This window comes from Phyllobates terribilis, unplaced genomic scaffold, assembly GCF_046119375.1.
Source record: "Phyllobates terribilis strain yellow unplaced genomic scaffold, ASM4611937v1 Scaffold_2__4_contigs__length_985480577, whole genome shotgun sequence".
NCBI lineage: Eukaryota > Metazoa > Chordata > Amphibia > Anura > Dendrobatidae > Phyllobates > Phyllobates terribilis.
Window position 1 is genome coordinate 819,597,355 of NW_027362762.1, and position 288,358 is coordinate 819,885,712.

Here is a 288,358-nt window from a genome sequence, read left to right on the forward strand (position 1 = left end):
GGTCAAACCAGTTGTTTATAATTTACACAAAAAATTGGCATACATTTTAGTGCAAGTCTCTCCAACAAGTGTGTGGCAGGTGTAGATTTGACTTTCTGGCTCAGGGATGGTCGGAGATGCTTTGCACCTATTAATATTTTGCACATACACCTCCATATGAAACACTATAGAGTTACAGTGTAACTGCTCTTGTCAAAAAAAAGCATTTGACAAGTCATAGAGATATGTCAGAAGTTTTGATGGGTGGGGATCCATGTGCCGGGACTCCTAAAAAGCACGAAAACGCAGAAACGCTCATGCAAGAGCTGCTCTTTTTGAAATTTAAAGGGGAATTTATCACACTGATCATTCAGCTCTATCTGCCAGCAGCATGTTATAGAGGAGCAGGAGGAGATGTGCAGATTCATATGAAGGTTTGTGGGAAAAATCTGTATAAATTGTATTTTATGAATGAAATCCCTGCTCATTTTCGGCCAAGCAGTCAGTGGGCAGTCCTAGTCAGTGACTGACAACTATCGCACTACGCACACTAAGGCTACGTTCACACAGAGTATTTTTCCTGAGTTTTTACAGCAGAAACCGAGTAAAAACTTAAAAGTTTTTAAGGAGTTTTGGGATTTGGAGGCATATTTGAAGAGCTTCCGCTCAGTTTCTGCTCCACGAAGTCTTTGAAAAACTCAGTGTGCACATATCCTTATAGAAGGAAGGCTGTCAGTCACTGATTAGGAACGTACATTAAACTTAGAAACCCAGAACAAGAAGGGATTTCAGAGAATAAAAAATAGTTTAACTAAATCATTTCCCACAAACCTAGCTATCAATGTGCTCTTCCTCTCCTGCTTTTCGACAGACTGCTAATAGCTTGCACATGATTTCCAATGTGAAAAGTGCCCTTTAAGATGGGCTCAATACAAAGTCTTTTAGTATATTTTCAATCTCAAAGGAGAATTGCACTTGGTTAAGTGGTCTCAGAAGTCTCGGCAACCACTGATCAAACCTTTTGACATGTCTCTATGACTATGCAGTTTTGTGAAAGTGCAGTTATTGCCTGCCTTCAACGCTATAATAAAATTGTTTGCAGTGTGTTCCTCAGCTCCCCCTAGTGCCCGCAGGCAGCCAAAACTCTTTCAACTTCCTGAAGTTGTTCTGTATCAGGAAAATATCACCGACTGCTATAAAGATATATTAAGAGATTAATCAGCACAGACTCATGGATCTAAAAATAGCATGATGATTAGGGATGAGCGGACCCGTGGAGGTTCGGGTTCTGGTACCCAACCAAAACTTTATTCCAAAGTTTGGTTCGGGTACCAGAACTTTACCCAAACTGAAACCAGAACCCGAATCCCATTGAAGACAATGGGGACCCAAACTTTTGAGCTGGAAACTTCTATCTTTCTCCTCCTGAACTTCCCCCGGAATTCTGAACATTGCAATAAACTACCGGGAGAAGTCTGTGTTCGACTATTGGCACCGGACACCAACTGTCCAGTACAAACCCCGAACTTTTAAGTTCGAGTTCACTCATCTCTAATGATGATGATACCAGGTAGAGATTTGCTTTAAGGAGTTTTTCTTGACATGAAAAGTCATTGCAAGGATAAAAATGTTGCTGCCTTTTCTAAAGAAACTTGGCATTCTGAACTCTACTGTAAGGCTGCAGAGTCATTTATCATTCAGTTCTATTGACTTTTTTATGATGCTTCCTTATCAAGCCATAAATCAGCTGGATGCTCGTGTAAGCAATATTTTAGTATATAAAATCATAATTGTATATGTTATAAATTATTTTTTATAATTAAACCTGAGAGCTGGGGCATTTTTCCTCTTCTTGTGAATAGGAATTTCTGAAATGCTTGAGTGGGACAGTGCACACCCACCTGGGTGTTCACCTCTCAGCCCAATTCGCTGTTTCCAGGGCAACCGTGGCTTTAGATTGTTACTGTCATTCTGCATTTGGTAACAGTCTACAGCCATGGTCGCTCGGGCAAGACGCAGGCGGCAAGGTTGTCACGCAGAGGTCAAGGATCAAGACTAGGACAACTGCTTGTTGGTGCAGACTTGGCTGCATGCAAGGATAAAAAGGTAAGGCGCAGGTGAGTATGTTCGGGCATGGTTACAATATAATATTAGAATATTACTAACAAAGTTGTAAAATCTCTGGAGAAAAATCCCAACTTTAAATGATATGTCCAACTCTGAAACTTTTTCTTGGAAACACTCAGTATTCCCTAATAATAACGTAAAATATAGTCACTGAACCAATGTCCTGCTACCCCTTTTCTTATGCTGTCCTGGTCCCCTGCCAGTCTCTGCATATATAGTCTCTGTATATATTGTATTTAAAGAGATTGTCCACTACTCTAACATGGATGGCCTATCCTTAGGATAGCTTATCAATGTCTGATCGGTGGGGGTACTACACCTTGCACCCCCGCCGATCAGATGATCTCGCTGTCTGCGGCAGCCGGAACTGACCAGTTATGGAGCTGCACTGCACGGCCCCGTCTACTGTATAGGTACTGCACATCTGCTCCCTATTGAAATCAATAGGTGGCGGATGTGCAGTACCCAGCCGCGGACACTATATAGTAGACAGCAGTTCTGTAAATGGTCAGTTCTGACTGCCTCCCACAACAGCTGATCAGCGGGGGGCCGGGTGTCTCACCCGCACCGATCAGACATTGATGACCTATCCTAAGGATAGGCCATCAGTGTTAAAGTAGTGGAGACCTCTTTAAGAAGGGGTTGTCCAGTATTGGATAATCTCTTTAACTGAGGTCAGAACCACTGTACAGCTTTGTTTTCAGTCAGACTTGTCCAGCTGGTCAGACTTGTCCAGCCCGTTAACTCCTTCAGGACGCGTCCATTTTCTGCCTTTAGGAAAATGCATTTATTTATTTTTTTCATCGTCACATTCTAGGAGCAATAATATTTGTATTTTTTCCTTGACATAGCAGAATGACAGCTTGGTTTTTCAGGGGATTATGTGTATTTGTCAGTCGCACCATTTTGAAGTACATATAAATTATTACAAAACTTTAATTAACTGTTTATAGAGAGAAATAGTTAAAAACCCCAGCAATTCTGCATTTGTTCTTTAACATACTATATTGTACTCTTGTAAGGGTGGTTTTATCCGTGTACTGTATGAACACAGGGAGCAGGCAGGTGGCAGATATAACACAACTTTACTGAAATGTGGATTGAGTCTTTCACTTCTTGTTTGAGGGATTTTCATCCATTTTTCCTTGGAAAATTCTTCCAGTTCTCTGAGATTCCTGGGTCGTCTTGCATGCACTGCTATTTTGAGGTCTAGCCACAGATTTTCAATGATGTTCAATGAGGTTCAGATCAGGGGACCGTGAGGGCCATTGTAAAAGCTTCAGCTTGCACCTTTTGAGATAGTCTATTGTGAATTTTGACATGTGTTTAGGATCATTTTCCATTTGTAGAAACCATCCTCTTTTCAACTTCAGCTTTTTTACAGATGGTGTTATGTTTGCATCAAGAATTTGTTGAAATTTCATTGAATCCATTCTTGCCTCTACCCATGAAATGTTCCCCATGCCAATGGCTGCAACACAACCCAAAACATGATTGATCCACCCCCATGCTTAATGGTTGGCGAGATGCTCTTTTCCTGAAATTCTGTGCCCTTTTTTCTCCACACATACATTTGATCATTGTGGCCAAAGAGTTCTATTTTAACCTCATTGGACTTGTTTCCAAAATGCATCAGGCTTGCTTAGATGTTCTTTTCTATATATTTCTGACTCTGAATTTTATGGTGAGGCTACATGAGAGGTTTTCTTCTGATGACTCGTCCATGAAGGCCATATTTGTGCAGGTGTCTCTGAACGGTAGAATAATGTACCACGACTACAGAGTCGGCTAAATCTTTCTGAAGGTCTTTTGCAGTCAAGCATGTGTTCTGATTTACCTTTCTAGCAATCCTACAAGCAGCTCTCACTGAAATTTTGCTTGATCTTTCAAACCTGTTAACTGCCATTTCTTAATTACATTTCAAACTGAGGAAAGGGCAACTTGAAAAGCTTTTGCTATCTTCTTATAGCCTTCTCCTGCTTTATGGGCCTCCACCATTTTCATATTAAGAGTGCTAAACAGCTGCTTAGAAGAACCCAAAGCTGCTATTTTTTGCCACAAGGTTAAAGGAGGATGTTTTTTTATAAAGTTGGGAAATTTGTATCACCTGGCCTTTCCTAACTATGATGGTGAACAAGCCATAAACCTAACAGGCTAATTAAGGTCTAAAACCTTGGTCAAAGTTATCTGAGCACACAAATCTCTAAGTGTGCCCAAACTTTTCCATCGGCACATTTTCCTTTTTGCAATTTTTAAAATGTAAAAGATGAAAAAAAAATAATAATTTTTGCCTTAAATACAAAGGAAATGCGTCTTCAACTTTAGGCCTTTTAGAGATCATTTCATATTCAACTTGCTTAACTGTTCACATTAACAGTAATTTTGACCAAGGGTGCCCAAACTATTACAAGCCACTGTATGTCTCAGACTCAGCAGACAAATATCAATGAGAACAGGCAATTCTTAGCCTCTCTCCTCTGTTCTTAGCTTTCAGATTGCTGCTAGTTCTGAACACTTTCCTCTCAGCTGTCTCCTCCAATCTTTCCTTTCAAGGGTCTTGTTGTCTCTCCTCATGTACCCTCGTGTCTGCCTGCAAGCAGCTCCTAACTGTCTGTCCCAACTGCCCATCAAGTAGCTCCGCCCCACAATATATTCCGAATCTTTCTGCAGTGGCCTGTGCTGAGCTGTCTGGGCATGTTCAGCACGATCTATCACATACAACATCCAGCAGCACATTCCATCTACATCCAGCAACACATTCCCTCAACATCCAGCAGCACATTCCTTCTGCATCCAGTAACACATTTCCTCTACATCCAGTAACACATTCCCTCTACATCCAGTAACACATTCCCTCTACATCCAGTAACACATTCCCTCTACATCCAGCAACACAGTCCCTCTATATCCAGCAACACATTACCCCTGCATTTCATCTACATCTAGCAACACATTCCCTCTACATCTAGCAACATATTCTCCCTGCATCCAGTAACACATTCCCTCTGCATCCTGCAACACATTCCCTCTACATCCAGCAACACATTCCCTCTACATCTTTCAACACATTCCCTCTACATCCAGCAGCACATTCCCCCTGCATCCAGTAACACATTTCCTCTACATCCAGTAACACATTCCCTCTACATCCAGTAACACATTCCCTCTACATCCAGTAACACATTCCCTCTACATCCAGTAACACATTCCCTCTACATCCAGCAACACAGTCGCTCTATATCCAGCAACACATTACCCCTGCATTTCATCTACATCTAGCAACACATTCCCTCTACATCTAGCAACATATTCTCCCTGCATCCAGTAACACATTCCCTCTGCATCCTGCAACACATTCCCTCTACATCCAGCAACACATGCCCTCTACATCTTTCAACACATTCCCTCTACATCCAGCAGCACATTCCCCCTGCATCCAGTAACACATTCCCTCTACATTTAGCAACACATTCCCTCTATATCCAGCAACACATTCCCTCTGCATCCTGCAACACATTCCCTCTACATCCTGCAACACATTCTCCCTGCATCCAGTAACACATTCCATCTACATTTTGTAACACATTTTCTCTACATCCAGCAACACAGTCCCTCTATATCCAGCAATACATTCCCTCTACATCTTTCAACACATTCCCTCTACATCCAGCAGCACATTCCCCCTGCATCCAGTAACACATTCCATCTACATTTAGCAACACATTCTCTCTACATCCAGCAACACAGTCCCTCTATATCCAGCAATACATTCCCTCTACATCTTTCAACACATTCCCTCTACATCCAGCAGCTCATTCTCCCTGCATCCAGTAACACATTCCATCTATATTTAGTAACACATTCTCTCTACATCCAGCAACACAGTCCCTCTATATCCAGCAACACAGTCCCTCTATATCCAGCAACACATTCCCTCTACATCCAGCAGCACATTCCCTCTGTATCCTGCAACACATTCCCTCTGCATCCTGCAGCACATTCCCTCTACATCCAGCAACACAGTCCCTCTATATCCAGCAACACATTCCCTCTACATCTTTCAACACATTCCCTCTACATCCAGCAGCACATTACCCCTGCATCAAGTAACACATTCCCTCTGTATCCTGCAACACATTCCCTCTGCATCCTGCAACACAGTCCCTCTATATCCAGCAACACATTCCCTCTACATCCAGCAGCACATTACCCCTGCATCCTGCAGCACATTCCCTCTACATCCAGCAACACAGTCCCTCTATATCCAGCAACACGTTCCCTCTGCATCCAGCAGCACATTTCATCTACATCTGTCAACACATTCCCTCTGCATCCAGCAGCACATTTCATCTACATCTGTCAACACATTCCCTCTACATCAAGCAACACATTCCCTCTGCATCCTGCAACACATTCGCTCTGCATCCTGCAACACATTCCCTCTACATCCAGCAATACAGTCCCTCTATATCCAGCAACACATTCCCTCTACATCTTTCAACACATTCTCTCTACATCCAGCAGCACATTCCCCCTGCATCCAGTAACACATTCCCTCTGCATCCAGTAACACATTCCCTCTACATCCAGTAACACATTCCCTCTACATCCAGCAGCACATTTCATCTACATCTAGCAACACATTCCCTCTACATCTAGCAACATATTATCCCTGCATGCAGTAACACATTCCCTCTGCATCCTGCAGCACATTCACTCTACATCCAGCAGCACAGTCTCTCTATATCCAGCAACACATTCCCTCTACATCTTTCAACACATTCCCTCTACATCCAGCAGCACATTCCCCGTGCATCCAGTAACACATTCCATCTACATTAAGCAATACATTCCCTCTACATCCAGCAACACAGTCCCTCTATATCCAGCAACACATTACCCCTGCATCCAGTAACACGTTCCCTCTGCATCCAGCAACACATTCCATCTACAGTTAGCAACACATTCCCTCTACATCCAGCAGCACATTACCCCTGCATCCAGTAACACGTTCCCTCTGCATCCAGCAACACATTCCCTCTGCATCCTGCAACACATTTCATCTACATCTAGCAACACATTCCCTCTGCATCCAGCAGCACATTTCATCTACATCTAGCAACACATTCCCTCTACATCTAGCAACATATTCTCCCTGCATCCAGTAACACATTCCCTCTACATCCAGCAGCACATTTCATCTACATCTAGCAACACATTCCCTCTACATCTAGCAACATATTACCCCTGCATGCAGTAACACATTCCCTCTGCATCCTGCAGCACATTCACTCTACATCCAGCAACACAGTCTCTTTATATCCAGCAACACATTCCCTCTCCATCTTTCAACACATTCCCCCTGCATCCAGTAACACATTCCATCTACATTTAGCAATACATTCCCTCTACATCCAGCAACACAGTCCCTCTATATCCAGCAACACATTCCCTCTACATCCAGCAGCACATTACCCCTACATCCAGTAACACGTTCCCTCTGCATCCTGCAACACAGTCCCTCTGCATCCAGCAACACAGTCCCTCTGCATCCAGCAACACAGTCCCTCTATATCCAGCAACACAGTCCCTCTATATCCAGCAGCACATTTCATCTACATCTAGCAACACATTCCCTCTACATTCAGCAGCACATTACACCTGCATCCAGTAACACATTACCCCTGCATGCAGTAACACATTCCCTTTGCATCCTGCAACACATTCCCTCTATATCCAGCAACACAGTCCCTCTATATCCAGCAACACATTCCCTCTACATCTTTCAACACATTCCCTCTACATCCAGCAGCACATTACCCCTGCATCCAGTAACACATTCCCTCTGCATCCAGTAACACATTCCCTCTACATCCAGCAGCACATTTCATCTACATATAGCAACACATTCCCTCTACATCCAGCAGCACATTACACCTGCATCCAGCAACACATTCCCTCTACATCCAGCAACACATTCCCTCTATATCCAGCAACACATTCCCTCTACATCCAGCAGCACATTACACCTGCATCCAGTAGCACATTCCCTCTACATCCAGCAGCACATTCCCTCTGCATCCTGCAACACATTCCCTCTGCATCCTGCAACACATTCCCTCTATATACAGCAACACATTCCCTCTACATCTTTCAACACATTCCCTCTACATCCAGCAGCACATTTCATCTACATCTAGCAACACATTCCCTCTACATCCAGCAGCACATTACACCTGCATCCAGCAACACATTCCCTCTACATCCAGCAACACATTCCCTTTATATCCAGCAACACATTCCCTCTACATCCAGCAGCACATTACACCTGCATCCAGTAGCACATTCCCTCTACATCCAGCAACACATTCCGTCTACATCCAGCAGCACATTACCCCTACATCCAGTAACACGTTCCCTCTGCATCCTGCAACACATTCCCTCTACATCCAGCAACACAGTCCCTCTATATCCAGCAACACATTCCCTCTACATCCAGCAACACATTCTCTCTTCATCCTGCAGCACATTCCCTCTATATCCAGCAACACATTCCCTCTGCATCCAGTAACACATTCCCTCTACATCTTTCAACACATTCCCTCTACATCCAGCAACACATTCCCTCTGCATCCAGTAACACATTCCCTCTATATCCAGCAACACATTCCCTCTACATCCAGCAACACATTCCCTCTACATCCAGCAGCACATTCCCCCTGCATCCAGTAACACATTCCCTCTACATCCAGCAACACATTCCCTCTACATCCAGCAGCACATTACCCCTGCATCCAGTAACACATTCCCTCTGCATCCAGTAACACATTCCCTCTACATCCAGCAGCACATTTCATCTACATCTAGCAACACATTCCCTCTACATCCAGCAGCACATTACACCTGCATCCAGCAACACATTCCCTCTACATCCAGCAACACATTCCCTCTATATCCAGCAACACATTCCCTCTACATCCAGCAACACAGTCCCTCTATATCCAGTAACACATTCCCTCTATATCCAGCAACACATTCCCTCTACATCCAGCAACACAGTCCCTCTATATCCAGCAACACATTCCGTCTACATCCAGCAACACAGTCCCTCTATATCCAGCAACACATTCCCTCTACATCCAGCAACACAGTCCCTCTATATCCAGCAACACATTCCCTCTACATCCAGCAACACATTCCCTCTACATCCAGCAGCACATTACCCCTGCATCCAGTAACACATTCCCTCTGCATCCAGTAACACATTCCCTCTACATCCAGCAGCACATTTCATCTACATCTAGCAACACATTCCCTCTACATCCAGCAGCACATTACACCTGCATCCAGCAACACATTCCCTCTACATCCAGCAACACATTCCCTCTATATCCAGCAACACATTCCCTCTACATCCAGCAACACAGTCCCTCTATATCCAGCAACACATTCCCTCTATATCCAGCAACACATTCCCTCTACATCCAGCAACACAGTCCCTCTATATCCAGCAACACATTCCGTCTACATCCAGCAGCACATTACACCTGCATCCAGTAGCACATTCCCTCTGCATCCTGCAACACATTCCCTCTACATCCAGCAGCACATTCCCTCTACATCCAGCAACACAGTCCCTCTATATCCAGCAACACATTCCGTCTACATCCAGCAGCACATTACCCCTACATCCAGTAACACGTTCCCTCTGCATCCTGCAACACGTTCCCTCTGCATCCTGCAACACATTCCCTCTACATCCAGCAACACAGTCCCTCTATATCCAGCAACACATTCCGTCTACATCCAGCAGCACATTACCCCTACATCCAGTAACACGTTCCCTCTGCATCCTGCAACACATTCCCTCTACATCCAGCAACACATTTCCTCTACATCTTGCAGCACATTCCCTCTATATCCAGCAACACATTCTCTCTTCATCCTGCAGCACATTCCCTCTATATCCAGCAGCACATTACTCCTACATCCAGTAACACGTTCCCTCTGCATCCTGCAACACATTCCCTCTACATCCAGCAACACATTCCCTCTATATCCAGCAGCACATTACACCTGCATCCAGTAACACATTCCCTCTGCATCCAGTAACACATTCCCTCTACATCCAGCAGCACATTCCCCCTGCATCCAGCAGCACATTCCCCCTGCATCCAGTAACACATTCCCTCTACATCCAGCAAAACATTCCCTCTACATCCAGCAGCACATTCCCTCTATATCCAGCAACACATTCCCTCTATATCCAGCAACACATTCCCTCTGCATCCAGCAACACATTCCCTCTACATCCAGCAACACATTCCCTCTATATCCAGCAACACATTCCCTCTATATCCAGCAACACATTCCCTCTACATCCAACAACACATTCCCTCTACATCCAGCAAAACATTCCCTCTACATCCAGCAACACATTCCCTCTACATCCAGCAGCACATTCCCTCTATATCCAGCAACACATTACCCCTGCATGCAGCAACACATTCCCTCTATATCCAGCAACACATTCCCTCTATATCCAGCAACACATTCCCTCTACATCCAACAACACATTCCCTCTACATCCAGTAATACATTCCCCCTGCATCCAGCAACACATTCCCCCTGCATCCAATAACAGATTTGATCTACATTTAGTAACACATTCCATCTACATTTAGCAACACATTCCCTCTACATCCAGCAACATATTCCCCCTGCATCCAACAACACATTCCCTCTACATCCAGCAACATATTCCCCCTGCATCCAACAACACATTCCCTCTACATCCAGCAACACATTCCCTCTACATCCAGCAACACATTCCCTCTACATCCAGCAACATATTCCCCCTGCATCCAACAACACATTCCCTCTATAGCCACCAACACATTCCTCCTGCATTCAGTAACAGATTTGATCTACATCTAGCAAAACATTCCCTCTACATCCAGCAACACATTCCCTCTACATCCAGCAACACATTCCCCCTGCATCCAACAACACATTCCCTCTACATCCAAAAACACACTCCTTCCACATCTATCCAACTAGCAAGACAGAAACTATAACAAGGCGACCATTATTACATCATATATACAATACAACAGAAGGCATGCTTCACAGTTGCTACAGTTACACACTTCAGACATGTTTACCACTGTTACACACTATTTATGTGCTGCACAAATAAAGTGTTAAAGCACCACTTCAGAATTTTATTTCACTGCTGAAGTGGTATCACTAATGTACAGTTGTGCTCAAAAGTTTACATACCCCGGCAACATTTTTGCTTTCTTGGCCTTGTTTCAGAGAATATGAATAATAACAAAAAAACTTTTCTCCACTCATGGTTATTGGTTAGGTGAAGTCATTTATTGTCAAACTACTGTGTTTTCTCTTTTTAAATCTAAATGACAACCAAAAACATCCAAATGACGTTGATCAAAAGTTCACATACCCCAGTTTTTATGCTCCCCTCTAACATCAATGACAGCTTGAAGTCTTTTGTGGATGAGGTTCTTTATTTTCTTAGATGGTAAAGCTGCCCATTCTTCTTGGCAAAAAGCCTCCAGTTCCTGTAAATTCCTGTGCTGTCTAGCGTGAACTGCGCGCTTGAGATCTCCCCAGAGTGGCTCAATGATAATGAGGTCAGGAGACTGAGATGGCCACTCCAGAACTTTCACTTTGTTCTGCTGAAGCCAATGACAGGTCGACTTGGCCTTGTGTTTTGGATCCTTGTCATGTTGGAACGTCCAAGTACGTCCCATGCGCAGCTTCTGGACTGATGAGTGCAAATTTGCCTCCAGTATTTGCTGATAACGTGCTGCATTCATCTTTCCTTCAACTTTTACCAAGATTCCTGTGCCTTTGTATCTCACACATCCCCAAAACATCAGCGATCCACCTCCGTACTTTTCAGTGGTAATGGATATTCCTTTCATCATAGGCCTTGTTGACCTCTCTCCAAACGTCACGTTTATGGTTGTGGCCAAAAAGTTCAATTTTGGTCTCATCACTCCAAATTACTTTGTTCCGGAAGTTTTGAGGCTTGTCTCTGTGCTGTTTGGCGTATTGTAGGCGAGATACTTTGTGGCATTTGCGCAGTAATGGCTTCCTTCTGGCGACTCGACCATGCAGCCCATTTTTCTTCAAGTGCCTCCTTATTGTGCATCTTGAAACAGCCACACCGCTAGTTTTCAGAGAGTCCTGAATTTCAGCTGATGTTATTTGTGGGTTTTTCTTTGCATCCCGAACAATTTTCTTTGCAGTTGTGGCTGAAATTTTTGTTGGTCTACCTGACCGTGGTTTGGTTTTTACAGAGCCCCTGATTTTCCATTTATTAATCACAGTTTGAACGCTGCTGCCTGGCATTATCAATTCATTGGATATTTTTTTGTATCCCTTTCCTTTGTTATACAATTCAACTACCTTTTCCCGTAGATTCGTTGACAATTCTTTTGCTTTCCCCATGACTCACAATCCATAAATGTCAGTGGCTGGGTGAAAGATGCAAAAGTCTGTCTGTATCCCAGAAACTCACTCAGCTTTTATGCACACACACTGATTACAAGCAAACAGGTCACAGGTGAGGATGTTACCTTTAGTAGCCATTCAAACCCATTTGTGTCAAATTCTGTGCATGTTATCAGACCAAAATCATCAGGGTATGTAAACTTTTGATCATTTTATCATTCATATTCTCTGAAACAAGGCCAAGAAAGCAAAAATTCTGCTTGGGTATGTAAACTTTTGAGCACAACTGTAAGTTCCCTACCACTAATATTATACTTTCCAGCCATTGTTATCGCTCCTGTCATCTTCAGCAGGTTGTTCACATCAGTTACTGATGCAAGTCTTAAGGGCTATGTCTCTATCAGCTTTGCACATTTAAAAGCTAAAATTGTTGCCCATTCTTCTTTGCAAACTAGCTCTAGCTCAGTTAGATTGTATGGACGCGTCTGTGAACAACAATTTTCAAGTCTTGCCACAGATTCTTAATGGGATTTAGGTCTGGACTGTGACAGGGCCATTCACACACATGACTATACTTTGATCTAGCAATTCCACTGTAGCTCTGGCAGTATGTTCAGTGTCCTGCTGGGAGGTTAACCCATGTCCCAGTCTCAAGTGCCTTACAGCCTCTAACAAGTTTTCCTCAAGGATTTTGTTTCATCCATCTTCCCATCAACTCTGACCAGCTTTCTTGTCCGTGCTGAAGAAAAGCATCTGCACAGCATGGTGCTGTCACCATCATGTATGACAGTGGGAATGTTTTTTTCAGGGTGATATGCAGTGTTAGCTTTCTGTCACACATGGCGTTTTGCATATAGCCCAAAAAGTTCTTCTTTAGTCTCATCTAACCAGAGCACCTTCTTCCATGTGCTAGCTGTTTCCTCAACATGGCTTTTTGAAAACTGCAAATGGGACTTCTTATGAGTTGCTTTCAAAAATGGCTTTCTTCTTGCCACTCTCTAATAAAGGCCAAATTTGTGGAGTGTATGACTAATAGTTGTCCTGTGGACTGATTCTCCCACCTGAGCTGTGGATCGCTGCAGCTCCCCCAGAGTGACCATAAGCCTCTTGGCTGCTTCTCCAATTAGTGCTCTCCTTGCTTGGAATGTCCTTTTAGGTGGACGGCCATGTCTTGGTAGGTTTGAAGTTGTGCTATACTCCTTACAATTTTGGATGATGAATTGAATAATGCTCCATGAGATGTTCAGAGCTTAGGCTATTTTTTTTATAATCTAACCGTGCTTTACTCTTCTCCAAAAATCCGCAGCATGTTCATTAATTTTGCGGAAGCGCAGCGGAATCAATGTGCGGATGGTACCAAAGAACCTGTAAAAAAAAGAATAAAATAAAGTTTATACTTATCTTCTGATGTTTTCCCTCCGTCGCGCTGTTGTGTGAAGGACCTGCCACGTCATTGAGTCATGTGACCCATCACATGACTCAATGACTTCACCGCAGGTCCTGCACACAACAGCGTGAGCCGCTCAAGACTCCGGACGGGGCCGAGAATGCATCGGAAGGTGAGTATAAACTTTATTTTTTTATTTTTTACCATTCTGATTCTTTTTTTTTAACTATTACTTGGTCACACTATATAAATCCATGCCGGTTGCATGGATTTATATAGTGTGAACAAGTTGTCAAGCACTTTTCCAAGTGATGCTTAAATCACTTGGAGAAGTGCTTGATAACCCGCATGCGGAAATGCATGCAAAGACGCTGCAAAGACGCCTCACAAACGCTTCTACCTGGCGGGAAAACCGCATGTAAAATCCGCATGCGATTTTCCCGCCAGGGAGAAGCGTAATGCTTCAGTTCCGCAACGTGGGCACTTAGCCTAACAGACACACAAACACGCGTCTTGTCTAAGGGCTTATCTTTCTCCCCTACAAACTCCTTTAATGTATACAATACCCTCCTTGATGTAAATAAATTTGTCAGGAATCTGACGCTGAAATGCCATTTTTTAAACACAAGGGATGATGATTACTTGGACTTACCTGTAATACCTCCATTAAATGAAAATGCTTCGGAGAAACAAATTGGAACTTTTGACGAACAGCGATCCCTACATGATCTGAGGGAACTTGGAAGTGAGTCTCACTATGATGAGAACTTAAGCCATAAGCTTGCAATTAGAAAAACATTCTTTTACCCTGTGAATTCAAGGCCTGCAATACTGGACTCCTTTCAAGAATTGGTGGAAGAAGATCTGGTTAAACTTAAAGAGGACACTGTTAATTTTCATCAGGGGAATAAAAATAAAAATAAATTTAATTTGCGCAAAAGTGAGCAGGAAGCTATCAATGAATTAAAAAGGAATGTGGATTTAATTGTAAGTAGGGCTGATAAGGGTGGAGCAGTAGTATTGCTTAATGCTGATTTATATTTCAAACAAAACATGGAAATGTTGAATAATAACGAAATATATATACCACTGAAGGAAAACCCTACAAATACTTTTCAGGAGAAAATGAAGAGACTGTTGATGGGGGGAGTGACATTGGGGGCTATTACCAAAAAGATGTCAGAGGACTTAATAGTAGATTATCCTGTGGTCCCTATATTTCACTCTTTACCCAAAATACATAAGGAGCTCTTCCCTCCCCCGTTTCGTCCCATTGTGGCTGGCATTGGTAGTATGGGGGAGGAATTGAGCTCCTGGGTAGATTTACACTTACGGCCTCTTGTAAAAAATCTTCCCAGTTATATACTTGACACGAAACATCTTATTTTCTCCTTAGATCGTACAGAATGGCTTGCTTCATGTATGTGGATTACATTATATGTGGTTGCTTTGTACCCATCTTTATTACATGATTTGTCCCTTCAGATCCTGGGTATTCATCTCGGTAAGTTCAGTGAATATACAGACGCTACACGTGAATTTTTGGTGCTTTCTGTGGAATTTATTTTAAAACACAATTTTTTTTCATTTGACAAACGCTTTTTTTACAGAAGCGAGGAGCCCCTATGGGCACACGTTTTTTGCCAGCGATTGCTAATTTATATATGTCAGCATGGGAAAGTGATTTCATTTATTCTGACGCGAGTCCCTTTTCCTCCCATGTCAGGTGGTACGGCCGCTATTTGGATGACCTGCTCCTGATATGGGATGGAACGAGGGACTCTTCGTAGGATTTTCTCAACTACGTGAATAACAATAATATGAACTTAAAATTTACTTTGAACATGGGAAAACCTGAAATAAATTCCCTAGATGTCTCCCTTAAATTTAACTCTGTACAGGGGGTAGTCTTCTCTCCTTTTCGTAAAAAACAACGGCCACAAATTTGATTCTTTCAGCGGACTCATGTCACTCAAAACATACTATAAAAAGTGTCCCAGTAGGGGAATTTATACGCTGTAAACGAAATTCTACTTTGGACAGTTGCTGCTAGGAGGAGAAAAAGATTATTAAAAATAGGCTATTAAAACGAAAGTATAAAAAATGGATGCTTGATCGAGCAGAGGTAATTTCGGATGAGAGGGATAGGAGCGAGATGTTGCATATTACAAAAAAAAGTGGAAGTCAGGAAAACAATATGATTACTTTTGTCACCACTCATAGTCTGGAAGTACAAAGAGTTAACCAGATTATTAGAAATAGGTTACCAATGCTACAACAGGATAAAACATTGAGTGTGATCTTGAAAGACCCTATTAGATTTACAGCGAGGAGAGCCCCTACTCTGGGTGATATTCTCTCCCCAAGCTTATTCCAGAGTGATATGGGTAGTGGGGAAGAGAATTGGCTGTCAGTTAACCCCTTAACAACATTTGACGTACTAATACGCGTCTGTGCCCTGGGACCTAAGAGCCAGACCCGTATTAGTACGTCATGGCGATCGCGCGTGCACACAGGCTGTGCGGGCGCGATCGCCGCCGGGTGTCAGCTGATTGTCACAGCTGACAGATGGTACTATGTGCAGGGAGCGGTCACGCACCGCTCCCAGCACATTAACCCCCGCAATGCTGCGATCGAAGTCGATCGCAGCATTGCGGTGGCAATGGGAGGTGATCGCAGATACTCACCTCATCTTCCGGCTTCCAGCGCTGACTGCCGTGGCTTCCAGGATGTTGCCATGACGACCCGATGTCGTCATGACAACATCCGGGTCACCTGACAGCAGGAAGATTTTTTGGACATGCACAGTGCATCTCCAAACAATCTTCTCCCTGTCCAGCGCTGACAGCCTGCATGACACAGGAATGGTGCTGCATTCCTGTGCCATGCAGGCGATCAGAGAAAAAAAAGTGAAAGTCCCATAGTGGGACAAAGTAATAAAGTATAAAAACTATCAGAAAGTGAAAAAAAAAAAAAAAATTGTAAAAATATAAAAAAATAAATAAAAAAAATAATCCACCAAAAATAAAAATATAATGTACCCATCAATAAATATTATTATAAAAAAAAAACAATAAAAGTACACATATTTGGTATCGCCGCATCCGGAACTACCTTTCTTGAGAACAATAAAATTACATCTTATGCTTAGTTAATTAATCCAGGGATTTAATCTGACTGCCAGATTGGTGTCGGGAAGTGAATTTTTCCTCAATGATGTAAATTGGCCTATACCGCATGTTTTTTTGTTGCCTTCCCCTGGATCAACGCTGCGGAATAGCTGCAGTGCACAAGAAATAGGCTGAACTGGATGGACGATTGTCTTTTTTCGGCCTTATAAACTATGAAACTATGAAACTACCTGACCTATAAAACTGTCCCACTAGTTAACCCCTTCAGTGAACATGGTAAAAAAAAAAAAAAACCGAAGCAAAAAACAATGCTTTATCACCATACCGCCAAACAAAAAATGGAATAACACGCGATCAAAAAGACAAATATAAAAAAAAATGGTACCGCTGAAAATGTCATCTCATCCCGCAAAAAACAAGCCGCCATACTGCTCCATCAGCCGAAAACTAAAAAAGTTATAGCTCTCAGAATAAAGCTATGCTAAAAAATATTTTTTTCTATAAAAATGCTTTTATTATGTAAAGATGCAAAACATAGAAATACGATATAAATGTGGAACCGCTGTAAACGTACTGACCCGAAAAATAAAGCTACCTTATCAATTTTACCACACGCGGACCAGAATAATAAAAAAAAAAAAACAATTCCTGAATTGTTGTTTTTTGTTTATTCTGCCTCCCAAAAATCGGAATAGAAAGCGATCAAAAAATGTCACGTGCCTGAAAATGGCACCAATAACAACGTCAACTCATCCCGCAAAAAAAAAGCCGTCAAATGACTGTTTGCCAAAATCTGGAAAAATTATAGCTCTCAAAATATGGCGATGCAAAAACTAGATTTTACAAAAAATGCGACTTTTAGTGTGTGACAGCTGTCAGTCATAAAAACCCCATATGATTCTGGTATCGCTGTAGTCTCACCGACCCAAAGAATAAGGTCGTCTAATCACTTATACCGCATGAGGAACGGCGTAAAAAATAAACTCTCAGGTTAGGGTTGTGCTAGGGTTAGGGTTGTGCTAGGGTTAGGGTTGTGCTACGGTTAGGGTTGTGCTACGGTTAGGGTTGTGTTAGGGTTAGGGCTGGGGTTGGGGTTAGGGTTGGGGTTAGGGTTGTGATGGGGTTGGGATTTTTTTCAAAAGTAAGAAAAAAAGATGACGATATGGCGACTAGTGTTGAGCGCAAGTGCTCGCTACTTGAGTTTGCATCGGGTGTCCGCTAACAAATTGTCGGCTCAAATTGTTAGCGGACACCATGTTGCGTTTGGAGAGCCCCTGTGTGCCCAAACATTGGAGCTCCCCCACAAGTGACCCCATTTTGGAAACTAGACCCCCCAAGGCACCTATCTAGATGCATAGTGAGCACTTGGAACCCCCAGGTGCTTCACAAATTGATTCATAAAAATGAAAAAGTGTTTTTTTTTTTTCACTTTTTCATTTTTACGAATCAATTTGTGAACCACCTGGGGGTTCCAACTGCTCACTATTCATCTAGATAGGTGCCGTGGGGGGTCTAGTTTCCAAAATGGGGTCACTTGTGGGGGAGCTCCAATGTTTGGGCACACAGGGGCTCTCCAAACGCAACATGGTGTCCGCTTACAATTTGAGCCGATTTTCCATTCAATTTGTTAGCGGACACCATGTTGCATTTGGAGAGTCCCTGTGTGCCCAAACATTGGGCTCCCCCAAAAGTGACCCCATTTTGGAAACTAGACCCCCTAAGGCACCTATCTAGATGCATAGTGAGCACTTGGAACCCCTAGGTGCTTCACAAATTGATTCGTAAAAATGAAAAAGTGAAAAAAAATTTTTTTTTTCATTTTTACGAATCAATTTGTGAAGCACCTGGGGGTTCCAAGTGCTCACTATGCATCTAGATAGGTGCCTTGGGGGGTCTAGTTTCCAAAATGGGGTCACTTGTGGGGGAGATCCAATGTTTGGGCACACAGGGGCACTCCAAACGCAACATGGTGTCCGCTTACAAATTGAGCCGATTTTCCATTCAATTTGTTAACGGACACCATGTTGCATTTGGAGAGTCCCTGTGTGCCCAAACATTGGAGCTCCCCCACAAGTCACCCCATTTTGGAAACTAGACCCCCCAAGGCACCTATCTAGATGCATAGTGAGCACTTGGAACCCCTAGGTGCTTCACAAATTGATTCGTAAAAATGAAAAAGTGAAAAAAAAAAGCACTTTTTCATTTTTACAAATCAATTTGTGAAGCACCTGGGGGTTCCAAGTGCTCACTATGCATCTAGATAGGTGCCTTGGGGGGTCTAGTTTCCAAAATGCGGTCACTTGTGGGGGAGCACCAATGTTTGGGCACACAGGGGCTCTCCAAACGCAACATGGTGTCCGCTTACAAATTGAGCCGATTTTCCATTCAATTTGTTAGCGGACACCATGTTGCATTTGGAGAGTCCCTGTGTGCCCAAACATTGGAGCTCCCCCACAACTGACCACATTTTGGAAACAAGACCCCCCAAGGCACTTATCTAGATGCATAGTGAGCACATGGAACCCCTAGGTGCTTCACAAATTGATTCATAAAAATGAAAAAGTGAAAAAAAAAAACAGTTTTTCATTTTTACGAATCAATTTGTGAAGCACCTGGGGGTTCCAAGTGCTCACTATGCATCTATATAGGTGCCTTGGGGGGTCTAGTTTCCAAAATGGGGTCACTTGTGGGGAGCTCCAATGTTTGGGCACACAGGGGCTCTCCAAACGCAACATGGCGTCCCCTAATTATTCAAGCAAATTTTACATTCAAAAAGTCAAATGGCACTCCTTCCCTTCCGAGCCCTGCCGTGCGCCCAAACATTGTTTTTTCCCCACATATGGGGTATCTGCGTGCCCAGGGGAAATTGCACAACAAATTTTGGGGTCCATTTTTTCTTGTTACCCCTGTGAAAATAAAAAAAAATGGGTCTAAAGTAACATTTTTGTGAAAAAAGTTAAATGTTCATTTCTTTCTTCCACATTCCAAAAATTCCTGTGAAGCACCTGAAGGGTTAATAAACTTATTGAATGTGGTTTTAAGCACCTTTAGGGGTGCAGTTTTTAGAATGGTGTCACTTTTGAGTATTTTCTGTCATAAAGGCCCCTCAAAGTGACTTCAAATGTGATGTGGTCCCTAAAAAAATGGTTTTGTAAATTTTATTGGAAAAATGAGAAATCGCTGGTCAACTTTTAACCCTTATAGCTCCCTAACAAAAATAAATTTTGGTTCCAAAATTGTGCTGATGTAAAGTAGACATGTGGGAAATGTTATTTATTAACTCTTTTGTGTGACATATCTCTCTGATTAAAAGGCATAAAAATTCAAATTTTGAAAATTGCAAAATTTTCAAAATTTTCACCAAATTTCCATTTTTTTCACAAATAAATGCAAGTGATATCGAAGAAATTTTACCACAATCATGAAGTACAATATGTCACGAAAAAAACAATCTCAGAATCAGGGGGATCCGTTGAAGCGTTCCAGAGTAATTACCTCATAAAGTGACAGTGGTCAGAATTGTAAAAATTGGCCCGGTCATTAACGTGCAAACCACCCTCGGGGGTTAAGGGGTTAAAGGCTCATATAAGTGCGGTCATACAGTTTGTACTTGCTGTAAATTAATTGGTAAATTCAAAATCTTTTATGTCATCAGTAACCAATAAAGAATATGATATTGATAGTTTTATAAACTGCATTACTTGTAATTTGGTATATCTTATTACCTGTATATCATGTAATGTACAATATGTTGGATGTACTAGCAGACCTCTTAAACTTAGAGTGAGAAGACATTTATCTGATGCCACTAGCAAAATTATATCCAAAAGCTCTGCTATTAGTAAACATTTTATCTATACACATAATGGCGATACTAAAGATTTTAGAGTAATGGGGATTGAAAGAGTTAAAAATTTGGCTAGAGGTGGAGACATGAGACATAAATTGATGAATTGTGAGACCTGGTGGATGTATGTCCTTAAGACAAGAGTTCCATCAGGGGTTAACATTCGCCAGGACCTCATTTATCACTATTGATTTTCCACCTCTTGAACTGATTCCTGGTATACTTCTACCATATGGTGCGGTTTCTCCCTCCCCCTCTCCTCCAACTTTCTCCTGTGATTCTAGTGTGAACACTCTCATGCCTTCACCCGCTCAGTAGCAGAGACCTGATTAAGCTGTGCTTATGACGCGCCCCTGGGCCTGTGTCGCGCTGCGTTGCGCACGCGGGAGCTTACCCGGAGCCGGATCTGTTGAGGGTTGTAGTCTCGTGGCGGTGATCCGGTCCGTGCCCAGGGAGTCAGACTAAGTGGCGCTGTTTTAGCGGTAGATGTTGGACGACTACGCCACCCGTTGAGTGCAGCCAGGGAGCTGCTGCTACAGGGCAGATCGCTGAGGCCGGTGGTAGGATTGTGCAGCGTGATAGTATAACCCCCAACGGGAGGGGTATGGCCTCAGGGCAGCCGACGTGGATGATGGGGGTAGCAGGAACCACTCGGAGACGGTACTGTGTAGTTCAGGGTCTTTACTGGTGACAAAGATAGACCCTCCCGGAGTACTGGCTAGCGATTGGGGCCTGGTCAGTCCTTGAGCAGATGGGATCTCCCCTGGCCAGGCGGAGTTGTAGGCCTCCCAAACTAACGATACTCTTCTGGCTACCTTGCTAGAGGCGGGTATAAGTAGCCCACGTCCCTGAGTGTACCGTGTGGTGCTCACCCGTATGGCCGGTGACTCGGGGCCTTCGGGTTTCTGGGCCAGAGGACCTGCAATCCCCTGCCGGTCGGTTTCTGCTGCTGGATAGGAGTTAGTCCCCACAGCCTCGGACTCCGGGTCCGGTGATAACTTCTCAGTCAGGGCGAGCTCTGCAGCTGCCAGCCCCTGACTCCTTGTAACACTGCTCCCACAGAGCTCCTGTTGTTTCTTCCTATATTTGCTTCTTTTCTCTGCTTCTTCTCTACTCACCCACCCTGCCTCAGCCCTAGGTTTATATAGGGGAAGTTCTTCCCCTCCCAGGACTGGGCAGGAGGTGTGGCATGCATAGGATCCCTGACCAAGAGACCTCCCACCTGCTCTCAGACATAACATTGCTGTTACTGTGGAAAACCAGACCCCTGGGGTGCCACATTCCCCCCTAGTGAAATTTAGTACTCCGGGACTAAACATATTTTAGAAAAACATAACAAGATATAACAATAACAATAAAGAAACACATAAAGGTGGTCACGGCATGTCCGTAACCGGGTGCAGTCTTTGAAGAAAGCAAGGTGTCCATTTCACCAAAACAGGGAGACGTAACCAGGTAGGGGTCTGTCCTGCCCCGAGTCCTTAACAGTCTTTAGTCCGTCCTGGGTTACGCTCCAACTATGTACAAAGGATTCCCGGTAAATCCACCAAGGACTCCTAAAAATAACTAGAAACACATAATTATACACAAGCAACAATAAACAGGTAACCACAAATAAAACAATTTATACACTTCAAATCCTCCAACGTGCGGGTAACTGGCCCCTAGTGGCCCTAGTGGACCTACGGAGCTGACTGTCTGGCCCTGAACTACAGGGTGTAGGAGCTGTTAAGGGTAAACTGGGCAGCGGTCTACGGGCCCTTTGGCTCACTAGGGATATGGCAGGCTCACTGCAAGCAGAGGGTTGATCCTCCTGGTCTGCTGGTGTGGGGTCTTCTGCCTCCTGGACCGGCTGTTCTTCCAGCTCTACCTGTTGCTCCGTAGGTGCTTGGGATGCTGGTTGGAGGAAGGTGAGTACGGGTACCACAACTGCACCATTGACTTGAGTCCAAGACCGAGGGAAGTCTCCGAGCACAGTATTAACCATGTCTTCCCTTTCCTCTACGGGTCGAGGGTCTTCTTGTTCCTCTTCAGGGTTCCGTAGCTGTTCGGGACACTTCTTCAGGTGATCCCGGGATACAATGGTTGTGGTTTCCCCTCCGTCTTTACTGATGGTACAGACCTTTGGGTTGTCGTGGCTTGAGGGCAGTACGGTGTACGGGTCCTTCTCCCACTGGTCGTCCAACTTGTGGAGCCGTCTTTTTCTCTTCAAGACCTGCTCTCCGGGTACCAGGGGAACAGCGGGAGCATACTGGTTGTAAGTTTTCTCTTGTCTTTCCCTAGCCTGACAGAGACTTCGCTCCACGCTCTCCTGTACTCTCCGGTACTGCTGCTGCCTCTCTGTGTCCCAGTCTGCTTCTGGTGAAGTGTCCTCAGGTGTCAGGACTCCCATTTCCAGGTCAACAGGTAACTTACCAGGTCTCGCCCTCATTAGGTAAGCCGGGGTACAGTTGGTGGAACCTACCGGGATGTGGTTGTATAGGTCCACCAGATCGGGCAGCTTCTCAGGCCACAGACTGCGTTCTTCCAGGGGCAACGTTTTCAGAAGATCCATTACCACCTGGTTCATTTTCTCACAAAGTCCATTAGTTTGCGGATGATAGGGTGTCGTCCTTATCTTCCGGCAGCCATACAGAGTGCAGAATTCTTGGAAGACCTCCGCTTCAAAGGCAGGTCCCTGGTCTGTCAACACTTGGTCCGGGTACCCGTGTGGATGGCAGAAATGCTGCTGGAAGGCTCTCGCTGCTGTTCGAGCTGTTAAGTCCTTGACGGGGACGACAACCAAGAACCGGGAGTAGTGATCCACGATGGTTAGTGCGTAGACGTAGCCACTTCTGCTTGGGGTCAGTTTTACATGATCCAAGGCTACCAGTTCCAACGGCTGCCGGGTGACGATGGACTGCAGGGGAGTCTTCTGGCTGGCACGGTCCTTCCTTCTTAGGTTGCACGGGCCACAGTCTCTGCACCACCTCTCGATGGTTCCCCTCATGCCTAACCAGTGGAACCGCTCGCGCAGCAGGAACTCCAGCTTCTTCCATCCGAAGTGTCCAGCCCCGTCGTGGTATGCCTCCATCACCATGGCTGCGTCTCTTCGTGGCACCACTACTTGCCAGATTAGTTCATGCGTCCGGGAGTTAACCATTCTGCGGCACAACTTCCCCTTATAAAGGAACAGTCGACTCTTCTCAGCCCACAGTTGCTTGGCTTCCTCCGGAGCGTCTGGGTCAAGGCGAGCCTCTGGCCGAGTCAGCATCTCCTTCACCAGTCGGACGGCAGGGTCACTGTCTTGCGTTTCCTCCCAGTTGTAGTGAGGCAAGGGGTTAAACGTAGCGGCTTGCTTACTCCTTACCCGGTGGGAATACTGGATAGTCCCATGCCGGTGGAACGCAGGGAGTTCGACTTCTTCCAGGCCCTCTGGATCTTCTCCTACGTCCGGTAGGTTTGGCATCCTGGACAGGGCGTCCGCGTTGGTATTGGAGCGTCCTGCCCGGTATTTGATTGTGAACTCGTAGTTGGACAGACGGGCCATCCATCTCTGCTCTAGGGCACCGAGTCTTGCTGTGTCCAGGTGTGTCAACGGGTTGTTATCCGTGTACACGACGAACCGGGAAGAAGCGAGGTAGTGCTTAAAGCGTTCGGTGACTGCCCACACCACTGCCAGGAACTCTAGCTTAAATGAGCTGTAATTCTCAGGGTTTCTCTCGGTGGGTCGCAGTTTTCGGCTGGCGTAAGCGATTACTCGTTCTTTCCCCTGCTGGATCTGGGACAGCACGGCTCCTAGCCCGATGTTACTTGCGTCGGTGTAGAGGATAAAGGGCTGGCTGTATTTCGGGTACGCCAGGATTTCATCCCCCGTGAGGGCCATCTTCAGCTGGCGGAAGGACTCCTCTTCCAACTTCTCCCATCTGAAGGGCGGCTTCTGGTTCTTGGCCTTCCGGGACTGGCCTATCAGGAGGTCCTGCTTAGGAGCTGCCTTTTTGGTGAAACCGGGGATGAACCTGCGGTAGTAGCCTACCAACCCGAGGAACTGCCGCACTTCCTTTACACTGGAGGGACTTGGCCATTCCTTAATTGCGGTGATCTTATCAGGGTCGGGGGCCACTCCGTCAGCGCTCACCACGTGTCCCAGGTACTGCACCTTTGGTTTCAGGAGGTGACACTTGGAGGGTTTCACCTTTAGGCCGTAGCTTGCCAGAGCTTCGAACACTTCCGCCAGGTGTTTCAGGTGGTCCTCATAAGTCTTAGAATATACGATGACATCGTCCAGGTACAACAGGACCGTCTCGAAGTTTCTATGGCCCAGACAGCACTCCATTAATCGTTGGAAGGTTCCTGGTGCGTTGCAGAGTCCGAACGGCATGCAGGTAAACTCGCTAAGTCCCATCGGGGTGGTGAATGCGGTCTTCTCCCGGTCCGCCTCTGCTACAGGAACCTGCCAGTACCCACTAGTGAGATCCAAGGTGGAGAAGAAGTTAGCAGATCTTAAAGCAGCCAAAGACTCCTCTATCCTTGGTAAGGGGTACGCATCCTTGTGTGTGATACGGTTGATTTTCCGGTAATCTACACACATCCTCATGGTGTTGTCTTTCTTTTTGACTAAGACTAGTGGAGCTGCCCAGGGGCTACAGCTATCCCTGATCACCCCAGCCTCCTTCATGTCTCTAAGCATCCCCTTGGCGTGTTGGTAGTGTGCAGGGGGTACGGGTCGATACCTCTCTTTTATGGAAGGATGGTCTCCCGTGAGGATGTGGTGTTCTACCCCCTTGACTCGCCCGAAGTCTAACGGGTGTTTACTAAACACTCTCTCGTACTCTTGAACCACCCGATAGACTCCCTGTTTCTGATGTGAGGGAGTGGAGTCAGTACCCAAATGTAGTTGCTGACACCAGTTCTCCATTGTTTTCTTAGAGCCGTTACCTTCCTCCGGGTGAGATGGAGGCAAGGGTTCCACAGCTTGTATAGCATTTTGGTTAATGGTATATAATTTGGCTAGCGTGGCATACCGGGGCAGGTACACTTCCCTCTTCCCGATATTGATTATGCGAACGGGCACCCTCCCATGGCGTATATTAACCACCCCCCGTGCTGTCAAGATGGTGGGCCTACTGTCTGAGTAAACTGGTTCTACCATTGCCTGGTAATCTCTACCTCTCAGACCAATAGCTGCCCGGCACCAAATCATCATTTCACTTTTTGGGGGCATGGCAATAGGGAAAGGGTCACACATTCTCACGCTACCAATCTCACCGCCGGAGAGTTCCACCTGTTGCCGTCGCATCAGTGCCCGGATCTCTTTTTGGAGCACTCGCTGCTCGCCGGAGCTGGCATTCTTGGCAACCTGCTGTAAAAGGAAAATCACCTCTGCAAGACAATTTTCAATTACATTAGTTCCTAGAGTTATCTTTGGGTGACTCTCGTGTTTGTCAATGTCTACAATGATCAGTCCCTGTGCTGCCAGTTCAACTCTACCAATTTTAATGGTCACCTCTTTAAATCCGATCTGTGGCACGGGCTGACCATTGCTGGCGATGATACTCAAGTCGTCGTCAGGGTAGCGGGTAATATCCGAGTCATTCCAGTACTGCTTGAAGAGCACGTACGGGATGGTGGTGACCTGTGACCCGGTGTCCAGTAGGGCACTCATAGGAATGCCATCCAGTATCACAGGCAAGACTGGACGTCCTCCCACATATTTGTCGCGCCAGTTTGATGGGCCTGATGATCTTTTTCCTAGGGGTTGGCCCTCTACCCTAGGTTGTGCCAGTTTAAAGGACAGTACCTTGCCATATGTCCGGGTTGATTACAGCGGCGGCAGATGGGTCGTCCGTCCTCGTTGTATCGGTCGCTGGGTCTTCCTCTGGCCGGTGGGGTCCTCCTTGGTCGACGCCACGGGATGTCCTCCGGTCCGGATGCCAGCTGGATCTTCCCTGGAGTGGAAACCTGTAAAGACTGCACAGTTTGGGTTAGCGCAGCAACGCTTTTAGCTAGCTCTTGGACCTGATGGTGCAGGTCTGGAGCCGAGTCATTGTTCAAAGCCTGCGCATCAGCTCCCACAGGCCCTGCCGACAAGGGCGCCGCCTCCTGGTGGTAGGTGGTAGTGGGGCGTCTGTGGGTCACAACGCCACCTGGTGCCGGTTCTCGGAGCACCCGGATGGCTCTGTCCTTGAACTGTGCAAATCCCAGATGAGGGTCCTGTAAGGCCATTGCCCGCAACTGGGTTCGGTGGGCATTGCAATATAAACCCTCTATAAATTGTTCAGTTAACAGCCTGTCCTCGTCTCCCACGCCGTCAGGGTCGGTCTGCTTAATGGCTCTCAGGGCCTCTTGTAGGTTCAGGGCATAGTCCCTTATACTCTCATGTGCCCGCTGTTTGCACCCGTAGAATCTAAGCTTGATCTCGGCTGAGGTGCGGGTATCAAAGGTGTCCCTCAGCCGGGTTAGTATCCCTGCGACAGTCCTCCCCCCAGGTGGCCAGGACTTTACCTCCCTTTGGGCTGCCCCGGTTAATTGGGGCACCAGGATGCTTACTTTTTGCTCTTCTGTGAGGGGGTACACCTGGAAGAGGCTATCCAGTTTTTCTCTAAAGTCCTGCAGGGTATGTGACTCCCCTGAGTACTGGGGTAGCCAGGCTGCCCCCGGGATATAGGGCATGGTGAAAGGCATGACCGCAACAGCGGTGGCGCTGGCGGGGGTTGGAGCGGTGAAGCTCTCCTCCGTATCCGACATCCTTCTCCCCCCTAGTGGACCGTGGCCTACCTTGCGATGATCCTCTTCCGTAGGCCGCGGCTCCGCAGTGGATCGTCAGGGTTGAGGACCTTCCGTCGCGCTCCTGTGACGTCGGCGTCTGCTGGGCTCCTTCCAGGACCTTACGCAACGTCCGGACGTGAGGCGGGGCTTCAGTTCTCGCGCGTTTTCGGAGTCCACGCCCCTCTTCTTCCCGCGCGGCGTCCTCAAGATGGCGTCCAATGGCGGGAAAACTCCACGGATGGCGGGAAGAAGGCCGAAGATGGCGCCGGATGGCGGGAAAACTCCACCGATGGCGGGAAGAAAGCGGAAGATGGCGCCGGATGGCGGGAATCTTCACCACGGGTAAGTTTTCACAGTCTTTTTCAGGCACGCAGTACCCGGTGGTTGCGGGCACGAGATCCTGCCGACTACGCCAAAAGTTGACGCGCCCCTGGGCCTGTGTCACGCTGCGTTGCGCACGCGGGAGCTTACCCGGAGCCGGATCTGTTGAGGGTTGTAGTCTCGTGGCGGTGATCCGGTCCGTGCCCAGGGAGTCAGACTAAGTGGCGCTGTTTTAGCGGTAGATGTTGGACGACTACGCCACCCGTTGAGTGCAGCCAGGGAGCTGCTGCTGCAGGGCAGACCGCTGAGGCCGGTGGTAGGATTGTGCAGCGTGATAGTATAACCCCCAATGGGAGGGGTATGGCCTCAGGGCAGCCGACGTGGATGATGGGGGTAGCAGGAACCACTCGGAGACGGTACTGTGTAGTTCAGGGTCTTTACTGGTGACAAAGATAGACCCTCCCGGAGTACTGGCTAGCGATTGGGGCCTGGTCAGTCCTTGAGCAGATGGGATCTCCCCTGGCCAGGCGGAGTTGTAGGCCTCCCAAACTAACGATACTCTTCTGGCTACCTTGCTAGAGGCGGGTATAAGTAGCCCACGTCCCTGAGTGTACTGTGTGGTGCTCACCCGTATGGCCGGTGACTCGGGGCCTTCGGGTTTCTGGGCCAGAGGACCTGCAATCCCCTGCCGGTCGGTTTCTGCTGCTGGATAGGAGTTAGTCCCCACAGCCTCGGACTCCGGGTCCGGTGATAACTTCTCAGTCAGGGCGAGCTCTGCAGCTGCCAGCCCCTGACTCCTTGTAACACTGCTCCCACAGAGCTCCTGTTGTTTCTTCCTATATTTGCTTCTTTTCTCTGCTTTTTCTCTACTCACCCACCCTGCCTCAGCCCTAGGTTTATATAGGGGAAGTTCTTCCCCTCCCAGGACTGGGCAGGAGGTGTGGCATGCATAGGATCCCTGACCAAGAGACCTCCCACCTGCTCTCAGACATAACATTGCTGTTACTGTGGAAAACCAGACCCCTGGGGTGCCACACTTATCTATATTGTCTGCAGCTGCTTGCTGTGCAGGGGGGAGATCCGGACCAGACTATATGAGACTGTGTTCAATGACTATGGCTATGTGCCCACATTGCGGACCTGAAGCATATTTTTTACGCTTCTCCCTGGCGGGAAAATCGCATGCGGATATTACATGCGGTTTTCCCGCCAGGTAGAAGCGTTTGTGAGGCGTCTTTGCATGCATTTCCGCATGCGGGTTATCAAGCACTTCTCCAAGCATCACTTGGAAAAGTGCTTGACAACTTGTTCAGAATGGTAAAAAATAAAAAAATAAAGTTTATACTCACCTTCTGATGCATTCTCTGCCCCGTCCGGAGGCTTGAGCGGCTCACGCTGTTGTGTGCAGGACCTGCGGTGACGTCATTGAGTCATGTGGTGGGTCACATGACTCAATGACGTGGCAGGTCCTTCAGACAACAGCGTGACGGAGGGAAAACATCAGAAGATAAGTATAAACTTTATTTTATTCTTTTTTTTTACAGGTTCTTTGGTACCCAGGTCTGGAGGAGAGTCTCCTCTCATCCAGACTTGGGTACCATCCGCACATTGATTCCGCTGCGCTTCCGCAAAATTAATGAACATGCTGCGGATTTTTGACCGCAGCATATACGCTGCGGAAAAATCCGCAGCATGGGCATTGACATTGCGGAATGCCATTGGGGACCATGGGGTGCGGATATACATGCGTTTTTCAAGCTTTTACGCTGCGGAAATTCCGCAGCATATACGCTTGAAAAACGCTACGTGGGCACACAGCCTAAGGCTACTTGTTAGCAGAAACACGTCTGAAGATGTTTTTAATGATTTACCTCAGATAGCTGCGACTATCTAGATGTTTTTTATCCTGCTCTACTCACCTTGATCCAATAAAGTTATTTCCTGGAAGCTTATGCGCTGGATTAATTTTGTTTTTTTTATATCCCATAATGTTACAACAAAATACATTTAAGTTTGTGGGATCAACATGAAAAAATGTGGGTTGTGAATACTTTTTCAAGGTATTATATAATATTTTGATCACTTTTTGGGAGGCGAATGTACAAAATAAGCAGGAAGTCTGATATTTTTTTCTTATTTTACTATTCAGTTTAATTAACATTTTAACTTTATTCTGCAGGTCATTACAATATAATACTCTATGTAGTTTTTTGTGTTTTATCACTTTTACACACACAAAAAAAAATATTTTTGAGGAGTTTGTTAGAATCCGCGGTTCATAACTTTTTTTTATTTTTCTGTACACAGAGTTCTGTAAGAGCTTATTTTTTGTAGGACAAGTTGTAGTTTTCACTGGTTTCATTTTTAAGTACATCAAACTTTTGATCACTTTTTATTTAACTTTTTGTGAGTCTGGATGAACTAAAGTCAGCTATTCTGGTGTTGGTTTTCATATTTTTTTTTACAACGTTAACATTGTGAGATAAGCAATGATATAGTTTTATAGCATGTGTCAATATGGTTACAGTGATACCCAATTTATATTCGTTTATTGCATTTTGCTACTTTTGCACAAGAAAATCACTTTTTAGCAAACATAAATTTTTTTGCATTATGTTTTGAGAGCCATAACTTTTCCATTTTTCCGTTTATAGAGCTTTTTTTGCATATCAAGTTGTAGCTTTTATTGCCACTATTTTAGGATACGTGCTACTCTTTGATAATTTTTTCATTCACTTTTTTTGTGAAGCAGGATGAACAAAAACAGCAGTTCTTGCATTGTTTATTTCTATATACCGGTATACATTTTTTGCAGCATTTACTGTGCAGGATAAATAATGCTTTAGTGAAATAGTACATGTACATTACAGAAATACCAAATTTGTATAGTTTTTAAAGACTGTTTACATTTTCTAGATTTAACAGCCTTTTTTTTTAGGTAAACTGGAATTTTGAAGAGGGAGTTTTTACTTTTTTTTTAAACATTTAAAAACATTTTTTTACAGTTTTTTTTATAATAGTCCTCCAAGGGAACATGATCATGCGATCTTATGATCACATATGTAATACACTACGCTACATATGTAGTTCAGTGGATTCTCCTAGCCTGTCAGTGCCTGACTGACTGGTAGCCCATCAGACCCTGCCTCTAGTGATCTGATAGGCTGTAGGGTATGGCAGACCTGCAAGCAATTGTCAGGCCTCTGGTTGCATAGCAAACCATCGGCACCCCATGATCACACTGCGGGTGTGCTGATGGGCTGGCGGAGGGAGCACTCTACCTCTGTCAAATACCTCATGTGTTGCTGTAACTATTGACAGCAGCATATCAGGGGTTAAACTGTTGGGATCGGTGAGATTGCCGATCCTAGCAATTACAGTGGGAGCCTGTCATTGTAAATTAATTGGGCTTCTGCATCTGATTACACTGGTGCAGAAGCTGTTCCAGGTGCTCAGCCTGATGGATATATCCATCATCAAGGGTGAAGGGTGAAGGGAATTATAAAGTGGTTCCCCTGCACTGCTGGCTAAAATCCACAGGAATGATCCAGGAGACTCAATAAATGATATGTGGTTTTTAATATCAAAGTCAACCGACTTCTTCATCAGGATTAAATTGCAGTGCAGCTGATGAAGAAGTCGGTGGAATTTAAAACGCGTAGATTGCATATCATTTATTGAGTCTCCTGGATTATTCCTGTGGATTTTCACCAGAAGCGCAGAGGAAACATTTTTTCCTTGGCATGTCTGGTTTTACTTGTGGATCTGCGGTAGCTGATTACTTCCGAGCTTTAAAGGGATATTGCCATCTCCAAGATCCTATCCGAATATGTTGTAGGTGTAATAATAATAATAATATTAGCAAATGCCTCCAATTAGAAATGTTGCATAGTTTTTCTGATTCACCATGTCTCTTTCCTCATGTGCAGGCATTGCGGGACCTTGGGTATCCATGGTTATGACCACTAGCAACTAGCTTTCACTTTATCATTGGTCGTAGCCATGGATACCTAAGGACCTGACATGCCTGCACATGAGGAAAGAGACATGGCAAATCAGAAAAACTATACTACATTTCTAATTGGAGGTATTTGCTATTATTATTATTATTATTATTATTATTATTATTATTACAACTACTACATATTGGGATAGGATCTTGGAGATGGGAATACCTCTTTAATATTGTGTAATCCACAACTGTACCAGGTGAGCAAGTTTTTTTTGTCGCATTTATCATTGCTCACCACCAGATAAGACCCTTTTGCACTTTCTTTGCTTCCCAGTTTTCTCTCTACTACATCATCAAGGGTGGACATACAATTGGTGCAACCAGTGCAGCCGCAAAGGGGCCTAGTAGGTAAGGGAGTCCAATACTATAGCCAAAGCAGGTGGAATTGTACATTATGATGGGCTATAATTCTTGCACAGAGACCCCCTTCTGTCTGCGTTCACTCCTGTCCATCACGAAGCACAAAGTGACCTGTGCTCATGACGGATATGTACAATGTAGTGCTAAGGAGGTTAACTCTATGACTTCATGAAAAATGGCATTCAAAGTTTGACACTGACATTAACAGAACATGTATTAAAACATATTGAAGCTAAAGCGAGTGAAGATACTGCCAGATGCATAGGTATAAGGCTATAGTCACAGAGATATGTGCAGAAATATTTGAAACTGTCCCATTTATCTTAAAGGGAATCTGTCAGCAGATTTTTGCTATGTAATTTGAGAACAGTATGATATAGGGACAGAGACCCTGATTCCAACAGTGTGTCACTTACTGGACTGCTTGGTGCATTTTTGATAGGATCCCTGTTTTCTCTGTTGTAGATGTAGCAGTGCTCAGAATGCTGAGCCCTGTATAACCCCGTCCACACCCCTGATTGGCTGCTTTCTGTGTACACTGTGCATTGTCAGCAAGCTGCCAATCAGTGGTGGGGGCGGGGTTATACAGATTACCCTGACTGGCCTGCACATGAGACCTATTCCTGTAGTGATAATCTCCTGCTGATAAAACACTGATTCATGTTCTCTGCCCCATATTATGCTGCTCTCACAATAAATAGCAGAAACCTACTGATATATTCCCTTTAATATGATTTTCACAAATGTATGCACATGCTGCAGAAACAACCTATTCAGAAACTGATTATCAATTGCAGAATTTAACCTAAGGGTTCAGAAGCAGCATAATGTATGGGCTAGTGATTCAGGGACCTCAAAGCCCCTTCTACCACATACTGTAGGAAGACACAAGTATTGTAGGTGGCACATAGTAGGTGTGGGGTTCTAATACAAATTTTGCTTTGGAGTCAAGGAGCTTCACGTAAGCAAAGAAATGGACAGCTGAACAGGTAACAATGAAGAATGATTGGATGTACTACTGGTTCTTCAACCATATCAAGTAAGTAGGGTTAAGTTTACTAGGAGCGATTTTTGTTATGATCAATCAGGGAAAGTCAAATTATTTTGTTAAGATAGAAATACGTTTTTTCGGTGTCTATAAAGAATTATCTAAATGTCTAGATGCCCATATAAAGGGCAAGACTTTTTAATCTTCTTGAACATTTGTTAAACTTTCAAAAATTAGTAAGTTTTCCTGCTGAAAACTTAAAGGCAAGAGAAAATACTAATAATAATACTATTAAAAGTTGCTGTGCTGTCCTTTGTTTATCACACACATTATCTGACATGATTTTTTGACTTCCTGTATACAGCAATGAATGAACTCTTTTAGTGTGTAAGTACGGTTTTAGATTGTGCCCCACCACGCTCAGCCTCTGAAGCTCAGCATATTAGTTACTAAAACTAAAAGCATTAATTTAAAGGCCTATTCTCTTATCCCTGGGAATAGTGGATAACTTTCCAATTACTAGGGATCCAAATGCTGAGACCCCTGCGGATTCTGAGAACTTGGGCTATGAAGAACCCATGTGTATGGAACAGTGGTTGATCATGCACACATTTTTTTTAAAATGGGGCTACCAAAGATAGCTGAGTGCAGCACTCGGTTGGTGTTCAACCCTCCCATAAGAATGAATGCAGCAGCTGTGTTCAAGATCTTCATCTGATCCAATCACATGGGGCTCTTCAGAGCCTCATTTCTAGGGATTGGTGGGGATCACAGTATTTAGACCCCCAGCGATCGAGAAGTTATCATCTACACTATGGATAGGGGAACACGTCCAAACTTTAGAATATCCCTTCATGTGTCTATGTTGCCCCTTTCAAACCAATCCCATATATACAGTATGCATCTCCAAGTGCTAATCCTCTTTCTTTATCAAGGTAAGCAGCTCCTCTTGCCATTCCAAACATATACACTGCTCAACAAAATAAAGGGAACACTCAAATAACACATCCTAGATCTGAATGAATGAAATATTCTCATTGAATACTTTGTTCTGTACAAAGTTAAATGTGCTGACAACAAAATCACACAAAAATCATCAATGGAAATCAAATTTATTAACCAATGGAGGCCTGGATTTGGAGTCACCCCCAAAAGTAAAGTGGAAAAACACGCTACAGGCTGATCCAACTTTGATGTAATGTCCTTAAAGCAAGTCAAAATGAGGCTCAGTATTGTGTGTGTGGCCTTCACGTGCCTGTATGACCTTCCTACAACGCCTGGGCATGCTCCTGATGAGGTTGCGGATGGTCTCCTGTGGGATCTCCACCCAGACCTGGACTAAAGCATCCGCCAACTCCTGGACAGTCTGTGGTGCAACGTGACGTGGGTGGATGGAGCGAGACATGATGTCCCAGATGTGCTCAATCGGATTCAGGTCTGGGGAATGGGCGGACCAGTCCATAGCTTCAATGCCTTCATCTTGCAGGAACTGCTGACACACTCCAGCCACATGAGGTCTGGCATTGTCCTGCATTAGGAGGAACCCAGGGCCAACTGCACCAGCATATGGTCTCACAAGGGGTCTGAGGATCTCATCTTGGTACCTAATGGCAGTCAAGCTACCTCTGGCGAGCACATGGAGGGTTGTGCGGCCCTCCAAAGAAATGCCACCCCACACCATTACCGACCCACTGCCAAACCAGTCATGCTGAAGGATGTTGCAGGCAGCAGATCGCTCTCCACGGCGTCTCCAGACTCTGTCATGTCTGTCACATGTACTCAGTGTGAACCTGCTTTCATCTGTGAAGAGCAAAGGGCGCCAGTGGCGACTTTGCCCATCCTGGTGTTCTGTGGCAGATGCCAAGTGTCCTGCATGGTGTTGGGCTGTGAGCACAACCCCCATCTGTGGACGTCGGGCCCTCATACCACCCTCATGGAGTCGGTTTCTAACCGTTTGTGCAGACACATGCACATTTGTGGCCTGCTGGAGGTCATTTTGCAGGGCTCTGGCAGTGCTCCTCCTGTTCCTCCTTGCACAAAGGTGGAGGTAGCTGTCCTGCTGCTGGGTTGTTGCCCTCCTACGGCCCCCTCCACGTCTCCTGGTGTGCTGGCCTGTCTCCTGGTGGCGCCTCCAGCCTCTGGACACTACGCTGCTAGACACAGCAAACCTTGCCACAGCTCGCATTGATGTGCCATCCTGGATGAGCTGCACTACCTGAGCAACTTCTGTGTGTTGTAGAGTCCGTCTCATGCTACCACGAGTGTGAAAGCACAGCCAACATTCAAAAGTGACCAAAACATCAGCCAGAAAGCATTGGTACTGAGATGTGGTCTGTGTTCCCCACCTGCAGAACCACTCCTTTATTGAGTGTGTCTTGATAATTGACAATAATTTCCATCTATTGTCTATTCCATTTGCACAACAGCATGTGAAATTAATTGTCAATCAGTGTTGCTTCCTAAGTGGACAGTTTGATTTCACAGAAGTTTGATTTACTTGGAGTTATATTCTGTTGTTTAAGTGTTCCCTTTATTTTTTTGCGCAGTGTATATTTCTATGAAGTTCTCACACTTGGGTCGGGACACCTATGGCCAGTCCGTTCATTACGGTCCGTAATCAGACCGAGATCACTGGACGTCTGCACAAGCCTTTGACACATACTTTGAAGCACTGATTGCTTACAGTATATGGTTGTCACATACAGTGTCAGACTGTGATGCAAAGGGCCCACCAGTAACATTGATTCTAGGGGCCAACTGTTCAGCTACATGCAAATATTACATTATCCTCATTTACAAGTTTACCTAAACTTCTATATAATAATAAACTGGATAGTTTTTAAAATAAAGTATGCGATGTTGACTTTGTCTGTACAGTATGTACTCAATCAAATATATTTAGCCAACTACTGCTCATTTAGAGTGGTGGGAGCCCACTACTGCACAGGGGCCTCCCGGGAGATTTACTTGTTCCCCCGTGGTCCAGTCCAAGTCTGGTCATATAGTAAAAGAGTCCATTTCTTTACCTATGCACTAATAAGAAATGCTTCTAATACCCTAGCAAAGTCTAGCATGATTGTATCCCATACATTGCAAACCTCTTTGCTTTAAAACACTTTAAGATCATGCAAAATGTTTCCTCTATTGAGATATAAGATAAATGAAGGGTAAAAAGTGCTCCACAATAGTGTTCAACAGTGGGTGCAAATAATACTTTATTTAGGATGTAGTAGAATAAAACCAGCATTGCCTGTCTATCACCCACAGGGTTAAGAAGTTGCAGGAATTGAAACTTTGCAGTTGCAAAGATACAATATAGTTCTTGACTGATACATTGATGCAACAGCCATGATAAATTCCCCTCCCCACCACTCCATGTAGGTAGCCTACAACCTTGCATATGTTGTAACCTCTTGTTTTCTTCTGATTTCAGCCATAGCAACACACTTTATTTTGTTCCTGTAAATGTCAAACATGCCATTAACACCGAAGTTTTGCCTGGTTTTAATGTTTTTTTTATAATGTGGATGTTAAATGCCTCCTTCTCTTTCTCAGGCAGCAAATCATTCTTTACGCTCTTGGCTGGAATGTTAAATAGCTAAGAAGTGTGGCAATTTCCATGTCTGCTGCCTTTAAGGCCGAGATTTAACTCAAGTAAAAAATCTTATTATGCAAAATAAACAATCCATTTTAAAAAGTCTAAAAGATATTCAGTTGTAAATTGCACATGTAGGCTCATGGTTAGGTTGGCGACTTTCTGACAGTGATTGGCAGCAAATATGAACATTGTAATGATGGCCTAGCATATAAGTGTTTACTCTGTTGGGGTTACATTAATTATGGCCCTTTTAGTTTTCAATAAAAAGTACTAGAGTCTTTTATATTTCTTGGTATGTTTATGTAGTAGAGCACGGAACATTTTTGGACATTTTTATTTTTCATGAAGCTTCACTATTGGGGGAGGATCTGCAAGAGATATAGCAAGGAATTTCATTACTATCAATTCTGTAATTCAGTTATTAACTGAAATGCGTATTTAGGCATAAATAATATTAATAAACTATATGATATTTATTGACCGGTTTGGTTGCATGACTACATGATGTAAAATCAGTGGCGTAACTAGAGTCTGATAGGCCCAGTGCAAGATTTGGACCAGGGTCCCATCCTGAATTATATATATATATATATATATATATATATATATATATTTATTTATGCACCCTCCATCCTGGTATATATGTACCTCATCCTGGTATAGATATATCCCCCATCCTGGTATGTGTTCCCCATTCTGCCACTGTTCTTTAATGTATAGAAAGAAATATACCATTATACTCACCCAGGGCATACATAGAAGTCATGGGGCCCCATAGCAGTAGTATAATGCACTCCCCATTGTCCTCCATATAGTATAATGCACAGCCAATAATCCTTCATATAATATAATGCACAGCCCATAGTCATCCATAAAGTATAATGCACAGCCCATAGTCCTCCATATAGTATAATGCACAGCCCATATTCCTCCATAAAGTATAATGCACAGCCCATATTCATCCATATAGTATGACGCACAGCCCATAGTCATCCATGTAGTAGTATGGTCACTGTGTATTCACTGATTAAAAAAAAAGAAATAAATACTCACCTACCTTTCGCTTCCACGCAACGCGGCATCCTCTTCTGAAGCCAGCAGCTGACTTCAGCGTGCGATGGGAGCACATGATGTCACTGCCATGCAACCACCAATCACATGCATGCCGACATCAGCACATTCTGTTAAAGATTTTGCTGGCGTCGGCGGGTCCCTGACTCGCCGGGCTCGGTCACAGTCGTTACGCTCTTGTTAACAGCTGGATCTTCTAGGTTCTCAAGAACAAGACACTTTTTGTATTTGCGCCCAGTTCTGAGGTGGGGATGAGGTTTCTGAGCAGTGGATCCATCTCTATAATCTCAATTTCTAAATGGGGCAATTGAAAATAACTTTTCAATTCCAGGGAGCCCATGTAATGTGACACCAAAGTGAGATTTAACAATCAATCATAATAGTTTTGTGAACAGAAATCACAATAAGAATGTTTTTACGAATTAGTAACAGAGTGTAAAACTAAAGAAATGAGCAGACATGCGTGCAACAAGGTACAAGCATGGACTGCAATACATGGACTGGCCCTGGGCTATAACAGGGCTGTCCCTGGGTAGTAGGGCTAAGAACCATGTCCCTGGGTAGTAGGGCTAAGAAAACTGTCTCTGGTGTGACAGAGTCACTGGTGTTATGTGCGAGGGGAGGTATGTGTCTCTTTGGCTGCTAGCCTGTATGAACTGAACCTACATCTTTTTTCCAGCATGTTATATGTTGGGTGTTAATTCACCTAAAAAAGGTGTGGTTTTGTGTGAATGGCATAGAGATGGGTGGGAAGTCATTCACCCTACCTCCCCTCAGGGTGTGGCTGAGCTAGGTTAAATGCTCAGTCACTATTTTTTTTCTGTTGTGAGTCTGAAGAGGCAAGTTCTCCATACTGGAAAGCTATAGCTCAGGAGGATCTGAAGGCTGTGCTATAACCTGTGTGGGCAAACCCCACACTCCTATGGACTGTGCTATCGTTTATCTTCTGTTTTGCCGTTATGCCATGAAGGCCATGTTTATTTTACTGAATCTGCAGAGCTTTATACCGCACAATAAAACTGCAGAGGAAACCGTGTCCTGACTCTACTTCTGAAAGTAGCCGAGTGAGTCGTCTTACCACACTGGGTAGAGCTAAGAGAACTTTTCCTGGGTAGTAGGGCTAAGAGTTCTGTCCCTGGGTAGTAATGATTAAAATAGCTGTTCCTGGTTAGTAGGGCTAAGAGAGCTGTCCTTGGTTAGTAGGGCTAAGTAAGTTGACCCTGGGTAATAGGGCTATGAGAGCTGTCCATGAGTAGTAGAGCTATGAGAGCTGGCCCTGGGTAGTAGGGCTAAGAGAGCTGTCCATGGGTAGTAGGGCAAAGAGCACTGTCCCTGGGTAGTATGTATAAGAGAGCTGTCCCTGCGTAGTGGGGCTAAGAAAGCTGTTCTTGGGTAGTAGGGTTAAGAAAACTGTCTCTGGTGTGACAGAGTCACTGGTGTTATGTGCGAGGGGAGGTATGTGTCACTTTGGCTGCTAGCCTGTATGAACTGAACCTACATCTTTTTTCCAGCATGTTATATGTTGGGTGTTAATTCACCTAAAAAAGGTGTGGTTTTGTGTGAATGGCATACAGATGGGTGGGAAGTAATTCACCCTACCTCCCCTCAGGGTGTGGCTGAGCTAGGCTAAATGCTCAGTCACTATTTTTTTTCTGTTGTGAGTCTGAAGAGGCAAGTTCTCCATACTGGAAAGCTATAGCTCAGGAGGATCTGAAGGCTGTGCTATAACCTGTGTGGGCAAACCCCACACTCCTATGGACTGTGCTATCGTTTATCTTCTGTTTTGCCGTTATGCCATGAAGGCCATGTTTATTTTACTGAATCTGCAGAGCTTTATACCGCACAATAAAACTGCAGAGGAAACCGTGTCCTGACTCTACTTCTGAAAGTAGCCGAGTGAGTCGTCTTACCACACTGGGTAGAGCTAAGAGAGCTTTTCCTGGGTAGTAGGGCTAAGAGTTCTGTCCCTGGGTAGTAATGATTAAAATAGCTGTTCCTGGTTAGTAGGGCTAAGAGAGCTGTCCTTGGTTAGTAGGGCTAAGTAAGTTGACCCTGGGTAATAAGGCTATGAGAGCTGTCCATGAGTAGTAGAGCTATGAGAGCTGGCCCTGGGTAGTAGGGCTAAGAGAGCTGTCCATGGGTAGTAGGGCAAAGAGCACTGTCCCTGGGTAGTATGTATAAGAGAGCTGTCCCTGCGTAGTGGGGCTAAGAAAGCTGTTCTTGGGTAGTAGGGTTAAGAAAACTGTCTCTGGTGTGACAGAGTCACTGGTGTTATGTGCGAGGGGAGGTATGTGTCACTTTGGCTGCTAGCCTGTATGAACTGAACCTACATCTTTTTTCCAGCATGTTATATGTTGGGTGTTAATTCACCTAAAAAAGGTGTGGTTTTGTGTGAATGGCATAGAGATGGGTGGGAAGTAATTCACCCTACCTCCCCTCAGGGTGTGGCTGAGCTAGGTTAAATGCTCAGTCACTATTTTTTTTCTGTTGTGAGTCTGAAGAGGCAAGTTCTCCATACTGGAAAGCTATAGCTCAGGAGGATCTGAAGGCTGTGCTATAACCTGTGTGGGCAAACCCCACACTCCTATGGACTGTGCTATCGTTTATCTTCTGTTTTGCCGTTATGCCATGAAGGCCATGTTTATTTTACTGAATCTGCAGAGCTTTATACCGCACAATAAAACTGCAGAGGAAACCGTGTCCTGACTCTACTTCTGAAAGTAGCCGAGTGAGTCGTCTTACCACACTGGGTAGAGCTAAGAGAGCTTTTCCTGGGTAGTAGGGCTAAGAGTTCTGTCCCTGGGTAGTAATGATTAAAATAGCTGTTCCTGGTTAGTAGGGCTAAGAGAGCTGTCCTTGGTTAGTAGGGCTAAGTAAGTTGACCCTGGGTAATAAGGCTATGAGAGCTGTCCATGAGTAGTAGAGCTATGAGAGCTGGCCCTGGGTAGTAGGGCTAAGAGAGCTGTCCATGGGTAGTAGGGCAAAGAGCACTGTCCCTGGGTAGTATGTATAAGAGAGCTGTCCCTGCGTAGTGGGGCTAAGAAAGCTGTTCTTGGGTAGTAGGGTTAAGAGAGCTTTATCTGGTAGTAGGACTAAGAGTGCTGTCCCTGGGTAGTAGGGTTAAGAGGGCTGTCCCTGTGTAGTAGGGCTTAGAGCACTGTCACTGGGTATTAGGGCTAAGAGAGCTGTTCCTGGGTAGTAGGGCTAAGAGAGTTGTTTTTTGGGTAGTAGGGCTAAGAACGCTGTCCCTGGATAGTAAGGCGAAGTGAGCTGTGCCATACCTCAGAGTCCAAGATGGACTGCTCCCTATACTAAGCAATGGCTGCGTCTACTCTGATTCAAAGATGGAATCACACAAAGCACACAAAAGTGCTGGCTGACTGCTCTCACTCTTTGTGCTGTCTGACTGCATTCCCTGTGTTCACTGGTTGTGCTGGCTGATTGTGTTCACCTTTTGTGCTGCTTGAATGCGTTCACTGTTTGTGCTGGCTGACTGTGTTCTCTGTTTGTGCTGGCTGTGTTCACTTTTTTTCTGGCTGTGTTCACTTTTCGTGCAGGCTGACTGCGTTCACTGTTTGTACTGGCTGACTGCATTCTCGGCCTTCACTGTTTGTGCTGGCAGACTGCATTCACTTTTTGTGCTGGTTAGCTGCGTTCTCGGCCTTCACTGTTTGTGCTGGGCGACTGCGTTCACCGTTTGTGTATGCTGACTGCAACAACCGCGTTCACCGTTTGTGCAGGCTGACTGCATTCATGGTGTGCACTTTTCACTCACAAAGATGGCAACTGCTCTTTCTGCTGACGCCTCCCCTCTACTAATTGTTGGCTAAATCTGCTCATATTCCAAAATTGCATCAGCTACCTGTGTCGGCTGTGCCCCCTCTGCTGAGCACTGGCTGTGTTGAAGTAGAAAGTAGCCAGTACTTAGTAGAGAGATGGTGCCAGCACAGGGGGTGTGTGCCATCTTAGATTTTGAGCACTGGCGCACGCTTCACCACTGCTCTGACTGGCTCTCCACTTTCCCTGTATAGAAAGCTGGTCGGAGCATTGTTTAAAGGGAATCTGTCACCCCCTGGGCATACAGGTTATAGAAAAGTAAATCTATACATACCTGTTTGGCCCATAGTAGAGGTCTGCTTGCAGAGAAATGTAGAAATCGCTTTTCACGTGCTTAGCGTCCCCCGTACACCAAGAAATCCCCGCCTATCTGTTTAGTAAGTCCAGAAATCCCCGCCTATCATCTTATTATGCATATTCCCCCCTCTCCCCTGCACATCACAGGGCCCTGTGACGTGCACTTGTCTCACTCACTTCTCACGCATGTGCAGAGCATCAGGAGTGCTTCTCTTGCTCCTGGCCCCGTTGTTCTCTGCGGTGTTCTAATGCGCGGGCGCCGGGGAGTCACAGTGACTGCGCATTAGAACACTGCAGAGAACAACAGGGCTGGGAGGAAAAGAAGCGCTCCTAATACTCTATGTATGCGCGAGAAGTGAGTGAGACGATGGAGTGCACGTCACAGGGGGAATATGCATAATAAGATGATAGGCGGGGATTTCTGGGCTTACTAAACAGATAGTATGTCCTGACGTTGTGGGCCACATATAATGACATGGTGGATCGAAATTTGGCCATGGGCCTTGAGTTTGACACCTCTTATATAGGCTACTTAGTTGACACCATTTTGATGAGTCCTGCTCTGCCCCATCTATTTTAAGATCTGCTGACACATAGCGAGATGAAGTGTAAGAATTAGGGTTCATCCTGATTGGCTACACCTTATTGCAGTGGGACAGCTTTTGCTTTGATTAAAATGGTGACAACTAAGCACCCTGTTATTTACTTGTACTATTACTATTTATTTACTTACTTCAGGGTATTTGCTCATTTGTTTTTATCTTAGACTTTGTCTAGTAACAGAGTGTGTCCAATTTTTTCAAGGTATGGCAAATACACTAATGCACCTCTAGTTGCTTATTTGGGTGTCTTAAAGGGGTATCCCCCCACAAAGCTATGGGACCCAAAGTTACCATTGTGAATAAAGAGGTAGTGAACATGTGCTGCCATAACTCCTATAAACAGTAAATGTAGGACACACATGCTCACTACTGTTTCATTCACACAGGGGACTTTTGGCCCCTTATTCTCATGATCTGTGGTGGTCCCAGCTGTTAGACCCCCAGTGATCTTACATTTACTACCTGCCCTACGGATAGGTCATACATAGATTCCATCAAATTTATTCAACCACCATTGCAAATTACAACCTCAGTTCCGCAACATAATATAGAACACAGTTCAGAAGCTGAACACTGGACATTTTTCCATTTCATTTGAAATAATTAACTCCTTTAGAAATTGGTGGCAGCAATACATCTCAAAAAAGTTGGGACAGGGCCATGTCTACCACTGTGTAGTGTCCCCTATTTTTACAACAATCTGTAAACGTCTGGGAAGTGAGGAGACCAATTGCTCGTCTTTTGGGAGAGAAATGTTACCCCTTTATTGTCTGATGTAAGATTTTATCTGTTCAACAGTCCAGGGCCTTTGCCAGAATTTTAGTTCTGCAATGTAAAGTGGTGTGAAAAAGTGTTTGTCCCCTTCCTGATTTCTTATTCTTTTGCATGTTTGTCACACTTAAATGTTTCAGATCACAAAACAAATTTAAATATTAGACAAAGATAACACAAGTAAACACAAAATGCAGTTTTTAAATTAAGGTCTTTATTATTAAAGGGGTATTCCCATCTCCAAGATCCTATCCCAGTAAGTAGTAGGTGTAATAATAATAATAATATTAGCAAATACCTACAATTAGAAATGTAGTATAGTATTTTTGATTCGCTATGTCTCTTTCTTCATATGCAGGCATTGCAGGACCTTAGGTATCCATGGTTACGTCCACTTGTAAAGTGACAGTTAGTTAACTAGCTGCTAGTGGTCGTAACCGTGGATACCTGAGGTCCTGTATTGCCTGCACATGAGGTAAGTGGCATAGCGAATCAAAAATACTATACTACATTTCTAACTGGAGGTATTTGCTAATAATATTATTATTACACCTACTACATATTGGGATAGGATCTTGGAGATAGGAATACCCCTTTAAGGAAAAAATAAATCCAAACCTACAGGGCCCTGTGTGAAAAAGTGATTGCCCCCTAAGTCAAATAACTGGTTGGGCCACCCTAAGCAGCAACAACTGCAATCAAGCGTTTGCAATAACTGGCAATAAGTCTTTTACAACGCTCTGGAGGAATTTTGGCCCACTTATCTTTGCAAAAGTGTTGTAATTTAGCCACATTGGAAGGTTTCCGAGCATGAACCGCCTTTTTAAGGTCATGCTATTGCATCTTAATCAGATTAAGGCTAGGACTTTGACTAGGCCACTCCAAAGTCTTAATTTTGTTTTTCTTAAGCCATTCATAGGTGGGCTTGCTGGTGTGTTTTGGATTATTGCCCTGCTGCATAACCTAAGTGCGCCTCAGCTTGAGGTCACGAAAAGATGGCCGGACATTCTTCCCCAGAATTTTTTGGTAGACAGCAAAATTCATGGTTTCATTTACCACAGCAAGTCTTCCAGGTCCTGAAGCAGCAAAACAGCCTCAGACCATTACACTACCACCATATTTTACTGTTGTCATGATGTTCCTTTTCTGAAATGCTCTGTTACTTCTACGCCAGATGTAATGGGACATACACCTTCCAAAAAGTTCAACTTTTGTCTTGTCAGTCCACAGAGTATTCTCTCAAAAGTCTTGGCAATCATCAAGATGTTTTCTGGCAAAACTGAGACAAGCCTTTTTGTTCTTTTTGCTCAGCAGTGGTTTTTATCTTGGAACTCTGCCATGCATGCCATTTTTGCTCAGTGTCTTTCTTATGGAGGTGTCATGAACAATGACCTTAACTGAGGCAAGTGAGGCCTGCAGTTGTTTTTATATTGTTTCGGGGTCTTTTGTGACCTTTTGGATGAGTAATCGCTGCGCTCTTGGGGTAATTTTGGTCGGTCGGCCACTCCTGGGAAGGTTCACCACTGTTCAATGTATTCACCATTTGTGGATAATGGCTCTCACTGTGGTTCCCTGGAGACTCAATGCTTTAGAAATGGCTTTATAACCTTTTCCAGTCTGATAGATCTCAATTACATTGTTTCTCATTTGTCCCTGAATTTGTTTGGATTACAGCATGATATCTAGCTTTTGAGGATCTTTTGCTCTACTTCACTTTGTCAGGCAGGTTCTATTTAAGTGATTTCTTGATTGAGAACATGTGTGACAATAATCAGACCTGTGTGTGGCTAGGGAAATTTAACCCAACTTCCCAAAGATGTGATAACTTAACTGTGGTTTATGTTTTAAGGTTGGGGGTGGGGGGCAATCACTTTTTCACACATGGCCCCGTAGGTTTGGATTTCTTTTTCCCTTAATAATAAAGACCTTCATTTAAAAACTGCATTTTCTGTTTACGTTGGTTATCTTTGTCTATTATTTAAAATTGTTTTGTGATCTCAAACATTTAAGTGTGACAAATCTGCAAGAGAATATGAAATCTTTTTCACGCCACTATATCAAATGTTTTGTATTTGTGAAAAGTCTGGACTGCAGCCGACCAGTTCATCACCCAAACTCTTCTGCAAAGCCATCCTGCTGTGATGGATGCAGTACATGGTTTATGTGAGTTAATTTATTCAAATAAAATGTAAATATATCTAACCACTGACAAACACAGACAGAAAAGGGCCTTTGTGCAAGAACAATATATGGGCCCTTTGCAGTCCAATATCTCATCATAATGCACAATTCCACCTGCTTTGGAGGTAGAAATGACACCCCATACTAATTGGGTCTCTGTGCGCCCGCACAGGTTGCACCAATGATATGTCAGCCCGTGTCTAACTTTCATCTTCTGATCTGAGTTCTATATTCTGTATTGAATAAAATATGGCTATAACATATTTCCAAATCACTGCATTCTTGATTCCTGTAAATTTTACCCATCGTCCCAACCTACTTGGAATTGGGCTTGTACGTTTGTTAGTAGCATTTTCAAACTTTAGACTATTTACAATAAACCAGTGAAACAAGAACAATTTAAAGGGAACCTGTTAGGTCTCAAAATTGTTCAAAACCTCAAGTATAGAGGTACGTATGCCAAATCCTGTAGTCTAGTTTAGTCTTTTAAGTGACATAGTAAAATCATTTAAAAATGAAGTTTTAATCTGCATCAATCTCCAGGCTGTCTAAGGGCTATTTGACCAAGAAGGAGAGTGATGGGGTGCTACGCCAGATGACCTGGCCTCCACAGTCACCAGACCTGAACCCAATCGAGATGGTTTGGGGTGTGCTGGACCGCAGAGTGAAAGCAAAAGAGCCAACAAGTGCTAAGTATCTCTGGGAACTCCTTCAAGATTGTTGGAAGACCATTTCCGGTGACTACCTCTTGAAGCTCATCAAGAGAATGCCAAGAGTGTGCAAAGCAGTCATCAAAGCAAAAGGTGGCTACTTTGAAGAACCTAGAATATAAGACATATTTTCAGTTTTTTCACACTTTTTTGTTAAGTATATAATTCCACATGTGTTAATTCATAGTTTTGATGCCTTCAGTGTGAATGTACAATTTTCATAGTCATGAAAATACAGAAAAATCTTTAAATGAGAAGGTGTGTCCAAACTTTTGGTCTGTACTGTATATGCTAATGAGGCAGGACTATTTCAGAGGGTCATCTCTTCCTCCAGACTAGTCCCGCTTTGGATTTCCTTGTGCATGATTGACATCCTTAGTGGAATTCCCGTCTTGCTATGACTGCCAGAAAACTCGATTGTCTGAACTGTAAAGCGCTGTGGAATATGTTGGCGCTATATAAACAAAAAAGATTATTATTATTAAAAGATTCAAGGCAGGACTAGTCCGGGGGAAGAGATGCCCTGCCGAACTGCTATTTCCTCATTAGCATATTTGATGCTGCAGATCAAAGCTTCATTTTTAAATGTCAGTGATTGCTCCACTTAAAAAGGCTTCATTAGAATACAGGATTTGGCATATGTACTGCTATAGTAGAGGTGTTGAACAGTTATGGGACCTGACACAACAAATATAACTAGTGGTTTTTAAATTCAACACAAAATGTCACTTTTATTGACAACTTGCAGCTTCAAAATTATTCATCCCCTAATTGACAAGCATCTTTAGCACTTAGTAGAGCACTCTTTTACAGTTATGATTTGCTGAGAATGTGATCCATAGCCAGACACGAGCTTTTAGGAGTGTTCCTAAGAAATAGTTCAGTAATATTCTTGATCCAAAGGGTTAAAACAGACCATTGTCTTGCACAAACAAAGAAAATGATACAAAAAAGATAGCTAAGGCATTGTATGTTCTTAGGGATATAGTGGGATGAGTTTACAAAGTCAAAGTTAAAAGGAACCCAGGCTACACTACGTGGTTGTGGCAGAAAGAAGAAGCTGTCACTAGGTGCCACCAGATTCCTGAGGAGGCAGGTGGTCAAAACCCGTCAGATAACTGTAACTTTCAAGTCAGCAGTATCTCTGGAGGAGAAAAAATGAAGCATACCCTGAAAAGAGCACCCTGCCTACAGTGAAGAATAATAGTGGCGTGGTGATGATGTGTTGTTTCTTTGCGAGAAATGAGCCTTGGAGATTCAGATGAGATTTTTCTTAGTACCAACATATTTTGGTGCCATAACGGCACCTTTCTCAAGGTTGCAAAACCAAATGAACGTGGTTTGCTTCTTTTGGCACTGGACCCTGCAGCGTATGGTGGGCAAGATGGAAGTATCAGGAAATTCTAGGAGAAAACATCATGCCTTCTGTGAGGAAGCTGAAGCTTTGGTATCACTGGACCTTCCAACAGCACAATGATCCAAGCATACCTCAATGTCCACAAAGGCTTGGTTTAAGAAAATGTTCTGGAATACTATAGAGTGGCCAGCAAAATCACAGAACTTGAACCCCATAAAAAATCTACAGAGGCTGCAGACTGGTTTCATAATTTTTACCATGTAATCAAGATATTATAACATTATTCCATTTAACAAAATAGAACAATGCTGCAATATTTTGAGTGGCCGATAAAACACTTGATCAATAGTTGGGTCCCTGTCGACCTAATATTGATGATTTATCCCAAGAAAAAGCCATAGATTTTAAAAGGCTAGATAACTCTGCTAAAAAAACAATAGAGAAAGGACAATATTTTGGTTGCCACCATTCAATTGTATGCCAAAATGCCACTGTTTTAGAAAAATTTTCTACTGTAGAAACCCATTGAAACATTACCGTATATGGTGTTATATGTTGATTTGCTGTGGTGTTTAAATATATTTACTGTAAGTATACTGTATAAATGTACTGTATATTGTACTGAAGTATTCAGATTCACCTGTGCTGACACATTGTAACAAACTCTATAAAATATATATATATAAAAGATAGATAGACAGATAGATCAAACAGATGGAAACATTTGATGATAACCTATCATTTTGACTGGCATGTTTACAACTTTCTGCCACATCTGAACACTTCTACACTTGTCCTAATAAATGTCCCAATGTTATATATTATAATTGGCACATGAACATTCCCTTGTACCCATGGGTGTAGTGAAGAAGAATAAAGATACTGGGCTTATAATGTGCACGCTAAGAAAGCTCAGACAAGAGAACTGTGAGCACTTAGTTTGGGGTTGAAATTTACAGAAGCATTGGCTGTTCATCTACAGGATATTTACAAGTATAACAGTCTTCATCTAAGCCAGGATGGAGCTCAAACTTACACATTGATCAGGACTTCACAGCTTCTCATCGATTTTTCCAGTCTACCTCCTCTTTCAGTTACTGGCGATTTTTGTATATACTTGATTATTGGAACCTAATTATTGTTTTTTAATGTGTACCAGTGTTGAGAACTGTACTTCCTACCAGATGTTATTCTGGCTCTGCTGGATGAGAAAAAGATTTAGTAAATATTTTTAAGGGGCTGACACCAACATTAAATTTCCCTCTTACTATTTCTTTATGTTGTGCTAACATGTTCTGCAGAGCTGTATTTATCTTGTCATTAAATACATATTAGCCGCTGACCCAAATTGAGCTTAAATTCTTACTTCCCTGCGTTAGGTACATGCATGCCTATTTGAATGGAAACCCAGTAACCCTATTAGAATGTTTTTATGAAGTTTGAAGAAAGGAAAAACATACAAACTCCACACAGCTATTGACCCTGGTGCAGAACAGCCATGTTAACCCAAAGCCACCACGCTGTTCTTTATAATTACTGCTAAACTTGTTGTGCCTCTAAACTTTCATGAGCCAATTGTGAGATTTTGGCTTTTATTGGGCCATCATGGTGGGAACTATACTCCTTATGATTGCTGTCGCAGCTCTAGATACACAGTCATGCACCATCCCTTCAGACCCTGCATGAAGCATGACATAGTGTATAAAATTTCCCTCAAGTGTTCATTTTGTTTGCTGTCATAGATATCATTTGAGCTGGAAAAAAATTGACTTTGAGTTTTATGGTCTTCACTGATTTTCATTTTCATTTCATTTTATAATTTCAACTTGAAATTAGGTTTAAAAGAAGAACCCTTTTATATTGAGCGGTATTACTACAATCCCAATTATATTTAAAAGGGTTCTTCATTTATACTCAATTTGAAGTTGAAGTTCCAAAATGAAAATCAGCGAATTCCATAAAACTCAGAGTACATTTTTTCCAGTACAAATGATATCCATGACAGCAAATTAAATGAACACTTCAGGAAAAGGTTATGCACTAAGTCATGCTTCTTGCTAGGCCTGAAGATATCATCATAACATCTGCGTGACAGCGTGGCAAATCAGGGATGTTCGTGGGCGGAGCTGATTTTTGGGCGCGAACAAGCCGTAACCCCGAACACAAACCCGAATTTGAAATGCTGAACAAATTTGCTCAACACTAATCTTAAGTCATGCACCACACCTGCAGGCCACCGGAGACTAAGTTCCTGATCTGAGATACTGTTCAAGTTTGTGGTTCTCATGCTTTACCATTGTTGTTTTACATTTCTGCTCACAATCTCCTTTTATACTACTGCAGAAGAACTGATAAAAGAGCATCATTGCTGTCTCCAGGTAAGTGTTGTTTTGTGGGTTCTGTTATGTAGTTCTTGCAAATGTTAGATAATGGCATGTTTGAAGACATTCTTATATAAATAGGCACATATGGGGATACATAATGTATGAAGAATTCTTAAATGTATAAGGTGACAACATTTTGAATTTGGCTACTACTAATGAGAAGTTAAGTTTCCCAGAAAAATCTAAAATCTTGAAATTTTATGTCCCAGTTATTACTTACCCATAAATATTAGATCATTTTGAGGCTCTTCTACTGGGACCATAAATGATCTCTGGTACTGGGGTCCTAAGTCCTCCATTCCTCCCAGCAGCATAATTACCGAATGGAGGAGAATGTATAAAACAGCAGTTGAACATGCATCCTGCATTGTGGTTTTCCTGGTTACTCTTAGTCACTGGTAAAATCTGTATTCAGTGAAGACAGATTGTCCATTACTGAGATAGTAGATGGCAGCTGCTACTGATAAGATTCTGTGTGGAGGGGAGGGGAGAGAAGAAGGGAGAAGCTAGAGGCAGAGCCTCCCCTCCTATTTAGTTAGAATCTTATTAGTAGCAGCTGCCATCTCCTATCTCAGCAATGGACAATCTGTCTTCACTGAATACAGATTTTCCCAAGGCTTTGAGAATTTTGACAATGAATGATCAGTTTTGGCAGAGAAAGAAGCAGATTCCTCAGATAATATACATTACAAAGCTGCTTATTTTCATGTGTAATATTGATTTATGAAATAAAAATTAAAACAACGGTTACTTTGTAGCTTAGTTGAGCTGTGTTTAATGCCTCTTACTAACCGATCAGTGATGTGACACTACAAATATCAATGTGCCAGGATTATTTTCTGCCATATGTATCAGCAGAGGGGCATTTACAGTTTTGCATCATTTATCTGTCTGCAGCAGACAACAAAAACAGATCAGCTTTGCTGGTGTCAGTTGTATTGAACTTCCACAATGGATATTTAAAGTTTTATGGTGAGAGAAGAGCAGAGCGGAGCGGAGTGCGGAATAGTTGATCGCTGCTGGAAACCAGCTAAATGATCATTGATTTAAAGGCACATATGGAGTTATAGTGTTATCTATGGTGGTAGATGAAATCAGTCTGGCAGACTATACAGTGTACAGAAGAATATAGCATATTCAAAATATAGATTATCTTGATCATGTGCCACATATTTGTAGTGGAGGCAGAGCTGTGCTGAACACAGCATAGCATAAACTAACAAAGCCATGACTATTTTAATATGCAAATTGCCTCTTCAGAGATAAAGAGGACTTGAACTCTATATCGCCATCTATTGGAAGCAGCAATCCTACAAGTCACAATCGACCCTTTAACAAGGAGTGCAATATGACTTAGGATAATAGCCAAATCAGAATCTCAATTTGCAGACACAGTGTTTCAGGCTGTTAGCCCTCATCAGTGAAAAGTATGAGAACTGATTTGGCTAGGTGAGAGGCTCTGGACTGAGGTCTAAGGGGTAACGTTTCTCCTTGTGGAGAGTGACATACCGGCTCTGGCATGCCAAGATTAGGAGGCTTATTCGCTGTGCAATGTTCCTCTGGGAAATTTAATATGCAAACTGCCTCTTCAGAGAAAAAGAGGACTTGAACTCTATTGCGCCACCTATTGGAAGCAGCAATCCTACAAGTCACAATCGACCCTTTAACGAGTAGTGCAATATCACTTAGGATAATAACCAAATCAGACTCTCAATTTGCAGACACAGTGTTTCGGGCTGTTGGCCCTCATCAGTGCAAAGTATGAGAACTAGTGTTGAGCGAGTATGTTCTGTTCCGAGTATGCTCGGGCGAGCTCCGAGTATTTACAGCTGCTCGATGATATGTTTGAATCGCTCCCGTGTGCATGATTTGCAACTGTTTGACAGCTTTATTACATGTGAGGAATGTGTAAGAAATAGACATTCCTCACATGTAATAAAACTGTCAAACAGTCGCAAATCATGCACACGGGAGCGATTCAAACATATCACCAAGCAGCTGTAAATACTCGGAGCTCGGCCCGAGCATACTCGGCGAAAGGGTTAACAGAACATACTCGCTGAACACTAATGAGAACTGATTACACATTCATCAGTCAGCTAGCTTCAGCACAGCTCTGATTCATACAACTTAAAGAGGTGTAGCTACTGAAAGCACACAGGAGAGGGAAGTAGGGACCTGCAGCACTGAGGGAAAGCAGTGTGCTGTTGGGGATTGTAGGTTTAGCCTTGTAAGAATAGGACCTCCCATTCAGCTATGTGAAGCTGGATGTACAGAGGGAAGATGGAGATGAAAAAAGATACAAGAAAGAATCTTTATTTCGGGCTTGATCTATATATTAAAAATAAGAATGCATTTAATGTAAAAAAAAAAAAGAATGTGATTCTGGGAATAACCCTTTAACAGTGTGTCTAGAGATGAGTGAAATAAATTGGGGGAATCTCCAAAAAATGTCTCACTTGAAGCAGGTGAATCACACAATACTGGACAGTCAATGAGAAAGAATTGGGTTTCATACTGCAGTCCTCTCAATGTAATGTAGGCACTGCCAAGCAGGGTTGCCGACTTTATTTTTTCCTGGACAACTGATCCAAAAATTATGGAAAGCCAACATTTTATGGGCATATGGGAAATCATATATCATTAATATTCATGTTATATATGACCACAGCCCATAGTACTGATATAGACACATTGGTAACACTTACTATAAACTGGTGATAATTACAGTCATAACAATCTGTACATGCTGCTGCAGCTTCATAAAAACCACAGATACATACATTTTTTATACGTATATGGGAAAAAGTGTCCTTTACGGACTGTCCAGGAATTTCAGAGTCCTCTATATTCACGAGCTATGGACTAATGCCACCCTCCTACTTATTGACTACTTTCTCCTTATACTGTGCCTAGGTAGAAAGCTGTCAATCAGAGGCTGGTGGGCAAGATTACCCCACAACTTATGAATATTGAGGACTTGGCAGTGTCTCCATAGATTTATAGGACTCCGTGGCTCAGCTCCCACCATAGCTAATAAACAATGAATTTATAAAAACTACTGCACCAGCAAAAGTAAGCGACCAGTGCTGGAATCAACTTGGCATGAGATAAAAAATGCTAGTCGGCACTGCTGCATAGCATTAAAGTGAGTGCTATCCAATGAAACATGGTGATCTCGGACAGAGAAGGGTTACTCCCAAGATCACTGGTTGTATAGAAAAGAGTTCGGATTGTACATCGATGGAAAATGATGCAAAGGTGTTGATTTGTCATCAGTAGAGATGAATAAATCACTAAAAGAGAATTGAATTTCACAACAAAAATTTTCATTTGCCTGAAGGAGATGAAAAAGAAAGATATCCAGAACAGAGCGGGGCTGCATGACGGGACAGGTGAGGGTTAAGTTCGCAGATCCCTAGTCATCGGTTGTTCTGTAAGTTTTAGGGCCAATAACTTGAGTTTCACCTATAAAACAGTGAATAAAAAAGTAATAGCACAGAAAAATTATCATTTTAAACAAGAGGTAATAAATACTCGTATACCCACAATCAAATCTCCTACGTCACAGATTTGCAGTGATTCACTTTTATTTACATGTTAGAAAGAACATTTTTTTTTTTTGCAAATTGGCTCATTTATCTCACGTGGAATATGACTGTATGATGAACATCGTGTTCAGATTGTACCTGAATAGTGATCTTTAATGGCTTGGAGAAGACTTGGAAACAACCCCTAAACTTACGTTTTTCCCGTGGATTTCCCCTGTCCCTCTGAGCAGTAAAAGGATATGTGCCGGATCTTACATCCAACAGCACATAATCTCTTACTGTTCAGGGATACAAGAGCCTGGGTTTGTCTTCCTTCTTCTGTCTTATTTCACTTGTAACTAAGGTCCATGGTACATGAACTGAAAAGAAATGGGGAATTAAAAAGTGTATTAACAAAATGGTAAAACCAGGTTTCTAATATGTTCACATCAGTAGTAAATGGATATTTCATTGTGCTTTGTCCACAACTGCATCCTTTTTACAAAATATTGCTTGCAATTCTATTTAAAGAGGAGTTTTTAGATCTTCTAACCTATCTGTCTTAGGGCTCTTGCAAACGACCATATTTTTGGTCTGAGTGCGATCTGACAAAACATCGCATCACACTTGGACCAATGTTATTCTGTCGGGCTGTGCACACATATCCAATTTTTTCCTTGGACAGAGGAAAAAAAATCACAGCATGCCCAATATGCATCCAATATGCAGATCGTACTCGGCGTGGAAAACATCGAACTGCACTCAGATGACATCTGAGTGGGGTGCGATTTTCATGGACTGACAGAATGGAAAAGATGGAGAAATTATTTTTTTTGTCTTCTCCACATCTGAGAAAATTGAATCACATTTTGATCAGACTCTGATCAGAGTGTGATTAGCATAGTTGGCCCGATTCACTCAGATGAGAGAAAATATGGTTCTGTGACCCTAGCCTTAGTATTTGCATTCTTAATATACTATCAATTATTCAGCATGTTTTTTTAGAACTCTGCATTGTGATGTTCCTCCGTTGTTCCTCCTGGAAATGTATAACTAAGTTGACAACTGGGTGTTACCATTCCCTGTGTCAATAGGAGTCCCTTCACTGTCACTACAAACACTATCTGTATTGATTGGATTGTGTTGGACGGTGAAGAGAAATATTTAAGTAGTGACAACTAGTTATCAATTTCATTTATACATTTCCAGGAGGAAAAACAGAGGAACCTAGAGCTCTAAGAAAAGTTGCTCCAAGACGCTGACAAGTGAGCTGACTGGTCATCCTTAATGAGTCTTTCCATTCCTAAAGCTTCTAACATTTTCTGCTTCATAGAACAGCATGTTATCTTTAGAATATTCAGCTAAATGACTTATTTTTGGTGCCTTATTTTTTAGATCTATGAAGTCACAGATCCTTAATGAATGTCCATATGCAGCCTGGGTAGTGCAGAATTAGAAAAGAGGATGTTTTCCCCAGAAACGGCACATGTCTTATCCATTCACTTCAACTGGGACACCTGCAGTAACAGAAACAGCCCATGGACAAGTTTGGCACAAGTTATGGGTTTTAAACTTCGTCAACCCTCTTAATATATGTGGATGAAATGCAATAGATCTGCACGGTTAATTAGATAAAATACAGCATAATCCTCATATAGCCAAAATATATTTATTATATCACTCAAAAATGATTGGTCAAGCACCAAGAAAACGAGATATGTTTAAAGAGATTTTCAATACAGAAGATAAGTTTATAAAGTTCTCAGTCTGCTTAAAGGGAGTTTGTCACCCCCAAAATGTCAACTAAACCACTTATGTAGGTATGTAGGAGACTTAGCTCCTATGAAAATAATAACTGCCGTATACATTTTAGTGGCTTAGTTGCCAGAAAAAAAACCCATACATTTTGTATGTAAATGAGGAGGCTTTGGATCATCTCTGATGTGGCCAAGGGCTCAGTGCACTGTACTGAGAACTTCCATATCTTGATTGACCGCGCTCAAGTGAGTGCAGTCTGAACTCAATCAGCAGCTCTGCACCTCTGCATGGACGCTGTGGCTGCCCTCATATAGTGTCGCTGCCGGCTCAATCCTGCCCCCTGTCTGCAGTACAGTACCAAGCGGCTGCAGAAGACAGCAGACAGCGGATGAGACTAGAAAATACACTATGAGAGTGTGGCGGCCAGTGTGCGCCATCATTGCTGGCTCCTGTCTGATTGAGATAAATGAGGATATCACATTGCTTTGGGGTCCCTGAGTTTGCATACAAAATATCTTTTTTTCTGGCAAGTAAACCACTAAAATTTAAACTACAGGTATGATTTTTATAGGGGCTAAGTCCCTTACACACTTGTGGTTTAATTAGCATTTTGAGCCTGACAGTCTCCCTTTAAAAAAAAGAAAATAAAAAATGCTCACATTATCCGATCACGCGATGCTTACCCCGTGCCCGCTGGTCTCTGCTTCCTAGTTTTGTCTGCACATACCAGAAATGGACACAAATGCCACCAACAACTGGTCAATGAAGGTCACTCCTGTGGCCAGGGATTGTAATATAACATGAGAAATTGAAACATATATTTAGCAAAATAGTGGTGAAGTGTTATTAACATATGCCTATATAACCATGGGCTAATGTATCATAGTGGTGGGCTTATGTATCATAGTGGTGGGCATATGTATCATAGTAGTGGGTATAGGTATCATAGTGGTGGACATAGGTATCAATGTATCATTGTGGTGGGCTTATGTACCATAGTGGTGGGCTTATGTATCATAGTGGTGGACATATGTATCAATGTATCATTGTTGTGGGCATATATATCATAGTGGTGGGCTTATGTATCATAGTGGTGGGCATATGTATGATAGTGGTGGGCTTATGTATCATAGTGGTGGGCATATGTATGATAGTGGTGGGCTTATGTATCATAGTGGTGGGCATATATATCATAGTGGTGGGAATATATCAATGTATCATAGTGGTGGGCATATGTTTCATAGTGGTGGGCATATATATCATTGTGGTGGGCTTATGTATCATAGTGGTGGGCATATGTATCATAGTGGTGGACATATGTATCAATGTATCATTGTTGTGGGCATATATATCATAGTGGTGGGCTTATGTATCATAGTGGTGGGCATATGTATCATAGTAGTGGGCTTATGTATCATAGTGGTGGGCATATGTATCATAGTGGTGGGCTTATGTATCATTGTGGTGGGCATATATATCATAGTGGTGGGCTTATGTATCATAGTGGTGGGCATATATATCATAGTGGTGGGCTTATGTATCATAGTGGTGGGCATATGTATGATAGTGGTGGGCTTATGTATCATAGTGGTGGGCATATATATCATAGTGGTGGGCATATATCAATGTATCATAGTGGTGGGCATATGTTTCATAGTGGTGGGCATATATATCATTGTGGTGGGCTTATGTATCATAGTGGTGGGCATATGTATCATAGTGGTGGACATATGTATCAATGTATCATTGTTGTGGGCATATATATCATAGTGGTGGGCTTATGTATCATAGTGGTGGGCATATGTATCATAGTAGTGGGCTTACGTATCATAGTGGTGGGCATATGTATCATAGTGGTGGGCTTATGTATCATTGTGGTGGGCATATATATCATAGTGGTGGGCTTATGTATCATAGTGGTGGGCATATGTATCATAGTAGTGGGCTTACGTATCATAGTGGTGGGCATATATATCATAGTGGTGGGCATATATCAATGTATCATAGTGGTGGGCATATGTTTCATAGTGGTGGGCATATATATAATTGTGGTGGGCTTATGTATCATAGTGGTGGGCATATGTATCATAGTGGTGGACATATGTATCAATGTATCATTGTGGTGGGCTTATGTATCATAGTGGTGGGCATATGTATCATAGTGGTGGACATATGTATCAATGTATCATTGTGGTGGGCTTATGTATCATAGTGGTGGGCATATGTATCATAGTGGTGGACATATGTATCAATGATTCGTTGTAGTGGGCTTATGTATCATAGTGATGCGCATATGTATCATAGTGGTGGGCATATGTATCATAGTGGTGGACATATGTATCAATGTATCATTGTGGTGGGCATATATATCATTGTGGTGGGCTTATGTATCATAGTGGTGGGTATATGTATCATAGTGGTGGGCATATGTATCATAGTGGTGGGCATATGTATCATAGTGGTGGGCTTATGTATCATAGTGGTGGGCATATATCAATGTATCATTGTGGTGGGCATATGTATCATAGTGGTGGGCATATGTATCATAGTGGTGGGCTTATGTATCATAGTGGTGGGCATATGTATCATAGTGGTGGGCATATATATCATTGAGGTGGGCTTATGTATCAAAGTGGCGGGCGTATGTATCATAGTGGTGTGTATATATATCACTGTTGTGGGCCTATGTCCCATAGTGTTGGGCTTATGCATCAAAGTGGTGGGCATATATCAATGTATCATTGTGGTGGGCATATGTATCATAGTGGTGGGCATATATATCATAGTGGTGGGCATATATCAATGTATCATTGTGGTGGGCTTATGTATCATAGTGGTGGGCATTTGTATCAATGTATCATTGTGGTGGGCATTTGTATCAATGTATCATTGTGGTGGGCATATGTATCATTGTGGTGGGTTTATGTATCATAGTGGTGGGCATATATATCATAAGCCCACGTTGACGCAGTGAGGACTAGGACGTCACCCGAGCTCACGTTACACCAATGCCAGCTCAGTATACTGTGTCCATAAACACCTCAATGTTAGCAGTCAAGGTCCTACTCCTTTCTCTGCTAAAGAAAGAAAACCACAATAAACTGGAGGGACTGACTCACATAACATCTTATGTTTTATTGAAAAACATTAAAAAACAGAATAAAAATATAGGATCCAGATACAACATGAATATGAATACAACATGAATAGCAGCCATGTATCATAATACGTTGTAAGACAATGTCAAAGAAAATGAAGTGGGGGGAAGTATAAAAAATAGAATAAAGTAAGGGGGGTATCCTCATGAATAGAACAGCAGCATTGTCATAAAATGTAAAGAAACAAAGTGTGGATAGACTGGAGGTGCCATCTGTGTTAGAAGGCACGAGAAAGGAGGAGAATAGCTGGACACTCCTGTATCAAGATAGGGGGTACAGTGTGGTGGCATTAACGAGCCTCATTTTAATTTTTGGTATAGGGCAGAGATGGGCATTTAATTTTCCCAAGGGGTCACAAGAGAGACCGTGACTGTTTTGGAGGGCCGAACTAATAGGCTGAAATTAATTCATTCTGCTCAATATTCATATTAACATATTAATTATGTTATATTAATATTAATTGTATCACTTAATATTAAGCAGAATTAAGTATGCTGACACCCCCTATATACTGTATGAGCCCACACACAGCCCCCTATATAATGTATGAGCCCACACATAGCCGCCTATATACAACATGAGCCCCCACATAGCCTCCCAAATGCAGCATGAGCCCCCACATAGCTTCCCAAATACAGTTTGAGCCCTCACAAAGCCTCCATTATACAGCATGAGATGAACTCTCACATAGCCTCCCATATATTGCTTGAGCCCTCACATAACCTTCCATATACATCATGAGCCCTCACATAGCCTCCCATGTACAGCGTGAGCCAGACATAGCCTCCAATATATACAGTGTGAGCCCCACATAGCCTCTGTATATACAGTGTGAGCCCCACATAGCTTCTGTATATAAAGTGTGAGCCCCACATAGCCTCTGTATATACAGTGTGAGCCCCACATAGCTTCTGTATATAAAGTGTGAGCCCCACATAGCCTCTGTATATACAGTGTGAGCCCCACATAGCTTCTGTATATAAAGTGTGAGCCCCACATAGCCTCTGTATATACAGTGTGAGCCCCACATAGCTTCTGTATATAAAGTGTGAGCCCCACATAGCCTCTGTATATACAGCGAAAGCCCCACATATCCTCCATATATACAGTGTGAGCCCCACTAGCCTCCCATATATACAGTATAAGCCTCACATAGCCTCTGTATATACAGTGTGAGCCCCACATAGCCTCTTTATATACAGTGTGAGCCCCACATAGCCTCTGTGTATACAGTGTGAGCCCCACATAGCCTCTGTATATAAAGTGTGAGCCCCACATAGCCTCTGTGTATACAGTGTGAGCCCCACATAGCCTCTGTATATAAAGTGTGAGTCCCACATAGCCTCTGTATATACAGTGTGAGCCCCACATAGCCTCTGTATATAAAGTGTGAGCCCCACATAGCCTCTGTGTATACAGTGTGAGCCCCACATAGCCTCTGTATATAAAGTGTGAGCCCCACATAGCCTCTGTATATACAGTGTGAGCCCCACATAACCTCCATATATACAGTGTGAGCCCCACATAGCCTCTGTATATACAGTGTGAGCCCCACATAACCTCCATATATACAGTGTGAGCCCCACATAGCCTCTGTATATACAGCGAAAGCCCCACATATCCTCCATATATACAGTGTGAGCCCCGTTAGCCTCCCATATACAGTATAAGCCTCACATAGCCTCTGTATATACAGTGTGAGCCCCACATAGCCTCTTTATATACAGTGTGAGCCCCGCGTAGCCTACCATATACAGAATGAGTCTCCCCTGTATATAGCATGAGCCCCACATAACCTCCTATGTACATACAAACATCCCAGATACATGAAAGAAAAAACACATATTTACCTCGCTCCCCGATGCACTGACTCTCTGCAGTGCACAGCTAATGCGATGAAATGACGTCATCACATCTGCTGTCTCACATGCTGATTGGTGGAAGAAGCAGTGGACAGCGGTGACGGAGACCGCGCGGGGGCAGGGGTGGATGAGTGTGCGGCCCGTAGCCCACGGCATACAGAGGATAGGGTGCCCCATACCAACAGCCCTTAAAAAAATTGATTCAATGTGTTAATTCCGATATCTACATTATAATCATTTCAAAGTAGGAATGTTAGTGCATAATAGGCCAAGTGGGGCACAATGAACCTTGGTAGGGGTTCATGCCTGCTTACCCTGGCATGTTCATTACTCCAGCCATTTAAAGTCATTTGTTAAGTGCCTGTAATGAACAGAATGTAGGGATAGATGTACAAATCATCCAATAGCTAGATAAAGTTTCAAACAGTTGTATGGGATTAGAAAAACAGAACTCCTTTTATCCAGAAACATCTACTCACCTGTCCATGGATTGTGTCTTGCATTACAACTTTGCTCCTTGGAAGTAAGTAGAGCTGAGCTGCAAAACCACACATGTCCTGTAGATGTGTGGTGTTGTTAAAATTGTACTTACCCTCATTCTTTCATACATTTATTCATACAAGTTTTCCCTTTTATGGGGCGTCCACTGCTGCACTCTGTCATATTATATTGTGCTACATTGCTTAGACAACTGCTATACCCACATAGGATTCCAAAACCAACTATGAGCAATCATGTTTAGAAGCATCTAGTCATAGGTAGCACTCAGGGTTCACAAGTATATAATTCCAAAAGTTAGAGGGATTTTTTTTTCATTAAATTTAGAATTTTATTTGTAATCGTTTTGTGTTGTGTTTTATTCGTTTTGGCAAAAATAAACAGTAAACCATAAGCTAAAATAAAATTGACTCACATAAATAAATAATGAGTCACAGATTTTAGCCACATTGTTTCACTAATGTAAAACATCACTTGTTGACCCGACTCTACAGCAGATTCTCTCAGTTTACTGAGTGTTAAAAATGTCGGGAATGGCTGGGATGTTTGCCAGTCAATACTTTTTTAAGCTGATATCTCCAGGTCAAGAAGACGCAGCTAAAAAACAAACATCATCATCAGTGAATCCTCCTTGTTTGGGTAGGAGCAGATGACAGTATTTCCGGTCCGAGCGCAATCCAACAAAATATCGGATCACACCGAGACTAATGTGTGGCCGTGCACATGTCTGATTTTTTCCTTGGACAGTGTCTCTCCGATGTAAAAATTGCTGCATGCCGAGTTTGATCTGATATTCGGATTGTACTCGGCCATGAAAATTTATGAGTCCATGAGAAAAATTGGACTGCACTCAGATGACATCTGAGTGCAGTCCGATTTCCACAACCTCACAAAAGGAAGATGATGGAGAATTTTTTTTGTCCATCTTCTCCTCATCCAAGAGAATCGGATCACACTGTGATCAAACTCTGATTAGAATTTGATCAGAGTGTGATTTGCATAATTGGCCCGATTCTGTCAGATGAGAGACTCTACGGTCGACTACACCTGTCCTTTGGGTGAAGGTAGGTATTTCATACATGCAGGTGGCTTTAGGTGCATTTCTGGCAGCAGCATTGGGCTATGTTCAGAGTTTTTCAAGTGGAAATTGCTACAGGAAATTCTCCTTTTTTTGGTCAGTTTTTGAGGTGTTTTTTTTCCTGAAGCGTTTCCTCCCCAAAAAAAAGTAATGTGAACATAGTCCTACCATATCCTAAGTATTTTGTAACAAAAAATCAGTGAGCGCAGCGGCTTTGTTCTCGTAGACAACACTAGCCGATGAGCTCACTGATTGTCTGCAGCGCTGTCGACATGACCTCAGTGCTGTCTGCAGACAATAACAGACACCGGGAGCAGTGGCGCAGACTCAGCGTTGGATTTAGGGAAAGTCAGCAAAACAATCTGCAGCCCTTAGGCCAAGTTCAGATAAGCATTTGAAAAATCATCAGATTTTCAGAAAGAAAAAATAGAAAATTTTTCATCTGTATTGTTGTCCATATTGCATTCATTTGTATACATTAGTAGTGAATAAAATTGACAAGACCAAAAACAGTTTCCTATGCAAATAACCCGTAAAAATTGGATGCTATACGGTTGATCTGTATGTAGTGCTTGCTGCAATTTTTTTTTCACTGGGACATCGGCCCATGTAAAAAAAATGTCCATGAACAGTGAGTTGAATAACATTGGTCAGTTTTTTCCACAGACAGCACACCGGACTGAAAATATTGTCATGTGAATATAGAGGATAAAGGATATTATCTGCTCTTTTTAAATAACCTATGTACACAGATGTATCACAGTTAGGACTCAAGCAGACGTCCATGAATCTCGGTCCGATCATGGACCACAATGCCCGGATTGGCCACGGCTCTCCCGACCAGAGCAAGACAGCAAAATATATTTCTATAAAGCTGTCACAGTCGGGTCGGGAGACCCACAGCCAGTCTGGGCATTGCGGTCCGTGATCATACCGAGATTCATGGATGGCTACATGAGCCTCGAGTCTTATCATTGTGGCACAAGTTATGTTATCTGCATAGGACTGCAGGTAAATGTACAATATCCGAACTCAGAATCAAAACATGACACAGCTCCAAAGAATAAAATGACTTATATGACACAACATGTTATAACATTACTATGTTGGATCTGAGAGTCCTGGTTGTATGTGAAAGATCTAGAATATTCCAAGTACAGACTTTCTGGAACATGATATGTAAGCAGTTGTTAGGTGCAGTTCTGTTACTTTCTGAAAATAAACCAATTAAGTTTAATTAATTAAGTTCACATTTAAGTGCACATGATTGAAGGAAAGCTGCCTGATTTCCCTTGGGAACGTGTGGCTACTGGAACATCCACACCTGCGGAGGAGCTATACCAGTGTGGGAATGTAGCATGTCCATATAGTTTTAACAAAGGCTGTGAAAACAGAAAAAGCCCAAAAGTAAAGATCCCCTGGACAAAGCAGCTAGTCATGGGGTGCTGCCCAATGTCCATGTCACGTTTACAGGGTCCCGTTGTCATATACAGATTTATATGGCAGTTTCCTTACATTGGAGATCAGGCATCATTGAGGGTTCCCCTAACAGAACAGCAATTATATTATCTTTCATTCCTTTTTATCGATCAGTTAAAGGAAGTCGCCACCTGCTCTCCACATGTATTGGAAAGGGTCCTGACTTTCCCATATTGCAGATTTCTGGTCCCTCATGAATGTGACATGTTGGGGCAGAGACAGCCGAGATGAAACTGATGTCGCACATAAAGTTGGATAACTTATATGACTTAACAAAACTTCAAGTATAAGTCAAACACGCTGTACAATATTGTTTCATAAGGGACTTGGCATTATCCTCATATTATCTTCTATGCAAAAAGTGGAAATATTAATAACTTAAAAGAGGTAGTAAAATATATAAAGTCAAGTAAACAAATGAAAGTACAAAAAAATAGTGATTAGAAGTCTTAGTTAAAGTTTATGGACGGTAGTAATGGCATCTGTATACAAGATAATCTTCACTATTGACCTATAATACAATCTGTTACCTGCAGAGATGAATGATGGACACGTGAGCTCCTGCTGACCGCTTCATCCTTGCAACCTGTAGCTTTTTCCAAACTTCTCCTCCTATAGGTAGAAAACAAAGATGACATGAATATCTTAATGCTATAATCTTTCTTCTTTTTTTAATGGCAAATAAAAAACATTGAAGAAACTGATCAGGAATTGAAACAAAGGTAAGGCCAAAGTTCTGTGTTGCGTTCTTAGTGAAGAAACAACATCTGGATACAAAAAAAGGGATAAACCTCTGGCTCCCTCTAGACAAGTCAGTCTACTAAAAAAACTAATATACAGCCAATAATCGCTTGCCAGGGGCGCTGCATCACAGAACGTTCAGTATGGTAGGGATTTGATGTCCACTTCAAGTCATCCAGCTGTTCCTTCTCCAGTCCCTGTTGTCTCCTTTCCGTAGCTGTCACTTTTCAGGTACCACCACCGAGCCCCCTCCTAATTCACCTCTCAGCTGAGAGCTTCTATGGCTTCCTGATTTAGAGAAGAGACTGCACTAGCTCAGGCTGTGGATTAAAAAAAAAACATACGCCCCAACATCCCTTTGTCAACAAGGTTGCACAATTCACCCTGTTGTGAAATAATGATATAAAAAAAAAATTCCATAGAAGAGGAGTCAGGAGCATAGATTTCAAGAATAAAAATCTGTCCAGGAAGTTTCTGGGATCTATTTGCACTTATGAAAACCATGTGTAGCAGAGCAGTGCCAGGGGACAAAGTGATTTTTCTGCCATCTGGCAGAGGTCCTCCTCACCCCACCTCTTTCTTTAGCTCCACTACCTCTGAGAGTCCCATTGATGAAGCGCAGGAAGTTAGACAGTTAACCCAGTCTATTCCCGAGACTCTTGTTTTGGTTCATACCAGGGTTATGTTTTAGGTTTGTGCTTTGTCATATATCACTGTGTTCAGGAACTGGCCATTTGTTTAACCTCTTCTAGGCCAAAGGCTTCATGATTGGATAAATACACAACAAACTGTTTGGTGTGTTTATTATATATCAAAATTGTGGCATTGCTCAATTTATTAAAGGGCCGATAACATAAAAATCAGTCACACCCCCAAAAAATAACATTCTGCTCTGTAATGAACTGGGAATAAATTCAAGCATTCTGTATTTATCTGGTTCTGTATAAAGAAAGCCCATATTGGCTACAGCCTCAATGAATATACGGACTCTGGAGAACAAATCTGTCTTAATTTAATGCTTTTTCTATGACCAAAAGACCATCGGATGGATAAAATATTGCATTTGCTAAAACATTACATATTCCACTTTTCTTTACCTTATTGATCAATAACCCTAAAGGAGTACAGATAGTACAGTTAGGAATTTTCGATTTGTCTACAAAGGTATGAACTTGTGTACACGACTTTATAATTAAAGGTTATACATGGGTGATACACTTTCCATGTTCATAGATATGCCACAAATTCAAAAGCATTGGTAGATAGGAATGTGAAGCTTCACCAAAAGAACACCTTAATGGGGTGTTCTATCTCATTCTTATAATCAATTCATGGCCCGAGTGTGCTATCATTAAAAATAAAAGAAATGGCACATACTCATTCATGGATCTCCTGCCATGCTCTACTCTTTTTCTTCCAGCCTGGTTGATGCATTGCCACTGCAGCCAACGAGAGGGAACAACGGTGACACGTTGGTCACTGCTGTGGCCACTAATTGACTGCTGTATAAAGGAAAAAGAAAAATCGAGCACTCACCACGTTTCCAGATTGGATGGAAGGTTGGAAACTGTTAGTTGGTGGGTGTCCGAGTCCTGCTGGTGAGGCATGGCAAACATGAAAAACTGGAAAAGAAGCTCAGCACAACCACCATGTTAAAATTGGATATCCTTTATTCAAAATCTATTAAAACAAGTAGATCCATATGAGGAATGTAAAACGTGACGCGTTTCTGGCATTACATACGTCAATAATCATAGCTAGAATTGGCTGCTGTGGTCATGCCCTAGGTGGAAAAACAAGGAAAGGAGAGTGGTTGAGTAAGAGGATCGATGAGTGAGTATGTGCCATTTAATTTATTAATATCATACTAGAACTAAGGTATATATTAATTATAAGAAGGGGGTGGAAAACCCCTTTAGTGCAATCATCTCTCTATAGTGACCAGATGTCCTGTGACAAATCCACATTCTACGGCCTCAATGAATGGCAATATCACCTTTTATGTGTTTCCATACCCATTAACTCTAAGAATACATAGTAATTTTGGCCGCAACAAAGGTCAACTGGCCAAAGACTGCGGTATGCCGCTGCTACATTGCAGTATAGTGCAGATGAATGGAATAACATGAAGACTTGTGTTGAGCAACCGTGCTGGTTTAACACTTTAATCGAGCATGCTCGGGTGTTCGCCGAGTATTTTCGGCGTGCTCAGCATCTGCCTGTTTGTGTCGCAGCTGTCTAACAGCCGTGACACATGCAGCTGCAGCAGATAAAAGATAGATGCCAAGCACGCCGAAAATGCTCGGCGAACACCCGAGCGCGCTCGATTAAAGGGTTAAACGAGCATGCTCGCTCAACATTAATTAAGACCTAGAAAGTATTGACTAGCAAGTTGCAAAAGATCCAACTGGTTCTGACTTTTTGCAACTTGCTTGTCTTGGTTGCGGTACATTGCACGTTGCAATTTGACTGTTTTCACTTGCATTATGCTGCAATACAGCAGTGAGATACATCAATCTTTGATGGTGCAACGTGTGTTGTGGCCAAAGTCGCCATATAGGATATGTAGGCCATATAGTCGCTTATGGGATAGCATACAATAGTGGAAATAATCAGATCTCCTTCAAAATTAAATATCAGAACCATTGATAATTTTATATTAATTCACTCATACAAATAAATACATATAAAGAAGTACAGATGAATGCTATTTGCAACCGTAGAAGCGATTATCCAAACACATGTTCCAATAGAAAAATATATTGGAAAGCCTGTCAGATCAGACGATGCCCAATGTAATAAGGCAAAATTATATTGTTATAGCTGTGATTACTACTAAGTATAAGAAAGGGACGGTCTGCAAATCACAAAATCACAAGCACATAGAATGTCAAAGAGGAACTGAAGAGGAAAGACAGCTGAGATACATGACACTCAATCAGCCACGGTGTATATGAACACCAGGAAAACCATACCAACAGGCATGCACTACGGTGAAGGAGGAAGCACAAAGCAGTTGACACCTTCACCCACTTGGGCAGCACACTTTCCCGCGTAGTGACAATAGACGCTGAGGTCAACAACAGAATTGCCAAAGCCAGTATCGCCTTCAGGAGACTGTGTAAGAACATCTGGGAATGAAGGGGACTCAGCCTCACCACTAAGCTGAAGGTCTACTGCGCAGTGGTCCTTACCATACTTCTCTATGCCAGCAAGACCTGGACTGTCTACAGCCGGCACGCCAAACAGCTTAGTCACTTTCACCTGAGCTGTCTCCACAGACTTCTCCACATAACGTGGCAGGACAAAGTTCCCAACATGGCATTCCTGGAACAATCTGGGCTCTGCAGCGTTTACACTCTCCTGCTGAAAGCCCAAGCCAGGTGGGCTGGACATGTGGCCAGGATGCCAGACAGCCAATTGCCTAAACAACTGCTGTATGGAGAACTGTGTCAGGGAAAGCGAGAAGTTGGGGGGCAGAAGAAACATTATAAAGACTGCCTTTAATCGTCTCTCAAAAACCTTGGAGTCAACATCAATGAATGGAAGAAGCTTGCGATGGACCATTCAGCTTGGCGAGGCAGGATCACCTCAGGAGCATGAGCAGTTGAAGATAAGAGAATTTTTGAGTCAAAAAGAAAGCGAGCTGTGCACAAAGCACAAGCGGTATCTATTGTCCTGACCACAGATAGTTACTTATGTCACATATATCGGCGAGCCTTTAGGGCCAAGATTGGCCTCATCAGTCACCTCTGGACCCACAGCCACTGATCCTCTTCTAAACCCTGAAGTCATGGTCACCTTTGGCTGCGAAGGATGAACAGCAGCATATGAACAGTATATGGAGCAAACAGAGTGAATACTATAAGCAGACAATATTTTCCTAGTAAGGATATAACTGTTTGAGGGCCTACAGCAGTGGTTTGGGGTTTGCCATCAGGATGTCTCTTAGGTTTTCATTATGAACATTATGTTTTCATTTCCTTTCTTGCTGCATACGATTTGAAACATCTGAAAAAGTCATCTGGGAGACACAAAATAAATCTTCCAGAGGAAATCTGTGATCATATATCTCAAAACATTATACTACTTGTTTCTGAGTTTATGTTTTTAAAGGTTATATTATGAACTAAACTATTACCATCGTGAGGCACTGGTGCTTTAAAGGGTTTGGACACTTTAACAGGTTTGATGGGGATGTGATTTTGTGGCACTTACTAATATATAAGTATTATAGGTTCTTCTCCTGCACTTGTTAGTGCTGCCTTCCTAATAGGGTGTTAAATGGCCACAGTGTGAACATGCACCTACACACTGCACTTATACCAACATATGTTCCGAGTCATTTCTTTGGTGTTGCTTTGGTTTTTCGTACTTTGTACGAACAAGGGCATGGCTCCTCCCTTTTGAACTGGACGTTTTGTTTTTATACTCCACAGGCTTGTGTCTGAATATTCAGGTATGGGTCCTGCTCTGACCCCATCTATTTTGAGGTTTGCTGACACAGAGAGGTTTAATACTAGGGAAAGGACCATCCTTTTTGGGTACGTTTTGCCGCGATGGGATGACTTTTACGCTTTTTTGATCAAAATAATGTTAATTAAGTACCCTATGTAATTTACTTGTACTATCACTAATTATTTATTTACTTAATGCTGGGTGATTGCTAATTTAGTTTTTATCTTGATTTTTTTCTTCCTAATAGACTTCCCAGCTCTGCTATTCTAAAAAGGCTGCTGATGGAGGAGCATGTGACCAGACCTACCTATCAGCCTCCTCCAATTGTAAAACACCTCACATGGGAAAGTTGATTTCTTATTGGCTGATGGACAGGTCTGGACCACATGACCCTCCAGTAGCAGCCTTCTTAGAATAGCAGAGCCGGCCAGGCTGTGAGGAAGGCAGCACTAACAAGAGCGGAAGAAGAACCTATAATACTATATATTAGTAAGTGCCACAAAATCACGTCCACGACAAGACATTTGTAAAAATAAAGGGATTCAAAGATGCCCTTATTTTAAATACTACTATCTCATGACAGTGATGCTTTATGGCATGTTGGAATGAAAGCCTTTAGTCACTTGTCTCATTTGGTTCATCTGGAGTTCTTGGGAGTTTATTGAACTCAAGATTCACATTTTGAGGATCAATGCCATGATATGCACAGATTAATTTATACAAGTGAGGCTTAAATGCAAAATACTAATTTACCTATAAAACAGCAGTGCTATCAGGTTTATATAATCTTAGGAAACAAACGTCAGATATACAGTAGTGTTCAAAATAATAGCAGTGTGTTCAAAAACATGAGTTAAAAACAAAACAAAAACAAAATCTTTATACTAGTTTTTATTTCCATGCATTGAGAACATTGCACACTGTTTTCTAATTCAAAACATGAAGAGAAATGTATAGAATTTTTAACTACTTTACGGAAAATCACAAAAACTAAAAAATAGCAATGTCTGCATTGTCTTTACAAACTCACAATATGTACTCTGTTATTTGAGGATTTAGCATTCTTGTGAATCCCTAACCTAAAATTTAGTTGTATACCCACAGTTTTTTAGAACTGCTTCACATCTATGTTGCATAGAGTTAACCAACTTCTGGCATCTGTCAACTGTTATTCCAGCCCAGGGTGCTTTGACTACATCCCACAATTTTTTGGCATTTGTTGGCTTTGCCTCAGAAACGGCATTTTTGATGTCACCCCCCAAATGTTCTCTCGGATTAAGGTCCGGGGATTGGGCTGGGCACTCAATAACCTCAATTTTGTTGGACTGGAAACAGATTTTGCTCATTTTCTGGTGTGTTTAGGGTCGTTATCTTGTTGAAACACCCATTTCAAGGGCATATCCTCTTCAGCGTAAGGCAACATGACCTCTTCAAGTATTTTAATATATGCAAACTGGTCCATGATCCCTGGTATGCGGTAAATAGGTCCGGCACCATAGTAAGAGAAACATGCCCATATCATGATGCTTGCACCACCATGCTTTACTGTCTTCAGAGTGTACTGTGGCTTGAATGCAGAGTTTGGGTGATGTCTGATGAAAGGCCTGCGGCCCTTGGACCCAAAAAGAACAATTTTACTTTCATCAGTCCACAAAATGTTTCTCCATTTCTCTTTAGGCCAGTTGATGTGTTCTTTGGCAAATTGTATCCGCTTCAGTACATGTCTTTTTTTTAACAGTGGGAGTTTGCAGGGACTTGTTGCTAAGAGATTATCTTCACACAGGCATCTTCTAACTGTCACAGTACTCATGGGTAACTTGATACTGTCTTTGATCATCCTGGAGCTGATCATTGGCTGAGCCTTTATCCTTCTGGCTATTCTTCAATCCATTTGAATGGTAGTCTTCCTTTTCTTCCACGTCTCTCTGGTTTTGCTTTCCATTTTAAAGCATTGGAGATCATTTTAGCTGAACAGCCTGTCATTGTCTGCACTTCTTTATAAGTTTTACCCCCTCCAATCAATTTTTTAATCAAAGTACGCTGTTCTTCTAAACAATGTCTCGAACAACCCGTATTTCTCAGGTTTTCAAGGAGAAATGCATGCACAACATGTGCCGGCTTCACTGTTAAATAAGGGCCACCTGATTCACACCTGTTTCTTCACAGAATGATTGACCTCGCTAATTGAACTCCACACTGCTATTATTTTGAACACACCCCCTTTCAATTATTTATTCAAATACACAGACTCAAAAACCTGCAGATCATGAATGCTGAGTCTGTTGGTTTTCTTAGAATCTACTGCACCAACTGGTAAATTGTTGGATATATGGTAATATAATTTATACCAAAAACAGTGATTAATCTGGTTAGTCATATTGGACTGCTATTATTTTGAACATTACTGTAGTTTGGAAGTTTATCATGCTTGATGCCCCAGAATTAGAGTCCAGTTCGCTAAAAAAACAAACAAACCTCTGTCTTTCATTACTTGTACCACATTTATAATGTATTTTAGACAGTTCACTGAAAAGGGACTTAGCAGGAAAAAGGTATAATAAGATACCGTATGCCTAAATTGTAGCACAAAGTAAGCCAACAAATAGATGGTGTAAACTTAGACAAGACTGTCTAAAAATAAGCCAAATTTATCAAAAAACTTGAGTCACTTTAATAAATCTGCCGCATTATAAGACTGTCTGGTCTGAGTTTGAAGCGTCTAGGAATTAGACAGTATTAATAAATATGCTGCCATATGCTTTTGGTTTGGTGCCTTGCAATATTACCATTTGTATCAACAGAAAGCCTTGAAGTGCTCCAGCTAACCTAAGATTTAGTTAGGTTAATAGTCACATATTTTCTTTTAGGCACTTATATAATTTAGGACAAAATTAGATGCAAATGACAGTCTTTTTTTTCATTAAAAATAACAATAGTTAGTGACATTTATGGAGTCACTTAGGGGTTCTGATGAAGTTTAAAGCACCACTCCAGCGTTTGTTTTTTTTCAGCACTGGAGTGGCGCTTTAAGTGTAAGCCCCCTGTCATGCACTCACCCTCCGGCATCTTCCCCGGTTTTCAGCACCGCTCCGATCCTGCGGCGCCATCTTGTGAGCGCAGCTTCTGACATCCGGAAGTCAGAAGCTCTGCTCACCAGCTTATGAGTAGTGTTGAGCGAATTTGTGTTATCTGCGTGACAGCGTGGCAAATCAGGGATGTTCATGCGTGGAGCCGTTTTTTTGGCGCGAACAAGCCAGAACCCCGAACACGAACCCGAATTTAAAATGCCAAACAAATTCGCTCAACACTACTTATGAGAGCCAGAACGAGGACAGAACAAGGGTCTCATAGGCTTGTATTGAAAAGTGACCTCCGAGCGGTTCCATGAAACACTGGAGCAGCCGGCATGTGACTTTTCACAGGAGATGGACCAGAGTGATGCTGGAAACCGATGAAGGCAGAGGAAGGTGAGTATGAGACAGTGGGGAAGGGGACTTACATTTAAAGCACCACTCCAGCGGTGTAATAGAAAAAAACGCTGAAGTGGTGCTTTAAGTCAAGGTGAAAACTAAGTAATATTACACAGTTACCTGTAACTAATGTAGATGTTTCATTAAAGTATTATAGTTTATGGTCAGAAATTGGTGACTGAATACTGTAGAAGATGTAGTGCAATAGTTTAATAATTATGATTATTTTACTTTTAGACATATCGTCTTGTTGCGTCTCCTACATTTCTTTAACTGACAACAAATGTAGCCATACTGGTTGTCACTATTGAATTAATTTAAGTATTTTTTCCTTAATTTCTAGAAGCCAATTCAAAAAGGACAAATAATAGGGCTGAACTTCCTGTTCTTGCTTTTGCAAAAATGGCCTATGTAATAAAAGAAGAAGAATATATATTCTATACTTTAGCTTATGCTCTTCCTTTTGATTTAACGACATGTGGACACTAATTTAGGTGTAAATGTTCTATCAAGAGGTTGTCCGACACTTGAGACATAGCAGCACCCCTGGGGATCCACTGCAGGAGGCTCCGAAGCTCTGCGCCAGCTCCAGAAGTGATGTCATCTCTGTTTGGAAGTTAACAGGACCACTGCAGCCAATCACCTGCTGCTGCTATCCTGGCAACTTTCAAACAGAGAAGACATCGCTTCCTGGTGCCGTTCCCTCTGGAGAGCCTTATGGCTCCATTTATTACTTTAAAGCCACTTATTCCTAAAGAAAAATTATTCAAGTGTTAGAGAACCCTTTTAAGAATTTGAAAGTTCATAGGGCGGACAATTTTGCTATTTTGGGGTTAGTCATTGACTATACTTTACTTTGAAACCTAATATCATTGCAGCATAAACATACGCCCACTAAAATGAGCTGTAATTTGCAACATAAAAATAAACATTCTTTATATGGGTTTTGCTAGCGAAATAGAAGCCAAATACAAAATATTACCAAACAACTATAAATATTACAACAAATTAAAATCCAGAATCCCAAGTAATAAAGGCTGTGTTTTAGTAGCAGGTAGCTGATGGACAGACAAATCCGCACACCCCTTCGTCCCATTCAGAGTACACCGAGTGCTCCAGATCTTAATATACACATTTGACTTCCTCAAAGCTGGGAACGCATCCAAAACTCCAACGCATGGACTGACTCCAGGACTATGGGGCTGAACTTCTAAGCTGAAAGAGGTAGACTTTGGACTTGTGTTGCTATGTTACGACATTTTAAATTCTCCATATTTTAACCCATAAACTAACAGAGGGTACTACTGGACAGGGGGACATCTTGGCAGTCAAGATGTTAAGAGCCCCTTGTTTCTTCTGTCGGAAGCTTTCGAGATGTGACTTAGTCACATCAGTTATTTTTGCCATCTGCCAGTATTTGGCTGAGTGTCTGAATGATTCAGAACATTTAAAGCAGTTCTCGGTGCTGCTCTGTGTGGGTTTCCATGGAAAAAATCCATTAAAAACAAGGCAGAGAGTGAGTCAGAGAGGACTGGCAATAGAAAGGTTTTGTATTAAAGAGGCAATTTTTGTATACAGGCAGAATGTTTTCTCCCGCTCCTGTCGAAGACCAATGTGTTGTATTGTGTGATTGTTCTGGGTCTCTTTTCACACAGACTAAGATCATTAATGTATAAAATAATGTAAATAACAAGAAACAGGGAGAAATGCTTTGTATTCTATTTGAAAAATACCAACCGAATTCTAAGCACAGTTCATAAAATTTAATAAGCAACAATATCAAGGTATGATATTCATTCATTATTGCCTGCCGTAGCTAAAGCCTTTAAGCACAATCCATATTAGAGGTTCATTTTGTATATACTACCTATGAGAACAAAAAAATGACAGCACGTTTAGGTTATCCCGAAAAAAAAAAGACTGGGTTTTTTTTTTTGCTTAGAAAGAGTCCAAGGGCTGAGTATTGTATTGCAGTCTATCCCCATTACAATTGTAGCACCCTGAGGATTCGGCTGCTACAGGGGTATTGCACCTCAACCCAGAGGTGTGATATTCCACTCCCGGGTAAGGATGGAGTGTGGAACTGAGCTCAGTGAGCTGCATGCACTACACACATCCCATTTCCGAGGAACAGACCGATGGTACTCCCACTAGAGAAATGTGCAGGTATGACAGTGTCTGTTCCTGGCTGGAGTGGGAGGGGGGTGGAACATCCCAGTAGTGTAGGGGCAGATAGGGGGAGCAGCCTGGGTAAAGCTAGGAGCTCATTGGGTGCTGGTCACCTGAGCTCACACATAGAGGGAGTATATAAGGTGGGAACCATCTTAGATCAGGGTCAGTCTGTCAGAGTGTAACCTGAGGAGCAGAGCAGAGAAGCTCAGCCAGAAGGGCTGACAGGGAGTTGTGGTTCCGGCTGGGCCCAGCTCCAAGGCCAAGAGAGAGAGAGGAGTCAGAAGGACCCAGAGAAAACAAGAAGGAACCCCAAGACCCCAGAATACAAGCAACAGGGTGAAGGGTTGGCACCTAGGGTACCGGATCCCAAGCTGGCAGAGAGAAAAGCACACCTTAGCCAGAGACCGGAGGTCGTGGGCAGGATCTGCCATGACCCTCACCAAATCCACCAGGAAGGCAGACCAAGTATAGGGTCAGGGAACCCAGAGGAGGTGTACCCACCAAGAGACCCGAGGGAGCCGGACATAGGTGGATCCCTGGTGAGAACGGCCAGAAGAGAGGGAAAGTCAGACAGGAGCTCAGGACCACGCTCCAGAACTGCCTGGGGGTTAGCCGAGTCCAGGACCTGGTGGACGCAGCACGGCTCGGGTGGTCGCTTCAGGCCAGAGTGACCATAAGAACACCCGTAAGTAAAAACCCCTGAACTGCACAGCCCGACTCTGAGTCTTCTTGCTGATTCATCCTGCACCTTCACAACCACCATCCTCTACATCTGACCCCCTGAGGCTATACCCCTCCCGTTGGGGGTTATACTACCAAAGCTGCACACATACCAACAGCCTCAGCGGACCCTGCTGCAGCGGCGGCCTTTTGACCGCAAATCAACGGGTGGCGTAGTCGACACAAAGAACATCTAGTAACATCTATAAGGACTGCCACACACTGAGCTTGACACCCTGGGCACGGACCGGGTCACAGCCACTCGGAGACTACAACCCCCATCTGATCCGGCTCCGGGCATCCCCCTAACAGCACTGGCCCATGGGGCGCGTCAACTTTGGCGTAGTCGGCAGGATAACGTGCCCGCAACAACCGGGTACTGCGTGCCTGAAGAAAAGTTCACGGTTACCTCAAAAAGAAGTCTCCCGCCGGTTCCGGAGGGTCCCCGCCAACGGACCCCATCACAGGTCGTTTCCCGCCGGTTGTCCGCCATTTGCAGCTTTTTCCCGCCATCCATGGAGTTTCCCGCCACTGGGAGACGATTCCCGCCATTTCCGAAGATTTCCCGCCTTGGGGGAGCGGACGCCATTATGGGCGTGCCAGAGGGTGGCAAAAGGCCACCTCCCATCGTGGGCCAGGTCGAAGAATGGCGCCAAAAGCGGAAACCGCGCCCACCAACAGAGACTGTGATGTAGGAAGTGTCCATCAGCGTGAGAGAACTGCCCCTGGAACTGAAGTTGCCCCGGGACCACCCTCAATGTGGGCGGAGACAGAACAAGAGAACGAAGATGGGTGCAGCCTGGAGGAGTCTAGAGAGAGCGCACCCGGAGACAAGACGTCTGGAAGAGAGTCCAGAGAGAGCCTACCCGGAGATGGAGGGAGAGTCAGGCAGCACCGACCCAGTGGTCAGGAGCCTGTTGCAGGTCGCCACTCCAGAAGGCCTGCTGGAGATCCTAACACAGCTCCCCCGAGACCGGGAGTGTGCATAGACCGCGTTGGAGGGCCTCGCACGGAGGATGGCCCGGGTGCAGCGAGAGACGTTGGCGGAGTGGAGCCGAGAGATGGCCCAGCAGACCGGCACCCGTCAGCGGAGCACGCCACCTGAGACGAGGAGACAGACCGCCTCTGAGGATGGCGCAGGAGGAATGAAGGCAGGAGACGGCGCCGAGAAGGGAGCTGAACGGACGGAGGCAGGTAAAGGGGACGTCTCTACCCCGAGCCGGGAAACCGCGTGCCTGCCCCAGCTCCCCGTCGCAGAGCCCGAAATTCCCCCTGCCGTGCCCGTCGCTGCATCGTCACCGCCGCCGACTAGGCCTCAACCGGAAACCGCGGCCGCGACCCCTGTGACGTCACACGCCTCGACCTCGAGCGTGGCCAAGCAGGAAATACCACCGGCCTGGTCGCAAGGCCTAGTACCCCCGGGCGCCGCTATTCCAACAGCGCCCCCACCGGCCTGGCCGCAGGGCCGAGTAACCACGGGCGCCGCCGTTCTTACGGTGCCCTTTTCCTTTAGCGTGCCCCAAGCCTGGTCGCAAGGCCTGGTCAACCCGGGCGCCGCTACCACCACAGCGCCCATAGCACCTAAAGTACCGCACCTGGGTGAGGACCTGTTCGCCCAGCATACGTGCCCGGATGGGCAGCCCTTCATATGGCCACCGGAGTTTCACCATCCCCGACTCCGGAAAGAGAGACCCCTAGATGAACCCCTGATTCCGGTTCCGAAGCCCGCAAGGAGGACCTCGCCCCCGCTGGAGGAGGCACAGTTCGAGTGGGACCCCACTGGAGAAGACCTCATGGGGTTCACTCAGGAGACTCGGGCGGCCGCAGCGGAGCGTGCAGAGTGCTGCCGGCAGCAGCTCGAGGTCTTCGAGAGGGAGCGGAGAGAGAGGCGGGTCCGGGAACAGCAAGCGCAGATAAGGAGCGCGGAGCAGAAGAGCCGGACCAGGAGGAATCCCCGTGCAGCTCATGGTCCCCCTTCCACCGGGACTGTGATAAAATTCAACATGCAGCATGGGTGGGGCTTCATTAGAGACCATCATACCCCCGGCGACGTCTTTGTGACCCGCAGAGACGTAGAAAGCCATCTGCCGGAGGGACACAGAGGTCGTGACCTGTATGTAGGGGACGAGGTCACCTTCACCCGGCACAAGTGTGCCAAAGGACCCTACGCCCTCCATGTGCATCGCCTGACGGAGGAGGAGCTGCGGTGTGAGGAGGAGCAAGAGGGCCCGGACGGGTCTGAAACTGAAACCAACCAACAAGAAAGAGCAGGAGGACGCCGTCGTTGAAGTACGGTAGAGAGAGACTGTACATAGTTACCCGTCAGGGTATAAGAACTGTTCTAGTTAAAATATAGTCCCCGTTGGGACCAGCCAATTGAACTGAAACCCGTGTGTCCCTATTCCCACTGACCGAGGACTGAGAGCGGTCATTCCTCCCTAATACCTGGCCGAGGACTGAGAGCGGCCATATTTCCTTTGTATATAGTTGCGCTTTCTAAGGCGCCCCCTACCGGTTTTATAGGAAACTGTTTTCTTCCAAGAGAGACTGTCGCACCTTACCCGGTCACAAGTTGCACCGTGGCCGGAGGAACAAGAATGTTATTTATGAAAAGTTTTATATGAAAAGTTTATTGCTGATGATATCTATATGATGTTTTCTATGTTTATGTTTATGAAAAAAATTGTATGTTTTGGATGTTTTTTATATCTTACAGCCCGAGGACGTGCTGTGGTTTACCAGGGGGGAATGTAGCACCCTGAGGATTCGGCTGCTACAGGGGTATTGCACCTCAACCCAGAGGTGTGATATTCCACTCCCGGGTAAGGATGGAGTGTGGAACTGAGCTCAGTGAGCTGCATGCACTACACACATCCCATTTCCGAGGAACAGACCGATGGTACTCCCACTAGAGAAATGTGCAGGTACGACAGTGTCTGTTCCTGGCTGGAGTGGGAGGGGGGTGGAACATCCCAGTAGTGTAGGGGCAGATAGGGGGAGCAGCCTGGGTAAAGCTAGGAGCTCATTGGGTGCTGGTCACCTGAGCTCACACATAGAGGGAGTATATAAGGTGGGAACCATCTTAGATCAGGGTCAGTCTGTCAGAGTGTAACCTGAGGAGCAGAGCAGAGAAGCTCAGCCAGAAGGGCTGACAGGGAGTTGTGGTTCCGGCTGGGCCCAGCTCCAAGGCCAAGAGAGAGAGAGGAGTCAGAAGGACCCAGAGAAAACAAGAAGGAACCCCAAGACCCCAGAATACAAGCAACAGGGTGAAGGGTTGGCACCTAGGGTACCGGATCCCAAGCTGGCAGAGAGAAAAGCACACCTTAGCCAGAGACCGGAGGTCGTGGGCAGGATCTGCCACGACCCTCACCAAATCCACCAGGAAGGCAGACCAAGTATAGGGTCAGGGAACCCAGAGGAGGTGTACCCACCAAGAGACCCGAGGGAGCCGGACATAGGTGGATCCCTGGTGAGAACGGCCAGAAGAGAGGGAAAGTCAGACAGGAGCTCAGGACCACGCTCCAGAACTGCCTGGGGGTTAGCCGAGTCCAGGACCTGGTGGACGCAGCACGGCTCGGGTGGTCGCTTCAGGCCAGAGTGACCATAAGAACACCCGTAAGTAAAAACCCCTGAACTGCACAGCCCGACTCTGAGTCTTCTTGCTGATTCATCCTGCACCTTCACAACCACCATCCTCTACATCTGACCCCCTGAGGCTATACCCCTCCCGTTGGGGGTTATACTACCAAAGCTGCACACATACCAACAGCCTCAGCGGACCCTGCTGCAGCGGCGGCCTTTTGACCGCAAATCAACGGGTGGCGTAGTCGACACAAAGAACATCTAGTAACATCTATAAGGACTGCCACACACTGAGCTTGACACCCTGGGCACGGACCGGGTCACAGCCACTCGGAGACTACAACCCCCATCTGATCCGGCTCCGGGTATCCCCCTAACAGCACTGGCCCATGGGGCGCGTCACAATGAATAAGGATAAGATGCATTAAAAGATACAGACAATGGTAGCGGCAAAACGACGTGTGAGTGGGGGCCTGCCGACGCCAGCACAAACTTCAACTGGATGTCGGACGCACATTCAATTGAAGTATATTGCGCCGCAGAGACCCATCAGGTCCGTGCGTAGCAATACACGCTACTGGCCAATCAGAGGCCAGCAGCTGACATCGGCATGCTCATGATTGGGGGTGCATGGTAGTGACGTCATGCGCTTGAAGGGGTGGCTCAGGGCACACGCTGTGGATTGGAACTGAGTTCTCTTTGCCCTGAAACACCTCTTCTAAACAGGAACCTGACATGTGTATGATGTGCTGTGGGGTTCGTTCTGTACTTACTTGTCGTACAGGAGTCCTTATTAACTTCCCATCCATGAGACCAAATACAGCTGCAAACATAATAGGAGACTTTAGGTCCGATTTAACAGGTTCAGCTTTTCTGTGCAATTTGGATACATGCGGTTGTGGCACACAGGAGACAGAGTCCCCTCCGGTTGATGTTTCTTTTGTCTGGTGTACTATCAGTCCTTGCCTCCGTTCTGCCTGAACTGCCCCCCACCTTCACAGACTCTGTTGGTACCAGGGACTTTCTGTCCAGCATTACAGTTTCCCTGAGGCTCACCATCTTTCCCTCTTGCTGTAATCCGACCGGCCTCTTCCTCACAGGGGAGACAGTGACATGGAATCAGATGCCTCTTCTGGGCCCTCTCACTGTCTGAGACTTCCTGTACTCGAACTCCAACTAGGAAGTGCTTCCCCTTTTTATCTGATCTAGTCCCTCCTCATGCTGTGCTACTAACTGTATTCCTATGCCTTCCACTGGACAGGCCTCCCTTATCTCCTGGGAACAGCCTTGAGGTAAAACCTCCAGGAAAACCAAGATACAAACCGGCCATACGGATAAAATTGCAGATTTATAGAAAAACACTTAACCATGAAAATATTAATATACATACTATCCAATTTAACTCCTCTTGACTCTGCGTCTTCTTCTACCTCCTTGCACTCTTCCCAACGCTTGTACGCTGAAGTCAGCTGCCGGCTTCAGAAGAGGACGCTGCGTGAAGGAAGGTGAGAATCATTGTTTATTTTTTCTATGCATTAACCCATTAATGACCTTGGACGTATGAGTACGTCCAAGGTCGTATCCCTGCACTCCATACTCTCTGCACTCCGCATGTTTTCGGGCACATAACAGTTTATCTGTACAGCGAACATGTGCCCCTAACAGCCGCGGGTGGAATCGCGATCCACCCGTGGCTGTTAACATGTTAAATGCCGCTGTCAATCTCCGACAGCGGCATTTAACATGGCTGCGCTGGAAGCACGTCACTAATCACGCCCATCGGTGCCTGTGTCACATGAGCATGGGTCGCCGATGGGTTGGCATAACAACCCGGGGTTTGCAGGAGACCTCTGTGGTTGTCATTGCCGGGATGCTATGAGCGCCGACAAGGTCATAGCTGAAGCCCTGCTGTGTGTAGCACAGGTTTGATGATCGCAGCTTCTAGTCTCTCATAAAGACTATTGATGCTTGTGAAAAGTAAAAAAAAAGTTTTTAAAAAATATAAAAAAAAATTCAAATAATATAAAAGTTAAAATCACCCCCCTTTCGCCCCATTCAAAATAAAACAATAAGAAAAAAATAAAAAAGATCAAATATGCACATATTTGGTATCACCGTGTTCCCTATCGCCTGATCTATCAATATATAAAAAGAATTAATCAGATCGGTAAATAACGTAACGAGAAAAAAAATCAAAACGCCAGAATTATGTTTTTTGGTCCCCACAACATTGCAATAAAATGCAATAACAGGTGATCAGAAAATCCTATCTACCCCAAAATGGTATCAATAAAAACGTCAGCTCTGCCCACAAAAAATAAGCCCTGACCGAGCCCTAGATTCACGAAAAATGGAGACGCTACGGGTCTTGGAAAATGGCAACTTTTTTTTTTGCAAACTGGATTTTTTTTTCACTACTTAAATAATAAAGAACCTATACATGTTTGGTATTTACAAACTTGTAATGACCTGGAGAATCATAATGGCAGGTCAGTTTTAGCATTTAGTGAACATGGTAAAAAAAACAAAAAAAAAACAATTGTGGAATTGCATTTTTTTTGCAATTTCACTGTACTTAGAATTATTTTCCTGTTTTCCAGTACATCATATGGTAAAACCAATGGTGTTGATAAAAAGTACAACTCACCCCGCAAATAACAAGCCCTCACATGGCCATATTGAGCAAAAAATAAAAAAGTTATGGCTCAGGGGAGATAGGGGGCAAAAAACGAAAACGCAAAAACCCAAGGTGGTGAAGGGGTTAAAGAACAGCAGTAGAGCGGGGGACATATACCAGGATGAGAGGATATATATACCAGGATGGGGCCCAGGATAAGGGACATATATATACAGTGGTGGCCAAAAGTATTGGTACCCCTGCAATTCTATCAGATAATACTCAGTTTCTTTCTGAAAATGATTGCAATCACAAATTCTTTGGTATTATTATCTTCATTTAATTTGTCTTCAATGAAAAAACACAAAAAGAATTGTCCTAAAGCCAAATTGGATATAATTCCACACCAAACCTAAAAAAGGGGGTGGACTAAAGTATTGGCACTGTTTGAAAAATCATGTGATGCTTCTCTAATTCGTGTAATTAACAGCACCTGTAACTTACCTGTGGCACCTAACAGGTGTTGGCAATAACTAAATCACACTTGCAGCCAGTTAACATGGATTAAAGTTGACTCAACCTCTGTCCTGTGTCCTTGTGTGTACCACATTGAGCATGGAGAAAAGAAAGAAGACCAAAGAACTGTCTGAGGACTTGAGAAACCAAATTGTGAGGAAGCATGAGCAATCTCAAGGCTACAAGTCCATCTCCAAAGACCTGAATGTTCCTGTGTCTTCCGTGCACAGTGTCATCAAGAAGTTTAAAGCCCATGGCACTGTGGCTAACCTCCCTAGATGTGGACGGAAAAGAAAAATTGACGAGAGATTTCAACGCAAGATTGTGCGGATGGTGGATAATGAACCTCAACTAGCATCCAAACAAGTTCAAGCTGCCCTGCAGTCCGAGGGTACAACAGTGTCAACCCGTACTATCCGTCAGTGTCTGAATGAAAAGGGACTGTATAGTAGGATACCCAGGAAGACCCCACTTCTTCCCCCGAGACATAAAAAAGCCAGGCTGGAGTTTGCCAAAACTTACCTGAGAAAGCCTAAAACGTTTTGGAAGAATGTTCTCTGGTCAGATGAGACAAAAGTAGAGCTTTTTGGGAAAAAGCATCAACATAGAGTGTACAGGAAAAAAAAAGAGGCATTCAAAGAAAAGAACACGGTCCCTACAGTCAAACGGAGGAGGTTCCCTGATGTTTTGGGGTTGCTTTGCTGCCTCTGGCACTGGACTGCTTGACTGTGTGCATGGCATTATGAAGTCTGAAGACTACCAACAAATTTTGCAGCATAATGTAGGGCCCAGTGTGAGAAAGCTGGGTCTCCCTCGGAGGTCATGGGTCTTCCAGCAGGACAATGACCCAAAACACACTTCCAAAAGCACTATAAAATGGTTTGAGAGAAAGCACTGGAGACTTCTAAGGTGGCCAGCAATGAGTCCAGACCTGAATCCCAGAGAACACCTGTGGAGAGATCTCAAAATGGCAGTTTTGAGACCTGGAGCAGTTTGCCAAAGAAGAATGTTCTACAATTCCACAGGAGCACAGGAATAGTCCGACGCAGGTGCAAATGCAAGATGCTAGTGCGCGTGCGCACAAGCTGGTGTATGGCGCTGGCGCAGCTTGTATGACACTTTAGTCTCACTATATTACTGAGTTTTGTCATATGAGCTGCGCCTGCGCCATACATGATTTTGATTTTGTCACCATTTTCCGAGACCCGTAACCTTTTAATTTTTCGTGATCTGGGGTTGTCTAAGGGCTTATTTTTTGCACATTGAGCTGACGGTTTTACCGATATCATTTAGGGGTAGATACGATGTTTAGATCGCCTCTTGTATTGCAATGTTGCGGCAGCCAAAAACCCATAATTCTGGCATTTTGATTTATTTTCCATTATGCCGTTTACCAATCGGATCAATTTATTTTATATTTTGATAGATCGGACATTTCTGAACATAGCGATACTAGGGTTCACAGGAGGATCGTAATGACAAGCACGGAGGTTATCAGCAGACCCCCCAGCTATCATGACAACCCATCGGCGACCAGCGATCAAGTCATAGGCACCAATGGAAGCATGGAATGATGCGCTCCCTGCCGGGGCGCATGTGAAATTCCGCTGTTGGATTAACTATACTGTAACCAGGATCTATTTACATTTGCACTTTTTTATATAGGGTATAATATACCCTGTAGACTAATAGACTTGAATTTATTTACATTTGCTCTATATTGTACTAAGATCAACATATCCCATGCTTTGATTCATGTTTGTGATTTATTAGTACAGTGACGAGCAAAAGGATAACAATATTCTGAACTTTTGACTTTCAGGCTCCATATCTCACCATCCACTACTGCTTCGAACGTAAGACTTCGATCATTTTATAGACAATCATCTTGGCTATCTCATACATAAATTTGACTTGCAACTATTTAGCATATGATTAGTTATGCAGATCCTTATCATGTCACTGCATTGTTACTGTTTTACTCCTAAAAATCTAAATTTTAATATTTTGTCAATATTTTGTAAATCCACCTTTGGCTTTCAACACTGCCTGAATCTTTCTGGGCATACCGTCAATCAGATTCAAACATGTCTCAACCAAAATCTGATCCCACAGTTGGTGCAAACTGATTGACTTACTTGGGTTCGTATACAGTTTTTTCTTCAACTCTACCCACAAATGTTCAATTGGGTTGAAGTCTGGGGGGCCAAGTGGGGGCCAATCCAGCACCTCTACTTCATTGTCATTGATCCATTTCTTCACCAATCTTGACTTATGCTTCGGGTGGTTGTCCTGCTGGAACACTTTGTCATCCTTTTCATACCCATTGCACTCGAGTTTATGAAGTAACTCGCCTTCTAGGATACTTACATATAGCTCAGCATTGAGACCGCCATCGATCCTGGTCAAGTATCCAACGCCTTTGGCTGTGAAACAACCCCATTTCATCAGGCTTCCTCCAGCAAAATTGACAGTTCCTTTAATTTCTTGATCCGTTAGTCCTTTTCCCTTGTTTCTTCCAACCCCCTTTTGCACCCATTTAAACCTCCTTGTTTATTTCTTTTGTTTGTATTGGCTAACCCATTTTTGGATTTTTGTAAAATGATGTCCAATTTGCCTTTTTTTCTCTGTTTTTTTGTGTTGTTCCAATACACACAAAGGAAATAAACATGTGTATAACACAATTTGTTCAACTGAAATAATTTTTTTGGTAGAAATACTTCATTTTCTGGAACAATTTCAAGGTTGCCAACACTTTCGGCCATGACTGTATATGCCATTCACCCTTGTATTTATGTCCCTCATCCAGGTATACATGTCCTTCATCCTGGCCCCATGCTGGTATATATATATACCCCATGCAAATGATGTTATAAATATCTAAATGGCCCTTCACAGAGAAAAGGTTCCCCACCCCTGCTTTTTACCATCAGCATGACATTCATTTTTGTAGTATAAAAACAAAATCAAAGCTTCTATTATCAGCTCCACAGTGAAAAATGGATAGCAATCAAATAACACGAGCTAACCATAACTTTCAAGAACCTATTCACTTGAATGGGCTACTTTGGTCTAAAAATAATATCAAAATCAGACATGTTTATGTTTTTTTGTGAATATACTAATAAAAAACAGCACACATACAGTCATGGCCAAAAGTATTGAGAATGAGACAAATAGTAATTTTTCCAAAGTTTACTGCTTCATTTTTTGTAATGGCAATTTGCATATACTCCTGAATGTCAAAGAGTGATCAGCTTAACAGCAATTACTGTACTTGCAAAGTCAATATTTGCCCAGAAAATGAACTTTAACCCCCAAAACACATTTCAACATCATTGCAGTCTTGCCTTAAAAGGAGCAGCTAACATCGTTTTAGTGACTGAACCATTAACACAGGTGTGGGTGTTGATGAGGACAGGGCTGGCGATCAAACAGTCATGATTAAGTAAGAATGACATCACTGGACACTTTAAAAGGAGGCTGGTTCTTGGTATCATTGTTTCTCTTCAGTTAACCATGGTTATCTCTAAAGAAACACGTGCAGCCATCATTGTGACCCGCCCCCTGGGCCAGTGTTGTTTGGGGGATACCCGGAGCCGGATCAGATGGGGGTTGTAGTCTCCGAGTGGCGGTGACCCGGTCCGTGCCCAGGGTGTCAAGCTCAGTGTGTGGCAGTCCTACAGATGTTGCTGGATGTTCTTTAGTGTCGACTACGCCACCCGTTGATTTGCGGTCACTACGGCCGCCGCTGCAGCAGGGTCCGCTGAGGCTGGTGGTGTGTGTGCAGCTCAGGTAGTATAACCCCCAACGGGAGGGGTATAGCCTCAGGGGGTCAGTTGTAGAGGGTGGTGGTTGTGGTGGTGCAGTGAGAGTGGTAATAAGACTCCGAGTCGGGCTGTGCAGTTCAGGGTTTTACTTACTGCTTTTGTGTTGGTCACTCCGGCCTTGAGTGACCGCCCGAGCCGCGCTGCGTCCACCAGGTCCTGGACTCGGCCAACCCCCAGGTGATTCTGGAGCGTGGTCCTGAGCTCCCTTTCTGACTTGTCCTTCTCTCTGGCCTTCCCCACCAGGGATCCACCTAAGTCCGGCTCCCTCGGGCCTCTTGTTGGTAAAACCCTTGTCTCTGGGTTCCCTGACCCTATTCACGGTTTGCCTTCCGGGTGGATTTAGTGGGTGGTCGTGGCAGATCCTGCCCACGACCTCCGGTCTCTGGCTAAGGATTAGGGCCCTCCACCAGCTTGGGATCCGGTACCCTTGTGCCAACTCTTCACCCTCTGGTCTAATTTTGGGTTCTTTGAGTTCCCTCTTCTCCCCCTCTGGGTCCTTCCTTCTCCTCTCTCTCTCTCTTGGCCTTGGAGCTGGCTGAGCTGCTCTGCTTCTCTGACTCAACTCTGACAGACTGACCCTGATCTAAGATGGTGCCCACCTTATATACTCCCTCTATGTGTGAGCTCAGGTGACCAGCACCCAATGAGCTCCTAGCATTACCCAGACTGCTCCCCCTATCTGCCCCTACACTACTGGGATGTTCCACCCCCCTCCCACTCCAGCCAGGGACAGACACTGTCGTACCTGCACATTTCTCTAGTGAGAGTACCATCGGTCTGTCCCCCGGAAATGGGATGTGTGTAGTGCATGCAGCCTACTGAGCTCAGTTCCACACTCCATCCTTACCCGGGAGTGGAATACCACACCTCTGGCTTGAGGTGTAATACCCCTGTAGCAGCCGAATCCTCAGGGTGCTACATTCCCCCCTGGTAAATCACAGCACGTCCTCGGGCTGTAAGATATAAAAACATCCAAAACATACAATTTTTTTTTTTTTCATAAACATAAACATATAAAACATCACATAAAACTTTTCATAAAAACTCTTCATAACGTCCTTGTAAACACTCTTGCTCCTCCGGCCACGGTGCAACTTGTGACCGGGAAAAGCGCGACAGTCTCTTTAAGAAAAACAACAGTTTACTATAAAACCGGTAGGGGGCGCCTTAGGAAGCGCAACTATATACAATAGGAATATGGCCGCTCTCAGTCCCCGGCCAGGTAATGGGAATAGGGACACACGGTTTAACAGTTCACTCTTGTCCCAACGGGGACTTATTTAAAGCAGCAACAGTTCACTGTACCCCGATGGGTAACTATTTACAGTCTCTTTACCGTACTTTAACGATGGCGTCCTCCTGCTCCTTCTTTGGATTTAGACCCATCCGGGTCCTCCTGCTCCTCCTCATACCGCAGCTCCTCCTCCGTCAGGCGATGTACATGGAGGGCGTAGGGTCCTTTGGCACACTTGTGCCGGGTGAAGGTGACCTCGTCCCCTACGTACAGGTCACGGCCTCTGTGTCCCTCCGGCAGATGGCTTTCTACGTCTCTGCGTGTGACAAAGACGTCGCCGGGGGTATGATGGTCTTTTATGAAGCCCCACCCATGCTGCAGGTTGAATTTAATCACAGTCCCGGTAGTACGGGGCCATGAGCTGCACGGGGGTTCCTCCTGGTCCGGCTCTTCTGCTCCGCGCTCCTTATCTGTGCTTGCTGTTCCCGGACCCGCCTCTCTCTCCGCTCCTTCTCGAAGACCTCGAGCTGCTGGCGGCAGCACTCTGCACGTTCCGCTGCGGCCGCCCGAGTCTCCTGAGTGAACCCCATGAGGTCTCCTCCGGTGGGGTCCCACTCAAACTGTGCCTCCTCTAGCGGGGGCTGGGTCCTCCTGACGGGCTTCGGAACCGGAATCAGGGGTTCATCTAGGGGTCTTTCTTTCCGGAGTCGGGGATGGTGAAACTCCGGTGGCCATATGAAGGGCTGCCCATCCGGGCACGTATGCTGGGCGAACAGGTCCTCACCCAGGTGCGGTACTTTAGGTGTTATGGGCGCTGTGGTGGTAGCGGCGCCCGGGTTGACCAGGCCTTGCGACCAGGCTTGGGGCACGCTAAAGGAAAAGGGCACCGTAAGAACGGCGGCGCCCGTGGTTACTCGGCCCTGCGACCAGGCCGATGGTATTTCCTGCTTTGCCGCGCTCAGGGTCGAAGCGCGTGACGTCACAGGGGTCGCGGCTGCGGTGTCCGGTTGAGGCCTAGTCTGCGGCGGTGACGATGCAGCGACGGGCACGGCAGGGGGAATTTCGGGCTCTGCGACGGGGAGCTGGGGCAGGCACGCGGTTTCCCGGCTCGGGGTAGAGACGTCCCCTTTACCTGCCTCCATTCGTTCAGCTCCCTTCTCGGCGCCGTCTCCGGCCTTGAGTCCTCCTGCACCATCCTCAGAGGCGGTCTGTCTCCTCGTCTCGAGTGGCGTGCTCCGCTGATGGGTTCCGGTCTGCTGGGCCATCTCTCGGCTCCACTCCGCCAACGTCTCTCGCTGCACCCGGGCCATCCTCCGTGCGAGGCCCTCCAGCGCAGTCTGTGCACACTCCCGGTCTCGGGGGAGCTGTGCCAGGACCTCCACTAGGCCTAGTGGGGTTGTTGCTTGCAGCAGGCTCCTGACCACTGGGTCGGTGCTGCCTGACTCTCCCTCCATCTCCGGGTAGGCTTTCTCTGGACTCTTCTCCAGACTTCTTGTCTCCGGGTGCGCTCTCTCCAGACTGCTCCAGGCGACACCCATCTTCGTTCTTCTGTTCCGTCTCCGCCCACATTGAGGGTGGTCCCGGGGCAACTTTGTGATTGTCAGTTCCAGGGGCAGTTCTCTTACGCTGATGGACACTTCCAGCATCACAGTCTCTGTTGGTGGGCGCGGTTTCCGCTTTTGGCGCCATTCTTCGACCTGGCCCACGATGGGAGGTGGCCCTTTGCCACCTTCTGGCACGCCCACAATGGCGTCCGCTCCTCCAAGGCGGGAAATCCCCGGAAATGGCGGGAATCGTCTCCCAGTGGCGGGAAACTCCATGGATGGCGGGAAAAAGCTGCAAATGGCGGACAACCGGCGGGAAACGACCTGTGATGGGGTCCGTTGGCGGGGACCCTCCGGAACCGGCGGGAGACTTCTTTTTAAGGTAACGGTGAACTTTTCTTCAGGCACGCAGTACCCGGTTGTTGCGGGCACGTTATCCTGCCGACTACGCCAAAGTTGACGCGCCCCCTGGGCCAGTGTTGTTTGGGGGATACCCGGAGCCGGATCAGATGGGGGTTGTAATCTCCGAGTGGCGGTGACCCGGTCCGTGCCCAGGGTGTCAAGCTCAGTGTGTGGCAGTCCTACAGATGTTGCTGGATGTTCTTTAGTGTCGACTACGCCACCCGTTGATTTGCGGTCACTACGGCCGCCGCTGCAGCAGGGTCCGCTGAGGCTGGTGGTGTGTGTGCAGCTCAGGTAGTATAACCCCCAACGGGAGGGGTATAGCCTCAGGGGGTCAGTTGTAGAGGGTGGTGGTTGTGGTGGTGCAGTGAGAGTGGTAATAAGACTCCGAGTCGGGCTGTGCAGTTCAGGGTTTTACTTACTGCTTTTGTGTTGGTCACTCCGGCCTTGAGTGACCGCCTGAGCCGCGCTGCGTCCACCAGGTCCTGGACTCGGCCAACCCCCAGGTGATTCTGGAGCGTGGTCCTGAGCTCCCTTTCTGACTTGTCCTTCTCTCTGGCCTTCCCCACCAGGGATCCACCTAAGTCCGGCTCCCTCGGGCCTCTTGTTGGTAAAACCCTTGTCTCTGGGTTCCCTGACCCTATTCACGGTTTGCCTTCCGGGTGGATTTAGTGGGTGGTCGTGGCAGATCCTGCCCACGACCTCCGGTCTCTGGCTAAGGATTAGGGCCCTCCACCAGCTTGGGATCCGGTACCCTTGTGCCAACTCTTCACCCTCTGGTCTAATTTTGGGTTCTTGGAGTTCCCTCTTCTCCCCCTCTGGGTCCTTCCTTCTCCTCTCTCTCTCTCTTGGCCTTGGAGCTGGCTGAGCTGCTCTGCTTCTCTGACTCAACTCTGACAGACTGACCCTGATCTAAGATGGTGCCCACCTTATATACTCCCTCTATGTGTGAGCTCAGGTGACCAGCACCCAATGAGCTCCTAGCATTACCCAGACTGCTCCCCCTATCTGCCCCTACACTACTGGGATGTTCCACCCCCCTCCCACTCCAGCCAGGGACAGACACTGTCGTACCTGCACATTTCTCTAGTGAGAGTACCATCGGTCTGTCCCCCGGAAATGGGATGTGTGTAGTGCATGCAGCCTACTGAGCTTAGTTCCACACTCCATCCTTACCCGGGAGTGGAATACCACACCTCTGGCTTGAGGTGTAATACCCCTGTAGCAGCCGAATCCTCAGGGTGCTACAATTGCACTGCACAAAAATGGCCTAACAGGGAAGAGTATCGCAGCTACAAAGATTGCACCTCAGTCAACAATCTATCGCATCATCAAGAACTTCAAGGAGAGAGCTTCCATTGTTGTCAAAAAGGCTCCAGGGCGCCCAAGAAAGACCAGCAAGCGCCAGGACCGTATCTTAAAACTGTTTCAGCTGCGGGATCGGACTACCAGCAGTGCCGAGCTTGCTCAGGAATGGCAGCAGGCTGGTGTGAGTGCTTCTGCACGCACTGTGAGGAAGAGACTCTTTGAGCAAGGGCTGGTTTCAAGAAGGGCAGCAAAGAAGCCACTTCTCTCCAGAAAAAACATCAGGGACCGACTGATATTCTGCAAAAGGTACAGGGAGTGGACTGCTGAGGACTGGGGCAAAGTCATTTTCTCTGATGAATCCCCTTTTCGATTGTTTGGGACATCTGGAAAACAGCTTATTCGGAGAAGAAGAGGTGAGCGCTACCACCAGTCTTGTCTCATGCCAACTGTAAAGCATCCTGAAACCATTCATGTGTGGGGTTGCTTCTCAGCCAAGGGAATCGGCTCACTCACAGTCTTGCCTAAAAACACAGCCATGAATAAAGAATGGTACCAGAATGTCCTCCAAGAGCAACTTCTCCCAACCATCCAAGAGCAGTTTGGCGCCCAACAATGCCTTTTCCAGCATGATGGAGCACCTTGCCATAAAGCAAAGGTGATAACTAAATGGCTCATGGAACAAAACATAGAGATTTTGGGTCCATGGCCTGGAAACTCCCCAGATCTTAATCCCATTGAGAACTTGTGGTCAATCATCAAGAGACGGGTGGACAAAGAAAAAACAACAAATTCTGGCAAAATGCAAGCATTGATTATGCAAGAATGGACTGCTATCAGTCAGAATTTGGTCCAAAAGTTGATTGAGAGCATGCCAGGGAGAATTACAGAGGTCTTGAAGAAGAAGGGGCAACACTGCAAATATTGACTTGCTGCATTAACTCATTCTAACTGTCAATATAACCTATTGGTACTCATAATATGATTGCAATTATATTTCTGCATGTGATATAAACATCAGACAAACACTAATAAAAACCAGAGGCCAGCAGATCATGTGAAAATATAATTTTGGTGTCATCCTCAAAACTTTTGGCCATGACTGTACGACAAACTCTGATGTGTGAACAGTGTCGTATTGACCCGCTGTGAAACTGGAGAATTCTTCGGCAGGCCTCGGTTCAAAGGCAGGATGCAGAGGGGACCCTCTGAAAACAGCACTGGTTTTAACCGAATGTGCGTTCTCAGACACATATTCAGTTGAAATGTATTGTATGTCATCAGCTTTCTGCACCACAGTAGTTAAAATGGCAGCTAGCCTGTCAGAGACCAGTAGCTGATGTTGGCGTAGTCGTTGTATGATATCACTGCCACGCGCTACCCCATCTGCGCTGAAAATGGAGCAGCAAGAGGGCGTCGTTCGCCGTGGGAGCATGGACAGGTAAGAAGAATCATTTTTATTTTCTGTATTGCAGAAGAGTGCCAGGGTGGGGGACATTATTACAGGAGAGAGCTCAGAATTGGGGACATTATTACTGGACAGAGCTCAGAATTGGGGACATTTTTACAGTAAGGGCCCAGGATGGTGGACATTATTAAGTAAAGGGCTCACGATGGGGGACCTTATTAAATAAAGGAGCCCAGGATGGAGGACATTATTAAATAAAGGGACACAGAGTGGGGGACATTATTACAAGAAGGGGCCTAGGAAGGGGAACATTATTAATTAAAGGGGCCCAGAATGTGAGACATTATTACAGGAAGGGCACAGGATGGGGAACATTATTAGAGGAAGGGCTCACGATGATGGACCTTAATAAATTCAGGAGCCCAGGATGAATGACATTATTAAATAAAGGTATAAAGGGTGGGGGACATTATTACAGGAAGGAGCAAGGACTGGGCTTATAATTCCAAGAAGGAGACTGGGATGGGGGACATTATTAATCCCTTTCTGACCTTAGACGTATCCACATGTCTTGGTCGCCTGGTAGTTAATGACCTTGGACTTAGGGGATACGTCCAGGCGATTTTTAAGTGCACAGAGGTTCTGCGTGCGCAATCGCTCAAGGGTGTCAGCTGATTCTGACAGCTGACACCCAGCTCTCAGTGCCAGGAGAGGTGCCCGCACCACTTCCGGCACTTTAACCCCCTAAATTGATAACAGCATTTAGCAAGCAGGCAGAGGGACATAAGCCCTTCTGCTCTTGAATCGGAGACCCCGTGACGTCATCGTGGGGTTCCGATCTTTGCCATGGTGACCCGATATCATTATGACGACATCCAGGTCACCAGGCACTAGCAAGGTAGTTAGATCATGTGCAGTGACAGGTTATAAAGTATAGCAATGCTCCTGCATTGCTATACGTTATAAGGCTATGTGCCCACGATGCAGAAATGCTTCAGATTTTTTCCGCATCTCCATGGCAGGAAAAACGCATGCGGATTTTCCATGCGTTTTTCCTGCCAGGTAGAAGCGTTTGTCAAGCGTTTTTGCATGCATTTCTGCATGCGTGTTATCAAGCGCTTTTCCAAGCGATTTTAGCATCACTTTGAAAAGTGCTTGACAACTTGGTCACACTATAGAAATCCATGCAACTGGCATGGATTTATATAGTGTGACCAAGTTAATAGTTGAAAAAAAGAATAAAAATGGTAAAAAACCCCCAAAAAAACAAAAAAAACATTATACTTACCTTCTGATAGCCCCCGGTCTTTTCTCCGCTGCGTCCGCTCTCTTGTACGGCTCGCGGTGGTGTGAAAGGACGTTTCATGACGTCATTTAGTCATGTGACAGGTCACGCGACTGCCGGCGTCACTGAGGAGACCGGGGGGACATCAGAAGGTGAGTATATGTTTATTTTTTATTTCAAATTCTTTATTTAACAGGTACGCTCCTCTTCTCCTCTTCTCCCGACCCGGGTACCATCCGCACATTGAATCGCTTAATATCCGCATGTGCACATGTAGTCATGTGGATATTAAGCGATTCAATGCAACTCAATAGCGGCAATTACGCAGCGTGTCCGCAAAATTTATGGACATGCTGCGTATTTTTCCGCAATGATAATCCGCAGCGGAAATTTCCGTAGCATGTGCGCAGCACATACGGCTTATCATTGGGGACCATGAGGCACGTATTACCAAGCATTTTTTAAGTGTTTTTGTGGCACCCCAGGGGTCTGGTTCTCCACAGTAATGTAATGTTATGTCTGAGAGCAGGTGGGAGGTCCTTTGGTCAGGGATCCTGTGCATGCCACACCTCCTGCCCAGTCTTGGGAGGGGAAGAGCTTCCCCTGTAAAAACCCGGGGCTGAGGCAGGGAGAGTCAGACAAGGAGAGTGGAGACAAGAAGCAGCATAGGAAACAGCAGAGTTCCAAGGAGTCAGGGGCTGGCAGCTGCAGCGCTCGCCCTGACTAAGAAGATTCTTTACCGGACCCGGAGTCCGAGGCTGTGGGGACTAACTTCTACCCAGCAGCAGAATCCGTCAGGCAGGGGATTTCAGGTCCTCTGGCCCAGAAGCCCGAAGGCACGGTCACACGCGTGGGACCAGCACCGCCATCGTGGAGCGGAAGCCATTAGAAGGCCCCGAGTCACCGGCCATACGGGTGAGCACCACACGGTACACTCAGGGACGTGGGCTACTTACATCAGCTTCTAGCAAGGTAGCCAGAAGAGTACAGTCAGTTTGTGAGGCCTATAACTACGCCTGGCCAGGGGAGATCCCATCTGCTCAAAGACTGACCAGGCCCCATTTGCTAGCAAGTACTCCGGGAGGGTCTATCGTTGTTACCAGTAAAGACCCTGAACTACACCGTACCGTCTCTGAGTGGTTCCTGCTACCCCCATCATCCACGTCGGCTGCCCTGAGGCCATACCCCTCCCGTTGGGGGTTATACTATCACGCTGCACAATCCTACCACCGGCCTCAGCGGTCTGCCCTGCAGCAGCAGCTCCCTGGCTGCACTCAACGGGTGGCGTAGTCATCAACTATTTACTACTAATAGACTGCCGTCTAGTTTGACTCCCTGGGCACGGACCGGGTCACCGCCACGAGACTACAACCCTCTACTGATCCGGCTCCGGGTAGGCTCCCGCATGCGCAACGCAGCGCGACACAGGCCCAGGGGCGCGTCAACTTTGGCGTAGTCGGCAGGATTTCGTGCCCGCAACCACCGGGTACTGCGTGCCTGAAAAGCAAAGACTGTTCAAACTTACCAGTGGTGAAGATTCCCGCTATCCGTAGAGGTTTCCCGCCATCCGGCGCCATCTTCTACCTTCTTCCCGCCATCGGTGAAGTTTCCCGCCATCCGGCGCCATCTTCGGCCTTCTTCCCGCCATCCGTGGAGTTTTCCCGCCGTTGGACGCCATCTTGGGGACGCCGCGCGGGAAGAAGAGGGGCGTGGACTCCGAAAGCGCGCGAGAACTGAAGCCCCGCCTCACGTCCGGACGTTGCGTAAGGTCCTGGAAGGAGCCCAGCAGACGCCGACGTCACAGGAGCGCGACGGAAGGTCCTCAACCCTGACGATCCACTGCGGAGCCGCGGCCTACGGAAGAGGATCATCGCAAGGTAGGCCACGGTCCACTAGGGGGGAGGAAGATGTCGGATACGGAGGAGAGCTTCACTGCCCCAACCCCCGCCAGCGCTACCGCTGCTGCAGTTATGCCCTTCACCATGCCCTATATCCCGGGAGCAGCTTGGCTACCCCAGTATTCAGGGGAGTCACATACCCTGCATGACTTTAGAGAAAAGCTGGATAGCCTCTTCCAGGTGTACCCCCTCACAGAAGAGCAAAAAGTGAGCATCCTGGTGGCCCAACTAACCGGGGCAGCCAAAAGGGAAGTAAAATCCTGGCCACCTGGGAGGAAGACTGTCGCAGGGATACTAACCCGGCTGAAGGACACCTTTGATACCCGCACCTCAGCCGAGATTAAGCTTAGATTCTACGGGTGCAAGCAGCGAGCGCATGAGAGTATAAGGGACTATGCACTAAACCTACAAGAGGCCCTGAGGGCCATAAAGCAGACCGACCCTGATGGGGTGGGAAACGAGGACAGGCTGTTGACTGAACAATTTATAGAGGGTTTATATTGCAATGCCCACCGAACCCAGTTGCGGGCAATGGCCTTACAGGATCCCCATCTGGACTTTGCACAGTTCAAGGACAGAGCCATCCGGGTGCTCCGAGAACCGGCACCAGGTGGCGTTGTGACCCACAGACGCCCCACTACCACTTACTACCAGGAGGCGGCGCCCTTGTCAGCAGGGCCTGTGGGAGCTGATGCGCAGGCTTTGGACAATGACCCGGCTCCAGACCTACACCATCAGGTCCAAGAGCTAGCTAAGAGCGTTGCTGCGCTAACCCGAACTGTGCAGTCTTTACAGGTTTCCACCCCAGGGAAGATCCAGCTGGCATCCGGACCGGAGGACATCCCGTGGCGTCGACCAAGGAGGACCCCACCGGCCAGAGGAAGACCCAGTGACCGATACAGCGAGGACGGACGACCCATCTGCCGCCGCTGCAATCAACCCGGACATATGGAAAGGTACTGTTCTTTAAACGGGCACAACCTGGGGTAGAGGGCCAACCCCCAGGAAAAAGATCACCAGGCCCATCGAACTGGCGCGACAGATATGTGGGAGGACGTCCAGTCTTGCCTGTGGTACTGGATGGCATTCCCATGAGTGCCCTACTGGATACCGGGTCACAGGTCACCACCATCCCGTACGTGCTCTTCAAGCAGTACTGGAATGACTCGGATATTACCCACTACCCTGACGACGACTTGAGTATCATCGCCAGCAATGGCCAGCCCGTGCCACAGATCGGATTTAAGGAGGTGGCCCTCAAAATCGGTAGAGTCGAACTGGCCGCACAGGGACTGATCATTGTAGATATTGATAAACATGAGAGTCACCCAAAAATAACTCTAGGAACTAACGTAATTGAAAATTGTCTTGCAGAGGTGATTTTCCTTTTACAGCAGGTTGCCAAGAACGCCAGCTCCGGCGAGCAGCGGGTGCTCCAGAAAGAGATCCGGGCACTGATGCAACGGCAACAAGTGGAACTCTCCGGCGGTGAGATTGGTAGCGTAAGAATGTGTGACCCTTTTCCTATTGCCATGCCCCCAAAAAGTGAAATGATGATTTGGTGCCGGGCAGCTATTGGTCTGAGAGGAAGAGATTACCAGGCAATGGTAGAACCAGTTTACTCAGACAGTAGGCCCACCATTTTGACAGCACGGGGGGTGGTCAATGTACGCCATGGGAGGGTGCCCATTCGCATAATAAATATCGGGGAGAGGGAAGTGTACCTGCCCCGGTATGCCACGCTAGCCAAATTATATACCACTAATCAAAATTCTATACAATCTGTGGAACCCTTGCCTCCATCTCACCCGGAGGAAGGTAACGGCTCTAAGAAAGACATGGAGGACTGGTGTCAGCAACTACATTTGGGTACTGATTCCACTCCCTCACATCAGAAACAAGGAGTCTATCGGGTGGTTCAAGAGTATGAGAGAGTGTTTAGTAAACACCCGTTAGACTTCGGGCGAGTCAAGGGGGTAGAACACCGCATCCCCACGGGAGATCATCCTCCCATAAAAGAGAGGTATCGACCCGTACCCCCTGCACATTACCAACACGCCAAGGGGATGCTTAGAGACATGAAGGAGGCTGGGGTAATCCGGGATAGCTGTAGCCCCTGGGCAGCCCCACTAGTTTTAGTCAAAAAGAAAGACAACACCATGAGGATGTGTGTAGATTACCGGAAAATCAACCGTATCACACACAAGGATGCGTACCCCTTACCAAGGATAGAGGAGTCATTGGCTGCTTTAAGATCTGCTAACTTCTTCTCTACCTTGGATCTCACTAGCGGGTACTGGCAGGTTCCTGTAGCAGAGGCGGACCGGGAGAAGACCGCATTCACCACCCCGATGGGACTTAGCGAGTTCACCTGCATGCCGTTCGGACTCTGCAACGCCCCAGGAACCTTCCAACGATTAATGGAGTGCTGTCTGGGCCACAGAAACTTCGAGACGGTCCTGTTGTACCTGGACGATGTCATCGTATACTCCAAAACTTATGAGGACCACCTGAAACACCTGGCGGAGGTGTTCGAAGCTCTGGCGAGTTACGGCCTAAAGGTGAAACCCTCCAAGTGTCACCTCCTGAAACCAAAGGTGCAATACCTGGGACACGTGGTGAGCGCTGACGGAGTGGCTCCCGACCCCGATAAGATCACCGCAATTAAGGGATGGCCAAGCCCCTCCAGCGTAAAAGAAGTGCGGCAGTTCCTAGGGTTGGTAGGCTACTACCGAAGGTTTATTCCCGGTTTCACCAAAAAGGCAGCGCCTATGCAGGACCTCCTGATAGGCCAGTCCCGGAAGGCCAAGAACCAGAAGCCGCCCTTCAAATGGGAAGAGCTAGAAGAAGAGTCCTTCCGCCAGCTGAAGATGGCCCTCACGGGGGATGAAATCTTGGCGTACCCAGACTATAGCCAGCCCTTCATCCTCTACACCGACGCCAGTAACATCGGGCTAGGAGCCGTACTATCCCAGATTCAGCAGGGGAGAGAACGAGTGATCTCCTATGCCAGCCGAAAACTGCGACCCACCGAAAGGAACCCCGAGAATTACAGCTCATTTAAGCTAGAGTTCCTGGCCGTGGTATGGGCAGTCACCGAGCGCTTTAGGCATTACCTCGCTTCTTCCCGGTTCACCGTATACACGGATAACAACCCGTTGATACACCTGGACACGGCAAGACTCGGTGCCCTGGAGCAGAGGTGGATGGCCCGTCTGTCCAACTACGAGTTCACAATCAAATACCGGGCAGGACGCTCCAATACTAACGCGGATGCCCTGTCCAGGATGCCCAACCTGCCGGACGAAGGAGAAGATCCGGAGGGACTGGAAGAAGTTGAACTCCCTGCGTTCCACCGTCATGGGACTATCCAGTATTCCCACCGGGTAAGGGGTAAACAGGCTGCTACGTTGAACCCCTTACCCCACTACAACTGGGCGGAAACGCAAGACAGCGACCCTGCCGTCCGACTGGTGAAGGAGATGCTGACTCGGCCGGAGGCTCGACTTGAACCAGACGCTCCGGAGGAAGCCAAACAACTATGGGCGGAGAAGAGTCGACTATTCCTTTACAAGGGGAAGTTGTGCCGCAGAATGGTCAACTCCCGGACGCATGAACTACTCTGGCAAGTAGTGGTGCCACGAAGAGACGCAGCCATGGTGATGGAGGCATACCACGACGGAGCTGGACACTTCGGGTGGAAAAAGCTGGAGTTCCTGCTGCGCGAGCGGTTCCACTGGGTAGGCATGAGGGGAACCATCGAGAAGTGGTGCAGAGACTGTGGCCCGTGCAATCTGAGAAGGAAGGACCGGGCCAGCCAGAAGACTCCCCTGCAGTCCATCGTCACCCGGCAACCGTTGGAACTGGTAGCCTTGGATCATGTAAAACTGACCCCAAGCAGAAGTGGCTACGTCTACGCGTTAACCATCGTGGATCATTACTCCCGGTTCTTGGTTGTCGTCCCCGTCAAGGACTTAACGGCTCAAACAGCAGCTAGAGCCTTCCAGCAGCACTTCTGCCGTCCACACGGGTACCCGGACCAAGTGCTGACGGACCAGGGACCTGCCTTTGAAGCGGAGGTCTTCCAGGAATTCTGCAATCTGTATGGCTGCCGGAAGATAAGGACGACACCCTACCATCCGCAAACTAATGGACTTTGTGAAAAAATGAACCAGGTGGTAATGGATCTGCTAAAAACATTGCCCCTGGAAGAACGCAGTCTGTGGCCTGAGAAGTTGCCCGATCTGGTGGACCTATACAACCACATCCCGGTAGGTTCCACCAACTGTACCCCGGCTTACCTAATGAGGGCGAGACCTGGTAAGTTACCTGTTGACCTGGAAATGGGAGTCCTGACACCTGAGGACACTTCACCAGAAACAGACTGGGACACAGAGAGGCAGCAGCAGTACCGGAGAGTACAAGAGAGCGTGGAGCGAAGTCTCTGTCAGGCTAGGGAAAGACAAGAGAAGACTTACAACCAGTATGCTCCCGCTGTTCCCCTGGTACCCGGAGAGCAGGTCTTGAAGAGGAAAAGACGGCTCCACAAGTTGGATGACCAGTGGGAGGAGGACCCGTACACCGTACTGCCCTCAAGCCACGAGAACCCGAAGGTCTGTACCATCAGTAAAGACGGAGGGGAAACCACAGCCATTGTATCCCGGGACCACCTGAAGAAGTGTCCCGAACAACTGAGGAACCCTGAAGAGGAACAAGAAGACCATCGACCCGTGGAAGAAAGGGAAGATATGGTTAGTACCGTGCTCGGGGACTTCCCTCAGTCTTGGACTCAAGTCAATGGTGCAGTTGTGGTACCCGTACTCACCTTCCTCCAACCATCATCCCAAGAACCTACGGAGCAACGGGTAGAGCTGGAAGAACAGCCGGTCCAGGAGGCAGAAGACTCCACACAAGCAGAACAGGAGAATCAACCCTCTGCTTATAGTGAGCCTGCCGTACCCCTAGTGAGACAAAGAGCCGGTAGACAGCTGCCCAGTTTACCCTTGACAGCTCCTACACCCTGTAGTTCAGGGCCAGACAGTCAGCTCCGTAGGTCCACTCGGGCCACTAGAGGCCAGTTACCCGCACGTTGGAGGATTTAAAGTGTATAAATTGTTTTATTTATGTTTTTTTCTGTGTATTGTTGCTTGTGAATAATTTTGTGTTTCCAGTTGTTTTTAGGAAACCTTGGTGGATTTACCGGGAATCCTTGTATATAGTTGGAGCGTAACCCAGGATGGACTAGAGACTGTTAAGGACTCGGGGTAGGACAGACCCCTACCTGGTTACGTCTCCCTGTGTTGGTGAAATGGACACCTTTGATTTTCTTCAAAGACTGCACCCGGTTGCGGACACGCCGCAACCATCTTATGTGTTTTTCTTATTGTGTTGTTATTGTTATACTTTGTTATGTTTCTCTAAATGTGTTTAGTCCCGGAGTACTAAATTTCACTAGGGGGGAATGTGGCACCCCAGGGGTCTGGTTTTCCACAGTAATGTAATGTTATGTCTGAGAGCAGGTGGGAGGTCCTTTGGTCAGGGATCCTGTGCATGCCACACCTCCTGCCCAGTCTTGGGAGGGGAAGAGCTTCCCCTGTAAAAACCCGGGGCTGAGGCAGGGAGAGTCAGACAAGGAGAGTGGAGACAAGAAGCAGCATAGGAAACAGCAGAGTTCCAAGGAGTCAGGGGCTGGCAGCTGCAGCGCTCGCCCTGACTAAGAAGATTCTTTACCGGACCCGGAGTCCGAGGCTGTGGGGACTAACTTCTACCCAGCAGCAGAATCCGTCAGGCAGGGGATTTCAGGTCCTCTGGCCCAGAAGCCCGAAGGCACGGTCACACGCGTGGGACCAGCACCGCCATCGTGGAGCGGAAGCCATTAGAAGGCCCCGAGTCACCGGCCATACGGGTGAGCACCACACGGTACACTCAGGGACGTGGGCTACTTACATCAGCTTCTAGCAAGGTAGCCAGAAGAGTACAGTCAGTTTGTGAGGCCTATAACTACGCCTGGCCAGGGGAGATCCCATCTGCTCAAAGACTGACCAGGCCCCGTTTGCTAGCAAGTACTCCGGGAGGGTCTATCGTTGTTACCAGTAAAGACCCTGAACTACACCGTACCGTCTCTGAGTGGTTCCTGCTACCCCCATCATCCACGTCGGCTGCCCTGAGGCCATACCCCTCCCGTTGGGGGTTATACTATCACGCTGCACAATCCTACCACCGGCCTCAGCGGTCTGCCCTGCAGCAGCAGCTCCCTGGCTGCACTCAACGGGTGGCGTAGTCATCAACTATTTACTACTAATAGACTGCCATCTAGTTTGACTCCCTGGGCACGGACCGGGTCACCGCCACGAGACTACAACCCTCTACTGATCCGGCTCCGGGTAGGCTCCCGCATGCGCAACGCAGCGCGACACAGGCCCAGGGGCGCGTCATTTTCGCTGCAGAAATCAGATAAAAACGTCAACCCCTCCCGCAAAAAAAAGCCCTCACATGACTCTGTCGGCAGAAATATGGAAAAATTATAGCTCTCAAAATATGGTGATGCAAAAAAACAGTTTTTGCAAAAAAAAGCATCTTTTAGTGAGTGACAGCAGCCAAACATAAAAACCCGATATAAATCTAGTATCGCTGTAATCGCACCAACCTGAAGAATAAATTTGTCTACTCACTTATACTGCACGAGGAACAGCGTAAAAAATAAATAAAAACAATTCTTCACCTGCTGCTGATTTGTTCATTCTGCATCCCAAAGATTGCAGTAAGGCTCGGCACACATTTATTGTTCGCTCTACACTGAGCGCTTACACCAGGGTTTCTGTGTAAATCTCTGAAATACGTGATTCAGATGGAACCCCAGCAGAAGATTCCCTATAATGAGGCAGATGGAGACACTGATCCGGTGGTGTCTGTCTTTTTAGCCATGCATAAAAGTGCCGTCGACCACAGTTTTGTGCACCTCTGAAAAGAGGACACCGCTGAACAGAGGCCAGACGGAGTCTAGAGTAACTCTGCTGCCTCATTATCGCGGATGGATTTCTTTGGGGTTTCATCTAAATTATATCACTCAGAGATTTAAATGGAAACTCCAAAGTAAATGCTCAGCACAGGATAAATGGGAACATTTTGGATCACAATAAAAGCTTCAACTCAATTGACAAAAAAAAAAAAGTCCCCTGTTAATGGACATATAGGGGGCTTCCACGTTACTGGTAGCACAAAGGCTCTGGAAAAGCGAAATGGCCCTTGCCCCCCATAAGAAATTCAGCAAATTCTGTGCTCCCAAATCCAAATGTCCCCCCTCCCTTCTGAGCTCCACAATGTGCCTAAACCGCAGTTAGCGTCCACAATGTTTGGCATTTCTGTAGCGATGAGAGCCCGCCTAATTTACAGGTGCATGTCTCCAGAAGCATGAGATGGGCATAACGCACTGGTCACTACAACGTACTAACCACTGCAACATACTGGTCACTACAATGGCAGTTTGCAGTTTTCACTCAGCAACATCCACTGCTACTTGTTTCTGGAAAACAACCTTGTACTTAAAATCCTCACACATCTGTAGATAAATTCCCAAAGGGGTATAATTTCCAAAGTGGGGTCACTTGAGGGGGATTCTTCTCTTTTAGTACTTAGAGTCTTTGTATATGGAGTCCACATTCTATCCTAGGAAAATCTGCGCTCCAGGAGTCTCGTGTGTGTCTAAGCAATACTGTACAGCCACATATAGGGTATTTCTACATGAAGCAGAAAGTGTGTGACAACTTTTGGTACAAATTTTACCCATTTCCCAGTTTGAAAATGTAAAATCTGGGGCTAAAACAAACCTTTGGTGGTAAAAATGTAATTATTATTCATTCATTGCTCAATGGTGTAAAATTCTGTGAGGCACAAGTGGTGTCAACATGCTCAATGCACCCCTTGATGAATTAATTGAGGTGTAGTTTGTAAAATGGGGTCTCTTATGGGTGGTTCTGCTGTTCTGGCACATTAGTGGCTCTGCCAATGTGACATGGCACTATCAAACCAGTCTAGCAAAATGTGAACTCCAATATAGCGCTCCTTCCCTTCTGAACTTTCCCCTGTGCCTCAAAAGTAGTTTTCGACGACATATGGGGTATTGGTGTACTCAGAAGAAATTGCACAACAAATTTCAGAGTCCATTTTCTCCTGCTATCCTTGTGAAAATGAAAAAATTGGGGACTAAAACAACATTTTCGTGAGAAAAATAGTATTTTTTCATTTTTACAGATCAACGTTGTAAAATTCTGTGAAGCACCTGTGGGCTCAAGGTGCTCACCACACATCTAGATAAATTCCTTGAGGGGTCTAGTTTCCAAAATGGGGTCACTTATGAGGGTTTTCTACTGTTTAGACACATCCGGGGCTCTCCAAACATGACATGGAACCCCCATACCATTCCATCAAAGTCTGCGTTCCAAACCCCCACTTCTTCTTTTCTGAGCTTTGCCGTGCATCCAAACAGTAGTTTACCCAAACATATGGGGTATCTGTGTACTCAGGAGAAATTGCACAGCAAATTTTGGGTTCCATTTTCTCCTGCTACTCTTGTGAAAATAAAAAATGGTGCTAAGATAACATTTTTTGGGGAAAAATATGAAATATTTATTTTCCCAGCTCAATGTTATAAACTTCTGTGAAGCACCTGGGGGTTCAAGGCACTCACCACACATCTAGATTAGCTCCCTGATGGGTTTAGTTTCCAAAATGGTGTCACTTGTGGGGGGGTTTCCACTGTTTAGTCACATCAGGGGCTCTCCAAACACAGCATGGCGTCCGCTAATGATTCCAGCAAATTTTGCATTCAAAAAGTCAAATGGAGCTCCTTCGCTTCCGAACCCTGCTGTGCGCCCAAAGAGTAGTTTTCCTCTGCATATTGGGTATTGGCGTGCTCAAGAGAAATTGCAAAACAAATTGTAGAGTGTCATTTCTCCTGTTACTCTTAAAAAATGCAAACTTTTGGGCTAAAAAACATTCTTGTGGGAAATATGTGAAATTTTTATTTTCACGGCTCAATGTTATAAGCTTCTGTGAAGCATCTAGAGGTTCAAGGTTTCCAAAATGGTATCACTTGTGGGTGGCTTCCACTGTTTAGGCACATCAGGGGCTCTCCAAATGCAACATATTATTCAAAAAGTCAAATGGCGCTCCTTCCTTTCCAAGTCTTGCTGTGTTCCCAAATAGTGGTTTTCCCCCACATATGGGGTATCAGCATGCTCAGGAGAAATTGCAAAACAAATTTCGGGGTCCATTTTTTCCTGGTACCCTTTCAAAAATAGAAAAATTTGGGTCTAAAGTAAAATTTTTGTGAAAAAAATTAAATGTTCATTTTTTTCTTCTATATTCCAAAAATTACTGTTAAGCACCTGAGGGGTTAATAAACTTCTTGAATGTGGTTTTGAGCACCTTGAGGGGTGCAGTTTTTAGAATAGTGTCACTCTTGAGTATTTTCTGTCATATAGACCCCTTAAAGTCACTTCAAATGTGATGTGGTACCTAAAAAAATGGTTTTGAAAATTTTGTTGGAAAAATGAGAAATTGATGGTCAACTTTTAACCCTTATAACTTCCAAACAAAAAAAAAATTAAAAAAATTGTGCTGATGTAAAGTAGACTTTTGGGAAATGTTATTTATTAACTATTTTATGTGACTTATCCCTCTGATTTAAGAGCACAATAATTCAAATTTCCATTGAAGTGTTCCAGAGTTATTATCTCATAGAGTGACAATGGTCAGAATTGTAAAAATTGGCCTGGTCAATAAGGTGCAAACAGCCTTGGGGGTAAAGGGGTTAAATAAAGGGGCCCAGAAAGGGAGACATTATTAGAGGAAGGGGCAAGGATGGGGGACATTATTAAAGGAAGGGGTCCAGGATGGAGGACATTATTACAGAAAGGAAACTAGGACAGAGGACATTATTACAGGAAGGGGTCCAGGATGCAAGACATTATTACAGAAAGGGGCCAGGATGGAAGACATTATTAAAGGATGGGGGACATTGTCACAGAAAGGGGAACATTGTTAAAGGATGGGCGACATTAAAAAGGGGTCAGGATTGGTGACATAATTATGGGGGCCAGAACTGTATTACAGAAAATTTCCCTTGTAGCGTGGGTCTAGAAGTGTCACCAACAGAAATGACTGCCACTCAAAATTTAGACAACGCGAGGGTCACGGGAAAGGCAGCGTAACATAAACTCAGCCATGTGTGCCAGACTGCAAAGAGGCAAGGCTTCGGTGTCCTCACCAAGAAGACGACTGACCATGCTCTCCTCCTCACCCTCCTCCTCTTCCTCCTCCTCCCTGTCCTCAGGCCATCCACGCTGAACAGACGGTATGACAGTTGTGCAGGTAGTAGTACTGTCTATAGCGCATGAAACTAGCTCCTGTTCTTCCTCCTCCTCCTCTTCCTCATTGTCACTCAATCCACGTTGGGAAGAGATGAGGCTGTGCTGTGTTTAATCATCCTGTATGGTTCCTTGCTCCATCTCATTGTGCTCCACCTTCAATGCATCCTCTTTAATTGTGAGCAGAGTATTTCAGAAGACAGAGAAGCGGGATGGTGACGCTAATTATGGCGTCATCGCTACTCACCATCTTGGTGGAGTTGTCAAGGTTTTGGAGGATGGTACATATGTCTGACATCCATGTCTACTCCTGAGGTCTTATGTGTGGAGTCTGAACTGAATACAGACAGCATTGTTGATGCTGGTAGTCAACAACTGCCCTCTTCTGCTCACAAATCCTTCCCAACATCTGCAATGAAGAACCAACGCAAGGGGACATCGCAGATCAGTCGGTGAACTGGAAGCTGCAAAGGGCGAAAGAAGCTGTAGCTGACTTTTTAAAATGGGCACACAGGCGGCATACTTTGACAAGCAGATCTGGCAGATCCAGATACAGTTAGGTCCATATATATTTGGACAGAGACAACATTTTTCTAATTTTGGTTCTAGACATTACCACAATGAATTTTAAGCAAAACAATTCCGATGCAGTTGAAGTTCAGACTTTCAGCTTTTATTTGAGGGTATCCACATTAAAATTGGATGAAGGATTTAGGAGTTTCAGCTCCTTAACATGTGCCACCTTGCTTTTAAAGGGACCAAAAGTAATTGGACAGATTAAATAATTGTAAATAAAATGTTCATTTCTAGTACTTGGTTGAAAACTCTTTGTTGGCAATGACTGCCTGAAGTCTTGAACTCATGGACATCACCAGACGCTGTGTTTCCTCCTTTTTGATCCTCTGCCAGGCCTTCACTGCAGTGGTTTTCAGTTGCTGTTTGTGGGCCTTTCTGTCTGAAGTTTAGCCTTTAACAAGTGAAATGCATGCTCAATTGGGTTGAGATCAGGTGACTGACTTGGCCATTCAAGAATATTCCACTTCTTTGCTTTAATAAACTCCTGGGTTGCTTTGGCTTTATGATTTGGGTCATTGTCCATCTCTAGTATGAAACGACGACCAATCAGTTTGGCGGCATTTGGCTGGATCCGAGAACACAGTATGGCTCTGAATACATCAGAATTCATTCGGCTGCTTCTGTCCTGTGTCACATCATCTATAAACATTAGTGACCCAGTGCCACTGGCAGCCATGCATGCCCAAGCCATCATACTGCCTCCGCCGTGTTTTACAGATGATGTGGTATGCTTTGGATCATGAGCTGTACCACGCCTTCGCCATACTTTTCTCTTTCCATCATTCTGGTAGAGGTTGATCTTGGTTTCATCTGTCCAAAGAATGTTCTTCCAGAACTGTGCTGGCTTTTTTAGATGTTTTTTAGCAAAGTCCAGTCTAGCCTTTTTATTCTTGATACTTATGAGTGGCTTGCACCATGCAGTGAACCCTCTGTATTTACTTTCATGCAGTCTTCTCTTTATGGTAGATTTGGATATTGATACACCTACCTCCTGGAGAGTGTTGTTCACTTGGTTGGCTGTTGTGAAGGGGTTTCTCTTCACCATGGAGATTATTCTGCGATCATCCACCACTGTTGTCTTCCGTGGGCGTCCAGGTCTTTTTGCATTGATGAGTTCACCGGTGCTTTCTTTCTTTCTCAGGATGTACCAAACTGTAGATTTTACCACTCCTAATATTGTAGCAATTTCTCAGATGTTTTTTTTCTGTTTTTGCAGCTTAAGGATGGCTTGCTTCACCTGCATGGAGAGCTCCTTTGACCCCATGTTTACTTCACAGCAAAACCTTCCAAATGCAAGCACCACACCTCAAATCAACTCCAGGCCTTTTATCTGCTTAATTGAGAATGACATAACGAAGGGATTGCCCACACCTGTCCATGAAATAGCCTTGGAGTCAATTGTCCAATTACTTTTGGTTCCTTTAAAAACAGGGTGGCACATGTTAAGGAGCTGAAACTCCTAAACCCTTCATCCAATTTTAATGTGGATACCCTCAAATGAAAGCTGAAAGTCTGAAATTCAACTGTACCTGAATTATTTTGTTTAAAATTCATTGTGGTAATGTCTAGAACCAAAATTAGAAAAATGTTGTCTCTGTCCAAATATATATGGACCTAACTGTAGGTTTTGAGAAACCGCTGAACCGCGAGGTTAAGTACATAGGCCAGGCATGGTACGTGTTTGAGCTTGCCTCGCCTCAAAGCCGCCACCAGGTTCCGACCATTGTCACACATGACCATGCCTGGCTGTAGGGTCAGCGGTGTCACTATAGATTTGCCTGCTCTTTCAGCGCTGTCCACAACTCTTCAGTGTTGTGCGGTTTGTCAGCTAAGCATATTAGCTTCAGCACAGCCTGTTGCCGCTTGTCCGAGGCAATGCTGCAGTGCTTCCAGCTTGCGACTGATGAGGTTATTACGGAGATGGAGGCTGAAGAGGAGGAGGAGGAGGTGCAGGAGCTGTAGAATGTGGGGGCAACCCTGATTGACCCACGGCCTGCAATCCTCGGCATCGGGAGGACGTGTTCCGTCCCAAGGTCTTACTGGGTCCCGGTTTCCACTATATTAACCCAGTGTGCTATCAACGAGATGTACTGTCCCTGCCCACAAGCACTTGCTCACGTGTCCGTGGTTAGGTGGACTTTCCCAGTAACTGCGTTGTTGAGGGCACATCTAATGTTGTGGGACACGTGCTCGTGTAATGCGGGGACGACACACCGGGAGAAATAGTGGCGGCTGGGGACTGAGTACCGAGGGACGGCCGCCGCCATCAGGTTGCGGAAAGCTTCCGTCTCCACGAGCCAAAAAGGCAACATTTCGAGCGCAAGCATTCGTGAAACGTGAGAATTTAGTAGTGTGGCCTGTGGGGCGTTGGCTGCGTATTTGCACTTGCGTTCCAAGGACTGGGGTAGGGACAACTGAACACTGCGCTGGGACAAGGACGTTGACGTGCTTGCTGATGATGCTAGTTGAAAGTGTTCAATGACAGGTACAGGGTGGGAGGCATCTTGGCATGCGCCATGGACAGGTGATTGGCGTGCACACACAACAGCGGAACAAGCAGTGGTGTCACCCACAAACACTGTTGCTGGACCCTGGGATTCGGCCCACTTAGTCGGGTACTTTGCTGCCATGTGCCTGATCATGCTGGTGGTGGTCAGGCTGCTAGTTTTGCTACCCCTGCTGATGCTGGCCTGGCAGGTGGTAATAAATGGCCTTTTTGGGGTTATCTGCAGAGTCTTTAAAAAATAACCAGACGCGGGAAGACCTAACAGTTGTACTGGCAACTTCCGTTGTGTTGGCGTTAAGAAGAATGCTTTCCCGCCTTGTGTCTGCGGCCACCACACTACTTCTTCCTGCCTGTTATGGTGCTACGCTTCCCCCCCCTTGTATGCTGCTGTCCTTGCTCTGTGTCCCCCTTCCAGGTTGGGTCAGTTACTATATCATCCACAACCTCGTCTTCCACTTCCGCACCCTGGTCCTCCTTCTGACTTTCTGGCAATTGTGTCTCATCATCATCATCATCATCCACCTCTTGCGACAGTAATTGCACTTTCCCACCGTCACCTTCTTGTGACCATGGCTGCTCCAATATTTGGGCATCGCTACACGCGTTCTCCTCTTGACTCGCTTGAAGCTGGCCGGACGAGAGGCCCGAATCTACAAATGGTAAAGTGAACAGCTCTTCTGAGTGTCCAAGTGTGGGATCAGTTGTCTCAGGGCTCTCGGCATGGTGGGAGGAAGGAAGATCAGGGTGAGAAATATGCGGTCCAGACTCACGGCTACTGATACTTAACAGTGTGGAAGACAGGGTGGTGGTTGTGGTTGCAAAGTGACTGGAAGCATTATCTGCTATCCAACCAACAACCTTTTGACACTGCTCTGGGTTCAATAGTGGTGTACTGCGGTCCCCTAGTAATTGGGACAGGAAGGTCGAGCGGCAAGATGTGGGTGTTTGTTGTGGCATAATTTCAGCTTGCCCACGGCCACATCATCGGCCTTTGCATGCACCATCACGTCCACTTTCCCATCCATTGCCACGCACCTTGCCCATTTTTAATGGAGGAAAATATTTTCCACGTTCACGAGAAATGGCTGATTTTGGAACGCAGTTATATGTGATACATCTGACAGAGAACCACAATTTTAAATAGCAGTCCTTTAATTTACTAATATTATTGTACACAGAGACTTAGTGTGAATGGCTTGACCGACACACTGCAACAGAATGGAAATGGAAGAAATGTCTGATTTTGGAACAGTCTTATAGGTGATGTCTAAGAGAGAACCACGGTTTTAAATAGCAGGCCTGTAATTTATTAATACTATTCTTCACAGACACCTAGTTTGAATAGCTTGATCGACACACTGCAACGAAATGAAAATGGAAGAAATGTCTGATTTTGGAACAGTCTTATACATGATATGTCTTACAGAAAACCATGATTTTAACTAGCAGGCCTGTAATTTACTAATACTATTTTTCACAGACACCTAGTGTGAATAGGTTGACCGACACACTGCAACAGAATGGAAATGGAAGAAATGACTGATTTTGGAACAGTCGTATAGGTGATATGTCTGACAGAGAACCACGGTTTTAAATAGCAGGCCTGTAATTTACTAATACTATTCTTCACAGACACCTAATGTGAATAGCTTGATCAACTCACTGCAACAGAATGGAAATGGAAGAAATGTCTAATTTTGGAACAGTCTTATAGGTGATATGTCTGACAGAGAACCACGGTTTTAAATAGCAGGCCTGTAATTTAGTAATACTATTCTTCACAGACACCTAGTGTGAATAGCTTGACCGACACACTGCAACAGAATAGAAAAGAAAGCCAATATTTTCCACGTTCAGTTCAAATTTCTGGATTTTTATCGCTGAAATATGGAACAGATCTGGGTTTATTCTGCAGTGAGAACAAGCAAATGGAGCAGAAAAATGGTGTACTCTGGATTGCTTTTTAAACAAATAACCAGGATTAAGATAGAAAAAAAATTTCCCTGGCGCCTGATATCTGGGGCTATGTCTACAAATATCTGTAATTATTACAGCAGCAGACAGTACGTTCAATGGACCCTCTTGTGCTGTATCATACACTGCAGTCTGTCACATACACGGCCTGCCTGCCTTGCACTGATTATTTGCAGCTGGATTAGTCCTCAGAAGGACTGTTAGTTCATATATATATATATATATATATATATATATATATATATATGTATATATATATATATATATATATATACATACATATATGTTGTGGAATACCTATACTAACAGGACGCTCAATGGACCCTCTTGTGCTGCATCATGCACTGCAGTCTGCCACATACCCTGCCTGCCTTCCTATCTCCTGCTATCACCACTGAATATATGCAGCTGGATTAGTCATCAGAAGTACTGTTAGTTCAGTTGGATATATATATATGTTGTGGAAAACCTATACTAACTATACACATTCAAATCTCTCCCTGACGCAGCTGCACCTCTCCCTACTCTGCCTGATTCCGGCGTAGACTATGACGAGCATGGCGGCGCCCGGTCTTATATAGACCTTATGATACTGTGCGGCCAGCCAATCACTGTAATGCCCACAGTCAACATGGCTACGGCATTACAGTGCGTGGCAGGCAATCCCTGCATGTTCATTGCCTCTCTAAAGAGCGCCAAACATGCAGGGAGGGGACCCAAGTTCCCGTCCGAGCAACCCAGAAATACTCGCCGAGCACCGAGCTTGTCAAGCACCGTGATGCTCGGGTGAGTACTGAGCAGTGGCGCGCACATTCGCTCATCACTACTGGTAACGCCTCCAGTCATTTATAATAAGATCTGGGGGCAGATTCTCAGGGAGATCTATGTCCCGTCCCCATAGATCTTAGCAGCTCATGTACATATTAAGAAAAATTAGGATTTCTCTGGAATAAAACATTGGATCGAAGATATCAAGGAATCATTATATTCAGATGTAAAGCACCATGGAATGAATGGCGCTATAATAATAAATAATAATAATAGTTCAGATTGCTATGACCTGCATGTCCATATAGACTGCTTAGCAGGGCTGATCCTACTGACAGATTCCTTTTAAGAAGTGTTTTATTGACTGTACATAGTTGTACTGAAAACCTCTTTAGTAATGCAGTGGTTAAATGTGTCTTAGACTGAGTCATTATGTAGAACTGATACCTAAATATCAATGCAGTTCTGTGTTTTTCCAATACATCAAAGTATATTTTCACCTTGGCTTATGTTGTTGACTCCTGCACATGACAAGGAGATCTGAAGTGGTTAGAGGAGCTGGCATCTCATGTGCAGGCTGTACCCAGTAAATGTTTGTGTGAGTCTGGGACACTAACTGCATTCTTACATGGTTACATCCTTTCCTGTTTACACAGTTAAGGCAGAGGGAGAGGACTTTCCCAGGAACAGACTCAGCAACGGCTGCGCCCTATCCCTACAGTTTTCATCGCTGTTACTTTTATTCTCTTTGTATCCATTACTTTGTCTTTTTCTAATATTTTTCTAATAACAGTGACATTGAATGAAGTGAAAGCTGTATTACCACTCAATGACTGTAAGTAAACAAACAGAAGAGAAAACAAGGCAATAAATATAAACAAAAATTTTAAAAAATTCACAGTTCTGAATCAAAGCGAGCCTGCCTTATGAGATTATATTTAAGAATGCAAAAATAACTATTCCTAATCATCACATCATCATAGATTGGAAAAATTGTAAAGTGCTCGTAAAGATAATCTACTTTACAATTTACCTCTTATTAAAAATTATCTCCATTTTCAAGAACACATTCTTCCTCTGTGGTCTACCAGAGGTGGACAGTGTCCTAGGCTAGAAGAACAGTGCTTACAAGCTTTTTGCTATAGAGTTTGTAAATGCTGCTCTAAAGCCTCAGTGTCCCCTGTGCTCTTTCGATGCTGCAGAAGTAAAGCTGTCTCTGATTGCAGCATGAGAGCATGCACAGTTGGGGCAACGGTGTGATAACGCAGCTGATCTGAACTGTCAATCTTCAGGAGGGCATCGTCCTTCCTCGCACCAAGTGTGCTCCTGAAGAGAGATCATAAGAACAACCTCTAAAGATGTTTTCTCATGAAGGCAACACCTAATCCGTATGCCCTTTAAAGATATCACAGAGGAGACCTCCCGAGAGTCTCTGTCACACTAATGGATTAAAACTGTCACTAATCGGCCAACATGTAACTCCACTGTTCATTACTGGTCACCCAGTCCATGCCCACCATTGGCAAAATCAGCTGTGTGACAGTAGCCCTGGGTTGTCTCTTATGAGACATCTGGGTTGGAAACCATATGTTTGCATTCTTTATTTGGGAATTTTGATTAAATAATGGATGTGTCACTCAAGCAGGTTACTGATTTCTGGTCTTTTATGACCTTCACAGCGGAACGCCATTTTGGACACTCTGTTTTCATAAGCTGATTGCCAACACAGGGACCTGAAAGGGAACCAGTCACATGGTAAATAGTATCTGATTTTCAGGCAGAATGTTATCAGGCAGAAAAAGCAGATTAAATTGATTTACATTTTTTTGGGAAAAGTTTCAGTAAACTTAAATTTTTTCGTTGAAAACCCAGTGGGCGATCCTACTCGGTGAGTGACAGTCTTCCCTGTATGACTGTGCATGCAGAGATAGCGGACTTATATACATACAAGCACTTGGAAATACAATGAATAAAATACAAGTTATACTGAAAGTTTTCCCACAAACCTATATATAATTCTGCTCAGCTTCTTCTTCTCTTTATGATACTGTCCACAAATCGGACTACAAATAGAAAGAGGAGATGCCAGCTCACCCATCAGTTAGTTCAATCCACATGGAAGCCCACGATCAGCGCCACTGTTCTTCGTACGGTGAATGCAGAAGAAGGAAGAATGATCCAGCTTCCGGCCCAAGGTATGTATAACAAAAAATTCTTTATTTTCAAAAGTTAAAAACAGCAACAAGAAAACACACACTGACAATCTAGATGTGTGTGGGTGTGGGTGTGTGTGTGTGGGCGGCGGGACTTGGGATTCTCATAGCAGTAACCAGATGCTGTTTGAGTGCTACATGCGCTCTTAAACTTGATTTGAAAGATCAGACTGAATGTACGTAACGGACTCCCATTAAGGGTCTGCAGTACTGGAGACACTCTCTGGATCATTCACAAGTTTAAAAGTAGCATTCACTGCTATTTGTGCAATTCCCAAGTATTGGAAGAGGTACAGTCATCAGAAAGAGCGTTTAAATGACATTTTTGGGAAACATACATTATTAAGATGTGTTTGATCTTATCATAACTGAAATAAAGAACATTTTGAACTATTTTTGCTGTGATTTTGGCTACAAAATATCACCAAAGAAAACTTCACATAAGCTCAAATAGTAATAAAATCATGGAGGCCTTTAACAAAGAAGTAAAAAAAAAAGGAACGAGGCTCATGGAAGCCATCATACATCAGCTTCTCCTTATCCTAGAAGGGCAAATGGCAAACAAGATATAATAAATATTGTCAACTCTGCATTGTGTCCTTGTGCTTCTCTTCCTAGTAAAGAGTAAATGAAATGACAATAAGTTGATATCATTCCTCCTCCAATAGGAAGAGTATCTATACAGCCTGACCTCATCAGCACTGATTACACAGTTATCTTAGTGTGCAGGCCTCACACTGGCCATCGGGAACATTGATGCATTTCCAGGAAAGATGCTCCAGAATTGTTGCTTCATATAGAAGAGTATGCAGGAGAGGTGACGGAAGCTCTTTAACCCCTTACGGCTGCAGTCAATTTCCATTTTTGCATATTTTGATTTTTTCCCTCTTTTTTTTTCAGTTGACATAACAGTATGGTGGCTTGTTTTGGATGAGCTGTAGACTGGAACTTCACCTTAAAATGTAATGAAAATGTAATAAAAAATGGGAAGTGTGTTGAAACAGTGAAAAGAAAAGCAATTCAGCCATTGTTTTTTGGGCTTAATTTTTACAGTGTTTATTGTGCACTAATAATAACCTGGCAACATCATTCTCCAAGTAAGTACGGTTACAGGGATATCAAAACTTTATAGGTTTTTATTATTATTATTAATTATTATTATTATATATTTTTTTAGTGGGTTATTTTTTTTAAATTTGTAAAAATGTATTTTGATTTGTGTTGCCATTTTCCAAGACTAATATTTTTCTTTTACTTTTCAGTAGATGGAGCTTTACGAGGGCTTTTTTTTTGTATGCTGAGCTGTAGTTTTATTGGTACAATTTTAATTGCATTTCTTGGTGGAACTACAGGGACCAAAAAAGAACTATTTAGACATTTTGATTATCTCTTTTTTGCTTGTATTATGGGTTAAATAATGTGATATTTTAAGAGATTGGACCTTTACAGATGTCTTATGCAGGGATGGTGCGGCAAGGTGGGACAATGTTGACCCCAGGCAAAATTGCTGCACCTAAATTCAGTGCCAGAGATTGACAGTGGCTCCATACACCTGCACCCATAATAGTACGTCATTTATCGGAAATGAGTTAATCTAGGGCTACACAGTGACTTTGGCCTAAACAGCCGTCATACCACCAAAGTTCACTCGGTTATCGGTGACTCTGCTACATCACAACGCTATAGAAGTGAATGGGATCTCATTGTGACACCTACACTGCCATGACATGCAAGTTTTTGCAACTTGCTTGTCACAATTTCAGTAGTATACTGTGGGGAAAATAATTATTTGATACACTGCCGATTTTCCCACCTACAAAGAATGGAGAGGTCTGTAATTTTTATCGTAGGTACACTTCAACTGTGAGAGACAGAATTTTAAAAAAATCCAGAAAATCACATTGTATGAATTTTCATAATTAATTTGCATTTTATTGCATGAAATAAGTATTTGATACAATAGGAAAACGGAACTTAATATTTGATACAGAAGCCTTTGTTTTCAGTTGCAGAGGTCAGACGTTTCCTATAGTTCTTGACCAAGTTTGCACACACTGCAGCAGGGATTTTGGCCCACTCCTCCATACAGATGTTCTCCAAATCTTTCAGGTTTCGGGGCTATCTCTGGGCAACATTGAGTTTCAGCTCTCTCTAAAGATTTTCTATTTGGTTCGCATCTGGAGACTGGCTAGGCCACTCCAGGACCTTGAAATGCTTCTTACGGAGTCACTCCTTAGTTGCCCTGTCTGTGTGCTTCGGTTCATTGTCATGCTGGAAGACCCAACTACAACCCATCTTCAATGCTCTTACTGAGGAAAGGAGATTGTTGGTCAAAATCTCGTGATACATGACCCAATCCATCCTCCCTTCAATACGGTCCAGTCGTCCTGTCCCCTTTGCTGAAAAGCACCACCAAAGAATGATGTTTCCCCCACCATGCTTCACAGTTGGGATGGTGTTCTTGAGGTTGTACTCATCCTTCGTCTTCCTCCTAAAACAGAGAGTGGAGTTGATACCAAAAAGTTCTATTTTGGTCTCATCTGACCACATCACCTTCTCCCATGCCTCCTCTGGATCATCCAGAAGGTCATTGGCGAACTTTAAACTGGCCTGGACATGTGCTCGCGTGAACAGGGGGACCTTGCTTGCCCTGCAGGATTTTAATTCATGACAGTGTGGCACCCCAGGGGTCTGGTTGCCACTGTAGTAGAAATATTATGTCTGAGAGCAAGTGGGAGGTTTCTCTGGTCAGGAGCCCTAAGCATGCAACACGGCCCACCCAGACCTGGGAGGGGAGGAATCTGCCCTTATAAACTGGGTCTGGGGCAGGATTAGGTGAGACAGAGCCTGCAGAACAAGCAGAGCAGTCAGAGCCTAGAGTGAAGTCCCAGACAGAGACGCAGTCAGGTCTGGAGGACAGCAGACACAGGGAAAGTGACAACAGGAGCTCTGTAGGAGCAGGAGCGAGTGCCAGAGGCTGGAAGCTAGAAAGCTCGCCTTGGCTGAAGACACTAAACCCGGACACGGAGTCCGAGGCTGTGGGGACATCCAGGTCCAGCAGCAGAATCCAACCGGCAGGGGATTCCATGTCCTCTGGCCATAGAAAACCGAAGGCACGGTCACAAGCAAGGGACCAGCAACGCCATTGTGAAGCGGAGGCTAACAGAAGGCCCCAAGTCACCGGCCATACGGGTGAGCACCACACGGTATACTCAGGGACGTGGGCTACTTCTACCCGCATAGAGCAAGGTAGCTAGGAACGAGTGCCGATAGACCGGGAGGCCTACAACTCCACCTGGCCAGGGGGAGATCCTGCTTGCTCACAGACTGACCAGGCCCCTACTGCTAACCAGTACTCCCGGGAGGGTCTGCTTATTACCATCAGTAAAGACCCTGAACTGCACCACACGTCTCTGTGTTTCATCGCCGCACCAGCACCATTAGTACTGGGACGCTCACACCATCACTCCCATCATCTCTCACATTAGCTGCCCTGAGGCAATACTTCTCCCGTGGGGAGTTATCCCATACTCGGCTGCACAAACAACATCAGCCTCAGCGGTCTGCAGCGCAGCGGCGGTCCCCACTGACCGCAATCCACGGGTGGCGTAGTCGGACATTGTTATTACCTAAGACTGCCACTGGTTTGACCGCCCTGGGCACGGACCGGGTCACCGCCACACTGAGACTACAACCCCCAGCGATCCGGCTCCGGGTATCCCCTGCACAACACAGGCCCAGGGGGCGGGTCAACAGCGTAGTGTGTTGCTAATGGTAATGTTTGAGACTGTAGTCCCAGCTCTCTTCAGGTCATTGATCAGGTCCTCCCATGTCCTGACCTTTCTCAGAATCATCCTTACCTCATGAGGCAAGATGTTGCATGCAGCCCCAGACCAAGGAAGATTGACAGTCATCTTGTGTCTCTTCCATTTTCTAATAATTGTTGCCTTCTCACCAGGCTGCTTGCCTATTGTCCTGTACCCCATCCCAGCCTTATGCAGGTCTACAATTTTGTCCCTGGTGTACTTAGAAAGATCTTTGTTCTTGGCCATGGTGAAGAGGTTGGAGTGTGATTGATTGAGTGTGTGGACAGGTGTCTTTTATACAGGTAACGAGTTCAAACAGGTGCAATTAATAGAGGTAATGAGTGCAGAGTAGGAGGGCTTCTTAAAGAAAAACTAACAGGTCTGTGAGAGCCAGAATTTAGATCAAATGCTTATTTAAATGGAATAAAATGCAATTTAATTATTTAAAAATCATACAATGTGATTTTCTGGTTTTTATTTTTAGATTCTGTTTCTCACAGTTGAAGTGTAACTATGATAAAAATTACAGACCTCTCCATTCTTTGTGGGTGGGAAAACTTGCAAAATCGGCAGAGTATCAAATACTTATTTTCTCCATTGTAGGTGTCACAGTGCGATCCCATCCATTTCTATAGAGCCGCAATGTAGCAGTAGAACTGCTAAAACTTCAGTTGCACAATCGATTTCACATCCAAAGTCGTCGTTTAGTCTAGCCTTAAAAGAATTGTTCAGTCATGTATAAATAGGGGTTGTCTGGGTAAACACTCCTGTCCCATCTGACATCACACACAAAGAGACACTGGTGTATGCTGGGCCATAATAAAAATAGGCCCTGTGCACCCAAAAAAAAAGTCGGTTGTTTTGGCCACTGTACCACCCAGCATAGATTGGAGTCTCTCTTCTCTCTTCCTGCTTGGACAACCCCTTGAACTTATTGGGCATACACAGTATAATGGCCCCACAGCCTCCCTACATACAGTATAACTGACCAACAGTCCTCCTTTATATAGCATAATGACCCCACGCCTCTCTAAATACAGTAAAATGCTCCCCATAGCGCTTGCCTCCTGCTGTGCAACTTGTTTCCCATCTGGCTCTGTTGCTTGGAGATCCTCTCTGGCAGATACAGGCAGTGCCACGAGCACTGCGTAACATCATTCAACAGACACGGCTGCTCACAGTGTGCTGCACAGCAACATTTTCTATTCCATAACGTAGCCAGGATGGCACCCAGTCAAACCAATAGCTGCCCCTCTGCCACCCGGCTCAGCCCGGTCCTGGCTATGGGCTGAAAAAAAATTGCTTCATTGCCGCACATTTTAGACCCCCAAACTAGGTTGTATAAGGTATAATGTCTCTATGCTTTCATTTGCTTGCATGAACAGATCATAGACAGATAACATCTTGAAAATGATGAGGAGATACAAAGTTTATGAAAAGGTGCTGAATTTATCACGGTGATACACGATACAGTTGAAAATTCCTTAAAATATAATTTAGTTTTGGTTTCTCTTTAAGATTTGATTTGTTTAGTCTTCAACATGGATGGAAATAGAGAAAACAAGAGAAAACAATTACATGTCTCTGTATTTTTCTACTTTTCATAAAAAAATATGGAGAAAAAGAAACAATAAAAGTGAAATGAAGTCATGAGAGTAGTAATTTTCCAAGTGACTGGCACCAGTTCCTATTATATCCCGTCCCACCCATATGAACAGTTCTCCAGATGGAGATAATTCCCAAACCCTCAGCCTAGGCAGCCAACAGTTTTATGACATGTAATCACTGCATAATCTATAACTCAGATTGTCAGTGAAAAGTTCCATGTGTCGCAGATATAGTGCCTTGCAAAAGTATTCAAATTCCCTAAGAATGTAACAGATTTGTCACTTATGTACACTCCTCAACACTGCTACACCAAGAAGGAAAATTTGTGGAATTATGGAAATCACAGAATACGTAGATATGATAAATACATGCAAATGATGAAGAAATGGAATCAAAATTTTCAAAATATTTAGATTTATTCAGTATCAAGTATGAGCATCGCACGCAGAAAAACATGCACTTACATGCCTTGCCATGTGATCAATGAGGTTATTAATGGGTGTAGGAGGAATGTTCTGTAATGATGAATGCACTTGGGCACAGATAACATTAAGATTCGTTGCTGGCCTCTCCCTTTGCAATTGCCGATCAATGACACCTTAGATGTGCTCGATGGGAGACATGTCTGCTCACAGTAGCCTGGCATTTTTGTATTGAAAAATAGCTCCTGGGACACTTTGGAGAAATGGTCGTACCACTAGTTCCACGACTAAATCATTGTAGCGTAGAGCTATTAGTGTACCTGAAATAGAAACTAGGGGGGTCCGGTATCCATACATTACGCCACCCCATACCATAATCTTGGGAGTAAGATTGGTGTGCTGTACCATAATGATGGCCTCTTCATGGCGTTGCCCATGTAGTAGAGGCAAGAGAGCCTTTAAGAGAATTCTTACAGGATGCTTCAAAGATGGAGTGAGATTGCCATCTGCTGGTCAGGCACAGTCAAGAGGAACCAAGATGTGCAAGGGAAGTTGAAGGGGGAGCAGATTTAGATGCTGGACCCAGTCAGGTGACTTCCAGAAAGGAGTTCCTGGGTAGGAGAGGCCAGCGCGCCAAGCCTGAGGTGGTTTTGGCGCCAAGCAGCAGAGAGGAGCAGACATGCTCCCTACGTGCTGAGAAGCCCCTCGTGGCAGACCTAAGCCAGAGGCCTGCAAGGTGCCACAGCCGGACACCGGTGGATGAGCTCCGGATCCCTCACAGATGTGCCCTGAGTGCTGTGCCTACTGAGGAGAGTGGGAACCTGCTTGCGGTGCTGAGTGAGTTTGCGGAACCCGACGGCGCCCGCCGACAGACGAGGTCTGGACCCCCCTATCCACGGCTTCAGAGATTGCCTCCAACGGCCAGGAAGAGAGGAGTTGGGAGAAGGCTGCACCAGGAAAGTCACGCCAGTGAAAGCAGAGGAGCTGCATACGTGAACAGGGCCGTCACTTCTACTGTTCACTCACGGTAATGGGGCCAGTTGGGTTTAGGTACTCAGGTTGGGAGGGGAACAGTTGGGGCGAAAGAAACTAAACGTGATTTAATTGACTTTGTCCGGAAAAGACTTTCGGCCTAGCAGGAATAACCGGTGACACCCGCTAGGGCTATATAGAGAGTTAAAGAACTAACGCGGTGATTCCCATGATTGGGTGCACCATACTACCTTGAGAGACTTTGCATTTTATTATTATTTCAAATTACCGTTCATTACCCCTGTTGCCATTCCCTTGTTCAGAATACCTGTTATATCTATATATAAATTGTTTATATTCATCTCTGACTGTCCTCGCCTTGTGTGTCTGTGTGTTGCATTCCGGGACCTGCATTACACCCACATGGTCTCCAGATCAATCTCTGGCTATCAATGCTTCCAAGACCAATGCAGAACTCATCACTGAGGAGTAAAAACCTCCAAGTCAGCCTTCGGTCTCCATCTGGAGATTACATGGGCAACACCATGAAGAGGTCTTCACAAAAGAACATCAGACCGGTTCTACTCCTGGGATTATTGTGCAGGGCAGTATAATGGATGGTAGCCAGACCCCTCTAGTCTTCCTTCCAGGTACACTAAAAGGCAGTGGTGCGCTATTTCTCCAAACTATCACATCTCAGTAGTCACATAGAGAGACATCAAAAAAATTCTGCTGACCCTGGAAACCAATTTAAGGTTCCTTCACACATTTCATAAATCAGCAGAACATGCCAATTTTTGCAGGATTGACTAATTATTTAATGTGCATGGGAGTATCCCAACTTTCCCCTAACAGATTGTGTTCATTGACATAAAGATTGAGAAGTTGGAATTCAATTGGCCAATCCTTTTGTTCGGAGGGGAGATACGCAGCTGCAAGATGATTCTGATAGTAGCTCTCTCATGAAGTACAGTCAGAAGTGTAGCAAGGATTTCGCCTCAGGTGAGCAAAACATTTGAGTGGGTCCTTAACCAGGTAACCTTGTTTACAGCTAAGGTGGCAGACCCTAATCATGGGTATAGGAGAACCTCAGCAGATGACTATGCTGTTGCTGAAAAGAAATCTCTATACAAAGACCAACACCAATATTACCGCCATACAGTGACAGTATAGTGGTGGAAACTAGTTTTGCAGAAAATATAGGATATTACAGCATAGTTAAATATAGGGACTTACAGGTGAAGTTATTTCTGATGGAGTCATTCACTTTTCCTGTTTTTCCATCTGGACCAGACCGACATGACAAATTCTTCTAGCTACGACTCGTCTACAGACTTTACAACAAAGACACATTTCACTTCTCAAATTTTCAGGACCATACTCAACTATTCCCAACCTACACAAATTCCTCATCCAGCTGCCACCCAATGCTGAGCCATCTGCTGCCATATTTGTCCCTATTACTCGACCTCTTGTGTGGCACAAAAGCAGTGCTCTTCTTAGTGCCTCACCTAATAATGTACACAACTGTGCCCATTACAATGTAAAATGCTTCTTTTGCACCCTCTAGCTGGTAAAAATACTCCAAATAAAATATTAATGCCCCCTGTTAAAGTGCCTTAGAAAACAGTTCCCGTATTTTGCCCCCAAGAAAGTAATTCTGCTCCCTGTGTGCCCAATTGATGGTGACAATATACTGATTGCCCTTACAATATTAATGTGTTATGCACACGCCCGGACTGACTGGCGTGTGCGGGAGTAGTGGTTCCACTGGACCATGAAGCGGAGAGTGCCTGGAGGGGCGTGACTAAGTATCTGGCCGATCCGACCAAGGTGGCACGACGGCATACGACGCCAGTGCACCAGGGAGAAACCAGGCAGAGGGACCAGGTGCTCCCCCAGGTCAAACTCCGGACACGGGGGTTGACCCACACAGGGATTACTGGAACAGGCAGGTTAGGCTGGCACAGACTGGTGGATATAAGCGAATACGGCAGGTATGCAGACGGGTGGATACAGGCGAGTATGCAGGCGGGGAGGTACTGGCCGAAAGGACGGGCTGGAGCACAGAGAGGACAAGACCCAGTACAGACTGGGTCACAGAAACAGAACCGCAGATGCGGTAGCCAAACACAGCAGAGAGGGAACGCCCGAAGCGGTGGGCAAGAGCAGAGCAGGACGGGACTGCCGGAGCAGCGAGCACAAGCAGAGCAGGACAGGACTGCCGGAGCAGCGAGCAGATGCAGAGCAGGACGGGGCTGCCGGAGCAGCGAGCAGAAGCAGAGCAGGACAGGACTGCCGGAGCAGCGAGCAGAAGCAGAGCAGGACAGGACTGCCGGAGCAGCGAGCAGATGCAGAGCAGAAACCGCAGGAGCGGCAAGCAAGGCAAGAGCAGAGTGGAAACCGCAAGAGCGGCAAGCTAAGAAGGAGCAGAGCGGAAACAGCAGAGCGGTAAACAAGGCAGGAGCAGGACGGAAACCGCAGAGCGGTAAACGAGGCAGGAGCAGACCGGAAACCGCAGAGCGGTAAACAAGGCAGGAGCAGAGCGGAAACCGCAGAGCGACTAAGAAGGCAGGAGCAGAGCGGAAACCGCAGAGCGGCAAACAAGGCAGGAACAGAGCAGAAACCGCAGGAGTGGCAAGCAAGGCAAGAGCAGAGCAGAAACCGCAAGAGCGGCAAGCTAAGCAGGAGCGGAGCGGAAACCGCAGAGCGGTAAACAAGGCAGGAGCAGAGCGGAAACCGCAGAGCGGCTAAGAAGGCAGGAGCAGAGCGGAAACCGCAGAGCGGCAAACAAGGCAGGAGCCGAGCGGAAACCGCCGGAGCGACAAACAAGGCAGAGCAGAGGGGACAGGGCTCTGTTCACACGGAACAGGCAGGAAGAGAAAGGCAGAGCCAGATACCCACAGGGTACTTGCAGTGAAGTAGCGAGTGGACCACAAACTCACAAACGGGAGTACAGAGACAACAAGCAGGAGTTAGGTACGAGTTCAGACTCTGCAGAAAAAGGAAGGGAACGGACATAGAGGCAAAACAGGTAAAGGATAGGAGAGAGTTCAGACTGGAACTGAGTGTACGGAGGAGACCGACACTGCAGCGGGATGCAGGAGCGGGTCTGGGAATACGGCCCCCAGAGAGGCGGGACGAACAGGCAAGGAGCGTGTTCAGACAGGACAGACAAGATACAGGAGCGGGTCTAGGTAATCGGCCCCTAGAAGGCGGGAGGAACAGGCTAGGAGCGTGTTCAGACAGGCCTGGAAATACAGCCTCCAGGAGAGGCAGGAGGCAAGAGTACACAGACAGGACTCAGTTCAGACACGGGAACTGATACCGCAAGGCAGGAGACAAAGACAGGACTCAGTTCAGACACGGGAACTGATACCGCAAGGCAGGAGACAAAGAACGGGACCTGGCACCTTCAGAGTGCAAGCACACACTGAATGAAACACTATGCTCAGGCAGGGATAGATGGGAGCAGCTGAGCTATATACCAGGTGACAGACAGCAATAGGCTGAGGACGCACAAGGGGTGTGACCCACAGCAGGTACAAAAAGCAGGAAGTGATCGGGCGCCGCCCTTAAGCAGCAGAAACAGACACAAACAGACAGCATGGAGGGAAGCCAGAGAGACATTCTGGACTGGAGACCAAGTGCGCGCTCTTGCACAGTGGGAGATGGACCACTATGCAAGGACGCCGCCAAGTATGTTACATAATGCTTATTAAGTGCCCACTTAACATTTAATAATGTCTCATGATTCCACCCCCATGTAAAGTAATAATGTTCTCTGAGTCCACCCATGTGTCAGCTCCCTTACACACAATGTGGTTCCCTACAGCTCCCCAATGCTCAGTACAATACCTGCACAGCACACCTGTATACAGTATGATGTCCCTATAGGTCCCCTATAGACAGTATGATGGGCCCACAGCTTCCACATACACAGTATGATGTCCCCACAGCTTCCCATACACAGTATGATACCCCCACAGCTCCCCCATGCACAGTATTATTTCTCCACAGCCCCCTTTACAAAGTATGATGTACCCCACAGCTCCTGATACACAGTATGATGGTCCCACAGCTCCCTTGTGCACAGTATGATGGTCCCACAGCTCCCTTATGCACAGTAAGATGGGCCCACAGCTTCCCTACACACGGTATGATTGGCCTACAGCTCCCTATATCCAGTATGATATACCCTCAGTTTCCCTTTATACAGTATAATGGACTCATGGCTTTCCAATACACAGTATGATGCCTCCATGCCTCTCCTATAAACAATATAATGACCCCACAGCTCCCCTATGCACTGTATAATGCCTCAACACCGTATAACACCACCACAGTAGTCCCCACACTTTATGATGGCCCCCACACTGTATGATGACCCCCAAATAAGTCCCCACACTGCATGATACTCTCTCAGTAGCCCCACGATAAAGTTGTTCCCACACTGTTAAATGGTCCACACAGTAGTCCCCACACTGTATGAAGCCCACACAATAGACCCCACAATGTATGATGCTCCCATAGTAGCCACCACACTATATGATACATCCACAGTAGCCCCCACATTTTATGGTGGCTCCTACTTTAGCCCACTATTCTTATAAATTAATATGGTGTGTGCCTCGCCAAAAATCTTACTCTAGTCAGGGACTTTGGTGTAAGGTACGCCGCAGCTTGCCATGAATTAGATGAGCTGTAGCGTCCCGCCCTAGTTTCGACCAGTTTGTCAGAGACGAGGGTGATAATGCCAAAAGGCACAAACTTTTTGTGAATTATCAAAGTGTTTTATGCTAAATGCTAAATTTCTGGCAAAAACACTTTGATTATGTCACGCCAGGTGTGGGAAAGACTAGTGCAACACAAAGGGAAAAGGGAAAGGAAGCCCAGACACTAGGGAAAGGGGGAAGTAGAGACCTCCTAGTCTGATCTGGTGTCACCCTGTCTCAACTACCGTCCCTATATTGCCTCTTCAGCAATCGCCACAATCGTGCCTCGCCCTACTCTCCCTAGCGTATGTCTATGACTAGGGATGGGAGGAGATGAGCACTAGTCAACCTCCGCTAAACGCTATAGACAACAAGGGTAGACCAAACAGGGGGAAAACGGCTTAGCTTTAGATGAACTCCAAATAAGCACACGGTCTCAAGCTCCAGAGAAGACGAAGTACTACTCCTGCTAAGCTTCACAAGTAGAAATGGATATAGCTGGCGACTCCCTCTCAGACACACCAGGTATATATATGTAGCACCCCGAGGGCTCGGCTGCTACAGGGGTATTGCACCTCAGACCAGAGGTGTGATATTCCACTCCCGGGTAAGGATGGAGTGTGGACCAGGACTCGGTAAGCTGCATGCACCACACACACCCCATTTCCGAGGGACAGCTCAACGGTGCTCCCACTAGACAGAAGTGCAGGCACGACAGCATCTGTCCCTGGCTGGAGTGGGGAGGGGGTGGAATACCCAGTGGTGTAGGAGAAGATAGGGGTGGGTCTCTGGGCATAGGCAGGAGCCCATTGGTTGCTAGTCACCTGGGCTCGGGTGTCAGAAGGAGGTATATAAGGTGGGCACCATCTTAGGACAGGAGCCAGTTCAGTCAGGAGGAGAAAAGGAGAGGAGCTCAGCCAGAGAGGGCTGACAGGGAGCTGTGGCTCAGCCAGGGCCCAGCTCCAGAGGCAGGCCTGGAGTGGAGGCCAGAAACAGCAGAAAGAGAGAGGAGAAGGAACGGAAAGGAAAGTAAGAAAGGAACTGGAACAGAGGAGAAAGGAAGCAAGGAACACAGAGAAAAGCCCAGAGACACGAGGACAGAAGGAACCCCATATGCCCAGAGGAGATACAGGGTGAAGGGTTGGCAGAGCAGGGTACCGGAACCCAAATTGGTGGAGGCGACTAATCCTCAGCCAAAACCGGAGGTTGTGACCACATCTTGGTGCGACCCCTCACTACATCCACCAGGAAAGCATACCACATAGGGTCAGGGAAACCGGAGAGAGGTTTCGCCAACAGAAGGCCCGAGGAAGCTGGACAAAGGTGGGTCACTGGTGGGGACTGCCAGAGAAAGGAAAGGAAGGGAGTCCTGTGCCACGCTCTGGAATTGCCTGGGAGTTGGTCGAGTCCCTTGCCTGGTGGACGCAGCATGACTCGGGCGGTCCCCACTGACCGCAATCCACGGGTGGCGTAGTCGGACATTTGTTACAACATTAAGACTGCCACTGGTTTGACCACCCTGGGCACGGACCGGGTCAGCGCCACGGAGACTACAACCCCCAGCATCTTACAGAAGACCCGGCTCCGGGTATCCCCTGCACAGCACAGGCCCAGGGGGCGCGTCATATACACCCAAGCCAGAGAGCTAATTAACAAGAGAGAGGTAGCCGCTCGGTCCTAAAGACAGCTTCTTATCTAAGAAGCTGTCTGCAATGCCAAACGAAGAGATCTCCTTCAACCCACTGTAAGGCGACTGACTGTCTATCACCTCCGACACACCCGTGACAGATTAATTGGGACCTAAGGGTTTAAATGTGCTTTGGCTTTACTTCTCTATACATTGGATTCCTCCATCTTGTACAAGAAGAGATTAGAAAAATACAAGTTTGTTAGTAATTCTGTACATATGATTCTCTATTATATTAGTCAATCTTTTCCAAAAGATAATGTATACTTTACTGTCTGATTGTTGAACCATCGGTACATTTCATTTCTCCACTTGAATAAGATACAAGTTATCTGTTTTTCTCACATAACCACAGTAATATGAACTTATTTCACTGACAATAAATACCTTTAACTTTAACAGGAAATAGAGAAGCAGAATATTTATAACAAAAAATATCCACGTTGGCAGGACTGGATCTATTTTTTTTTTTGTTTCCTTTGCAGTTTTGGCTGCCCTGCCCTTCCACTGGCTCTGTATTGATGACCCCTTCTTCCAGTAATAAAGGAATGCACGTGTTCTTCCAATAATGAGCATGATAGAGTATTTCTGATACAAAACATTCTCTGCGCCCAAACAGAAACTAGTTTACTTATGAATATTTTAAAAAGACATTAAAGGGAACCTGTCACTTGATTTGACGCGCCCCCTGGGCCGTTGGGATACCCGGAGCCGGGCCTTGTAGATGCTGGGGGTTGTAGTCACCGTGGCGGCGACCCGGTCCGTGACCCAGGGCGGTCAAACCAGTGTAGTCTATGTGTACCTAGTTAAATAGTTCGACTACGCCACCTGTGGATTGCGGTTATTGGTAACCGCTGCTGCGGGGCAGTCCGCTGAAGCTGGTGGTGTGCGCAGCAGGGTGATGTAACTCCCCACAGGTGGAGTGTAGCTTCAGGGCAGCGTGTAAGGATGATGGTGGTGATAGTGCCTGGATCAGTAATAATGACACGGAGTCTTTGCAGTGCAGTCCTGGGGTCTTTACTGGTGACAAGTATATAGGCCCCAACGGGAGTACTTGCTAGGGATGAGGGCCTGGTCAGTCTGGGAGCAATCCGAGAAGTCCCTTGGCCAGGTGGAGTTGTAGGCCTGCCGTTCTGACTGTACTCTTTTGGCTATCTCGCTTATAGTCGTGTTGTAGCCCACGTCCCTGAGTGTAACGTGCTGCTCACCCGTATGGCTGGCGACTCGGATCCCGTGTATTCCTCGCTCCTCTGTGGCGGTACTGGTCCTTTCGTGCGGCTGAGCCTCCGGGCTTCTGTTGGCCAGGAGACCTACAATCTCCTGCCTTGCGGTATCTGCTGCTGGGCTTGAAGGGTGCCACAGCCTCGGATTCCGGTGTCCGGTCCTCTGGATCTACTCCGGCTGGGACGAGCTCTGCACAGCTCCAGTTCTCAGCTCCTTGCTCCTTAGTGTCCTATCTGACTCCTGACACTGACTGAACTCTGGCTAGACTGACTAACCCCGCCTCCAGATCCAGTTATATAGTGCAGGATCCTCCCCTCTCTGGTTTGGAGCAGGAGGTGTTGCATGTCATGTGTCCCTGACCAGGAAACTCCTGTTTTGCTCCCAGACATGGTATTACTACCACTGTGGCAACCAGACCCTCTGGGGTGCCACATTCCCCCCTAGTAAATTTCAGTACTCCGGGACTGAACATATTTTGCAAAAATATAACAGGTAACAATGCACAATATAAATACAATGTACATTAGAATATTTACAGACACTACAGTCTTTATAGGTCACGGTATCATTCGTAACCAGGTGTCCATTTCACTGAAGATGTAGTTTGAGGGACCCATCCCAAACCCTCCACGGAGGCCCTGGGGTGGCTACAGGGTATTGATGATCCGGATGCTGGACCACGTCTTCAGCCACCTCCACGGGTTTTTGTTCTGTGGTCTGGCACAAAGGGGCACTTTCCAGGTGCAACTATTTACCGGCAAAGTTTTAGGTTATCCATTGTCCATAACCTAAAAAGTCTCTGAAACCTGTCGGGTAACTGGAAAAACAGGTTAAATGCACACATAAAACATTTCAACATTACAGTTATACATTACACTTAAATTCTCCAACAAGCAGGAATTTGACCTCTGGTGCTTCTGGTAGACCTGCGTAACACACTGTCTGTCTGTGTTCCGCTCTGGTCCCCTTTCCCTACCCCTGGTGTAGTGGGCACTGTGTGATCTGCACTACTGGTATTTTGAGGTGTCACTGGTAGGTTGGGCAGCTTCCTACGGATCCTTTGGCTTACCATGGGTACGACAGGCTCGCTACTAGCAGAGGGTAGATTCTCCTGGTCTGCTGATGAGGAATCTTCTGTCTCCGGGGCCAATGGTTCTTCCAACTCTACTGGGACTTCTACAGCTTCTTGAGGGGCTGGTTGGATAAATGTAAGGAATGGCACAACTATTGCATTATTTACTTGTGTCCATGGCCGGGGAAATTCTCCGAGTACTGTGCTGACCATTTCTTCCACTTCCTCTGCAGGTTGAAGGATATCTTGGCCTTCTTCAGCATGCTGTAACTGCTCGGGACATTTCTTCAGGTGGTCTCTGGAAACTGTTGCTGTTGTCTCACCTCCGTCCTTACTTATGAGGCACACCTTGGTGTTATCATGACTTGATGGTAGAATGGTGTACGGCTCTTTTTCCCACTGGTCATCCAACTTGTGGAGTCGCCTCTTCCTCTTTAGGACTTGCTCTCCAGGTGACAAAGGGGCAGCAGGTGCATGTTGATTGTAAGTCCTCTCTTGCCTTTCTCTTGCTTGGGACAGACTTCTTTCAACACTTTGCTGTACCTTACGATATTGCTGTTGCCGCTCAGTGTCCCAATCCGCATCCGGTGAGGCGTCCTCGGGCGTCAGAACTCCCATATCCAGGTCGATGGGCAGCTTACCAGGTCTCGCTCTCATCAGGTAAGCTGGCGTGCAGTTGGTGGAATTCACTGGGATATGATTGTAGAGGTCCACCAGGTCTGGCAACTTTTCTGGCCACAGGCTGCGTTCCTCCAGGGGCAATGTCTTCAGTAGGTCTAACACCACCTGGTTCATCTTTTCACACATCCCGTTGGTCTGGGGGTGATAAGGCGTTGTCCTGATCTTCTTGCAGCCATACAGGTTGCAGAACTCCTGGAATACTTCTGGCTCGAAGTCTGGACCTTGGTCAGCTAGTACGCGTTCTGGGTAACCATGCGGGCGGCAGAAGTGCTGCTGGAAAGCTCTGGCTGCTGTCTGAGCCTTCTGGTCCTTGACTGGCACTACTACTAGGAACCGGGAGTAGTGGTCTACGATGGTGAGAGCGTAGACATAGCCTGACCTGCTCGGGGACAGCTTCACATGGTCCAGGGCTACCAGTTTGAGTGGCTGCTTGGTGATGATGGGCTGCAGGGGAACCCTCTGGCTGGCACGGTCTTTCCTTCTCAGATTGCACGGTCCGCAGTCTCGACACCACCTCTCAATTGTTCCTCTCATGCCAACCCAATAGAACCATTCACGCAGCAGGACTTCCAGCTTTTTCCATCCGAAGTGTCCTGCTCCATCGTGGTATGCTTCCAAGACCATAGACGCGTCCCGCCTCGGGACTACCATCTGCCAGACCAGCTCGTGCGTCCGGGAGTCGACAGTTCTTCGACATAGCTTCCCTTCATAGATGAACAGCTTACTCTTCTCTTTCCACAGCTGTTTGGTCTCCTCTGGAGCAGCTGGGTCAGGTTATGAGTCGGCTCGTGTCAGCAACTCTTTGACTAGGTGGACGGCCGGGTCACTGTCTTGTGTTTCTGCCCAACCGTGGTGGGGCAAGGGATTGAACGTGCCCTCCTTGGTGGCAGAGTACCTGTCTTTCACACAGTGGGAGCACTGAGTTATCCCATGACGGTGGAAAGTGGGGATTTCTATCTCTTCCAGTTCTTCCGGGTCTTCTCCCCATCTGGCAAGTTAGGCATCCTGGACAGTGCATCTGTGTTGCCATTCTTGTGCCCATCCCGGTACTTGATGGTGAACTCATAATTGGAGAGTCGGACCATCCATCTCTGCTCCAGGGCACCAAGTTTTGCAGTGTCCAGGTGTGTCAGCGGGTTGTTGTCTGTGAATACGGTGAACTTGGAAGAGGCGAGGTAATGTTTAAAGCGTTCTGTCACTGCCCATACCACTGCGAGGAACTCTAGCTTGAAGGAGCTGTAATTTTCATGGTTCCTTTCTGTGGGCCGGAGCTTCCTGCTGGCATAAGCGATTACCCGTTCTCTGCCCTGCTGGATCTGGGACAGCACCGCTCCCAGTCCCACGTTGCTTGCGTCCATGTGGAGGATGAAGGGCTGGCCATAATCAGGGTAAGCCAGGATCTCGTCCCCCGTGAGGGCCATTTTCAGCTGGTGGAAGGACTCATCTTCCAGCTTGTCCCATTTGAATGGCGGCTTCTGTTTTTTGGCCTTCCTGAACTAGCCTATCAGGAGGTCCTGCATGGGTGCCACCATCTTGGTGAAGCCTGGAATAAATCTTCGGTAGTAGCCTACCAACCTGAGGAACTGCCGCACTTCCTTTACGGTGGAGGGTCTTGGCCAGTCCTTGATTACTGTGATTTTATCGGGGTCTGGAGCTACACCGTCAGCGCTCACCACAGCAGATGACATTTTGAGGGCTTCACCTTTAAACCAAAGCCAGCCAGGGCGTCAAACACTTCCGCCAGGTGCTTCAGATGGTCCTCATACGTCTGGGAGTATACAATGATGTCATCCAGGTACAGCAAGACTGTCTCGAAGTTCTTATGTCCCAGACAGCACTCCATCAACCGTTGGAAGGTTCCTGGGGTGTTGCAGAGCCCGAATGGCATGCAGTTGAACTCGCTGAGGCCCATCGGGGTGGTGAATGCGGTCTTTTCCTTATCCGCCTCTGCTACAGGAACCTGCCAGTACCCACTAGTAAGATCCTAAGTAGAGAAATAGTTAGCAGACTTTAATGCAGCCAGTGATTCCTCTATCCTGGGTAGCGGGTATGCATCTTTGTGTGTTATGCGGTTGATTTTCCTGTAGTCTACGCACATTCTCATAGTGCCATCCTTTTTCTTTACAAGAACTAATGGAGCTGCCCAGGGGCTACAACTGTCTCTTATTACCCCAGCCTCCTTCATCTCTCGTAACATCCCTTTGGCATTTTGGTAGTGTGCTGGCGGTACAGGACGGTACCTTGCTTTAATGGGTGGATGGTCTCCCGTGGGGATATGGTGTTGAACCCCCTTTACCTGCCCGAAGTCGAGTGGGTGTTTACTCAAGACCCTCTCATACTCCTGGACCACCCGGTATACTCCTTGTTTCTGATGTGGAGGGGTGGAGTCAGTGCCCACATGCAGCTTCTGGCACCAGTCCTCCATCTGTTCCTGGAAGCCATTATCCTCCACCTGATTGGATGGAGGTAAGGGTTCCACTGTCTTTATGGAATTTTGATTGACAGTGAATAGCTTGGCTAGGGTGGCATACCGGGGCAAGTGGACTTCTTTTTCCCCAATGTTCAGGATGCAGACTGGCACTCTCCCATGGCGGACATCAACCACCCCCCTGGCTGTCAAATTGGTGGGCCTACTGTCAGAGTAGACGGGCTCTACCAGGGCCTGGTAATTTCTACCCCTTAGACCGATGGCTGCCCGGCACCATATCAGCATTTCACTTCTTGGGGGCATGGCAATAGGGAATGGGTCACTCATCCTAACACTGCCAATCTCACCACCAGACAGTTCTACCTGTTGTCTTTTCATCAGGGCTCTGATCTCTCTTAGTAGAACCCGCTGCTGGCTGGAACTGGTGGTTTCCGCAACCTACTGTAATAAGACAATTATTTCTGCAAGACAATTTTCAATGACATTAGTGCCTAAGGTTATCATGGGATGACTTTCTCGGCGATCAATGTCGACTATAATCAGTCCTTGTGCTGGCAGTTCAACCTTGCCAACCTTTATGGTCACTTCTTTGAACCCCACCTGAGGTACGAGTTGACCATTGCTGGCATAAATGCTCAAATGTTCATCTGGACGGCGGGTAATGTCAGAGTCAGTCCAGTACCATTTGAAAAGAATGTAGGGGATGGTGGTCACCTGGGATCCAGTGTCCAGCAACGCGCTCATTGGAAAGCCATCCAGCACGACAGGTAGGATCGGTCGTCCTCCCACATATTTGTCTCGCCAGCTTGATGAGCCTGGTGGTCTTACGCCTGGGGGTTGGCCCTCTGCCCCAGGTTTTGCTCGTTTAAATGACAGTACCTTGCATAATGTCCTGGCTGGTTGCAGCGGCGGCAGATGGGTTGTCCGTCCTGGTCGTAGCGGTCGCTGTTCCTCCCTCTGGATGGTGGAATCCTCTTCTGTTGTCCGGACTGGAAGCCAGCTGGATCTTTCCTTTGGGAGACACCTGCAAAGACTGTACAGTTTTGGTTAGCGCAGCTACACTTTTAGTTAACTCTTGGACCTGATGGTGCAGCTCTGTAGATGGGGCATTGTCCAGAGTCTGTGCATCAGCTCCTACAGGCTCTGGGGAAAAGGGTGCCACCTCCTGGTGGTAGGTGATAGCTGGGCGGCGGTGAGTTGTAGCGCCACCTGGTGGTGGTTCTCGTAGCACCCGGATGGCCCTGTCCTTAAACTGAGCAAAGTCCAAGTCAGGGTTTTGCAGAGCCATTATGCGCAGCTGGGTTCAGTGGGCGCTGGAGAGTAAACCCTCAATAAATTGTTCAGTTAACAGTCTGTTTTCATCACGCACACTGTCAGGGTCTACCTGTTTGATGGCCCTCAGCGCCTCCTGCAGGTTTAAAGCATAGTCCCGTACACTGTCCTGTGCCCGTTGTTTGCACCCATAAAACTTCATCTTTATCTCTGCTGTAGTACGGGTGTTAAAAGTGTCCTTTAGGCGGGCCAGTATCTCTTTTTCAGTCCCTTTTTCCCTGGTTGACCAGGACTTTACTTCTCTCTGGGCTGCACCAATTAACTGGCCTATAAGGTTGCTCACTTTCTGCTCCTCAGACAGGGGGTATACTTTAAATAAACTGCTGAGTCTCTACTTGAAGTCACTCAGGGTGTGCAACTCTCCTGAGTACTGGGGCAACCACGCCGCTCCCGGTATATAAGGCATGGTGAATCGTATTACCGCGGCAGTGGCCACGCCGGTGGCTGAAGTTCCCTCCATCTCGGGCGTCTTCCTCCCCCCTAGTGAACCGTGGCCTACCTTCCTTCTCTTTCCTTCCGTAGGCCGCAGCTCCGCAGGCGATGGTCTCCGTCGAGGACCTGGCGTCGCACGCGTCTGACGTCAGGGTGCGCTGTGGCTCCTTCCAGGACCTGGCGCTGCGTCGGTGCGTGGGGCGGGGCTTTGGACTTCGCGCGTTTTCAGCTATCACGCCCCTCTTCTTCCCGCGCGGCGACCCAAAAATGGCGGACATTGGCGGGCAAACGGCGACAGATGGCGGGAAATCTTCACCACGGTAGGCGACACAGTCTGTGAAGGCGCGCAGTACCCGGTGGTAGCGGGCACGTAATCCTGCCGACTACGCCAAAATTGACGCGCCCCCCTGGCCGTTGGGATACCCGGAGCCGGGCCTTGTAGATGCTGGGAGTTGTAGTCACCGTGGCGGCGACCCGGTCCGTGACCCAGGGCGGTCAAACCAGTGTAGTCTATGTGTACCTAGTTAAATAGTCCGACTGCGCCACCTGTGGATTGCGGTTATTGGTAACCGCCGCTGCGGGGCAGTCCGCTGAAGCTGGTGGTGTGCGCAGCAGGGTGATGTAACTCGCCACAGGTGGAGTGTGGCTTCAGGGCAGCGTGTAAGGATGATGGTGGTGATAGTGCCTGGATCAGTAATAATGACACGGAGTCTTTGCAGTGCAGTCCTGGGGTCTTTACTGGTGACAAGTATATAGGCCCCAACGGGAGTACTTGCTAGGGATGAGGGCCTGGTCAGTCTGGGAGCAATCCTAGAAGTCCCTTGGCCAGGTGGAGTTGTAGGCCTGCCGTTCTGACTGTACTCTTTTGGCTATCCCGCTTATAGTCGTGTTGTAGCCCACATCCCTGAGTGTAACGTGCTGCTCACCCGTATGGCTGGCGACTCGGATCCCGTGTATTCCTCGCTCCTCTGTGGCGGTACTGGTTCTTTCGTGTGGCTGAGCCTCCGGGCTTCTGTTGGCCAGGAGACCTACAATCTCCTGCCTTGCGGTATCTGCTGCTGGGCTTGAAGGGTCCCACAGCCTCGGACTCTGGTGTCCGGTCCTCTGTATCTACTCCGGCTGGGACGAGCTCTGCACAGCTCCAGTCCTCAGCTCCTTGCTCCTTAGTGTCCTATCTGACTCCTGACACTGACTGAACTCTGGCTAGACTGACTAACCCCGCCTCCAGATCCAGTTATATATGGCAGAATCCTCCCCTCTCTGGTCTGGAGCAGGAGGTGTTGCATGTCATGTGTCCCTGACCAGGAAACTCCTATTTTGCTCCCAGACATGGTATTACTACCACTGTGGCAATCAGACCCTCTGGGGTGCCACAGATTCATACTGCCTAAAGCACGGGCAGCATGAATCAGAGCCTGCATGCACAATTGTATACTTTTCACAGAAAATATAGTCAGAAGATTATAGCCCGAGACGAGACTAGTCAGGCACCACCCAACCAGGCTTTTCCCAGTGCTGCTGCAGGTGATTGCCAGGTCTCTCCCAAATGTATTTAAGTGCATCTCACTAAATTAGAATATCATCAAAAAGTTAATTTATTTCAGTTCTTCAATGCAAAAAGTGAAACTCATATATTATATAGAGTCATTACAAACAGACTGATCTATTTCAAGAGTTTATTTCTGTTAATGTTGATGATTATGGCTTACAGCCAAAGAAAACACAAAAGTCATTATCTCAGCAAATTAGAATAATTAACAAAAAAACACCTGAAAAGGCTTCCTAAGTGTTTAAAAAGGTCCCTTAGTCTGTTTCAGTAGGCTCCACAATCATGGGGAAGACTGCTGACTTGACAGATGTCCAGAAGGCAGTCATTGACACACTCAACAAGAAGCGTAAGCCACAAAAGGTCATTGCTAAAGAAGCTGGCTGGTTCACAGAGTGCTGTATCCAAGCATATTAATGAAAAGTTGAGTGGAAAGGAAAAGTGTGACAGAGAAGGGTGCACAAGCAACCGGGATAACTGCAGCCTTGAAAGGATTGTTAAGAAAAGGCCATTCAAAAATTTGGGGGGAGATTCACAAGGAGTGGACTGTTGCTGGAGTCATTGCTTCAAGAGCCACCACACACAGACGTATCCAGGAAGCGGGCTACAAGTGTTGCATTCCTTGTGTCAAGCCACTAATGGCCAATAGACAACGCCAGAAGCGTCTTACCTGGGCCAAGGAGAAAAAGACCTGGACTGTTGCTCAGTGGTCCAAGGTGTTGTTTTCAGATGAAAGTAAATTTTGAATTTCATTTGGATATCAAAGTCCCAGAGTCTGGAGGAAGAGAATCTATGGGGTATTGTAAGGGGAAGATGAGAGACACCAGACCCAACAATGCAGACGAGCTGAAGGCTGCTATCTAAGCAACCTGGGCTTCCATAACACCTCAGCAGTAGTGTTGAGCGAGCACTAAAATGCTCGGGTGCTCGAAGCTCGGGCCGAGCTCACCGTGATACTCGGGTGCTCGACCCGAGCAACGAGCCCAATGTTAGTCTATGGGAGACTCGAGCATTTTTGCGGTGGCACCCCCGGCAGTCTTTTAAAAGCCTAACAAGTGCCCAAAACGATAGTGACAGTGCTCAAATGACATGGGAACAGCATGGGGATCGCCCCAGGAAGCATTTCTGACCCCCAGGTCACTGCTGTCAACAACGTGGTCAGAGGTATTAGGCCACTTTTACAGGCTCACAATAAAACGTTCAAAAACGAAAGTGAAACTTTTTTCCTGTGAAATATGTTAAGGAACATCCTTTCCAGGGTAAAGACTTGTGTATAAGTTAAAATAAATGACCAAAACAAAAATACTCCTCCACACCTTCGGCTATGTTCACAAGTAGCATTTTTTATGCATCTGCTATGTTTTCTTTTAATGCAAGTGTAAGTGTGCAGCCTGCCACCCACCCACCCCCAGACTGCAATTCCATACTGCTAGCTTGCACTTGAAATGGGGCATTTTAGTTTGGAGGAGGCCGAAGCTGGCCACTACCTCATGGCTGCTTCGGCAGCGAGGTATCCATACTCAGTCCCCAGCCGCCCATATTTGTCCTGGTGTGCCTTATACAAAAGATTAAGCGCGTATACCAAAACATTACCTGTGCCCTCCCCAGTGCATTTAGTGGGAAGGAGAGCCTATTCCGCTGTAGTGTGTGCATGCCAAACCCCTGTTCATGGTACATGCGAAGATGCCTCCCACCTTGCACCTGTCATTGAAGACTTGCAACAATCCCCATTCAAGTCCTTGTCCCAGGGCAGTGTTCAATTGTACCTCTCCCATTCCTTGCAATGCAAGCGCAAGTATGCAGCCTGCCACCCACCCACCCCCAGGCTGCAATACCATACTGCTTGCTTGCTTGCACTTTAAATTGGGCCTTTTAGGCATGTGAAGGCGGAATCTGGCCACCACGGCGGCCTGGTATCCATACTCAGTCCCCAGCCGCCTGGTGGCCGGGTGTCCCCGCTTGCTCCCCAGCCTCCAGGGGGTGGCCAGGTGTCCATACTCGGTCCCCAGTCAACCCTATTTGTCCCGGTAACCTTCCCCACACTTTTCTTAGCCTGGCCTGCTTTAGGGCAGCATTGGCTGAGCCCACCGGACTATCAGACTCCTCCGGTGGGCCCTGGCTTCTCCATCAGGGGAGTTGAGAGTGCCAAGGTGAGGAGCATGATGAGGATGATAGAAGTTAGCATCTGCTTTGTTTTGTTGTAATGCAAGCGCATGTATGTAGTAGCGGCTAGGCCTGAGGTGGTCAGCGTTTTGGCCCATATCCTACCTCCTCCGAGGATTGCTGGATGTTTTCCTGCTGCTATCCAAGTTATATGACTCCCGTTAAAACAAAGCTTCAGGTGATAAATGATGGATGAGGTAGTGGCAAAGGAGAAAGAGCAGGAGGAACAGGGACCATTCACATCAATATCAGGCCAGTCAACCAGATATGTCTTGTAGGATATGTTTCTGTAACAAAAGGAGCGGTTCGGCTACACAGTTATAGGGCATACAGTGAGTGCAATGCCTACCAAAAATTTCGAGCCACTCCAATGCCCCTTGGAAATGACATGGAGGTCAGAGGGCGTTAACTAAACCTTTTTTTCCATTTATAGCAATTGGGTCTCCCGTGCACTGTTGGCCTAAGCAGTGAATGGAAGGCTTTCCAAAAATTATGAGGAACTGCAATGCCCCTTACAAGAGCCATGTGTGGCACCCAAGGGGTCTGGTCACCACAGTAATAGAGATATTACGTCGGAGAGCAAGTGGGAGGTTTCCTGGTCAGGATCCCTTAAACATGCAACATCCTCCTGCCCCAATCCTGGGAGGGGAGAATTCTGCCCTTATAAACTGGATCTGAGTGAGTCAGAGAACAGTCAGAGTCAGAGTGAGAGCAAGGGAAAGTAACAGCAAGGAGCTCTGTAGGAGCTAGGAGCTAAAGACCAGGGTCTGGAAGCTGAGCAGAGCTCGTCCTGGCAGAAGACAATAGGAACCGGACACAAGAGTCCGAAGCTGTGAGGACTTATATATCCAGCAGCAGAAACCAGCCAGCAGGGGATTTCAGGTCCTCTGGCCATAGAAGCCCGGAGGCTCAGTCACAAGCAAGGAACCAGCACCGCCGTCGTGGAGCGGAGGCTAACAGAAGGCCCCAAGTCATCAGACATACGGGTGAGCACTACACTGTACACTCAGGGACGTGGGCTACTTCTACCCGCTTACAGCAAGGTAGCCAGGAAGAGCGCAGACAGACGGGGAGGCCTACAACTGCCCCTGGCCAGGGGAACTCCTGCTTGCTCACAGACTGACCAGGCCTCTTATGCTAGCCAGTACTCCTGGGAGGGTCTACCTTATAATCATCAGGAAAGACCCTGAACTGCACTGCAAAGACTCTGAGTCATTCCTGCTGCGCTCGTACACCATCACCCCCATCATCCACACTCACTGCCCTGAGGCTATACTCCTCCCGAGGGGAGTTATCCCATTCTATGCTGCGCACACAACACCAGCCTCAGCGGTCTGCCTCGCAGCGGTGGTACTCCCTGACCGCAATCCACGGGTGGCGCAGTCGGACAATTAACCTCAAAACCTAAGAAAGACTGCCACTGGTTTGACCAGCCTGAGCCACGGGACCGGGTCACCGCCACGGAGACTACAGACCCCAGAGACCGGGCACCGGGTATCCCACACACGAGTACACACGGCCCAGGGGGCGCGTCCCATGCAGTACAGCATATTACAAACATAAGTCCCATTATTGGGGAGTGGGTGTCCCATGGTATTTGCTTATGCTTTCCAAGCAAAAGCTGCCAAAAATTAGGACGGAGCAACTTGCAATGCCCCTTACAAGAGCCATGCAGTACAGCATATTACAAACATAAGTCCCATTATTGAGGAGTGGGTGTCCCATGGTATTTGCTTATGCTTTCCCAGCAAAAGCTGCCAAAAATTAGGATGGAGCAACTTGCAATGCCCCTTACAAGAGCCATGCAGTACAGCATATTACAAACATAAGTCCCATTATTGGGGAGTGGGTGTCCCATAGTATTTGCTTATGCTTTCCCAGCAAAAGCTGCCAAAAATTAGGACGGAGCAACTTGCAATGCCCCTTACAAGAGCCATGCAGTACAGCATATTACAAACATAAGTCCCATTATTGGGGAGTGGGTGTCCCATAGTATTTGCTTATGGTTTCCCAGCAAAAGCTGCCAAAAATTAGGACGGAGCAACTTGCAATGCCCCTTACAAGAGCCATGCAGTACAGCATATTACAAACATAAGTCCCATTATTGGGGAGTGGGTGTCCCATAGTATTTGCTTATGCTTTCCCAGCAAAAGCTGCCAAAAATTAGGACGGAGCAACTTGCAATGCCCCTTACAAGAGCCATGCAGTACAGCTTATTACAAACATCAGTCCCATTATTGGGGAGTGGGTGTCCCATAGTATTTGCTTATGCTTTCCCAGCAAAAGCTGCCAAAAATTAGGACGGAGCAACTTGCAATGCCCCTTACAAGAGCCATGCAGTACAGCATATTACAAACATAAGTCCCATTATTGGGGAGTGGGTGTCCCATAGTATTTGCTTATGCTTTCCCAGCAAAAGCTGCCAAAAATTAGGACGGAGCAACTTGCAATGCCCCTTACAAGAGCCATGCAGTACAGCATATTACAAACATAAGTCCCATTATTGGGGAGTGGGTGTCCCATAGTATTTGCTTATGCTTTCCCAGCAAAAGCTGCCAAAAATTAGGACGGAGCAACTTGCAATGCCCCTTACAAGAGCCATGCAGTACAGCATATTACAAACATAAGTCCCATTATTGGGGAGTGGGTGTCCCATAGTATTTGCTTATGCTTTCCCAGCAAAAGCTGCCAAAAATTAGGACGGAGCAACTTGCAATGCCCCTTACAAGAGCCATGCAGTACAGCATATTACAAACATAAGTCCCATTATTGGGGAGTGGGTGTCCCATAGTATTTGCTTATGCTTTCCCAGCAAAAGCTGCCAAAAATTAGGACGGAGCAACTTGCAATGCCCCTTACAAGAGCCATGCAGTACAGCATATTACAAACATAAGTCCCATTATTGGGGAGTGGGTGTCCCATAGTATTTGCTTATGGTTTCCCAGCAAAAGCTGCCAAAAATTAGGACGGAGCAACTTGCAATGCCCCTTACAAGAGCCATGCAGTACAGCATATTACAAACATAAGTCCCATTATTGGGGAGTGGGTGTCCCATAGTATTTGCTTATGCTTTCCCAGCAAAAGCTGCCAAAAATTAGGACGGAGCAACTTGCAATGCCCCTTACAAGAGCCATGCAGTACAGCTTATTACAAACATCAGTCCCATTATTGGGGAGTGGGTGTCCCATAGTATTTGCTTATGCTTTCCCAGCAAAAGCTGCCAAAAATTAGGACGGAGCAACTTGCAATGCCCCTTACAAGAGCCATGCAGTACAGCATATTACAAACATAAGTCCCATTATTGGGGAGTGGGTGTCCCATAGTATTTGCTTATGCTTTCCCAGCAAAAGCTGCCAAAAATTAGGACGGAGCAACTTGCAATGCCCCTTACAAGAGCCATGCAGTACAGCATATTACAAACATAAGTCCCATTATTGGGGAGTGGGTGTCCCATAGTATTTGCTTATGCTTTCCCAGCAAAAGCTGCCAAAAATTAGGACGGAGCAACTTGCAATGCCCCTTACAAGAGCCATGCAGTACAGCATATTACAAACATAAGTCCCATTATTGGGGAGTGGGTGTCCCATAGTATTTGCTTATGCTTTCCCAGCAAAAGCTGCCAAAAATTAGGACGGAGCAACTTGCAATGCCCCTTACAAGAGCCATGCAGTACAGCATATTACAAACATAAGTCCCATTATTGGGGAGTGGGTGTCCCATAGTATTTGCTTATGCTTTCCCAGCAAAAGCTGCCAAAAATTAGGACGGAGCAACTTGCAATGCCCCTTACAAGAGCCATGCAGTACAGCATATTACAAACATAAGTCCCATTATTGGGGAGTGGGTGTCCCATAGTATTTGCTTATGCTTTCCCAGCAAAAGCTGCCAAAAATTAGGACGGAGCAACTTGCAATGCCCCTTACAAGAGCCATGCAGTACAGCATATTACAAACATAAGTCCCATTATTGGGGAGTGGGTGTCCCATAGTATTTGCTTATGCTTTCCCAGCAAAAGCTGCCAAAAATTAGGACGGAGCAACTTGCAATGCCCCTTACAAGAGCCATGCAGTACAGCATATTACAAACATAAGTCCCATTATTGGGGAGTGGGTGTCCCATAGTATTTGCTTATGCTTTCCCAGCAAAAGCTGCCAAAAATTAGGACGGAGCAACTTGCAATGCCCCTTACAAGAGCCATGCAGTACAGCATATTACAAACATAAGTCCCATTATTGGGGAGTGGGTGTCCCATAGTATTTGTTTATGCTTTCCCAGCAAAAGCAGCCAAAAATTAGGACGGAGCAACTTGCAATGCCCTTTACAAGAGCCATGCAGTACAGCATATTACAAACATAAGTCCCATTATTGGGGAGTGGGTGTCCCATAGTATTTGTTTATGCTTTCCCAGCAAAAGCAGCCAAAAATTAGGACGGAGCAACTTGCAATGCCCTTTACAAGAGCCATGCAGTACAGCATATTACAAACATAAGTCCCATTATTGGGGAGTGGGTGTCCCATAGTATTTGCTTATGCTTTCCAAGTAAAAGCTGCCAAGAATTAGGACGGAGCAACTTGCAATGCCCCTTACAAGAGCCATGCAGTACAGCATATTACAAACATAAGTCCCATTATTGGGGAGTGGGTGTCCCATAGTATTTGCTTATGCCTTGCAAGCAAAAGCTGCCAAAAATAAGGACGGAGGAACTTGCAAAGCTGGCACCCTGGTGGTATAGTGGTGGTGAAGGCTGAGGATAAGGAGAAGAAGATTAAACAGCCGAAACGAGGAAGCGTATACCCATGTGTGGGTGTGAAGCGGTGCATGTGAATACACCTCCCGAAATAACACAGTGGATTTGACTTTATGTTACTCTGCTGTCATTTGGTGGTGATGAGAAGTCTGGCCCAATCCAGCCCTTGTTCATTTTGATAAGGGTCAGCTTGTCAGCATTGTCAGTTGACAAGCGAGTGCGCTTATCAGTTATAATTCCCCCAGCGGCACTAAAAACACGCTCCGATAACACGCTAGCGGCAGGGCAGGCCAGGACCTCCAAGGCGTACAGAGCAAGTTCATTCCAAGTGTCCACCTTGGATACCCAATAATTAAAAGGCACAGAGGAATCACGGAGGATGCTGGTACGATCGGCAAGGTACTCCCTCACCATCTTTTGAATCTTTCCACTCCTTGTGAGAGTACCCCGCGCCTCAGGGCCTCTAAGCTGGGCGGGTGTCAGAAAACTGTCCCAGAACGTTGACAGTGTTCCCCTGCCTCTGCTGGATTGGAGTTGCATCTCTCTCGCCTGTACGCCTTGGTTGGGCAACGAACTGTGACCTCTGCCGCTAGCGTGTTCAGATGGGAATTTTTTTAAGAGTTCTGCAGCATGGGCCTTCTGGTATTGCCTCATTTTTGTAGACCTCTCCACCTCAGGAATAAGAGAGTGAAAGTTCTCCTTGTAGCGGGGGTCTACAAGTGTCACCAACCAGTAATGACTGTCACCCAACATTTTAACAACGCGAGGGTCACGGTTAAGGCAGCGTAACATAAAGTCAGCCATGCGTGCCAGACTGGTAACGGGCAAGATTTCCGTGTGCTCACCAAGATGACGACTGACCATGCTCTCCTCCTTCTACTCCTCCTCCTCCTCTTCCTCCTCCCCCCTGTCCTCAGGCCACCCACGATGAACCGACGGTATGACACTTGTACAGGTACTACCGTCTACAACGCATGATAGCAGCTCCTGTTCTTCCTCCTCCTCCTCCTCCTCTCCCTCATTGTCCCCCAATGCACGTTGGGATGAGATGAGGCTGGGCTGTGTGTAATCGCCCGCTACGGCTTCTTGATCCATCTCATCATACTCTGGCTGCAATGCCTCCTCTTTAATTCTCTGCAGAGAGCGTTGCAAAAGACAGACAAGTGGGATGCTGACACTAATGATGGCGTCATCGCCACTCACCATCTTGGTGGCCTCCTCAAAATTTGTCAGGATGGTACATATATCAGACATCCAGGTCCACTCCTGAGGTCTTATGTGTGGAGTCTGACCTGAATATCGACGGCCTTGTTGCAGCTGGTACTCCACAACTGCTCTCTTCTGCTCACAAATCCTTTGCAACATGTGGAGGGTAGGGTTCCAACGTGTGGGGACATCACACACCAGTCGGTCTGCCGGAAGCTGCAAACGCTGCTGCAACACAGCAAGGGCGGCGGAAGCTGTAGCCGACTTGCGAAAATGAGCTGACAGGCGGCGTACTTTCACGAGCAGATCTGGCAACTCGGGGTACGATTTAAGAAACCGCTGAACTACGAGGTTAAGCACATGAGCCAGGCATGGTACGTGTGTGATCTCACCTCGCCTCAGAGCCGCCACCAGGTTACGGCCATTGTCACACACGACCATGCCAGGATGTAGGTTCAGCGGTCTCAGCCACAGATCTGCCTGCTCTTTCACAGCTGTCCACAACTCACAAGCAGTATGAGGTTTATCACCTAAGCTTATGAGTTTCAGCACAGCCTGTTGCCGCTTGGCAGAGGCAGTACTGCAATGCTTCCAGCTTGTAAGTGATGTGGTGATATCTGAGATGGAGGCTGAACATGAGGAGGAGGAGGAGGAGGAGGATGCGCAGGAGCTGTACACTGTGGGGGCAACTCTGACTGACATAAGGCCCGCAATCCTGTGGGGAGGATGTGTTCCGTCCCAAGGTCCGACTGGGTCCCGGCTTCCACTATGTTTACCCAGTGTGCCGTCAGAGACATGTACCGTCCCTGGCCACAAGCACTTGTCCACGTGTCCGTTGTCAGGTGGACTCTCCCAGTAACTGCGTTGTTGAGGGCATGGCAGATGCTTTGGGACACGTGCTTGTGTAGTGCGGGGATGGCACACCGGGCAAAATAGTGTCGGCTGGGGACCGAGTACCGAGGGACGGCCACCGCCATAAGATTGCGGAAGGATTCCGTCTCCACCAGCCTAAAAGGCAGCATTTCCAAAGCAAGCAGTCGTGAAATGTGCGAATTTAGGACTGTGGCCTGTGGGGAGTTAGCTGCGAATTTCCGCTTTCGTTCAAAGGTCTGGGATATGGACAATTGAACCCTTTGGTGGGACGTGGACGTGGACGTTGATGCTGTTTCTTGAGAAACTGCCATAACAAGTGAAGACTGAGAGGAGGGGGCATCTTTACATGCAGTATGGACAGGGGATTGCCTTGCACACACAACAGGGGGTTCTATTGCACGCACAACAGTGGAAGAAGCAGTGGTGACACCCGCTGACACTGGTCGTGGACCCTGGGTTTCGCCCCACAAAGTCGGGTGCTTTGTTGCCATGTGCCTGATCATGCTGGTGGTGGTCAGGCTGGTAGTTTTGTCACCCCTGCTGATGCTGGCATGGCAGGTGGAACATATGGCCTTTTTGGGGTTATCAGCAGAGTCTTTAAAAAAATTCTAGACTCTGAAAGACCTACCGCTTGTACTGGCAACAACCCTCGTGTTGGTGTTACGGGGAACGGTTGCCTGCCTTCTGTCTGTGGCCACCACACTGCTTCTTCCTGCCTGTTGGGGTACTCTGCCTCCCTCCCCCTGAGTGCTGCTGGCCTCACTCTGCATGTCTTCATTCCATGTTGGGTCAGTTAATAGATCATCCACCACCCCCTCCTCTTCCACTTGCGCACCACGATCCTCCTCCTCACTTCCTGGCAATTGTGTCTCGTCATCGTCCACCTCTTGTGACAGATTGCCAACGTCGACTTCCTGTGGCCGTGGCTGTTCAAATATTTGGGCATCGCAACATGGGATCTCCTCTTTCACCACTTCAAGCGTATCAGGCGAGGGGCCCAAATATGGAAATGGACCAGTGAACAGCTCTTCAGAGTGTCCAAGTGTGGGGTCACTTGCTGTCTGACGACACTCGGCATGGTGGGAGGAAGGAGCATCAGGGTGAGGAGGAGTATGCGGTCGAGACTCACGGCTACTAAGAGTTGACCGTGTGGAAGACAGACCGGAGGTGGTGGTGCACATGTAACTGGAAGTATTATCTGCTATCCAATTAATAACCTGTTCACACTGATCAGTTCTCAATACTGGTGTTGTTCTGTGCTTCCCTAGTAATTCGGTCAAGAAGTGGGAGCGAGAAGATGTGGCTGTTGGTTGTGGCACATTTTCACCTTGGCCACGGCCCTGTCCTCTGCACGAACCATCACCAGAACGTCCAGTTCCAAGTCCCTTGCCACGTGCCTTGCCCATTGTAAATGAAGTAAAATAGCTTACACTTGCACTATCGATGGAAAAAGGGTAATAAAGAGTAGATTAGAACCGTGGAAGAGGAAAACCACAGTTATTGTTTACTGGGGTATACCACACTTTTTTAAATAGAGATATTTGCGGCTGAACAGTGAGCGACACACTCAAACTGCTTTTTTTTTAGATACCAAAGGCCCAAAACTGGATAGTACAGCGATTTGACCCGTGGAACTGCGAAACCACACTGGGATGTCGGGCCTACACAAGACTATTTTCAACAGATATATTTTTTGTGTCACAACAGTCAGGAGACACTACTGTTTTTCTTTACGGAAAAAACTACCAAAAGCTGAATAATAGAGATTTTTTACCGTGGGATGGCAAAACCACAGTTATTGTTTACTGGGGTATACCACACTTTTTTAAATAGAGATATTTGCGGCTGGACAGTGAGCAACACACTCAAACTGCTTTTTTTTTAGATACCAAAGGCCCAAAACTGGATAATACAGCGATTTGACCCGTGGAACTGCGAAACCACACTGGGATGTCGGGCCTACACAAGACTATTTTCAACAGATATATTTTTGTGTCACAACAGTCAGGAGACACTACTGTTTTTCTTTACGGAAAAAACTACCAAAACCTGAATAATAGAGATTTTTTACCGTGGGATGGCAAAACCACAGTTATTGTTTACTGGGGTATACCACACTTTTTTAAATAGAGATATTTGCGGCTGAACAGTGAGCGACACACTCAAACTGCTTTTTTTTTAGATACCAAAGGCCCAAAACTGGATAGTACAGCGATTTGACCCGTGGAACTGCGAAACCACACTGGGATGTTGGGCCTACACAAGACTATTTTCAACAGATATATTTTTGTGTCACAACAGTCAGGAGACACTACTGTTTTTCTTTACGGAAAAAACTACCAAAACCTGAATAATAGAGATTTTTTACCGTGGGATGGCAAAACCACAGTTATTGTTTACTGGGGTATACCACACTTTTTTAAATAGAGATATTTGCGGCTGAGCAGTGAGCGACACACTCAAACTGCTTTTTTTTTAGATACCAAAGGCCCAAAACTGGATAGTACAGCGATTTGACCCGTGGAACTGCGAAACCACACTGGGATGTCGGGCCTACACAAGACTATTTTCAACAGATATATTTTTGTGTCACAACAGTCAGGAGACACTACTGTTTTTCTTTACGGAAAAAACTACCAAAACCTGAATAATAGAGATTTTTTACCGTGGGATGGCAAAACCACAGTTATTGTTTACTGGGGTATACCACTCTTTTTTAAATAGAGATATTTGCGGCTGAACAGTGAGCGACACACTCAAACTGCTTTTTTTTTAGATACCAAAGGCCCAAAACTGGATAGTACAGCGATTTGACCCGTGGAACTGCGGAACCACACTGGGATGTCGGGCCTACACAAGACTATTTTCAACAGATATATTTTTGTGTCACAACAGTCAGGAGACACTACTGTTTTTCTTTACGGAAAAAGCTACCAAAACCTGAATAATAGAGATTTTTTACCGTGGGATGGCAAAACCACAGTTATTGTTTACTGGGGTATACCACACTTTTTTAAATAGAGATATTTGCGGCTGAACAGTGAGCGACACACTCAAACTGCTTTTTTTTTAGATACCAAAGGCCCAAAACTGGATAGTACAGCGATTTGACCCGTGGAACTGCGAAACCACACTGGGATGTCGGGCCTACACAAGACTATTTTCAACAGATATATTTTTGTGTCACAACAGTCAGGAGACACTACTGTTTTTCTTTACGGAAAAAACTACCAAAACCTGAATAATAGAGATTTTTTACCGTGGGATGGCATAACCACAGTTATTGTTTACTGGGGTATACCACACTTTTTTATATAGAGATATTTGCGGCTGAACAGTGAGCGACACACTCAAACTGTTTTTTTTTTAGATACAAATGGCCCCAAATGGATAATACAGAGGTTTGAACCGTGGAAGTGCAAAACAACACTTCTCTAGCCTACACCAGACTATTTTCAACAGTTATATTTGTGTCTGAAAAATCAGAGACACGCTTTTTTTTTGGGGGGGGGGGGACACCAAAAGGTTAATAAGACGGGTATTTGTACAGTGTGAAGGAGGAAAAAAAAAAGGAGGATTTAGATGAAAAAAAAAGGATTTTTCCTGGCCCCCGACACCTGGTGCTAAGTCCAGCAATTTCAGCAACAGGAGCACACAGGACTGTAATGCAGCGTTTGCTGGTATAACCACTGTGTCTCCTATACAGCCTGCCTGCCTGGTATCTGGGATGGATATTAGTCCTGAAAAGGACTGTTTGTTTGTTCTGGCAGCCTTTACAGACCCTACACTAACTATTTCGCAGTTTATATCTCTCCCTAAATCAGCAGCACTGTCCCTACACTGTCTAATCCTGAGCGACTGTGTCCAAGATGGCGGCGCCCCGTTTTAAATACTCGAGGTGACGCTGTGCGGCCAGCCAATCACTGTAATGCCCACAACCAACATGGCTGCAGCATTACAGTGACTGGCTGGCAATCCCTGCGTGTTCATTGGCTCTGTAAAAAGCGCGAAACATGCAGGGCGGAGACCCGAGCTCCCGCCCGAGTAACCCGGAAATTCTCGGTGCTCGCCGAACATCCCGAGTAGCGTGATGCTCGGGCGAGTACCGAGCAGTGTCGAGCATGTTCGCTCAACACTAAAAGGTATATTTCTCCTGGCCTATGCAGTGTATGTCTGGCATAATTAAGAATAAAAGCTGTGTCGCCATAAGGGGGCTTCATTATACTCTGAGAGGTGGCTGCATTATACTTTATGAGGAGGCTGCGTTATATGTTATGAACGGGCTGCATTATACTCTGAGGAGTGTCTGCATTATACTCTGATGAGTGGCTGCATTATACTTTATGTGGGGGCTGCATTATACTTTATGAAGGGGCTGCATTATACTCTGAGGAGTGGCTGCATTATACTTTATGAGGGGGCTGCATTATATTTTATTAGCAGTGGCTGCATTATACTTTATGAGGGGGCTACATTATACTTTATGAGGGGGCTGTATTATACTTTATAAAGGGGGCTGCGTTATACTCTATGAGGGGGGGCTACATTATACTCTATGAGAGGGGCTGCATTATGGTCTATGAGGGGGCAGCATTATACTCTATGAGGAGGCTGCATTATACACTGAGGGGGATTCATTATACTCTATGAGAGGGGCTGCATTATACTCTATGAGGAGGGCTGCATTATACTCTATGAGGGGGGCTGCATTTCACTCTATGGGGGGCTGCATTATACTCTATCAAGGATCTTGGGGTGCTTTATAGTAGGGGGAGTGCATTGTACTATATGGAGGACTATGGGGGTACATTATACAATATGGAGGACTATGGGGAGTGTATTATACTATATGGAGGACTACGGAGAGTATATTATACTTTATGGAGGACTATGGGGCACATTATACTATATGGAGGACTTTGGGGAGTGTATTACACTATAGAGAGGGCTATGGGGTATGGGGCACATTATATTATATGGAGGACTATGGGGAGTGTATTATACTATATGGAGGACTATGCGGCACATTATACTATATGGAAGACTATGGGGAGTGTATTATACAATATGGAGGACTATAGGGAGTGTATTATACAATATGGAGGACTATAGGGTGTGCATTATGCGATATGGAGGGCTTGGGGAGTGCATTATACTATATGGAGAGCTATGGGGAGTGTATTATACAAAAGAAAGGACTATGGGGAGTATATTATAGAATATGTAGGACTATAGGGAGTGTATTATACTATATGGAGGACTAAGGGATGTGAATTATACTATATGGAGGATTATAGGGAGTGTCTTATACTATGGAGGGCTATGGGGCATGTTATAATATATGAAGGGCTATGGGGAGTGTATTATACAATATGGAGAACTATTGGGAGTGTATTATACAATATAGAGGACTATGGGGAGTGCATTATACTATATGGAGAGCTATGTGGAGTTTATAATACTATATTGAGGGCTATGGGGTGTTCATTATACTGTATGGAAGGCTATGGGGTACATTATACTATATGGTGCACTATATGGTGTGCATTATACTATATGGAGGACTATTGGGTATATTATACTATACTGATGACTATGGGGTGTGAATTATACTATATGGAGGACTATGGGATGCATTATACTATACGGAGCACTATGGGATGTGCATTATACTAAATGGAGAACTATGGGGTGCATTATACTATGTGGAGGAATATGGGGTGCATTATACTAAACAAGAAAAATGATGCCTATTCATCGAGTGATTGGATTGTTTATGCTGGAACATAAATCATTGTTCTCAACAACATGTCACCCTGTGAAAACTTCAGATATTCTGCTGATAACATGATACTGCATGGGGACAGATTGATCTGTTAGTGATTGTTCTGTGCCCATCATTCTTCCTCAGCCGGTGTAAAGAGATCAGGAAACAAGCTTCGAACAGCTTCAATATTTTTGATCACGCTCATTTAGCGGCCTGAACTCAATGTGTGGCGCCCCTGAGGGTTCAGTCGCCACAGAGGTACTACACCTCACCCAGAGGTGTGGTGTCTCCCTTCTCTCAGGTAAGGAGGGAGTGCTGCTCAGATCCCCAAAACACCTGCATCCAACACTACACTGCTCCAGGCCGGCTGGAGGGGCCACATGCAGAGCGTAGCTGCTGAGCCCTGACCCTGGCTGGAGTGGGGGGACCCCAAAGGTAGGGGGAACCAGTAGTGGGTGTGGGAGGAGGAAGTAGTTAGAGGGAGCACTTTTGTAGGAGTATAAAATAGGGAAGCCATCTTAGGGTGGCAGTCTAGTGAGTGGGAGCAGTTCAGAAGAACAGCTCGGGACAGTTCAGAAGAACCGTCCTGGATCAGAGTCTCTTTAGGAGATCTGCTCCGCAAGTAGGGCCAAGTCTGAAGGCCCCGGAGGGGAGCAGGGAGTAGGCTCCGTGGATCCCAGGGGGTACGGCGAGTGCAGGAAGGCACCTGTACACCCCGCATCTGCCAGAAGACAGAGGGATCGTGGCCGCATTCTAGTCCCATGAGGGTCAAGCAAGTCTGTGTAACTCCGACGGACAGGAGGGACTTCAGAGTACCCGAACAGGACTGAGAGTGGGCAGCGCAGAGCAGGAGGGAGAAAGACCAGAGTGAAGTGGGTCAAAATAGGAATACGAGAAAGTGGGGTTCTGCCAGGTATCCCCAAGTTGCCTGAGGACGGATTGAACCCCTGCCCGGTGAACGCAGCGCGACGTAGGAGGCTGTAATCTGACAGTGCACCCTGTGGAACTAAAGAACTGTGAGTAAACACACGGATGACTGCACCGCACCGGCTCTGTCCAGTTATTTAGTCCGTGCCATCATCCCCTCTCTGCACTACAATGCCCAGTGCAACCACCACTCCATCTTACACTGCCCTGAGGCCTGCTCCACCTGTGGGGAGCCATCCCATCACAAGCTGCCCTAACATCTGCCTCAGAGGACTGTTGCAGCGCTGGTGACCCTCACCAGACACCACAGGTGGCGTCACGAACTTTCCCAAATCACCTATATAAAATCTCCCCTTTTGTTGACCGCCCTGGGTCACGGACCGGGCCAGCCACCGTGATATCCCCCGGCGACCAGAGGCCCGGCTGCCGAGTACCCCACGGCCCTGGGGGCGAGTCAAATGCATGTAAATACAACCAAAATATTTCTATGTGTAGTGCAATATGTTAGCATTTGGGGTCCCACTTTAAACTTTTGCCCAGGGCCCACTTTGTCTAAAACCAGCCCTGGGAAGAGTATAGCAATAGCATTTATGGGCATAGAGGATGATAATAAATATAAAAGGTTTACATGACCCTGTTAAAATGCCAGATTTTTGTCATGTAAAAAAAAATCATACTAAGAAGAATCATTTCAGAACTTTTTCCAACTTTAATGTCACCAATAATCTGTACAGATCCATAGACAAACAAACTGAATTTTTTTCAGATGGAAAAAGAAAAATAAAGAACTAAAATAATATGCTTGCATAAATATGCACACCCTTAACCACTTCGCGCCAGAGCCTGTTTTTGCCTTCGTGACCGGGCCAATTTTTTCAATTCTGACCACTGTCACTTTATAAGGTAATTACTCTGGAACGCTTCAACGGATCCCCCTGATTCTGAGATTTTTTTTTCGTGACATATTGTACTTCATGATAGTGGTAAAATTTCTTCGATATCACTTGCGTTTATTTGTGAAAAAATCGGAAATTTGGTGAAAATTTTGAAAATTTTGCAATTTTCAAACTTTGAATTTTCATGCCCTTAAATCAGAGAGATATGTCACACAAAATAGTTAATAAATAACATTTCCCACATATCTACTTTACATCAGCACAATTTTGGAACCAAAATTTTTTTTTGTTAGGGAGCTATAAGGGTTAAAAGTTGACCAGTGATTTCTCATTTTTCCAACAAAATTTACAAAAACATTTTTTTAGGGACCACATCATATTTGAAGTCACTTTGAGGGGTCTTTATGACAGAAAATACCCAAAAGTGACATCATTCTAAAAATTGCACCCCTCAAGGTGCTCAAAACCACATTCAAGAACTTTATTAACCCTTCAGGTGCTTCACAGGAATTTTTGGAATGTGGAAGAAAAAAATTAACATTTAACTTTTTTCACAAAAATGTTACTTTAGACCCATTTTTTTTATTTTCGCAGGAGTAACAGGAAAAAATGGACCCCAAATTTTTTTGTGCAATTTCTCTTGAGCGCACTGATACCCCATATGTGAGGGAAAACCACTGTTTGGGCGCACTGCAGGATTCGGAAGGGAAGGAGCGCCATTAGACTTTTTGAATGTAAAATTAGTTTGAATAATTAGCAGACGCCATGTTGCGTTTGGAGAGCTCCTGATGTTTCTAAACAGTGGAAACTCCCCACAAGTGACACTATTTTGGAAACTAGACCCCTTAGGGAACTTATCTAGATGTGTGGTGAGCACCTTGAACCCCAAGGTGCTTCACAGAAGTTTATAATATTGAGCTGTAAAAATAAAATTTTCACATTTCCCACAAAAAAGGTTTTCATCCCTTAATTTTGCATTATCATAAGGGTAATAGGATAAATTGCACCATGAAATTTGTTGTGCAATTTCTCCTGAACACGCCGATACCCCATATGTGGAGGCAAACCACTGTTTGGGCGCACGGCAGGGTTTGAAAGGGAAGGAGCGCCATTTGACTTTTTGAATGTAAAATTTGTTTGAATAATTAGCGGACGCCATGTTACATTTGGGGAGCCCAAGATGTGCCTAAACAGTGGAAACCCCCCACAAGTGACACCATTTTGGAAACTAGACCCCTTAGGGAACTTATCTAGATGTGTGGTGAGCACCTTGCACCCCCAGGTGCTTCACAGAAGTTTATAATATTGAGCCGTGAAAATAAAATTTTCACAGTTTTCCCACAAAAAATGTTTTTCATCCCCTAATTTTGCATTATCATAAGGGTAACAGGAGAAATTGCACCATGAAATTTGTTGTGCAATTTCTCCTGAGTACGCCGATACCCCATATGTGGGGGAAAACCACTGCTTTGGTGTACGGCAGGGTTCGGAAGAGAAAGGAGCGCTATGTTGGTTGGGATAGGTTGCAGACACCATGTCACATTTGAAGAGTCGCTGACATGCCGAAACAGCAGAAACCCCCACAAGTGACCCCATTTTGTAAACTACACCTCTCAAGGAATTCATCTAGGGAAGTAGTGAGTATTTTTTAATTTTTAAATTTATACCATTGGGCAGTGAAAAAAGCATAATTATATTTTTACCACAAAAAAATGTTTTACCCTCAGATTTTACATTTTCACACAGGGCAATGGGTAAAAATGGTGCCGAAATGTGTCACACAATTTCTTCTAAAAGTGGCAATACCCCATATGTGGCTGTATCGTACCGCTCAGCCATACGGCGAGATCTGGGGGGGACGGAGTGCTATTTGACAATTGGAGAACAAATTATTGTAGAATAGGCATTTGGATTTGGGAGCACAAAATTTTCTGAATTTCTTTTGGGGGGCAAGGGCCATTTCGCTTTTCCAGAGCCTTTCTGCTACCAGTAACTTGGAAGTCCCTTATATTTTTAACAGATGACGGACCTGAGTGGGGACTAGCTTTTTTTGAGGACTGAGTTGAAGCTTTTATTGGGAACATTTTACGTAACATTTATCCGGCGCTCTAGGCTGAGCACTTACATCGGGGTTTCCATCTAAATATTCAAGTGATGTAATTCAGATGAAACCCCTGCGGGATCCATTCACTGTAATGAGGCAGCAGAGTTACTCTGGACTCCGTCTGGCCTCTGTTTAACCGTGTCCTTTTTTTCAGAAGTGCACAAAACTGTGGCCAACCGCACTTGAACAAAACAAAAACAAAACAAATGACACCGTGGGATCACAGGCCAGACGGCATCCACAGTGGCCTATATCTGCCTCATTACAGGGAATCTTCCGTCATGGGTTCCGTCTGAATCACGTATTTCAGAGATTTACATGGAAACCCTGGTGTAAGTGCTCAGCGCAGAGCGCAGGATAAATGTGAGCAGAGCCTTACTGCGATCTTTGGGATACATAATAAACAAATCAGTAGCAGGTGAAGAATTGGTTTTATTTATTTTTTACGCCGTTCCTCATGCGGTATAAGTGATGAGATTACTTTATTCTTCGGGTCGGTACAATTACAGAGATACCAGATTTATATCGGGTTTTTATGATTGACAGCTGTCACACACTAAGAGACGCTTTTTTTAGCAAAATCTATTTTTTGCATCGCCATATTTTGAGAGCTATAATTTTTCCATATTTCGGCTGACAGAGTCATGTGACGGCTTGTTTTTTGCGAGACGAGTTGACATTTTTATTGGTACCATTTTTGGGTACGTGAAGTTTTTTGATCGCTTTCTATTCCGTTTTTTGGGAGGTAAAATTAACAAAAACCAACAATTCAGGAATTGTTTTTTGAGGGTTTTTTTTTATGCCGTTCTGCGTGTGGTAAAAGTGATCAGGCAACGTTATTCTTCCGGTCAGTACGTTTACAGCGATACTACACTTACTGTATATTTTTTTTATGTGTTGGCGCTTTTACACAATAAAACAATTTTATAGAAAAAATATTTTTTATTTTCTTTATTCTGAGTGCTATAACTTTTTTATTTTTTGGCTGATGGAGCTGTATGGCGGCTTTTTTTTGCGGAACATGATGACGTTTTCAGCGGTACCATTTTTATTTCCATTTTGCTTTTTGATCGCATTTTTTTCCCCTTTTTGTTTGGCGATATGATGAAAAAGCATATTTTTTTGCTCCGTTTTTTATTTATTTTTATTATGGTGTGCACAGAAGGAGTTAATTAGTGTGACAGTTTTATAGATCGGGTTGTTTCGGACGCGGTGATGCCAAATATGTGTACTTTTTTTGGTTTTGCATAAATATACGGATTTATTGGTTTAATATTTTATTTATTTATTTTTATTTATTTTGTGATTTTTTTTTAACAGTTTAAAAACTTTTTTTTTTACTTTTTTTTTACATTTTTACTTAGTCCCTGTATGGGACATTCATTTTTATTTTTCTAATCACTGATCTCATCCAATGTAATAGACATGTATTACATTGGATGAGATCTTTGCTGACTGTTTCACAGTCAGTTTGTCCTGCCAGGCTTCAGCTGCAGGCTGAGCCTAGCAGGACACCATATATGGCAGATCTGGAGGCGGTCATGTGACCTTCAGCTGCCATAGCAACGCCAGGTCCTGGAAGCTATCAGGGGGCCGTCAGAGAGGTAAGTTGACGACCCCGTCTCCTCTCACTATATTCTATATGCCGCGATCACTATAGATCACGCATATAGAACTTAGCAAAGGGTTAACATCATTGGGACCTGATCCAATCAGGTCCCGATGATGTCCCCTGTCAGAGCTAATGCTCTGCACCGGAATCGCAGCGATTGCAGGACCCTGGGGGTCCTGAGCGCTGCGGAACCACCCACCGTTTTTAAACGTCAGCGCTGCACAGAGCCCAGGCAGCGCCGACGTTTATCTACAGTGGGCGGTCGGGAACCGGTTAAACTAATACTTTGTTGAAATAACCTTTGAATTCATGAGAGCATTCAATCTTTCTGGGTATGAGTCTATCAGCATAGCGCATTTAGAATTGGCAATCTTTGCCAGCTCTTCCTTGCAGTAATGCTCTTAATTAGTGTTGAGCGAACATGCTCGACACTGCTCGGTACTCGCCCGAGCATCACGCTACTCGGGATGTTCGGCGAGCACCGAGCATTTCTGGGTTACTCGGGCGGGAGCTCGGGTCTCCGCCCTGCATGTTTGGCGCTCTTTACAGAGCCAATGAACATGCAGGGATTGCCAGCCAGTCACTGTAATGCCACAGCGTCACCTCGAGTATTTAAAACCGAGCGCCGTCATCTTGGACACAGACGGCTGGGATCAGACAGTGTAGGGACAGTGCTGCTGATTTAGGGAGAGATATATACTGCGAAATAGTTAGTGTAGGGTCTGTAAAGGCTTCCAGATCAAACAAACAGTCCTTCTCGGACTAATATCCATCCCAGAAATCAGGCAGGCGGGTAAGCAGGCTGTATAGGAGACGCAGTGGTTATACCAGTGTGGCACCCCAGGTCTGGTCGCCACAGTGGCAGCAATGTCTTGTCTGAGAGCAGGTGGGAGGTTCCCTGGTTGGGGACAATTAGCATGCAGCACCTCCTGCCTCAGTCCAGGGAGGGGAGAAACCTGCCCGTTATAAACTGGATCTGGGGCGGGGTTAGACAGTGAAGTTCCAGAGACAGGGACAGGTCAGCAGCAGGCTGAGGAGTCCCTGTAGGCAGAGGAGGAACACGAAGCCAGGAGGGGAACTAGCAGAGTTCGTCCGGGCCAGAGACTTGCAAAGCCGGACACTGGAGTCCGAGGCTGTGAGGGTTATAAGCCCAGCAGCAGAAAACTACCACGCAGGGGACTTCAAGTCCTCTGGCCCAAGGAAGCCCGGAGGCTCAGCCACATGAGAGGGACCACTACTGTCCTGGAGGGGTGAGAAGCACAGAAGACCCGAGTCGCCAGTCATATGGGTGAGAACAACACGGTACACTCAGGGACGTGGGCTACCACTACACTACAGCGGGATAGCCAAGAAAGAGTGAAGTCAGCACGGTAGGCCTACAAACTCCCCCTGACCAGCAGGATTTCCCAGTTGCTCTCAGACTGACCAGGCCTCCAGTGTTAACTTGTATTCTGGATGGGTCCCTTAATACCACCAACAGTAAAGACCCTGACTTGCATGACAGACTCTGTGTGGTTACTGCTGCTTCCGCGCACCATCACCACCAACATCCCTATTTACTGCCCTGAGGCTATACTCTTCCCGTGGGGAGTTATACTATCCCCTGCTGCACTCATATCACCAGCCTCAGCGGTCTGCCCTGCAGCGGCGGTTCACTCTGACCGCAATCCACAGGTGGCGTAGTCGGACATTCAGCATATAGACTGCCATTTGGGTTGACCACCCTGAGCCACGGGACCGGGTCCCCGCCACGCAAGGACTACAACCCCCAGCATCCACAACGGGTCTGGTTCCGGGCATCCCCACACCCACGTGGCCCAGGGGGCGCGTCACCAGCAAACGCTGCATTACAGTCCTGTGTGCTCCTGTTGCTGAAATTGCTGGACTCCAGGTCTCGGGGGCCAGGAAAAATCCTTTTTTTTTTCATCTAAATCCTCCTTTTTTTTTCTCCTTCACACTATACAAATACCCGCCTTATTAACCTTTTGGTGTCCCCCCACCCCAAAAAAAAATGTGTGTCTGTGACTGTTCAGACACAAATATATCTGTTTAAAATAGTCTGGTGTAGGCCAGAGAAACAGAAGTGTGGTTTTGCAGTTCCACGGTTCAAACCTCTGTATTATTGACTTTTGGGCCATTTGTACCTAAAAAAAACAGTTTGAGTGTGTCGCTCACTGTTCAGCCACAAATATATATATTTAAAAAAGTCTGGTATACACCAGTAACTTATAACTGTGGTTTTGCCATTCCACGGTAAAAAATCTCTATTATTCAACTTTTGGTCTTTTTTCCGTAAAGAAAAACAGTAATAGTTTCTCCCTGATTGTTCAGATTGTTTAAAAGAGTCGGGTGTAGGCCAAAGAAATAGAACTGTGGTTTTCCTCTTCCACGGTTCTAATCTACTTTTTATTACCCTTTTTCCATTGATAGTGCGAGTGTAAGCTATTTTACTTCCTTTACAATGAGCAAGGCGCGTGGCAAGGAATGTGGAACTGGACGTTCTGGTGATGGTGCGTGCAGAGGACGGGGCCGTGGCCAAGGTGAAAATGTGCCACAACCAACAGCCACATCTTCTCGCTCCCACTTCTTGACCGAATTACTAGGGAAGCACAGAACAACACCAGTATTGAGAACTGATCAGTGTGAACAGGTTATTAATTGGATAGCAGATAATACTTCCAGTTACATGGGCACCACCACCTCCGGTCTGTCTTCCACACGGTCAAATCTTAGTAGCCGTGAGTCTCGACCGCATACTCCTCCTCACCCTGATGCTCCTTCCTCCCACCATGTCGAATGTTGTCAGACAGCAACTGATCCCACACTTGGACACTCTCAAGAGCTGTTCACTGGTCCATTTCCAGATTTGTGCCCCTCGCCTGCTCCGCTTGAAGTGGTGGAAGAGGAGATCCCATGTAGCGATGCCCAAATATTTGAAGCCACGGCCACAGGAAGTCGACGCTGGAAATTTGTCACAAGAGGTGGATGATGACGAGACACAATTGCCAGGAGGTGAGGAGGAGGATCGTGGTGGATGATCTAGTAACTGACCCAACGTGACAGGAGGACATGCAGAGCGAGGTCAGCAGCACACAGGGTGAGGGAGGCAGAGTACCCCAACAGGCAGGAAGAAGCAGTGTGGTGGCTGCACACAGAAGGCAGGCAACAGTTCCCCTTAACACCAACACGAGGGACGTTGTCAGTACAACCTGTAGGTCTTCCAGAGTCTGGAATTTTTTTAAAGACTCTGCTGATAACCCCAAAAAGGCCATTTGTACCACCTGCCATGCCAGCATCAGCAGGGGTGACAAAACAACCAGCCTGACCACCACCAGCATGATCAGGCACATGGCAGCAAAGCACCCGACTTTGTGGGGCGAACCCCAGGGTCCACGACCAGTGTCAGCGGGTGTCACCACTGCTTCTTCCGCTGTTGTGCGTGCAATAGAACCCCCTGTTGTGTGTGCAAGGCAATCCCCTGTCCATACTGCATGCAAAGGTGCCCCCTCTTCTCAGTCTTCACTTGTTATGGCAGTTTCTCAAGAAACAGCATCAACGTCCAAGTCCACGTCCCACCGCTGCGTTCAATTGTCCATATCCCAGACCTTTGAATGAAAGCGGAAATTCGCAGCTAACGCCCCACAGGCCACAGTCCTAAATTCGCACATTTCACGACTGCTTGCGTTGGAAATGCTGCCTTTTAGGCTGGTGGAGACGGAATCCTTCCGCAACCTTATGGCCGTGGCCGTCCCTCGGTACTCGGTCCCCAGCAGAAACTATTTTGCCCGGTGTGCCATCCCCAAGCACGTGTCCCAAAATATCTGCCGTGCCCTCAACAATGCAGTTACTGGGAGAGTCCACCTGACAATGGACACGTGGACAAGTGATTGTGGCCAGGGACAGTACATCTCCCTGACGGCACACTGGGTAAACATAGTGGAAGCCGGGACCCAGTCGGACCTTGGGACGGGACACATCCTCCCCACACCGAGGATTGCGGGCCCTATGTCAGTCAGAGTTGCCCCCACAGTGTACAGCTCCTGCGCATCATCCTCCTCCTCCTCCTCATGTTCAGCCTCCATCTCAGATATCACCACATCAGTTACAAGCTGGAAGCACTGCAGTACTGCCTCCGCCAAGCAGCAACAGGCTGTGCTGAAACTCATAAGCTTAGGTGAGAAACCTCACACTGCTTGTGAGTTGTGGACAGCTGTGAAAGAGCAGGCAGATCTGTGGCTGACACCGCTGAACCTACATCCAGGCATGGTCGTATGTGACAATGGCAGTAACCTGGTGGCGGCTCTGAGGCGAGACGAGATCACACACGAACCATGCCTGGCTCATGTGCTTAACCTCGTGGTTCAGCGGTTTCTTAAATCGTACCCCGAGTTGCCAGATCTGCTTGTCAAAGTATGCCGTCTGTCAGCTCATTTTCGCAAGTCGGCTACAGCTTACGCCGCCCTTGCTGTGTTACAGCAGCGTTTACAGCTTCCGTCACACCGACTGGTGTGTGATGTCCCCACACGTTGGAACTCTACCCTCCACATGTTGCAAAGGATTTGTGAGCAGAAGAGAGCGGTTGTGAAGTACCAGCTGCAACAAGGCCGTCGATATTCAGGTCAGACTCCACACATAAGACCTCAGGAGTGGACCTGGATGTCTGACATATGTACAATCTTGACAAACTTTGAGGAGTCCACCAAGACGGTGAGTGGCTATGACGCCATCATTAGCATCAGCATTCCACTTGTCTGTCTTTTGCAACGCTTTCTGCAAATAATTAAAGAGGAGGCATTGCAGCCAGAGTATGATGAGATGGATCAAGAAGCCGTAGCGGTCGATTACACGCAGCCCAGCCTCATCTCATCCCAACGTGCATTGGGGGACAATGAGGGAGAGGAGGAGGAGGAGGAAGAACAGGAGCTTGTATCACGCACTGTAGACGGTAGTACCTGTACAACTGTCATACCGTCAGTTCAGCATGGGTGGCCTGAGGACGGGGGGGGGAGGAGGAGGAGGAGAGCATGGTCAGTCGTCATCTTGGTGAGGACACGGAAGTCTTGCCCGTTACCAGTCTGGCACGCATGGCTGACTTTATGTTATGCTGCCTTAACCGTGACCCTCGCGTTGTCAAACTGTTGGGTGACAGTCATTACTGGTTGGTGACACTTTTAGACCCCCCGCTACAAGGAGAACTTTCACTCTCTTATTCCTGAGGTGGAGAGGTCTGCAAAAATGGGGCAGTACCAGAAGGCCCTTGCTGCAGAACTGTTAAAAAAATTCGCATCTGAACACGCTAGCGGCAGAGGTCACAGTTCGTTGCCCAACCAAGGCGTACATGTAAGAGAGACGCAATTCCAATCCAGCAGAGGCAGGGGAACACTGTCAACGTTCTGGGACAGTTTTCTCAGACGCTCCCTTCGGACAGACCCTGAGGCACGGGGTACTCTCACAAGGAGTGGAAAGTTTCAAAAGATGGTGAGGGAGTACCTTGCCGACCGTACCAGGGTCCTCCGTGATTCCTCTGTGCCTTTTAATTTTTGGGTATCCAAGCTGGACACTTGGAATGAACTCGCTGTGTACGCCTTGGAGGTCCTGGCCTGCCCTGCCGCTAGCGTGTTATCGGAGCGTGTTTTTAGTGCCGCTGGGGGAATTATAACTGATAAGCGCACTCGCCTGTCAACTGACAATGCTGAAAAGCTGACCCTTATCAAAATGAACAAGGGCTGGATTGGGCAAAACTTCTCATAACCACCAAATGACAGCATAGTAACATAAAGTCAAATCCACTGTGTTATTTCGGGAGGTGTATTCACATGCACCGCTTCACACCCACACATGTGTATACGCTTCCTCGTTTCAGCTGTTTTATGTTCTTCTCCTTATCCTCAGCCTCCACCACCACTATACCACCAGGGTGACCGTGGTCCGTGTTGCCATTATTGAAAGTTCCTCCGCCCTTATTTTTGTCAGCTTTTGCTTGGAAGGCATAAGCAAAGACTGTGGGAGAACCACTCCCCTAAAATGGGAATAATATTTTTAAGATGCTGTACTGTATGGCTCTTGTAAGGGGCATTAAAACCGTCTTCTTAAGCTTCTGCGACCTCCGCCACTTTACGAAGGGGCATTAAAACCGTCTTGTTAAGCTACTGCGACCTCCACGTCTCTTCCGGGGGGGCATTAAAACCGTCTTGTTAAGCTACTGTGACCTCCACCACTTTTCCAAGGGGCATTAAAACCATCTTGTTAAGCTACTGTGACCTCCACCACTTTTCCAAGGGGCATTAAAACCGTCTTGTTAAGCTACTGTGACCTCCACGTCTCTTCCGAGGGGCATTAAAATCGTGTTGTTAAGCTACTGGGACCTCCACGTCTCTTCCGAGGGAAATTAAAACCGTCTTGTTAAGCTACTGCGACCTCCACGTCTGTTCCGAGGGGCATTAAATGCGTCTTGTTAAGCTACTGGGACCTCCACGTCTCTTACGAGGGGCATTAAAACAGTCTTGTTAAGCTACTGTGACCTCCAACACTTTTCCAAGGGGCATTAAAACCGTCTTGTTAAGCTACTGGGACCTCCACGTCTCTTCCGAGGGGCATTAAAACCATCTTGTTAAGAGCTGTGACCTCCACGTCTCTTCTGAGGGGCATTAAAACCGCCTTGTTTAGCTAATGGGACCTCCACGGTACTTCCGAGGGGCATTAAAACCGTCTTGTTAAGCTACTGTGACCTCCACCACTTTTCCAAGGGGCATTAAAACCGTCTTGTTAAGCTACTGGGACCTCCACGTCTCTTCCGAGGGGCATTAAAACGCTCTTCTTAAGCTACTGTGACCTCCACCACTTTTTCAAGGGGCATTAAAACCGTCTTGTTAAGCTACTGTGACCTCCACCACTTTTCCAAAGGGCATTAAAACCGTCCTGTCAAGCTACTGTGACCTCCACCACTTTTCCAAGGGGCATTAAAACCATCTTGTTAAGCTACTGTGACCTCCACCACCTTTCCAAGGGGCATTAAAATCGTCTTGTTAAGCTACTGTGACCTCCACGTCTCTTCCGAGGGGCATTAAAACCGTGTTGTTAAGCTACTGGGACCTCCACGTCTCTTCCGAGGGGCATTAAAACCGTCTTGTTAAGCTACTGCGACCTCCACGTCTGTTCCGAGGGGCATCAAAAGCGTCTTGTTAAGCTACTGTGACCTCCACCACTTTTCCAAGGGGCATTAAAACTGTCTTGTTAAGCTACTGTGACCTCCACCACTTTTCCAAGGGGCATTAAAACCGTCTTGTTAAGCTACTGGGACCTCCACGTCTCTTCCGAGGGGCATTAAAACTGTCTTGTTAAGAGATGTGACCTCCACGTCTCTTCCGAGGGGCATTAAAACCGTCTTGTTTAGCTACTAGGACCTCCACGTCTCTTCCGAGGGGCATTAAAACTGTCTTGTCAAGCTACTGTGACCTCCACCACTTTTCCAAGGGGCATTAAAACCGTCTTGTTAAGCTACTGTGACCTCCACCACTTTTCCAAGGGGCATTAAAACCGTCTTGTTAAGCTACTGGGACCTCCACGTCTCTTCCGAGGGGCATTAAAACCGTCTTGTTAAGAGATGTGACCTCCACGTCTCTTCCGAGGGGCATTAAAACCGTCTTGTTTAGCTACTAGGACCTCCACGTCTCTTCCGAGGGGCATTAAAACTGTCTTGTCAAGCTACTGTGACCTCCAACACTTTTCCAATGGGCATTAAAACCATCTTCTTAAGCTACTGTGACCTCCACGTCTCTTCAGAGGGGCATTAAAACCGTGTTGTTAAGCTACTCGGACCTCCACGTCTCTTCCGAGGGGCATTAAAACCGTCTTGTTAAGCTACTGCGACCTCCACGTCTGTTCCGAGGGGCATTAAAAGTGTCTTGTTAAGCTACTGGGACCTCCACGTCTCTTATGAGGGGCATTAAAACCGTCTTGTTAAGCTACTGTGACCTTCACCACTTTTCCTAGGGGCATTAAAACCGTCTTGTTAAGCTACTGGGACCTCCACGTCTCTTCCGAGGGGCATTAAAACCGTCTTGTTAAGAGCTGTGACCTCCACGTCTCTTCCGAGGGGCATTAAAACCGTCTAGTTTAACTACTGGGACTTCCACGTCTCTTCCGAGGGGCATTAAAACAGTCTTATTAAGCTACTGTGACCTCCACCACTTTTCCAAAGGGCATTAAAACGCCTTGCTAAGCTACTGGGACCTCCACGTGTCTTATGAGGGGCATTAAAACCATCTTGTTAAGCTACTGTGACTTCCACCACTTTTCCAAGGGGCATTAAAACCGTCTTGTTAAGCTACTGGGACCTCCACGTCTCTTCCGAGGGGCATTAAAACCATCTTGTTAAGAGCTGTGACCTCCACGTCTCTTCCGAGAGGCATTAAAACCGTCTTGTTTAGCTGCTGGGACCTCCACGTCTCTTCCGAGGGGCATTAAAACCGTCTTGTTAAGCTACTGTGACCTCCACCACTTTTCCAAGGGGCATTAAAACCGTCTTGTTAAGCTACTGGGACCTCCACGTCTCTTCCGAGGGGCATTAAAACGCTCTTGTTAAGCTACTGTGACCTCCACCACTTTTCCAAAGGGCATTAAAACCGTCTTGCTAAGCTACTGTGACCTCCACGTCTCTTCCGAGGGGCATTAAAACCATCTTGTTAAGCTCCTGGGTCCTCCACGTCTCCTCCGAGGGTCATTAAAAGCGTCTTGTTAAGCTACTGTGACCTCCACCACTTTTCCAAGGGGCATTAAAACCGTCTTTCTAAGCTACTGGGACCTCCACGTCTCTTCCGAGGGGCATTGAAACGCTCTTGTTAAGCTACTGTGACCTCCACCACTTTTCCAAGGGGCATTAAAACCGTCTTGTTAAGCTACTGTGACCTCCACCACTTTTCCAAGGAGCATTAAAACCGTCTTGTTAAGCTACTGGGACCTCCACGTCTCTTCCGAGGGGCATTAAAACCGTCTTGTTAAGAGCTGTGACCTCCACGTCTCTTCCGAGGGGCATTAAAACCGTCTTGTTTAGCTACTGGGACCTCCACGTCTCTTCCGAGGGGCATTAAAACCGTCTGGTCAAGCTACTGTGACCTCCACCACTTTTCCAAGGGGCATTAAAACCGTCTTCTTAAGCTACTGTTGTGAGGGTCGTGATGACATTCCACTCGTCCTCCAGTCACTCCAAATTCAAACTATGAGCATGGGTCAACCATTCAAAGAATGAGTCAGACAACAAGCTGGTTCAAACTCAGAGCACGCTCAAAAGACTACTACAGACAACGTTCTCAGCAATGTTCTGTATTTATTTTTTACATGCACAAACCTAAATACGCTACATAATGGGAGGGGATAGGGGTTGTCCGGAGCGGGGTAAGCCATGAAAGTCCAGTGTCTGGCCACTCCTGATTGGTCCACATCTCCTTATCTCAGTCTCTGGGCAGATATTGCAGCCGTCAGCTTATAATCTTGTTTCGTTTCTCTGAAATAAGTCTTGGCAACACTGGAACTGTCTTAGTTTAAGTTTCGATTTGAGTAATATGTAGCAAGGAAAGCTTATTGTTATATGACACAAAATGGTGGTTAGTACATAAGCAAAGCGTATAAAAGTATAAAAGTAGAGAAAATATATATATATTCTTTTTTACCCTGACATTCCCCCCTTAACACTAAGCTTTCCCTTGCTTCGGGGCCTTTAAGACTGTCCATGTGTGGGGAGAGGGGAGGTGGATTTCTTCACCCAATTATCTTAGACGCTGCCCCCTTATGGGACGCCCCCAGACAATCGAGCCCTACCCTAAATGACACATGGAGTTCTCCCAACTGACCCTAAACTAAATCTTTCAGTTGGACTCTGTCATGGGGGGTCTGGTCAGGCTTGTTCAAAGGAGTGTATTTCTCCATATCTTCCTTACTGGTATCATCATGTAACAGAGATGTGGTTTCTTGATTCAGAAAGGTCCCGGAGGTTGGAACAGCATTGGTTATAGCTTTCCTGTATAAGGGGACTATGCAGCATAGGACCACCAGGCCCAATACTAGTAGACCTCCTATCACTAAACAAGCTTGCTGGAGGAATCCCTTGACCCCCCCCAACCAACCTGAGAAGAAGGAGGTATCTACCCCTGCATTTGTCTTTACTTCTTCTGCCAGACTTGTTATCCTTCGAAGAGCTACTACGGTTTTTCCATTCACTCCTGAGTTCTGAGGAATGTATGTGCAGCATTCCTCCCCTATCATCCCACATACTCCACCTTTCTCAGCAAGAATCATATCTATTGCCAATCTATTTTGAAGAGTCATTCTTGTATTGGGCCCTAGTTCCTCAACTATGCCCTGGAAGGCATCTCTGCTGTAATTTATAAATCTCTGCTCAGTGTAATAGACATAATTTATCCAGTCTACATTTCTATTTATCTGTATGGTTGGAATGAGAGAAAGAAAACCCGCTATCACTTGATTCTGGGCCTTGTACTCGTCTGGGACCCCCCTCGGGACCCCTATAGAATCTATATAGACCTTAGGGTCCTCAGCATAACCGGAATGTAATTGCTCTAAACTTCTTTTCCGTCGGGACTCCTTGGGGATTGGGTCTGTGAGATCCCAGGGCAGAATTCTAAACTGCATGGCTAATTTTACTAGGGTACATTGTCCGGTCCAGGTGGTCGGAAGTCTGGACCTGAGTCGTCCGTCCCCACAAAGCCAATAAACATCATATATATATCTGGAGTGATTGCTTAACAGGTCAGTGTCTACAGTCTCGTTAGTCTGACAGAAGCCGTCTTCAAAGATTCCTAGAGAAGGACCGGTGGAATTATCAGGGGAATAACAAGTGTAGTTATCTTTGGTTATTATTATATCACCCGGGGTTCGAATTTTAGCCTTGGAGCTAACCAGGGGAATATATTCAGGACAGGAGCTACCTTTTAGTTTTTTCAGCAATCCCAATAAACAGAGGGTGTTATTATTGTCAGCAGGGAAAGCATGGGTGTACAGATGAGTATTAGCGGCTGCACAAGCTACACAGCCTTCAGATATATTTTGGGCTCGGACGTTATACCGTACCCATTCTAGCCATAGATTCTTCCGAGGATTCACTTGAGTCTCCATGGAAAAAACATCCTCCCATTTGAGTCTTGGGATTGGGATTACTTCTGTCAGAATTCTTTGTAACGCCTCCCCCCCCATGGGCAGACGTGCAAGGGGGGGGGCCTGCGTGGGTTTTGTTTTTATATCTTTCAACTCTATTATTCCTTGTTTGGGATTTATGAAGCCATTGTAACTGCTTAAAACATATTTTCCTAAATCTCCCGACTGGGGGTTTTCTAAATTCAAATATAAAGGGAAACACCTCTTATCCCATGAGCATTTTGGCTTGTGCGGTGGTCGCTCCTTGTTTATAAACCCCGTGCTTAAAGTCATTCGAGTCAACAGAGACCTCCCCTCTCTATCCTTACTGTTTATAGCTTCCTTTGGTTTGTATCCCCAGTCCGTGTCTCCCGTGTTCCACCCCACATCTGACCAATAGTAGCAGTATTCATTTCCCAGACGGGTTACACAGAGATAGAATGTTCCTCGGGCATAGGCATCATACGAGTTCCAGGTCATTTCAGCACAATTTACTGTATTACAAAAATCAAATTGATAAGTCTGGGTCTCTGCTTCAGTATCCACCCAGAAAGTGGTGGCCGCCCAGCTCGGGATGGGCAGTAGGCACATGGAAAGGATATGGAAAAAAGTGACCATCTTCTATGGGCTCGTTCTATCTCGCTTGCAATGGGAAGCGTGGATCCAAGTGCCTTTTCCTTTGAGTTTCAGAGCCGTCGGGGTGGTGAGAAGCACAGTGTACGGTCCCTCGAACCGCGGCTGGAGGCAGTCTTTCCGGACAAACTTTTTCACATACACCAGATCGCCTGGGATGAAATCATGTACTGCATCACCTGTAGATTCTGGGAGAGAAGCAGATACTGTAGAGCGGGTGTTAGTCAATTCTCTAGACAGAGCAATCACAAATTATACTACTCTATCATTTGTTTCGGACAATTCTTGGGGCCTAATCTCTCCTATCTTGGGCGGGGCCCCAAACAGAATTTCGTAGGGAGTTAGCCCATGTTTAGCTTGTGGGGTGTGTCTGATATGATACAGTACTATGGGGAGTAGGTCGGGCCAGGGGAGGGGATGATCTTGGGTCATTTTCAAGAGCTGGGTCTTGAGTGTGGAGTTCATCCTTTCCACTTTGCCTGAACTGGCAGGATGGTATGGAGTGTGGAGGCCCAAATCTGTTCCCAACATGTTCCAGAGTTCTTTGTAGATATTTGCTGTGAAAGCTGGTCCTTGATCCGATTCTATGACTTGGGGAACTCCAAATCTGCAGGCAATTTCGGTGATCAGTTTCTTGGCTGTGACTTTAGCAGTCATGTTGACAACCGGGTAGGCCTCGGGCCAGGCTGAGAACATATCCACGGCTACCAAAACGTACTCGTATTTTCCCGCTTTAGGCATTTGGATATGGTCGACTTGTATTCTCTGCCAAGGGTAGTCTGGTTTAGCCAGGTGTTGAAGAGGGACCCGTGCCGTACACGTTGGGTTGCAGGTAGCGCAGACAGAGCAGGATTTTGAGTACGCAGTCACAGTGGAAGAGATTCCGGGTGCAAAGTACAGTTTCTTGATACATGCCAAGGCTTGATTCTTTCCTCTGTGTGTAGGCCCGTGAGCCCATGCTGCCACAGCTGAGTACATGCGTCTAGGCAAGCAAGGCTTCCCATCCACTTGGTAAAGAGTCGAGTTGACCTTTGAATTTTTGCGACCTGCCAGCACGGCTCCTGCCGCTTTCCATTGCTTGACTTCTTCAGTGGGGGTCTTCCTTTGTTCCTCACACAATTTTTCTTCAGGCATCCTGACCCCCCTGGATTCCACTCGTGTCTCCGCTGGACTTGTGTGATCTTCTGCCGGCTGTTCTTTGGCTCTTGCTCTAGTGAGCGCCACAGCTACGGTTTGCAGGGTTTCCCCCATCCCTTCTTCCTTTTCCTGCCACTTTGATGACACATTCTCCACTGCTGCAGTCTTGGCTGCTTGGTCAGCCAGGTGGTTGCCCCTGGCTTCCCTAGAATCTAGTCTTCCATGAGCCTTGACCTTGATAACAGTAACCTGAATGGGTAGTTCCAGGGCCTTCATTAGGGCCTTAATCCATGAGGCATGTTTCACTGGTGTACCTGCAGCTGTGATGAATCCTCTAGACTTCCACAAGAGTCCAAAATCGTTGCAAATTCCATGTCCATACCTGGAATCGGTATATATATTCGCCGTTGTTCCTGCTGCCAAGTGGCAGGCCTCTGTGAGAGCTACAAGTTCAGCTTCTTGTGCAGACATGTATGGTGGTAGAGCTTCAGCCTTGAGGACTGTTAGGTCTGTTGTGACAGCATATCCCGTGTGGAACTTCCCTTGAGGGTCTGCGAAACGGGTTCCATCAGTCCATAGGTGCAAGGCAGGGTCTGTGAGCGGATGTGCCACCATATTCTCTGGAGCAGAAGTCTCTTCCTGCAAAATTTTTATACAATCATGAGGTTCCACCAATGGACCTTCACCCTCTTCACCTTCCCCCCTAGAAGGTGGAAGCAAAGTGGCAGGGTTGATAGTCAGACATCTGGTAAATGTTATATTGGAGGGCAACAATAGGGAACACTGCAGCCGCAGGTGTCTTTGGTTGGTGAGATGTTTCGGAGATGTTTGTTGCAGAACAGCCGAGAGATCATGGCCAGCCTGTATAATTAGATCATGTCCAAGGACGATATCAGCTGACTTGTCAAGGAGAATGTGAGCAGCGTGGACCGCCTTAAGGCACGTGGGGGCAGTTCGGGCGACAGGGTCCAGGCGGGCTGAGTAGTAGCCCAAAGGCCGATATTTATGATCATAACGTTGTGCTAGAACTCCAGAGGCATGACCTTCCGATTCCGAGACAAAAAGGTGAAATGGCTGAGTATAGTCTGGTAAGCTCAAGGCCGGGGCAGAGACAACAGCCTGTTTAAGGCGGTCAAAACATAGTCTGTGTTGATGAGAAACACGTGGATCTTCGGCATGAAGCCAAACTGAGCCTTCATTCTTGAGACAGTCGTACAGAGGTTGCATGAGCTTTGAGGCATCAGGGATCCATTGCCTGCAGTAAGTGATGAGGCCAAGGAAAGTCTGCATAGCGGAATAGGTGGTTGGGAAGGTGATATCCATGATGGCTTGCTTTCTTTCTTCAGTCAGATGTCTAGCACCTTGTGAAATGCAATGTCTGAGGAAAATGACCTTGGGCAGACACCATTGGACTTTGCCTTTCGAGACTTTACAGTTAGCTGAGTGAAGAAACCAGAGAAGGGATGCTGACATCTCTGGCAAATTTTCTTCAGTGCCACAGAGTAAAAGATCATCCACATACTGTAGAAGGGTGACCTGAGGGTTCTCTTGAACCCATGGCTCCAGAATAGACTTCATAGAATGAGTGAATTGGTTAGGAGAGTTCTGGGCTCCTTGTGGAGTCCTGGTCCATGTAAACTGTGCTCCTTGAAAGGTGAAGGCAAAAAGAAACCACGAATCTTCGTGTAAGGGTATACTGAAGAAGGCGTTGGCCAGATCTAACACCGTAAACAAGGTGGCCGTTGGAGGCACCTGAGACAAAAGGGTGTTTGGGTTGGGTACCACTGGAGTTTCTAAAATGGTAGCTGCATTGACGGCTCTGAGATCCTGAACCAACCGGTATCTTGGAGACTCTCCCGGAGCGGTTTTCTTTTTTACAGGAAAGAGGGGTGTATTGCATGGAGATACACATCTGACAAGGACTCCTGATTCCAGGAGGGAAGCGACTTGGGTACTCAAGCTTTGTTCTTGTGCAGCCTTGAGGGGGTATTGTGGCAACCGTGGGTACCTATGTCCAGGCTTGAGGTGTACTCGGACCGGGGGAACCTGCAGGAGGCCGACGTCCTCTGGCCCACTGGACCACAGAGAGTGAGGGAACTGTGAGGTATCAAGAAGAGTGTGAGGTTGTATGGTCATCATCATGAGAGGGAAGGCTTTAAGAACACAGCGGTCTTCAGTCCCTTGTTCTGAATGAGGGTCCCGCAAAAGAAGCTCCATACCATGGTTTCCGAAGGTAATTGTTGCCTTCATCCGCTCTAAGAGATCGGCTCCCAACAGATTGACAGGGCAAGTTTCAGAGACCAAGAATCTTGTGAGTACTCCGGTGAACGGTCCTGCAGACACAGGGACTGTGAGTGGAGAGGAAATATGTTGGCCTTCCACCCCAACACAGGTGAGGGTATCCGGTGATAGGGATACAGAAGGAGGGAGCTGTGCAGAGGAAATGACAGATGTGGCCGCCCCAGTGTCCACCAGGAACTCCAGTGGTTGATGGTCCACCTGTAAAGTGACAGTCCCACAGGCGGCCGTGAGATGCGTAGCCGGGAAAGTGGACACTGGTTGACCGAGCCGTCATTGGCGTGGATGAGATGGTTCACGGGAAGGTCCATGGTTGTGTGGACCGTCATGAAATGAGCGGTCATGGTACTGTCTGCGGGTTGGACAGTCTCTGAGAATGTGATTAGGGTTACCACATTCCCAACACAGTATGCGTCCTTCAGAATTACGAGATTGTCTCTTGTCTCTAGGTGGCCCCCTGTCATTTCCTCTGTCTTGTCTTCTATATGTGGGAGGAGTATCATCACCTGTGCCTTTAACCATTACCCACTTGATTCCATGTTGGTTGCCAGGGGGTGGGTAACTTTCATGAGCTTGATATACCATGGCAGGAGCGGCTTTCTTCCTTGGCTTAGTATCCTTTTCCATTTTTAGCATTGATTTTTGGAAAGCTTTAACGATGTCCACCGCGTCGTTAAAGGAAGAAGAACGAATCTCAGGCCGTACTCTCAGGACTTCATCTCTGAGAGCGTCTTGTAGGCCATCTACTAGGGCCTGAACCAACAGGACGGCCTGCGTCTTGACGTGAGGACTGTATCCGAGATCCTCAAAATGCATGCTGAGTCTTGCAGCATATCTTTCCACTGATTCATCAGGGTCTTGTTGAACATCTTGTACAGATCCAGCTAGATCTGACAAGCGATCCTGAGCCCAGGCTTTTAACTGTTTCATGTATTCTAGGCCGGATTCATATGTACTAAGGGATCCTGCCTTTGTGGAATCCATGGCCTTTTCGATAGTAGGCAAGAAATATTCCTTGGCCTTCACAGATGTGATACCTGCTAAATCAGCCCAGGTTGCTCCATAAATGGCTCTGGTTGTGTCCAAGCGTCTAGCATACTGCATGGGAGATTTATCGGGATCAGGAAGCTTTGAGACCAGAGTGTCTACTTGTACTGGGGTAAAGGGTTGATATTTGATCATCCCTAAAGGTCCAGGAACTTGTTGAGGACCGGGCAGCGTCGCTTGTTCCTTGGTGGTGTTTGAGGCGGCCGCTAGGGAGGATTCTTCAGGCAACAGAACCGCATTGGGAATCGGTGTCGGGGAGGAGGTTGCCACTAGTAGCTCAAGGGCCAAAGGCATAGCAACATGAACTGCTGGACTACGGACACAGACAATGCGTATTGAGTCCAATCCGTGAGGGAGGGTTTCTATGCCTTCCTTGAGGGCCAGTACGTGTTCCTTCATGCACGGCCCGAGTGGGTAGCCGAAAATTCCAGAAGATATGAGTGGTATCGCTAAAGTGCGTCTGGGCATATCCTGATGGCTCAATTTTCCTGCATGAAGGAGTACTGAACGGATGGTAGATGCGAGAGTGGAACGTGACTCTTCAGGGTTCCGGGAGTCATAAATAGGACCCACTGCATGTATGATGACATCAGCGGGCAGTTTACCCGCACGGGTGACTAAGGTCTGGCCTTGTGAAAGCTCTCCGTTTTCGGCTAAGTGAGCCTGGCATTCTGCAGCCAGAGTAGAACCAGCAGCAAGGGAAATTTTGCGAGCCAATCCTCCAACATGGCTCATACAGGTGTTTGCAGGGTTGACTATGGCCCCCACCCGATGTGTAAGGATGTCACCATAGCCTATTGACAGAGTGACAGGGCGTCCTGATGGGTCTACTAGATTACGGGAGCGGCAGGGGTCCCAAACTTCTGAGAGGCTGGGGGTGGTGTTCTTTCAGCAGTTGCTTGGAGCAAGGGCCGGAGTACGGGTAATGGATGTGGGGTGGAGGATGCCATAGGAGACGTATGGGGTAAAGGAGGGGGGGCTGGAGTATCTTGAGCCCATCCCTCATCTGGCTCCGTATCGTCTCGAGTAACAGTATGTTGGCGAAGGGAGAGCAGTCTGGCCTGAAATTCTGGGGAGTTGAGGAGGATATCCCCAGGGTTGTGGGTGACTCCCATAGGAAACAGGGGAAGCGTCTCAGCATCGTGGACTGGAGCAGAGGGTGTCACATTAGTTTCAGATGGGTGCTCTGGGACTGCGGGCTTTTCCACCAGTGCTGGTGGCTGGTAATATGCACCGGATGGATCTAGTAGTGGATATAGGCCGGATTGGGGCTTTCCGGGCCTCCCACAACAAGTAAGAGGTGTAGCAAGATGGCCGTGGGAGGGAGGAGTTAGAGTGGGAGTGGGAATGTTCTTGGAGGCAGGAAAAGGTGTAGTAAGATGGCCGTTGGAGGGAGGAGTTAGAGTGGGAGTGGGAATGTTCTTAGAGGCAGGCTGGGCATCGTGCCATGGGCGGCCCGCCCCACAGACACAGCAGAACTCCGCCCAAGGTGGGTTTTGCTCTCCACACACCCGACACGTCCACCCCTCCGGTGATTTGTTGTTGGCACCATTATAGGGCGGTGGCTGAGGGCTCGGTGTAGTGACAGGCATCAAAGGTGCAACGGCCATTTTGGGGGCACATAACAAATCACAGTCTGCAGCTTTCATGTATCCGAACAAAGGCTCGGCATTCTCTGTCCCCCCCACACCATCCACTTCTTTCCAGCCTTCAGACTTCAAATCACTCACTACTCTAAGATGTGCTTGAGCCTGGTGCAGAAGTCCTAAATCACTCAACTTTCCCTTTCTCTGTGTGACGCATTCTTTCCAAACTGAAGGCTGGAGCCTGCCTGTACTAGATAAGCCTATCAATTTATACAAATTCTTAACATTCCTAACAGCCTTCTTGCCTTCCCGTGACTCTACTAATTGGATAACCCCCACAGCACCGTCCGGCAACTTGTGAAGTCTCTCAGATTTGAATATACGCAACATTTTCTTATAGAATGCAATGATCTGTCGCGACTCAGATCACTGGTGCAGTCCACAGGTCGCCACTCCTCAGTGTAGAGCACACCTCAATACACTGATGAGATAGAGAGACACCTCAATCTAACTCCTTTCCTAGCCTTGAATGGCGACTTTACAGTGCGACTCACCACGGCACCCTGACTACAGGTCACCACCCGTCAGTGTAGAGACACCTCAATACACTGTTGAGATAGAGAGACACCTCGATCTATCTCCTTTCCTACCACAGCACCACCCGACAGTGTAGAGACACCTCAATACACTGTTGAGATAGAGAGACACCTCGATCTATCTCCTTTCCTACCACAGCACCACCCGACAGTGTAGAGACACCTCAATACACTGTTTCTTAACCTTGACTTTATAGCAGTCTCTGTGTTAGACGAAGAGCACTCCTCAATTCGTCACAGATTCTTTCTCCCTTACACTACAATTCAGGAATGCTTTGAAACCTCGACTATCAATCACGGGAGGCAGCTATATAAAGAGAGTTCAGTGACCGGAGGAGGAGGAGGAGATGGTGTTCACACGAGCACGTGCAGGCATGCGACGTCACTCGTTTTAACACTTGCTGGTTCAGGACGTGGTGCGGGACGCCTGAGGTCTCACCACTCGACCGATCACCCACCCAGATCCAACCTGACAGCCCCACAGAAACCACTGCGGCTGACACACAGGCAAGTGAAACATATATATTATATATATCTCAACTTACTGTGTTCGAAGGAGGTTGATCAGGCCTCAAATTCAGCCACCGTGGTCACCACCAGGGAAGTCAGCAATATGGGTCCGGGAGGGCGGCGTACCGCTAGCCACGCCCCACGTTGGGCGCCATTTGTGAGGGTCGTGATGACATTCCACTCGTCCTCCAGTCACTCCAAATTCAAACTATGAGCATGGGTCAACCATTCAAAGAATGAGTCAGACAACAAGCTGGTTCAAACTCAGAGCACGCTCAAAAGACTACTACAGACAACGTTCTCAGCAATGTTCTGTATTTATTTTTTACATGCACAAACCTAAATACACTACATAATGGGAGGGGATAGGGGTTGTCCGGAGCGGGGTAAGCCATGAAAGTCCAGTGTCTGGCCACTCCTGATTGGTCCACATCTCCTTATCTCAGTCTCTGGGCAGATATTGCAGCCGTCAGCTTATAATCTTGTTTCGTTTCTCTGAAATAAGTCTTGGCAACACTGGAACTGTCTTAGTTTAAGTTTCGATTTGAGTAATATGTAGCAAGGAAAGCTTATTGTTATATGACACAAAATGGTGGTTAGTACATAAGCAAAGCGTATAAAAGTATAAAAGTAGAGAAAATATATATATATTCTTTTTTACCCTGACACTGTGACCTCCACGTCTCTTCAGAGGGGCATTAAAACCGTCTTGTTAAGCTACTGGGACCTCCACGTCTCTTACGAGGGGCATTAAAACTGTCTTGTTAAGCTACTGGGACCTCCATGTGTCTTCCGAGGGGCATTAAAACCGTCTTGTTAAGAGCTGTGACCTCCACGTCTCTTCCGAGGGGCATTAAAACCGTCTTGTTTAGCTACTGGGACCTCCACGTCTCTTCCGAGGGGCATTAAGACCGTCTTGTTAAGCTACTGTGACCTCCACCACTTTTCCAAGGGGCATTAAAACCGTCTTGTTAAGCTACTGGGACCTCCACGTCTCTTCCGAGGGGCATTAAAACGCTCTTGTTAAGCTACTGTGACCTCCACCACTTTTCCAAGGGGCATTAAAATCGTTTTGCTAAGCTACTGTGACCTCCACGTCTCTTCCGAGGGGCATTAAAACCATCTTGTTAAGCTCCTGGGCCCTCCACGTCTCCTCCGAGGGTCATTAAAACCGTCTTGTTAAGCTACTGTGACCTCCACCACTTTTCCAAGGGGCATTAAAACCGTCTTGCTAAGCTACTGGGACCTCCACGTCTCTTCCGAGGGTCATTGAAACGCCCTTGTTAAGCTACTGTGACGTCCACCACTTTTGCAAGAGGCATAAAAACCGTCTTGTTAAGCTACTGTGACCTCCACCACTTTTCCAAGGGGCATTAAAACCGTCTTGTTAAGCTACTGTGACCTCCACGTCTCTTCCGAGGGGCATTAAAACCATCTTGATAAGCTACTGGGCCCTCCACGTCTCCTCCGAGGGGCATTAAAACCGTCTTGTTAAGCTACTGTGACCTCCACCACTTTTCCAAGGGGCATTAAAACTGTCTTGTTAAGCTACTGTGACCTCCACCACTTTTCCAAGGGGCATTAAAACCGTCTTGTTAAGCTACTGGGACCTCCACGTCTCTTCCGAGGGGCATTAAAACCGTCTTGTTAAGAGCTGTGACCTCCACGTCTCTTCCGAGGGGCATTAAAACCGTCTTGTTTAGCTACTGGGACCTCCACGTCTCTTCCGAGGGGCATTAAAACCGTCTGGTCAAGCTACTGTGACCTCCACCACTTTTCCAAGGGGCATTAAAACCGTCTTCTTAAGCTACTGTGACCTCCACGTCTCTTCAGAGGGGCATTAAAACCGTCTTGTTAAGCTACTGGGACCTCCATGTCTCTTACGAGGGGCATTAAAACTGTCTTGTTAAGCTACTGGGACCTCCATGTCTCTTCCGAGGGGCATTAAAACCGTCTTGTTAAGAGCTGTGACCTCCACGTCTTTTCCGAGGGGCATTAAAACCGTCTTGTTTAGCTACTGGGACCTCCACGTCTCTTCCGAGGGGCATTAAAACCATCTTGTTAAGCTACTGTGACCTCCACCACTTTTCCAAGGGGCATTAAAACCGTCTTGTTAAGCTACTGGGCCCTCCACGTCTCCTCCGAGGGTCATTAAAACCGTCTTGTTAAGCTACTGTGACCTCCACCACTTTTCCAAGGGGCATTAAAACCGTCTTGCTAAGCTACTGGGACCTCCACGTCTCTTCCGAGGGGCATTGAAACACTCTTGTTAAGCTACTGTGACGTCCACCACTTTTGCAAGAGGCATAAAAACCGTCTTGTTAAGCTACTGTGACCTCCACCACTTTTCCAAGGGGCATTAAAACCGTCTTGTTAAGCTACTGTGACCTGCACCACTTTTCCTTTTCCAAGGGGCATTAAAACCGTCTTGTTAAGCTACTGTGACCTCCACCACTTTTCCAAGGGGCATTAAAACCGTCTTGTTAAGCTACTGTGACCTCCAAGTCTCTTCCAAGGGGCATTAAAACCGTCTTGTTAAGCTACTGCGACCTCCACGTCTGTTCCGAGGGGCATTAAAAGCGTCTTGTTAAGCTACTGGGACCTCCACGTCTCTTACGAGGGGCATTAAAACCGTCTTGTTAAGCTACTGTGACCTCCACCACTTTTCCAAGGGGCATTAAAACCGTCTTGTTAAGCTACTGGGACCTCCACGTCTCTTCCGAAGGGCATTAAAACCGTCTTGTTAGGAGCTGTGACCTCCACGTCTCTTCCGAGGGGCATTAAAACCATCTTTTTAAGCTACTGTGACCTCCACCACTTTTCCAAGGGGCATTAAAACCGTCTTGTTAAGCTACTGGGACCTCCACGTCTCTTATGAGGGGCATTAAAACCGTCTTGTTAAGCTACTGTGACTTCCACCACTTTTCCAAGGGGCATTAAAACCATCTTGTTAAGCTACTGGGACCTCCACGTCTCTTCCGAGGGGCATTAAAACCGTCTTGTTAAGAGCTGTGACCTCCACGTCTCTTCCGAGGGGCATTAAAACCGTCTTGTTTAGCTACTGGGACCTCCATGTCTCTTCCGAGGGGCATTAAAACCATCTTGTTAAGCTACTGTGACTTCCACCACTTTTCCAAGGGGCATTAAAACCGTCTTGTTAAGCTACTAGGACCTCCACGTCTCTTCCGAGGGGCATTAAAACCGTCTTGTTAAGAGCTGTGACCTCCACGTCTCTTCCGAGGGGCATTAAAACCGTCTTGTTTAGCTACTGGGACCTCCACGTCTCTTCCGAGGGGCATTAAAACCGTCTTGTTAAGCTACTGTGACTTCCACCACTTTTCCAAGGGGCATTAAAACCGTCTTGTTAAGCTACTGGGACCTCCACGTCTCTTCCGAGGGGCATTAAAACCGTCTAGTTAAGAGCTGTGACCTCCACGTCTCTTCCGAGGGGCATTAAAACCGTCTTGTTTAGCTACTGGGACCTCCACGTCTCTTCCGAGGGGCATTAAAACGCTCTTGTTAAGCTACTGTGACCTCCACCACTTTTCCAAGGGGCATTAAAACCGTCTTGCTAAGCTACTGTGACCTCCAAGTCTCTTCCAAGGGGCATTAAAACCATCTTGTTAAGCTCCTGGGCCCTCCACGTCTCCTCCGAGGGTCATTAAAACCGTCTTGTTAAGCTACTGTGACCTCCACCACTTTTCCAAGGGGCATTAAAACCGTCTTGCTAAGCTACTGTGACCTCCACGTCTCTTCCAAGGGGCATTATATCCATCTCGTTAAGCTCTTGGGCCCTCCACGTCTCCTCCGAGGGTCATTAAAACCGTCTTGTTAAGCTACTGTGACCTCCACCACTTTTCCAAGGGGCATTAAAACCGTCTTGCTAAGCTACTGGGACCTCCACGTCTCTTCCGAGGGGCATTGAAACGCTCTTGTTAAGCTACTGTGACGTCCACCACTTTTGCAAGGGGCATTAAAACCGTCTTGTTAAGATACTGTGACCTCCACCACTTTTCCAAAGGGCTTTAAAACCACCTTGTTAAGCTACTGTGACCTCCACGTCTCTTCCGAGGGGCATTAAAACCATCTTGTTAAGCTACTGGGCCCTCCACGTCTCCTCCGAGGGGCATTAAAACCGTCTTGTTAAGCTACTCTGACCTCCACCACTTTTCCAAGGGGCATTAAAACTGTTTTGTTAAGCTACTGTGACCTCCACCACTTTTTCAAGGGGCATTAAAACCATCTTGTTAAGCTACTGTGACCTCCACGTCTCTTTCGAGGGGCATTAAAACCGTCTTGTTAAGCTATGCGACCTCCACCACTTTTCCAAGGGGCATTAAAACCATCTTGTTAAGCTACTGGGACCTCCTCGTCTCTTCCGAGGGGCATTAAAACTGTCTTGTTAAGCTACTGGGACCTCCAATTCTCTTCCGAGGGGCATTAAAACCGTCTTGTTAAGCTACTGTGACCGCCACCACTTTTCCAAGGAGCATTAAAACAGTCTTGTTAAGCTACTGTGACCTCCACCACTTTTCCAAGGGGCATTAAAACCGTCTTGTTAAGCTACTGTGACCTCCACGTCTCTTCCAAGGGGCATTAAAACCGTCTTGTTAAGCTACTGGGACCTCCACGTCTGTTCCGAGGGGCATTAAAAGCGTCTTGTTAAGCTACTGGGACCTTCACGTCTCTTCCGAGGGGTGTTAAAACCATCTTGTTAAGTTACTGTGACCTCCACCACTTTTCCAAGGGGCATTAAAACCATCTTGTTAAGCTACTGTGACCTCCACCACTTTTCCAAGGGGCATTAAAACCGTCTTGTTAAGCTACTGCGACCTCCACGTCTCTTCCGAGGGGCATTGAGACCTTCTTGTTAAGCTACTGGGACCTCCACATCTCTTCCGAGGGGCATTAAAACCGTCTTGTTAAGCTACTGTGACCTCCATGTCTCTTCCGAGGGGCATTAAAACCGTCTTGTTAAGCTACTGTGACCTCCACCACTTTTCCAAGGGGCATTAAAACCATCTTGTTAAGCTACTGGGACCTCCACGTCTCTTCCGAGGGGCATTAAAACCATCTTGTTAAGCTACTGTGACCTCCACCACTTTTCCAAGGGGCATTAAAACCATCTTGCTAAGCTACTTTGACCTCCAACACTTTTCCAAGGGGCATTAAAACCGTTTTGTTAAGCTACTGTGACCTCCATGTCTCTTCTGAGAGTCATTAAAACCGTCTTGTTAAGCTACTGGGACCTCCACGTCTCTTCCGAGGGGCATTAAAACCGTCTTGTTAAGCTACTGTGACCTCCACCACTTTTCCAAGGGGCATTAAAACCGTCTTATTAAGCTACTGGGACCTCCACCACTTTTCCAAGGGGCATTAGAACCTTCTTGTTAAGCTACTGTGACCTCCACCACTTTTCCAAGGGGCATTAAAACCATCTTGTTAAGCTACTGTGACCTCCACGTCTGTTCCGAGGGGCATTAAAACCAACTTGTTAAGCTACTGCGACCTCCACCACTTTTCCAAGGGGCATTAAAACCGTCTTATTAAGCTACTGCGGCCTCCACGTCTCTTCCGAGGGGCATTAAAACCGTCTTGTTAAGCTACTGCGACCTCCACGACTCCTCCAACGGGCATTGCATTTCCTGCTAATTTTAGTCAGCTTTTGCTTTTCAATGCATAGGCGAACACTAAGGGAGACCCACTCCTCAATAATGGGTAGAAGATTTTTAGTACGCTGTAATCCACGTCTGTTTCAATTGGCATTGCAGTTCCTCATAATTTTTGGAAAACCTTCCATTCACTGCTTAGACCAACAGTGCACAGGAGACCCGGTTGCTATAAATGGAAAAAAAGGTTTAGTTAAGGCCCTCTGACCTCCATGTCACTTCCAAGGGGCATTGGAGTGCCTCGCAATTTTTGTCAGGCATTGGACTCTCTGTATGCCCTATAACTGTGAAGCTTAACTGCTCCTTTTGGTATTCAAACATATCCTACAAGACATGTGTGGTTGACTGGCCTGATATTGATGTGAATGGTCCCTGTTCCTCCTGCTCTTTCTCCTCTGCCACCACCTCATCTATCATTTATCACCCGAAGCTTTGTTTTACCAGGAGTCATAGAACTGGGATAGTAGCAGGAAAACATCCAGCAATCCTGGGAGGAGGTTTGGATATGCGCCAAAACGCTGACCACCTCAGGCCTAGCCGCTACTACATACATGCGCTTGCATTCCAAGAAAACAAAGCAGATGCTAACTTCTATCATCATCATGCTCCTCACCTTGGCACTTTTAACTCCCCTGATGGAGAAGCCAGGGCCCACCGAAGGAGTCTGGTTCTCTGGTGGGCTCGTCCAATGCTGCCCTAAAGCAAGCCAGGCTAAGAAAAGTGTGTGGGAAGGTAACAGGAGAAATAGGGGCGGCTGGGGACCATTTATGGACACCCGGCCGCCCTCAGGCGGCTGGGGACCGTGTGTGGACACCCGGCCGCGGAGCGGCTGGGGACCGAGTATGGACACCCGGCCGCCCCCTGGCGGCTGGGGACCGAGCGTGGACACCCGGTTGCCGGGCGGCTGGGGACTGAGTATGGATACCTCGCTGCCGAAGCAGCCATGAGGTAGTGGCCAGCTTCGGCCTCCTCCAAACTAAAAGGCCCCATTTCAAGTGAAAGCTAGCAGTATGGTATTGCAGCCTGCAGGTGGGTGGGTGGTTGGTTGGCTGCATATTTGCGCTTGCATTGCAAGGAATGGGGGAGGTACAATTGAACACTGCCTTGGGACAAGGACTTGCACGGGGATAGTTGCAAGTCTGCATCTTCTGATGCGGCAAGGATCACTTCTGATGGGCACACTTTTAGGCAGTGACCTGGGTGTCAGAGATGCTTCCAGGGGTCTTCCGAATGCTGTTCCCATGTCTTTTCAGCACTGTATGCATGTGTCACACAGCACATGGCCAGATAAGGTTGTAAAATGTTAAAATTACATTTCCCGGTGAATGCATTTGTCACGGTTGAAAGCAATACAAAAGTGCAAAAACGCATAAAATATGCTACTTGTGTACATAGCCAAAGGTGTGGAGGAGTATTTTTTTGTGGGGTTATTTATTTTACCTTATACACAAGTCTTTACCCTGGAAAGGAACTTCCTTAACATATTTCACAGGAAGGCAGTTTCAATTTCGTTTTTGTACGTTTTATTGTGAGCCCGTAAAAGTGGCTTAATACCTCTGATCACATTGTTGACAGCAGTGACCTAGGGGTTAGATATGCTTCCTGGGGCGATCCCCATGCTGTCCCCATGTCATTTGAGCACTGTCACTATCATTTTGGGCACTTGTTAGGCTTTTAAAAGACTGCCGGGGGTGCCGCCGCAAAAATGCTCGGGTCTCTCATAGACTAACATTGGGCTCGTTGCTTGAGTCGAGCACCCGAGTATCACGGGTAGCTCGGCCCGAGCTTCGAGCACCCGAGCATTTTAGTGCTCGCTCAACACTGCTCTTAATCTGTAAAATTGCGAGAGCATCTCCTGGGTACAGCGCCCTCTTCAGGTCATCCTCAATATTTTCAATAGAATTTAGGTCTGGGTTCTGGCTGGGTCATTCCGAAACTGTGATCTTCTTTTGGCAAAGCTATTCTTTTGTTCATAAGGAGTATGGTTAGGGTCATTGTTGTGCTGAAAGTTAAAATTCCTCTTCATCTTCAACTTTTATCTGCAGCCTGTAGTTTTGTTGTTGCAAAATTGACTGATATTTGGAATTGTTGATAATTTCTTCTACCATGACTAAAGCCTCAGTTTCAATTGCTAAAAAACAGCCCCAAAGCACAATGCTGCCTCCATCATGCTTCACTGTGGATATGTGCTCTTTTGATGATGTGCAGAGTTGGATTTATGCCAAAAATTCCTTTTGGAATTATGGCCAAAAAGCTCAACTTTGGTCTCATCAGACCATAACATGTTTTACCACATCCATTTGGGAGACTTGATGTAGGTTTTGGCAAAACAGGGCTAGGATATTTTTCTTTGTAAGAAAAGACTTTCATCTTGCCTCTCTACCCCACAGGCCTGACATATGAAGAATATGGGAGATTTTTGGCACATGCAGAACTCGTCCAATATTTGCTAGAAATTCCTACAGCTCCTTTAATGTTGCTGTAGGCCCCTTGGTAGGATGTAGGCCTCTTGTAGGAAGGATATCCAGTTCTAGGTAATGTCACAGTTCTTCCATATTTAAACCACTTTTTGATGACCATGTTCATAGTATTCCATGGTATATCTAATATCTTAGAAAAAAAATTCCACTCTTCTCCTGACTGATAACTTTCAATAATGAATCCCTTTGTAGTGTTGTAAGCTGTTTAAATACCATGGATTTTGCTGTAAAATACTACTTTGAAAATGTCAGGAGACTCCTACTAGAACAGTTAAACTTTATATGGGGTTAATCAGAAACACTTTAAATGATCTCAGCGGTGTACTGACTTCAAATGCGATTGGTTAATTGTGAACACTACAACATTACTAATTATAAAAGGGTGTTCAAGCTTATGCAACCTCATTATTTTAGATTTTTAATTTTATTCCACCCTCCCCCTCCATCAAAATGATTTCATTTGGTTTCTCATTAAATTTGTACAGGTGACAGTAAGACTATGTGCGCACGTTGAGTATTTGGTTGCAGAAATTTCTGCAAGGTTTCTGCATCTCTTGGCAGCAAAAACGTTGCAGAAAAAATCTGCATTTTGCAGCGATTTTGATGCGTTTTTGCATGCATTTTTGTACAGCAATGAATGCTTTTTGTAGCTAAATAAAGATATTTGAAAAAAGAAACGAGGGAGATAGCTTTAGACCTTGGATTACCATTGGACCTGGGGTGAGTATATTGGTTAATTTAAATGATTAAATAATGTGTCAGTTGTATTTCAAATAAAATGTTTTATTTTCGGTGTGTTTGTTTATTTAACTCTTTACTTACAGCTTTAGTAATGAGGGTGTCTGGTTGACACTTCTTCATCACTAAACCTAGCGACACCTAATCCCATTACCCCTAATCTCATTCAAATATGAAGTATCATTTCTGGGGCAGCTGGTGGCTGCTATTTTTAGCCTAGGAAGGGGCAATTAGGCCAAGATATTATCTGGCTATTATTAACAGCTCACAGCTGTGTGGTTAGCTGCTGCATTCCCATGATCAGCAACCAGCAGCGCTTTGGACACAGCGTATTTTCACTACGTCCAAAATGTTGCGTTCTAATGCCGCACTTGTTTTGTCAGTACATGTGGATACACCACATGTAATGACATTTCAATCGGTCAAAATCTGTAGCGGAGTCTAGTGTCTCCGCTACAGAAATTGACATGCTGCTGGTGAATTTACGCAGCATCAAAAACAAGCACAGTAGGCATGGGATTTCTTATAAATGAAATAAAATGAAGAATTAAATTTAAAAAAATGGGGTGGGCTCCTGCATCATTTTGATAACCATCGGAGGGAAAGCCTACCACTGGGGGCTCATATTACTAGCCAGGGAAGGGACCATTAGACAAAGATGCTCCCTGGCTATTAGTAACACTCCACAGCTTCATGTCAGCCTTGTATTGGCAGCTGACATGAAGCCCAGGTTAGTAATGGAGAGGTGTCTATAAGACAACCCCATTACTAACCCCATAGAAAAGGTTTTTAAATAAACACACGGCCTGAAAAAAATCCTTTATTTGAAATAAAAGTCCACACAGTTTTAATCTTTCATTTAAAAATAAAAAATGCAGTATACTCACATAACGCCTAATCCGCTGAAGCCAATGTCCCCTGTAAAAAAGCAGAAAATAATAAACAACAAAAATACTCACCTAACACCTAATCCACTGAAGCCATTGTCATCGGTAAAGCAATCACTGATGTGACTGTTCTAGAGGACAGCACTCTATACACTGACAGACGTGTAATCACTCCTGTATCAGTGCATAGTGCTGAGCTGCCTAGACAGAGGTCACATGAGTTCATCACAGAATTTTCTCACGCAGCATCGGTGCAGTAAGTGAGGTCATCGGAGCTCATCAGAAGATCATCAGCTGATGAAATCATGTGACCTCTCTCCCGGCAGCTCAGCGCTATACTGCTGGGAGCGATCACGCTCCTATCAGTGTATAGCATGCTGCCAGGTAATCGGATCGCTGTGGGACACTCAGGATTATGGCGGATAGGTGAGTAGAAGGTGTTTTTTATTTTAACATTTATTTTAACTTTTTTTTTTTCACTGAGAGCACAGACACCGGCTGATGTCAGCTCACATCAGCGGCGCCTGCTCTTGCTATTATCAGTGGTCAGTGGCAGTATACGTAGGCTGATGGGAGGAGTAGTCTCTCATCAGCCGACGCCTGTCACTTGCGGTCAATTCTTTGTGCGTTTTTGCCACGTTTAGGCTATGTGCACATGGTGCGTTATTGGTGCGTTTTCGCTGCATTTTTTCCCCTCGGAAACAGGCTAAAAACGCTAGGAAAATCGTGCCAGGAAATACAATGAAAATCCTGAAGTGCTGCGCACATGATCCGGAATTTTCCTGTCAGGATTTGCATTGCATTTAAATCTGCAGAATGTCAAATTTTTGTGCTTTTTTGCAGAGTTTTTCACCCATTGATTTCAATTGAGTCAGTCAAATACGCTGCAAAAATCCGCAGCAAATCTGCAAATATTTTTATACCTGCTTTTTTGCTGTAGATTTAAATGCAATGCAAATCCTCACATGAAAATTCCTGATCATGTGCACAGCACTTCAGGATTTTCATTGCATTTGCTGGCACATGATTTTCCTAGCGTTCTTAGCCTATTTCCGAGGGGAAAAAACGCAGTGAAAATGCACCAAAAACGCACCGTGTGCACATAGCCTAAGGGTATGTGCACACGATCCTTTTTGGCAGCGCTTTGAATGCAGCATACTCTATACTGCGTCCAAAGCGCTGCACACAGGTGAAGCCACATGTGTTTGTTGAGCACATGTGGCTTTACCGCATCCTATCCATTGCACTATAGAATTTCTCTTGCAGAGACCAGCGTCTCCGCCAGAGAGATAGGCATGCTGCGGTCTGTGATGATGCGCCGCATGTCCATCTCCGTGGGTGATAAGCAGGAGCACAGAGACGCATAGTTGGCATGGGATTTGTATAAATCCCATCCACTATGCTGGAACATCTGACCGCTGTGGATTGTACGCAGCGCAAGTATGTTACGTCCAATCAACAGCGTTTACTGACCGTGTGCATGCACCCTAAAGGTGGAAAAAGTTCTGAAATCATTCTTCTTGGTATGATTTTTTTTTTAAATGACAAAAAAACAGGCATTTTAACAGGGGTGTCTAGACTTTTTTTACCCACTGTAGATACATAAGTCACACATCCTAGGGGAAGAGTATAGCAATAGCATTTATGTGATTTTTACAGTCACATTTGTATATTATATAGCAGCTTTTGGATATGTCATGAGCAGCTTGTGTGTGTTACAGAGAAATTCTTACACATCATTTCCTGAACACTGCAATCAAAAGCACACTACAATGAAAACACCAACATCCTCCAAGACTCTTATATATATTTATATTGTAGAGGTTGTAAATCTGTCATCATCTTCCAGTTATGCCTGAGTGAAGCTCTGTAACTAATATACTGAAAGAGAAAGTAGAGTTCACACAAGTAAATTCTAACGGCAGCAGAACTAGAGTGCTGCTTACATTGCTGATTGTGATTGTGTTAGTGTGGACAGGGCTGCATTTGGCGGACAGAGTTATGTTATGGTGTGAGTTGGAGGCCAGAAACCACAGACTCAGAATTTGATTCTATAAGTATCAGGATTACCCGCCAGCACATACTGCTAACAAACTGTACATTTCTAGTTATCGCTATAGCACTTGGTTTTGTTATATAACAATTGGGACATAAAATTGACAGATGAGGCTAAAAATGGAGAAATGAGTAACTTAACGTCTTATGGGGTCATTCAATTAGGTATCGCATTTCTCCCCAGTCTCTAAACCTCATGTACTATCAATATCCAATGTGCATTCCTATAATAGTGGCATAAGGTACGGGCACTTCAAAGAAATTACAATAAACTACAGAAAAAAGAAGTGCTGAGCCCACAACAAAATAAAATTCAATAATGTTTATTTGGTATCAATATTAAAAAGGACATACAAATGGATACAAAATGGATACAAAATGGAAATGGATACATAGAAACACTTTGACCACTTACTCTCCATTAACTATGTTTCTGTTAGCTCTCACTTTTTCCTCTATAGTCCTCCACTTTCTAATAACCCCTCAAATCCCTACACCAAGTAAGAAACTCTTCATCTCTCCCTCTATTCTCCCCATTCATCTCACCTCCTCCTCCAAATTATTCCTCAGCATTCAATCCTGGATCTCCAAACACAGACAACCACCTCATGCTCTCTCTTGCTCCCACCTGCTAACACTTTCTCTGCTCCTCCTCACTGCTGGAGATATCTCTCCAAATCCTGGTCCTCCTCGCCATATCCCCACAGTCACTTCTACCTCCTATCCACGACCTTCCTCAAACTGTCGCAACCCTTCTAACCTCATACCCATCCAACTAATACCCACCTCCTCAGCTATACTAACAGGAGCTCTATGGAACGCTCGCTCTGTCTGCAACAAACTTTCCTTCATCCACGATCTTTTCATTACAAACAAACTCTCCTTCCTCGCCATCACTGAAACCTGGCTCACCCCCTCTGACACAGCCTCCCCAGCTGCCCTTTCATATGGCGGATTCCACCTTTCCCACACCCCCCGCCCCAATGGCAAACATGGTGGAGGCGTAGGTTTCCTCCTATCGGAACTCTGCGCTTTCACCAAAATCCCACTGCCACCCTCCGTTACACTCCCCTCTTTTGAGGTGCACTGTGTGCGCATCTATTCCCCCTCCAACCTCCAACTGGCCGTCGTTTACCGACCCCCAGGGCAAGCCACCACCTTCTTAGACCATTTCACTACCTGGCTGCTTCACTTCCTTTCCACTGACATCCCCACTATCATAATGGGTGACTTCAACATCCCCATTGACACTCCCCACTCGTCTGTCTCTAAGCTCCTATCCCTCACCTCCTCCTTTGGACTCACTCAATGGTCTTCCACACCCACCCACAAAGATGGCCACACACTGGACCTCATCTTCACCCGCCTCTGTTCCCTATCTAACCTCTCTAACTCACCACTCCCTCTCTCTGACCATAACCTCCTCACATTCTCTACCCTCTCCTCTCCGGGTGCACAATCCCCACTCCACAAACTCACACACCCTCGCAGAAATCTCAAACACCTTGACCTACACTCTCTCTCTGAATCCCTCCTTCCTCTCACAGACATAAATTCCTTGCACGATGCAGACGTTGCTGCTGCTTCATATAACACCACAATAGCTGCAGCTCTAGACTCGATCGCCCCTCTCACACACACCACACCTCGCACATTCAACAGGCAACCCTGGCACACTAAACTTACCAAAGAACTGCGCCGGGCCTCCAGGGTTGCGGAGCGGAGATGGAAAAGGTCTCACTCCATCGAGCACTTCATGGCATTCAAGCAATCCCTCACTAATTTCAAGTCCGCACTCACTACAGCAAAACAAACCTACTTCTCATCTCTCATATCCTCCCTATCTCACAACCCTAAACAGCTATTTAACACTTTCAACTCTCTCCTTCGTCCCCCAGCACCTCCTCCCTCTTCTCTCATCTCAGCCGACGACTTTGCCTCATTCTTCAAACAGAAGATTGACACCATCAGACAAAACTTTGGCCTAAAGTCCACACAACCCCTCCTCATATCTACTCAACCATCCTCCTCCAAACCCCACTTCTCCACCATTACAGAAGGTCAAGTCTCCTCTTTACTCTCCAAATCACACCTCACCACCTGCGAACTTGACCCAATCCCATCCCACCTCATCACTAACCTCACCTCAGTCTTCATCCCAACCCTAACCCACCTCTTCAATCTATCACTAACAACCGGAGTCTTCCCCTCATGTTTCAAACATGCCGCAATCACACCCATCCTCAAAAAGCCCTCCCTTGACCCTTCCTCTCTGACCAGCTACCGCCCCATATCACTTCTCCCCTTTGCCTCAAAACTTCTAGAACAACATGTCCACCTTGAACTGTCCTCCCACCTCTCCTCCTGCTCCCTCTTCGACCGTCTACAATCTGGCTTCCGACCGCATCACTCGACTGAAACTGCCCTGACCAAAGTCACAAACGACCTACTAAATGCCAAATCCAAGCGACACTACTCCATCCTCCTCCTTCTGGACCTGTCATCTGCCTTTGACACAGTGGACCATTCCCTCTTACTCCAGATTCTCTCATCTCTTGGCATCACGGACTTGGCTCTATCTTGGATCTCCTCATACTTAACAGACAGGACATTCAGCGTCTCCCACTCACGCACCACCTCCTCATCTCGCCCCCTATCTGTCGGTGTCCCCCAAGGTTCAGTTCTAGGACCCCTGCTCTTCTCCATCTACACCTTCGGCCTGGGACAGCTCATAGAGTCTCACGGCTTTCAGTATCACCTCTATGCTGACGACACACAGATCTACCTCTCTGGACCCGATATCTCCTCCCTACTAACCAGAATCCCACAATGTCTGTCCGCCATCTCATCCTTCTTCTCCGACAGGTTTCTAAAACTCAACATGGATAAAACAGAGTTCATCATCTTTCCACCCTCTCATTCACATCCCCCATCTGACCTATCCATCAACATCAATGGCTGTTCACTCTCCCCAGTCCCACAAGCTCGCTGCCTTGGGGTAACCCTGGACTCTGATCTCTCCTTCAAACCACATATTCAAGCCCTTTCCACCTCCTGCCGACTCCAACTCAAAAACATCTCCCGGATCCGTGCATTCCTCAGCAAAGACTCTGCAAAAACACTAGTGCATGCCCTCATCATATCCCGCCTCGACTACTGCAACCTCCTGCTCCGTGGCATCCCTTCCAACACTCTTGCACCTCTCCAATCTATCCTAAACTCTGCTGCTCGACTAATCCACCTGTCCCCCCGCTATTCCCCGGCCTCTCCTCTCTGTCAATCCCTTCACTGGCTCCCTATTGCCCAGAGAATTCAGTTCAAAACTCTAACCATGGCATACAAAGCCATCCACAACCTGTCTCCCCCATACATCTGTGACCTAGTCTCCCGGTACTTACCTGCACGCAACCTCCGATCCTCACAAGATCTCCTGCTCTACTCTCCTCTTATCTCCTCCTCCCACACTCGTATACAAGATTTCTCCCGTGCTTCCCCCCTACTCTGGAACTCTCTACCCCAACATATCAGACTCTCGCCGACCGTGGAAACCTTCAAAAGGAACCTGAAGACCCACCTCTTCCGACAAGCCTACAACCTGCAGTAAACACCACTGCACGACCAGCTCTACCCTCACCTACTGTATCCTCACCCATCCCTCGTAGACTGTGAGCCCTCGCGGGCAGGGTCCTCGCTCCTCCTGTACCAGTCGCTGACTCGTTTTGTTAAGATTATGTAAATGCTTTTGTTATGTATATCCCTATCACATGTAAAGCGCCATGGAATAAATGGCGCTATAATAATAAATAATAATAATAATAATAATAAATAGAATGTACCATACAGAGGTGACCCAATTAATAATTGCAGTAGCACCTTAGTATAACCTCTATAGATTTTTGGGCAGTCATTTAACACTTGTTAGGGTATATGCCCACGATCAGGAGCCGCTGCGGCCCTGACGCTGCAGAATAGCCGCACCACTTCCGCCCATATTATGCAAATGAGCGGCCGCAATTTTTTTTTTTCAAATGCGAACTTTCCTCATTGATGTTATGTCTATGGGGAAAGGCCACATGTGGACCCGCAAAGAAATTGACATGCTGCGGTCCTGAAAGACGCACAGCGTGTCAGTTTCTACAGGTGATCTGCAGCCTCAGATGCACACATAGTGGACATGGTATTTCTAGAAATCCCATCCATTATGCTGTAACATCTGGCTGCTGCGGGTTTGATTGATGCTGCATAAACACACAGCTTCAAACCCGCAGCATTTCCTGATCGTGGGCACATAGCCTTATAATTAGTGATGAGCGAGCAAACTCGCAAGTACTCGGTACTCGCCCGAGCATCTTAGCACTCGAGATGCTCGGAGCTCGCCGAGTACTTTCGAGATGCTCGGGCGGATGCTCGGGTCTCCTCCCTCCACGCTCTTTAGAGTGCCAATCAACATGCAGGGATTGCCTGCCACTCATTGTAATGCCGCAGCCATGGCGGTTGTGGCATTACAGTGATCGGAGCATCTCTGTGGCTATAATCCCTGGCCCAAGAGACTCCTCTGTATTGACAGTGACCTGGATCCAATATCTCTCCCCCACATCTTAGCGTGGAGTCCTATTTAGCTTCCTCTGCTTCCTGCAGACTAGAAGTGCCCCGTGTCCTCACTACGCTTTGATGAGTTTCTCTGGCGGGCTGACAGGACTCGTGCTCTTGTGTGGGGAGACTTGCACACTGGGATCCCACTGTCTGAGGGTACGGAGCTCCCGTCTACCCTAGCAGCCACTATAATCAGGCTGTCTGAACAACTTGCGGTCTCAACTCGTACTGAAGAATCACTTCCTGATTCTGGAAACTAAACAGAGACTTTCCTAATATGCCCACCCTCAGTGAGCTGTCATCACAGAACTTTAACCCATCACTGTCTATAACTTTGCTGGCAGACTCAACCTGACATCTGCACCCAGAACAGTGGCATCTTGTGTCTGTTTTCAGGTACTACAACCCAGAAGGAATTATACCAGGAACAAGCTTTATATCTCTCTAGGCATGATAAGGGCACTAAGTTCCCCCTCTACTCTACTAACTGGACCACTAAAGCTAACCCCCTTAGCTTGGTCTACCACAGAGAGGGAGGTCTGACCTCAGGGACACTTCCTTTAACTATCTCAGTACCAAGGGAAGGCTACGCCCTTCCCCACTATTACATATAGGCAGGCAGGCAGGCGGGGTATATAGCAGACTGCAGTGCACATAGTACAAGAGGCTCCATTCCTGTTCTGCCTTCTGCTGCTGTTAGATATTTCTAGACAAAGGCCCAGGTCTCAGGGCCAGGAATCATTTTTTTTAGATCTTAAACGTCATTATTTGCTTAAAAAGCAATCCAGAGAACACTGTTTTTCTGCGCCATTTGCTTGTTGGCACTGCAGAATACAACCAGGTCCTTTCCATATTACAGCGCTAAAAATACAGCTATTTAAAACTGTGTTTTCTCCGTCACACACATATACGTTTTTATAAAATACTGCCATTTTTGGCCTCCATTCAAATTTTTTTTCACTGTGTCAGCGAAATTTTTGACACCAGTTTGCTGTTCAAAATAGTTACCTACAGGCCAGGTATTTAAAACCGTGTTTTCTCCGTCACATGGATCACATATACGTTTTCACAAACTACTGCCATTTCTGATATCCATTAAAAATTTGTTTCAGTGTGTCAGTGAAGCAATTGACACCAGTTTGCTGTTCAAAATAGTTACCTACAGGCCAGGTATTTAAAACCGTGTTTTCTCCGTCACATGGATCACATATACGTTTTCACAAACTACTGCCATTTCTGACCTCCATAAAAAATTTGTTTCAGTGTGTTAATGAAGCAATTGACATCAGTTTGCTGTTCAAAATAGTTACCTACAGGCCAGGTATTTAAAACTGTGGTTTCTCTGTCACACGGAACACATATACGTTTTCAGAAAATACTGCCATTTCTGACCTCCATTAAAAAATTTTTCACTGTGTCAGTGAAGCAATTGACACCAGATTGCTGTTCAAAATGGTTACCTACAGGCCAGGTATTTAAAACTGTGGTTTCTCCGTCACATGGACCACATATAAGTTCGCTCCAAATTCAGTCATTTGTAGTGAGCGTGGAAGATATTGTCCTCCATTTAAAATGGGCAAGGCACGTGGCAAGGGATGGGGAACTGGACATGATGGTGATGGTGCATGCAGAGGCCGAGCCACAACAAACACCCACATCTTCTCGCCCGACCTTCCTGTCCCAATTCCTAGGGGACCGCAGCACACCACTATTGAACCTAGAGCAGTGTCAAAAGGTTGTTGGTTGGATAGCGGATAATACTTCCAGTCACTTAGCCACCACCACCACCACCACCCTGTCTTCCACACGGTCAGGTCTCAGTAGCCACGAGTCTGGACCGCATTTTCCTCACCCTGATCCTCCATCCTCCCACCATGCCGACTGCCTGGAGACAAATGATCCCACACTTGGATACTCTGAATAGCTGTTCACTTTTCCATTTATAGATTCGGGCCTCTCGCCCAGTTCACTTGAAGCGAGGCAAGAGGAGATCGCATGTAGCGATGGCCAAATATTTGAGCAGCCACGGTCACACGAAGGCGACGGTGGGAAAGTGTCACAAGAGGTGGACGATGATGAGACACAATTACCAGAAAGTCAGGAGGAGGACCAGGGTGCGGAAGTGGAAGATGAGGTGGTGGATGATATAGTAACTGACCCAACCTGGCAGGAGGACATGCAGAGCGAAGAGAGCAGCCTTGGAACACGAGCGCAAATATGCAGCCAATGCCCCACAGGCCACACTACTAAATTCTCACATTTCACGACTGCTTGCGCTAGAAATGTTGCCTTTTAGGCTTGTGGAGACGGAAGCATTGCGCAACCTGATGGCGGCGGCCATCCCTCGGTACTCGGTCCCCAGCCGCCACTATTTCTCCTGGTGTGCTGTCCCCGCATTACTCGAGCATGTGTCCCAAAACATTAGCCGTGCCCTCAACAACGCAGTTACCGGGAAAGTCCACCTAACCACGGACACACGGACAAGTGCTTGTGGGCAGGGACGGTACATCTCGCTGATGGCACACTGGGTTAACATAGTGGAAGCCGGGACCCAGTCAGACCTTGGGACGGAACACGTCCTCCCTACGCCAAGGATTGCGGGCCCTAGGTCAATCAGGGTTGCCCCCATGGTCTACAGCTCCTGCACCTCATCCTCCTCAACCTTCTCCTCCTCTTCAGCCTCCTTCTCCGAAATGACCACATCAGTCACAAGCTGGAAGCACTGCAGCACTGCACAAGCAGCAACAGGCTGTGCTGAAGCTAATACGCTTAGGTGACAAACCACACAATGCTGAAGAGTTGTGGACAGCTCTGAAAGAGCAGGCAGATCTGTGGCTCACACTGCTGAACCTACAGCCAGGCATGGTCATGTGTGACAATGGCCGGAACCTGGTGGCGACTCTGAGGCAAGGCGAGCTCACACACGTACCATGCCTGGCCCATGTGCTTAACCTCGTGGTTCAGTGGTTTCTCAAATCCTACCCAGAGCTGCCGGAACTGCTTGTTAAAGTATGCCGCCTGTGTGCTACAGCTTCCGACGCCCTTGCTGTGTTTCAGCAGGGTTTGCAGCTTCCGGCTCACAGACTGGTGTGTGATGTCCTAACACGTTGGAACTCTACACTGCAGATGTTGGGAAGGATTTGTGAGCAGAAGAGGGCAGTTGTTGAGCACCAGCATCAACAAGGCCATTGGTATTCAGTTCAGACTCCACACATAAGACCTCAGGAGTGGACAAGAATGTCAGACATATGTACCATCCTCCAAAACTTTGAGGACTCCACCAAGATGGTGAGCGGCGATGACGCCATAATTAGCATCACCATCCCGCTTCTCTGTCTTCTGAAATGCTCTCTGCTCACAATCAAAGAGGAATCATTGCAGGCGGAGCACGATGAGATGGAGCAAGGAACCATACAGGGTGATTATACATAGCCCAGCCTCATCTCATCCCAACGTGGAATGGGGGACAATGAGGAAGAGGAGGAGGAGGAATAACAGGAGCTAGTTTCATGCGCTATAGACGGTATTACCTGCACAACTGTCATACCGTCTGCTCAGCGTGGATGGCCAGAGGACAGAGAGGTGGAGGAGGAGAGCATGGTCAGTCATCCTCTTGGTGAGGACACGGAAGTCTTGCCTGTTAGTAGTCTGGCACGCATGGCTGAGTTTATGTTACGCTGCCTTTCCCATGACCCTCGCGTTCTCAAAATTTTGGGTGACAGTCATTACTGGTTGGTGACACTTCCAGACCCACGCTACAAGGAGAACTTTATATCTCTTATTCCTGAGGCAGACAGGTCTGCAAAAATGGGTCTGACCAGAAGGCCCTTGTTGTGGAACTATTAAAAAAATTCCCATCTGAAAACGCTGGCAGCAGAGGGCACACTTCGTTGGACAACCAAGGAGTACAGGCGAGAGAGACACAACTTCAATCCAGCAGAGGCAGGGGAACACTGTCAAAGTTCTGGGAGAGTTTGGGAAGATGCTGAGGGAGTACCTTGCCGACCGTACCAACGTCCTCCGTGATTCCTCTGTGCCTTATAAATATTGGGTATCCAAGCTGGATACGTGGAATGAACTGGCTCTCTATGCCTTGGAGGTCCTGGCCTGCCCTGCTGCCAGCATTTTATCAGAGCGGGTTTTTAGTGCCGCTGGGGGAATTATAACTGATTAGCGCATCCGCCTGTCAGCTGAAAATGCTGACAGGTTGACTCTTATAAAAATGAACAAGGGCTAGATTGGGCCAGACTTCTGAACACCACCGAATGATAGCAGCGTAACATAAACTCAAATACAGTGTCTTTCTTGGGTGGTGTATTCCCATGCACCTTTTCACACCCAGACATGGGTATACGCTTCCTGATTTTGGCTATTTGTTCTTGTCCTCCTCCTTTTCCTCATCCTCCACCACCATATCACTAGGGTGACCGGGGTCCGTGATGCAACACCCACATAATTTTTTTAAAGGGTGTTTATGATGCCAGTTAAATTTTTTTTTTTATACAGTATGTTCATGTGACGCGCCCCCTGGGGCCGTGGGGTACTCGGTAGCCAGGCCGGTCGGTGCGGGAGATGTCACGGTGGCAGTGACCCAGTCCGTGGCCCCGGGCGGTCAAGTAAAGGGAAAGTAAAGGGGAATAAAGTTTCTGAGATAATAATGTTTGTGATGCCACCTGTGGTATGCGGCTATGTGGGGCCGCCGCTGCGGTGCAGATTTACTGGAGCTGATGGTGACACAGCAGAGTTGGTTCAGCTCTCCACAGGCAGAGCTGAGCTCCAGGGCAGTGTAGTTGATGATTTGATGAGGTATATGTTACTGGTGCGGTGCCGTGCAGGGCTGAGGGCGCAGATAATGACCAGACAACAAATTAATGGCGGTTTCCTCTATTTTTACTTGCGGTTTTACAGAGCAGACTGGGGCACTGGTAGCAGTTGGTGGTGGAGTCCCGGGCGGCCTGGAAGCAAGTTGGGGGATCCACCTTGCCAGGTGGAGTGGTAGGCCTTCCCTTGGCGCTATTCTCTTTGGTCCTGCTGCTTGAAACTGTGCTGCGGCCCTCGTCCCTGAGTAAAAACGTCTTTTTCCTCACCTGTATGGCAGGCAGCTTGGGCCTTCCTCAAGTGTCGCTCCCATGTGGCGGTGCTGGGCCCTATGATGCTGCTGAGTTGCCGGGCGTCTGGTGTGGTCAGGAGACCTGCAGTCTCCTGCCCTCCGGATTGAGCTGCTGGGCCAGTGTCCAGTTCCTTTGTGCTTCTCTCTGGGGTGAGCTTGTTCACAGCCCTCCTCCCCAGGTCCTTCCTCATCACTGTCCTGTCTCCAACTCCTCTCAACTCTCTGCTCTCCCTTGCACTAACCCCACCTCCAGATTCCAGTTCAAAGGGGAGGAGCTCCCCTTTCTGGTCTGGAGCCAGGAAAGTGTTTTAATGCTGATATACCTGATTAGGGGACCCCTCCTTGCTTCCAGGCATGGCATCACCCCCTGTGAGGGAGGCAATGCCAATGTGGCAACCGGACTCCTGGGGTGCCACATTCCCCCCTAGTTAAATACAGTACTCCTGGACTGAGGACACCTTTTTGAGTTAAACAATTAACAACAATAACGATGCATATTACAAAAAATTTACAAAGTCTCAAAAGGCAAAAATCACAAAAAAAGCAACAAAAATTGGTAGCAGTCACTGCGGCACTTAGTCTTTATGCCGCTATCCGGGAATTGTCTTTTTCTGGATACCTGAAGATTGGTTGGTGGGAACTGCCTCAACCCACTTTGTGTATCGTCCCTGGGTGTGCCTGCAGAGCACTCTGTTGGTGGGCCTGGTCTTCAGCCACGGCTGTGGTTTATTTTCAAGGCCAAAAATTAACTTTATTCAACATTGTCCTGACCACACCTAGTCCTGTGGTCCATTTGTCCATAAACTTAACAACTACTGTATATACTTTATATTTTTATTTTATTACACTTTAGTCCTTCCAGCGGGCAGGGAGCTGACCTTTAGTACTACGGGTTGATCTACGCAGTACACTTGTTGCCAATGACATACCCGGATCTCTAGTGCCTACCGCTGGTGTAGTGGGTGCACTATTCACTACGCTTCTTGTGGACCTACGCAGTACTGGTATACCAGATTGCCTTCTGCGAACTCCTAAAGTCACCATGGGACTGACAGATTCACCGCTCGCAGGGGGTAGATTCACTCGTTCCACTATGGCTGTGGCATCTGTTGCCGGGCCGTCTGGTCTTCCAGATGTTCTGGAGTCTCTGTGGCTTCCAGTAAGGCTACTTGGGGAAAAGTCAAGACAGGTACCACGATTGCTTGGTTCACCTGCGTCCAAGACCGGGGAAATTCTCCAAGGATGGTTTGGACCGTCTCTTCCACCTTTTCTGTGTGCTGGGGGCTGTTTTGATCTTCCTCTTGGTATCTCAATTGATCAGGGCATACCTTCAGGTGGTCTCTTGAGACTGCCGCCGAAGTCTCTCCTCCATCTTTACTGATGAGGCACACTTTGGTGTTGTCGAAATTTGAAGGTAAGACGGTGTATGGCTCAACATCCCACTGATCATCTAATTTGTGAACTCGTCTCTTCCGTTTGAGTACTTGTTCTCCAGATGACAAGGGAACTGCAGGTGCGTGCTGATTATAAGTTATTTCCTGCCTCTGTCTCGCCTGGGACAAACATCTATCTACACATTCTTGCACCTTGTGGTAATGTTGCTGCTGCTCCGTATCCCAGTCTGCATCTGGTGATGTCGTTTCAGGTGTTAAAACTCCCATGTCTAAGTCAATGGGTAACTTGCCAGGTCTTATCATTGGGGACCATGGGGCATGTATTACCAAGCGTTTTTTAAGCATTTTCGCTGCGGAAATTCCACGGCAAAAACGCTTGAAAAACGCATAGTGGTCACGCAGCCAAACACAGATTTTCCACTCCGTATTTGCCCCATGGGAACGTACACTAATACAATAATAATGAATTAACTGTTCACAGAATCAGTGGGAATTTAATCTTTATAAGGGCCAGAGAAGCAAAACTATGGAGAATATTGTGAACTCGTCTGGAAGGTTCATCTTGAATAGTTATTCGGTATTAGTTTCCTTGGAGTCCTTATCTTGGCAGAGAGAAATTCCACACAAATAACTGCATACAAATTCCTGTCTGTAACTGTGGAAGGCGCCAGTCAATATTTTGCGATTGACTAAATATAATAAATTGTATTTAAATCGGATTTAAAAAAATGTAACCTAGAACCTAACTGTGGTCTATATGCAAATTGTTGAGTCATTGCCAAGTTTCTAACATGAGTGTATTACAGAATGCAACTACAAGGAACTGAATTCAACATGGATCCACAAAAGGACCATGTTGAATGTTATAATAGAGACAAAGTAACTGTAATATGTATTCCTGTGTATTTTAGAGTAGCAGGAGGAAGAGGCTACAAACAGTAACTGAGGTACTGTGGCTGTCAGTGTATTTTATAAAGTGAAAGACTCAGATTAACCCTTTACTAGCACCTGATTGCTTTTCGGATTAGCCCTTTATAAGCAGCTATGTCCTGTTCTTGCAGAATAACCCTTTAGATGTAGCTATGTCTTCTTTTTGCAGACAAACAAATTAGAAGCAGATTGATCCTACTACATAATACACAGGGATATCTACCTATTTGGTCAAAAATATTATGAAATACAGTTCACGCTTCTTATTAGAAGTGAGGTAAATTCCCCTTGATTTACATTTTGCTGATTCGTTGCCCATTGCCATGCAGTAGTGAATTATCCTTGCGAATTTCGTTTGATGAATTTATGAGAAAAATAAGTGAATCAATTCTCCTATTATATTTTATTGACAAGTAAGTCAACAAAACACTGAAACAGGACAAATTGTTCCAGGTCTGAACACAAGGCTCCATTTTGCCTTATATAGGCAGTATAGAATCAGACCCCCCAACCCTCCACCCTCACTGTTGGTAAGTCCAAGAGCAGGTAATCTCACCAGATTTTGGTAAAATGAAAGTAAAATCTATGTCACTGTAATACTGAGGGAAATCATCTGATTTGCTAATGATACAGTGGCTTGTGGAAATGTTCACCCCCCTTGGCATTTTTTCGTGCTTTACTACCTCACATCCTGGAATTTCATTTTTATTTTATTTTTTCATGGTTTGCATGAGTTCAGGTAAAGAACATGCCTACCACTGTAAATTTTTGTTTTCTTTTTATTGTGAAGCATACAACAAATAGGACAAAATAACTGAAAACTTCAGTGTGCATAACTATTCACCCCCCAAAGTCAGTACTTTGTAGAGCCTGCTTTAATGGCAATTACAGCTGTAAGTCTCTTTGGATAAGACTCTGAGCTTTCCACATCTTGTCACTGTGAGTTTTTGCCCATTCCTCTAGGCAAAACTACTCCAGCTCCTTCAAGTTAGATGGTTTCCTCTGGTAAACAGCAATCTTTAAGTCAGACCACAGATTCTCAATTGGATTAATGTCTGGGCTTTGTCTAGGCCACTCAAAAACATTTACACGTTTCCCCTTATACCACTCAAGTGTTGCTTTAGCAGTATGCTTTGGGTCATTGTCTTGTTGGAAGGTGAACATCCATCCCAGTCTCAAATCACTGACAGATAGTGATGGGCGAGCACTAAAATGCTCGGGTGCTCGTTGCTCGGGTCGAGCACATTGGAATACTCGGATGCTCGACCCAATCAACGAGCCCAATGTAAGTCTATGGGAAACTCGAGCATTTTTCAGGCGGCTCCCCCCGGTGGTCTGCAGAGGGCCTAAAAATTGCCCAAATCGATGGGAACAGTGCTCAAATGGCATGGGAATAGCATGGGGAAGACCCCTGGAAGCATTTCTGACTCCCAGGTCACTGCTGTCAACAATATTGTCAGCGGTATTACGCCACTTTTATGGAGTCACAATAAAACACACAAAAACGAAACCAAAATGGATTTTCTTGGGAAATACGTTAAGGAACATCCTTTCCAGGGTAATGACTTGTATATAAGGCAAAATAAATAACCAAAACCAAAAATACTTCTCCACACCATAGGCTATGTTCACATGGAGCGTTTTTGATGCGTTTTTGCACTTTTGTATTGCTTTCAACCATGACAAATTCATTCACCGGGAAATGTCATTTTAACATTTTACAACCTTATCTGGCCATGTGGTGTGTGAGACATGATCAGACACATCCTGTTTCATTTATGAAGGAGGGACTCTGAAAGTCACAAAGCCTATTTTTATAGGGCCAACAATGTTCCCATTATTAGGAAGTGGGTCTCCAATACTGTTTGCCTATGCAGTGAATGCAAGGGCTGTCAAAAATTTTGACCTACTCCAATGCCCCTTGGAAGAGACATAAAGGAGGGCCTCCTGAAAAAAATGTTCCCATTATTAGGAAGTGGGTCTCCCATTGTGTTTGCCTATGCAGTGAATGCAGGGGTTGCCAAAAATTTGAAGGCTCTCCAATGCCCCTTGGAAGAGACGTGAAGGTCAGAGGGCCTCCTGAAAAAAATGTTCCCATTATTAGGAAGTGGGTCTCCCATTGTGTTTGCCTATGCAGTGAATCCAAGGGTTGCCAAAAATTTGGAGGCACTCCAATGCCCCTTGGAAGAGACGTGGAGGTCAGAGGGCCTCCTGAAAACAATGCTCCCATTATTAGGAAGTGGGTCTCCCATTGTGTTTGCCCATGCAGTGAATGCAAGGGTTGCCAAAATTTGGAGGCACTCTAATGCCCCTTGGAAGAGACGTGGAGGTCAGAGGGCCTCCTGAAAACAATGTTCCCATCATTAGGAAGTGGGTCTCCATTTGTATTTGCCTATGCAGTGAATGCAAGGGTTGCCAAAAATTGGGAGGCACTCCAATGCCCCTTGGAGGAGACGTAGAGGGCCTCATGAAAAAATGTTCCCATTATTAGGAAGTGGGTCTCCCATAGTGTTGGCCTATGCAGTGAATGCAAGGGCTGCCAAAAATTTTGACCTTACTCCAATGCCCTTTGGAAGAGACGTAGAGGAGGGCCTCCTGAAAAAAAAGTTCCCATTATTAGGAAGTGGGTCTCCCATAGTGTTGGCCTATGCAGTGTATGCAAGGGTTGCCAAAAATTGGGAGGCACTCCAATGCCCCTTGGAAGAGATGTAGAGGGCCTCATGAAAAAATGTTCCCATTATTAGGAAGTGGGTCTCCCATAGTGTTGGCCTATGCAGTGAATGCAAGGGCTGCCAAAAATTGGGAGGAACTCCAATTCTCTTTGAAAGAGACGTAGAGGAGGACCTCCTGAAAAAATGTTCCCATTATTAGGAAGTGGGTCTCCCATAGTGTTGGCCTATGCAGTGAATGCAAAGGTTGCCAAAAATTGGGAGGCACTCCAATGCCCCTTGGAAGAGACGTAGAGGGCCTCATGAAAAAATGTTCCCATTATTAGGAAGTGGGTCTCCCATAGTGTTGGCCTATGCAGTGAATGCTAGGGCTGCCAAAAATTGGGAGGAACTCCAATGCTCCTTGAAAGAGACGTAGCGGGCCTCATGAAAAAATGTTCCTATTATTAGGAAGTGGATCTCCCATAGTGTTGGCCTATGCAGTGAATGCAAAGGTTGCCAAAAATTGGGAGGCACCCCAATGTCCCTTGAAAGAGACGTAGAGGGCCTCATGAAAAAATGTTCCCATTATTAGGAAGTGGGTCTCCCATAGTGTTGGCCTATGCAGTGAATGCAAGGGCTGCCAAAAAATTGGACCTACTCCAATGCCCCTTAGAAGAGACGTAGAGGAGGGCCTCCTGAAAAAAAATGTTCCCATTGTTAGGAAGTGGATCTCCCATAGTGTTGGCCTTTGCAGTGAATGTAAGGGTTGCCAAAAATTGGGAGGCACTCCAATGCCCCTTGGAAAAGACGTAGAGGGCCTCATGAAAAATGTTCCCATTATTAGGAAGTGGGTCTCCCATAGTGTTGGCCTATGCAGTGAATGCAAAGGTTGCCAAAAATTGTGAGGCACTCCAATACCCCTTGGAAGAGACGTAGAGGGCCTCATGAAAAAATGTTCCCATTATTAGGAAGTGGGTCTCCCATAGTGTTGGCCTATGCAGTGAATGCAAGGGCTGCCAAAAATTGGGAGGCACTCCAATGCCACTTGGAAGAGACGTGGAGGAGGGCCTCATAAAAAAAATGTTCCCATTAGAAAGGAGCGGGTCTCCTATACTTGTAATGCCCATGCACTAAGTGTATGTGCTGACAAACATTTACCCCTGGGGGGTATGCATGAACATATTGTATAAAAAAATTTTTTTACGGGCATCATAAACACCCTTTAAAAAAATTATGTGGTTATTGCATCACGGACCACGGTCACCCTGGTGATATGATGGTGGAGGATGAGGAGAAGGAGGAGGAAAAGAGCAAATAGCCAAAATCAGGAAGCGTATACCCATGTGTGGGTGTGAAAAGGTGCATGGGAATACACCTCCCAAAAAAAGACACTGGATTTGAGTTTATGTTACGCTGCTATCATTCGGTGGTGTTGAGAAGTCTGGCCCAATCCAGCCCTTATTAATTTTTATAAGAGTCAGCCTGTCAGCATTTTCAGTTGACAGGCGGATGCGCTTATCAGTTATAATTCCACCAGTGGCACTAAAAACCCGCTCTGATAAAACGCTAGCGGCAGGGCTGGCCAGGACCTCCAAGGTGTACAGAGCCATTTCATTCCACATATCCAGCTTAGATACCCAATAATTATAAGGCACAGAGGAATCAGGGAGGACGTTGGTAGAGTCGGCAAGGTACTCCCTCAGCATCTTCCCAAACTTTGCACTCCTTGTGCCTCAGGGCTTGTGCGATGGGAGGGGCTGAGAAAATTCTCCCAGAACTTTGACAATGTTCCCCTGCCTCTGCTGGATTGGAGTTGTGTCTCTCTCGCCTGTACTCCTTGGTTGTCCAACGAACTGTGACCTCTGCCGCCAGCGTTTTCAGATGGGAATTTTTTTAATAGGTACGCAACAAGGGGCTTCTGGTACTGCCCCATTTTTGTAGACCTGTCCGCCTCAGGAATAAGAGATATAAAGTTCTCCTTGTAGCTTGGGTCTAGAAGTGTCACCAACCAATAATGACTGTCACCCAAAATTTTGAGAACGCGAGGGTCATGGGAAAGGCAGCGTAACATAAAATCAGCCATGCGTGCCAGGCTGCTAACAGGCAATACTTCCGTGTCCTCACCAAGAGGACGACTAAACATGCTCTCCTCCTCCTCTCTGTCCTCAGGCCATCCACACTGAACAGACGGTATGACAGTTGTGCAGGTAGTACTGTCTATAGCGCATGAAACTAGCTCCTGTTCTTCTTCCTGCTCCTCTTCCTCATTGTCACCCAATCCACGTTGGGATGAGATGACGCTGTGCTATGTGTAATCACCCTGTATGGTTCCTTGCTCCATCTCATCGTGCTCCGCCTGCAATGCATCCTCCTTGATTGTGAGCAGAGAGCATTTCAGAAGACAGAGAAGCGAGATGGTGACGCTAATTATGGCGTCATCGCTGCTCACCATCTTGGTGGAGTCCTCAAAGTTTTGGAGGATGGTACATATGTCTGACATCCATGTCCACTCCTGAGGTCTTATGTGTGGAGTCTGAACTGAATACCGACGGCCTTGTTGATGCTGGTAGTCAACAACTGCCCTCTCTGCTCACAAATCTTTCCCAACATCTGCAGTGTAGAGTTCCAATGCATGGGAACATCACACACCAGTCGGTGAGCCGGAAGCTGCGAACGCTGCTGAAACAAGGCAAGGGCGGCGGAAGCTGTAGCTGTTTTTCTAAAATGGGCACACAGGCGGCGTACTTTAACAAGTAGATCCGGCAGCTCCGGGTAGGATTTGAGAGGTTAAGCACATGGGCCAGGTATGGTACGTGTGTGAGCTCGCTTCGCCTCAGAGCCGCCACCAGGTTCCGGCCATTGTCACACACGACTATGCCTGGCTGTAGGTTCAGCCGTGTGAGCCACAGATCGGCCTGCTCTTTCAGAGCTGTCCACAACTCTTCAGCATTGTGCAGTTTGTCACCTAAGCATATTAGCTTCAGCACAGCCTGTTGCCGCTTGGCCGAGGCAGTGCTTCCAGCTTGTGACTGATGTGGTCATTTTGGAGATGGAGGCTGAAGAGAAGAAGGAGGCTGAGGAGGATGAGGTGCAGGAGCTGTAGACTGTGAGGGCAACCCTGATTGACCTAGAGCCTGCAATCCTCAGCATCGGGAGGATGTGTTCCGTCCCAAGGTCCCACTGGGTCCCGGCTTCCACTATGCTAACCCAGTGTGCCGCCAGTCAGATGTACCGTCCCTGCCCACAAGCACTTGTCCACGTGTCCGTGGTTAGGTGGACTTTCCCGGTAACTGCGTTGTTGAGGGCACGGCTAATGTTTTGGGACACGTGCTTATGTAATGCGGGGACGGCACAACTGGGGAAATAGTGGCGGCTGGGGGCCGAACACCGAGGGACGGCTGCCGCCATCAGGTTGCGGAATGCTTAGATCTCCACGAGCCTAAAAGGCAACATTTCGAGCACAAGCAGTCGAGAAATGTGGGAATTTAATAGTGGAGCCTGTGGGGCGTTGTCTGTGTATTTGCACTTGCGTTCCAAGGACTGGGGTATGGACAACTGAACACTGAACACTGCGCTGGGACAAGGACGTGGACATGCTTCCTGATGCTGCTACTTGAGAGTATGCCATGACAGGTGCAGGGCAGGAGGCATCTTCGCATGCACCATGGACAGGAGTTAGGCTTGCATGCACAACAGCGGAAGAAGCAGTGTTGCCACCCGCAGACACTGTTCTTGTACCCTTGGGTTCGGGCCACAAAGTCGGGTACTTTGCTGCCATGTGCCTGATCATGCTGGTGGTGGCCAGGCTGGTAGTTTTACCACCCCTGCTGGTGCTGGCCTGGGAGGTGGTGCAAATGGCCTTTTAAGGTTATCGGCAAAGTCTTTAAAAAACAACCAGACTCGGGAAGACCAAACAGTTGTACTGGCAACTTCCTTCTTGTTGGTGTTACGGGGAAAGGTTGCCTGACTTCTGTCTGTGGCCACCACACTGCTTCTTCCTGCCTGTTGGGGTGCTCTGCCTCCTTCCCCCCTGTGTGCTGCCGTCCTCGCTCTGCATGTCTTCCTGTTAGGTTGGGTAAGTTACTATATCATCCACCACCTCGTCTTCCACTTCCGCACCCTGGTCCTCCTCCTGACTTTCTGGCAATTGTGTCTTATCATCGTCCACTTCTTGTGGCTCTTTCCCACCATTGCCTTCGTGTGAACATGGCTGCTCAAATATTTAGGCATCGCTACATGCGATCTCCTCTTGCCCCGCTTCAAGTGGACCGGGCGAGAGGCCCGAATCTATAAATGGAAAAGTGAACAGCTCTTCAGAGTGTCGAAGTGTGGGATCAGTTGTCTCCGGGTACTCGGCATGGTGGGAGGAAGGAGGATCAAGGTGAGGAATATGCAGTCCAGACTCATGGCTACTAAGACTTGACCATGTGGAAGACAGGGTGGTGGTGGTGGTGGCAAAGTGACTGGAAGCATTATCCGCTATCCAACCAACAACCTTTTGACACTGCTCTAGGTTCAATAGTGGTGTGCTGCGGTCCCCTAGGAATTGGGACAGGAAGGTCAGGCGAGAAGATGTGGGCGTTGGTTGTGGCACAATTTCAGCTTACCCACAGCCTCTGCATGCACAATCACCATCACTATCACGTCCAGTTCCCCGTCCCTTGCCACGCGCCTTGCCCATTTTAAATGGAGGACAATATCTTCCACGCTCACTACAAATGGCTGAATTTGGAGCGAACTTATATGTGATCCGTGTGATGGAGAAACCACAGTTTTAAATACCTGGCCTGTAGGTAACTATATTGAACAGCAAACCGGTGTCAAAAGAAAAACTTCACTGACACACTGAAACAAATTTTTAATGGAGACCAGAAATGGCAGTATTTTCTGAAAACGTATATGTGATCCATGTGATGGAGAAAACACAGTTTTAAATAGCTGGATTTTTAGCGCTGTAATTTGGAAAGGACCTGGCTATATTCTGCAGTGCCAACAAGCAAATGGTGCAGAAAAACTGTGTTCTCTTGATTGCTTTTTAAGCAAATAATGAGGATTAAGATCCAAAAAAAAATTATTCCTGACCCCTGAGACCTGGGCCTATGTCTAGAAATGTCTAACAGCTGCAGAAGCAGACAGAACTGGAATGAAGCCTCTTGTGCTATATGCACTGCAGTCTGCTATATACACTGCCTGCATGCCTATATACACTGCCTGCCTGATATCTCTGCAGATGGATTAGTCCTCAGAAGGACTGTTTGTTGAGATGGATATGTGTCTCTAATATAGTTTGGTACACCTACACTAACTAACTAGAAACAAGCAAATCTCTCCATAGCTCAGCAGCAGCTCTCCCTACACTGTCTGATTCCGGAGTGACTGTGACGAGCATGGCGGTGCCAGGTCTGAAATAGACCTGATGACGCTGTGCGGCCAGCCAATCACTGTAATGCCATAACCAACATGGCTGCGGCATTACAGTGAGGGGCAGGCAATCCCTGCATGTTCATTGGCTCTGTAAAGAGCATCTCGCAAGTACTCAGCGAGCTCCGAGCATCTCGAGTACTGAGATGCTCGGGCGAGTACCGAGTATTTGCGAGTATGCTCGCTCATCACTACTGACAGACTGACACAGGTTTTGCTCAAGAATATCCCTGTATTTCGCACCATTCATCTTCCCCTCAACTCAGACCATTTTCCCTGTCATTGCTGCCTAAAAACATCCCCGCAGCATGGTGTTGCCACCACGTTTCATTGTGGGAATGGTGTTCTTGGGGTGATGAGCTGTGTTGGTTTAGCGCCTGACATGGCATTTACCTTGGTGGCCAAAAAGTTCACTTTTGGTCTCATCTGACCGCCACATCTTCCTCCATACATTTGGGGAGTCTCCCACATGTCTTTTGCCAAACTCAAAACGAGCCTCACAATTTTGTGTTTTAGGCTGCGTGCCCACGATGCGTTTTTCATGCGTTTCCGCTGCAGAATTTCCGCAGCGGAAACGCTTAAAAAACGCTTGGTAATCCGCACCCCATGGTCCCCAATGGCATTCCGCAATGTCAATGCACATGCTGCGGATTTTTCCGCAGCGTTTCTGCAGCGCTCATAAATCCGCAGCATGTTCATTAATTTTGCGGAAGCGCAGCGGAATGGCCGCCATTGACTTGCATTGAGACGCATAATATCCGTGTCTGTACATTTGTACAAGCGGATTTTATGCATCTCTATATGCGGATGGTACCCAGTTCTGGAGGAGAGAAGACTCTCATTCAGACATGGGTACCATTGTACCTGTGAAAAAAAGAATAAAATAATAAATAAAGTTTATATTCACCTGTCCGGCGGCCCCTGCAGTGCTTCTCCTTCCAGGACCTGAGATGACGTCGCGGTCATGTGACCGCAGGCTGTCTCGCGATGTGCCGGCAACCCGGAAGAAGCCAGGACGAGCGCGACAGCACACGCGGCGGCATCGGAGGTAAGTATAGCTTTATTTTTTTATTTTTACGGTCACACTATATAAATCCATGCTGTTTGCATGGATTTATACAGTGTGACCTAGTTATCAAGCACTTTCCAAGTGATGCTATCGCCTGGAAAGTGCTTGTCAGTCCACATGCGGAAACGCATGCGTTAACGCATGTGGAAACACATGTGAATCCGCATGTTTTCCGCATGTATTCTGCAGGAAAAACGCATGCACAATCTGCATGCGTTTTTTCTGCCAGGGAGATGCAGAAATGCTGCAGAAATTTTCTGCTTCATTTCTGCATCGTGGGCACATAGCCTTAGTGAAGGCTTTTTTTCTGCCCACTCTTCCATAAAGGCCACCTCTATGGAGCGTATGGCTTATTGTGGTCATATGAATAGATACTCCAGTCTCTGCTTGGGAACTTTGCAGCTCCTTCAGGGTTACCTTTAGTCTCTGTGATGCCTCTCTGATTAATGCCCTCCTTGCCCAGGCTGAGAGTTTTGGTGGGCGGCCCTCTCTTGGCAGGTTTGTTGTGGTATCATATTCTTTCCATTTGATGATAATGGATTTGATGGTGCTCCAGGGGATCATCAGATTTGGGATATTTTTTTTATAACCCAACCTTGACTTGTATTTCTCAACAACTTTGTCCCTGACTCGTATGGATATCTCCTTGGTCTTCATTGTGTTGTTTGGTTAATGGTGCCTCTTAATGGTGTTGCAGCCTCTGCGACCTTTCAGAATAGGTGTGTATATACTGACAGACCATGTGACACTAAAATTTCACACAGGTGGACTTCCTTTCATTAAGCATGTGACTTATGAAGATAATTGCTTGCACCTGAAATTTTTAGGTGCTTCATAGCAAAAGGTGTGAATACACATGCACATGCCAATTTTTAGTTATTTGATCCCATAAATTTAATTTATGGCTATATTTTTCTCACTTCACATTACCAACTTAGACCATTTAGTGCTGATGCATCACACACAAATCGGATTTAAAAAATATTTAAATGCAGGTGGTAATGTGACAAAATAGGTAAAAGGCCAAGGGGAGTGAATACTTTTGCAAACCACTTTATATATCAGAAAAGTCTTAGAATTTCATTTACTGTCACTTTTATGTTTTTCACATAACCAATAGGTCTCTTTAAAGACTTGTCTTAATAAGAGAAAGATAAAAAAAAAGCTAGAAATTGGTGAACAACTGGTCAGGAAGTAACATCCATCATGCATAAATGTGTAAGACTATGTGCGCACGTTCAGGATTTGATTGCAGAAATTTCTGCTGTATTTCTGCATCTCTTGGCAGGAAAAATGCTGCAGAAAAGCGTGCATTTTGCTACGATTTTGACACGTTTTTGCTGCTTTTTTATGTGTTTTTTAATGCATTTTTTATGCATTTTTGTACATCAATGAATGTTTTTTGGAGCTAAATAAAGATATGTGAAAAAAGAAACGTATGACATCGCTTTAACCCTTGGATTACCGTCAGTCCTGGGGTGAGTATTTTGGTTAATTTAAATGATTAAAGAATGCGTCTGTTGTATTTCAAATAACGTGTTTTACTCTGTGTGTGTAGGTTTAGTAATGAGGGTGTCTGGTTGACACCTCTTCATCACTAAACCTAGGGCTTTGTGTCAGCGACACCTAATCCCATTACCCCTAATCTCATTCAAATATGAAGTATCATTTCAGAGGCAGCTGGTGTCAGCTTATCCAATCTCATTAGCATTCTCATTCATGTCATTTCTGGGGCACTGAGAGCTGCTATTTTTAGCCTAGGAAGGTGCCATTAGGCAAACATGTTCGATGGATATTAAGATCAGCTGTTTGTACCGTAGCGTATTTGCAGCGTATTTAAGCTGCGTCCAAACGCTGTGTTCTAATGCCGCACTTTTGTTGTCAATACATGTGAATCCACCGCATATAATGACACTTCAATTGGTCAAAATCTGCAGCGGATACTGGCGTCTCCACTACAGAAATTTACATGCTGGGGGTGAGTTTGGGTATGTGCCCACGATCAGGAGCCGCTGCAGGTTTGAAGCTGCATGTTTATACAGCGTTGGACCTGCAGCATCCAGATGTTACAGCATAGTGGATGGGATTTCTACAAATCCCATGTCCATTATGCGTGTATCTGAGGCTGCAGATCACCCATGGACACTGACATGTGGCGCATCTTTCAGGACCGCAGCATGTCAACTTCTCTTACGGAGTCGCTAGTCTCCGCAACAGAAATTTGACCACTAGAATGTATAGTATGCGGCAAATCCGCATGGTTCAGTGAAGACATGCGGATTTACCTGAGTTTAATAGAACACAGCGTTTTGGATGCAGCAAAAATATGATGCGACCAAAGCGCTGCTACGTCCAGATTGTGGGCACATAGCCTAAAAATAAAAAAAATGGCGTGGGCTCCAGCGTCATTTTCATAACCAGCAGAGAGAAAGCCGACCGCTGGGAGCTGATATTAGTAGCTGGGGAAGGGGCGATTAGCCAAAAATGTTCCCTGGCTACTAATAACAGTCTACAGCTGTTTACTTAACCTTTACTGGCAAGATTACAGAAGAAAATTGGCGTAGGGTCCACCTATAAAATCTAACCAGAAAAGGCTAAACAGACAGCTGCGGGCTGATATTAATAGCCAGGGAAGGGGCCAGGGATCCTGGCTAATAATATCAGCTCTCAGCTGCACCAGAAATGGCGCATCTATAAGATGCACCAAATCTGGCGCTTAGCCTCCAGTCGTCCCACTGCCGTGTAGCGGTGACGAGTGGGATAATAAGGTTGGGGTTCATGTCAGCCTTGTATTGGCGGCTGACATGAAGCCCAGGTTAGTAATGGAGATGTGTTAATAAGACGCCCCCATTACTAGCCCCGTAGTAAAGGTTTACGATGGTTTTTCAATAAAAACAAGGCCAGAATAAAGTCTTTTATTGAAATTAAATTACACACGGTTTTAATAATTTATTTATTATATTCCTAATCCCCGAAACTCTCATCTCCTGTAAAAAAAAATAAAAATAAAAAACAACCATATCCCTCACTTGCCCGCCATGACATAATCCGAGTGTACCACGGTGATCCGGGTCACTTCTACAGCAGCCACATCAATCACTGATGTGACTGCTGTAGATGACAGCACTGTACACTGACAGGAGTGTAATTACTCCTGTCAGTGTACATTACTGTGCTGTTGAATGTTGAGCTCACCTGAGTTCATCAGCTGGAGATCAGCTGATCTTTCCAGGTGACCTCATTTACTGCATCAGTGTTGGTGGGAAAATTTGTGAGAATATTCCCACTCAGCACCAGTGCCTTAAAGTGAGGTCCCGGAGCTCTCAGCTGATCTTCAGCTGATGAACTCACATGACCTCATCCAGCAGCGCAACAATGTACACTGCTGGGAGCTCCCGGCAGTGTACCATCAGCCGCCAGGTGATCGGGTCCTGGGGGACATCAGGAAGACGCTGGACAGGTGAGATAAGGTGTTTATTATTTTAATAGAGATTTTTACTTTTTTTTTTTACACCGCGCACAGACGCTGGCTGAGGAGACTACTTCGGGTGATGGGAGAAGTAGTCTTCCCCAGCCCGGGTACCATTCTTTGTGCGTTTTTGCGCTGCGCAAACACTACAAAGAATGGACATGCTGCGGATTTTAACGCAATGACAATCCTGAGCGGAAAATTCTGGATCATGTGCACAGCACATCAGGATTGTCATTGCATTAGCTGGCAGATGGATTACCTAGCGTTTTTGGTGCATTTCCGCACAGAAAAAACGTATCAAAAACGCACAGTGTGCGCATAGCCTTACATCAGAAAACTCTTCCAAATGATTCTAAAATCTGAATTAGGCCTGGGGTGTAATGACCTAAACTAACCCATCAGCATACATTATGATGCTGATAGTCCAGTTCATTAGACCGTGGTATCATTTACTGTACAAATTTTTGCAACTGAAAATCTATTCCATACATGTGAATGGTGATGTTTCTGCAGCACAAATATTTATGATAAATGTGACTATGTGAGAAATGTCTTCAGCATGTCTGCATGTGAATAAAACCTAAAGAGGGTGTTGTGTAAGAGCTGTAGGTGATGATTTATCTCCATGGTAAGCATCTAAATTGCTACTATTTAAGGCAAACCCATCAAGTGACTCATATTGTCCGAACCACAAGCAGTATGAAACAAGGACAGGCTCCTTAATTGCAGTCATTTATGTTTTATGCTGCAGCTTTTCATAGAAAAGATAACTTAAAGGGAACCTGTCAGCTACAGAAACACTATTTACCTGGAGGTATAGGGTTAGGCTAAATTCCCACATCCATTTGTCACGGTGTGACCACAGACCATGATGCACAGAAAAGGTCGCTTGTCTCCTGATCTGAACTCAGCAACCTGATATACAGTTGTGCTCAAAAGTTTACATACCCCGGCAGAATTATTGCTTTCTTGGCCTTGTTTCAGAGAATATTTATGATAACAAAATACCTTTTTCTCCACTCATGTTTATTGCTTGGGTGAAGCCATTTATTGTCAAACTACTGTGTTTTCTCTTTTCAAATCTTAATGACAACCCAAAACATCCAAATGACCCTGATCAAAAGTTTACATACCTTGGTGATTTTGGCCTGGTAACATGAACAGAATTTGATACAAATGGGTTTGAATGGCTACTAAAGGTAACATCCTCACGTGTGACCTGTTTGCTTGTAATCAGTATGTGTGCATAAAAGCTGAGTGAGTTTCTGGGATCCAGACAGACTCTTGCATCTTTCGTCCAGCCACTGACGTTTCTGGATTGTAAGTCATGGGGAAAGCAAAAGAATTGTCAACGGATCTACGGGAAAAGTTAGTTGAACTGTATAACATAGGAAAGGGATACAAAAAAATATCCAAGGAATTGATAATGCCAGTCAGCAGCGTTCAAACTGTGATTAAAAAATGGAAAATCAGGGGCTCTGTAAAAACCAAACCACGGTCAGGTAGACCAACAAGAATGTCGACCACAACTGCCAGGAAAATTGTTCGAGATGCAAAGAAAACCCCACAAATAACATCAGCTGAAATTTAGGACTCTCTGAAAACTAGCGGTGTGGCTGTTTCAAGATGCACAATAAGGAGGCACTTGAAGAAAAATGGGCTGCATGGTCAAGTCGCCAGAAGAAAGACATTACTGCGCAAATGTCACAAAGTTTCTCGCCTACAATACCCCAAACACCCAGAGACAAGCCTCAAAACTTCTGGAACAAGATAATTTGGAGTGATGAGACCAAAATTTTACTTTTTGGCCCAACCATAAATGTTACATTTAAAGAGAGGTCAACAAGGCCTATGATGAAAGAAACACCATTCCTACTGTAAAGCACGGAGGTGGTTCGCTGATGTTTTTGGGATGTGTTTGCTACAAAGGCACAGGAAACTTGGTAAAAGTTGAAGGAAAGATGAATGCAGCACGTTATCAGCAAATACTGGAGGCAAATTTGCACTCATCAGCCCGGAAGCTGCGCATGGGACGTACTTGGACGTTCCAACATGACAACGATCCAAAACACAAGGCCAAGTCGACCTGTCATTGGCTACAGCAAAACAAAGTCAAGGTTCTGGAGTGGCCATCTCAGTCTCCTGACCTCAATATCATTGAGCCACTCTGGGATCTCAAGCACGTTCATGTCTTAAGCACGTTCAGATCTCAAGCACAAGTTCATGCTAAATAGCCCAGGAATTTACAGGAACTGGAGGCTTTTTGCCAAGAAGAATGGGCAGCTTTACCATCTGAGAAAATAACGAATCTCATCCACAAATACCACAAAAGACTTCAAGCTGTCATTGGTGTTAGAGGTGGCAATACACGGAATTAAGAGCTGGGGTATGTGAACTTTTGATTAGGGTCATTTGGATGTTTTTGGTTGTCATTAAGATTTAAAAAGAGAAAACACAGTAGTTTGACAATAAATGGCTTCACCCAACCAATAACCATGAGTGGAGAAAAAGTTTTTTTCGTTATCATTCATATTCTCTGAAAAAAGGTCAAGAAAGCAAAAATTCTGCCGTGATATGTAAACTTTTGAGCACAACTGTATGTCTATGAGACTGCTGAGTTCAGATCAGAACATCTGCAGCTGCTACCTGCATCATGGTCTGTGCTTGGACCACAACAAACATGCAATGGCTTGCAAAGTATTCACCCCCTTGGAATTTTTCGTGTTTTGCAACCTCATAACCTAGAATTTAACTTTCTTTTTTAGGGTTTGCATCAGTTCATGGAAAGAACATGCCTACAACTGTGAACATTTGGTTTTCTTTTCTTTGTGAAGCAAATAACAAATAGGACTAAATAACTGTAATCTTCAGTGTGCATAACTATTCACCACCCTAAAGTCAGTACTTTGTAAATCCTCTTTTTGCAGCAATTAGAGCTGCAAGTTGACGCGCCCCCTGGGCCTGTGCTGTGCTGCTGTGCGGGGGGAATACCCGGAACCGGATCGCTGGGGGTTGTAGTTCTCCGTGGCGGTGACCCGGTCCGTGCCCAGGGTGGTCAAACCAGTGGCAGTCTAAATGTTGTAATAAGTGTCCGACTACGCCACCCGTGGATTGCGGTCAGTGGGGACCGCCGCTGCGCTGCCGACCGCTGAGGCTGATGTTGGTTGCGCAGCCGAGTATGGGATAACTCACCACGGGAGGAGTATTGCCTCAGGGCAGCTAGTGTGAGAGATGATGGGAGTGATGGTGTGAGGGTCCCAGTGCTAATGGTGCTGGAGCGGCAAGGAATCACAGAGACGTGTGGTGCGGTTCAGGGTCTTTACTGATGGTACAAGGCAGACCCTCCCGGGAGTACTGGCTAATATAAGGGGCCTGGTCAGTCTGCGAGCAAGCAGGAGTTCCCCTGGCCAGGTGGAGTTGTAGGCCTCCCCGTTAATCTGCACTCTTCCTGGCTACCTTGCTGTCAGTGTTTACAAGTAGCCCACGTCCCTGAGTATACCGTGTGGTGCTCACCCGTATGGCTGGTGACTTGGGGCCTTCTGTTAGCCTCCGCTCCTGGATGGCGGCACTGGTCCCTTCTTTGTGACTGAGCCTCCGGGCTTCTATGGCCAGAGGACCTGGAATCCCCTGCCGGCTGGTTTCTGCTGCTGGGTGTATATCAGTCCCCACAGCCTCGGACTCCTGTGTCCGGCTTTAGTATCTTCATCCAGGGCGAACTCTGCTCAGCTCCAGCCCCTGGACTTCTGCTACTGCTCCTACAGAGCTCCTGTTCTTGCTTTCCCTGTGTCTGGAACTGTCTGCAGCTCCACTCTGACTGCTCTGCTTGTTCTGCAGGCTCTGTCTAACCTAATCCCTCCCCAGACCCAGTTTATAAGGGCAGATTCCTCCCCTCCCAGATCTGGGCGGACCGTGTTGCATGTTTAGGGATCCTGACCAGAGAAACCTCCCACTTGCTCTCAGACATAATATCTCTATTACTGTGGCAACCAGACCCCTGGGGTGTCACATTCCCCCCTAGTAAATTTTAGTACTCCGGGACTAAACACATTTTTTTAAAGAAACATAAATACAAGGTATAACAATAATATAATAACATATTCACAAGAAACTTTAGTCTGTAGAGGTCACGGCGTTTCCGTGACCGGGAGTCCATATCACCCAAGGTGAACTTTATGAAACAAAGGGGGTGTCCATGTCACCCAACAAGGCGAAGTCTTGGCACAGAATAGGGGACCTGTCCAAAGCAAACCCCTTGCGTTGTCCTTGGGCGTGGCTGCAAGGGTAGACTAACTACTTTGGGCCGCAAGGAGGCCACGCCAGACAGGTTTTCTCTTCCGCGGCCGTCTTCACAAGAGGCACCAAGGTGCAACTATCTACAAGAATTGTTCCGGTTATCCAGTGTCCATAACCTGTTAGTCCAAATAAATCTGCAGGGTAACTGAGAAACATAATTAGTAACAGGCAACAAACATAAACCATAAACATTTTTCAATAAACAGTCAACTTTACAGTGCATTGGTTTAGATTCTCCAGCGAGCGGGCATCTGACCTCTAGTGACTCTAGTGGACCTACGGAGCTCACTAACTGGTTCTGCACTACAGGGTGTAGGAGGTGTTATGGGCAAGCTGGGCAGCTTTCTGCGCACTCTTTGGCTCACTAGGGGCACGGCAGGCTCACTACTAGCAGAGGGTTGATCCTCCTGTACTGCTGGTGTGGACTCTTCTGCCTCTTGGGCCGGCTGCTCTTCCAGCTCTACCGGTTCCTCTGTAGGCACTTGTGGGGCTGGCTGGAGAAAGGTGAGGACGGGTACCACGACAGCGCCGTTTACTTGTGTCCAAGACCGGGGGAAGTCTCCGAGTACGGTACTGATCATTTCTTCCCTTTCCTCTGCGGGTTGAGGGTTTTCTTGATCTTCTTCAGGGCTTTGCAGCTGCTCGGGACACTTCTTCAGGTGGTCTCTGGAGACAATGGCTGTGGTTTCTCCTCCATCCTTACTGATTACGCAGATTTTTGGGTTCTCATGGCTTGATGGCAGTACGGTGTACGGGTCCTTCTCCCACTGGTTGTCCAACTTGTGGAGCCGCCTCTTCCTCTTCAAGACCTGCTCTCCAGGTACCAGGGGAACAGCGGGAGCATACTGGTTATAAGCCTTCTCTTGCCTTTCTCTAGCTTGAGACAGACTTCGCTCGACGCTCTCCTGTACTTTCCGATACTGCTGCTGCCGTTCTGTATCCCAGTCTGCCTCTGGCGAGGTGTCCTCAGGCGTCAGGACTCCCATATCCAGGTCAATAGGCAGCTTACCAGGTCTTGCTCTCATTAGGTAAGCCGGGGTACAGTTGGTGGAACCTACAGGGATGTGGTTATACAGGTCCACCAGATCGGGCAGTTTCTCAGGCCACAGACTGCGTTCTTCCAGGGGCAATGTTTTTAGCAGATCTATCACCACCTGGTTCATCTTCTCGCAGAGTCCATTGGTTTGAGGGTGATAGGGCGTTGTTCTTATCTTCTTGCAGCCATACAGGTTGCAGAACTCCTGGAAGACCTCCGCTTCAAAGGCTGGTCCTTGGTCTGTCAGCACTTGGTCTGGGTACCCGTGTGGACGGCAGAAGTGCTGCTGGAAGGCTCTAGCTGCTGTTTGAGCCATTAAGTCCTTGACCGGGACCACCACCAGGAACCGGGAGTAATGATCTACGATTGTGAGGGCGTAGACATACCCAGATCTGCTTGGAGCCAGTTTCACATGGTCCAGGGCTACCAGTTCCAGTGGCTGTCTGGTGATGATGGGCTGCAGGGGAGTCTTCTGGCTGGCACGGTCCTTTCTTCTCAGGTGGCACGGGCCACAGTCTCTGCACCACCTCTCGATGGCTCCTCTCATGCCTACCCAGTAGAACCGTTCACGCAACAAGAACTCCAGCTTCTTCCATCCGAAATGCCCTGCTCTGTTGTGGTATGCCTCCAGAACCATAGCCGCGTCTCGTCTTGGGACCACTACCTGCCAGGTCAACTCATGCGTTCGAGAGTTAACCATTCTCCGGCACAGCTTCTCCCTGTAGAGGAACAGCTTACTTTTCTCCTTCCACAGTTGCTTGGTCTCCTCCGGAGCATCTGGGTCAAGACGGGCATCGGCCTGGGTCAGCATTTCCTTCACCAAATGGACTGCGGGATCACTGTCTTGCGTCTCCGCCCAGTTGTAGTGGGGCAAGGGATTGAACGTCACGGAGCGCCTGTCCTTCACACGGTGGGAATACAGGGTAATCCCATGACGATGGAACGCAGGGAGCTCAACTTCTTCCAGATCTTCTGGATCTTCCCCTACGTCCGGTAAGTTCGGCATTCTAGACAGGGCATCCGCGTTGGCATTTGAGCGTCCTGCCCGGTATTTGATGGTGAATTCAAAGTTGGACAGGCGGGCCATCCATCTCTGTTCCAGGGCACCGAGCCTTGCAGTGTCCAGGTGTGTCAACGGGTTGTTATCCGTGTACATGGTGAATTTGGAGGAGGCAAGGTAATGCTTGAAACGTTCGGTCACTGCCCACACTACTGCCAGGAACTCCAGCTTGAATGAGCTATAATTCTCAGGGTTCCTCTCCGTGGGCCGTAGCTTTCGGCTGGCGTAAGCGATTACCCGTTCTTTCCCTTGCTGGATCTGGGACAGTACGGCTCCTAGCCCGATGTTGCTCGCGTCCGTGTGGAGGATAAAGGGCTGGCTGTAGTCTGGATATGCCAGGATTTCATCCCCCGTGAGGGCCATCTTCAGCTGGCAGAAGGACTCCTCTTCCAGCTTTTCCCACCTAAAGGGCGGCTTCTGGTTTTTGGCTTTCCAAGATTGGCCTATTAGGAGGTCCTGCATAGGGGCTGCCATTTTGGTGAAACCGGGAATGAATCTTCGGTAGTAGCCTACCAACCCGAGGAACTGCCGCACTTCCTTTATGCTGGAGGGTCTTGGCCAGTCCTTAATTACGGTGATCTTATCAGGGTCGGGAGCCACTCAGTCAGCACTCACCACGTGTCCCAGGTACTGCACCTTTGGTTTCAGGAGGTGACACTTGGAGGGTTTCACCTTTAGGCCGTAGTTTGCCAGAGCTTCAAACACTTCTGCCAGGTGTTTCAGGTGGTCCTCGTAGGTCTTGGAATAGACGATGACATCGTCCAGGTATAACAGGACCGTCTCGAAGTTCCGGTTTCCCAGACAGCATTCCATCAACCGTTGGAAGGTTCCTGGTGAGTTGCAGAGCCCGAACGGCATACAGTTAAATTCGCTGAGACCCATCGGGGTGGTGAATGCGGTCTTCTCCCGGTCCGCCTCTGCTACAGGAACCTGCCAGTACCCGCTAGTGAGATCCAAAGTAGATAAGAAGTTAGCAGGTTTTAATTCAGCTAAGGACTCTTCTATCCTTGGTAACGGGTACGCATCTTTGTGTGTGATATGGTTGACCTTCCTGTAGTCTACACACATTCTCATGGTGTTGTCTTTCTTTTTCACTAAGACTAGTGGAGCTGCCCAGGGGCTACAGCTGTCCCTGATTACCCCAGCCTCCTTCATGTCTCTAAGCATCCCCTTGGCGTGTTGGTAGTGTGCCGGGGGTACGGGTCGGTATCTCTCCTTTATGGGAGGATGGTCTCCCGTGGGGATGTGGTGTTCTACCCCCTTTACTCGCCCGAAGTCTAGCGGGTGTTTACTAAACACTCTCTCGTACTCTCGAACCACCCGATAGACTCCCTGTTTCTGGTGTGAGGGAGTGGAGTCAGTACCCAAATGCAGTTGCTGACACCAGTCCTCCATTGGTTTCTTAGAGCCGTTACCTTCCTCTGGTTGAGATGGAGGCAAGGGTTCCACGGCCTGTACAGAATTCTGGTTTATGGTGAACAATTTGGCTAGCGTGGCATACCGGGGCAGGTGTACTTCTCTCTCCCCGATATTTATGATGCGAACGGGCACCCTCCCATGGCGTACATCGACCACCCCCCGTGCTGTCAAAATGGTGGGCCTACTGTCTGAGTAGACGGGTTCTACCATTGCTTGGTAGTCTCTACCCCTTAGACCAATAGCTGCCCGGCACCAAATCATCATCTCACTTTTTGGGGGCATGGCAATAGGGAACGGGTCACACATTCTCACGCTACCTATCTCACCACCAGATAGTTCCACCTGTTGCCGCTTCATCAGTGCCCGGATCTCTTTTTGGAGCACACGCTGCTGGCCGGCACTAGCGTTCTTGGCAACCTGCTGTAAAATGAGAATCACCTCTGCAAGACAATTTTCAATCACATTAGTTCCCAAGGTTATTCTAGGGTGACTCTCATGACGGTCTATGTCCACTATTATCAGTCCTTGCGCCGCCAGTTCGACTTTACCGATCTTAATGGTCACCTCTTTGAATCCCACCTGCGGCACGGGCTGACCATTGCTGGCGATGATACTCAGGTCGTCATCTGGGTAGCGGGTTATGTCCGAGTCATTCCAGTACTGCTTGAAGAGCACGTACGGGATGGTGGTGACCTGTGACCCGGTGTCTAGTAGGGCACTCATAGGAATGCCATCCAGTACCACAGGCAAGATTGGACGTCCCCCTACGTATTTATCACACCAGTTTGATGGGCCTGATGGTCTTATGCCTGGGGGTTGGCCCTCTACCCCAGGTTGTGCCAGTTTAAATGACAGTACCTTGCCACATGTCCGGGTTGATTGCAGCGGTGGCAGATGGGTCGTCCATCCTCGTTGTATCTGTCGCTGGGTCTTCCTCTGGCCGGTGGGGTCCTCCTCAGTCGGCGCCACGGGACGTCCTCCGGTCCGGATGCCAGCTGGATCTTTCCAGGAGAAGAGACCTGTAAAGACTGCACAGTTCTTGTTAGCGCGGCAACGCTCTTAGTCAGCTCTTGGACCTGATGGTGCAGGTCTGTAGCCGGGTCACTGTTTAAAGCCTGCGCATCAGCTCCCACAGCGCCACCTGGTGCCGGTTCTCGGAGCACCCGGATGGCTCTGTCCTTGAACTGTGCAAAGTCCAGGTCAGGGTCCTGTAAGGCCATTGCCCGCAACTGGGTTCGGTGGGCATTGCACAGTAGACCCTCAATAAATTGTTCAGTCAACAGCTTATCTTCATTTCCCACGCTGTCAGGGTCTGCCTGCTTAATGGCTCTCAGGGCCTCTTGTAGGTTTAGAGCATAGTCTCTTATACTCTCATGTGCCCGTTGTTTGCACCCATAAAATCTTAGTTTTATTTCGGCTGAGGTGCGGGTGTCAAATGTGTCTTTCAGCCGGGTTAGTATGTCTCTGACAGTCCTCTTCCTCCCAGGTGGCCAGGACTTTACCTCCCTTTGGGCTGCCCCGTTTAATTGGGCCACCAGGATGCTCACTTTTTGCTCTTCTGTGAGGGGGTACACCTGGAAGAGGCTATCCAGTCTTTCTCTAAAGTCATTTAGAGTATGTGACTCCCCTGAGTACTGGGGTAGCCAGGTTGCCCCCGGGATATAGGGCATGGTGAATGGCATGACTGCTGCAGCGGTTGCGCTGGCGGTGGCTGTGACAGTGGAGCTCCCCTCGGTATCCGGCATCCTCCTCCCCCCTAGTGGACCGTGGCCTACCTTGTGATGCTCTTCTTCCGTAGGCCGCGGCTCCGCAGTCGATCGTCGGGGTTGAGGACCTGGCGTCGCGCTCCGATGACGTCAGCGTCGCTCTTCCTCCCTTCCAGGACCTTGCGCAGCGTCAGAGCGTGGGGCGGAGCTTCGGATCTCGCGCGCTTTTGGCGTCCACGCCCCTCTTCTTCCCGTGCGGCGTCCCGAAGATGGCGTCCGAAGGCGGGAAGCAGCTGCGGATGGCGGGAAGAAGGCAGAAGACGGCGGGAAACGGTCCAAGATGGCGTCTGATGGCGGGAATCGGCTCCGGATGGTGGGAAACGACTCCGGACGGCGGGAAACTTCACCACAGGTAAGTATAAAAGTCTCTTTTTCAGGCACGCAGTACCCGGTGGTTGCGGGCACGAAATCCTGCCGACTACGCCAAAGATGACGCGCCCCCTGGGCCTGTGCTGTGCTGCTGTGCAGGGGGAATACCCGGAACCGGATCGCTGGGGGTTGTAGTTCTCCGTGGCGGTGACCCGGTCCATGCCCAGGGTGGTCAAACCAGTGGCAGTCTAAATGTTGTAATAAGTGTCCGACTACGCCACCCGTGGATTGCGGTCAGTGGGGACCGCCGCTGCGCTGCCGACCGCTGAGGCTGATGTTGGTTGCGCAGCCGAGTATGGGATAACTCACCACGGGAGGAGTATTGCCTCAGGGCAGCTAGTGTGAGAGATGATGGGAGTGATGGTGTGAGGGTCCCAGTGCTAATGGTGCTGGAGCGGCAAGGAATCACAGAGACGTGTGGTGCGGTTCAGGGTCTTTACTGATGGTACAAGGCAGACCCTCCCGGGAGTACTGGCTAGTATAAGGGGCCTGGTCAGTCTGCGAGCAAGCAGGAGTTCCCCTGGCCAGGTGGAGTTGTAGGCCTCCCCGTTAATCTGCACTCTTCCTGGCTACCTTGCTGTCAGCGTTTACAAGTAGCCCATGTCCCTGAGTATACCGTGTGGTGCTCACCCGTATGGCTGGTGACTTGGGGCCTTCTGTTAGCCTCCGCTCCTGGATGGCGGCGCTGGTCCCTTCTTTGTGACTGAGCCTCCGGGCTTCTATGGCCAGAGGACCTGGAATCCCCTGCCGGCTGGTTTCTGCTGCTGGGTGTATATCAGTCCCCACAGCCTCGGACTCCTGTGTCTGGCTTTAGTATCTTCGTCCAGGGCGAACTCTGCTCAGCTCCAGCCCCTGGACTTCTGCTACCGCTCCTACAGAGCTCCTGTTCTTGCTTTCCCTGTGTCTGGAACTGTCTGCAGCTCCACTCTGACTGCTCTGCTTGTTCTGCAGGCTCTGTCTAACCTAATCCCGCCCCAGACCCAGTTTATAAGGGCAGATTCCTCCCCTCCCAGATCTGGGCGGACCATGTTGCATGTTTAGGGATCCTGACCAGAGAAACCTCCCACTTGCTCTCAGACATAATATCTCTATTACTGTGGCAACCAGACCCCTGGGGTGTCACAAAGTCACTTTGGATAAGTCTCTATAAGCTTTCCACATCTTACCACTGGGATTTTTGCCCATTCCTCAAGGCAAAACTGCCCCAGCTATATCAAGTTAGACAGTTTCCTCTGATGAACAGCAATCTTAAAGTCTGACCACAGATTCTCAATTGGATTCATGTCTGGGCTTTGACTAGACCACTCCAAAACATTTACCCATTTCCCCTTAAACCACTCGAGTGTTGCTTTAGCAGTATGCTTTGTGTTATTGTCTTGTTGGAAGGTGAACCTCCGCCCCAGTCTCAAATCACTTGACTTCGGAATGTGTGACTAACCGGCCTATAAGACCATTGAAAAACAAGAAAATAGATTAATAACAAATCGGCTCCAACCAATATCCCCAAAACCGCTCACACCATACTCTGTCTAATATAGGACCTGTATCGGCCAGATTCCCAACCGCCAATTTTTTGCACTGCCTTCACACCTAAACCCCAGCGAGCCGCCTCTGTCGCTGCCCCAATTCTAAAGGAATGGGAGCTGAACTCCTTATTGTTTAAACTGCATTGCGATAAACAGCGCCTGAATATCGTCATGAACTGATAAATTGATAATGCTGACCCGTTCTGATGAATCAAAAATGATCCCGGTGAAACACCCCTTAACGTCAAAAATGTAGAGACCCATTTTACCGGGCATTGAAACAAATCATTAACTCCCCACAAATTCACAACACAGCTTCTCCCTGCCGTATCAGTCTTAGATCGCCTCAAATAGAAACGCACAACATCACTGGAACAAACCACATCCTTCACTGATAATCCACCATTACACTGGACATTTTTACTTACTAACTCACTTACGCGAAACGCACCAAAAAATGCCAGCACAAAAGCACAGCATTCATAATTGGACCTACACACTTCCTTCAAACCTCTCAACAATTGGCCCAACACGTGAAAAGATACTGGGCGCCGCCAATCCTTCGCCACAAAATGCTTCCTAAAAGCTTTCAATGCTTGACGTACTAAAAAGTCCTTTGTATAGTCTCTCCAACCCAACAACTTAAAAATAAAAGCTAAGCCAGCAATATTCCCTGACATTACTGAAAGCGACACAACTTCCTCAAATGACTTACCAATCAAATATAACAACAAATACGGGCGATCTGTCTCCGGTACTTGTCTGCCAACCGAACGCTCTAGTTCCTGCTAAAGCTTCCCCGCTGCCACATACCTGGACCATGTACCCGGAGCCACAGAATTTCTCACTAGCCTTAAGGCGGTATGGAGACAAGATCCCACAACCACCTGGGCCAATCGGTCAGCAGCGGCTGCACATCCGGCGCCAGCTCCCGAAACTGATCCCACTGGAAGCGAGACAATGCAACAGCTATTGAATTCCAAACTCCTGGCACATGATCAGCACGAAACCATATATTAAAATCCAAACACCTGAGCACAAAATGGCGCAACAGAGACAACACCGGAGGCGAGTCAGCCGTCAAACTATTAATGCATTGCACGACACTCAAATTGTCACAGAAAAAACGCAATCTCTTATTTCCAAGCTCCTCTCCCCACACCTCTTAAGCGGCAACAATAGGGAACATTTCCAGTAGTGCCAAGTTCCTTACAAAACCTGACTCCCTCCACTCATCCGGCCATTCACCCATGCACCATCTTTTGTCAAAATAGGCCCCAAAGCCACAAGAACCATATGCATCCGTAAACAGAGTCAAATCAACATTAGAAACCGCTTGGTCTAGCCAAAGAAATCTACCATTATACGATTGCAAAAGAAGGGCCCAGACCACCAAATCTGCCTTATGCTCTGAATTTAGCCATACCCGATGCAAGGGATGTTTTATCCCCGCTGTGGCCTGGGCTAACCATCTGGAAATAACTCTACCCATAGGGAGAATCCTACAGGCGAAATTTAGTTTTCCCAACAGCGATTGCAATTGCCGAAGATGCACTTTTTTGCCTGTAATGCCTTTTGAAATCCAACCTTCAAATCCTCCAACTTATACACCGGTAAATTACACTCCATCTTAACTGTATCCAACACGATACCTAAGAGCTTCAAAATGTAGTAGGGCCCCCTGTCTTCCCTGGAGTTAGCAGAATACCAAAACATACAGCCACCTGTTCAACCATCCTCAGTAAAAGCGAACAAACATTAGAACCAGCCAGTCCTATACATAAAAAGTCATCCAGGTAATGTAAGACAGAATCAACCCCGGACTCTTCCTTCACCACCCATTTGATAAAACAACTAAACTTTTCAAAATATGAACATGAACTCGAACAGCCCATCGGCAAACAGCAATCAACATAAAACTTGTCATGCCAGTAACAACCTAACAAATGAAAGCTGTCTGGATGAACCGGCAACAGACGAAAAGTGGACTCCATGTCCGTTTTCACCAACAAAGACCCCTGGCCAAATTTACAAACTCATTCCACCACTTTATCGAACGACACATAAGAAACATACTAATTTAGGATTGATCCCATCGTTCACCGAGTCGCCTGGCGGATAAGACAGGTGATGTATGAGCCTAAAATTTGTTAGGCTCCTTTTTTGGGACTAGCCCTAGCGGCGAAATCCGCTAGTCAGACAAAGGGGGCTGATCAAATGGGCCAACCATCCGGTCACAAGAGACTTCTTTATCTAATTTCTCCCTAACCACCGTCTCATGTATCCGTGTAGCACCCTGAGGATTCGGCTGCTACAGGGGTATTGCACCTCAACCCAGAGGTGTGATATTCCACTCCCGGGTAAGGAAGGAGTGTGGAACTGAGCTCAGATAGACTGCATGCACTACATACATCCCATTCCAGAGGAGCAGGCCGACGGTACTCCCACTTAGAAATGTGCAGGTACAACCGAGCCTGTTCCTGGCTGGAGTGGGAGGGGGGGTGGTACATCCCATGTAGTGTAGGGGCAGATAGGGGGAGCAGTCTGGGTAGTGATAGGAGCTCATTGGGTGCTGGTCACCTGAGCTCACACATAGAGGGATATATAAGGAGGGCACCAACTTAGATCAGGGTCAGACGCTGAGAACAAGTCAGTTGGAGAGGAGAGAGAAGGAAACAGCAGCCCTGGAGAGAGAGAGAGTGGAGCAGAGAAAGACCCAGAGGGGGAAGACTGAAGGGACCCAAGAACCCAAATTAGAGCACCGGGTGAGGAGTCAGCAAGAGGGTACCGGAACCCAAGCTGGTGGGGGCAAAGACATTCCCCAGCCAGAGACCGGAGACCGTGGGCAGTGTCTGTCACGGTCACCCACCACATTCACCCCGAAGGCACACCACATGAAGGGTCAGGGAACCCAGGGCCAAGGGTGTCCCAAAAGAAGGCCCGAGGGAGCTGGACCTAGGTGAATCACTGGTGGGGACGGCTGAAGAAAGGACAGAGGGAGAGCTCAGGGCCACGCTCTGGACTTGTTTGGGGGTTGGCCGGATCCAGGACCTGGTGGACGCAGCACGGCTCGGGTGGTCACTAGCAGCTGGAGTGACCAGTACAACATCAGCAGTAAGTAAACACCCTTAACTGCACAACCCGAGTCTGTCTTCATTGCCGGCTGCATCGCACCACCACAACCCCCATCCTCTGCGCCTGTCCCCTCTGAGGCTATACCCCTCCCGTTGGGGGTTATCTCACCAAGCTGCGCACCCACCATCAGCCTCAGCGGACCCTGCAGCAGCGGCGGCCACAGTGACCGCATCACAACGGGTGGCGTAGTCGACACAAAAGAACTTTAGTAACATCTGTAAAGCTGCCACATAACACTTAGCTTGACGCCCTGGGCACGGGACCGGGTCACAGCCGCTCGGAGACTACAACCCCCCATCTGATCCGGTGCCGGGTATTCCCCTCAAAAAGGAATATGTCCCAGGGGGCGCGTCAACTTTGGCGTAGTCGGCAGGATTACGTGCCCGCAACACCCGGGTACTGCGTGCCTGAAGAAAAGTGCAAGTTTACCTCAGAAAGAAGTCTCCCGCCGGTTCCGGGGGGTCCACGCCATCGGACTCCATCACCAGTCGTTTCCCGCCGATTGTCCGCCATTTCCAACTTGTTCCCGCCATCTGCAGAGTTTCCCGCCACTGGGCGACGCTTCCCGCCAAAACCGCAGATTTCCCGCCTTGGAAGAGCAGCGGACGCCATTATGGGCGTGCCAAAGGAGGGCAAGAGGCCACCTCCCATCGTGGGCCAGGACAGAAAATGGCGCCAAAAGTGGAAACCGCCCCCACCAACAGAGACTGTGATGCTGGAGGTGTCTGTCAGCGTGAAAGAACTCCCCCTGGAGCTGACAGTCACCGAGTTGCCCCGGGACCGCCCTCGAAGTGGGAGGAGACGAAAGAGAAAAGAAAAGATGGGTGTCGCTTGGAGCAGTCTGGAGCGAGCGCACCCGGAGGCAAGAGGTCTAACAAGGAGTAGCGGAGAAGCTCACCCGGAGATGGAAAGAAAGCAGAACAGCACCGGCCCGATGGCCAGGAGTCTGCTAGAGACCGAGGAAGGAGGGCAGAGCAGCACCGGCCCACTGGCCAGGAGCCTGCCGGAAGCCGAGCAGAGCAGCACCGACCCGATGGTCAGGAGCCTGCTAGAGTCCACAACCCCGCTAGGTCTAGCGGAGATCCTAGCGCAGCTCCCCCGAGACCGGGAGTGTGCACAAACTGCCCTGGAGGGCCTCGCAAGGAGGATGGCCCGGGTACAGCGCGAGATACTGGCGGAGTGGGGCCGGGAGATGACCCAGCAAGCAGAGACCAGTCAACGGAGCACGCTACCCTGGAAGAGGAAGCAGACCGCCTCTGAGGATGGCGCAGGAGGACCCAAGGCCGGAGACGGCGCCGAGGAGGGAGCCGAACGCATGGAGGCAGGTAAAGGGGACGCCTATACCCCAAGCCGTGACACCGCTTACCTGCCCCAGCTCCCCGTCGCAGAGCCCGAAAGTCCCCCTGCTGTGCCCGTAGCCGCCAGGTCACCGCCATGGACTAGGCCCCAACCGGAAGCCGCCGCCGCGACCCCTGTGACGTCACGCGCCCCGACCCGGAGCGTGACAAAGCAGGAATTACCACCAGCCTGGTCGCAAGGCCTAGTACCCCCGGGCGCCGCACCACCAACAGCGCCCCCTACCTCCGCGGAGCCTCCGGCCTGGCCGCAAGGCCAGGTAGCCCAGGGCGCCGCCGTCCTAACGGTGCCCTTCACCTTCCAGGTGCCCCAGGCCTGGCCGCAAGGCCTGGGCAACCCGGGCGCCACCACCACCGCGCCCGCGCCCGCAATACCTAGGGTGCCACACCTGGGGGAGGACCTCTTCGGCCAGCTCACATGGCCGGACGGGCGGCCCTTCATCTGGCCCGAAGGGTACCCTGAGCTGGAGCGGCGGCAAAGACTAGGGCCCTTGTGTGAGCCCCTAATCCCGGCTCCGAAGCCCGTGGCTCGGGTCTCGCCTCCTCTAGCAGAAGCCCAATTCGTGTGGGACCCCACGGGAGAAGATTTGATGGGGTTCACCGGAGAAACTCGGGCAGCCGCAGCTGAACGTACAGAGTGTTGCCGTCAACAGCTGGCAGAGTTTAATAGAGAACGGGAGGAGAGGCGGGTCAGAGAACAACAGGCCCAAATCCAGAGCGCGGAGCAGAAGAGCCGGACTAGGAGGAACCCCCGTGCAGCGCATTGTCCCCGCACCATCGGGACAGTGATAAAGTTCAACCCGCAGCATGGGTGGGGCTTTATTCGGGACCGTAACAACCGCGGTGACGTTTTTGTGACCCGCAGAGACGTCGAGTCCCACCTGCCGGAAGGTCACAAAGGCCGTGACCTCTACGTCGGAGACGAGGTCACTTTCACCCGGCACAAGTGTGCCAAAGGACCTTACGCCCTCCACGTACACCGCTTGACAGAGGAGGAGTTGCGGTACGGGGAGGAGGAGTCAGAGGACCCGGACGGGTCTGAAGAAACATCATATCAAGAAAGAGCAGGAGGAAGACGCCGTTGAGTGCGGCAGAGCAGGAGCTGTAAATAGTTACCCAATCGGGGTATAAAGGAACTGAAACTGGAACTGTTGCTGCTGCTAAAATAGTCCCCGTTGGGACCAGTGAACTGTTTTACCCGTTAACCCCTTCATCCTACAGGCTGAGGACTGTGAGCAGCCATTCCCTTTCCTCTAACTGGCCGAGGACTGAGAGCGGCCAACTTTCAACTTTCCCTGTATATAGTTGCGCTTCCTAAAGCGCCCCCTACCGGTTTTATAGAAAACCAGTTTTTCTAAGAGACTGTCGCACTTTTCCCGGACACACGTTGCACAGTGTCCGGAGGAGGAACCAGAGACAAGAGAAGTCTACGAGAATGTTTATATAAAAAGTTTTATATATATATAATGTTTATATGTTTTATATGTTCATATAAAAATTTTGTATGTTTTGGTGTTTTATGTCTTACAGCCCGAGGACGTGCTGTGATTTACCAGGGGGGAATGTAGCACCCTGAGGATTCGGCTGCTACAGGGGTATTGCACCTCAACCCAGAGGTGTGATATTCCACTCCCGGGTAAGGAAGGAGTGTGGAACTGAGCTCAGATAGACTGCATGCACTACATACATCCCATTCCAGAGGAGCAGGCCGACGGTACTCCCACTTAGAAATGTGCAGGTACAACCGAGCCTGTTCCTGGCTGGAGTGGGAGGGGGGGTGGTACATCCCATGTAGTGTAGGGGCAGATAGGGGGAGCAGTCTGGGTAGTGATAGGAGCTCATTGGGTGCTGGTCACCTGAGCTCACACATAGAGGGATATATAAGGAGGGCACCAACTTAGATCAGGGTCAGACGCTGAGAACAAGTCAGTTGGAGAGGAGAGAGAAGGAAACAGCAGCCCTGGAGAGAGAGAGAGTGGAGCAGAGAAAGACCCAGAGGGGGAAGACTGAAGGGACCCAAGAACCCAAATTAGAGCACCGGGTGAGGAGTCAGCAAGAGGGTACCGGAACCCAAGCTGGTGGGGGCAAAGACATTCCCCAGCCAGAGACCGGAGACCGTGGGCAGTGTCTGTCACGGTCACCCACCACATTCACCCCGAAGGCACACCACATGAAGGGTCAGGGAACCCAGGGCCAAGGGTGTCCCAAAAGAAGGCCCGAGGGAGCTGGACCTAGGTGAATCACTGGTGGGGACGGCTGAAGAAAGGACAGAGGGAGAGCTCAGGGCCACGCTCTGGACTTGTTTGGGGGTTGGCCGGATCCAGGACCTGGTGGACGCAGCACGGCTCGGGTGGTCACTAGCAGCTGGAGTGACCAGTACAACATCAGCAGTAAGTAAACACCCTTAACTGCACAACCCGAGTCTGTCTTCATTGCCGGCTGCATCGCACCACCACAACCCCCATCCTCTGCGCCTGTCCCCTCTGAGGCTATACCCCTCCCGTTGGGGGTTATCTCACCAAGCTGCGCACCCACCATCAGCCTCAGCGGACCCTGCAGCAGCGGCGGCCACAGTGACCGCATCACAACGGGTGGCGTAGTCGACACAAAAGAACTTTAGTAACATCTGTAAAGCTGCCACATAACACTTAGCTTGACGCCCTGGGCACGGGACCGGGTCACAGCCGCTCGGAGACTACAACCCCCCATCTGATCCGGTGCCGGGTATTCCCCTCAAAAAGGAATATGTCCCAGGGGGCGCGTCATCCGCACTGACAAATTTTTTGGCCGCAAAACACTGGGCCCAGCCAATCACGGAATCTTAAAACCATCGCTAAAATCGACCCTCAATAACTCAGCCGCCTCTCTATCCGGGTAGTTACTTAGAAACGGCAGCATCCACTCTACCTTCACTGGCGTCATCCCTCTTTGAAGAAGACTCACCTGACTTACCCTTGCCTTTCTTGAAACACTTTGAGTGGCTATGTGACCCACCGCATCCCGATTATTCATGTTTAAACTTACATGACGATCCAAAGCGCCACTCTTTCTCATTGAACTGCCAACACAGTCCTTTTCTGATAACTGCGGAGGCTGCCGCTTAATTGGCGACCTCCCCGGAGCTCCCGGGAAAGGACTGAGAGGACGACTTTGGCGCAGACATCAACCACAGCCACAAACTAATGTCCTTGTGGTCCCACCGTAAACTGGGACAAACCGCCTTCCTCTGCCTGAACTGTTCGTCATAACGGAGCCACGCTGTGCTCCTGTAAATATGATATGCCTCACCAATCGAATCAAAGAAGCAAAATTATGGCGAGCAATTATCCAGACTCTTTTCGCCAATAACACTCGCCAGTATAGTAAAAGCCTGCTATGAAATGTCCTAAGGATTAGACGATACCGTCGCCGTTCCTCCTCATCCTTTTTGCTCTCATCTGGCTTCATCCTATCCAAATTAAACTTCTCCAGAGGAAGCAATGAAAATATATCTACATATTCATTCTTCCATATTTTCTCTCTTACTTTTTGCTTCAAGTGCGTCCCTAAGGGGCCATCAAAGCAAACATACACCTCCCCTTCTGCTCTATCATCCAGCTTAACCAAATACACCAGCGAACTTGTAGCAGCCGGAGCTGACGCAGAATCACCAGCCATTACCGCAGGCGTACCCACAGCATTCGTTCCAGATACCCCCGCCTTACCCTGCCACACACTACATGGCCCAGCACCAGACGCCACTAAACCCCTAAACATGCTAAGCAAACCTGACAGCAAATCCGTCGCAGACACATTGCTTCCAACCGGACTCACTTCCGCAACACTAGAACCCACTGTACTGCCATCTACTGGCACATTCAAAACATTCACACCAGGGGCATACAAACCATAAGTGGACTTACCAGGCTGACAGCGAGGGTTACTCGAAACAGCCATTGCATGATCTCCATGACGATTGCTGCCATAGCTCTCGCTGTCCTCCACCTGTTGATCCTCTTCATCCGAAATGCAGTCCGACTTGGGGACACCGCCAGCATTAGCCAGCGAAGTCGACCCGCCGTACGACCTGGATCCTTGGTTTTGGCCACCACGATGTCTGGCAGGGGGAAAGACTTCGGCTGCACGCCTGCAGCCAGCATTCATGGATCCAATCTGCCCCCTACTGGTCCTGCTGTGTTCCATCCTGGCACTCTTCGAGATGATCCTCTTCTTCGCCCCCCTGACATCCCTGCCTGATCTGGCACGCTGTGTCCTCCTCATTGTCTGGGGGGGGTTGAACCCCCCGCTGCTGGTATCCTACTGTAAGGCCCTGCGGGAGTGCGCAGGCCACACTTCCGGGTTTGCGGTGGGTACACGTGACCCGGTGTGGCCTGATGATGTGGCAGGGACAAATGATGCTACGCGGTCACCTGACTCTGTGTGGTCGCATGACGCGGCTCGATCACGCGATGCAGCGTGGCCACATGGTGCAGCATGGTTACGCGACGCTGCATGGCCATGCGATGCTGCGCGGTCATGCGATGACGCGCGCCCACATGACGCCAACGTCATTTCTCCCTGGAGCCGCTCCTCTAGTAATGCAAACCAGGTAGGATTTACCTGCAGATTACCACTATTTCTGCAGGTAAATAGTTTTTGGAGGTGACAGGCTCCCTTTAAATCTGCATGTAGATCATGGAAAGTTGAATAAAATGATGATACCTTGATACATGCATATGTCTTATTCCAGAGACGGCCACATTTTTCTCAATATGTAAATAAGCTGTTAAGATCTATGGGCCGGACATAGATCTCTCTGCGAATCTAGAGATTATTTTAAATGAAAAGGGGCATTACCAGTTTGAGACATAGAAGTGTATAGAAAAATGCGCACAAAGAACTTATGAGTTTAAAAGTATATAATTTTTATTTAAATGAAAAAAAATAGCATTAAAATATGGACAGGGGTGACATACAACGAAATGACCAATAAATGGCACTGCAGCCAGCTAGGTCAGTACAATGTAATACAGAGCATGCAAAGTACATGTGGAAAGCTCATGACAAAATATAGTGCTAACAGATAACTGAATAACCAATAAATTGTAAGTATCAAATGAAATAGTACATAGTATTAGATAGTATTAACAGATATCTGATTGACAGGTAGATTATAGTGACAATATGACTTGTTGCATGCTTTAGAAAACAAGAAAGAGTATCAGTATATCTGGGCTGCGCAGCAGTGTCACTTCCCAGACGCATGTTTCGGAGGACGGCCTTCTTTTGGGGAGTCACAGATATCAAGGTATTAAGTTATTCAGCTTGCTATTACTTACAAACCCATAATGGTGGCTTAGAAGGGTTGATCCCACTGACAGATTCCATTTAAAATGGATCCAGGAACAGGTAGAATAGTGATTTGGACATTTCCCCTCTGGCTTCTTCCCGCCCAACTCGGTTACATTGACAGTTCTCTTCCTATTGGTGTGTAGAAAAAAACAATGCAATATTGTTATCATATACAGTACAGACCAAAAGTTTGGACACACCTTCTCATTTAAAGATTTTTCTGTATTTTCATGACTATGAAAATTGTACATTCACACTGAAGGCATCAAAACTATAAATTAACACATGTGGAATTATATAGTTAAAAAAAAAGTGTGAAACAACTTTTGCCTTCACTCTGCGGTCCAGCTCACCCCAAACCATCTCGATTGGGTTCAGGTCTGGTGACTGTGGAGGCCAGGTCATCTGGCGTAGCACCCCATCACTCTCCTTCTTGGTCAAATAGCCCTTACACAGCCTGGAGGTGTGTTTGGGGTCATTGTCCTGTTGAAAAATAAATGATGGTCCAACTAAACACAAACCAGATGGAATATCATGCCGCTGTAAGATGCTGTGGTAGCCATGCAGGTTCATTATGCCTTCAATTTTGAATAAATCCCTAACAGTGTCACCAGCAAAGCACTCCCACACCATCACACTTCCTCCTCCATGCTTCACAGTGGGAACCAGGCATGTAGAGTCCATCCGTTCACCTTTTCTGCGTCGCACAAAGACACGGTGGTTGGAACCAAAGATCTCAAATTTGGACTCATCAGACCAAAGCACAGATTTCCAGTGGTCTAATGTCCATTCCTTGTGTTCTTTAGCCAAAACAAGTCTCTTCTGCTTGTTGCCTGTCCTTAGCAGTGGTTTCCTAGAAGCTATTTTACCATGAAGGCCTGCTGCACAAAGTCTCCTCTTAAGGCTATGTGCCCACTATGCAGAAATGAAGCAGAAAATTTCTGTAGCATTTCTGCATCTCCATGGCAGAAAATACGCATGCAGATTGTGCATGCGTTTTTCCTGCAGAATACATGCAGAATACATGCGGATTCACATGCGTACCCACATGCGTTAACACATGTGTTTCCGCATGCGGACTGACAAGCACTTTCCAGGCGATAGCATCACTTGGAAAGTGCTTGACAACTAGGTCACACTGTATAAATACATGCAAACAGCATGGATTTATATAGTGTGACCGTAAAAATAAAAAAATAAAGCTATACTTACCCCCGATCCCCCGCCGCGTGTGCTGTCGCGCTCGTCCTGGCTTCTTCCGGGTTGCCGGCACATCGCGAGACAGTCTGCGGTCACATGACCGCGACGTCATCTCAGGTCATGGAAGGTAAGCGCTGCAGGGGCCGCCGGACAGGTGAATATAAACTTTATTTATTATTTTATTATTTTTTTCAATGGTACCCAGGTCTGGATGAGAGTCTTCTCTCCTCCAGAACTGGGTACCATCCGCACCTAGAGACGCATATAATCCGCTTGTACAAATGTACAGACACGGATTCTATGCGTCTCAATGCAAGTCAATGGCGGCGCTTCCGCAAAATTAATGAACATGCTGCGGATTTATTTGCGCTGCAGAAGGGCTGCGGAAAAATCCGCAGCATGTGCATTGACATTGCGGAATGCCATTGGGGACCATGGGGTGCGGCTTACCATGCATTTTTTATGCATTTCCGCTGCGGAAATTCCGCAGCATAAACGCATGAAAAGCGCATCGTGTGCACGCAGCCTAACAGTTGTTGAAGAGATGTGTCTGCTGCTAGAACTCTGTGTGGCATTGACCTGGTCTCTAATCTGAGCTGCTGTTAACCTGCGATTTCTGAGGCTGGTGACTCGGATAAACGTATCCTCAGAAGCAGAGGTGACTCTTGGTCTTCCTTTCCTGGGGCGGTCCTCATGTGAGCCAGTTTCTTTGTAGCGATTGATGGTTTTTGCAACTGCACTTGGGGACACTTTCAAAGTTTTCCCAATTTTTTGGACTGACTGACCTTAATTTCTTAAAGTAATGATGGGCACTCGTTTTTCTTTACTTAGCTGCTTTTTTCTTGCCATAATACAAATTCTAACAGTCTATTCAGTAGGACTATCAGCTGTGTATCCACCAGACTTCTGCACAACACAACTGATGGTCCCAACCCCATTTATAAGGCAAGAAATCCCACTTATTAAACCTGACAGGGCACACCTGTGAAGTGAAAACCATTTCCGGTGACTACCTCTTGAAGCTCATCAAGAGAATGCCAAGAGTGTGCAAAGCAGTCATCAAAGCAAAAGGTGGCTACTTTGAAGAACTTAGAATATAAGGCATATTTTCAATTGTTTCACACTTTTTTGTTCAGTATATAATTCCACATGTGTTAATTCATAGTTTTGATGCCTTCAGTGTGAATGTACAATTTTCATAGTCATGAAAATACAGAAAAATCTTTAAATGAGAAGGTATGTCCAAACTTTTGGTCTGTACTGTATAACCTAGACAAAACATATGGACCAGGTTACACATGGGACCTGCAAGCATTAATACAGTATTGATTTACAATTCTTTTTTGCTAGTTATTTATAGAATTGTCATTATTTATTTTCACTCTGCAGACCTGGAATTGTGCGGATCTCAAGAAATACATCACCTCTTTATTTCCTAAGTGGTTGGACTGGAAACAATTCCAAACCAACAAATGATTGGGTGCGGCTGGGATATATGTGGTGCGCTGTTGTCTGCCAGAAGATACATGTGGCCAATTGCATGTGGTAGGTTAATGTGATGAAGCAGGGGTCCAACTTCTGAAAGGAAACCGTATAATATTGGGGAAAAGTGGTTACATTTTCACATGAACCAAATATCTGATCTCAAGATGTTTTCTGTGACTGTATTAAGCAAGCCAATGTTTTTAAAAGCTGTCAGGTTCCAGCCCTGCTACAGTCACATTGAAAGCATTTTTTCAGAATTCCAGAAAGCTGAAAAAAACTGGATCCATTTCTCAGTGTAAAAAATCTGACACATTTGTGTCTTTCTTTACATGCAGTTTATAGAATGTGTCAAGTTGACGGCTATTGTATATTGATTACTGATGGAACCTAAATAAGAGGAAAAACTACTTAAGATTGGCGCCTCCAACATGTGGTTTAGCAGAGACATTCGGCGTGTGGGCACCTGATATGTGGCTCACGGCCGTCTGTCAGCTTGATGCATTAGCACCAGGCAGGGCCACCATCAGGGCATTACTGCCCTCATCAGCGTATGGGGCCTGGTGAGGATAGGGGTCTGTTCTTCTGCTCACCGGGCCCCAGCGGTTCAGTACCGTGAATGTGCGTCCTCGGACGCAAGTTCACTTTAAATATATAGCAGTGCGGGAAGCTTCCACAATCACAGGCCAGCAGCTGACGTCAGCGCGCACATCACTGGCGTATGACGGCACTGTCATGCGCCAGAAATCTTGCTTCCGGTCATGGGAGAGCCCGACACCGCTGGAGCGCCGCAAGGTAAGAAGAAACTTTTTATTTTTTTTATTTTATTTTTTAAAGGCACACCATGGGGGGCAGAATGTGAAACATAGTGGCAGAATGTGAAACATGGGGGCAGAATGGGGGACTTTGGGGGCAAAATGGGAAACATTGTGGGACAGAATGGAGACATGGAGGCAGAATGGAAACATGGGGGCAGAATAGGAGACATGGGGGCAGAATAGGAGAAATGGGGGGCAGAATAGGAGACATGTGGGGCAGAATGGAGACATGGGGACAGAATAGGAGACATGGGGACAGGATGGAGAGACATGAGGGGCAGAATGTGAAACATGGGGGCAGAATCGGAGCATGGGGGCAGAATGGAGACATGGGGGCAGAATGGAGACATGGGGCAGAATAGGAGACATGGGAGCAGACTAGGAGACATGGGTGCAGAATGGAGACATAGGGCAGAATAGGAGACATGGGGGCAGAATGGAGACATGAGGGGATAATAGGAGACATGTAGGCAGAGTGGAGACATGGGGCAGAATGGAGACATGGGGGCAGACTGGAGACATGGGGGCAGAATAGAAACATGGGACAGAATGGAAGACATTGGGGGCAGGATGGAGACAATGGGGGCAGGATATAGGACATTATTACTGTAGGGGCTAATTATGGATATTATTACTGCTGTGATGTATTTTATTTTTGAGAATACTGTTTTCAGTGGGGGGGCACCTGATGTGTGGCTCACGACCGTCTGTCAGCTTGGTGCATTAACACCAGGCAAGGCCGCCATCAAGGCATTGTTGCCCTTACCGGCGTATGGGGCCCGGTGAGGAGAGGGGGCACGTTCTTCTACTCACCGGGCCCCAGAGATTCAGTACTGTGAACCTGCATCCTCGGACGCAAATTCACTTTAAATCTATTGCAGTGCGGAGAGCTTACACAATCACAGGCCAGCAGCTGACGTCAGCGCGCATGTCGCTGGCGTATGACGTCACTGTCATGCGCAAGAAATCTTGCTTCCGGTCATGGGAGATCCCAGCACCGCTGGAGCGCCGCAAGGTAAGAAGAAACTTTTTTTGGGGGGGGGGTTTAAAGGCACACCATGGGGGGCAGAATGTGAAACATGATGGCAGAATGGGAGACTTTGGGGCAGAATGTGAAACATGGGGGCAGAATGGGAGACTTTGGAGGCAAAATGGGAGACATTGTGGGGCAGAATGGAGACATGGAAGCAGAATGGAAACATGGGGGCAGAATAGGAGACATGGGAGCAGAATAGGAGACATGGGGGGCAGAATAGGAGACATGGGGGGCAGAATGGAGACATGGGGCAGAATAGGAGATATGGGGGCAGAATGGAAACATGGGGCAGAATAGGAGACGTGGGGGACAGGATAGAGAGACATGAGGGGCAGAATGGAAACATGGGGGCAGAATAGGAGACGTGGGGGACAGGATAGAGAGACATGAGCGGCAAAATGTGAAACATGGAGGCAGAATCGGAGCATGGAGGCAGAATGGAGACGTGAGGGCATAATAGGAGACATGGAGGCAGAGTGGAGACATGGGGGCAGAATGGAGACATGGGGGCAGAATAGAAACATGGGACAGAATGGAAGACATTGGGGGCAGGATGGAGACAATGGGGCCAGGATGTAGGACATTATTACTGTAGGGGCTAATTATGGATATTATTACTGCTGTGATGTATTTTATTTTTGAGAATACTGTTTTCAGTGGGGGGGCACCTGATGTGTGTCTCACCATCTTCTGTCAACTTAGTGCATTAACACCAGACAAGGCCGCCATCAGGGCACTTTTGCCCATACCGGCGTATGGGGCCCGGTGAGGAGAGGGGGCCCGTTCTTCTGCTTACCGGGCCCCAGCGATTCAATACTGTGAACGTGCATCCTCGGACGCAAGTTCACTTTAAATCTATTGCAGTGCTGAAAGCTTTCGCAATCACAGGTCAGCAGCTGACGTCAGAGCGCATGTCGCTGGCGTATGACGTCACTGTCATGCGCCAGAAATCTTGCTTGCGGTCATGGGAAATCCGGCACAGCTGGAGCGCCGCAAGGTAAGAAGAAACTTTTTTTAGGGGGGGTTTAAAGGCACAACATGGTGGCAGAATGTGAAACCTGGTGGCAGAATGGGAGACTTTGGGGCAGGATGTGAAACATGGGGGCAGAATGGTAGACTTTGGGGGCAAAATGGGAGACATTATTGGGCAGAATGGAGACATGGAAGCAGAATGGAAACATGGGGGCAGAATAGGAGACATGGGGGCAGAATAGGAGACATGGGAGCAGAATAGGAGACATGGGGGGCAGAATAGGAGACATGGGGGGCAGAATAGGAGACATGGGGACAGAATGGAAACATGGAGGCAGAATGGAGACATGGGGGGTAGAATAGGAGATATGGGGCAGAATGGAGACATGGGGCAGAATAGGAGACATGGGGGACAGGATAGAGAGACATGAGGGGCAGAATGTGAAACATGGAGGCAGAATCGGAGCATGGGGGCAGAATGGAGACATGGGGGCAGAATGGAGACATGGGGCAGAATAGTAGACATGGGGGCAGTATAGGAGACATGGGGGCAGAATGGAGACATAGGGCAGAATAGGAGACATGGGGGCAGAATGGAGACATGGGGGCAGACTGGAGACTTGGGACAGAACGGGAGACATTGGGGGCAGGATGGAGACAATGGGGGCAGGATGGAGACAATGGGATGTTAGACATTATTACTGTAGGGGCTAATTATGGATATTATTACTGCTGTGATGTATTTTATTTTTGAGAATACTGTTTTCAGTGGGGGGGATCATGCTACTGTACAGGGCGGCACTATTTCGTTTTTTTTTCTTCATCTGGTGTAGTGTAGAAGTTGGGGAATGTGCTCTGAAAGCGGTGCTCTAGATAACTGTGTTATTTTATGCAGAGACGAGTCCTGGCTGGAAGAAGTGATGGCGGTCTGCGCTGGTTGAAGAGGAAAACCGAAGATGAAGGACTTCACCTAGAGACTTCACCTAGAGACGTCACCGGTGAGTCAGTGTTATCTGTACACTGACACTATACACTGTACAATGTGTACAGAGCACTTGTGTATAAATGGTATTTATGGTAATATTAGTATTCTGTTTTTTAATTAATGATCAGTGTTGAAGTATTCAGTCATTGTGGTGGTAATATGTGATCTGGTCACAGTGTGGCGGTATTTGTCCGTTGCATGTGGTATTATTCGGTCACTATGTGGTGGTAATATGTGGTCTGGTCATGATGTGGTGGTATTTGTCCCTTATATGTGGTATCATTCCATCACTATGTGGTGGTAATGTGTGGTGGTATCTGTCCCTTGTATGTGGTATTATTGGTCATTTTAAAAAATGTACAGTATGTGACAGATTCCCATAAATAAAAATATACCTAAAAATAATATTGGGTATTATAAGAAATGTTTAATAGGTTAGAGTAGAGTAGGGCCCGACCAGAAGAGTCTCTAGTCATGGTGGCGGCTTAAAAAATCTTTTGGCCAAAACAAAAGCTGCTGGCTATATATGTGATATGGTGTTCGATAGGAACTGTTAATGTGAGATTGGTGAGGATGTGGTGCAGAAGTGGAGTTTTTCCAAGAGTGGGCGGTGGGACTGAGGAAGATTTGAAGGATGGAGGTGGAGCTGTGGTGGAGGCGAAGCTGGGGTGGAACCTGGGCAGAGTCTCAAGGGGGCCCAAAAATTTTGCCAGTATGGGGCCTCGAAATTCCTGGTGGCAGCCCTGGCACAAGATCTAGCAAATAGCTAGTGTGCCAAGAGTGTGCAAAGCAGTCATCAAAGGAAAAGGTGGCTACTTTGAAGAACCTAGAATATAAGACATATTTTCATTTGTTTCACACTTTTTTGTTAAGTATATAATTCCACATGTGTTAATTCATAGTTTTGATGCCTTCAGTGTGAATGTACAATTTTCATAGTCATGAAAATACAGAAAAATCTTTAAATGAGAAGGTGTGTCCAAACTTTTGGTCTGTACTGTATACCAATTCTATATATAAAACTTTTCATATAAAACACATTTTTTTTAATTTTTTTTAAGTAAATTCTCTTCTTCACTGGCCACTGTGCAACTTGCGACCAGGTGTCCATTCTTTCAACAAGGTGCAAAACTTCAGCAAACTTTCAAACATGAGGGACTCGTTCGTAAACCCTCAACGTAGGCCCTGGGCATGGCTGCAGGGCATAGGTGATCCGGTAGTTGGACCACATCTTCGGCCACGCCAAACGAGTTTTTGTCCAGAGGTAGACGTTGCAGTACTTTTATAAAACCAATAGGGGGCGCTTTAAGAAGCGCAACTATTTACAGGGGTTGGCCGCTCCCAGTTCTCGGCTGGATGGGAAAGGGGAATGGCTGCTCTCAGTCCTCAGCCAGGTGGGGAAGAGGGATGGCTGCTCTCAGTCCTCAGCCAGATAACAGTTCAATCGGGATCAACTTTGTATCAGACAAACAGTTCCTTTTACCCTGCCGGGCGACTATTTACATGTGCACGTTTTCGCTCCTCAGTAGCGGTGTCCTCCTGATGCTCCCTCTTCCTCCTCATAGTGATCTTCAGACCCGTCCGGGTCCTCTTGGTATGGTTCGGGGTGCTGCTCCTCTCTTATCCTCTGGACATGAAGGGCATACCATCCCTTTAGGCCTCGGTGTCGGGTGTAGGACACCAAGTCTCCCGGGAACAGATCCCGTTCCGGGTGGCTCTCCACAGCCCTCCTGTCAACATGGATGTCTGTGGCGGTGGCAGAGTCCCGAATGAACCCCCCCCCCTTTCTCCTGGTGGAACTTCACCACGGTCCCAGCTGTTTTAGGACCGCGTGCTGCATGGGGGTTTCGGCGGGTGCGCGTCTTCTCCTCCGCGCTTCGGGCCTGCAGCTGCTCCCTCTTCCGGCGCCGTGCCCGCTCCTCCTTCGCAAGCTGCTCACAGATCTCCCGCCTGCGGACTGCGGCCGTCCGTGTCTCCTGGGCGAACCCCATCACATCCTCCCCGGTTTGGTCCCATCCTACCTGGACCTCTTCCTCCGGGAGCTGAGAGACGGCGACTGGCTGTGGTAAGGGCAAGAGCGGAGCGAGCGGGGCCTTGGCCTTTGCGGGCAGGTTTTTCAGCAGACTGGGGTGAACCCATCCCTCCGGTACGGGGACCGGCTCTCCATCCGGACGAGTCAGTTGGGCATACAGGTCCGCGCCCAGGGGTGGTGGTTTCGAGACCGGGGGCGCCAACGGGCTACAGGCGCTTAAGGGCACCAGGCCTTGCGACCGGGCCTGGAGCGGGCCGCTTCCTACTGCGCCCGGGGTCAGGGGGCACGACGGGGGGCATGGTTCAGCGGCGGTCTTCGCGGCTTGCGGCCCAGGTGTTTACGGCGGGAGCGTGGAAGCTGCAGCGGCTCCCGGGACTCTGGCGGGATCCAGGGGTAAGCCTACGGCGTCAGGACCCGGGGCAGGGACGTCCGCCTTACCTGCCTCCGCGGCAGTGCTGTTCTCGGCCTCTGGTCTTCTCTCTCTATCTTCGGGGGCAGGCGCACTGCCGGGTGCTGGCAGCGTCTCTTGCTGCCGGATCGCGACTCGCCGGGCCATCTCCTCCCTCCATCCGTCGATGACATCCCTCTGCGCTCGGACCATCCTCCGGTCCAGCTCCTCCAGCGCTGTCTGCAGGAACTCAGGGTCTTCTGCAGGGAGCTGAGCCATCAGCTCCGTCAGGCTGTACGGGGACGCCTCGGACTGCAGCAGGCCGCTTGCCAGGGTGCTGGAGTTGACGCTCCCCTCCATCTCCGGGTGTGGTCTGGCGAGACTGATCCAAACCACACCCTGCCCCCCTGTTTTCTTCTCTTTCCGCCCCTGTTGGGGGTGGTCCTGGGGCAATCTGCTGACAATCACTCTCAGGGGCAGCCCCCCCACCTTGATGGACATCTCTACAGCCGCACTCATGGCTGTTGGGGGTGGGCTCCTTCTTTGGCGCCATTCTGGGACCTGGCCCACGATGGGAGGTGGCTTCCTGTTGTCTTTTGGCACGCACATTATGGCGTCCGTTCTCCCGGGGCGGGGGCGCCATTTTCAATACAGTGAAACAGTCTCTTTTCAGGCACGCAATACCCGTTTGTGGCGGGTTGGTCACGATCCTGCCGACTACGCCAAAGCTGACTCGCCCCCTGGGCCGTGGGGTACCCGGAACCGGGCCTTTTGGTGTGCGGTGCCGATGGGGGTAGTAGTGGCAACCCGATCCCGTGGCTCAGGGTGGTCAGACCAAATTGTGGCAGTCTATTTATCAGTGTTTTGAATGTCCGACTACGCCACCCGTGGATTGCGGTCAGAGATAACCGCCGCTGCAAGGCAGACCGCTGAGGCTGATGTTGGTGTGCAGCACAGGGGTAGGATAACTCCCCACGGGAAGAGTGTAGCCTCAGCGCAGTGTAAGAGGATGCTGGGGGTGATGGTGCAGGTGCAGCAGAAATCACACAGAGTCCAATGATGCAGTCCAGGGTTTTTACTCACAGTTGTTATCCATGTCACTTCTGTCAGCAATGACTGCCCAAGCCGTGCTGCGTCCACCAGGTGAGGGGCTCGGTCAACCCCCAGGCAATTCAGGAGTATGGCACAGGACTCCCTTCTGTCCTTTCTCTGGCCTCTCGTGCCCCACCAGTGACCAAACTTCTGTCCAGCTACCGCGGACCTTTGCAGGCAAACGTTGGCCTCTGCTTCCCGCTATCCTATATGGTGCCTTCCTAGCAGGTTTGGCGGGGGGTCGCACCAATAGATGATCACGACCTCCGGTTCTTGGCTGAGGGATAATTTACTTCCACCAACTTGGGAATCCGGTACCCTTCTATAGCCTGACCCTTCACCCGATATAACGCGGGTTTGCAACGGTTGCTGTCCGTTCTGCTCTCCCTTAGGGTCCCTTCTGCCTTCTTGTTTTTGGAGCCTTTCTACTCCTCTGTCTCTCCTCTTTCCTTCCTTCTCCTTCTCCTCTTCTCCTCTCTGGCCCCGACCTTCTCTCCAGGCCTGCCTTCTGAGCAAAGCTCCTACAGAGCCTCTGCTCCCTGTCACCTCTCTACTGTACTAACCGAACTTCTTCTCTGAACTCTCTCCTAAGATGGCCCCCACCTTTTATCTGTGTCTGTGTGTCTGAGCTCAGGTGACCTGCACCCAATGAGCTCCTTCCTATGCTCCAGAAATTGTCCTCTCTGCTCCTACATCACTGGGTTCTCTCTCCCCTCCACACTCCAGCCAGGGACATGGTCAGTTGTGCCTGCATAAATGGGAGCACTGTCGAGCCTAGTCAGTCGTGCCTGCAATAAATGGGAGCACCGTCGAGCTGTCCCTCGGAAATGGGGTGAGTGTGTGTATGCAGCTACTGAGCCCTGGTCCATACTCCATCCTTACCTGGGAGTGAAATATCACACCTCTGGTTGAGGTGCAATACCCCTGTAGCAACCGAACCCTCGGGGAGCTACAAGTGCATAGAATCATGCACCCCTGTGCCAGTGCTGTGTTAATGCCATTGTCAATTAATGTCAGTGACATTTAACAGTCACAGGCTGGGTTTAACATTGTCCGAGGCAGATCCTAATTGTATGTACAACCATTATCTGCCAGGTATCAGGAAGGGGTTAATCACTAGTGATGAGCGAGCATGTTCGCTACTGCTCGGTGCTCGCCCGAGCATCTCACTGCTCGACATGCTTTGCGCTCGCCAAGTATTTCCAGGGATGCTCGGTGGGAGCTCGGGTCCCCTCCCTGCATGTTTGGCGCTCTTTAGAGAGCCAATGAACATGCGGGGATTGCCTGCCACTCACTGTAGCCATGTTGGTTGTGGCATTACAGTGATTGGCTGGCCGCACAGCATCATCAGGTCTATATCTGACCTTGCGCCGCCATGCTCGTCACAATCAATCCGGAATTAGACAGTGTAGGGAGAGGTGCTGCTGAGCTGGGGAGAGATTTGCTTGTTTCTAGTTAGTGTAGGTGTACAGACTATATTAGAGACACATATCCATCTCAACAAACAGTCCTTCTGAGGATTAATCCATCTGCAGAGATAACAGGCAGGCAGTGTATATAAGCAGGCAGGGTATACAGCAGACTGCAGTGCATATAGCACAAGAGGCTCCATTCCAGTTCTGCCTTCTGCTGCTGTTAGATATTTCTAGACAAAGGCCCAGGTCTCAGGGGCCAGGAATATATATATTTTTTATCTTAATCCTCATTATTAGCTTAAAAAGCAATCCAGAGAACACCGTTTTTATGCGCCATTTGCTTGTTGGCACTGCAGAATACAGCCAGGTCTTTTCCATATTACAGCGCTAAAAATCCAGCTATTTAAAACTGTGTTTTCTCCGTCACACGGATCACATACACGTTTTCAGAAAATACTGCCATTTCTGGCCTCCATTAATTTTTTTTTCAGTGTGTCAGCAAAGTTTTTGACACCGGTTTGCTGTTCAAAACAGTTACCTACAGGCCAGGTATTTAAAACTGCGTTTTCTCCGTCACACGATTACATATACGTTTTCAGAAAATACTGCCATTTCTGGCCTCCATTAAAAATGTGTTTCAGTGTGTCAGTGAAGCAATTGACACCAGATTGCTGTTCAAAATAGTTACCTACAGGCCAGGTATTTAAAACTGTGCTTTGTCCGTCACACGGACCACATATACGTTTTCAGAAAATACTGCCATTTCGGATCTTCATTAAAAATTTGTTGCAGTCTGTCAGTGAAGCAATTGACACCAGATTGCTGTTCAAAATAGTTACCTACAGGTCAGGTATTTAAAACTGTGGTTTGTACGTCACACGGATCACATATAAGTTTGCTCCAAATTCAGCCATTTGTAGTGAGCGTGGAAGATATTGTCCTCCATTTAAAATGGGCAAGGCACGTGGTAAGGGACGGGGAACTGGACGTGATGGTGATGATGGTGCATGCAGAGGCTGAGGCCGTGGGCAAGCTGAAATTGTGCCACAACAAACACCCACAACTTTTCGCTCGACCTTCCTGTCCCAATTAATAGGTGACGACAGAACACCACTATTGAACACAGAGCAGTGTCAAAAGGTTATTGGTTGGATAGCAGATAATACTTCCAGTCACTTAGCCACCACCACCACCACCTTGTCCTCCACACGGTCAAGTTTCAGTAGCTGTGAGTCTGGACCGCATATTCCTCACCCTAAACCTCCTTCCTCCCACCATGTCGAGTGCCCAGAGACAACTGATCCCACACTTGGACACTCCGAAGAGCTGTTTACTTTCCCATTTATATATTCGGGCCTCTCGCCCGGTTCACTTAAAGCAAGGCAAGAGGAGATCGCATGTAGCGATGCCTAAATATTTGAGCAGCCACGGTCACACGAAGGCGACGGTGGGAAATTGTCCCAAGAGGTGGACGATGATGAGACACGATTGCCAGAAAGTCAGGAGGAGGACCCGGGTGCGGAAGTGGAAGAAGAGGTGGTGGATGATATAGTAACTGACCCAACCTGGCAGGAGGACATGAAGAGCGAGGACAGCAGCACACAGGGGGAAGGAGGCAGAGCACCCCAACAGGCAGGAAGAAGCAGTGTGGTGGCCGCAGAAAGAAGGCAGGCAACCGTTCCCCGTAACACCAACACGAAGGAAGTTGCCAGTACAACTGTTAGGTCTTCCCGAGTCTGGTTGTTTTTTAAAGACTCTGCCGATAACCCCCAAAAGGCCATTTGCACCACCTGCCAGGCCAGCATCAGCAGGGGTGGCAAAACGACCAGCCTGACCACAACCAGCATGATCAGGCACATGGCAGCAAAGCACCAGACTTTGTGGGCCGAACCCCAGGGTCCAGGAACAGTGTCTGCGGGTGGCACCATTGCTTCTTTTGCTGTTGTGCATGCAAGCCAATCCCCTGTCCATGGTGCATGCGAAGATGCCTCCTGCCCTGCACCTGTCGTTGCATACTCTCAAGTAGCAGCATCAAGAAGCAGGTCCACGTCCTTGTCCCAGTGCAGCGTTCAGTTGTCCACACTCCAGTCCTTGCAATGCAAGCGCAAATATGCAGCCAACGCCCCACAGGCCACAGTACTAAATTCCCACATTTCATGACTACTTGCCCTCGAAATGTTGCCTTTTAGGCTCGTGGAGACGGAAGCATTCCGCAGTCTGATGGCGGCGGCTGTCCCTCGGTACTCGGTCCGAGGGATGGCCGCCCCTCGGACCGAGTACCCGGTGTGCCTTCCCCGCATTACAAAAGCACCTGTCCCAAAACATTAGCCGTGCCCTCAACAACGCAGTTACCGGGAAAGTCCACCTAAGCACGGACACATGGACAAGTGCTTGTGGGCAGGGACGGTACATCTCGCTGACGGCACACTGGGTTAACATAGTGGAAGCCGGGACCCAGTCGGACCTTGGGACGGAACAAGTCCTCCCGACGTCGAGGATTGCGGGCCCTAGGTCAATCAGGGTTGCCCCCACGGTCTACAGCTCCTGCACCTCATCCTCCTCAGCCTCCTCCTCCTCTTCAGCCTCCATCTCCGAAATGCCCACATCAGTTACAAGCTGGAAGCACTGCAGCACTGCCTTGGCCAAGATGCAACAGGCTGTGCTGAAGCTAATATGCTTAGGTGACAAACCGCACAATGCTGGAGAGTTGTGGACAGCTCTGAAAGAGCAGGCAGATCTGTGGCTCACACCGCTGAATCTACAGCCAGGCATGGTCGTGTGTGACAATGGCTGGAACCTGGTGGCAGCAGCGTTTGCAGCTTCTCACTTACAGATTGGTATGTGATGTCCCCACGCGTTGGAACTCTACATTGCAGATGTTGGGAAGGATTTGTGAGCAGAAGAGGGCAGTTGTTGAGTACCAGCATCAACAAGGCTGTCGGTATTCAGTTCAGACTCCACACATAAGACCTCAGGAGTGGACATGGATGTCAGACATATGTACCATCCTCCAAAACTTTGAGGACTCCACCAAGATGGTGTGCTGCGATGACGCCATAATTAGCGTCACCATCCCGCTTCTCTGTCTTCTGAAACGCTCTCTGCTCACAATCAAAGAGGATGCATTGCAGGCGGAGCACGATGAAATGGAGAAAGGAACCATACAGGGTGATTACGCACAGCCCAACCTCATCTCATCCCAACATGGATTGGGTGACAATGAGGAAGAGAAGGAGGAGGAGGAAGAACAGGAGCTAGTTTCATGCGCTATAGATGGTACTACCTGCACAACTGTCATACCGTCTGTTCAGCGTGCATGGCCAGAGGACAGAGAGGAGGAGGAGAGCATGGTCAGTCATCCTCTTGGTGAGGACACGGAAGTCTTGCCTGTTAACAGTCTGGCACACATGGCTGAATTTATGCTATGCTGCCTTTCCCATGACCCTCGCGTTCTCAAAATTATGGGAGATAGTCATTACTGGTTGATGACACTTCTAGACCCACGCTACAAGGAGAACTTTATATCTTCTATTCCTGAGGCAGACAGGTCTACAAAAATGGGGCAGTACCAGAAGGCATTTGTTGTGGAACTATTAAAAAAAAATCCCATCTGAAAACGCTGGTGGCAGAGGTCACAGTTCGTTGGACAACCAAGGAGTACAGGCGAGAGAGACACAAATGCAATCCAGCAGAGGCAGGGGAACACTGTCAAAGTTCTGGGACAGTTTTCTCAGACCCTCCCATCGCACAGGCCCTGAAGTGCGGGGTACTCTCACAAGGAGTGCAAAGTTTGGGAAGATGCTGAGAGAGTACCTTGCCGACTGTACCAATGTCCTCCGCGATTCCTCTGTGCCTTTTAATTATTGGGTAACATAAACTCAAATCCAGTGTCTTTTTTTGGGAGGTGTATTCCCATGCACCTCTTCACACCCACACATGGGTATACGCTTCCTGATTTTGGCTATTTGCTCTCGTCCTCCTCCTTCTCCTCATCCTCCACCACCATATCACCAGGGTGACCGTGGTCCGTGATGCAACACCCACATATTTTTTTTAAAGGGAGTTTATGATGCCCGTAAAAAAAAAAATCTACAGTATGTTCATGTATACCTCCCAGGGGTAAATGTTTGTCAGCCCATATACTTAGTACATGGGCATTCTAAGTTTAGGAGACCTGCTCCTTTCTAATGGGAACATTTTTTTATGAGGCCCTCTAGGTCTCTTCCAAAAGGCATTGGAGTGCCCCCCAATTTTTGGCAGCCCTTGCATTCACTGCATAGGCCAACACTATGGGAGACCCTATCCTTTCTAATGAGAATTTGTCATTACTGTGGCCCTGTTCTATGTGTCTTTAAATTCTTAGTGGGGTTTTTCCTAAAATTGGTCAGCCGTTGGACTCACTGCATACCCTATAACTGTATAGAAGACCCTCTCCTTTCTAATGGGAACATGTCGTACTTGGTACTGTAGCCCTGCTCTATGTGTCTTTAAATTCTTAGTGGGGTTTTTCTTAACATTGATCAGCCGTTGGACTCACTGCATACCCTATAACTGTATAGCAGACTTTTTCCTTTCTAATGGGAATTTGTCGTTACTGTGGCCCTGCTCTATGTGTCTTTAAATTCTGAGGCTATGTGCCCACGATGCAGAAATGCTCAGGATTTTTTCCTGAGCGTTTCTGCATCTTCCTGGCAGAAAAAAACGCATGCGGATTGTACATGCGAATTGTACATGCGGATTGTACATGCTTATTGTACATGCGGATTGTACATGCGGATTGTACATGCGTTTTTCATGCCAGGGACATGGGGAAGTGAAGCGTTCTTCACTTGCATTTCCGCATGCGGGTGTCAAGCGCGTTCCAAGCGATTTTAGCATCACTTGGAAAGTGCTTGTCAACTAGGTCACACTATATAAATCCATGAAAACGGCATGGATTTATATAGTGTGACCCGAGAGAATGGTTAAAAATAAAAAAATAAACCTATACTTACCTTCTGACAGCCCTCGAGTCTTGCTGCGCTCCTGTGCTGGCTGCCGGCAGATCGCGGTACGCTGTACTGAAAGACCTGCCGTCACATGACTGTGACGTCAGCGCAGGTCCTTCAGTCCTGCGCAATCTGTCGGCAAGCATAGGGAAGGAGTCCGAATTGGTGCGTTCTAATGCAAGTCAATGGCGGCGAAAACGCAGCGCTTCCGCAAAATTAATGGACATGCTGCGGATTTTTGAGCGCAGCATAAACGCTGCGGAAAAATCCGCAGCATGGGCATTGAAAGTGCGGAATTGCATTGGAGACCATGGGGGAAGGTTTACCAAGCGTTTCCCAAGCGTTTACACTGCGAAAATTCCGCAGCGTAAACGCTTGAAAAACACATCGTGGGCACACAGCCTAAGTGGGGTTTTTCCTAAATTTGGTCAGCCGTTGGACTCACTGCATACCCTATAACTGTATAGCAGACTCTCTCCTTTCTAATGGGAATTTGTCGTTACTATGGCCCTGCTCTATGTGTCTTTAAATTCTTAGTGGGGTTTTTCCTAAATTTGGTCAGCCGTTGGACTCACTGCATACTCTATAACTGTATAGCGGACTCTCTCCTTTCTAATGGGAATTTGTCGGAACTGTGGCCATGCTCTATGTGTCTTTAAATTCTTAGTGGGGTTTTTCCTAAAATTGGTCAGCCGGTGGACTCACTGCATACCCTATAACTGTATAGCAGACCCTCTCCTTTCTAATGGGAACATGTCGTACTTGGTACTGTGGCCCTGCTCTATGTGTCTTTAAATTCTTAGTGGGGTTTTTCCTAAATTTGGTCAGCCGTTGGACTCACTGCATGCCGTATAACTGTATAGCAGACTCTCTCCTTTCTAATGGGAATTTGTCGTTACTGTTGCCCTGCTCTATGTGTCTTTAAATTCTTAGTGGGGTTTTTCCTAAAATTGATCATCCGTTGGATTCACTGCATACCCTATAACTGTATAGCAGACTCTCTCCTTTCTAATGGGAATTTGTCATTACTGTTAAATTCTTAGTGGGGCTTTTCCTAAATTTGGTCAGCCGTTGGACTCACTGTATACCCTATAACTGTATAGCAGACTGTTTCATTTCTAATGGGAATTTGTTGTTACTGTTGCCCTGCTCTATGTGTATTTAAATTCTTAGTGGGGTTTTTCCTAAAATTGGCAGCCGTTGGATTCACTGCATACCCTATAACTGTATAGCAGACTATCTCCTTTCTAATGGGAACATATCGTACTTGGTACTGTGGCCCTGCTCTATGTGTCTTTAAATTCTTAGTGGGGTTTTTCCTAAAATTGGTCAGCCGTTGGACTCACTGCATACCCTATAACTGTATAGCAGACCCACTCCTTTCTAATGGGAATATGTCGTACTTGGTACTGTGGCCCTGCTCTATGTGTCTTTAAATTCTTAGTGGGGTTTTTCACAAATTTTGGCAGCCCTTGCTGTCACAGCATGGGCATTACCACTATAGGAGACCCGCTTCTTTATAATGGGAACATTTTTTTTTACTGAGACCCTCCTCTATGTCTCTTCAAAGGGGTATTGGGTTGCATCAGAATTTTTGGCAGCCCTTGAAGTCACTGCATATGCAATAACAGTATAGGAGACAAACCTGTTAATAGTGGGAACAACAAAGCATAGCCGGCTGATGGCTCTCTAACAATTGCGAGGGCCGACTGCTGGCCTTTTAAGAATAGTCAGGGCCGTCTGATGGCCCTATAAAAATAGGTTTTGTGACTTTCAGAGTCCCTCCATCAAAAGTAAAACAGGATGTGTCTGATGATGTGTTACACACCATATTGCCAGATAAGGTTGTAAAATGTTAAAATAACATTTCCTGGTGAATGCATTTATCTTAAAAAATAACGTAAAAAAAACTAAAACAATAGGATCTTTCTTTAGTATAAAAAACAGTGTCGTCAATTAAACCTCAATGTAATCACATTATTCAGCTCCTGCACCTCCTCCTCCATCTCTGAAATGACCACATCAATCACAAGCTGACAGCACTGCAGCACTGCCTTGGCCAAGCGGCAACAGGCTGTGCTGAAGATAACATGCTTAATGCTTAGGTGACAAACTGCCCAGCGCTGCAGAGTTGTTGAAAGCTGTAACACAGCAGTCTGATCTGTGGCTCTCACCGCTGAACATACAGCCAGGCATGGTTATGTGTGACTGTAATGGGGAAGACCGGGGTGTGTGTACTTTCAGAGCAAGGGATCCGGAACTGCTGGGGCCGTGCCCCTGGTTGCAGGGGGAAGACAGGCTGCGAGCTCAGGAGTCAGGTGACTGGGAAGCTGGGGGCGTGTCCAGAGTGAGAGCTGGGAGGTCAGGTGACCGAGAGACTGGTGGCATGGGTAGAGAGAGGAAGAGACGAGGACGTTTGCACGGGAAAAGCGGAGCTGGGTCCTGCTCAGCAGAGCAGTGTGAGAGGGTCCAGGCTCCTGGCTCCAGGACTGGGAGCAAGAGCCGAGTGCAGTGGACCGGAGGAGTCAAGCCGACTAGAGAAGAGACGCAGGGTCAGTGGAGCCGGGCACGTGAGGTTCCGTGTTATGGACTAGGGGCTCAGCGGGTAAAACCGGAGACCGCCCGCTGCCGCCAGAAGATGAAGCATTGTTTGGACGGGGAAGCCTGAAGGAATCAACACCGGCCTCAGCTGGCAACTGCCTTGTGGAGGAAAAGAGTCAGCTAAGTGTAAAAACTGTCGTTTACAACCGGTTCGACTCTGCTATATCTAGTTAAACTGTGAACTGTCAGTTAAAGACTTTTACCTGCTACTTTCCTTGTTTTCCCCCATGTTTTCCCCTGATACTCCCTGCATGGAGATTTACCCTGTTATTATAAACTTCCCCTTTTTATTAACATCTAAAGTACCCGTGTTACATTTGGCGCAGTTGGCAGGATGCAGTCGTTAGACACAGACACTGCAGAGCAGTCCACCCTGGGAGCCCCTAAATCTAGCTTGCCGCTGGGGGCCATGCTCAGAAATCTCCCAAAGTTCACCGGGGACAATATGATGCTGTGGGACTGGATTGAGAGAGTTAGGAGTATGTTACGTATGCACCCGATGACCCCAGCTATGCAAGCCAAAAAGCCAAAATAGCCTTACTGGCCCTGGACGGCGAGGGCCGATAATCGGTGATGTACCGCCCTCCCCATGACTGGGATACTGTAGAAAAAGTGGTGCGGATACTGGAGGAGATGCATGGGGATCCCACCAATGTAGGAGAGCTGAGAATACGGCTGTTTCACCAAGTGCAGCAGGAGGGGGAGACTGTGATGCAGTATGTTAATGCCTTACAGATGGTGCATGCCTATATCACTAGAAAAGACGACATGGGGAATTTGGGAATGGGCCCCCTGACGTGATCTTAAGGGACCAGTTTGTGGCAGGCCTCAGCGATGTGCAGCTGAAGCAGGCCTTGCGGTAGAGACCCACGTATGACTTTTCTAGAAGTGGGGGCGGAGGCACATGTTAGAGAGCAGGAGATGGGGGTGACGGCCCTGGCAGGGATGGTTCGGAGTAACGAGGTACCCACCCCGCATGTAACTGAACCAGAATGGGCTCGAGAGATGCGAAAGGAGATACAGGAGATGCGGGATGAATGGTCCAGTCTCAAGAAGACCCCTGCCCCGACACCAGAGATACCCAGATCGATTGCTCCAGTTATGGAAAGAATTGAATTCAGGACCCCCCCTTCAGGAGAGTTCCATAGTGGAGTGAGGCAGGCCTACACAGACAGACAGAGACACGACTTGCTGGAAGTGTGGAGGCGCAGGACATTATGCCAGGGGCTGTGCTAGCCGAGGGCGGCCCCTGTCGCGGCAGCCGTTAAACTAGTGGGCTCCGTGTTTGGGGGACACAGCCCGGAGCCTGAGGAAGGGGAAATAAAAAGAGGAAGTCCCAAGGACCTGGTTTCCACCAGCCCGACTGTCTGGGCCGAAATAAGAGGTTGGGCTGATCACTGCCTGATTGACACGGGATCCCAGGTGACTACGATGACAAAAGCTTACTTCCAACAGCGATTTCCAGAGATAGCGCAGCCTGAATAGGGACCAGTAATTAGACTCATGGCTGCTAATCAATTACCTATCCCGGTCGCAGGGGTGGTGTGGATGAAGATCCAAGTGTGTGGAAAAGATGTGGGGAAAAAAGGAGTCGTCCCGGTCGCAGGGGGAACCGGAAGTGGACCCCCGGAATGAATGTGCTGAAAGAGATCGGGCAAATCCAGATTAGTGAGCCGAAGGAGATTCCTCTAGACCAGTGAGACCCGCGAATCCCCCAAAGGAGGGTCTTTCAACAACTAATCCGAGCTGCCCAGGCTCAGGAGACATCGAGTGAAGGGAAGATCATGGGGAAAATAATAGTGCCAGCAGCTACAGTGATCACCTTACCGCCCGGAATCCCACCGGGCTAGTGCGAAGGGGGGACGAAGAATCCTAGAACGAATGCGGGCTGAATTGACGGGACTTACACCCCGACAGGTGCAGCAGGTTGAAGAGGTGCTGGAGCGGTACCAGAAAGTCTTTGCTCACCATGAGGATGATTTTGGTTGCACTGAAGCCATTACCCACGTGATTCCCACGGGGAGCGCTGCCCCATTGCGGGAGAGATACCGGCAGATACCTCCCCAGATGTATAAAGAGGTTAAGGAGATGCTAGCCCATATGTTACAGAATGGTTTGATACGGGAGAGTCAGAGTCTGTGGGCAGCACCGATTGTCCTGGTCCAGAAGAAAGATGGGACCCTGCGGTTCTGTGTGGACTACAGACGACTGAATGCCTGTACAGTACGGGACTCTTACCCAGTACCCCAAATCGAAGAGTCCCTGTCGGCCTTAGGGAAGGCAAGATACTTCTCCTCCTTGGATCTGGCCAGTGGGTACTGGCAGGTGCCCGTGGCTGAGCATGACCATGCAAAGACGGCGTTCATATTACCCATGTGACTGCTCGAGTTCAATCAGATGCCCTTTGGCCTGACTAACGCCCCCGAGACGTTCCAGCGTCTGATGGAGAGGTGCCTCGGCGATTTAAACTTTGAGGCGACACTGATTTACCTTGACAACATAATTGTCTATGCCGCCACCTTCGAGGAGCACCTCCAGCGACTGGAGCAAGTACTGAATCGCCTACAGAGTCATGGCCTAAAGGTGAAGCCCCAGAAGTGCCACCTGTTCCGCAAACAGATCGAATATCTCGGTCATACTGTGTCCAGTAAAGGAGTCAGGCCCACCCAGGAAAAGGTGGCCGCCGTACAGAAGTGGCCTACCCCGAAGACAGTGAAGGACGTTCGGGCCTTCCTGGGACTTGCCGGGTACTACCAAAGATTCGTGAAGAACTTCACCCGCATAGCCAACCCATTGCTGGAGCTACTTAAGGAAGTGCCGGCGGGCTCCAAGAATCAGGCGATTCGGTGGGGAAGCAGCCAGGAAGAGGCCTTCCGTGCCCTAAAAATGGCCCTGACCGAGGCCCCAATACTTGCCTCTGCGGATTTCTCCCAACCCTTCATACTCCACACTGATGGGAGCCTACATGGTCTGGGAGCCGTGTTATCCCAAGTACAGAAGGGGAAAGAGCATGTGATTGTGACTCGCCCCCTGGGCCGTGGGGTACCCGGAACCGGGCCTTCTTGTGTACGGTGCTGATGGGGGTAGTAGTGGCAACCCGATCCCGTGGCTCAGGGTGGTCAGACCAAATGCTGTGGCAGTCTAGTTGTAGAGCTATGAATGTCCGACTACGCCACCCGTGGATTGCGGTCAGGGATGACCGCCGCTGCAAGGCAGACCGCTGAGGCTGATGTTGGTGTGCAGCAGAGGAATAGGACAACTCCCCACGGGAAGAGTATAGCCTCAGGGCAGTGTAATAGGATGCTGGGGGTGATGGTGCAGGCGCAGCAGAAATAACACAGAGTCCAATGATGCAGTCCAGGGTTTTTACTCACAGTTGTTATCCATGTCACTTCTGTCAGCAATGACTGCCCAAGCCGTGCTGCGTCCACCAGGTGAGGGGCTCGGTCAACCCCCAGGCAACTCAGGAGTATGGCACAGGACCCCCTTCTGTCCTTTCTCTGGCCTCTCGTGCCCCACCAGTGACCAAACTTCTGTCCAGCTGCCGCGGATCTTTGCGGGCAAACGTTGGCCCCCGTTTCCTGCTATCCTATATGGTGCCTTCCTAGCAGGTTTGGCGGGGGGTCGCACCAATAGATGATCACGACCTCCGGTTTTTGGCTGAGGGATAATTTACCTCCACCAACTTGGGAATCCGGTACCCTTCCACGACCTGACCCTTCACCCGATATAACGCGGGTTTGCAATGGTTGCTGTCCGTTCTGCTCTCTCTTAGGGTCCCTTCTGACTCCTTGTTTCTGGAGCCTTTCTACTCCTCTGTCTCTCCTCTTTCCTTCCTTCTCCTTCTTCTCTTATCCTCTCTGGCCCCGGCCTTTTCTCTAGGCCTGCCTTCTGAGAAGAGCTCCCACAGAGCCTCTGCTCCCTGTCACCTCTCCAATGTACTCAACTCCCTGAACTAAGATGGCTCCCACCTTTTATGTGCTCTGTGTATGAGCTCAGGTGACCAGCACCCAATGAGCTCCTTCCTATGTTCCAGAAACTGTCCCCTTCTGCTCCTACATCACTGGGTTCTCTCCCCCCTCCCCACTCCAGCCAGGGACATAGTCAGTTGTGCCTGCAATAAATGGGAGCACCGTCGAGCTGTCCCCCGGAAATGGGGTGAGTGTGTGTATGCAGCTAACTGAGCCCTGGTCCATACTCCATCCTTACCTGGGAGTGGAATATCACACCTCTGGTTGAGGTGCAATACCCCTGTAGCAACCGAACCCTCGGGGCGCTACCATTGCATACGCCAGCCACTCCCTTCACGACTCCCAGAGGAACCCGGATAATTATAGCTCTTTCAAATTAGAGTTGCTGGCTCTGGTTTGGGCAATGACCGAGAAGTTTGCAGAGTATTTGTCCGGGTCCGAAGTACTGGTGAGAACAGATAACAACCCGCTGGCCCACCTGGAGAATGCGAAATTGGGGGCCCTGGAGCAGCGGTGGGTGGCCCGCATGGCCAGGTACCGGTATAAGATCGCCTACCGGCCTAAGAACAGAGAATACTCACGCCGACGCCCTCTACAGAGAGACATATGAACGGCCTGATCATGACCGCGATGAAGATTTGGAGGCAGATGAGATCCCTAGCTTCCGAAGTTTCGTGGGACCGCTGGCTGCGGCACAGGGACAGATCGGAGAAACGTCAGAAGAACAAGTGCTAGGGTGGACAAGAGATGACTGGATCTGACTTCAACAGACTGACAGAGAAGTTGCTCAGTTACGTCAATGGGTGGCTTTGCGGCAAGTCCCCAGTCGAGAAGAGAGGAGTACCCTGTCCCCGGGAGCACTGAAGATGCTGGGACAATGGAACAGACTGTGTTTGCAAGACGGGCTGCTGTACCGACGGGTGCAGCTACTGCAAGAGTTCGGGACCACCTGGCAAGTGGTGATCCCAGAGAAGTTGGTCAGAGTAGTGGCTAAGGAGGCTCATGAACGAGGGGCTCACTACGGACCAGAGGAGACGTTTCAGTGGTTGCAGAGGCTGGTGTATCATCCCCGACTGCGAGCAACAATAGAAGACACTTGTCGAAGATGTCGGAGCTGTGAACTGGTTAAGCCCCCGGAGCGGCGGGTCCCCATACAAACTATTGTGACTTATGCGTCCATGGAGGTGCCGATGATCGACTATTTGACTGTTGGACTGGCGCATCTCGGGTATGAACATTGCCTGGTAATTACAGACCACTTCACAAAGTTTGTGGTAGTGACCCCGACCAGAGACCAGACCGCCGAGTCCGCTGCGCAGGCCATGTGCCGAGACTTAATTCGGGTGTACGGCTGCCCAAAGAGGATTCATTTCGATCAAGGTGCCTGCTTCCAAGGCCGGGTGATGGAAGAGCTGCACCAGTTGTACAAGACTGAGAAGTCACGGACTGCTCCTTACAACCCTCAAGCGACTCAGAAAGAGAATAGGAGGGATCCAATGGCTGGATGTCCTTAAGGACAAAAATGTCCAGGAAGGATGGGAAATTTTTAAAAATGAGATTCTCAAAACACAATCGTTAACAATCCCGAAAAGTAGGAAGAATGGGAAGCATTTAAGGAAACCAGGATGGATGAACACAGAACTTAAACACATGCTAAAAAGAAAGAAAAAAATGTTTATCAAATGGAAAGAGGGAGGCATATCTAAAGAAGATTATAATGCAGTCTGCAGATCTTGTAGGGCACGTATCAGGTTAGCTAAAGCTGACAATGAATTAAGGCTTGCAAGAGATGTCAAAAGCAATAAAAAAGGATTTTGGGGGTATGTCAAAGGTAAAAGAAAAGTCAAAGATGCTATAGGATTTTTACATGATGAAAATGGTGAAATGGTAAGAAAGGATGTTGAGAAGGCTGAAGTTTTTAATTCCAATTTTGCATCTGTTTTCTCTCAGAAAGAAAATGTAACATCAACTGATCTTCACTGTCTTATTAAAGGAATAGAAGAATCCAAGTTATCTGTAAACAGAGAGATTGTGAGGGAATATTTAGCTAACATAAATGAGTTCAAGTCTCCAGGTCCAGATTAATTACACCTCAGAGTACTGAAGGAGATTGTAGAAGAAATTTTAGAACCACTCCCCATAATCTTTGAAAATTCTTGGAGAACAGGAGAAGTCCCAGAAGACTGGAGAAGAGCAAATGTTGTTCCTATCTTCAAAAAGGGGAAGAAGGTGGACCCAGGGAACTATAGGCTGGTGAGTCTGACTTCTATACCATGAAAGATCTTTGAAAAAATTATTAAACAACATGTATGTAAGTACCTGGATAAGAATGAAGTGATTAACCAGAGTCAGCATGGGTTTGTAACTAACAAGTCAAGTCAGACTAACTTAATTTCCTTCTATGACAGAATCACTGACTGGGTGGATCAGGGAAATGCTGTAGATATAGTATATCTTGACTTCAGCAAAGCATTTGACAAAGTATCTCACACCATCCTTATTGAAAAAATTACCAAGTATGGAATAGACAAGGCAACTGTTAGGTGGATTCATAACTGGCTTAGTGATCGGACTCAAAGAGTGGTCGTAAATGGCTTCACATCCAGTTGGATGAATGTCTCAAGTGGGGTGCCACAGGGCTCTGTCCAGGGAGCTGTATTGTTCAACATCTTTATCAATGATTTAGATGAAGGAATTGAGGGTAAACTGATTAAATTTGCTGATGACACAAAGCTAGGAGGGATAGCTAATACTAGAGAAGAGAGAGAGAGGATTCAAAAAGACCTAAATAAACTGAAGCAGTGGGCAGCAACTAACAGAATGGTTTTTAACCGGGAAAAATGCAAAGTACTACATCTGGGCAATAAAAATGAAAAAAGCATATACAAAATTGGAGGAATAGAGCTAAGCAACAGTACATGTGAAAAAGACTTAGGTATACTAATAGATCATAGACTGAACATGAGTCAACAGTGTGATGCAGCAGCAAAAAAAGGCAAATACAATTCTGGGATGTATTAACAGAATCATACAGTCCAGATCACGTGCAGTCATTATTGAACTTTACTCCTCTTTGGTCAGACCTCATCTGGAATACTGCGTCCAGTTTTGGGCACCACATTTTAAAAAAGACACCGACAAACTGGAGCAAGTTCAGAGAAGAGCGACCAGAATGGTGACCGGTCTGCAAACCATGTCCTATGAGGAACGGTTACAGGATTTGGGAATGTTTAGCTTGCAAAAAAGAAGACTGAGAGGAGACTTAATAGTTGTCTACAAATATCTCAAGGGCTGTCACATTGTAGAAGGATCATCATTATTCTCATTTGCACAAGGAAAGACTAGAAGCAATGGGATGAAACTGAATGGGAGGAGACACAGATTAGATATTAGAAAAAACTTTTTGACAGTTAGGGTGATCAATGAGTGGAACAGGCTGCCACGAGAGGTGGTGAGTTCCCCTTCAATGGACGTCTTCAAACAGAGGCTGGACAGACATCTGTCTGAGATGATTTAGTGAATCCTGCTTTGAGCAGGGGGTTGGACCAGATGACCCAGGACGTCCCCTCCAACTCTACCATTCTATGATTCTATGAAATGGGGCGTGTGAACGCTTTAATCGGACACTGATCCAAATGCTCCGCACGTTAGAGGAAGATCGGAAGGTACGGTGGCCTGAGTTTGTGGCCGAGCTGGTGTGGGTCTACAACAACCGAGTGAATAGTACGACGGGGTTCACTCCTTATACCTTGCTGTTAAGGCGAAAGGGGTGAGAGATTACCGAGTTAGAGCTGGACCCCGAGGAGGACTACCCACGGACGGGGGTGTCTTCCTGGGTCCGGGAACATCGGCATCGACTGCAGACCCTCCAATGGTTGGTACAACAAAAGTTTCAGGAGCTCAAACATCATGAGACATTGCCTCTTCGAGGGACAGATCTGAGGCCCGGGGAGCGGGTGTTGGTTCGGGACAGGCGGCCAAGGGGCAAATTGAGTAGGCGGTGGGAATGGACCCCGCACCGAGTGAAGCATAGGATTGGCGCTGAAGGACCTGTGTATGAAGTTCAACCCAAGGGGGCTGAAGGAGCCCCTACCAGACTGGTTCATCGTAGTATGCTGCGACCCTGTCTGTCTAAAGATGATGAGGATGGAGAAGAATCACCTGCTTCTAGAGAGGGTCCTGTCACAGTTGCCCCAAGCCACGATGTGGACGAAGAAAAGTTGTTGATTCTACCTCCGAGCCCCAGCACTCGATTACCTGCAGTCCCCAGTGCAGGCGGCGAGGGAACAACATCGGTTGAAGCCACCGGGTAGGCGGAGATTGGAAATCCAAGTGACCCTTCACCCCCCATTGGTCAGACTGAGTTACGCCGGTCAGAAAGGACAACAGCAGGAGTGCCTCCTCACCGTTACAAACAAGATCAATTCATATGGTACCGTATCATCCAGGAAGTCCAAGAATGTGAACGTTTAATGAAGGAACTCTCACCCGTGGAATGGCGAGTTAAAGGAGAGCGGGAGTGTAAGGGGGAAGACCGGGGTGTAAGTACTTTCAGAGCAAGGGATCCGGAACTGCTGGGGCCATGCCTCTGGTTGCAGGGGGAAGACAGACTTGCGAGCTCAGGAGTCAGGTGACTGGGAAGCTGGGGGCGTGTCCAGAGTGAGAGCTGGGAGGTCAGGTGACCGAGAGACTGGTGGCGTGGGTAGAGAGAGGAAGAGACGAGGACGTTTGCACGGGAAAAGCGGAGCTGGGTCCTGCTCAGCAGAGCAGTGTGAGAGGGTCCAGGCTCCTGGCTCAAGGACTGGGAGCAAGAGCCGAGTGCAGTGGACTGGAGGAGTCCAGCCGACTAGAGAAGAGACGCAGGGTCGGTGGAGCCGGGCACGTGAGGTTCCGTGTTATGGACTAGGGGCTCAGCGGGTAAAACCGGAGACCGCCCGCTGCCGCCAGAAGACGGAGCATTGTTTGGACGGGGATACCTGAAGAAATCAACACCGGCCTCGGCTGGCAACTGCCTTGTGGAGGAAAAGAGTCAGCTAAGTGTAAAAACTGTCGTTTACAACCGGTTCGACTCTGATATATCTAGTTAAACTGTGAACTGTCAGTTAAAGACTTTTACCTGCTACTTCCCTTGTTTTCCCCCATATTTTCCCCTGATACTCCCTACTTGGAGATTAACCCTGTTATTATAAACTTCCCCTGTTTATTAACCCTGTATTGGCTGCTCTGTGTTTCTGCATGTAAAGTACCCGTGTTACATGACAATGGGCGGAACCTGGTGACGGAGAAATGACAGCCGGAGTAGATACGGTTTCCCTCTATGCCAGTCCTTTCACCGAGCTAAAGAATATGGCTGTGGTAAAATACAACTCCCACTGAGAAGCTGTTTCAGATTGAAAAACATTGGCCCACCAGAGGATTTGATTTTGAGAGCTCACCTTTCTCCCCCGCTCAAGAGCCCCATAGCAGCTGCAAAGTTAGCACTATCATGAACTCTCCTGATGTAGAAGCCAGGGCACACCAGAGGATTCTCTGGTGGGACCATCCAACCCCGCTAAAAGCAGTCCTGGCTAAGAAAAGTGTTGGGGAAGGTTCCCGGACACTCTATGGCTGCTTTTTTAATGTGGATCGGACATGCTTATGCATGTTATTTCTCAAACCGCACTGCAGATCAGGCCATTGCCCAACTCTGTATTCATGAAATTAACTGCACAAAGAAAGATGTTTGTGTGTCAAAGCTCCACCGACAAGTGCGAGTTTATGTTGGACGGGCTGTCATTGCTTCTGCAACAAGCTGCATTAGAGGACTTCCTGGGAGAAATGACACCCAGGGTAGATACGGTTTCCCTCTATGCCAGTCCTTTCACAGAGCTAAATACAACTCTCAGCAAAAAAAGCTGTGGACTGGCTCCGTACCGTCCCTGGCCACATTCACCTGTCCACGTGTTTGTGGTTAGGCAGTCCTTCCCAATAAGTGCACTGGAGAGGGCACGGGTAATGTTGTGGGACCCATGCTTGTGGAAGGCAGAGACAATACCGGGAGAAATAGTGGAGGTTAGGGACCGAGTATGGACACCCGGCCACCGCCAGCATGACCTTGTGAAAAGCTTCCGCCTCCGCGAGCCTAAAAGGCCATATTTCAAGTGCAAACAGCTGCCCAGAAATCTGGCAGTTTAGTATTGCGGCCTGGATTGGCTGGCTGCATACTTGTGCTTACATTCCAAGTAACAGAAAACTAAGCAGATGGTGGCCTCTATCATCATCATGGCCTCACCTCGGCACTATGAACTCTCCTGAAGGAGAAGCCAAGGCCCACCGGAGGAGTCTCCGGTTCCCTGGTGGGCCCATCCAACCCTGCCGAGAAGCAGCCCTGGCTAAGAAAAGTGTGGGGGAAGGTTCCCGGACACTCTATGGCTGCTTTTTTTATTGTGGATCGGACATGCTTATGCATGTTATTTCTCAAACCGCATTGCAGATCAGGCCATTGTCCAACTCTATTCATGAAATTAAATGCGCAAAGAAAGATGTTTGTGTGTCAAAGCACCACCGACAAGTCCCAGAGTAGATACGGTTTCCCTCTATGCCAGTGCTTCCACCGAGCTACATACAACTCAGCAAAAAAAGCTGTGGACTGGCTCCGTACCGTACCTAGCCACACTCACCTGTCCACGTGTTTGTGGTTAGGCGGTCCTTCCCAGTAAGTGCACTGGGGAGGGCATGGGTAATGTTGCGAGACCCATGCTTGTGGAAGGCAGAGACGATACGGGGAAAAATAGTGGCGGCTGGGGACCAAGTATGGATACCCGGTCGCTACCGCCATAAGATTGTGGACAGCTTCAGCCTCCACGAGCTTAAAAGGCCACATTTCAAGTGCAAGCAGCTGTCAAAAATTTGGCAGTATAGTATTGCAGCCTGTGGGAGGGTGGGTGGCTGGCTGCATACTTGCGCTTGCATTCCAAGGAATGGGGTAGGGAAAACTGAACGCTGCACTGGGACAAGGACGTGGACGGTGATTGTTGCAAGTCTGCAACGACAGGTGCATGGCGGGAGGCATCTTCGCATGCGCCAAGGATCTCTTATGGTGGGCACACTTTTAGGCAGTGACCTGGGAGTTAGAAATGCTTCCACAGGTCTTCCCCATGCTGTTCCCATGTCTTTTCAGCACTGTATGCATGTGTCTGATGATGGGTCACACACCACATGGCCAGATAAGGTTGTAAAATGTTAAAATGACATTTCCCAGTGAATGCATTTGTCTTTGTTGAAAGCAATGCAAAAGTGCAAAAACGCTACGTGTGAACATAGCCCAAGGTGTGGAGGAGTATTTTTGGTTTTGGTTATTTATTTTGCCTTATATACAAGTCATTACCCTGGAAAGGATGTTCCTTAACATATTTCCCAGGAAAATCCATTTTAGTTTCGTTTTTGTATGTTTTATTGTGACTGAGTCCGTAAAAGTGGCGTAATACTCTGACAACGTTGTTGACAGTAGAGACCTGGGAGTCAGAAATGCTTCAAGGGATCTTCCCCATGCTGTTCCCATGTCATTTGAGCACTGTTCCCATTGATTTGGACAATTTTTAGGCCCTCTGCAGACCGCTGGGGGGGAGCCGCCTGAAAATGCTCGAGTTTCCCATAGACTTACATTGGGCTCGTTGCTCGGGTTGAGCACCCAAGTATTCCAATTTTCTCGACCCGAGCAACGAGTACCCAAGCATTTTAGTGCTCGCTCATCACTATTAATCACCCATAGTCTGTACAAATGCGTTTAGAAACAAAATAAAATCTTTTTGAGGGGAAAAATAAAATAACACAGCTAAAATAAGGTCATAACATACTGTAGCTGCCATCATTTAAACTAATTCCGATTAACCCCATATAAAGTTTAGCACAGTTTGCCTGTAATTTATTTTGCTTATAAATCATTTGGTTGTAAATAAGTATGTGGCATGGTATATATGGAGCTAACAACAGAATGCTGACTATGCCCCAGAAGAAGCTGTCATTTGTACAGTGAAACACTCGGTCAGGTTGCACACTCGATGTCTGCTATGAAGTGGATTGGTCAATGCATTTGTTTTTATAACAAAAAGTGCTGTTTTTAACTACATTTGTGGGAATATAAAATAAATTTTTACTGTTCATTCAGTCTAGTGGATCTATACTGTACAGTGGCATCTAAAAGTTTGGGCACCCTGGTCAAAATTACTGTTATTGTGAACAGTTAATCAGGTTGAAGCTTAAATGATCTCTAAAAGGCCTAAAGTTAAAGGGGTATTCCCATCTCCAAGATCCTATTCCATATTTAGTAGGTGTAATAATAATAATATTAGCAAGACCTCCAATTAAAAATGTAGTATAGTATTTTTGATTTGCTCTGTCACTTACCTCATGTGCAGGCAATACAGGACCTTAGGTATCCACAGTTACGACCACTAGCAGCTAGCTAATTAACTGTCACTTTATCAGTGGACGTAACCATGGATACCTAAGGTCCTGCAATGCCTGCACAGGAGGAAAGCGACATAGCGAATCAAAAATACTATAACTACATTTCTAATTGGAGGTATCTGCTATTATTCTTCTTATTATTATTATTATTATTATTATTACACATACTACATCCTGGGATAGGATCTTGGAGATGGGAATACCCCTTTAAGATGGCACATTTCCTTTGTATTTTAGGCAAAAAAAATATGTATTATCATCTTTTACATTTTAAAAATCACAAAAAGGAAAATTGGCCGATGCATAAGTTTGGGCACCCTTGGAGTTTTGTGTGCTCAGATAACTTTGACCAAGGCTTCAGATCTTAATTAGCCTGTTAGGGTTTTTCACTATCATCATTAGGAAAGGCCAGGTGATACAAATTTCCCAGCTTTATTAAAACCCTGCCTCCTCTAACCTTGTGCCAAAAAAACAGCAGCCATGGGTTCTTCTAAGCAGCTGCCTAGCACTCTGAAAATGGAAATGGTGGAGGCTCACAAAGCAGGAGAAGGCTATGAGAAGATAGCAACGCGTTTTCAAGTTCCCTTTCCTCAGTTCAAAATGTAATTAAGAAATGGCAGTTAACAGGAACAATGGAGGTCAAGGTAAGGTCTGGAAGACCAAGCTAAATTTCAGTGAGAGCTGATTGTATAATTGCTAGAGAGGCGAATCAGTACCCCCTCTTGACTGAAAAAAACCTTCAGAAAGATTTAGCAGACTCTGGAGTTGTGGTACATTGTTCTACTGTTTAGAGACACCTGCACAAATATGGCCTTCATGGAAGTGTCATCAACAGGAAACCTCTCCTGCGTGCTCACCATAAAATTCAGCGTCAGAAGTATGCAAAAGAACATCTAAACAAGCCTGATGCATTTTGGAAACAAGTCCTGTGGATAGATTAGGTAAAAATAGATCAAAGCTATTTGTGTGGACAAAAATGGCACAGAATTTCAGTAAAAGAACATCTTGCCAACATTAAGCATGGGGTGGATCAGTCATGCTTTGGGGTTGTGTTGCAGCCAATGGCATGGAGAACATTTTTACGGGTAGAGTGAAGAATGGATTCAATGAAATGTCAACAATTTTTAGATGCTAATGACGCGCCCCTGGGCCTGTGTCGCGCTGCGTTGCGCACGCGGGAGCTTACCCGGAGCCGGATCTCTTGAGGGTTGTAGTCTCGTGGCGGTGACCCGGTCCGTGCCCAGGGAGTCAAACTGAGCGGCGATGTAACAGCGGTAGATGTAGGACGACTACGCCACCCGTTGAATGCAGCTATGGAGCTGCCGCTGCAGGACAGTCCGCTGAGGCCGGTGGATGGATGGTGCAGCGTAGATGGTATAACCCCCAACGGGAGGGGTATGGCCTCAGGGCAGCAGATGTGGATGATGGGGGTAGCAGGAACCACTCAGAGACGGTGCGGTGTAATTCAGGGTCTTTACTGGTAACAACGATAGACCCTCCCGGAGTACTTGCTAGTGAACGGGGCCTGGTCAGTCCTTGAGCAGATGGGATCTCCCCTGGCCAGGCGGAGTTGTAGGCCTCCCAAACTGACTGTACTCTTCTGGCTACCTTGCTAGAAGCGGATATAAGTAGCCCACGTCCCTGAGTGTACCGTGTGGTGCTCACCCGTATGGCCGGTGACTCGGGGCCTTCTAATGGCTTCCGCTCCACGATGGCGGTGCTGGTCCCACGCGTGTGACCGTGCCTTCGGGTTTCTGGGCCTGAGGACCTGAAATCCCCTGCCGGTCGGCTTCTGCTGCTGGGTAAGAGTTAGTCCCCACAGCCTCGGACGCCGGGTCCGGTAAGAAAGCTTCTCAGTCAGGGCGAGCTCTGCAGCTGCCAGCCCCTGACTCGTAGTAGTATTGCTTCTGCTGTTTCTTGTCTCTACTCTCCTTGACTACTAACCCTGCTTCAGCCCCGGGTTTATATAGGGGAAGTTCTTCCCCTCCCAAGACTGGGCAGGAGGTGTGGCATGCACAGGATCCCTGACCAAAGGACCTCCCACCTGCTCTCAGACATAACATCTCTATCACTGTGGCAACCAGACCCCTGGGGTGTCACATTCCCCCCTAGTGAAATTTAGTACTCCGGGACTAAACATATTTTTGTAAACATAACAGAGTACAACCAAAACATTATAATAAAGAGACACATAACGATGGTCACGGCGTGTCCGCAACCGGGTGCAGTCTTTGAGGAAAAACAAGGTGTCCATTTCACCAAAACAGGGAGACGGTGTCCATTTCACCAAAACAGGGAGACGTAACCAGGTAGGGGTTTGTCCTGCCCCAAGTCCTTAACAGTCTTTAGTCCATCCTGGGTTACGCTCCAACTATGTACAAAGGATTCCGGATAATCCAAACTGACACCTATAAATAACTAGAAACACATTATTATTTACAGGATATGGCCGCTCTCAGTCCTCGGCCAGTGGGGATGAGGGATGGCTGTTCACAGTCCTCAGCCTGTGGGAATAAGGGATGGCTGCTCACAGTCCTCAGCCTGGTAAGGGATAGGGACACACAGGGAACAATTCACACTTGTCCCAACGGGGACCATATTTTAATTAGCAGCAGTCCTTGTACCCTGACGGGTAGCTATGTACAGTTCCACTTTACCGTACTTCAGTAACGGTGTCCTCCTGATGCTTCCTCCTTGTACTCTTCAGACCCGTCCGGATCCTCAGGGTAGTATGTGTCTGGACGATACCGCAGCTCCTCCTCAGTCAGACGGTGTACATGGAGGGCGTACAGTCCTTTGGCACCCTTATGCCGGGTGAAGGTAACCACATCACCCGGATAGAGATCACGTCCGCGGTGCCCGTCCGGGCTGGTATGTTGTGCGAAAAGATCTGCGCCCAGGGGTGGCACTGTGGAGGTTGAGGGCGCCGTAGGGGCGGCAGCGCCCGGGGGTACTCGGCCTTGCGACCAGGCCGGGGGTGCTTTGGAAGTAGAGGGCGCTGTTGGAACAGCGGCGCCCTGGTTCACTAGGCCTTGCGACCGGGCCTGGAGAGGGTCGCCGTTGATGACGCCCGGGGTCAGAGAGTGCGACTTTGGGCCTGGGCGCGGGCTGGTGGTGGCGGTGCCCAGGGCTGGAGGGCTCGGCCGCAGGGCTTGTTGCGGGGGCTGGAGCAGGTCGGTGTTCGCAGCGCCCGGGGTCAGCGGCTCCACCAGGGGGCCCGGGAGCAGGCTGACGCTGGCAGCGTCCGGGACAGGGAGACTCCTCTTACCTGCTCACGTGACCGCTCCTGCGTCACCCGTCTTCTCCTGGTGCTGGTCGGGGCCCGCGACGGCTGGGGCGCTGCCGATACTGGGCAGCTTAGTCTGCTGCCGGTCCGCCATCTTGCTGTCCGTTCCTGGTGTCCTCCTCCCCCCTAGTGGACCGTGGCCTACCTTGCGATGATCCTCTTCCGTAGGCCGCGGCTCCGCAGTGGATCGTCAGGGTTGAGGACCTTCCGTCGCGCTCCTGTGACGTCGGCGTCTGCTGGGCTCCTTCCAGGACCTTACGCAACGTCCGGACGTGAGGCGGGGCTTCAGTTCTCGCGCGCTTTCGGAGTCCACGCCCCTCTTCTTCCCGCGCGGCGTCCTCAAGATGGCGTCCAATGGCGGGAAAACTCCACGGAGGGCGGGAAGAAGGCAGAAGATGGCGCCGGATGGCGGGAAACTTCACCGATGGCGGGAAGAAGGCTGAAGATGGCGCCGGATGGCGGGAATCTTCACCACAGGTAAGTTTGAAAAGTCTCTTTTTCAGGCACGCAGTACCTGGTGGTTGCGGGCACGAAATCCTGCCGACTACGCCAAAGTTGACGCGCCCCTGGGCCTGTGTCGCGCTGCGTTGCGCATGCGGGAGCTTACCCGGAGCCGGATCTCTTGAGGGTTGTAGTCTCGTGGCGGTGACCCGGTCCGTGCCCAGGGAGTCAAACTGAGCGGCGATGTAACAGCGGTAGATGTAGGACGACTACGCCACCCGTTGAATGCAGCTATGGAGCTGCCGCTGCAGGACAGTCCGCTGAGGCCGGTGGATGGATGGTGCAGCGTAGATGGTATAACCCCCAACGGGAGGGGTATGGCCTCAGGGCAGCAGATGTGGATGATGGGGGTAGCAGGAACCACTCAGAGACGGTGCGGTGTAATTCAGGGTCTTTACTGGTAACAACGATAGACCCTCCCGGAGTACTTGCTAGTGAACGGGGCCTGGTCAGTCCTTGAGCAGATGGGATCTCCCCTGGCCAGGCGGAGTTGTAGGCCTCCCAAACTGACTGTACTCTTCTGACTACCTTGCTAGAAGCGGATATAAGTAGCCCACGTCCCTGAGTGTACCGTGTGGTGCTCACCCGTATGGCCGGTGACTCGGGGCCTTCTAATGGCTTCCGCTCCACGATGGCGGTGCTGGTCCCACGCGTGTGACCATGCCTTCGGGTTTCTGGGCCTGAGGACCTGAAATCCCCTGCCGGTCGGCTTCTGCTGCTGGGTAAGAGTTAGTCCCCACAGCCTTGGACGCCGGGTCCGGTAAGAAAGCTTCTCAGTCAGGGCGAGCTCTGCAGCTGCCAGCCCCTGACTCGTAGTAGTATTGCTTCTGCTGTTTCTTGTCTCTACTCTCCTTGACTACTAACCCTGCTTCAGGCCCGGGTTTATATAGGGGAAGTTCTTCCCCTCCCAAGACTGGGCAGGAGGTGTGGCATGCACAGGATCCCTGACCAAAGGACCTCCCACCTGCTCTCAGACATAACATCTCTATCACTGTGGCAACCAGACCCCTGGGGTGTCACACTAACATGACACCATCTGTAAAAAAGCTGAAGTTGAAAAGAGGATGGCATCTACAAATGGATAATGATCCTAAACACACATCAAAATGCACAATAGAATACCTCAAAAGGAATAAGCTGAAGGTTTTACAATGGCCCTCACAGTCCTCTGATCTGAACATCATTGAAAATCTGTGGCTAGACCTCAAAATAGCAGTGCATGCAAGACGACCCAGAAATCTCACAGAACTGGAAGAACTTTCCAAGGAAGAATGGATGAAAATCCCTCAAACAAGAATTCAAAGACTCTTGGCTGAGCGGAGGCAAGGTTCCCTATCCCGTACATAGAGCTGTGCTTCGGCAAAATAGCCGCCGGGGCATGCGTCTCTCTCTGCGCATGCACCGACGGCCATTTTATTGAACCACAGTGCAGGGCTATGTATGGGATGGGGAACCTTGCCTCCGCTCACCACCGACTTCTGAGGACGGGGTCGCAGCGTCGCTCCGCCACCACCGGGGGCCCGCAGCATCGCCCCGCCACCACCGAGGACCCTCAGCATCACCCCTCCACCACCGGGGACCCTCAGCATCGCCCCGCAACCACCGAGGCCACCACGACACGATAAGCGACACGAGGACGGGGTCTGCAGCATCGCAAATCTCCGGTATGTGTGACCCCCGCTCCACCACCGCCTCCCCCCAGGTAAAAAGGATTATAAGGCGCACCATTTAATTTTTTTTTTTTTTTTAAATTTCCGATTTTGGGGTGCGTCTTAGAATCCGGTGTGTTTTATAATCCGCAAAATACTGTATTTATTTTGCTTAAAATACAAAGGAAATGTGTCATCTCTAACTTTAGGCCTTTTAGGGATCATTTCATCTTCAACTTGCTTAACTGTTCACAATAAGAGTAATTTTGACCAGGAGTGATCAAACTTTTATACGCCACTGTATACCATTCCATCAGCATACAGTAGGTACCTTGTCACTCGGATTTCTGAACTATGACGTTTTTGAGGATATTGGCTGCTCTGTTATGGATTTTCTACTGCAGTGACTATTCAAAGATTAAGGACCTTGTTCATATTATCTCTCTTTTGTATTAGGTGCTGAGCCTTCATTTCATCTCTACCTAATGTTGTAGCACAGTGGTTATTTGCTATCTCACTTAACAATTTTCTAGGATTAAAGGACTGATCCCCAAAACCGCAGCAACTCTATTGGGAGGTCTGTTTGTACTATTGTATCAATCCTATTTCTTTGTTTCCAGGTGTCCATCACATATGTGATTTTTGGCCCACTAGATAAAATTGATGAGGACATTGACAACCCTGCTGCCAACTAACCCGCCATGGGATATAATGCTAAGGGGACAATTGCATATTGTTATCCCAGGTCTTCTTGGCATACAACACCATTCCTTTCCCCAAGGGGAGTAATTTATACAAAATTGTACTTGTATTGTAGTATGTGATTTTCTGAACTGTTTCCACATTTGCATTCCTGCAACTTGGCCCACCATTGCTTAACCTCATAAACAATATTTAGCAAGTAGTATTATTCTTGTACAGTGAGCCTACATGGGGATTTCCCTTGTCAAGTCATGGCAGAAGACGAAGATTCCCCCCTGCATACCTACAGAGTTTTCTAGCATGAAAGATGCAAATACAATTGAACATAGGAAGATGAGAACTGGAGCCTTCCGGTTTTCTGTGGGCCACAAAACATTCTTTGACTGGCCACCCGCGGGCCATATTTTGTGCAGGCCTGGCTTACTGAATCATCATAGTCTCAGCAAGATGACAAATGGAAAGATATTGATACTACAGGTTTGTAAAATTTCGGTTTATGAAAATTTTTTCAAATCCAATGATTGTTTCTTATGTTTTCTTATGCCCTTATTTAATAAAACACTTCTATTTTTAACCATCACGTATGGATTTTGCACAAAACGGTCGTGAAATTACGTATAAGCGAGATGAACAAGAAAAATCTTTATTGTAGTCAAAAATGTACACAATATTATACAGTATATAAAAATGTATTGAACATTCATTCTGCAATTTTATTGGAAATTAATTCTTGCGCCTTTTCCTTTTCTCTTCAAAGCTTCTCTTGATACGTATTCTCTTATAGAAGGTCTGCGGATCTTCTCGCAGAGGGGACCCGCTGGTTTCAACTGAATGTGCATCCTCGGAAATGAATTGCCCAGTCACATTAGTTAACGAGGCCGCCTTCCTAGCAGAGGCCAGCGGCTGACGTGTGTGCGCCTGTCACAGGCGGCGCATGACAGTGATGTCGCCGGCATATGATGTCACTGTCATGCGGCGCCTGCGACGGGGGCTCTCACGTCAGCTGTCAGTCTCTCCTAGGTCGGTGGCCATTTTAACATGAACGCGCTAGATCTAAGAAGAGGAACCTGTTAGGTCCTCCATGCCCTCTAGCCCAGCAGCATTCACTTATGTATGAATACATTTCCTGCCTAACCAGCCCTGTATTATGTTTTTCTGTAAAAATTAGGTTTCAAAAAAGCATTTATAATATCCTCGTTTCCTATGCTAATGAGGGCTTTGACTAGTCGATGGGGTATTAAATGCCCCTGACTAGTCAGCCCTCTTTCCATGCTATCACGTCTCAATGGACGTGATAACATAATTTGCAGGGGCTGTCATCATCAACAGCTCTTGCAAATCTCGCGCAAGCGCGCAGAACATTTCAGCAGCGTCACTGCACTCCTGCAGCCGAGTGTACGCTTTCCAGCTTCAGAAGCGCAATGCACATGATCAGAAGTTAAGACGATGATGACAATTAATTACTGTATGGGGCCCAGAATGAGGAACATACATTATTAGTTTATGGTGGCAAGTTGGCGACATTATTACTGCTGTAATATAATTTACTTTTTAGGAGACTGTTTTCTATGTGGGGGGGGGGACAAAAGTGGAGGTCCTGTTGCTGTGCAGGGTGGCACTAGGTCGCTTTTTTTCTTCATCTGGCATTGTGTTAGTCGGGGAAAAAGTGGGGAATGTGCTCTAGAAGAGATCAGGTATAAATTACTTATTATCTGCAGAGACAAGTCCTGACAGAAAGAAGTGATGGCGGTCTGTGCCAGATGAAGAAGAAAAGTGAAGATGAAGGACCTCACCTAGAGATGTCACTGGTGAGTGTTGTATCACATGTACATGCACACTTTACACTATATACAGAGCTCTTGTGTATAATGTCATTGGTGATCCCTGTATTACCTGTACACTGACACTATATACAGAGATCCTGTGCATAATGTCACCGGTGATCACTGTATTACCTGTACACTACTATGTATAATGTCACTGGTGGTAATAACAGTGTTGTTAGTATTGTGGTTTTTATTCATGACCAGTATTGTAGTATTCGGTCACTATGTGGTGTTAATATGTGGTCTGGTCACGGTGTGACGGTATTTGTCCCTGTATGTGGTATTATTCGGTCACTATGTGGTGGTAATATGTGGTCTGGTCATGGTGTGGCAGTATTTGTCCCTGTATGTGTCAAGGTAAGATATATATATTATAGAAAATCAATTAGTTTCTTTTAATAGATTACCTAATCAGTGTGAATTAATATAGAGATGATGGAATAATCTATGTGTATGTATGTATGCAAATGTGTATATGCACATGGATTATGTTAATAGTTAATGAATATATAACTAACAGTTTCTGTTCTTATTGTAGAGACGAACAACTAACTGATTTCCTGAGAATGACGTATGCATGTGCATGGCTGATAACAGAGAGATTCATGTTGAGTTGGCAAAGATGGCGCTGAGAGACAAACTCACCCCTCCCATTAGAATTCCTAAGGCGTTACTGAAGCCAAGAGATACATGGATGAGCGAATTGCAGTGTGAAAAGTTATCAGAAAGAGCAATGAATCTTACTAATCCTACCTAGAAGTAGAATACTATTTAACCTCATGTCTACGTAATAAAGTATGCCATTTTGCGTGGTTCAGTCTCTGAGTGAAGTTTTTCAACCAGATTAACGGATTTGGTTAATTAGCTTCTCTGCATGCACTCGGACATCTTTAATTTGGAGGAGAGCAGTTACCTAGTGTATCTTAAATTGGTGGAACCTCCACAAATGGTGCCGTGACTTGGATCACACTCGAGGGGACTCTAAGTCTCGGGGTGCCCATCACCGGACCACCTACGGACGAGCCGGGACTGCTCAAAGCGAGAGCCTGATCAACTCTCATCACTGAATGCGGTAAGTCTGCAGATTTAATGAATCCGTAGTACTTATTCGTATTTTGAGCAGTCTCTGGTGAGTTTGTGGTGTCTAGATTGGCCCTTAGGGACAGCCCCGTGCGACTGGGCAGGTCCCCGCTGTGTGATTCCAAGAACTCTGGTGTGTAGTCGCTCCTGGCTAACTGCTGCTCTTTGGTTTCTGAGGTGTTCCGTCCCATTAGAACAATCTTTGTATGCAGGGGCATACAAGTATACACTTGAGAATTTAGGAAAATTTCTTTGTTTATAACGCGGGTACGCGGGGAGTGATGTAGCTGATAAGTCGTGTATTAAGACGTCATTTGGGCGCGGGCACGCGGGGCCTCTATTAAGTCGTGTATTAAGTCGTGGGACACGCTGGGAGTGAAGTTGCTAATAAGCCGTGTATTAAGACGCCATTAGGACGCGGGCACGCGGGGTCAACCAATCCTCTATTAAGACAGGGAATGCGCGGGGAGCCAACTGCATCGTTAAGCTGTATATTGAGACGTCACTAGGACGCGGGTGCGCAGGGTGTTCAGTGGTTTATTAGGTCGTAAAAGAATCAATTCGGTGCTTGGTAGGGAGTGTAGGGACCTGTTACAATTCTACTTGTGTATCAGCTGCCTGGTCCGATCATAAGTCCATGTTGTTTAATAATTTGTTCAAAGATCTTTCCTGGTATAGAAGTCAGACTCACCGGCCTATAGTTCCCTGGGTCCACCTTCTTCCCCTTTTTGAAGATAGGAACAACATTTGCTCTTCTCCAGTCTTCTGGGACTTCTCCTGTTCTCCAAGAATTTTCAAAGATTATGGAGAGTGGTTCTAAAATTTCTTCTACGATCTCCTTCAGTACTCTGGGGTGTAATTCATCTGGACCTGGAGACTTGAACTCATTTATGTTAACTAAATATTCCCTCACAATCTTTCTGTTTACAGATAACTTGGATTCCTCTATTCCTTTAAAAGGACAGTGAAGATCAGTTGATGTTACATTTTCTTTCTGAGAGAAAACAGATGCAAAATAGGAATTAAAAAGTTCGGCCTTCTCAACATCCTCTCTTACCATTTCTCCATTTTCATCCTGTAAAAATCCTATAGCATCTTTGACTTTTCTTTTACTTCTGACATACCCCCAAAATCCTTTTTTATTGCTTTTGACATCTCTTGCAAGCCTTAATTCATTGTCAGCTTTAGCTAACCTGATACGTGCCCTGCAGGATCTGCAGACTGCATTATAATCTTCTTTAGATATGCCTCCCTCTTTCCATTTAATAAACATTTCTTTCTTTCTTTTTAGCATGTGTTTAAGTTCTGTGTTCATCCATCCTGGTTTCCTTAAATGCTTCCCATTCTTCCTACTTTTCGGGATTGTTAACGATTGTGCTTTGAGAATCTCATTTTTAAAAATTTCCCATCCTTCCTGGACATTTTTGTCCTTAAGGACATCCAGCCATTGGATCCCTCCTATTCTCTTTCTGAGTCTCTTAAAATCTGCCTTTCTAAAATCTAACCTTGAAGTTTGAGTCTTCACATGTCTTCCTCCTCTAGTTATCCAAAATTCTATAATAGCATGATCGCTGCCTACTAGGGTCCCAGCCACCTTTACCTCCTCAACCATTTCCTCCCTGTTTATAAGGATTAGATCCAAAGTAGCAGATCCCCTTGTTTTCTCCCCTACCTTTTGGAAGATAAAGTTGTCAGCAAGAGAGGATAAGAATTTGCTTGACCTGTTAGTTTTACTTGAGAGAGATTCCCAACAAATGTCTGTATAGTTGAAATCTCCCATGACCACTACGTCATATTTTTTGGAGAACTTGGTCATTTGATACATAAAGAGTTCATCCATATCTTCAGCTTGCCCAGGTGGCCTGTAGTAAATGCCTACAATGGTGTCCTTTCCGTTGTTCTCTCCTTGTATTCTTACCCAAACAGTTTCCACAGAACTCCCAGTCTCTGAAGCTTCAATCTCTGTGCAGATGTACGCTTTTCTAACATACAATGCAACACCTCCTCCTCGTTTATCAAGTCTGTTTCTTGCAAATAAGTTGTATCCTTTTAGCCTTTTATTCCAATCATGTGTATCGTCCCACCAAGTTTCAGTGATTCCAATGACATCATATTCCTTTTCCTGCATTAGTAGTTCCAATTCTCCTTGTTTGTTGCTCATGCTTTGTGCATTTGTATAAAAACATTTTAGTTTGTGATTGGTTTCTCTTCCTCCCATATTTTTATTATTTAAATTGTTTTGTCTTTGTTCTTCTTTTCCACTTCCAGTAGCAGAGATCTCAATAGTATTTGTCAGCTGTATGGCTTTTTCTGGCCTTTTGCTTCCCTTCCCACATTGTTCTAGTTTAAAACTCTTCTGATTAGTGTAGCAAGGCGACTTCCAAATACATGTTTTCCAGTCTTCGTAAGGTGCACCCCATCTCTAGCAAGTAGTCCATCGTATAGGTAATTCATTCCGTGATCCAGAAATCCAAATCCTTGTTGACGGCACCATCGACGTAGCCAGTTGTTCACCTGTAGAATCTTATTCCACCTCATTGTTCCATGGCCATCCACTGGGAGGATGGATGAGAAGACCACCTGCGCTCCCAATTCTTTCACTTTCTTGCCTAAGTCTTCAAAGTCACTGCAGATGGTTTCCAGGTCCTTTATTGCGGTGTCATTTGTCCCCACATGTATTAGCAGGAATGGGTAGTGATCTGTAGGTCTGAAGAGTCTTGATATCCTGTCAGACACATCTTTAATTTTTGCTCCTGGAAGACAGCACATTTCTCTTGAGGCTATGTCTGGTCTGCAGATAGCGGCCTCTGTTCCTCTTAACAGGGAATCCCCCATGACCACCACTCTCCGTTTTTTCTTCACAACATTCTTCTTTCTCCATCCAGGAGGATTCTGAGGGCTTACAAGGTTATTCATTGCTGGCAAAGTCTTATTTTGCTGTATTTCTTCATGGTTCTCCTGCGTGAGAGCCTGGTACTGGTTCCTGAGCAGTATGGGTGCTGACTGCCTCTCGATCCTCCTGCTTCTGTGGGTCACATGCTTCCATTCCTCTGTTTCGTCAGGTGCAGTTCGAATTTCTTCTCTTTCTGAATCATGAAGAGATAATTCTGCTCTGTCTAAGAACTCTTCACCTTCCTTAATGATTTTCAAGGTAGTTAACCTCTCTTCAAGATTTCGCAACTTTTCCTCCAACAGGGATACAAGCTTGCATTTCTGGCATGTGAAGTTTGGCTTTTCCACTGGCAAGTCTGTGAACATGTAGCAGGATATGCAGCTCACCAAATGGCTCCTGGACTCTTCCATGTTCTTATTGTTAATGTTCTGAAAACAGTGAAAAAAGCTTAAAAAAAAAGCTTCAAAATGCGCGCGCCGGTAGGCGCGCGGTTTACCGATGTCCTCTTTTCAGCTCCAACAGCCAAAATCCAGTGTTCTTTGAGCTCGCGGAGACTCTTCACTTACCCCAAAATGCAGTGGGAATATGCAAATTATCTCCTCAGGACTCCTCCCCTGGTTTACCGATGTCCTCTTTTCAGCTCCAACAGCCAAAATCCAGTGTTCTTTGAGCTCGCGGAGACTCTTCACTTACCCCAAAATGCAGTGGGAATATGCAAATTATCTCCTCAGGACTCCTCCCCTGGTTTACCGATGTCCTCTTTTCAGCTCCAACAGCCAAAATCCAGTGTTCTTTGAGCTCGCGGAGACTCTTCACTTACCCCAAAATGCAGTGGGAATATGCAAATTATCTCCTCAGGACTCCTCCCCTGGTTTACCGATGTCCTCTTTTCAGCTCCAACAGACAAAATCCAGTGTTCTTTGAGCTCGCGGAGACTCTTCACTTACCCCAAAATGCAGTGGGAATATGCAAATTATCTCCTCAGGACTCCTCCCCTGGTTTACCGATGTCCTCTTTTCAGCTCCAACAGCCAAAATCCAGTGTTCTTTGAGCTCGCGGAGACTCTTCACTTACCCCAAAATGCAGTGGGAATATGCAAATTATCTCCTCAGGACTCCTCCCCTGGTTTACCGATGTCCTCTTTTCAGCTCCAACAGCCAAAATCCAGTGTTCTTTGAGCTCGCGGAGACTCTTCACTTACCCCAAAATGCAGTGGGAATATGCAAATTATCTCCTCAGGACTCCTCCCCTGGTTTACCGATGTCCTCTTTTCAGCTCCAACAGCCAAAATCCAGTGTTCTTTGAGCTCGCGGAGACTCTTCACTTACCCCAAAATGCAGTGGGAATATGCAAATTATCTCCTCAGGACTCCTCCCCTGGTTTACCGATGTCCTCTTTTCAGCTCCAACAGCCAAAATCCAGTGTTCTTTGAGCTCGCGGAGACTCTTCACTTACCCCAAAATGCAGTGGGAATATGCAAATTATCTCCTCAGGACTCCTCCCCTGGTTTACCGATGTCCTCTTTTCAGCTCCAACAGACAAAATCCAGTGTTCTTTGAGCTCGCGGAGACTCTTCACTTACCCCAAAATGCAGTGGGAATATGCAAATTATCTCCTCAGGACTCCTCCCCTGGTTTACCGATGTCCTCTTTTCAGCTCCAACAGCCAAAATCCAGTGTTCTTTGAGCTCGCGGAGACTCTTCACTTACCCCAAAATGCAGTGGGAATATGCAAATTATCTCCTCAGGACTCCTCCCCTGGTTTACCGATGTCCTCTTTTCAGCTCCAACAGCCAAAATCCAGTGTTCTTTGAGCTCGCGGAGACTCTTCACTTACCCCAAAATGCAGTGGGAATATGCAAATTATCTCCTCAGGACTCCTCCCCTGGTTTACCGATGTCCTCTTTTCAGCTCCAACAGCCAAAATCCAGTGTTCTTTGAGCTCGCGGAGACTCTTCACTTACCCCAAAATGCAGTGGGAATATGCAAATTATCTCCTCAGGACTCCTCCCCTGGTTTACCGATGTCCTCTTTTCAGCTCCAACAGCCAAAATCCAGTGTTCTTTGAGCTCGCGGAGACTCTTCACTTACCCCAAAATGCAGTGGGAATATGCAAATTATCTCCTCAGGACTCCTCCCCTGGTTTACCGATGTCCTCTTTTCAGCTCCAACAGACAAAATCCAGTGTTCTTTGAGCTCGCGGAGACTCTTCACTTACCCCAAAATGCAGTGGGAATATGCAAATTATCTCCTCAGGACTCCTCCCCTGGTTTACCGATGTCCTCTTTTCAGCTCCAACAGCCAAAATCCAGTGTTCTTTGAGCTCGCGGAGACTCTTCTCACCCGAGCTGTGGAAAGTGCCACAGCTAGATCAGACCCACTCAGCCACCAGATGACCTCAGAAGATAACCCAAATTAACTATTTCCTGGACAAACAAGCCCACCTCCTGTTGCTATGTTGCTGGTATCTACCTCAACATCTTCTCAGTCAGAATCTCCAGTGCCAGGTCACCATAATAGATTTGTGGAATTCACACCCTCGCAAGTTAATCAAGTGATTAGTCAACTACCTGACCCAGATAGACACCCTATGGTGTTCTACAGAAGAGTCAGACAAATTTAACAAACTTATTCAGCCACTTGGAGAGATCTTCATGAAATCACTAGCATTAAAGCGGGAGATGCCTTCTGGCCAATAATTCAAGTAGCTCTGAATGACAGCCAAGTGACAGACAAGGAGACTTACCAATCAGGAGGAGCTTTTTGTCAACAACTTTAGCAATGGGCCAAGGAGCGGCTCACAGACTCATGTACCAGTGTATCGGACTGTACTCAAGAATCAGGGGAGAATGTTGAAAAATTTTCCACCAGAATCCATACTCTGTTCAAGAATCAAGGGTTCGATGAAGGTCAGAAGAGCCAACAGAATCTGCTAGTCACTTCATTTGTTAAGGGACTCAGAGAGGAAATCTCAGCGAAGCTTACAGACTCCAGACCAGAATATGTGGACATGTCCCCGCGAAAGTTACTCCTCATTGCTAAAGCTATAGAGAAACAATTGAATGCTGTACCAAGCCCTGCTCCAGAGCCTACTCCAACACCTACACCGACTCCTGCTCCAGCTGCTCTAGCAGTCTATCAACCTCCAGATAATCAACAAGAACAGTTGCCATATTCCCCAGGATACCCACAACAACTATACCGCTCATGCCCACGGTGGATGGATCCTCCACAAATGTACAGAGGACCGAGTTTAAGACTAAGGGAACCAATCTGTCTCCGTTGTAACCAACCAGGTCATTTCAGAAGAGAATGTCCAGAGAATAGAGGGGATCCTTTCTATGGCTCGATGCCACTCTCCTACAACCCGCAATTTGAAAAAGAGATTCTCCACGCTACCAAGGGAATCCACGGTACTCCCGCCAAGAGTATAGACAGCTATCATGGCAGCCACCACAGAGAGAGTATGAGACAATGCCAAGAGAACCTGTGCAGAATTACAGAGACCAGCCACTGCAATAGATGTACCAAAATAACAGGGATCCACAATATCGTGATGGCCCATATCCTCAGAACAACAACAGGGACCCACCACGCCGGTTTGCGGGGGAGGACCAGAATTACCCCACATAGGACAGTGGCAAACCCGTGCTCACCTTGACCTCAGTTGAAAACATCCCAACTAAATCTGGACTGATTTCTACTGTCAAAATTGATGTAGGGAACAGAACTTTACATTTTCTAGTAGACACGGGTGCAGCCAGATCAGTAATACGGTCAAGAGATTTACCCTATAAATCGCTTATATCTGATGATTTCCTTTCATGTGTGGGAGTGAATGGAAAACCACACCCATCCCGACTAACATTTCCATTGCCTATTGGGAAAGAACAGAAGCTGCTGGCCAGATTGCTTGTTTCAGACACCTGCCCGCTAAATTTGTTGAGAGCAGATCTACTCCAGAAGTTAAATGCTCAGATATCATATGATGAGAATGGAATGCATCTAGATGTCTCTACTCCGTTATCATTAGAGGAACAAACAAAGGTACATTCCCTCCCATTGTGTGTCATCCAATTTGCAACAACCACCATTCCACAGCATTATATTGATTGCATACTACCTGAACTCTGGTCTCAAGATCCTGATGATATAGGCCGGCCGCCTGTCCTGCCAGTCCAAGTTTTCCTGAAAGAAGGTGCACGGATTCACAGACTCCCACAGTACCCACTGAAAGCAGCCCAAGAAGCCTCATTAGATGCCCAGATCCAAGAATTACTCAAGAAAGGAGCATTAATTCCCTGTGTTTCTCCGGCTAATACTCCATTGTTTCCAGTGAAGAAGAAAACTGCAAGAGGAGAACCGGATAAATTTAGGATGGTGTGAGATCTGAGAGCTGTGAATGCAGTTACAATCCTGGAGACCCCAGTGGTGCCAAATCCACATACATTACTCAGTGAAATTCCCCCTGGGGAAATGCATTTTACAGTAATCGACTTGGCAAACGCCTTCTTCAGTGTGCCTCTGCATCCAGACTGTCAGTATCTTTTTGCTTTTACACACAGAGGAGTACAGTACACCTGGACCGTTATGCCTCAAGGAGCTCAGAACTCTTCTCATCACTTCACACTGGCCTTAACTACCTGTCTCCAACCCTGGAAGAGTGAGAATCCTGAAGTCACATTGATACAATATGTCGATGATCTACTCCTCTGTTGTCCCGATGACCAAACTTGCCACAGGTTCAGCTATTCTTTGTTCCGATTTCTGGCCACCATCAGATGCAAAGTTACTCTGCGAAAGCTACAATGGTGTTGTACCAAAGTTGTGTTTTTGGGTCATTTCATATCCCTAGGTACCAAGCATCTCACTGAAGAGCGGAAAACTGCCATCCGTGACATCCCGTACCCGAGAACTGTCAACCAACTCCAAGCTTTCCTGGGAATGGTCTCATACTGCAGGCAGTGGATCCCTAACGCGTCAGCTCTCATGCAACCTCTATATGATCGGGTCCACTCTTCTGAGCTTAACCTGCATTTTGACCAAGAAGCTGAGGATGCAATGGACCAGTTGAAAGAACTCATCATTTCAGCCCCTGCACTGGGGATTCCCAACTATGAATTTCCATTCTTTCTATTTGTCTCTGAAGCGTGTGGCCATGTCTCAGGAGTTTTGGCACAAAACATGGAGGCCACATGAGACCCATCGGATATTATTCCAGTAAATTGGATCCAGTGGCGCAAACAGCTCCAACAAGTCTCAAAGCAGTGCTGGCAGCTACAGAACTCCTCCACAGAACAGCAGATGTTGTACTTGGCCATCCTACAACTATACTGGCCCCTCATGATTTGAAAGCTATCCTTGCACAAACCCAGCACAACTATCTATCTATGCAACGTCGTGTCAGAATCCAATGTGAGCACCTTTTACCAGAAAATATAGTTATTCGGCGATGTACTGTCTTGAACCCCTCCACTCTGCTTCCTCTGTCAAGGGGGGACTGCTCTGAAGACTTAGGGGGGTCCTCAGAAGACCATGAATACCCTGATTCGAGTGACCATGATAGCCTTGAGGTCATGAAGGCAGAAACCTCTCACCTACCTACTGTCTCTGATCAGCCACTGCCTGAAGCGGATCTGATGCTGTATACTGATGGGTCCAGATACGCAGATGAATATGTAACTCACCATACCAGATACACCGTGGTGTTCCCACCATCGGTTGCTTCTGCTGGACCACTGCCATCTTATATGCTTAACAGCTCAAGAGGCCGAACTGTATGCTCTGACCGAAGCCTGCAAGTGTGCAGATAGTCAAGTGGCCAATATCTACACAGATTCGAGGTACGGATTTGGGATTGTCCACGACTTTGGCCTGATATGGGCCCTGAGGGGCTACAAGACAGCCAGTGGAGCTCCAATCCGGAATGCTGCGGCAGTGAGAAGTCTGCTAGAAGCTCTGAAGTTACCTAGGCAAGTGGCTGTGATCAAAATTAAGGCTCATGGGAAACTGAATTTGGAGGAAGCCAAGGGGAATCATCTGGCTGATATTTCAGCAAAAGCAGCAGCTATGGAACCAATATTTCCAGAGAAAGCAGAGGTATCAGGGGGTACAGAGATGTTTGTGCTCACCACAAGTCAAAGACAACGAGGGGATGAGGAAGAAACGAGAATGAGAAATTTGGGGTTGGAAGAAGAAGAGGAGGAAGATGAAGAGGAACTAAGACTGGAAGAGAATCCGGCACACAGGACTTTAGTGGACCGGCAGAATGCGGTAACAGAAGAAGAAAAACAAAGATGGATCAGACAGGGAGGAACGTTTTGTAATGATGGAATCTGGAGAGTGGGAAGAAGAATATGTCTGCCAAGAGCACTGTATCCTGCAGTGGTTTAGTGGGCTCATGGAAAGGTACATAGAGGGAAGAATCAGATGATTTCAGCTATCAATAAACTCTATATTGCACCCGAGATCTCAGCTCTTGCTACAAACTATACTAGGAGCTATGAGATTTGTAACACTTGTAATCCCGGAAGAACAGAACATGTGCCAAAGAAGAAGCAGGCAAAGTCACGGTATCCTTTCCAGAGAATCCAAATTGATCATATGCAATTACCCAAGAGTGGAAGATATTAATATGTTCTGGTGGTGGTGGATATGTTTTCCCGCTGACAGAAGCATACCCAGTGGCCAACATGACTGCTAGAACTAAAGTGAAAAGGCTACTGGCAGAACTTATCTGCAGATTTGGGATTCCAGAGGTGATTAAAAGTGATCAAGGACCCGCCTTCACTGCAGAAGTTACCAAATCAATCTGGGAGATGATTGGGGCGGATTTGGGCCTGCATACTCTTTATTATCCTCAAAGTAGTGGCGAAGTTGAAAGGATGAATGGCACTTTGAAAAACAAAATTCTTAAAGCCAGTAAAGAATTGTCACTTCCATGGCCGGAGGTGCTGCCTATTGCCCTATACTCAGTCCGAAATACCACAAGACAACCCACAGGGCTCACACCATATGAGATCTTGTTTGGGGGGCCACCTAGAATGGGTCGATATTACCCACAGCTGTTTAGTTCAGGGAATGATAAGCTTGTGAATTTTGTTGTCGGACTTGCTAAAGCGTTAAAATTAACACATGCTACAGTGTACTCTTCTATTCCAGACTCAGATCTTGAACCAGGTGCTCACAGCATTCAGCCTGGAGATTTTGTCTGGATAAGGAATCACCTGCAAGGCACACTGGATGCCAGATTTGAAGGGCCCTACCAAGTGCTGCTTACATCACCTACGGCTGTGAATGTCGAAGGACGAACATCATGGGTCCACGCATCCCATTGCGGCTGTTTCAGACCCACAACCCTGATGTTCCTTTTTCTGATGACAGTAGCTGGGGGGGAAGCCTTTGTCATGGTAACACGTGCATTCCAAGCAATTATTGCTAAAGAGAATGATATTCCAGTTTTCTGGTACAACACTTCTTTGAATGTGGTGAAATGAAGATTAAGATTAGACTGGAGGGCAAACGGACTGGGGAATGTGCCTTAACTAAAGCAATAATATCTGTTTACCTTATATCTGAGTTGTAGGAATCCAAAGAGGAAATAAAGGCTGCGGTTGCAGGTACATACAGGGCCAAGAGAGAAGTTAACCCCAAAGGCAGTTTTGACCCATACAGTTAGGTGCATATATATTTGGACAGAGACAACATTTTTCTAATTTTGTTTCTAGACATTACCACAATGAATTTTAAACAAAACAATTCAGATGCAGATGAAGTTCAGACTTTCAGCTTTCATTTGAGGGTATCCACATTAAAATTGGATGAAGGGTTTAGGAGTTTCAGCTCTTTAACATGTGCCACCCTGTTTTTAAAGGGACCAAAAGTAATTGGACAGATTAAATAATTGTAAATAAAATGTTCATTTCTAGTACTTGGCTGAAAATCCTTTGTTGGCAATGACTGCCTGAAGTCTTGAACTCATGGACATCACCAGATGCTGTGTTTCCTCCTTTTTGATGCTCTGCCAGGCCTTCACTGCGGTGGTTTTCAGTTGCTGTTTGTTTGTGGACCTTTCTGTCTGAAGTTTAATCTTTAACAAGTGAAATGCATACTCAATTGGGTTGAAATCAGGTGACTGCCATTCAAGAATATTCCACTTCTTTGCTTTAATAAACTCCTGAGTTGCTTTGGCTTTATGTTTTGGGTCATTGTCCATCTGTAGTATGAAACTACGACCAATCAGTTTGGTTGCATTTGGCTGGATCTGAGCACACAGTATGGCTCTGAATACATCAGAATTCATTTGGCTGCTTCTGTCCTGTGTCACATCATCAATAAACACTAGTGACCCAGTGCCACTGGCAGCCATGCATGCCTAAGCCATCACACTGCGTCCGCCGTGTTTTACAGATGATGTGGTATGCTTTCGATCATGAGCTGTACCACGCTTTTGCCATACTTTTCTCTTTCCATCATTCTGGTAGAGGTTGATCTTGGTTTCATCTGTCCAAAGAATGTTCTCCCAGAACTGTGCTGGCTTTTTTAGATGTTTTTTAGCAAAGTTCAGTCTAGCCTTTTTATTCTTGATGCTTATGAGTGGCTTGCACCATGCAGTGAACCCTCTGTATTTACTTTCATGCAGTCTTCTCTTTATGGTAGATTTGGATATTGATACGCCTACCTCCTGGAGAGTGTTGTTCACTTGGTTGGCTGTTGTGAAGGGGTTTCTCTTCACCATGGAGATTATTCTGCGATCATCCACCACTGTTGTCTTCCGTGGGCGCCCTGGTCTTTTTGCATTGATGAGTTCACCAGTACTTTCTTTCTTTCTCAGGATGTACCAAACTGTAGATTTCGCCACTCCTAATATTATAGCAATTTCTCGGATGGGTTTTTTCTGTTTTTGCAGCTTAAGGATGGCTTGTTTCACCCGCATGGAGAGCTCCTTTGACCGCATGTTTACTTCACAGCAAAACCTTCCAAATGCAAGCACCACACCTCAAATCAACTCCAGGCCTTTTATCTGCTTAATTGAGAATGATATAACGAAGGGATTGCCCACACCTGTTCATGAAATAGCCTTGGAGTCAATTGTCCAATTACTTTTGGTCCCTTTAAAAACAGGGTGGCACATGTTAAGGAGCTGAAACTCCTAAACCCTTCATCCAATTTTAATGTGGATACCCTCAAATGAAAGCTGAAAGTCTGAACTTCAACTGCATCTGAATTGTTTTGTTTAAAATTCATTGTGGTAATGTCTAGAACCAAAATTAGAAAAATGTTGTCTCTGTCCAAATATATATATCAACCTAACTGTATATATATATATTGATGTTCTCGGAGTGCTTAGGGGGGTGCCAGACGAATTTAAGGCCCGAGACCAAGTGAAGGAGGGATTTGAGTCCATAATACCCATAATAACCGTTAACAAGAACGTAGATTGGATAAATTACATATATTATAACCAACAAAGATTTGTCAATTACACCAAAGATGCCTTAGAAGGGATAGCTGACCACCTATCACCCACATCTCTTCCTTGAGATTCCCAACAACTATCCAGACATTTGTTGGGAATCTCTCTCAAGTAAAACTAACAGGTCAAGCAAATTCTTATCCTCTCTTGCTGACAACTTTATCTTCCAAAAGGTAGGGGAGAAAACAAGGGGATCTGCTACTTTGGATCTAATCCTTATAAACAAGGAGGAAATGGTTGAGGAGGTAAAAGTGGCTGGGACCCTAGGAGGCAGCGATCATGCTATTATAGAATTTTGGATAACTAGAGGAGGAAGACATGTGAAGACTCAAACTTCAAGGTTAGATTTTAGAAAGGCAGATTTTAAGAGACTCAGAAAGAGAATAGTAGGGATCCAATGGCTGGATGTCCTTAAGGACAAAAATGTCCAGGAAGGATGGGAAATTTTTAAAAATGAGATTCTCAAAGCACAATCGTTAACAATCCCGAAAAGTAGGAAGAATGGGAAGCATTTAAGGAAACCAGGATGGATGAACACAGAACTTAAACACATGCTAAAAAGAAAGAAAGAAATGTTTATTAAATGGAAAGAGGGAGGCATATCTAAAGAAGATTATAATGCAGTCTGCAGATCCTGCAGGACATGTATCAGATTAGCTAAAGCTGACAATGAATTAAGGCTTGCAAGAGATGTCAAAAGCAATAAAAAAGGATTTTGGGGGTATGTCAAAAGTAAAAGAAAAGTCAAAGATGCTATAGGATTTTTACAGGATGAAAATGGAGAAATGGTAAGAGAGGATGTTGAGAAGGCCGAACTTTTTAATTCCTATTTTGCATCTGTTTTCTCTCAGAAAGAAAATGTAACATCAACTGATCTTCACTGTCCTTTTAAAGGAATAGAAGAATCCAAGTTATCTGTAAACAGAAAGATTGTGAGGGAATATTTAGCTAACATAAATTAGTTCAAGTCTCCAGGTCCAGATGAATTACACCCCAGAGTACTGAAGGAGATCGTAGAAGAAATTTTAGAACCACTCTCCATAATCTTTGAAAATTCTTGGAGAACAGGAGAAGTCCCAGAAGACTGGAGAAGAGCAAATGTTGTTCCTATCTTCAAAAAGGGGAAGAAGGTGGACCCAGGGAACTATAGGCCGGTGAGTCTGACTTCTATACCAGGAAAGATCTTTGAACAAATTATTAAACAACATGTATGTAAGTACCTGGATAAGAATGAAGTGATTAACCAGAGTCAGCATGGGTTTATAACTAACAAGTCATGTCAGACTAACTTAATTTCCTTCTATGACAGAATCACTGACTGGGTGGATCAGGGAAATGCTGTAGATATAGTATATCTTGACTTCAGCAAAGCATTTGACAAAGTATCTCACACCATCCTTATTGAAAAAATGACCAAGTATGCAATGGACCAGGCAACTGTTAGGTGGATTCATAACTGGCTTAGTGATCGGACTCAAAGGGTGATTGTAAATGGCTTCACATCCAGCTGGATGAATGTCTCAAGTGGGGTACCACAGGGCTCCGTCCTGGGACCTGTATTGTTCAACATCTTTATCAATGATTTAGATGAAGGAATTGAGGGTAAACTGATTAAATTTGCCGATGACACAAAGCTAGGAGGGATAGCTAATACTAGAGAAGAGAGAGAGAGGATTCAAAAAGACCTAAATAAACTGGAGCAGTGGGCAGCAACCAACAGAATGGTTTTTAACAGGGAAAAATGCAAAGTACTACATCTGGGCAATAAAAATGAAAAAAGCATATACAGAATGGGAGGAATAGAGCTAAGCAACAGTACATGTGAAAAAGACTTAGGTATACTAATAGATCATAGACTGAACATGAGTCAACAGTGTGATGCAGCAGCAAAAAAGGCAAATACAATTCTGGGATGTATTAACAGAAGCATACAGTCTAGATCACGTGAAGTCATTATTGGTCTTTACTCCTCTTTGGTCAGACCTCATCTGGAATACTGTGTACAGTTTTGGGCACCACATTTTAAAAAAGACATAGACAAACTGGAGCAAGTTCAGAGAAGAGCGACCAGAATGGTGACTGGTCTGCAAACCATGTCCTATGAGGAACGGTTGCAGGATTTGGGAATGTTTAGCTTGCAAAAAAGAAGACTGAGAGGAGACTTAATAGCTGTCTACAAATATGTCAAGGGCTGTCACATTGCAGAAGGATCATCTTTATTCTCATTTGCACAAGGAAAGACTAGAAGCAATGGGATGAAACTAAATGGGAGGAGACACAGATTAGATATTAGAAAAAACTTTTTGACAGTTAGGGTGATTAATGAGTGGAACAGGCTGCCACGAGAGGTGGTGAGTTCCCCTTCAATGGACGTCTTCAAACAGAGGCTGGACAGACATCTGTCTGAGATGATTTAGTGAATCCTGCTTTGAGCAGGGGGTTGGACCAGATGACCCAGGAGGTCCCTTCCAACTCTACCATTCTATGATTCTATGATTCTTGTGTCAAGAGGTTAATTGCCAAACAGTAGATGCAGCAGTACCTGTCAGCGTCTTGTCCGAAGAATCTAATTAAGAGGCCTATGAACAAACAGTTACCCTTAGAACAAAGGTGTTGTACCAGAGGATTACCGGAAGTAAATGAGTTCGTAAAGTTAATATCCATATTTCTGTGTTAGGGGTGGCCCTCGATTACCCAGTCACTAGATCTTTTAGGGTCTCCATCCATTCCCTGTAGGTCTTCGTATGAGTTAGATTTAGGAACGTCAGTGGGTCCGTCCAAAAGGGACTGGGCGTCCGTCACATTGTAGGGTTCCAGAATAGTCTTAACATAGGGTCAATTCTTCTCCCTCTGATTTTTAGCATATGGATATTAAGAGCAAATAATTGATTTTAGGGGGGTCTGTCAAGGTAAAATATATATATTATAGAAAATCAATTAGTTTCTTTTAATAGATTACCTAATCAGTGTGAATTAATATAGAGATGATGGAATAATCTATGTGTATGTGTGTATGCAAATGTGTATATGCACATGGATTATGTTAATAGTTAATGAATATATAACTAACAGTTTCTGTTCTTATTGTAGACACGAACAACTAACTGATTTCCTGAGAATGACTTATGCATGTGCATGGCTGATAACAGAGAGATTCATGTTGAGTTGGCAAAGATGGCGCTGAGAGACAAACTCACCCCTCCCATCAGAATTTCTAAGGCGTTACTAAAGCCAAGAGATACATGGATGAGCGAATTGCAGTGTGAAAAGTTATCAGAAAGAGCAATGAATTGTACTAATCCCACCTAGATGTAGAATACTATTTAACCCCATGTCTACGTAATAAAGTATGCCATTTTGCGTGGTTCAGTCTCTGAGTGAAGTTTTTCAACCAGATTAGCAGATTTGGTTAATAAGCTTCTCTGCATGCACTCGGACATCTTTAA

General features: G+C 46.8%; 1 protein-coding gene across 10 annotated transcripts; it reads right to left on the bottom strand.

The window, feature by feature from the left end:
• Window positions 1-52,484: 52,484 nt before the first annotated feature.
• On the bottom strand, window positions 52,485-231,315 carry LOC141231210 (uncharacterized). Of its 10 annotated transcripts, XR_012297655.1 has the most exons (5): window positions 113,020-113,365; window positions 80,086-80,186; window positions 64,083-64,164; window positions 60,486-60,684; window positions 52,485-53,657 (listed from the first exon to the last, which is right to left on the bottom strand). XR_012297655.1 is itself a non-coding variant. In XM_073667678.1 (4 exons), exons 1-4 carry the CDS (start codon window positions 231,000-231,002, stop codon window positions 53,592-53,594), a joined length of 705 nt encoding a protein of 234 aa, XP_073523779.1. In that variant the 5' UTR covers window positions 231,003-231,306; the 3' UTR covers window positions 52,485-53,591. The 10 variants fall into 10 exon arrangements, 2 of the variants coding, with proteins under 2 accessions (XP_073523779.1, XP_073523780.1); XR_012297649.1 differs by lacking the exon at window positions 60,486-60,684; XR_012297679.1 differs by lacking the exons at window positions 80,086-80,186; window positions 113,020-113,365 and adding an exon at window positions 64,408-64,755.
• Between the last annotated feature and the right edge of the window lie 57,043 nt (window positions 231,316-288,358).

What these genes read in the sequence shown, in the direction of transcription:
- LOC141231210 (XM_073667678.1), bottom strand. Translation starts at nt 231,002, where the DNA reads ATGAGGAGGACACAGCGTGCCAGATCAGGCAGGGATGTCAGGGGGGCG. An exon ending in TAACCCTCGCTGTCAGCCTG is followed by an intron (nt 64,165 to 230,644) that starts GTAAGTCCACTT and finishes TTCTACCTATAG; the next exon opens with GAGGAGAAGTTTGGAAAAAG. An exon ending in TCAGTGCATCGGGGAGCGAG is followed by an intron (nt 53,658 to 60,485) that starts GTAAATATGTGT and finishes ACTGTTTTATAG; the next exon opens with GTGAAACTCAAGTTATTGGC.